We start from the raw sequence: 288,358 nt of genomic DNA, 5'->3' as shown, positions 1-288,358 counted from the left end.
CTAAATATTACTTGACACTAATGCCAAACACTAACCTTAACCAACTAATCCTAAAACACTAATGCCTTAATTTCCTTAACAAAACTAACCCTAATCCTGAAAACCCAAAATGCCCTAATACCCCTAAGAGCTCAAACCTGAATAACAGCTGGCTCTATCAAAATCTGTGGGGCTCCTAGCTGATGGTGTAGAAGCCCAGATTGCTATCTGTGCTTCAGTGACTGTGCCGACAGGCATGTACACTCCTAGGCAGACCCAGTGACGTGGGGGGTGTCTGGAACCGGAAGGTGCTGGCTGCTTTCGCCTTGAACAGGAGCTCCTGGAAACTCCAGGTAAGTGGGGCATGTCTCAGGACGCCATTGGCTGATGGTTGCATCAGGAAGGTCTCTATTTGCTGCTGCTGGTATGAGTTGGCAACCATTACATGATCTGTATATAGGCAACCATGTTTTTTAATAAAGTTAGATCTGCACCTTGAGTCTGGTCTTCAGAGTCTATGTTCCTGGGATTACTCGTGGGCTCTGTCGCCACTTCACCCCCCCTCAAACGTCGGAGAAGGACCCCAACGATAACAAAACCCCAACCCCTAACAATCATAACAGGCCTAACTGCCTTAAGAAGACTAATCCTAAAAATACCTGAACGTAGTAGAGAAAATACTGTCCATAACAACCTTGAAATCCCTAAAAACTCTTACCATAAGCTTCACAATCTTAACAGTCCTTATAATCCTAACTTCCTCATTCCAATAACACCTGATGCTATTTACTAATATTCTAAACCTAACAACCAAAAAAATGCCTAACAAACCTAATCCTAACAACCCTAACAGGCCTAACTGCCATAACAAGCCTAAAGCTAAGAACACAAGAAACTAATAAAGCAAAACTTAACTCTAACAACCCTAAGAGTCCTAACAACCCTAACCCTATCAACTTTTAAGACCTGAACTACACTAACATTAACACTCAAAGCACTAACAGTCCTAATATTCCTAACTTCTCTAACCCTAATAACTACTGGTGCTAATTGCAAAATACTAAGAAAAACAACAAAGCAAAATGAATCCTAACAACCCTAATAGCCCTAACTGCCCCAATAAGCCCAACTCTAATAACACCTGGAACTAATTAAGCACAATTTAACCCTAACAACCCTAAGACTGCTGACAATCCTAACCCTAATATTCACAATCCTAACAGTATTAAGAGCCCTCGTTTCCATTACTCTAACAGCACCTGATATCACCAAACAAAACTTAAAGTCTAATGACCCTAACAGGCTTTACATTCATAATCCTAGTCACCTAACAGGCAAAACTAGCCTAGCAATCCTAACCTTAATAATATCTGAAACTAATAAAACAAACAACCAAAACAAAACTAACAGCCCTAATATCCTTAATATTCACACCCCTAAAAACACCTGATGCTATTTTCCAAAACCATACTCTGCACCTTAAAACTGCCCAACCCCCCCAAAGCTAACAGCACCTGATTCTAACAAGGTAAACTCTGACACTACAAACTATAATAGCCCTAACAAACCTAACACTAACCCTCACTACCCTAACAGTCCCAACAGATCGAACTGCTATAACCATAATAACATCCAACACTCATAAACCAAACACTAACCCTAACAACCTTAACATTATACATAAACATAAACCTAAGCCTAAAAACACTAATAGCCTTAACTGCCTTAACAAATCTCACCATAATCCTAAAAACCCAAAAAGATGCAACAGCACAAACAGCTCAAACCTGAATAAGACCTGACTCTAAATACCAAAAACCAGATCTTAACAACCATAACAGGCCTAAGTGCCCTAACAGGACTTACCCTTATATTACCTGAACCAAATAGAGAAAACCATGACCATAACAACCCTAAAAGCCCTAAAAATCATAATCCTAACCTTCACAACCCTAACAGTCCTAACAGCCCTAACTGACCTAATCCTAAAAACATGATGCTTTTTATCATTATTCTAACCCTGACAAAAATAACAGGCCTCATATACCTAATCATAACAATCCTAAGAGATCTTAATGCCTTAGTAAGCATAACCTTAATAACTGTTTAAACTAACGAAGCAAACCTTGACAGTAATAACATTGTCAGTGCTAACAACCTTACCTGGAATATTAGCCTAACACTAAAAACTGTAAAATCACTAACAGCATTAATAGCCCAAACCAAATAACACCTGACTCTAATTGTCAAAACCTTAACAAGCATGACATTTATAACTGTCCTAACAACTGACTGAATGTAATAGAGAAAACCCTGACCATAATAAATCTAAAAGCCTATCAAATCTAAACTTGACCCTCAAAGCCCTAAAAGTCTTAACAGACCTAACTTCACTCATCCTAATAAAAAGTCACCTATTTACAAAACCCCATGCACCAATAGGCCTAACAAAACTTACACTAACAGCCCTAACAAGCATAACATTAATAACATCTGAAACTAATAAATCAAACCTAACAGCCCTAAGAGCCATAACAATCCTAACCTTAATATGCACAATCCTAACCCTATTAACAATCCTCATTGACATAACCCTAATAACACCTGAGCTTAATAAACCAAATACAAACCCTATGGACCATACCAGGCCTAACAAGCCTAATCCTACCCAAATAACAAACATAACTAGCCTAACAAGCTTAATGTTGATAACACATGAGGCTAGTAAGCAAAACTCAACCCTATCAAAAACAGCATCCCTAACATCCCTAATATCCACACCCCTAAAACCAGTTGATGCTAATTTCTAAAACCATAATACTAACAACCTGAATAAACCTATGTGCCCTAAAACCCTAAACCTACTAGCTCCTGAAGATAATAAAGCAAACTCTGAAAATACAAACCATAAAAGCCCTAACAATCCTAAAACTAATCTTCATTACCCTAACAGTCCAACACACCTAACTGCCCTAATTCTAATAACAACTAGCATTAATGCCACAAACTCTAATTTAAACCACTTTAACAGGCCTAACAACACTAACAAACCTAATTCTAACAACACCAGATGCCAACTAAAAAACAATGACCATAACAACTCTAAAAGACCCAATAATCATAATTCTAAAACGCTATAAGCCCTAACTATCCTAAACCTACTAACAGCTGACAGTAATTGCCAAAACCCTAACCCTAATAATCATAAAAGACCTCACATCACTAATTCTAACAAATCTAACCCTATTAAATCCTGAAGCTAATAAACCAAGCCATAAATCTAACAAACTTAATAATCCTAACCATAATGGCACTCTATGGTCATTAACAAAAGGTTTCCATGGACAAGAATTTCCCACGTGTCCTCATCAGTTTGAGGTGCCAATGCTTGTCTTGTCCTTTCATGGGGAATTCCATGCATGTCCTGTCCAATAGTGTGGTTCCCACACTTGTTCTCACAAGTGTCTTGTCCCATGGTAATGAGTTTCCCCATGAGCCCTGGGACACCATGAGAAGTGTTTCCCACATGCATTTTTCCATTACAGAGCAGAATCTATGCATGTCATGGACTTTATGGGGCAGTTCCTACATATGTCCTATCCCATGCTGAGCGTTTCCCACTGAATATTGTAGCACTACTAATGGCTCTGACTGACTCTTTTCTCCAATCATTTGAGTGTCATGTCACCTGGTGGGCTGCTCTGAGTATTTTGCCTAGGCCTACATGAGTCCTGCCCTATGACAAGTGGTTTTGGATCTTTATTCGAAACGCACATGTATCCTGTCCATAGGTATAGAGTTCCCTCACTTATTTTGCTCCTGGTGAGAAGTATCCAGGTGTGCTTACTCCTCTGATGAGTGTTTTTTAATCTTCTCCAAGCCCCCATGTTTCCTTTACCCAGGTGTTTGGGTCTGAGTGTCTTCTCCCCGGTCCCCATGAGTCCTAACCCCGTGCACAGTTTTGAGTGTTTCCTCCCAGGCACACATATGGCTTTTGCCTTTTGAACAGTTCTCACATGTATCCTATCCTTGCCTTGGTATACAGTTCCCATGTGTACCCTGTCCCCTACTGAGTATTCTTCCTATGTGTCCTGTCTTTAGTGGGCATTTAGCACACATGTCCTCTACATTGGTGAACAGGCAACATTTGTACCTTATCTCTTGGCAATCATTTACTCAGGTGTCCTGTCCCTTGATAGGCAGTTCTATATGTATCCTGTCCATGGCCTAGCACTTCAGAGGTTTCTCTGGTCCACAGTCAGGAAGTTACAAGACATGCACATCAGTGCCATGCCCATTGTTGGGAGGTTCTGAGTCTTTCTGCCCAAGCCCACATGTGTTTTGTATCTGGTGTGCAGTTCCATGTATTTTCTCCAGGGTCCACAAATGTTATTTGCCCATGTGAATAATTCTCATATGTGTCTGATCCCCTGGTTTGCAGTTCCCACACATTTCCTGTGCCCTATTAACAGTTCCATGCCTGTCTTGTACCCTGATTTCCAGTTCTGAAGCATGTCTGTCTTATGGTGAGCAGTTCACACACATGTTCTCTCATTAGTGGGCTGTTGATACGTGTAACCTGTCCTCCAGTACTTATTTTTTACTGGTGTCTTTTCCCTTGGTGAGCAGTTCCCACATGTGCTCCTGGTAGAACATTTCCCAGACTTGTTCTATTGTAAACCATATCTGGCTAAATGGTTGATTCTTTCCTCCAAGCATGTAAGTGTTGTGTCCCCTGGTGGGAATTTCTGAGCATTTTGCCCAGATCCACATAAGTCCTGCCCCATGGTAAGTGGTTGTGAGTCTTTACTCCAGGTGCACTGTATCCTGTTCCTGTGTGTCCAGTTCCCATACAGTGTCCTGTACCCCTGTGGGCATTTTTCATGTGCCTCTTCTAAATTATCAAGCAGTTCATAGCTGCCTCCTATTCCCTTGGTGAGCAGTTTCTACGCATGTCCTTTCCCATCCGGAGCAGTTACCACCCATGTCCTTTCCCCTTGTGCGCATTTCCCTATGTGTGTCTTGTCCTAGAGTCAGCAGTTCCCACACATATCCTAGTCATGGTGGGCAGTTCATACATGTGACCTGTTTTTTGTTGGGCAGTTTCCACAAATGTAAAGTCCCATGAGTTTCCCTGTGTCTCTTATTTCCTGAGAGTAGTACCCACACTTATCCTATCCACTATAGAAGAGTTTTCTGACATATTGTGTCCACTGGTGGACTGTAGCCACGCTAGTCCTGCCCAGGCACCCAGGTGGGAGTCTTTTCTCCCAGGCCTAAGCATGTCCTGCCCTTGATGCACAGTTGTTTTTTCCTCAGGATCCTGTGTGCCCTGTGTCCTTGTGAAGTACTTTCACAAATATTCTGTCCTCTAATTTGCATGCCCCATCAAATCCTGTCCCCTAGTGGGCAGTTCCCATGGATACCCTATCTTCTGCTGGGCAGGTACCACTCTTGTCCTCTCAAATGCTGGTAAGTTTACACCCCTGCCCTGTCTACTGTTGAGCAATTTCCTTTCATGTCCTGTACCCTGGTGAACAGTTGCCATGCATGTCCTATCCTCTGGTGGGAATATCCCATAGCTTCACTAATTGTTCTCATTCAATTTTCTAAGCACATTAGTGTCTTGTCCACTGGTGGGTGGTTCTGAGTATTTTTCCCAGGCCCATGTGAGTCCTACCCCTTGGAATGTGGTTTTGAAACTTTTCTCCAGGTCTGCATGTGTCCTATCCTCTGGATTGCATTTTCCACATGTTTCCTGTCCCCTGGTGAGCAATTCCTAGGAATGCCCTGTTTCCTGCTAAGCCAATCACCTCTTTGCCCTGTCCCATGGAGGGCCTTTCTACTTGTGTCCTCCACAAAGATAGGCAGTTTATATGCATTCCCTGTCCCCCAGTGGTCATTTACCATGTGTGTCCTGTCTCCTGGCCAGAATATCCAGAGCTTAATTTGTCCATGGCAGAGCAATTTTCATGTGTCTCTGGTCCATTTCAGGAAGTTATAGATCATTCCTCTTGTGGACAGTATCCATATGTGTTCTGTCCCTGTGTAGGTAGTTCTCACATGCACTTTGTCCACTGCTGAGCACTTTCCACACTGGCCCTGTGCACTTCTGAACATTTCCAAATGTGTCCTGTCCCCTGATAGGCAGTTCCCGTGTGTGACATGTCCTCTCTTGTGCAGTTCCCATGAGTATACAGTCCCATGGTAATGAGATTTCCCCATATGTCCTGTCTCCTGCTGGGATAGTTCTCATGTGTGTCCTGCTCACTACAAAGCAGTTTCCACATAGATTGTGTCCACTAGTGAGTAGCCATTGAGGACCTATCCCCTGGTATACAGTGATGAGTCTTTTCTTCCATGTACACATATATGCCATGCCCTTGTAAACAGTCCTCACAAGTGTCTTTTCCTCTTGTATGCATGTCTTGGCCCCTGCTTTGCAGTTCCTATATGTTTCCTGTTCCCCCACACATGTCCTGTCCCCTGCTTTGTAGCTACTGTTTCTGGTTCCTTTGTTGGCATTTCTCACATGTGTCCTGTAAATTGCAAATATTTCCCACTTGCCTTGTGTCCTCTGGTGAGCAGTTTCTACATATTCTGTCTATAGCTGAAAAATTTCTATGAGTGTCAGATCCAATGGTAATGAGTTCCCTGAGATGAACTTTCCCCTGGAGAGTAGTTCATTAGAGAACAGTTCTCATGCATGCAATGTCCCCTCATGGGCAGTTCCCATATATGTTCTTTCAAAGTCAGAAAATCCCACTCAGGTCCTTTCCCACAGTGAGGAGTTCCCAAGTGTGTCCTGTCCCTTGGTGAGTGGTTCACACACGAGTTCCTTCCACTGCTGAGCAGTTCCTATACATGTCCTCTCCCCTGATGTGCAATTCCCTCATGTGTACTGTCACCTAGTAACAAATTTTCCTGTGCTCTCTCCCCTAATGAGTTGTTTGGCAAATTTTATCTAAGCCCACATGTGCCCTGTCCAGTGGTTTTTCTGTCCTCATATATGTCCTGTGCCCTAGTAAGTAGTTCCCATGGGTGCCCTATCCTCTCTTGAGAAGTTTGCCTGTGTGTCCTGTCCCCTACTGGGCATTTTCCACACATTTCCTCTATACTGGTTGGCAGTTGACCTGCATATCCTCTCCCCCAGTGGTCATATACCATGCATATCCTTTACCTTGGTGAGAAGTTTCCATATATGTACTGTCAAGGTTGTGCAGTTTATACTTGTCTTCAGTTCCCTGCTGTGCAATGACTGGTCTTTTCCCTAGTGGTCATTCCCCAACGTGTCTTGTCCCTTGGTGGGTAGTTTCCATGTGTACTCTGTCCACTGCTGAGCAGTTTTCAAATGTTTTCTGTCCATGCACAAGCAATTCGCACATGTGTACTGTCCCCTGCTGAGTAGTTCCCACTCATGTCTTGTGCCTTTATGGGCAGTTACCACAAATGTGCTGTCTCCAGGAGAGCAGTTGCCATGGGTGAGCATTCCCAACTTGTGTCCAGTCCCCTGGTGGGGAGTTCCCACACATATCATGTCCCTTGGTGGGTGGTTCCCACCTATGCTCTGTCCCCTGGTGAGCAGTTTCCATGTGTGCACTGTACATTTTGTGGGAAGTTTCCAAACATGTCCTATATAATGCTGAACAATTACCACTTGTTCCCTGTCCCCTGGTGCACAGTTCCTACATGTGCCCTTCCATAGCTGACAATTTCCCATATGAGTCTTGTCTCCTGGTTTGCAGTTCTAACACGGGTCCTGTTCCAACATATGTCCTTTCTCTGGATGGAGAGAGCCCCTGTTTTGTCCCATCCCTTGGTGAGCAGTTCCCATGCAAGTCCTTTCCACAGCTGAGCAGTTTCCATGTGTGTTCTGCTCCCTGGCAGGCAGTTTCCAAGCATGTCCTGTCCCCTGATAAGCAGTGTGTGTCCAGTGGTAATGAGTGGATTGGAGCCTTCCCTCCACACCCACATGTGTTCTGTCCCCTAGTGAATGATTATGAGTCTCTTTTGCCAAACCCATGTGTTTTCTTTCCCTGTGGTGTGGTTATGAGTCTTTTCTCATGGTCCATGCATGTCATGTGTTCTGCTGAGTCTCCAGATTCAGGTATGTCCTTTCCCTTGATGAGAATTTCCCACATATTTCCTGTCCTCTGTCAAGTGAGCAGATCCCACACAAGTCCCTTTCCATGTTGTGCAATTCTAAATGTTTTGCCCAGGCTCAAGAAAGTCTTTTTCCAATGTCATGGGTCTTTTATAAAGGCCCATGCAAGTCATTTCCTCTGGAGAGCATTTCCACTCATGTCTTATCCCATGCTGAGTAGTTCCCATCCATGTTCTGTCCCTTGCTGAACACTTCGCATTGTATCCAGTACCCATGGTTTACAGTTTCCCCTGGTTTGTATTTCCCATGCATGTCCTTTCCCTTAGGGAGCAGTTTTCAAGTTTGTTTAGTAACCTGGTGTGTGGTTCTGAGCTATTTATTTCTCCAAGACGTTACATGTCCTATACCCTGGTGAGCAGTTCTGAGTCTTTTCTCATAGGCTCACACTTGTCCCCCAAAGTAGAGTTTCCATGATTTTCCTGACTTCTGGTGAACCGTTCCCATGTGTATCCTGCCCATAATGGGCAATTCCCATGTGTGTCCAGTCCTTCAAGAGTGCTTCAAGTGTGTCCTGTCATCGGGTAGGCATTTCTGAGTATTGTACCCAGCCCATGTGAATCCTGTCCCCCGGTCAGCATCTCTGGGCTTGTCCAATACTCTGGTGAGTGGGTCTGAACCTATAAGCCAAGGACACATGGGTCCTGTCCCTTGGCAAGAAGTTTCCATGCATTCCATTCACCCTGGTTAATGGTTCTGAGATATAAATCAAATTCAAGGAATATACTTTCCTCTGTCCATCCTCTTCACTGGTGAGTGGCTCTGAGTATATTCTCCTAAGCCAGCATGTGTCCTGTCCCCTGGTGAACTGTTCTGAGCTTTTTCTCCAGCCCCACATGTATCCTGCCCCCTGTTGAGCAGATCCCACATGTGTCCTTTCTCCTGGATGATGGTTTGCAGCAATGCCAGAGTAGGCCATAATAATAGCAGGCTAAGATTTGCAAGATAACTTATATTTTGCAAAGCAACTTACATTATGTCACCTCTCTTTTCAAACACCCTTTAAGGAGAAAACATTTCTTTTCACAAAAGAATACATGCATTTTTATGACCAGGCAGTCTCAGAGCATCAGAAGTAACAGAGAAACTGAAATCTTTGATACTGAAATGTGGTGCTTGACCAAGCTGTCATTTAAGTTTCCTGCAGGAAAGAAAATATAATTAATGTCTTATTTTCATGTGTACAGATCTTGCCTTGTAACTTGTAATAGTTTACACAAACATGAGTATTTTTAATAATTAATTACAAGATTGGGTCAACTAACACATTGTCTTGGATTCTCAAATTTCCATTATATGCATATATATACATATAAATGTACAAATATATATTTATATAATTGGTCACGGGGCTTGAACTCAGAGTCAGGGCACTGTCCCTGAGCTCTTTTGCTTAAGACTTTTAGCCACAGCTCTACTTTTAGATATTGAGTGATTAATTGGAAATAAAAGTCTCACAGGGACTTTTCTGCCAAGACTGGTTTTGAACTATGATCCTCAGATACCAGCTCCCAGCATAGCCTCAATAATAGACACGAGCCACCAGCACCAGGCTCATTTAATATTTTAGATGTTACATATTAGTGTGGGTATCAATGCAGACATTACCTAAATGATATATTGAAGGAACATTAAATAATTCTTTCATCTGAAAGTTCTCCCATACTGTGTGCTCCCCCTTTGTTTGACCTCCAAATGATTTAATGTTGGTTACTGAATTAATTAGGATAAATTATGAATGTAGACTCTGGCAGGGTCAAGCCTGAAACATGTACCTGTTAAGTCATATCTCAAGGAGAAAATGAAAGGGGTTCATTTTCGTATTTAGATTAGACCTTGGAAGTGTGCTGATTTAGAAGAAAATTCAATATGAAAAAGAGCTATGTAGGCATGATGTTTATGTGTGCATAAGGGAGATAATAAGTAGACTTTTAAAACATTACATTTTTATTGAAATGCCACATGTTCTATATAAAATAAATGATGTTCATTTTTACCTTCCATCGCTTATTATTATTATATATTTTATTATAATTAATAGAAGGGTTACATTATGTTCACCAGATAGAAGGTGCATTACTTCACAAACATTGATATCCCTTCTCATGTTTTTGTCCCCATTTCCCTCCCCCCGACCCTCACTCTTTATCTTTTTCCCCCTTCCCTATTCTATTTCAAAAAAATAAACGTACATTCAGTATACCAGGTAACAAGGTAAGTCACTGCAAAATATAAGAATAGCAAGGGACAACAAAAGAGATGAGAAATAATATAGTATGTTAAGAACAACAATCACACATATTATGGCTCTTGCTTCCATATCCTGGAGGTCCTTTCATTTAGCCTCATCCTATACGGCCTTATGTATCTAGTTCTTACCCTATGGTAAACCTCTGCTAGGAGGTTTATGACAAATGAGGGAAACCATTGAGCCAATGTTCCTTTGAGTCTGGCTTGCTTCATTTAATATGATTTTTTCCAAGTCTTTCCATTTCCTTACAAATGAGGTGATGTTGTTCTTTCTGATGGCAGCATAAAATTCCCTAAATGATGTTCTTATCATGTAATTTGTTCTTTAAAAATATTTGTCAGAGGCGAAGAGTGTAGCCTAGTGGTAAAGGGTGTGCTTAGCATGCACAAAGCCCTGGATTCAATACCTTGGTACCACATACACAGAAAAAGCCAGAAGTGGTGCTGTGGCTCAATTGGTAGAGCCCTAGCCTTGAAAAAGCTCAAGGACAGTGCCCAGGCCTTGAGTTCAAGCCCCTGGACTGGCAAAAATAAAAAATACGTATTTGTCAAATTATTCATTGTTTGCCTATTTTGATTTGAATTATCATACACATCTTATTAATGCACTCAATGTTCCTATCACTTGTAATAAACATCTTCGTAAGGTCACATACACCTATAAAATATCTAAGATCTTGGCACATGGTCAGACAATTTAAGCCATTTGAAAAAGAAAAGATTGTGTAGAAAATAGCTTTGCATGGAATTGCATTAGAAGCTTCACATATTGAGTATTAACTTAAAAAAATCTGTACTTAGAAAACATTACATCTTTTAAATATAGCTATGTATCCTTACAATGAAAACAGTGCTATGGGTGATTCAAATATACACCTAGATACCATTTTAAATATACACCTATATTTGAGGCTAAAGGCATACATACTTAAAAGCATTGAGGCCTATAAAAATGTCAATATTCCAGCAAATATTCTACCATGAGAACTGTCAAATCATGCAACTCCTTGTTAGTCTGCTTTGCATAGAAGCTGGCTTATGCTCTATAGCTCTTCCTACATTAAGAGAGGCCAAAAGGAAGTAGGCTGAAGCAAGCTTTGATAAAAAGTTATGTTCTAAACCATACAAGAAAAGCAAACTTTCATCCAGGCTCTAGTGGCTCACAACTGCAATCCTAGCTACTCAGGAGACTGAGAGCTGAGGATCATGGTTTAAAGCCAGAACCAGATTGACAGTCCATGAGACACTCATTTCCAATAAACCACCAGAAAACCAGAGGTGACACAGTGGGTCAAGTGATAGAGCACTAGCCTGGAGTTGAATAGCTCAGGGACAGCATCCAAGCCTAGAATTCAATATCCATGACTGGTCAGTCACAACATCAACAGCACAAATATCAACAGCAATAACAACAACAATGACAACAACAATGATAAAGAGAGAAAATCAAAGTTTCAAGGAAGGGAAAATGTTAAGAAAATTGTTTTCTAGTAATTTCTCCATTTTTAGTTCATCCCTATAACTTGTGGTGAATTTCAAGAAAAGTTGTAATAACGATGAATAAGTACACTTTCTCCCACTCATCTTTCACGAGTTTATTTTTTGGGCTCATTTAAATGCTATACTGTGGAATTTATTTCCTAAATAAAAGAAGTGTGAAAGTCAATCTAGCATGTGGAGAGAGATTTGGGTTGTCAGAGACAACTTCCCTAAACAATCTATCACAAGTAGAATCTTATATAATATATAATATTTGCATGAAACAGGTAGCAGATCCTGAGTCTACAATGAGAAATTTTGTCCTTAAATTTTATTTATTTATGAGACCTCTTTCAAAGTAGGATTAATTTTTATAGAATTTATGATTTTTACATCATATTTCAAATGATGTATTTACATTCAGGAAGGGAATCTCTATAAACAGTCACTGGCACTTAGATTTTATAGCATAATTTAAAGTAGGCTGAGGGCTTGTATGTCATAGATACATATTAATCTATGTAATAAAACATGTCTACAGACTCATAAAATTTTATGCCTATGTAGTTGTGTGTATATTTCCAATACTAGGATCAACTTTTAATTAAAGTCAAAGTAGAATAGGCAAAGTCATTGCCTTGCTTTAAAATACTTGAAATTACAGCATTTTCCTTGCAACTTGTAATAAAAAATGTTCATTCTTTTACTAAGATAGATATAAGTTAAATAGTTAATTTCAGAAATAGCCAGGTTTAAAGAAACTAAAAAAAATTATATTAAGATCTTTCCTATGCCTTTGAGAGAATTTTTAGTTATGAATGTTCAATAATGTGGCTTTCTACTAATGATAAGAAGTCTAATGTGAGAGATAATACAGAATTAAAGTGATTTTTAAATACCAAATTTAAGTATTTTTTGTGATTCTAACTGACTTTTAATACATTAACTTGCTTCTAAATTTCTTTTTCCTCATGTCTACTGAAGTTGATTTTGTGGGGAGGGAGGTTCATAGGGCTTGAACTCAGACTAGGCGCTGTCCCTGAGCTCTTCAACTCAAGGCTACTGCCCTAACCCTGGGCCTGGGCACTGTCCCTGAGCTCTTCAGTTTAATGCTACTGCCCTACCCTTGAGCCATGCCACACTTCCAGTTTTCTAGGGGTTAATTGGAGATAAATGTCTTAGGTCCTTTTGTGCTGGAGCTGGCTTTGAACCTTGATCCTCAGCTCTCAGCCTCCTGAGTAGCTAGGATTACAGGCGGAAGCCATTGGGTCTGGCTGAATTTGATATTTTTATGTGTTAATTCATAGTACAAATTTCAGATGTTCATATTGCCTTGGTCAAGAATACATACATGGTTAAGGAAAACATCGCTGCTATTGAAATGAGCTGATTTTTAATAAGAAAAAAAGGTAAGGAAAGACAATTCTTAGGGCAAAATGTATCTATTGTGGGCAATCTGGTTAGTAAATGACAAGTTTGCAATTATTTATACTGTCACTAACTGGCATGTTATAGATTTGAATAAAAAAGTATGGAAGAGATATGAAACTTATATGTTTAAAAACAACTACATCTGGCTGTGAGTTTGGACTAGTGGTAGAGTGCTTGCCTAGCATGCACAAAAACCCCGGTTTTATTCCTCGGTACCAAATACATTAAAAAAAAAGCCAGAAGTGGTAGTGAGGCTCAAATGTTAGAGCTCTATCCTTGAGAAAGTCCAACGACAGTGCTCAGACCTTGAGCACAAAGCCATGACTGGCAAAAAAAAAAAAACATAAAACAAAACAAAACGAAAAAACAAGTACCTCTAAGAGTTGTATTCATTCATCTACCTGCTTATCTCTTTAGGGAGTATAAAGCTCTGATATGCAAGGATAAAATGGTATAATACTTATAAGAATGCTATTAATATCTCAGGCATTCAATGTATGTTAATTTATTTGGGTACAACTTTCTATTAGTCATGACAGAAAGCATTCCTTGCTGTTTATGCAGGTATTGAAGTATCCAATCGTCTTAGTAATTTTAGAGCTTTGTAACATTTTCATACAAGTTATAGAGTTATTTAAAATTAGAAACTGCAGAAAGTTTGTGGAAGCATTTTTGCAGAAATGTTTACTATTTATTTATAGATTTAAATATTAACATTTGTTAAGCAATAGTTAGCATTGAAGTTTACAAAGAACTTGCAAATATATAGAACATGAATCCTTATAGACATTGACTTCAATTTTCTAAATCTGCAAATATAAATATATACATTATCCTCATAGTCATACAACTTTTGTGACATCTACATATTTCACCTATGTTTTATAAAAATTTGCTTGATTACCACAATTAACCCTTAAGTAAACAAGAGCTTGTTACTTGCTAGAATCAAATTTCACTCCTCATTTTTGCTGCTTTAAAGAATATGGTTTATTAGGCAACTTGAAAATAAAAATGAATTTTTTTTGTCAGTCATGAGGCTTAAACCCTGGGCCAGGGTGCTGTCCCTGAGTGCTTCACCTCAAGGTCACCTCTCTACCACACAGAGTCTCTGTTCCACTTCTGGCTTTCTGGTGGTTAATTGGAGATAAAAGTTTCATGGTCGGAAGATGGTGTCGAGACAATAGGGACCCAGCCTAGCTCTCGCCCACAAAAAGAGAGAATCAGGGAATCCCACGAGCCTACTACCTTAAGAAATCCACAACAACAAATTCAAGAAGCAACAGAGAAGTACTCAAACTGGAAAATAAATCCAGATAAAGCTTATATCCAATGTTCTCAAAGAATCCGAAATGTGAGGACTCCTCCCCCACCCCTTGCAACCAGTTCTAAGCCTTGAAAGCCGCAGTGAAGGGCACCAGGCCCAGGATGCCCTGACCTCCAGCAACACCAGCAAGTGGCAGAACCCAGACGCAGAAACCAGCACAGACCAGGTGAGGGCAGCACAGGAGGCGGTGGAGACCAGAGGGGAGCTGAACAACCCTCCAACACCATGGAGCAGCTCACAGCCAAACACCAAGGCATAAGTAGTCCAGCGGGTTCCCCCAAACACATCGGGAAAGCAGAACTGGTGGTGAGCCACAGAATTTAATCCAGGTCTCTCCACATCACCCAAGAAAGACTGGCAAGTGCAGGGGGGCAAGAATTCAGAATCCTGTTCCTTCCTCCAACAGCCCCATCCCCCAGGCCATTAACTGGAGACTGACAGGCAGGCAGGTGCTAAGACCCAGCACCCCACCAAAGGGGGCCGAGGTGTTCCTGCTCCCACTCGCCCAATAGCCTCCTCTCCCAGGCCTCTGAAACTGGAGGATGAGGGGCGCTGAAACCCTGCCTTCCAACAGTTTGTGGGGGTGTGCAGGAGTCTGGGAGCCAGCATCTGTCTCACCCAAACCTGAGCCTTGAGCGGGGTGCCCTCCTGCTGGGAGTCTCCAGCAAGACAGCACCAAGGGGCCCCACACAGAGGCACAGACAGACTCTCTGCCAAAGCAGCTGAAACACAGCAGAGAACTGAAGGGCAGACCAGCAGGGGCCAAGCTCGCCCTCTGAGAGTCATAAAGGTGAGGCTCCACACTTGGAGCCCATGTTCTCAGCTGGGCCCCGCCCCTGGGAACAGGGCAGAAACCAGTCAGGGCAGTCTAGCTGAGAACACTCAAATACCCCCAAATCCCAGATCCTCAGCTGGGTCCCGCCCCCGGAAAGAGGGCAGGAAAACTAGCCATCTGCCGATCTAGTTGAGACCGAAGTGCGCAACTCCATCCTACGGCCCACTGTGGGCCCACTGGTTGGACTGAGAGCTAGCCAGGCAGTGGCACACAGCCTCTGGGAACAGGCTGAACCCCTGCAAGAGCTGCAAACTTTGACCTAGTCAGCAGCGGAACCAATGTGGCTGAGAACCACAGGTATACACAGATTCCCAAAACCACCAGTCCCAAGCCAAGTAAAGACCACCACCTACCGATGCCAGAGTGAGACTGCAACAATAGTCCTCGATGCCTCTGAAAGCGCAAAGATGAATAATGACATATATAAATAATCAAAGTCCCACACAAAGCCCTAAAGGAAACAAGAGTGGAGGGACGAGAGAGATGTCACCATCCCAAGAAATGACATCTGAAGAGACATGAAATATGACTCTTTTCAAGGAGATGATTTTGGATATGACTATGAAATTAAAGCAGAATTCCAAAAACAAAAGCAGGAAATTACCAAGGAGCTCTTCAAATTCAAAAGAGAAGTGGAAGAAAAGTTTAATACCCTCTCAACGGACATGGTCAGCTCAGTGTCCACAATTCAAGCAAAAATGAAGGCATTAAGCAGCAGATTGACTGAGATGGAGAACAGGACATCAGGAACGGAAGATAAAACACAAGAGCTGGAACAGCGAAACACCAGCCTGGAAAGATCAGTCAGAATTCACCAGAGAGAACTCCAGAAACTGGCAGATGCAGCCAAGAAATCTAATCTTCATACAATAGGGACCAATGAGGGGGTTGAGTTCCAGGACAAAGGAATGCAACCCTTATTCACCAAAATCATAGCAGAGAACTTCCCCAACCTCAAAAGGGTAAATACTGATATTATTGAAGGTTTCAGGTCTCCCAATAGGCAAGATCCTAGAAGGAACACATCTAGACACATCATAGTAAAGATGCTAGACCCGAATACCAAGGAATTGATCTTAAATACTGCAAGAACAAAGAAAGAGCTATTCTACAATGGGAAAAATAGAATAACAGCAGACCGCTCCATGCAAACCCTAAATGCAAGTAAAGCTTGGAAAAACATCATTCTTACCCTGAAGACCAACAACTGCCAACCCAGATTGATATACCCAGCAAAACCAGCATTTACATTTGAGAGAGAAACAAGAATATTTCACTCCAAAGAGAAGCTATGTGAATACATGCACACTAAACCAGCATTACAAAAAATATTAATTAATCAAGAACAAATTGCAGAACATCAAGAACCCCTATCAAAAAGCAAATATCTATAATTCACTAAACACAAAAGGGGAAAAAGAGAGAGAGAGAAAGAAAGAAACTTAGGATTAAAATTAAATAATGACAATGGACACTGATCACTTCTCCACAATTTCCCTAAATGTGAATGGGCTGAACAATCCAATCAAAAGACAAAGAGCAGCAGACTGAATTAAGAAACACCACCCATGCATATGTTGCCCTCCAAGAGAACCACCTCACTGGCAAAGACAGAAACAAATTCCAAGTGAAAGGATGGAAATAAATTTTCCATTCCAATGAACCGTGTAAAAAAGCAGGAGTAGCAATCCTAATCTCCAATAAAATTGACTTCTCAGTAAAATCAGTACATAAAGATATAGACAGCCACTACATATTAGTAAAGGGTACAATCTATACCCACAATATTACAGTTATAAACATTTAATCCCCCAACACAGGCGTACACAAATTCGTTAAACAAATACTCTTAGAATTACAGAACAAGATAGACTCAAACACAATCATAGTGGGAGACCTCAATACACCACTCTCAACAAATTACCGGTCAACTCAACAAAAGTTAAGCAAAGACACCATTGACTTAAACGACACCATACCCCAGCTGGACTTAACAGATAATACACACAATCTTCCACCCAATGGCGAAACATTTTACATTTATCTCAGCAGCACATGGAATACACTCCAAAATACATCATATAATAGTTCATACAGAAAACTTAAGCAGATACAAGAGGACTGATATCATCCTATGCATTATATCTAACCACAGTGGAGTCAGACTAACTCTGAACAATGCAATAAAAGTCAAAAAACATTCAATCACTTGGAAGTGATTGAATAACACACTTCTGAATAAATCCTAGGTTACAGATCAGATCAGAAACAAAATTCAAAACTTCCTGAATGTAATGACAATCAAGAGACATCACAAAGGAACTTATGGGACACAGCAAAGGCACTTCTGAGGGGCAAATTATCACACTAGGAGCACATATTAAAAAGACAGAAGAGCATGTAAATAACCTAAAAAAGAAACTGAAACACCTAGAGGAGCAAGAAAAAGTTAATTCTAAAACAACTAGAAGGACAGAAATATCAAAAATAAAATCAGAAATATCAGAGACTGAAATGAGTCTAGTATATACAAAATTAATAAATAAAAAAATTGGTTCTTTGAAAGAGGCTACAAAATAGACAGACCCCTGGCAAGATTAATCAAAAAAAGGAGAGGGGAGACTCAAGATTAGAGATCCCACGGGAACAATCACAATTGATATCCAAGAAAATCAGTCCATAATGAATAAGTACAACCAGAGCCTATATTCAAAGAAACAAAAAAATCTAGTAGAAATGGATGATTTCTCAAGTAAATATAGGCTACACATATTGAACAATGAAGATGTAAACAAATTGTACAAACCAATATCTTACAATGAAATTGTGGAAGCAATCAGGGAAATGCCAACCAAAAAGAGCCCAGGTCCAGATGATTTCATTGCGGAATTCTACAAGACGTTTAAAGATGAAGTAACACCTATACTCTTGAAACTCTTCTGAGAAATAGAAGCAGAAGGAGCAATACCAAAGTCATTTTATGAAGCTAATGTTACTCTCAACCCCAAACCAGGAAAAGACCCAACAAAAAAAGAAAACTACAGACCTATCTCTCTATTGAACACAGACACAAAACTCCTCAATATAATATTAGCCAAAAGAATCTAGAAACAAATTTAAATAGTTATACACAACGATCAAGTAGGCTTCATCCCACAGATGCAAGGCTGGTTTAACATTCGCAAATCAATCAATGTAATACATCACATCAATAGAACTAAGGGTAAGAATCATATGATGATTTCTCTGGACGTGGAAAAGGCATTTGACAAAATACAACATCCATTCATGTTGAAAGCACTAGAAAAAATAGGAATAAGAGGTACATTCCTCAAAATAGTTAAAGCTATATATGAAAAACCTACAGCCAGTATTATACTAAATGGTGAAAGATTGGAACCATATACCTTAAAATCAGGAACTAGACAGGGTTGCCCACTCTCTCCACTTCTCTTCACTATGGTGCTGGAAGCCTCAGCCAGAGCAATAAGGCAAGAAAAGGACATCAAAGGGATCCACGTAGGGAAAGAAGAAATTAAACTATCCCTATTCACAGATGACATGATCCTCCACTTGAGTGACCCAATAAACTCCACTTCCAAAGTCCTACAATTAATAAACCACTTTAGCAAAGTGTCAGGATACAAAAATTTAACTTCAGAAGTCAGTAGCCTTCTTGTACACCAACAATACACAAACAGAAGGCCATATCAAGAAAACGATCCCATTCTCAATAGCTCCCAAAAGAATAAAAATACTTAGGAATCAACTAAAGGTGTAAATGAATTATTTAATGAAAACTATAAAAGCCTAACGAAAGAAATTAAAGAGGACACTAGGAAATGGAAAGACATCCCATGCTCATGTGTAGGGAGAACCAACATAGTGAAAATGGCTATACTGCCAAAATTGATATACAAATTCAATGCAATCCTCATCAAAATCCCAAAGACTTTCTTTACTGAAATAGAAGATACAATCCAAAGGTTCATATGGAACAAGAAAAGACCTAGAATAGCCAAAATAATTCTAGGCAAAAAGAGCAATGCTGGTGGTATTGCAATACCAGACTTCAAACTCTACTATAGAGCCATAATAAGAAAACCCACTTGGTATCGGCACAAAAACCAACCAGAAGATAAGTGGAGCAAAATAGAAGACCCAGAAATAGAACCACATACTTATAGTAAACTTGTATTTGACAAAGGAGTCAAAGATATACAGTGGAACAAACACAGCCTATTCAATTATTGGTGCTCGCAAAACTGGGCATCCATATGAAGAAAACTAAACATTGACCCTGGCCTTTCGCCATGCACAAGCATTAACTCAAAATGGATCAAAGACCTCAATGTCAGACCAGAAACCTTGAAATTGCTACGTGATAGAGTAGGAGAGATGCACGAACTCATAGGCACAGGCAAAATTCCTGAACAGAATCACAGGGTCATAACAGATTGGAGAGAGACTTGATAAAAGCATAGTCGCAAAAGTAAAGAGACAGCCAACCAACTGGCAAAAGATATTTACCAACAATACATCTGACAAATGCTTAATATCCAGTAACTACGGGGAACTCAAGAAACAAATAACACCCCCCCCAAACCCAACAAACCATTCACTAAATGGGCAAAGGAACTGAAGAGAGACTTATCAAAAGAAAAGTTTAAAATGGCAGAAAAGCATATGAGAAAATGTTCATCATCCATGGTCATAAAGGAAATGCAAATAAAAATACTAAGATTCCCACCTTACAAGAATGGTCAAGGTTTTGAACTCAGACAATGACAGTTGCTGGCGGGGTTGTGGAGAAAAAGGAACCCTACTATACTGCTGGTAGTATTGTAAATGAGCTCAGCCACTCTGGAAAGCAGTGTGGAGGTTTCTTAAAGAACTGAAAATTGAGCTTCCTTACCATCCCACCATACGACTTCTGGGCTTCTACCCTGAACCTCACAACCCAAGATATGATAAGGACACCTGCTCAGCTATGTTTATCTCTGCACTATTCACAATAGCCAGGTGATGGAAACAATCCAGATGCCCTACTACAGATGAATGGAGAGAGAAGGAAGATGGCGCTGAGACAATAGGGACGCTGCCTAGCTTTCTCTGACAAAAAGAGAGAACTACAGTTATAATGGCCAGGATCAGGAAGACGAATAATAACAGATGCTGGAGGGGATGTGGCCAGGAGGGATCACTACTACACTGTTGGTGGGAGTGCAAACTCGTTCAACCACTATGGAAAGCAGTGTGGCAGTTCCTCAAAAGGCTAAACATAGAAATCCCCTATGACCCAGCAATTCCACTACTTGGCATTTACCCAACCATCCAGAAACAAGGACATACTAAACCCACTAGCACAACAATGTTCATTGCAGCACTATTCACCATAGCAAAGATATGGAACCAACCTAGATGTCCCTCAGTTGATGAGTGGATCAACAAGTTGTGGTATTTGTACACAATGGAATTCTATGCTGCTGTCAGAAAGAATGACATCGCCCCATTTGTTAGGAAATGGAAAGACAGAAAAAATCATATTAAGTGAAGTAAGCCAGACACAAAGCAACTTAGGCTCAATGATTTCCCTCATTCGTCATAATCAGTAGAAACCTTGGGCTCTACTAGCAGAGATCTGCAATAGAGCAAAATCTTGATACATAAGGCCATATAATGTGAAGCTAATTGAAAGGACCTCCAGGATATTGAAACAAAAGCCATATAATGAATGAATGATCCTTAATGTACTATGTTGTCTCCCATCTCCTTTGCTGTCCCTTGGTTATCTCATATTGCTATAGTATCTCACTTTGTTATCTGATATATTGAGTCAAATAACTACCAACCAAGAATATTGTGCCCAGCTAAGCTCTCATTCATAACTGAGGGAACAATAAAAACATTCCATTCCAGGGAAAAGCTGCAACAATATGTCGCAACAAAACCAACACTACAGAGAATTCTCAAAGATGTTCTATACATAGAAAACCAAAATAAATGCAATATAGGGAAAGAAATGGCACCTAAACAGCATACCATCTAAGGACCACAAGAACTGTCAAGACACGGGCCCAAATAAAAGCTTTTAAAAATGGTAGGACCTAATAAATATCTCTCAATCCTAACTCTCAATATCAATGGGCTTAACTCTCCAATTAAACGGCATAGGCTGTCTAGTTAGATCAAAAAGCAAGAGCCATTGTTCTGCTGTCTTAAGAGACACATCTTACCCAAAAAAAACAAACATCTTTTGAAAGTGAGAGGTTGGAATAAACTCTATCAAGCTAACGGCCCCCATAAACAGGCTGGAGTTGCCATCCTCATATCAGATAAAATAGACTTCAAACCAAAATTAGTAAGAAAAGACAGACGGTTACTACATACTACTAAAGGGATCTTTCCTCCAGGAAGTCATAACGATCCTAAATATTTACACACCCAATCCCGGAGCTCCAAACTTCATCAAGCAAACTTTACTTACACTGAAACCATACATAGATCGAAATACAGTGATTGTTCGTGACTTTAACACACCACTCTCACCTATGCACAGATCAACAAGGCAAAAACTCAACAGAGAAACCTTAGAACTGAACAACTATATAGACCAACTAGATCTAACAGACATCTGCAGAATATTGCACCCAGCAACAACACAATATATGTTTTTCTCAGCAGCACATGGAACATTTTCCAAAATAGATCACATCTTTGGCCATAAAACAAACCTGGACAGATTCAGAAACACTGAAATTATTCCATGCACACTCTCAGACCGCAAAGGCATCAAACTGGAACTGAACACACATCTTCACCAACGAAAACCCCGTAACTCATGGAGACTGAACAACACATTGTTGAATCACCAATGGGTCATCGAAAAGATCAGAACAGAAATCCATCAGTTTATGAAATTTAACAGTAAGGAGCACACAAACTACCAACTCCTTTGGGACACAGCAAAGGCAGTACTCATAGGAAAATTTATAGCGCTGAGTGCCTACAACAACAAGTTGGAAAAATTGCAAACCAACAAGTTAATGTCTCACCTTAAGCTCCTGGAAAAAGAGCAACAAACCAACCCTAATCCCAGTAGAAGAAAGCAAATAATTAAAATCAAAGCAGAATTAAATGATTTGGAATCCAAAAAAACTATAGAAAGAATCAACAAAACAAGGAGTTGGTTCTTTGAAAGAATTAACAAAATTGACAAGCCCTTAGCAAATCTTACCAAGAAAAGAAGAGAGCACATCGAAATAAACAAAATCACAGATGAAAATGGTAATATCAAGACCGAAATTACCAAGATTCAGAATATCATGAGGGAATACTTCTCAAACCTTTATGCCAACAAATTTGAGAATCTAGATGAAATGGATGAATTCCTAGCCAATATTAACATACCCACACTGAACCAAGAAGAACTAAGCCAACTCAACAGGCCTATTTCAAGCTCTGAAATAGAAATGGCAATTAGAGAACTTCCACCTAAGAAAAGCCCAGGGCCAGATGGATTCACAGCTGAATTCTATAAGGTCTTCAAAGCAGAGCTCACACCAATCAAGCTCTTCAACGAAATTGAAAATGAAGGTTCCTTACCAAACTCATTCTATGAAGCCAGTATAACCCTCATCCCCAAACCAGACAGAGATTCATCAAAGAAAGAGAACTATAGACCTATATCTTTGATGAACATCGATGCAAAACTTCTCAACAAAATACTGGCCAACCGCCTACAACAACTCATGGAAAAAATTATACACTATGATCAAACTGGATTCATCACAGGGAGGCAAAGCTGGTTCAACATACACAAATCAATTAATATAATTCAACACATCAACAGGAGCAGGGACAAAAATCACATGATTGTCACAATAGGCGCGGAAAAGGCATTTGACAAGATCCAACACCCCTTTATGTTAAAAGCTCTGGAGAAACTAGGAATCCAAGGAACATTCATCAATGTAATAAAGGCTGTGTATGAGAAACCCACTGCTAGTATTACACGTAATGGTGAAAATCTAAAGCCATTCCCTCTAAAATCAGGAACGAGACAAGGATGCCCACTCTCTCCACTCCTTTTTAACATAGTACTAGAATTCCTAGCCAGTGCAATAAGGCAAGAAGCAAGCATAAAGGGGATCCAAGTAGGCAAAGAGGAAATAAAACTATCCCTCTTTGCAGATGACATGATTCTGTATTTAAAGAATCCTATAGACTCTACTCCCAAGCTCCTTGAGCTGATTCAAAGCTTTGGAAGAGTAGCAGGCTATAAAATCAACCCTCAAAAATCAACTGCCTTCCTTTATGCCAACAGTGAGAGGAACGAGGCAATAATCAGGAAAGAAACTCCTTTCACAATAGCCTCAAAGAAAATAAAGTACCTAGCAATTAGCTTAACTAAGAATGTAAAGGACCTTTTTGACGAAAACTTTAAAACCCTAAAAAAGGAAATTAAAGCAGAACTAAGGAAATGGAAAAACCTCCCATGCTCCTGGATTGGAAGAATCAACATTGTAAAAATGACAATCTTGCCAAGAGCTATCTACAAATTCAATGCAATACCCATCAACATCCCAATGTCATTCTTTAAAGAATTAGAAGAGGCAATCCAAAAATTCATATGGAATAATAAAAGACCCCGTATAGCAAAAACACTTCTTAGCAGAAAGAACAGCGCTGGAGGAATTTCAATTCCAAACTTTAGACTCTATTACAGAGCTATAATTCTCAAAACAGCTTGGTACTGGCACAGGAACAGGCCTGAAGACCAATGGAATAGAACTGAGGACCCAGATATTAAACCACAGACCTATGGCCACCTAATCTTTGACAAGGGAGCCAAAAAAATAGAATGGAAGAAATACAGACTCTTCAAGAAGTTGTTCTGGCGGAACTGGTTAAGCACCTGCAGAAAACTAAAGCTGGATCCTTCTTTGTCACCTTGCACTAGAATTAACTCCAAATGGATCAAAACCTGGAGGTAAAAGCTGACACACTGAAAACTTTACAGGAAGGAATAGGAGATACACTAGGCCTCCTTGGCACAGGTCGAAACTTTCTTAATAAGGACCAAGAATCACAACAAATCAGAGAAAGGCTGGGTAAGTGGGACTGCATTAAACTGCAGAGCTTTTGTATGGCAAAGGACATAGCTAGTAAACTAATCAGGAAGCCTACAGAGTGGGAGAAGATCTTCACCAACCAAACAACGGACAAAGGCCTCATATCTAAAATATATCAACAACTCAAAAATTGAATAACTCCAAAACTAACCTCCAAAGTAACAACCATCCCATTAAAAAATGGGCCAAAGACTTAAAGAGAGTCTTCTCTGAAGAAGAAACCAAAATGGCCTATAGACACATGAAGAAATGCTCAACATCTCTGGTCATAAAAGAAATGCAAATCAAAACAACTCTAAGATTCCACCTCACTCCAGTTAGAATGGCCAGGATCAGGAAAACGAATGACAACAGATGCTGGAGGGGATGTCGCCAGGAGGGATCACTACGACACTGTTGGTGGGAGTGCAACTCGTTCAACCACTATGGAAAGCAGTGTGGCAGTGCCTCAAAAGGCTAAACATAGAACTCCCCTATGACCCAGCAATTCCACTACTTGGCATTTACCCAACCATCCAGAAACAAGGACATACTAAACCCACTAGCACAACAATGTTCATTGCAGCACTATTCACCATAGCAAAGATATGGAACCAACCTAGATGTCCCTCAGTTGATGAGTGGATCAACAAGTTGTGGTATTTGTACACAATGGAATTCTATGCTGCTGTCAGAAAGAATGACATCGCCCCATTTGTTAGGAAATGGAAAGACTTAGAAAAAATCATATTAAGTGAAGTAAGCCAGACTCAAAGGAACTTAGGCTCAATGGTTTCCCTCATTCGTCATAATCAGTAGAAACCTTGGGCTCTACTAGCAGAGATTTGCAATAGAGCAAAATCTTGATACATAAGGACATATAATGTGAAACTAATTGAAAGGACCTCCAGGATAGTGAAACAAAAGCCATATAATGAATGAGTGTTGTCCTTAATGTACTATGTTGTCTCTCATCTCCTTTGCTGTCCCTTGGTTATCTCATATTGGTATAGTATCTCACTTTGTTATCTGATATATTGAATTTATTTGTATTTGGATATTTGAAATTTGATAGGGAAGGGGGGAAAACCAAGACGGGTGGGGGGTGTGGGGGGGAGGGTAATGGGTACCAAGACATGTGAAAGGGTATCAATGTATGTGAATTAATGCACCTTCTATCTGGCAAATATCATGTAACCCTTTTACTAATTACAATAAAAAAAATAAAGATGAATGGATGCAGAAAATGTATAAATATATATATATATATATATATATATATATATATATATATATAACCAATTGGCATTCGCACAGAAGAGGATGAAACTAAAGCGAATCATGTTGAGTGAAACAAGTCTAGAGTAAAGGAACAAAAGGCTCATGGTATCCTTAATATATGACTATTAGATCCAAAAAGTACAAGAGCATACCCAATGCTATGGATATGGTATTATAAATATAAACATAGCTACATAGACATAGAAACCTAGGTGTCTATAGACATAATGTTTTATTTTATAAATTAACATGTATCTATGATATACAAACCCTTAGCCTAATTTTGATTATATTCTAAAAACTAAGTGCCGATGATTGTATATAGAGTTTCCCTTTGTGAACACCTGCATGTTAAACATGTCATTTGAAGTATGATTTAAAATCAACATTAATAAATCCTTTAATAAAAAAAAGTTTCATGGACTTTCTTGTCGTGACTGGGTTTGAATCGTAATCCTCAGATTTCAGCTTCCTGAGTATTTAGGATTACAGGTGTTAGCCACAGGCACTCGGCTAATATTATGTCTTTTATAAGGCAGATGACAGACAGAAATGTATACATATATATGTAGATATACATAAGTAAACATGTATGTGTACATATATGAACTCGGTAAAGAAATAGAAAGTGTCCAGAACACTTTAGTATATAGATGGTATATTAATAACATGACCAGGTAAAATTACAGCTGGAGAATAAATGAACATATGATTCTCTAAAATCTGAAAATTATGTCAAAGAAAACAGCTCCTCAATATTAATGTATTAATATTAATGTTTATTATGTTTTAATCTAATGAATATTAATATATATCATGCTTTAGTCTAATGAATTATTTAGCAATCTACACAAGTTAACCGTGTTTTAATTGTCTCCACAAAAAGAACACTCTTTTGAATGTTGGCACTGCATACACAACTTCTCAGGCTCCAGTTGATATGGCAGAGTCTTTGCCAATAGCCAAGATGTTGCTGCTGTCAGCTGGTGGGGGAGGGGCTACCTTCCCACTGGTGTTCTGCAGGCAGAATTGAAAATGTCTTTAGTGAAGTACTCACAACTTCCTTGGTTGTCTGGGTCCCTGAAGCTGGCAGGGTTGCACTGCAGATAGATGATGGGCTTCCAGCTAGGTCAGGCTCTGTCTGTAGTCAACAGGTCTGCACTGCCCAGCAGCATTGCTGCTCAGGTTCCAGAGGGAGGCTTTGTCTCCCCAGCTGCTCATGAGTGGCTGATGTAACGGTTGTCAATGATGTGGGCTCCAAACTTTCTTCTTGAGCCCTCTGCCTGGCTTTTTCCTCTCTGTCTGAGATCTCTGTGGTACAAAAGCTTACTTAGACTCCATCATTAGTTATAAACTTTCCACTACGATGCTAAAACTGGTATCTTAGCGAGAGTCCAGAAAATCTCACCCTGAACCGCCGCCATCTTCCCCCGATCTCCAAGACTATCTTCTTTTGGTCTCACTGCTTGTGAGTATCTGGAATTCTTTAATTTGTCATGTCCCATTGTGTTATAGATCTAACTTTTGCATATCAGGGAGAACATGAGCAATTTGCCTCCCTTACCTTGGTTTACCTCACTTGACATGATTCGTTATATCCATTTCCCTGCAAAAAACATTATTTTATTCCTTCTTATGGCTGTGTAAAATTCTATTGTATATAGGTGCCACATGTCATGTTTTGGATCCCCTTATTTATTGTGGAGCATCAGTGTTGTTTCCAGATATTGGCTATTGTGAATAATGTGGCAATGAACATCGATGTGCAGGTATTCTGACCATATCTTGGCTCCAGATGCCTAGGAGTGGTATGGCTTGGAGATAGGGAAGGCCTATGTTTAATTTTTGAGAAACCTACAGACTGTTTTCCAGAGTGGTTGTATTAGTTTACATTTCCACCACCAGTGCAGTAGGGTTCCTTTATCCCTACATGGCTGCCATCATTGTTGTTGTCAGAATTCAAAATGCCATTCTACCTAACTGTGGTAAGACAGTGTCTCAGGTTTGTTTATATTTGCATCTCCTTTATGGCCAGGGATGATGAACATTTCATCATGTGTTTCTTTGACATTCTTACCTCTTCTTCTAAGAAACTCAGTATCAATGTATGTGAAGTAATGCACCTTCTATCTGGTGAATATGATGTAACCCTTCCATGAAGACCTGGGAGTTTGGCCTAGTGGTAGAGTGCTTGCCTAGCATTCATGAAGACCCGGGTTCGATTCCTTGGTACAACATACTTAGAAAAAGCCAGAAGTAGTGCTGAGGCTCAAGTGGTAGAGTTCTAGCCTTGAGAAAAATCCAAGGACAGTACTCAGGCCCTGAGCTTAAGCCCAAGACTGGCAAAAAATATGACTATGTAGTTGTTTTTATATTTCCAATACCATGTCCATAACATTGAGTATGCAAATATTGAGTCCTCGCTCTTGCTCTTGTACTGTTTGGATCTAATAGGCACATATTAAGGATACCATGAGCCTTTGTTCATTTACTCCAGTATATATATCACATTTTCTGTATCCATTCATCTTCAGTAGGGCATCTGGATTGTTTCCATCGCCTGGCTATTGTGAACAGCGCAGAGATAAACATAGCTGAGCAGGTGTCCTTATCATATCTTGGGTTGTGATGTTCAGGGTAGATGCCCAGAAGTCGTATGGTGGGATGGTAAGGAAGGTCAATTTTCAGTTCTTTAAGGAACCTCCACACTGCTTTCCAGAGTGGCTGAACTAGTTTACAATCCCACAAGCAGTGCAGTAGGGTTCCTTTTTTTTCCAGTCCTGGGCTTGAGCTTAGGGCCTGAGCACTGTCCTTAGACTTTCTCAAAGCTAGCACCCTACTACTTGAACCTCAGCACCACTTCCGGCTTTTTTCTATGTATGTGGTACCGAGGAATCGAACCCGGGTCTTTGTGCATGCTAGGCAAGCACTCTACCACTAGGCCAAACTCCCAGCCCCGGGTTCCTTTTTCTCCACAACCCCGCCAGCATAAACACAACTACATAGACATAAAAACCTATGACTCTATGGACACAATGTTTTATTACATAGATTAATATGTATCTATGACATACAAACCCTTAGCCTAATTTTGATTTTTTTCTAATAACTAAGTGCCAATGATTGTACATAGAGATTCCCTTCTTGAATTCTTGTTTGTTAAACATGTCATGTGAAATATGATATAAAAATCAATGTTAATAAAATTTTTTAAAACTATGAAAAAAAAGAAATTGATATAGGGCTGGGAGTTTGGCCTAGTGACAGAGTGCTTGCCTAGTAAGCATGAAAAACCGGTACCACATACATAGAAAAAAGCTGGAAGTGATGTTGAGATTCAAGTGGTAGAGCTCTTGCATTGAGAAAGTCCAAGGACAGTGCTCAGGCCCTGAGCTCAATTCCAGGATTGTCAAAAAAAAAAAAAAGAAAGAAAGAAATTGGTATATTAGGTGGGCATAGTTTCTTGAGCTCCATCTATATATTGTATATTAGGCCTTTGATGTATTGCTGGTAAATATCTTTTCCCAATTGGTTGGTTATCCTTCTAGCATAATAACTATGTCTTTAGCTATGCAAAACCTATTTGTTGTAATGTAGTTCCACTTACTGAATCTCTCTCCTATCCACTTTGTCCCTGGAATTCTAATCAGGATGTTTCTGCCTTTACCAGTAGGTTTTAATGTCTCTTCTACTGCCTAATACAGTATTTTGGATCTGAGACTGAGGTCTTTGGTCCATGTTCGTGCATGGTGAAAAGCAGGGATTCACTTTTAGTTTTTTGTATATAGCTGCCCAGTTTTTCCAACACCAGTTGTTGAAGTGGCTATGTTTTATCCATTGTATATTTTTGGCTTTGAATTTGTATGTGCTTTTATTTCTCTGTCTTCTATTCTGATCCATTGACCTTCAGGACTATTTTTGTGGTAATACCAACCTGTTTTTCTCATTTTTGCTTTGTTGTAGAGTTTGAAATCTCATATTGTTTTACTGGCTGCATTACTTATTTTACCTAGAATTGCTTTGGCTATTCTAGGTCTTTTGTTATTCTATATGAATTTTGGGATTATTTCCTCTATCTCAGTAAAGAACATCATTGGGACTTCGATAGGAATTATACATTTGTATATAATTATTGACTAGAGAGTCATTTTCATACTATTGATTCTATCCATCCTGGTGTCCTCTTCGATGTCTTTCTTAATATTTTTATAGTTTTCACTAAATAGATGTTTATATCTTTGGTTAGGATGAAGCCTACTTTTAATTTGTTTCTGGATTTACTGAGCTTTGTAACTGTGTTTGTCAGAGAAATTGATCTGTAGTTCTTTTGTTGTTGTTGTTGGATCCTTGCTGGTTGGGGATATGTCTGATATGGGCTTTGAATTGCTCCCTCTGAGCATGGAAATGCTTGAGGAGTATTGGTATTAGTTCATTTTCATAAGTCTTATAGATTCTTTAGTTGAAAAAATAAATTGTTGAATAAAAGCCCTAGGCTTTTCTTGTTGGAAGACTTCTGATTACTTCCTCTATCATGTTGTGTGTTATTGGTTTGTTTAGCTGGTTTATATCTTCTTGGTTAAGTTAAGATAATCTCGTTGTTCATAGAAATTTGTCCATTTCTGCTACATTTTCCTTCTTTGGTAAGCATAGTTTTTGCAAGTAGTGATAACCCAGTATATGTCCTGGTTGCCTCCTTCTAGAAGTCAATAGGTAGGGTGAGGACAAATGAGGAAGAGGTCTGGCCTCTTTGTCCTCTTCAATTAGTGCTCCTACTTGAATGGGAGGGAGGAATCCAGCTCAAGTTCTTTGGATCACCATCTGCTCTAGTTTCCCCTGTCAGAAGGTGGGGTCTGGCTGGTACTGATTCTTTCTGTAGCTTGTTGTAGGCCTACTGTCAGCACTGCTTTGGTCTCAGTGTCTCAAGAAGCTGTAGAGCTAGAAGGCCTTTAGATCTGGGTGTTACAGTGCCTGCCTCACTGCTCTTCTCTATTTCTTTTGTGATGTTCTGGTCTGGTGCTGTGGAATTTTCTGCATCTGAATGCGGCTGCAGCCAAGCTTCCAGCATGGGATTGGAAGACTGGGAAGGGCTCTTGGTGATTTTCTGTCTTTGTGTGCACAAGTTACGACTTTTTTTTTCATTTCCTGTGATTCTTTGCTCGTTTGTATATTTGTTGTCAATCTCTTAGAGAAAAGTGCATGCTAGGCCCCAAATCTCTACTTGTTTAGAGAGAGCTAAGGTGATTCCCTTTTGTTTTGCCACCATCTTTTCCTCCCTCTCTTGTTTTCATTTTCTTTGCAATTTTCTAAATTTTCATATAATGAAAGCTTATTAAGAATAATGCTTTTGAGAGTTGTCCATGATTTTATAAAGGTCAATGGTTTATTTTTTTCTATTGCTAAATGATATACCACAAGTAAATACACTAAAATGTGTTTATTTATTCACCAGTTTAACATACATTACTTTTGCCAGTTTTACCAGTTATAAATACAGCTGTCATAGAAATTTAAGTTCAAGAGGTATTTTTTGCATGTCCTGGAGCTTGGACAATATCCTCGGACACTTTTTGCTGAAGGCTCTGCCACTTGAGCCACAGCACCATTTCTGGCTTTTTGTCTATGTATGTGGTACTGAAGAGTTGAACGTGGGTCTTCATGAATGCTAGGCAAGCACTCTACCACTAGACCAAACTCCTGACCCTCCTTATCCTATTTTTAAGGATAAAACTAAATGCTTCTTTGATCTAAGTGCAGAAGTTAAAAACTATTATAAACTTTGTAGAGGAGAATGTAGAGGAAAGTAAGGGATTTAATCTTGTTTCAGGAGAAATTACTCAAATAGAAAATCAGAAATGAAAAGTATAAAAAGAAAATCAGACAGTCACTAGTGGCTCAATGCTTATAAACCCAATTAGAAGGCTGATATCTAAGTATCTAATTTCAAAGTCAGCTCCCAGTTCAGAGCCAACCTTAGCAGGACAGTCTATTAATTCTTATCTCTAATTAATAACCAAACCAAGTCAAACCAAACAACAAACAACTCCCAACACAATGAAACAAAAGCAAACCCAAGCAGGTTAAGTAGAAAGCCCAGGGAGTGGGAGAAGATGATCACAAGCCATACAACGGACAAGGGCCTCATATCTATAATATACCTACAGCTGAAAATATTGAATCTCTAAAAAGCAGATCCTCAAAGAAACAACAATCCCATTAAAAGATGGGCTAAAGACTTAAAGAGAGACTTCTCTGAAGAGGGATAAGAATTGCCAATTCATGAAGATACATGAAGAAATGCCCCATAACTCTGATCATAAAACAAATGCAAATCAAAACACCCACCTCCATTTCACTCAGTTAGAATGGCTATTATTAAAAAAAACTAACAACAGATGTTGGGGGATGCAGCTAGAAGGGAATGCTTCTGCACTGTTGTTGGGAATGTAGACTCCTTCAATCTTCTCTGAAGAGGGATAAGAATTGCCAATACATGAAAATACGTGAAGAAATGCCCCACAACTCTGATCATAAACAAATGCAAATCAAAACACCCACCTCCATTTCACTCAGTTAGAATGGCTATTATTTTAAAAAAAAACTAACAACAGATGTTGGGGGATGCAGCTAGAAGGGAATGCTTCTGCACTGTTGTTGGGAATGTAGACTCATTCAACCACTCTGGAAAGCAGTTTGGTGATTCCTCAAAAGACTAAACCTAGAGGTCCCTATGACCTGGCAATCCTACTCCTGGATATTTATCCACATGTTCTGAAATGAGGCCATACTAAAGCCACTAGCACTGCAATGTTCATAGCTGCATTTTATTTACCATAGCTAAGATGCCCCTCAGTAGATAAATGGATCAAGATATGGTATTTAGACACAATGGAATTCTATGCTGCCATCAGAAAGAATGCATTGCTCATTTGTTAGGAAATGCAACCACTTGGAAAAAAATTGTATTAAGTGAAGGAAGAAGTAAGCTAGACCCAAAGGAACGTAGGCTCCATGGTTTCTCTCATTTGTAATAATTAGTACACATCTAGGATTGTCCTAGCAGAGGAGCACAATAGCTCAAAAGCTATGGCCATATGGGATGAGATTAAGTGACCTGAACTCTAGGATAAGTAAACGAAAGGTTTATTTTTGTGATTGTTGTTCTTATGTACTATGTGAAGTTATGGTTTATCTCATGTTGTTACTGTATCTGACTTTGTTATCTGGTATATTATATATATATATTTATTTGTTTATTTGAAATAGGAAATCAAATGGGAAAAACAAGATATTGGGAGGGGGTGGGGAAAGGGAAAATGGGAAAAAATATGAAACGTATCAATGTTCAAGAAATAATGTACCCACTACTTGACAAATGTAACTGTAAACCCTCTCTATATATGGTGACAGTAAAATGCAATGTAACCCTTCTATTAATTACAATAAAAATATATTAAGGAACAAAAGAAACCATTTACATTTAAAGTATAAAAATAACCCTCATTCTGCCCTTTTTAATTACATGTTTTATTGTAAAATTTACCATTTACTAATCCCTCCATTTATTATTCTTATGGTTAGTAAAATAAATGGTAGATATTGATATACAAAACATAGAAAATAAAAAATGAAATCCATTTAGTCTAAAAAAAAACCCAAACTCAAAACCCTCCAGTAGAGAAATAGTCTTGAATGAAAAGGTACAGCTAAAGGGCAGAACCTGAGTTCAAGCCACACACACACACACACACACACACACACACACACACACACACAGAAGCACATGTGAAAAACATTAAATTGGATTTTAATTTTAAAAATTCTTCCAAATACATGGTTTCATATATAAAAAGCAAGACATTAATGTGGAAGAATTTTTTACAAAATATATTTCTTTTTAAATTGTTATTCATTTAAATTTTTATTATTTTTTATTGTCGAGACAAGGTGTAGAGGGTTTACAGTTACATTCTTCAGATAATGGGTACATTACTTCTCTAACCTTGATACCCCTTCTCATGTTTTTGTCTCCATTTCCCTTTCCTTCTCCCCACAAAACATCTTTCTTATAGAGGATTTTATCCAGGCTTTGTCTAATCTTCCTATTCATCTGCATGTCTTCTTTGTTTGAGTTTGAATAAGAAGTTCTCTTCCATTCTTAAACTTTGATTCTCCTTAATATCTATTCCCTATTTTGCATTGTTTTAAGATTGCTTTTGCTCTTTTGGTTTTAATTAAGTTATGCTCTGGCATAAATTTTTTTAGGAAAGAGTATACTACTACACATATTTTAGTGTTAATCATATTTGGAAACTATTTTTTTCTTCTTCTAGAAGTATTATATATTATAATTTGATAGTATCATATATGACATATATACTATATAATTCAATAATAAAAATACAAATTAAAAAATCTATTATAGATATACTGTGAATATTTAGGAACACAGAAAAACCTATTAGCCTAATCACATTATGTGGGGTAGCTATAGGAAACCTGCTGCTTGCCACCTGTGCTTCAGCACATACACACTCAGTGATGAAAGCAGTCAGGAGCCAGAGGGCGCCTGGCCCCTCTCACCTGGAGCAAGTGGGGCATGTCTCAGGACACCATTGGCTTTATGGTCACATTCAGGGATGTCCCTATTTGATGTCGTGGCGGCCACCACTCGATCTGTATTTAGCAAGCACGTTTTGTAAAATAAAGTTAGATCTGCACCAAGAGTCTGGCCTCCAGAGTCTGTGTTCCCGGGATTATTCGTGGGCTCTGCTGCCATCTTACCCCACCTCCTAGATGTCTGAGAAGACTCCAACAGCTGGCGCTCAGATGCGGAACGCCTAGCGGGTAAGTGGACTTCTTCAAGCAACTATGGGGAACACAAACTCTCAGTGAGAGGAGGTTCGTGTTCTTAAGGGGATCTTGGAGAGTAGGCAACTTTACTTTTCTGATAATATGAGGAATTTTATGATACTGTTCTACTTCTCTACCCACAGGGGATTGCTGACAGGATGAGTCCACGTGGGGAGGGATAGCTTGGCAGGGTCAAAAGGAGGAGCACATTGGTGATTTGCCCCCTTATTTTCTCCCCATCGTGGCCGCCATTCTCAGCTGCCTTTGGGGTTCAGCCATCTTGGCTCCAGCGCTGGTCGATGAGAGTGAGGCCCCCTTGGAAGAATGCTCCACTGCCCCTGTAGATAAAGGCACGGCCTCACCCATGATGGCTGTGGTGTCTGTAGATAAGGGACCAACCACTGACCCTTGCCAACCTGCCCCTGTAGATAAAGGTGCAGGCCAGCAAATTTGTCCTGGTGGGTTCTCCATGGAGATTCCCTCATGCCCATCAGCCCCCCCCAAGCCTGGGATGGGGAGCCTATCCCTCCATTATTTTCTCCCATGCTTCCTTTACTTGAACCCTCAACCTGGCCTTCCTAAAGCATTCCCAGGAATTGTTACTCCTCTAATGGCAATCCACCCCTGCAGGTCTGGGAGCTGCACAGCATAGAAACGCTTCAAAGATACTGGACGGCAGTTTCTGAAAATGGTCTACACTCTCCCTTTGTAGAACAAATGTTTGAAACAATGTCTACCACTTTAAATACCCCTCAGGATTGGAAAACGATCATGTGGGCAATACTTTCAGGGGGAGAGTTCTTACCATGGAAAGTGGTTTTTTATGATGAAGCTGAGGTCAGGGGCAATGCCAACACCACACATGGAGTTCAGATTTCCTCCCAGGCCTTACAAGGTGAGGGAAGCTTTGCCTCTCCCACTGAGCAGATGCGGCACCTCCCTAACTATTTTGATCAAGTGCGCCTCTGCGCCATGAGGGCTGTTAGAAAAGTGACCGAGGGAGCCACCGTTCCCCACAGCAGCCTTTGCCAAAAGTCCACGGAACCTTGTGAGGACTTTGTCCATTGCATCCAGCAGGCAGTTAGTCGCAGGGTCAGTCATAGCGCGGCTGCAGAGGCCTTGACCAAAGAACTTATATGGGAAGGTGCTACCAGCAAGGCTCATCAAGCCATTTCATCTGTTCATAGTAGGGAGATAGATGATTGGATACAGGCCACCCAGGATATAGTGACAGCCGCCAGCACTGTTCAGGGTCTTGTGGTGGCCCTGGCAGTTCACCTTCAGACCAGAAATGAGCTGCAAGGGAAAGAATGCTGGGAGTGTGTGGCCACAGTCACTTAGCCAGGCAATGACCTAACAGGAAGAAAGAAACAGACAAAAGACCCCCATTGGTTTGCCCCAAATATCAAAAGGGCCTTCATTGGGCCAGGGATAAAAGAAGGACATAGAGGAACAACTTTTAAACTCCAGAAGTGGGCACTCCTCAGTCCCTCAAGTGGGAGGGAGATTGAAAGATCCATTTGAGACCACCCCCATAATGTGGACAGTACCAATAGGACAAAATCAGGCCAGGATGAAAATAGAGATAGAAGGTACTGTGTTTGGAGGAATAATAGATACTGGAGCTGAGAGAACTTGCCTTAGAAGGCAGGAATTTCCTGCCTCCTGGAAGCCCCGGGTCCAGGGAGCAGCTGGCCTCATTGCTTCTTGGAAAATGGTACACCCTCTGCCCTGGCAAGATAATGATGGTAATCAAGGAGCTGTTCAGCTGCAGGTCTTAGAGAACCTGCCCAATAGCCTCTGGGGAAGAGACATTTTACAAGGCATGGATGTTGTGGTTACTGCAGATGGCAAGGCATCCGATGATGGCAGCAACTTTCGTGAGAAAGTCGGCATGAAGTAGACCCCCCAATTCTAGAGGCTGCTGTCTCCCATGTTTTCCACTTCCCCCTACAATTAACTTGGAAATCGGATGATCCCATATGGGTGGAACAGTGGCCTATTGGCGGGGAAAAGGGATTGGAGCTACTGAAGTTAATACAGGAACAACTTGTGCAAGGGCACATAGAGCCCTCAACAAGCCCTTGGTTTCTTCATGATCTTGTGCAATAAATAATATTATGTAGCCAATGGGAGCCACCCATCCAGGGCTTCCAAATCTTTCATCAATCCCTAATAATTTATATATTTATACTATTGATATAAAAGATTGCTTTTTTTCTATTTCCCTTCATCCACTGGATAAACAGCGGTTTGCCTTTACCGTCCCTTCTATAAACTACCAAAAACGTAGTCAGAGGTATTAATGGATGGTTCTCCCCCAGGGAATGAAAAACAGTCCTATCATTTGCCGAATATTTGTATGGGAGGCTATTAAGCAAGTCTCCACCAGAATGTATGTCATTCACTATATGGATGACATTCTAACTGGCCATCATACTCCCCTTGTTTTGTCTGCCAAGCTAAAAGATATCTCCGAGGCCTTCAGGGCAGCTGGTCTTCGGATTGCAGCTGAGAAGATCCAGAGATGAGAGCCATACTTGTTTCTGGGTCATGCTATTAATGACAAGACAGTTTGTCCTCAAAAGTTGCAATTTACCTTCCCTGATCCTCCAACCCTCACATCCATGCAAACCTTCTTAGGTAGCATCGCATGGATTAGGCCTAGTCTTCCTGTAAGATCAGGACAACTTATTCCTTTATTCAACTTGCTGAAGGGGTTTAGGAGACCTGAGGAGACATTAAAAATTACTAAGGAAGCACTGAAGGCACTGCAGCTTGTCAATTCTAGCCTCCATTGGGCCTTTCTCCACCGGTATGATCCCACATTAGAACTATGGGGACTTTTTTTCCCCACTAAGGGACTGCTGACAGCTGCTCTTTTTCAGCCCCCCTCTCATACTCTTTACTGGATACAGCTTGCTTACTCTAATGCCCTGAAGATTTTGCCATTTTTGGATGGAGTGTTTTGTCTTGCCCTTAAGGTGGTCAGGACTAGCCTTACCCTCTTTGATCGAGACTTGGACAAAGTAATTTCACCCTTGTCCCAAGATCTACTAGCCTGGTGCTTTAGTGCACATTCTATTGCTCAGACTTTTGGATTGGTTTATTAGGGGCCCATTGATAATCATTTTCCCAAAAATAAATTGTTTTCCATCTTACCGCCAATGCCTATTTTACCCTTTAGGCCTTTAAAAACACAATCACTAATTAAAGCTGCAGTTGGCTTTACTGACTCTTCTCGAAATGCCTTTGGGTATGTTTTACACCTGGCTGATTCACAAAAGGCTCGCCTATTTAGACAGACTTTTTGCAGCTCCGTCCAACTTGGAGAATTATTAGCTACTCTGTGAATACTCTGGGCCATTAAATCTTTTTAGTGATAGCCAATGCGCAACTAATGTTGCTCGAAATCTCCCCTTTTCCTCCTTTAACCCAGCAGAAGGCTCACTACACCTGGCCATGCAACAATTAAAGGTATTGCTGGAGCTTAGAGGGGAACCCTTATATTTGCAGCATATCAGGTGCCACTCCAACTTTCCTGGGGCTTTAGCTGAGGGCAATGAGGAAGTGGATTGACTTGTGTCCTCCTTCCTCGCAGCCCCCTTGGAACAGGCATGATCTTTATATTCCCATTTCCATAACTGCCTCTTCCCTTCATACTCTGTTTCCTGCCGCCCGATCAGAGTGCATGGCTATGGTTTGTGACGTAAAATAAGGCCACCTCTGGGATAGCTGCCCTCTCAGACAGCACATGATTCCCCTTCTTTACTGTTAACTCTCAAGTTTCAGGAGAAAGCAATCTACAAGTTCCTGCTACCACAAAATGGCCTCTCAGCAACACCGCCGGCAACCACAGCCAGCTGACCTGAGTCCTGCCTCCACCTTGGTGACCTCACCAGTACGGCCCAGGACACTGACCTATCCAGAAAAACCACCCTGGATGACTGCTTTGCTGGATATGGATGCCACAGATGCTGCCTCCACACTCTCCTCAAAGCTACCTCATCCTATGTCTACCCCGCCACAGGAACCAGAAGAGACAGGAACTGTGGAGGCCCGGAGTAATAACCTTGAATCCCAAGCAGGGGACCATTATATGATTATGAATAATTATCTTCCCTCAAAGCATGCTGGGGAGGACGTGGGGGCTGTGATTCCTGTTTACCCCAATCCCATCTGAAACCCACCTAGCCCTAGTCCTCTTTGGCCCATCAAGCTCATTTCCACAGCAGCATGACCCATTTTTGCTTTAGCTAAGTTGGTTGAGTTTGTTCAGGCTTGCCTGGATGACATCTAGCTAATATCTTTGAGCACCGTTTAGGCCCCATCCTACATTCCGTGATGAATGTCCATAAATAAAGAAAAAGGGGGGAGCTGTGGGGTAGCTATAGAAACTCCGCTGCTTGGCACCTGTGCTTCAGCACGTACATACTCAGTGACACAAGCAGTCAGGAGCCAGAGGGCGCCTGGTCCCTCCTACCTAGAGCAAGTGGATGTGTCTCAGAACACCATTGGCTGACAGTCGCATTCAGGGATGTCCCTATTTGATGACGTGTTAGCCACCACTCGATCTGTATTTAGGGAGCACGTTTTGTAAAATAAAGTTAGATCTGCATAGAGAGTCTGGTCTCCGGAGTCTGTGTTCCTGGGATTATTCGTGGCTCTGCCACCATCTTACCCCCCTCCTAGACGTCCGAGAAGGGCTACAAACAACATTACATTTATATTAAATAAATAGAAACACTTTAAGAAGAGTTCACATTCAGAAGGAATGACAATAGATGCTACTTCCTTAGCTCTCACTTTATGCCAAAGACTCTTCATAAATTCTTTTTTTTTTTTGCCAGTCCTGGGCTTGAGGTCAGGGCCTGAGCACTGTCCTTGGACTTTCTCAAGGCTAGAGCTCTACCACTTGAGCCTCAGCACCACTTCCGGCATTTTTCTATGTATGTGGTACCAAGGAATCGAAACCGGATCTTCGTGCATGCTAGGCACTTTAACCACTAGGCCAAACTCCCGGCCCCTCTTCATAAATTCTTAAATGTGCTATTTCATTGCTTCTGGGAAATCACTATGATGTATATTCTCAAAGAGTAGAGATCATTTCACCTTTGCTAATCATTGTGTTGTCCATACCATTTGCAATCATCTCAAATATGTACTGTGTATTTGCCAAATGCTATTAAGGGAAAAATATCCCCAAAGATAGGCAATCTTTATTATCATCTTTGGAAATAGATAGAACATTTTGAGATTTACCTTAAAGTATGATTTGCATGATCCATTGTTATCCATAGTTCTAAGCTAATTCAGTCCTTGTACTAAGCATATACTTTTATATGGACATTATATAACCCCCTGTATTATGGTGCTTTCCCATTTCAGGAAGTGGGTCAAACACTACACCTAAAATGCTGTTTCTTTAAGTCTTCCTCCCACTGACTCAGGCTATGATATTTTGTCACATGCACATACAAAACAGACCACAGTTAAATTAATAATTTTTCTTTCTACAAGTAACTTCAAGAATATATTTGTAGATTCTTTTATTTGTGCCCTTCCATGTTAGAACTTTGCTATTTCCCCTAGTTTTAGTTGGATTTAAGTTTTAGTTGCAATTAGTGAAGTTTCTGATAGATGTAAGAAGCTCTGTGATGAGATTATTAAAAAAACTATAACTTCCATCTTCAGCACACTACCCTTCTACCTTTTAAATATTTACTCTGAGGATAATGAAGATCTTTGGCTGAGTCTCCTTCAGTGAATATAGCTTGTAGTTCTCTCTTACCCTTATAGACTTACTTCTTTGAAGACATTAAAGAGAGAATATCTTGGAATAATTTGTTGTATCAACAACTGAAAACAAAAACATATGTTAATATCTTAAATTTCTGTTGCAGGAATTTAAACAGTAAGAATGGCTTTAGGCCTGGGCAATAAATATTAAGGAGAGTATTAGTGAATATCTAAAGTAACTTGAAAGTGCTTTATATTAGGCTTTATTATTAAATAATTTTTGATTGAAACATTTGTGAATACATCATGGTCTATTGGAAGAGATCTATTTCAAAGGCATTTAGCTAAGAATCAGTAATGAATATATTCATGGAACTGTGGAAATGTCTAAGATGATAAAATTCTGGACTTTGATTCGTGTTTTAATTGGATAATTATAGCCCTTTGATATTGTTGTATAGCCATAAATATTTTTTTCCTTGTAGAGGGAATATAAATTTGTCCAGGGGAAAATCAACGACAATTTTAAAAACATATCCACAATTTTTGGTTCCTTTATGTATGAGCTGGATCTAATAATTTCCTTTGTACCAACAGACTGTGGTATACATGTTGGAATGCTACTTGTGCTATTAAAAAGACTGTAGCTTCTTAGGGGGCCTTTCTCTCAGATCATTGGCCAGTAAGGAACACATGTGATGATTGTATTCAACAGTACCTTGGAGAGGTTTATGTAGTAGGTTGATAGGTAGGCTAACAGCCACATGAGTTTGAAAATTGTAGTCCTTTTCTGAAATGATAGTCCTAACCAGAGCTTTACAAACACTTTGTAAGAGATCTTGAACTAGAAGTACTCAGCAAATTCTTTCTTGGTTTCCTCATAATCTATGTGAGACTACAACCAGTTGTTGTTGCTTTGAGCTTCCAAAATTAGTATGCAGGACTAGATTACCAGAACATTATCTATAGTTCACTTCTCTTTGGTAATCTGCACTGGAAATACTAACCACCTTGCTTTATATTCTCAACTCATCCAGACTGAAGTACTTCTTTTGATTTTGTCAACCTTCACCAGGGATTGCTCCGGGTAGTAGGCTGGGAAATGGTAGTTATAACTTCATGTGCTTCTATTAGCTCATAGGTCACAATCCAATGCTGTCTGTTGGCCAAAAGGGGAAAACCATTGTTTTAAACACATGATCTCTTCCAATTTCTTAAAGGATGAGTTTAAATATGTTTTTTTGTTATTTTGTTAAGGCCACAACTAGCTTAAGCCTTGATCTCAATTTAGTTGCCAATTGTACTGGGACTTGATATACTTATGTCATTCAATGAAAGGATTCTTTGCGATTTCTTAAGATTTTCTGTCTTTGGTGTGGGATAGGCAGGATATATAAGATTAGCTTTAAATTGTGAAAAGAATAAGAAAGATGTGGCAGTATCAAAACCAACTGTTTACAGTGCAGACCTAGTTTACAATGTATAAATGTGCTAATAACTTGCTCATGTACATGGATTTGTTTATATTAGTTTGATACTTTGTCATTTACCTATTTCTTTTCTGTGTTTGGCCTGCAAACACCAAGGCAGTGCTTGGTTGATGTTGGCTACGATCTGATGATATACATAGTGACCAACCTCTACAAGATATTTCGCCTGCTGCCCTTTACTTCAGGGTTGGTTGTGTATACACATGGTATAGTCCTGCTGGGTTATCTGTGGTTCAGAACACATATACTTTACTTAGCATTTCTTCCCATCCATGCACACCCACATCCAATTGAACTGACAAACATCTATAGCTTTTTAAATTAGAGCACTGAAGTTTTCTATTACTTTTCTCTTATGTTTGTTCTGTCTTATGCCACATCAGTTATGCTGATGATGGCAGACAGCAATGGGGCTGCTAACTATTAACTCTGGATCAGTGAATTGTAGTTGTAATAAAAAAACACTAAGAAATCAATTTCTATAATATTGAAAGCATTTTGGAGAATTTCAATACTTCACATTCCTATTCATTGTCAGTCCTTAAATGAGAATGATGTAGGAAAGAATATGTAAAATAAATTGATAAGATAATGGGAAAATAAGTACACAAGTAATTTAAATCCAAATAATTTATAAAAGCCTGTGCTATTCAAATTATAGTAATATTTCAAAGACAGAATATGCTGAATTACTTGGAAATTGGGCAAACATTTTAATAACTATACTACTTTTTCATACAGGATTGATAAGGATTTTGTATCATTAAGAAAACAAAGAAGCAGGCAGTGGAATTCACAATAGCATCTGTGTATTGGTATATTTTACTTAAGACTACAGCTCATTTAGGTTTAGGAGATCACAAATATATTACAATAAATATGTACATATTTATTCTATAATTTTCTTTATTGTGAAAATAAAAGTAAGAAATACATTATTTAAGATATATCCTTAATAGTCATATTTTTACTGAAATTAACTTTTTTTTGGTGGATTGTGGGACTTTAGGCCAGGGCATCGTCCCTGAGCTTTTCAGCTCAAGGCTACCACACTACCCCTGGAGCCACAGCAGCACTTCAGATTTTCTAGTGGTTAACTGGAGATAAGAATCTCAAGGTTTTTAGTGCCCTGGCTGGCTTTGAACTGTGGCTCTCAGATCTCAGCCTTATGAGTACAGGAATACAGGCATGAGTCACCAGAACCCACTTAAAATTAACTTCTAACCTTAAGAGCTTGTTATATTTTCAAACAAACTACCTCTGATTCTTTGCTTAATGTCCCATGAAAAGTAGCATGGAAGATTTCTAAGTAAACAAGGCTGTTTTTTTTTTAAGTGGTGACTCAGGCCCACTTCAGTTTTAGAGATATAACAATGCAAGACTTGGAGACAGATCTGTCCTGAGAAAGTTGCCTAGTGTCTTCCTTCTTGTTTTTGAACTCTGGAAAGTCTATTTTAAGATCCGAATTATTCAAAGAAGGGTTTTTCATTGAAATAAAGTAATGTGCCATGATCCTTAAACACATAGTAATCAACTTTGATACCAGGAGCAGAAAGTAAAACAACAAAGGATGTGGGAAATGAATCTCGGTGCAGGAAATTTTTAAATAATTAATTTAGCTTATTTCTTGATATCTGGACTTCCATAAATCTGGTGTGAAAGAGTTGATATACCAAAATGACAGTGGTGAAACTTTAACAAAGGAAGAGAAATATTTGAGACTCGTTGCCCAGAAGCAGGACAGAAACTGCAAAATAAACTTTTATTGACAAAATAAATTATGAAAGGTAAACCACTCACTCTTACCTGGACTGAAATCTTTAAACTTTTACAGTAGAATGTTTAACATTAATCTCCTTAATTTTACTCCCAATATGAAGGCATGTGTGTATAGACAAGTAGGTGAGAAAGAGAGTAAGAGAGAGAGAGAGACAGACAGACAGACAGACAGACAGACAGACAGAGACAAAGATAGAAAGGGAGAGAGGAAGACAACATTTAGCATTGATGAATCTATTCAATAATATAGAATCTTTGCCACAAACTTGATAAGTTTTTCTTTATTATTATTATTATTTTAAATCTTCACACTTTGATTACTAAAAACAAAGATCGGAAATCCAAAGGTCTTTGGCAAATAAAGAGGCTGCTTTATGCTCAAGTTTCCGCTACATTTTATTTTGTGGTTTGGATGCAGACAGAACTGAACCAAAGGAGTAGCCTGAAGAGGAGAGTAGGATGAGAAAGAGAAAGGAACCCAACCAAGCATGCACCTCAATGGGAGAGGGGATGCAAAGGTAGAAGGTTGCTGATGATGAAAATTGGCCTTTACTCACTGGCCAATCAGGAGTCAGGCGGGAAACTAAGTCCTTAAACTACTCCTCTCAACCTGCAAGCACATGTGTGGTGTTCTGGGACCTTTGTCCCACAATGCCAGACTTGATGGACACCCTGTGGTCCTTTATATGGGATGGATTTGATTTTATCCGCTGCTTGGTGAATTGTGTTTTCCTCCCCACCATCTTCCAGTCGTTCTCTACTCTGCAACTACAGGTTTGTAAGCTGCAGCCCCGAAGCTATGAGCTCATGGACTTGAACACACCGGGTTTGCAAACACCGGGACACCGGCCTTCTCTTGTTCCCTGCTTGTGCAAGCTGCTAGCCTCTGCAGAGACGCCACAGAGGTCCTGGCCACTCCACAAGCTTCAAGGCAGGGCTGGCCTAGTGAACCCCTGGCTCTGAGCTGACACGGTCTGTCCTAGGAGCCTCTGGCTGCAGCCCGCTGAGCTTTGCACACTGTAATATTCAAGACACAGAAAATAAGATTCATCACCTAATTCACTTGGGAGTTGGAGCTCTGCGGGGGCCCCGCCACCGCCTCCCTCCCCCCCCTCCTGCTCCTCCCACTTCCCATCCCCGCCCGGGCTCCGAAGGCCTCCTGGAGCCACACAGCCTGCCCCCCACCCCACCCCCTCAGGCAGACAAAGGGCCTGGGTAAATTCTCCGCCCAGGCCTCCTAGAGCTCGCTCTGGAAGGCGGTTTCGCCAGTGGTGGATCTCGCAGGAGGCGTGGGCTGGGCAAGAAACCTCAGCTCAGGGAGCGTGCTATGGAGAAGATCTGCGAGATGCGCCTGACTCACTTCTGCTGCTGCTGCTGCCTCCTTTATCAGCTGGGGCTCCTGTGGAATGGGATTGCTTCAGGTAAGTGAGTGAGGCGACCTTGCAGGCTGCTTCCCAACTCCGGAGGGAGAGGACACCCGCGTAGGTAGAACTCCTATAACCCTTGAACCGTGAGCAGAGTCCAGGGGTGACAATAAAAATTCGTTTGCCGGTACCGAGGCAGGAAGCCAGCTCTGCAGGGACGCGCAGATCTGCTAGCCTCGTTTTAATCATCTGAGGTAGAAACATCTTTTCACAGCGGAAGTAATGTTTAAAAGGATGCATTCATAGCATGCAGGGACAAATTGGGAGGTGTGCTTCGGTGTCAATTTTAGAAATTAATGACTCTGAAGTCTGAACCGGTTGCAACCTCTTAAATGAGTTCGTTCACTCAACGCCTCCTGCCTGGTTCCTTCATAGCCCTACATCAAAGTACTTTTATTCTGAAAAAATGCTGGGGTCTGTAACCTGATCTCAAGGCATCAGAGAGTGCAAATGTTTCTAAGGCTAGAAGCCCTACGTTCTGTGCAGTCGGGCAAGCGCCTTGTACCCTCACAGACTGGGAGGGAGCCTGGCAATGTATTGGCTGCTGAAAGCGCGGCACTTTACTTCTCTGTTTGCCTCGCCTGCAGGGCTGCAGTTTGTCCCCAACCCCAAGGAGTGGGAAGTCGTGTTTCCTGCACTCTGGCGCCGGGAGCCGGTGAATGCAGCCAGAGGCAGCGGGGCCAGCGAAGGAGATCCCAGCTCGGTGCGTGGCTTTGGGGGTGGTGGAGGCGCCCGGACCCCAGCTGCGGGGACCTCCCGCGAGGTGCGTTCAGTGGCCCCCGAGCCGCTGCAATTACCCACAGAGGGTCAGTCCAAGTCTCCAATGCGACCTTCCTCACCGCTGCCTTTCGAGGAGGACGAGGAGCTTGAATCGCAGGAGCTTCCAAGTGGCCCTTCTTCCCAGTTCCTGGGCGTCTCGGCCTCATGGCAGTCGCCAGCACCCCCTCAACCATCTCCTTCCCCGCCCCTGGCCCATCAAGCTGAACTGGATAGTGATGAGGTGCTGCTAAGGATTCCTGCCTTCTCCCGAGACCTGTACCTGCTGCTTCGGAGAGATGGACGATTTCTGGCGCAGCGATTCGCCATGGAACAGCGGCCAAGTCCAGGCTCTGGCCCTCTTGGGGCAGCGGACACCGTGCGCCCACTCGTGCCACCCAATGCCTCCTGCTTTTACACTGGGGTAGTGCTGCGGTACCCGGGTTCACTAGCCTCTTTCAGCACCTGTGGAGGTGGCCTGGTAAGCATCTTCTTTCCTTAACCTCACCTTCCCAGCTGCTTTTCCTCTTCAGCCTGCTTACTCCAGCCAGGCTGCATTTGCATGCGCTGCCTCCTGCTTTCCAGTGCCTTCTACTGAACTTCCCCTGTTACTGAACTGCCTTCAGGGCAATCAAGTGACTCAGAATTCTACCAAGGCATATACATAACCATATAAGTGATCCTACATTTCTCTCAAAGATGTTATGAAAATCTTAGTTCTTGATACTGCTTACCACTGGTCCCGTTTTTCTTTTCTCCACTCTGTGTCAGAAGCAGTAAGGTGGCTATCCGCCTGTTGAGAAAGGAAAAGTCACTTGCTGTGTCAATGTGACAGATTTGATTCTTTTCTTCCTCACTCTCAATCCAGGGTTTGGAATTAGTGTTACCTACCATACATGGTGTGTGCGTGTGTTGGTGGAGAAAGAGGATAAATATGCATACAATAAGTATTTAGTCATTTTCATATGTGCAGTTCAGTAGCATTCAATATATGTACCTTGTTCCAACCAATACCCCCTGGGCTTTTATAAGTAGTTTAAAGTAAAAGTTCACAAACTATCAAACATTTCTATGTAACTTTAACTTCATGTTGATGTTTATAAGGGCCACTGAAACTCACACACACACACACACACACACACACACACACACACACACACACATATATATATGCAACTGGCACACTAAGTGAAATGTCCAACAATAAATAACAAAAAATAGCAGCATAGCATCATTTAAAGCCACAAAAAATGGAGAATGATAGTTAAAAAGACAAATAACATGGAACTGGAAAGTTTTATCTCTGCCTGTCTCTCCTTAGGTCTCACAACTGCATGATCTAAATTGTGGGACAAGGTGAGAACACATTCTCATAGATGCAAATTCAAACATGAATATTTTGGGGCATAAGTGAAAAAATTGGCTTGGAAAAACTACACAGAAAGCTTTTAAAATGATTTTTGTGCAACTGACATTTGAACACCTCACCAGGACAAGCGTTTTGTGGGGCTTTCATTGTCTACTAGTTTTTGGTGGAGGATTGAAAAGTTAAATATAGAAAGACTGGAGTGGTAAGAGCAATAGGGGAAAAAGCCTTTTACTGTGCTAAAAAATGGCCTTTTGGTCAGATTTTCCAAATGAGCTATGCCTTCTCGCCATACTTAAGAGAGCAAAGTTAGAATTGTGAGTAGGTTTTTCATGCTCTCAACAGGAGTTTGACAGAGCTCCTTGTTTATAATGGTGGATTTTTTTTTTTATCACTTTTCCTGTTAGCCACTCTGAACTAGGAAGCCTTTGTTATTATAGAACACTGATGTCAGCAATACTTTCAGCAGTCAGAGTTTGAGTAAAAATTTAGGCAAATAGCCAAGAAATCTGGGTTTGTTACTTGTTTTGCTATGTTGCTCCTTTCCACTTATGAGCTGGGGGATTAAGAGCAAGTATTACTTGTTATCCAGAATCTGGCATTAGTCTCCTAGTAATGCTGAGCTTCTTACCTCTGTCATGTGGGAAAAATTAATTTACATAGCAAATAGAAGAGTAGAATGGATAAATATAAACACTGGAGGATAAAATTTGAAGTATATTAGGCGTTTATTGTATTCTAAGTCTCATATTAGGGGCTAGAATTTCCTGCCATGAGAGACTCACAGAACAGAGTCTTCTCTCCAAGTCGAAATGGTTAAACAATGAGTCATTAGAAGATGACCTGACTTCATTATGAATAAATGTTATGCCAGACATAAAGGTGTTGGAATAAGAAAATGAAAAATTGAAAAACAACATGCAGTCTGGTTTTGTGACTAAATTAGAGAGATATGATGTTAAAATATCTTAGAAAATCAAATACCGAAAGCCTCCTCTTCTAGAATATAGGACTTCTGTCTACAGGTTCAGAAGACTTCATTACCGTTCTATATCTCTAAAATTCCATGGTACTGTAGTCCTAATGGAAGACAACACGTGTTTATAGTCTTTAAATTAGGATGAATTAATGACTAACTGTCTTTGATTTGTAATAGTGTTTTTCATCCCAATAGAATCATTCTGTTATCAATTTCTCAAAAAGTGTTAATCACTACATGTCCCATGCTTTCCTTGCTCTGTGCAGCTAGTTTTGCTACTAACTGCTGAGCACATTTGGATTACTATGAATTTGAAAGAATCTAAAAGTGTCAGTGAAAGGAAGTGCCAGCTGGCTAGTATGGTAAGTTGGCAAGCAGTTATATGATTGGATATGATTGGGCAATTTATTCTTCACATATTAACCTAATGTGTTGTAAGGGAAAAAATGACAGAATACAGAGTTAGAAACAGAGTTGCCCTATCAAAGTACTTAATCTTTTTGCATCCAAGTTTCCTTATTTTTAAAATACACAAATTGTACTCAGATGTCTTATCTACCATCCCATGGAGTGTTATCCTTACATCTCTTCCCTCCAATAGGATTGACCAATAGTCTTTTACTAGAACCATATGTGAGATTGGACATGAACACAAATGTTATACTATCAGTTGTTCATGGAACAACACTATGGATGAAGGCAGTTTGCAGATATAGAAAATGCAAAAAAGAAGATGAAGAAGCACTGATATATTTCAAGGAGCTGTCATCCTAACTTGCCAGTCACAAATGTAAGCAAGGAAATACAAAGGGCTGAAGTAGTGGAAATGTAGCCATGTTTCAGTGCTCAATGGTCCTGTCTTGTTCCTGCCTTTTAATTCACAAGACATTGTAAGATCTCTGGTTTTATTGTGGACACTAACTAAGAATCACTGAATAAAATATAAAGTAATAAGTTACTTTATATCTTTTTGTTTGTTTGTTGTTGCCAGTTCTAGGGTTTGAATTCAGGGTCTGGCACTTTTGATCATTCATTGTTGTTCATAGCTAGTGGCAACTACCACTTAAGCCATGCCTGTGCTGGGGCTTGAACTCAGGGTCTAGCCACTGTCCTTGGACATACTCAAGGACAGCATTCTTCCACTTGAGCCATAGCACCACTTCCAGCCTTTTCTCTGTATATGGTACGGAAGAATCCAACCCAGGGCTTTGTGCATGCTCGACCAGCACTCTACCACTAGGCTATGCTCCTGGTCCCAGTACATCACTTTTGCTGATTAATTGGAGATGGAGTCATAACTTTTCTGCCCAGCTAGCTTCAAACTTCAGTCCTGCAGGTTTCTGCCCCCTGAGTAGCTAGAATTATAGGCATGAACTAAATTGTGTTCCCTGACCATTCTGTTTGCCCCAAAGCAATAAAATAGCTAAAATACATTTAAACACTGGAGTCAAGTAAAATTGGTGCTTTCTTTGCCTGTGGATAAATGGGTTTGTTTTTCCGAGTACATAGTGGCTACTAAATTGATTACCACTTTACTTACTAAAATTAAGATTTTTTATCAGGGTATGATGGTCACATGCCTAGGATTCTAGCACTTGGGATAATGAAGCAGTAGGATAGAAACCTCAAAGCTAGCTTAAGCAACATAGAGAGAATCTGCCTCAATAAATAATGTCAAAATAATAATATGCATTGGTTTGATTTAGTGTTTGATACCAAATATAACAATCTGTATCCCTGTGTTGCTTTACAACTATTTAAAAATTATCTTTAAGTATTTGAACAAAGGATTTTCAGTTCAATATATCAATTATTTGTCCAGTGACTCTTGACTAAAATCACCTCTTCCAAAATTTTTCTCCATCTGGCCTAGTATCACCATCTGCTCTAATTACCTAGTTCCATTTTCATATATATATATATATATATATATATATATATATTCAGTGAATATTATGACTGTATTCATCCACCCTTCCTCATTCTGTGTGGATAAAAGTATTTTAAAGTTTTGCATGGTGTAGTAACTTTTTAGCAAGTTGTATATATATATATATGTATATATGTTATATATATGTATATATATGTGTATACATGTATATATACACACACAGAAAGTATTGCCTGAAATAGCAACTTTTGCTCAAGTGTTATGTATCTATATCTATATCTATCTATTTATACATAATTTTGGGGGGGGGAATCTGTCATGGAGCTTGAAATCTGAGCCTGGGCACTGTCCCTGCATTCTTCAGCTTAAGCAAGGCTAGCACTCTTATCACTTGATCCACTGCATTAATTCTGACTTTTTCTGTATATGTGGTACTAAGAAATCGAACCCAGGGCTTCATGTATGCTAGGCAAGCACTCTACTACTAAGCCACATTCCCAGCCTCCTGAGCTTTCTTTTATTCAAAGTTAGTGCTCTACCACTTGAGTCACAGTTCTGGTTCCAGAGCGTTTAGCAGTTATTGGAAATAACATTCTCCCAGGCTTTTCTGCTTGTGTTAGCTTCAAACTGTGATATTCAGATTTCACCCTTCTAAGCAACTAGGATAACATGCATGAGCCATTTGTTCTGGGCACAGGTAGATATTTTTAGGCCTCCAGTTTGTACTAGTCATAATATCAAGAATCACATGAGAGCAGGTGTCAGGGGAGGGCTAAGGGAAGGGAACACCAAACAAGGAGAGCAAATGGAACTAACATCCAAATGAAAAGATGATGACAAACATTTGCCTTTGTTTTAAACCAACCCTATGTTTAGAAGTGATAGAGTAGATATTCTAAATGAATCTAAAGTACTATTTCAAAGGACGCCAGTAGTACATCAGACAAATTGTCTATCTCTTGAAGGACTAACAACCCTTTGCCTGAGATGAAGGAAGAACATGTAGATATCAGAAAACATCTGTAAAAGGCTGAACTACACCAGATTATTGTTGAGCTTTAACAAAAGTAGCACAATAAACAGATGAGTACCTTAGTGTAAAAGCAGAATTGGATATTTTCTGGCATTGATTATGCCAAGCAATGGATGCCACACGGATATTCTTAGGAATAAAAAGAGACAATAGAGACAGAGTTTCCTGAGCATGTTGATAAGACCGAGGGTATAGTGAGCTCTTATCTCCTAGTACCCAGCAGAGTCCTACCTGTTTCAAGCAGTGGGAAGAAAGCCAAGTAAATTGCAATAATTGCAGCAGATAAGTGAGCAGGAAGAAGAAAAACAAAATAAAATAACAGCAACAAAATGAATAGACAATTACAATATGTGAAAGAGTGACTGTAGATTCATTTACATATACATGAAAAACTCCTACCTCTAAAACGTGATTAAACATAATGAGCTGAAAATGAATGAACATTATCAAAAACAAAACAAAACAAATACCTTTGGCAGATAAAATAATAGGTAAAGTTGAGACATGAAAGAGTCAAACCAACAAATTTTTTCAGAATGCAGTATAAAGGACAAGTGTGTGTGTGTGTGTGTGTGTGTGTGTGTGTGTGTGTGTGTGTATGTGTATACTTGGATTTGAAATCAGTGCCTGAGCATTGTCACTTTGCCTTTTTGTCCTCTGCCACTTGAGTCACAGTTCTACTTCTGTTTTTTTTTTTTTTTGTGGTTAATTGGTTATGAATCTCACAGCTTTTCATGCCCATGCTGGCTTTGGACCACGATCCTTAGATCTCAGCCACTTTTATAGCAAGGATTATAGGCATGTGCTACTGTTACTGGCCTAATTCTTTTCTAAAATCAAAGATAAAAATTTTAAAAATATATGTACCTTATTCTACTTTGGTGTGAGATCAGATACACCAGCCTTGGGTTTAAGTCAGACAAATAGTGTTTCAGGTGAACAATACTCAGCATCCAATACAAATTTTATATTTGGCATTAATGACAATCACAAAGCTATTTGTATGCAAGATTCCAGAATTTTGAGATTTTTATTTCTTTTATAGTTGTATCAAATAACACTAAAGCATTTTAAAACATCTCATTTTCTCAAAATTTTCAAAAGGCTAGGGTATATATTATGCTTATGTTTTACTGGCTTTAAATTTTATTTTATTTTATTTTGGGGGTCATGAAGCTTGAACTTGGTCTGGGTGCTGTCCCTGAGCTCTTCAGCCCTGCCCTTGAGCCATAGCCCCATTTCCCATTTTCTGGAAGTAAACTGGAGATAAGAGTCTTAGGTCCGGGCCGAGAGTTTGGCCTAATGGTTGAAGTGCTTGCCTAGCATGCATGAAGACCCGGGTTCAATTCCTCGGTACCACATACATAGAAAAAAGCCGGAAGTGGTGCTGAGGCTCAAGTGGTAGAGCTCTAGCCTTGAGAAAGTCCAAGGACAGTGCTCAGGCCCTGAGCTCAAGCCCAGAACCGGCAAAAAAAAAAAAAAAGAGTCTTAGGTCCTTTTCTGCCTGGGCTGGCTTTGAACCTTGATCCTTAGATCTCAGCTTTCTGAGTAGCTAGGATTACAGGCATAAGCCACTGTGCCCGGTCTGGCTTTAAATTTTAGTGCTTGATTATTTAATTATAAAATGTACCTACATGTGTTTCCTTTAAGAATTTTATTCAATAGACAATACTCTGTTAGGTATGCCTTTCCCTGTAATGTTTATCTGTGCTAATAGACAGGTACATTGTAAATCTTTAGAGAAACTACAAATTTGTCTCAACTGCTCTCATTGTGTTTGTCCTATTTCTTTGATGTTGTATCTGTTCAATGTCTCTTTACTAATGAAATAACTGGTTTTTAAGCACACATGTCTTCAGTGCATTCTATGACATTTCCCATTCAATATTTAGAACAGCAGGAATAATATGATTCATAAGATAAATTTTTTTTCTTTGTACACATGAAATTTATTGCTCAAACAATGTCAAGAGAAACAACTAAATATATTGACGTTTATATGATAACAACATTAAATCTTTCCTATATGTTTCACTGTTTAACACTCTCTTGTATTATATGCAGAAGGATTTTTCATTCTGTCTCCAGATTCTTGCTATGAATTAGAAATAACCCTAAAATTGCACTTCCTAAGTGGTTCCTGAGCTTCCTCAGTCTTTAAACCCTGCCTCCCCGCTCCTTGCATTCCAGTATAGATTTCTCCTCAGTCTACAATTTATATTTCAGCGTCTGTTAGGAATATGTTTCACACAATTTTTCATAAGATAAATTTCTTGTGCAGAAATTCCACTCTTGGGCTGGGAGTTTGGTCTAGTGGTAAAGTGCTTGACTAGCATGCATGAAGACCTGGGTTGGATTCCTTGGTGCCACATACATAAGGAAAAAGCCGGAAGTGGTGCTGTGGCTCAAGTGGTAGATCTCTAGCCTTGAGAAAGTCCAAGAACAGCATTCTGGCCCGCAGCTCAAGCCCAGGACTTGCAACAAAGAAAAGTCCACTCTATTTAAGGATAGAGTGGATTGTAATGAACAGAATAATATTGATGATAGTGAAAGCTATTTTTTATATTAAAAGTTAATATACTATCTAATCACGTATGGATCCATGTCTCAGTTGCTTGAGAGAACTCAGACATGGGGTAACTTTGCAAGAAGAAATTTTGCCTATTTAATAATGACATAATTGCACTAATATGATATTTATTAACTGAATGATAAGAAAAACTTAGCAGGTATATAAAAATTGTTTTAATTTAACACTAAACATTGAATCAATGCACATGGAATTTTTCCATATCACTGTAATTATATTTCTCCTTCTTCCACAGTCTTTGTATTTTCTAAATCAATAATAATCAACAAGAGGTTCCCTGATGACAGCATATTAAAATAGGGAAGTAATCTTCATGTATTTAAGAGCATTGAGAACCAGTGGACCTCTTGCATTATGATCTTTGCAGTTTCTTGAAAAGATGTTTTGAGTTTCTCTTAGACAAATGAGGGGTATAATTGGACACAGAGTGCATTTAAGGCACAACTGTCTCAAAAACATCATTGCATATTCATCTTTATTCTAAAGCCAAGCCCTGGACTGGGAGAAGTGAGAAAAATGTGAGTTTGGCTATTTCAATATAGCCCAGATAGTTTTTTACACGATGATTATTTGATAGTGTTGGGAAAGACGTTAGGGGTTAGATCATTTTCTTTTGCCATGTTTCATAAGCAAAACTTGTTTTTTTAATGAATAATGTGCATATATTTGCAATCAAATAACTCAAAACCTTAGGGAATTAAGCTGATGAACTCAGGCCAGTTTTGTCATTCTATTCTGCTTGCTTGTAATTTTCTATTCATTAAAACATGGAGGGGAAAGGGTGGCCTAACATATTTCCTCCTGATAACACATTCAGAGGAGATGTGTAAAGATTTTTTGCCCTGACTTCTTTGAATCCCTTGCCTCAACCCAATTTAACCTATGTGTGCAATGATCCTAACTTCACAAGCCCTTAAACCTGGATCCCTTGTTGCTCTGTTTGTTAAAGTGTATTTGCAGACATCACTATCAAAATCATGGTCAAAAATCAATAACAGAGATGATGTATGTTGAAGTATAGTTGGGTCTCCTGCATTAAAATCCGAGTTCCAGATTGAGTTCAAACCAAATGAATGTAAATTAAAAGAATTTCAAGTAATTCTTATGCAAGCTAAAATTCAAGGGCAGGCATACATATTGTTCTTAAAATCATAGAGTGCAAGATCTTTAATGAACATTTTTGCATGCTCTGAATATTGTACCCTGACACATTCATTTAATTTCATACTTTCTCTCTCTCAATCTCTCTCTCTTTCCCTCTCTCTCTCTAGCTTAAATCAAAATAATATTGAATACCTCCTATTCTTGCTTTCTAACACCCTGCCATGAACCCATTCATGTGTCATTGAGCCAAAAGGGATTTCATGGATTTTACAAAAAATATTTATAATAGCAGGGATAATATAGTGATGCATTACTAATCAACTGGTTATAAATATGAAGAATTAGACTCAATTGAGGTCCACTTTTCATCTTAGAGCCTGGAAGTAAATAGAGCTAAATTATTTAAAGTAAATGATATTTAATTTTCATATATTACTTCTGCAAGGGAGGTTCATTATGGTACTTAAACACAAGTATACAATATACTTTGATTAAATGACAACTTTCTCCACTCTTTCAGGAAACAGTCCTAAATTTCAATAATGTTTTCTTTTGTATACATACACATGCACACAAAATACATTTACACTCATACATAATACATATATACATATATATGTACATAATATATATGCCTTTTAGGTCTAGCTTCTGCAAATAGGCATGGTCATATTATCAGTATTTTTCAGCGTGATATTACAGAAGGCTTATGCTAAGTTGATTCAGAATTCATTATGAATAATATGTAATGCCTAGCAGTGGTATAAATGGATTTTAAGGGTAGTACTATTTACCTTTATTTTGAGAAATTTTATAATGATACCCATAAAGAATGATTGCAGTAGTTTATATTTCTTGGAACAGTGTATAAGGATTTCATGTTTGATCTTTCACATCCTCCCTAGCATTTGTGTTAGTTTTGGTTCTCAGTGATGGTCCTGTCTGGAGTGAGATGGAATTTCCTGAATTTTATAAAGAGAGTCTTTTCTGAAGAAGAAATAAGAATGGCCTATAGACACAAGAAGAAATGCTCCACATCTCTGGCCATAAAAGAAATGCAAATCAAAACAACTCTAAGATTCCACCTCACTCCAGTTAGAATGGCCAGGATCAGGAAAACGAATAACAACAGATGCTGGAGGGGATGTGGCCAGGAGGGATCACTACTACATTGTTGGTGATAGTGCAAACTCGTTCAACCACTATGGAAAGAGTTTGGCAGTTCCTCAAAAGACTTAACATAGAACTCCCCTATGACCCAGCAATTCCACTACTTGGCATTTACCCAATTGTCCAGAAAAAAGGGACATACTAAATCCACTAGCACAATGATGTTCATTGCAGCACTATTTACCATAGCAAAGATATGAAACCAACCCAGATGCCCCTCAGTTGATGATTGGATCAACAAGATGTGGTATTTATACACAATGGAATTCTATGCTGCTGTCAGAAAGAATGACATCGTCTCATTTGTAAGGAAATGGAAAGACTTAGGAAAAATAGAATAATAGCATTATAGAATAATGCTAAATGAAAGGAACTCCAGGATATAGAAACAGAAGCCATATAATGAGTGATTGTTGTCCTTAATGTACTATGTTATCTCTCATTTCTTTTGCTGTCCTTTGGTTATCTCATATTGTTACAGTATTTCACCTGGTTATCTGATATATTGTATATATGTGTGTTTGGTTATTTGAAGTTGGATAAGGAAGGGAGGAATATTTTGATTTGCATTTCTTTTATGGCCAGAGATGTTGAACATTTCTTTATGTATCTATTGACATTCTTTTTTATTGTAATTAATAAAAGGGTTACATGATATTTGCCAGATAGAAGATGCATTAATTCACATACATTGACACCCTTTCACTTGTCTTGGTCCCCATTCCCCTTCCCCCCACCCCCATCTTGGTTTTCCCCCCTTCCCTATCCAATTTCAAATAACCAAATACAGCTATATCCAATATATCAGATAACAAAGTGAGATACTGTAACAATATGATATAACCAAGGGACAGCAAAAAAGATGAGAGATAACATAGTACATTAAGGACAACAATCATGACACTCTTATTTCCTCTAAAGAGAAGTCCTCTCTAATTGCTTCACCGTCTTATTAATGGAGTGATTCTTTCTTTGAGGATTTGTTTTTAGGAGATCCTTTTTTTTTTCGTTCTGAATCAGTTTTGGATATGAGACCCCTGTCTGTTATATGGCTAGTGATGATCTTCTCCCAATCTGTGGGCTTTCTGTTTATCTTGCTAGCTGTGTCCTTTGTCATGTAGAATCCCTTCAGTTTAATGCAGTCCCATTCATCCAAACTTTCCTTGATTTGTTGTGTTTCCGGGTCTTTATTAAGAGAGTTTTGACCTGTGCAAAGGAGCTCTAGCGTATCCCCTATTATTTCCTGTAATATTTTCAGGCTGTATATTTCTACCTTGAAGTTTTGATCCATTTATAATTGATCCTTATGCAGAGTGATATATAAGGATCTAACTTTAGTTTTCTACAGATATTTATTCAATTCTGCGAGCACCATTTGTTGAAGTGTCTATCTTTATTCCATCATTTTTTGACTCCTTGTCAATGATTAGGTTGCCATAGGTCTACGGGTTCATTTCTGGGTCTTCAGTTCTATTCCATTGGTCCTCACTTCTGCTCATGTACTAGTACCAAGTTGTTTTTATTATTATAGCTTTGTAATAGAGTTTAAGTTCAGCAATAATATTCCTCCAGTGATGTTCTTCCTTTTAATTAAGACTTTCCATGATCTTATTTATTTCTAAGCATTTTAATTGATTATTTTAATGGCTTCTATCTCTTTATTAAACCTGTATTTTACTTCTGTGAATTTCTTTGCTTCTTTGATCTTATCTTTATCTGTATCTGTGTCTTCTCTCTTATCATTTTCATTGGACTTTCTTTACTTTTCTTGAAATTCATTTAGGTTTCTTACTGTGGGTTCCATAATTTCTTTGGGTAGTCTCATCATGCTCATTTATAGATTTGTGTAGATTTTTTAAAATCTTTTTTAATTAAGTGGAGACTCGGTGTAGTAAAACAGGGAGGGGCTAGCTGTTACCTGCCACCGAGAATCTGCAAAACACTTGGGTATAGGCCATTTGTGGCATTTCTGGAATCTGTAGTGTTTCCTGATATGAAGAAGTGCCTAATTACCTGTGTTCCTCCTCTTAGTCCAGCCTGGATATGCCTGGCTTTTGAGGCTTGTCTGTTTTTAGTTCGTTTCTTCTCATGGAAATTTTAGAGACTTCCAGTTTTGTTTCTATAATGTGCTCAGCTGGCCAAGAGCCCTGCTGGAATGTCGAGCTTGTCCTTGGTCATTGCTATGCCATTAGGCTGCCTCTACTGGGCAAGTCTTTTTTTGTTGTTGTTTATCGGGTGGCTTGAACTATGGGCCTGGCATTGTCCCTAAGCTCTTCAGCTCAAGGCTACCGCCTTAGCTCTTTTTTTTCATATATTTTTTATTGTAATTAATAGAAGGGTTACATGATATTTGTCAGATAGATGGTGCATTAATTCCCATACATTGATACCCTTTTACATGTATTGGTCCCCATTTCCCTCCCCCCCCACCCCTACCCCTCATCTTGTTTTCCCCTGTTCCCTATCCAATTTCAAATAACCAAATACAAATATATCCGATATATAAGGTAACAAAGTGAGATACTGTAACAATATGAGATAACAGCTGCCTTACCTCTTGAGCCACAGTGCAACTTCTGGTTTTCTAGTGTTTAATTGGAGACAGGAGTCTCACAGACTTTAGGGCCTGGGCTGGCTTTGAACCATGACCCTCAGATCTCAGCCTCTTGACTAGCTAGGATTACTGGTGTGAGCCACCGAGCAGGCTGGGCAAGTCTTTGGTTGGTCACCGGAGAGGGGTAGTGTAAGGTTATCAGATTCCTTTGGTCTTTTCAAAAAATGCCTCTGCTTTTTTGGTGTTTCCAGACAGGTTCTCTGGAAGTCTCCGCACTTTCAAAAATGGCATTCTTGTTGAGGAGGAGGAGTGGTTCCTGTCCAGGTGCTGTTCTCTGGGCGGGAGAGAGGGGATAAGCCTTTCGTGGAGTACTCAAAGTTTCCCGCGATGCTTCGGACCGTCCGCATTGTGGTGCATTGCCTCTGTGTCCGAACTGGCTGACTTGACTGTGTGCTCCCATTCTTGCTTTTCCCCGGTGCAGGCTATTTCATTTCTCCGCTGAAGATGCATGCAAAGCCCTGGGTTCCACTGGAGGGACAAGCGAAGCCCCTGCTGCTGGCACTTCTGCCACTACCATGTAATGCTGTGATTTCTGTCTTCTTAAGCAATCAGTTTTCAATCTTCTTCCTTAGTGTATAGCTCTGTATCTTAGTTGGTGTGACTTTCTAGATTGGGAAAGCCTGATGGTACCCTAAAACTCCGCTTTGGATAGAATCTAAAATGTTCTCTGTACTTTTTCCACCACCACCTCCTTCGATCTCCACAGATACACTTTCTCTGGAAATAACCTCAAGAGGAGAGCTTTGAGACCTTACTAATTTAAACTATAATTTAGGAAAACATATCTTCAATTCTAAATTAATTTATTCAGATACATTATGAATTAGGGAGAACTGCTACCATATGGATATTTTTCTTTGCCAGTTCCGTAGCTTGAATTCAGGGCCAGGGTGCTGTCTTTGAGCTTTTTTGTGCTAAAGGCTAGCAATCTACCACTTGAGCTCCAGTGCTACTGCCTTTTTTTTCTGAGTTATTTATTGGAGATAATAGTCTCACTGATTCTCAGATCTCAGCCTCCTTAGCAGATAAGATTACAGGTACAAACCACCAGTGCCAGACATATGTATTTTTGTTGGTGGTGGTGTTACTTGTTGATTTAAACTTGAATAAATTCATTCCCCCATATGTAGCTGAAGCCTACATATGATATGCATGAAATGGGTAAAAGGCAGAAGATACAGAAAATTTACAAGTCTAAATAAATAAATAAAAAGTCAAGGGAGATTCATACTCTATTTTCCCTATTTGGATCCCCTTTATCTGGCTTCATGTTTCTTCTCCTTAGTGTCCAGATTATAAGCTTTCTCATCCAGCCCCTTGAAAGAGGAGCAAGCTGTATTTTTATTTTAATTAATTAATTCTATTAGCTTAAGTTGTGCAGAGATTTCAATTCAGCATGTCCGTTTGTGGTATAGCTCATCTTGATCAATGTCACTCCTTTTATCTTTAAACTTTCTGCTTTTATATGTTCTGGGAATCATATATTTTAATTCTACAAATACTTTGAAAATTAATATCTTTTTAAACCAAGACTTTGAAATTGTTTGCTAGGATGTTAGATATTGTTGAATACATCAATGATCAATTTTTTACATATGAAACTGTACATTTCCAAGACTTAATAATAGATTTTGCCATCTTCATACCTGTAGACCACAATGAGAAAAATAAGACCAGTGAGGTTTTATTCCCCTGAGTATCATAACAGAAGTCTCAGGTGATGGGACATTTTGTGTGTGAGTGTGTGGAGGACACTGTCCCTGAGCTCCTCAGCTCAAGGCTACCACCATACCCTTAAGCCAAGCCCTACTTTCTGTTTTCTAGGGGTTAATTGGACATAAGAGTCTCAGGTCCTTTTGTGCCCAAGCTGGCTTTGAACCTTGATCCTGGGATCTCAGCCTCCTGAATAGCTAGGATTACAGGCATGAGCCACTGTACCCAGCTAAGGGACAAATTTTTGACTACAGTCTTCTAATGTAATTTTTAAAAATCTTTCAGTATTCTTCTGGCAGAACAGAATTGAAAGAAATTTAAAATATGTGACCTAATCACAAAACTGAAAATAATCTCGTATGTTATAATGTGAAGTTCAAAATAAAATGTAATTGAAAACAAAACAAAAAATCATGTCTTATATGGAGCAAAAACAAAAACGTTGTCAGCATTTGAAAATGAAATGTTAGAGCCAGCCTGATTACAATTGGGCTGCCCTTGTCTCCCTTAATTAAGACAGAAACTCAGAATGCTCCGTTGAACAAAAGCTCCCCAAATTCTAACTGAGTTACTTTAGAACATTTATATCATTTTCTATTGCTTTAGTTTCAGTATATTATGATTGAATAATGAAGACGAAAACAGAAATAGAAAAGTTTTTGTTCAAGCATTAAACACTATATCATCCTTTAAAAAATGTCACCTATGGAGTATTTTTTAAATTAACTGAGTGAATTGAGAATAGTAAGTTAAGATAAAAAGGACCGTTTACCTATATATAATTTGCACATAACTTTTGTTTGAACAGATCTGAGAGAAAACCCTCTGCATCCAAGGGAGATGTTTGTGGATTGAGCAGTTAAATGAAGTTTTCTTACTACCATTTTGTTACCAAAATTCCTATCCACATTTTAGTGCTAAAAATATTAGAAAATACCAGAAATATTAGAAAATATCAGAAAGGCTTTGACACTTCGCACGGAAGTATGGATAGTGACATAGTGACATCCCCTGGTCAAATGATCAAAGTAAATATACATGATCACCCATCAGAGATGATGAGTTTACTTATATTTTGATTTCCAGTATGGCCTTCAAAGCAATATGCAGGGCACTGAATAGGCATCTGATAGAGATTCTTGTGCTAAGTGCATAGGAATACTTTATTTGTAGTAGTGTGATGACTGGCAGATGAAGTTAATCTCTATGTGGTTCTAGGAATCAAAGAGCTATCAAGGAAAATCAATTAAAATAATGAATTCCTGGCTTGTGAAATATTGAAGAAATTCTGTGTGTAGGTGGTTAAGGGAGATTCTGGGTTCAATTTCCACTAGTACTAAACATGTTGAATAAGTAAATGTTTTGTTCCATTCCAGGACACTGGAAGAATTTTTAGGATGAAACATCATCTTATTCAGTTACTTTTTAAAAACCTCTTTAAGATGCTACTCTACATAGGTCATATAGGTTATTTAAAATTATCATGTAAGTATGCAAAATAGTTTGCACAGACATTTTTAGTTGTGCTTTCTTTTGTGCATGGTACATTGAAGCTGATCAGCTTTTGAATATCTACATCTTAAGGCCCCAGGAAAAAAATTGCCCTCCACCTTCTTTACATTAATAATTATGCCATCAACATTGTTCAGAATCCATTACTTCAATAACCCTTACTTATTAATTTCTTAATTTACATGTTTTCCAATTCATTGATTGACATAACATTTGTTTCTTGTTTTCATCCTAATTTCCTGGACTCCAGTGATCTTGGGCCTCTTCACCCACATGTCAGTTTCTTGTCATGTAGTTAGGTGTTCTTCTACTATCTTACCTTTATATCTCAGAATTGCTTATTTTTTAATATTTTCATAATATATGCTACAAATATTTACAACAGCCTAGTAAGTCTATTTTTTGAACCCATTTCAATGCATATAATTTTCATAGCATAATCCAATAGATTTGTCAAGAAGAAACTCCATACTAAATTGATCTCCTCGTACTCACCACTCATATTTGTTTTTCACAGATTGTTATACATAGATATATTTATATAGTCTGTCCTGGGGCTTGAACTCTGGGCCATGCCACTGTCCCTGAGCTCTTCAGCTCAAAGATAGTGCTCTACCACTTTGAGCCTCAGTGCCACTTCCAGTTAATTGCAGATAAGAGTCTCACAGACTTTTGTGCCCAGGTTGTCTTTGAAACACCAATCTCAGATCTCAGTTTCCTGAGTAGCTAAGATTACAGGCATTTATAACATTCAAAATGATAATGTACATAGTGAAAATAAAAACAAAGGTTGAGAAAGATTTGTACTATCATAGGGACAGCAATTACTGTTTGAGCAAAAAAGAAGCAAATTAATTAAAAAAAAGTTGATTGTCCACTACTCTGAATTAATAAATTGTTCTGTTTTTAAAAAAATGTTTAATAAATACATAGTGTTTCTTAAATAGCTGTTAAATTCCTGATTATCCTGTACATTTCTGAAGGATTAAAATATTTCCTAAAAGTGACAAAAATAGCAAATGAAACCACTTTCCAGCTTGTTATGCTAGTCCGGTTTCAGAAGGTTTTGTTATTTTGTTTCTGTTTTTGTGCTAGAGCTTGAAATTGCAGCCTGGGTGCTCTCTCTGAAAATTTTTATTCAAAGATACTGCTCTACCACATGAGCATCCAGATGATTCTCATCATTTCTATAACTACCCATTTTCCTCCTTCCAGTTTGTATGCCAATTTCACCAGATTTTATTGCTCTACTTTCCTAAGTGCAATAAACTACAATCATCCTCTATGTTCAGCCTCCTCATGCCTGCTGATACCTATTGCCTAACAGAGGTGATTTCAATTACCTGTCATTCACTTTAGGCTTTGTTAAATGTTTCCAAGGATTTCATCTTTGTTTATGAAACATAATATGACTAGTAATATTTTTCATATAGTTTGATTTTAATTGATCTGTGTATTGAAGATTGTTTTATTCAATATTACCAAGATTTAAAATCCAAACAACTAATACTTGAGGAAGATATTTATAAGGTAGTGAAACTTCAATTAAAAAGACAGAGAGGAAAGACAGTGAACCAATTTCAAAGTAGAAACAGATATAGTAAGTGAGCCATAAGGGTAGATGTGATATATTTGAGACATGAAAAAACAAAGGCACTACTAGAATCCAATGCATAAAATATTTGCTAGTACATTCTAAGCCTCTTCTGAGAATTAATACTGTCAAGTAGAGGCCTAGATTACATTGATTTCACCTGTGACTGACATGCATAAACAGAATTTTAAACATTCATCAATGGTTTTGATGAACAATACCTTTTCCAGATAGGACTTGGCACACTTCATTTCTTATTTTGCTAGCTCTTATTTATAAATGGCTCTCTTAAAAATATGATACATGGGGGTCGGAAGTTTAGCCTAGTGGTAGAGTGCTCACCTAGCATTCACGAAGACCTAGGTTCGATTCCTTGGTACCATATACATAGAAAAAAGCTGGAACTTGTGCTAAGGCTCAAGTGGTAGAGCTGTAGCCTAGGACTGGCAAAAAAAATACAATACATGGACAAAATCTTTCATATGTGGTTGTGTATGTGCTGAGAGCTTTTGGTTTCAGGATTCATACTGTGCTATTTTGGCAATTCAGGTATAGGATCACCTAAGATATTCTGTAATAAATCAGGTTAAGGTTCGATTGTGTATGCTCTTCATTGTAGATTTTGCAGATAACAAGGAATGGTTTGGAGGAGAAAAGATCCAGAATGTTCTTCAAATTCTCCATTGTCTTATATTTATTTTGGGAGATTTTGTGGTTATCAAACCAGTCATGCATGAAAGTATTTTGTTGGTATGTAGTTTACTGCTAATTTTATAGAAAAAATCATTATAAATTCTTAGACATTTGTTATTGTCATTCAGAATGGGGCTGTAGGGAGGGCCTTATCCAAGGATCCTAAATGCCAAAAGGAAAACCACCACCATCACATGTAAATGGTCTGTTGCTAATGGGAAAGAAGACTGGATATATGCAATAAATGAACTCCTTAATCATTGTGAGGTTACCTAAAGAGTCTTCATTTTGCACACTAGCCAGTTAACTTACATGGTATACACTCAGTAAATATACTTGAATAAATTATATATTTATTTGACCTTTAATTGAATCCCAAAGTAAGTTGTATCAGATTTTCCATGTCTCTTGAGTATCAATGGTATGGTCTTTGTAATAGTTTACTCCATTAATCTTGTTTCCATGGTAAAAATGAGTTGCATCTACTCTCCAGGGATATGTAGGAGGTTGGCAACCTCTCTGCCAATTGTGAGGTCACTTGTGAGACCTGGCTGTGAGGACCGCTTTCCCTCACTGCAGCTGTGCAGCTTTCTCAGTAGTCTCATTCAGTTCCACTGAACTAGGATGAAATTGCATGAGATCAATGCCACAAGCGCTCATCACCATGGTGAATGGCTCTGACAGATCACTCCAGTAACCCTTTAGCCACTAGCTGACTGAAAATGCACAAACCCATTAAATGAGAGGGTGTGTGGCAAGTTGGAACGCATCTTTCTCTTAAGAAATACAGCCTGTCAAGTAAGGCTAATAAATTGAAGAAGCTCTCTTCCCAAATCAACAATATGAAGCATGTAAAATACTCTTCTTTGCAACAAAGGAACGTCACATTGTTATGACTTTTTAGAATCCTGCTTGATGAAGGCATGAAAATATTTCCTTACTGTTGAATTTAACATCAGCCTGAGCATATATTTCATTATTTCACAACAACACCAAAATTTAGAACTTAAGTGACTTTAGTTAGACCAGAGCAATAGCTTCCTGAGAGTTAACTGAAAGATAGCTTATTCTTGTACTTTTTTTCAGTGCTAGATGACTTCTGAAAATTCCTATTTATATCTTAACTATCCCCTTTATTCTCAGCCTTTATTGCTTGTTGTAACAGTGAGTTGGTTCTGAATATCAGGGTCCTCAGCATTTGCTTTAAGCCCTGTCTTTCCTCTACAATCTCATTTTAGATTTCCACAATTCATTTTCATGAATTGGAGGCTCATCTTTCTAGAGAAAATCTCAAATATATATATTTTTCATATATTTTTATTGTAATTAATAGAAGGGTTACATTATATTCGCCAGATAAAAGATGCATTACTTCACATACATTGATACCCTTTCTCATGTCTTGGTCCCCATTTCCCTCCCCCCCCACCCTTCATCTTGTTTTCCCCCCTTCCCTATCCAATTTCAAATAACCAAATACAAATATATCCAATATATCAGATAACAAAATGAGATACTGTAACAATATGAGATAACCAAGGGACAGCAAAAGAGATGAGAGATAACATAGTACATTAAGGACAACAATCACTCATTATATGGCTTTTGTTTCTATATCCTAGAGGTCCTTCAAATATATATTTTTATCTTAAAACATTTCACTAAGTTCCAGACTCCAGCTATCTATTTGTTTTATCTACTTAAATGTTTTTCAGATATATAAAATCTAAGAAAAACAGTCATTAGAATTTAGATTCTTTACATTTAAAGTTTACCATCACAATTTCCAACAATTGTTTTTTTCATTTTGGGGATAGACAAACCAGAAATTCTAGAGTCATCCTTAACCAATCTGTGACCTTTTCCCTCATGTCTGAATATCACAGCATTATCAACTCAAGTGATTGCCATCTTAGTTGAGTAAGCATCAAAACAAAAACCATACACATCTTGACTTTCCTTAAATTCTTAGTCTAACCACCACAGTCTTGCAGCTGTAACATTGGAAATTTCTTCAAACTGGCATCCCTTAGTTAACTTATCACACGATATTTTGTTTTCCAAAAAGAAAAAAGAAGAATGAATGTCTTTAGAATTTCCTTTTACATTATATTGTCCACTGTCAATTGCTGCCAATTTTACTTAAATATAATCTAAATATCTTGTAATGATCATCTTGAGAGGATGCGTGCATAATTGAGTGCTGGCAACTGCACTCTTCTGTTCATGCTCTTTCTTCTCAAGCTTGCCTCAGTATTGGTAAGTGCCATCATTGTAGAGCTTGTTATTTATGTCTTCTCTTTAATTATATCTTTTACTGTGATATACTGTATGCATTTGGGTACAATCATGTAAAAGTAATAATTAAGAAGTTTAATCTTCTGTGAACATTAAGTAGATATGCTGATGGCTTCCCTTTATCTTCCAGCTATAACTGGCCTTTTTATGTGACATTCTACCATGGAGACATCACTTTTTCTCCATTCCACTTTTTGTATTTTAATATGACTTGCTGCATATTTTACTATCAGTCTTATCCAAATGTTACTGCTGGCTTGATTCATGCTCTATAGCACCTCAGGTTGCTCTATTTTCTTCAGAACCTATTTGTTTAATTGTACTTTGTACAATTTACAATGCCTTTAGTATGATTTTCTTTTATAAAGTATGTTTTTAGGTATATTTGCATGATTTTTCCTGTGTGTTCCATTGGTGTGTAAGATCCAGGAAGACAGGAGTGATGTTGTCATCTTTGAATCCTCAGTGTCTTATATCCTTGCTGCTACATGCTAAGGGTTCAGTAGGCACATTTGTAATGAATATTAAATCATCATCATTAAGACATAATGGTACATGACAGGTTCTAACTAGGCTGGTTTATTAACTAAGAAACAGATTTAAAAATGCATTTGCTTCCTATACTTGCATATTTTTATATATTATAAAATCAATAGAAATTCTAAATAATACCAAAACTACTATATGCAATGGATGCCAATAAAGTGAATGAATATAAAATCCAATAGTGCTTTGTGTAATAAACAAAAATTAATTAGATTAAAAAACTACTATGATAAACAACAAAAGTTACCAGTCATTTTGGGCAACATAGTGTTACGATGAAGCACTCACGTGTTATTTTGCAAGCCTCTATTATACCATTTTACTTCTTCAGCTTAGAAGCTTCCAAAACAGCTATTTATCTTATTCATAATGGAATTTATGAGGAATGAAGTTATGAAGAAGCTTTTTGGTGATTGTTAAATTCATATGCATTTCAACATCAGAAGAAAATACAGAAAAGATTATGGTTTTTAAAAATTATGTAAGAGAAATCACAGTTTTTCATTTATAAGAGATAAATATGCTTTCGATGTATTATGCAGACAAAATATGACTATTTTGAAAAAAGATAACAGAAGAATCCCCGATGAGAAACTCTGAAGTAAAATCTGTTAAGTGTGTCCAAGAAAGATAGATGGTATAAAATCCATAAGAAGATTTTATCAAGTTTTGATTGTAAATATGAATTGGTTAATGGGATTGCTGTAAATATCCTGGGTTATCCAAAGACATTCCCCAGGGTATCTATCACTGACAGCTGTACTGAGCTTGTTTCTCAAACATGCCACTTTGGTTCCCATCTCAGGGGCTTTGCTCCTCTCCCTACCTAGAATGCTTTCCACCTAATGCTCATGTGGCCAATCTCTACTGTTTCTTCTCTTATGTCCCCTCATCAAGCAGATTATTCCCATATCACTCTAGTTCCTTCATAATTCTTGTCACTTCTGTATTCATGTTACACATCTATAGCTCTTCACTGTGTAAGCAGTTCTTCAGAGGTATAAGAAAGCAATTACCTCTCCCTCTCAGTTTTACATCAGATGACTATTTTTATATTCAAGAATGCCTTTGTCAAGGTTATTTACAAAAGTCTCTGCATCTCATAATCATCACACCTTTAACTTAACATCAAGTTAAAAATGTTGTATCAAATACCTTCCACATTCATCCTGTCTTACAGGAATTGCATGCAGTGACAAAAGATGATGTCAGAGTTCTTAATGTCTTCCCACCTAATTTCTCTTTTCTCTTAGCACACTGGACTTCCTCCAGCTCTTCCAGAACTGAACTATTAAGGAATGCTAAGAGAAAGAGAAGGAAGCATTATGGTATATCATTTTCCTCTTGCTTGAGCTGAATGATCCCTCTTAGGTTGCATTTGTGGATTTGGGATATAGTCTTCTTTTCAGAGATGCTCCTCAGAATCTTATATCTATATGACAGGAGGTTTATCCTTTGGGGCAGTCACTTTCAAATCCAGCTTTGGTTTTTAGCTGTCTATCAGGATACTTCAAATCTATCTTTGATCTCTTTTATTTTTATTTTTGGTGGTTCCTTGTGGGGTTTGAACTCTGGGCCTAGGCACTGTCCTTGAACACTTCAGCTCAAGGCTAGTGCTCTACCACTTGAACCACAGCACCACTTCTGGTTTTCTGATAGTTAATTGCAGATAAGGATTTCAGGGAATTTACCAAGACATGTGAAAGGGTATCAATGTATGTGAATTAATGCACTTTCTATCTGGCAAATATCATGTAATCCTTTTATTAATTACAATAAATATATATATATATATATATATATATAAAGAATTTCAGGGAATTTAGTGCTCCAGCTTACTTTGAACCTCAGTCCTCATATCTTAGACTCTTGAGTAGTTAGGATTACAAACATGAGCCACTGTGTCCAGGTTTGACCTTATTTTTATAATTACAAAATAGAATACAGGAGACTATGTGATAAATAATCATATAAAACCTAATAGTTATCAAACAGATTTAGGCATTTGATATGAGTAAATAAATGGTATCTTGTTTTCTCATCCTGGATTGTTAGCAGATGTTTCACTTTAAAGTCTTGTTCATAGCTATATCCTGAATTAGCTTGTGTAAAGGTGATACTTGTAGGCAGATATTGAATGAATTGTGAAATTGTTCAGAACAGAACACTAAATACAAGTAAAAACAAGGACAGTTTAATTCTAATTTTAATGTAACACAAGTTTTCCTTTTTAAAAATAGCTATATATTTATTTATTACTGGTGTGAATACCTGGCCTCAAACACAGGGTTGCACACGTGTTCATGACTGGTGCTCTACCATTTGAGCCACAACTCCTGAAATTTTTCTTGTCAAATAGAGGTGAAATCCTGTGCTCTTTTCTGTTAAAGTTAACTTTGAGCTGTAATCCTTCAAGATTAGCTCTAGTCTTGTGACTAGCTTACGCTTAGAGATATGAGCCATCAGTACCTGTTCAAAAGTATATTGTTTTATAATTAGTTGTGCAAGAGTCTACAATTCCATAAGTCAGATCATAAGTGCAGGCATCATGATTAATATCACCCTTTCTATCATTATTTCCAATTTTCTCAATTTACATCTTTCTTGAGAAAATCAAAATAGAATATATCATATTCTAATGTGTTTGTATGTGTGTACACATATGACTCCCCATAGATATATACATAGCTACATATAAGAGTATATATGTACATGTACATTTTAGCTAGAAAGCTAGAAAGAAATATGTAATGCACTCTTGTAAGATTGTTCTTATTGACTTTAGAAATAACTTTTTAATATAGTTTTTAAATGTTCCACAATTTAAAAATTCTTGTTTCTGCTCAGAGAACTTTATACCAAAAAAAAAAAACAGAAAAAAGAACTAAAAGAAGGAAAGAAACAAAAACAAACCAATCCCTAGTGGGAAGCCAGAATAGAGACAGAATCTTTGAGATAGTTTGAGATACTTTGAAGAGATGAATGATACAAGGTACAATATTATAAACAGAGGACTAAAGGAGTGGATCTTGTAAGTACCCAATATACTATTTAGAGAATTGGGGGCCACAAAGGGATTCTCTTTGAATGGCAGGTGCCACTCATAGTTGCTGACCAAAGGCAAGCATTGTAATAAGGAACATTTGCTGTTAAAGGAAGCAGAAATCGTTTCTAGGAAAGACAAGGACAAAGGTCATGAAAATTTGAGGAGGAAAAAGAAATTGACATTCAAAGGTCTAAGAAATGATAATAATGAAATGAAAATTGTGAATGATCTTGTAACAATTTACAGAGTTGACTTTGGAGTCAAGGGCTAGAGGTAGAATATAGAGGATAGACCAACATAGAATGACAGGGGAAAAGGAACATTTAACTTAAAAATTGAGAGGCTTAGCAGCTAGTACTAACATTCAAATTACTTTTAGGTATTTGAGTAAGTCATGCACTATTTCTTTTTTTAATAAAGAATTTATTAACATTGATTTAAACATCATATTTCAAATGACATGTTTAAAAACAAGTATTCAAGAAGGGAATCTCTGTATAAAATCACTGGAACTTAGATTTTGGAACATAATAAAATTAAGCAGAGGGTTTTTATGTAATAGATACATATTAATCTATGTAATAAAACATTATTTCTATAGAGTCCTAAATTTTATTTCTATGTAGTTATGGTTTTATTTCCAATACCATGTCCATAACATTGGGTATGCAAATATTGAGTCATTGCTCTTGTACTGTTTGGATCTAATAGCCACTATTAAGGACATCGTGGCACCTTTTGTCCCTTTGGTCTTAACTTATCTCACTCAACATGATTTGCTCTGTTTCATCCACTTCCCAGCAAATGCCATTGTTTTATCTTGTCTGATGGCTATGTGGAATTCCATTATATCTATCTATCTATCTATCTATCTATCTATCTATCTATCTATCTCACAATTTCTGTATCTATTCATCTGCAGTAGGGCATCTGGATTGCTTCCATCGCCTGGCTATTGGGAATAGTGCAGAGATGAACACAGCTGAGCAGGCGTCCTAATCATATCTTGGGTTATGATGTTCAGGATAGATGCCCAGGAGTGGTATGGGGGGATTATAGGGAAGGTCAATATTCAGTTCTTTAAGAAACCTCCACACAGCTTTCCAAGTGGCTGAACTATCTTACAATCTCACCAGCAGTGCAGTAGCATACCGTTTGCTCCACAAACCTGCCAGCATCTGTCATTGTGTTCAAAATCTTTGCCATTCTTGTTGGGGTAATGTGGGATCTTAGTGTTGTTTTTATTTGCATTTCCTTTATGACCATGGATGATGAACATTTTCTCATATGCTTTTCTGCCATTTTAACCTCTTCTTTTTAGTTCCTTTGCCCATTTAGTGAATGGTTTATTGGGTTTGGGAGGGATTAGTTTCTTGAGTTTCCTGCAGTTACTGGATATTAAGCATTTGTCTGATGTATTATTGGTAAATATCTTTTCCCAGTTGGTTGGCTTTTGTGGTTATGCTTTTATCTGTGCAGAAACTTTTTATTTTTAGGTAGTCCTATTTATCAAGTCTCTCTCCAATCTGTTGTGACCCTGGGATTCTGATCAGGAATTTTTGCCTGTGCCTATGACTTCCAGTGTCTCTGCAACTTTGTCGTGTAGCAGTTTCAAGGTTTCCGGTCTGATATTGAGGTCTTTGATCCATTTTGAGTTAATGCTTGTGAATGGCGAAGGGCCAGGGTCAATGTTTAGTTTTCTGCATATGGCTGCCCAGTTTTGCCAGCACAAATAATTGAATACAAGTTGACTATAGGTATGTGGTTCTATTTCTGGATCTTCTATTCTGTTCCGTTGATCTTCTGGTCTATTTTTGTGCCAATAACATGCTGTTTTTGTTATTATGGTTCTATAGTAGAGTTTGAAGTCTGGTATTGTAATATCACCTGCTTTGCTCTTTTAGCCTAGAATTGTTTTGGCTATTCTAGGTCTTTACTTGTTCCATATGAACCTTTGGATTGTATCTTCTATTTCAGTAAAGAATGTCTTTGGGATTTTGATGGGGATTGCATTGAATTTGTATATCAATTTTGGCAGTATGGCTATTTTTACTATATTGGTTCTCCCTACCCATGAGTATGGGATGTCTTTCCATTTCCTATTGTCCTCTTTAATTTCTTTCGTTAAGATTTTATAGTTTTCATTAAATAATTCCTTTACATCTTTGGTTAAGTTAATTCCTAATTATTTTATTCTTTTGGGGTCTATTGCAAGTGGGATCATTTTCTTGATTTGACCTTCTGTTTGTGTATTGTTGGTGTACAACAAGGCTACTGACTTCTGAAGGTTAATTTTGTATCCTTTCACTTTGCTAAATTGGTTTATTAATTGTAGGAGTTTGGGATTCGAGCTTATTGGGTCACTCAGGTAGAGGATCGTATCATCTGTGAATGGGGATAGTTTAATTTCTTCTTTCCCTATGTGGATCCCTTTGATGTCCTTCTCTTGCATTATTGCTCTGGCTAAGGGTTCTAGTACTATATTGAAGAGGAAGTGGAGAGAGTGGACATCCCTGCCCAATTCCTGATTTTAATGTAAATGCTTCCAGTCTTTCTCCATTTAGTGTAATATTGACTGTAGGTTTGTCAGATTTGGCTTCAATTGTTTTAAGGAATATACCTCTTATTCCTATTTTTCTAGTGCTTTCAACATGAATGGATGTTGTATTTTGTCAAATGCCTTCTCCACATCCAGAGAAATTATATGATTGTTATCCTTAGCTCTATTGATATAATGTATTACATTGATTTGCGAATGTTGAACCAGTTTTCCATCTGTGGGATGAAGCCTACTTGATCGTAGTGTATAATTTTCTGGATTCTGTTGGCTAGTATTCATTAGAGAGATAGGTTTGTAGTTCTCTTTTTTGGTTGGTTCTTTCCTTGGTTTGGGGATGTGTGTAATATTAGCTTCATAAAATCAGTTTGGTATTGCTCCTTATGCTTCTGTTTCTCAGAAGAGTTTCAAGAATATAAGTATAACTTCATCTTTAAAAGTCTTGCAGAATTATGCAGTGAAACCGTCTGGAGCTGGGCTCTTTTTGGTTGGCATTTCCCTGTTTGCTTCTGCTATTTCATTATATTAAATTGGTTTGCGCAATTTGTTTAACCCTTCATCGTTCAATGTGGGTAGCCCAGATTTTCTTGTTTCTTTAAATATAGGCCCTGGTAGTACTTATTCATAATGGACTGAATTTCTTGGATATCAGTCGTGATTATTCCCGTAAGGTCTCTAATCCTGTGTATTTGAGTCTCCCTTCTCCTTTTTTTTATTAATCTTGACAGGGGTCTGTCAATTTTGTTGACTCTTTCAAAGAACCAACTTTTTGATTTGTTAATTTTATGTATAGCAGGTCGTATTTCAATCTCTGATATTTCCAATTTTATTTTTGTTATTTCTGTACTTATAGTTGTTTTAGAATTAACTTTTTCTTGCTTCAATTTCTTCTGTAGGTTATTTACATGCTCTTCTTCTGTCTGTTTAATGTGGGCTCCTACTGTGATAAATTTGCCCCTTAGTACTGCCTTTGTTGTGTCCCATAATTTCCTTTGTGATGTATCTTGTGACTTCAAGGAAGTTTTGAATTTATTCTTTGATTTGTTCTGTAATCCAAGAATTATTCAGAAGTGTGTTGCTTAGCTTCCACATGTTTGAATGTTTTTTTACCTTTTACTCTGTTGTTCAGAACTAGTCTGACTCCACTGTGATCAGATAGAATGCATGGGATTCTATCAGTCCTCTTGTATCTGCTTTAAGTTTTCTGTATGAACTGTTATATGTTCTATTTTGGAGTATGTTCCATGTACTGCTGAAAAAAATGTGTAAGGTTCTCCATTGTATAGAAGACTCTGTGTATATCTGTTAAGCCCAGCTGGGCTTTGGTGTCATTTACATCGATGCTGTCTTTTATCTTTTGTTGAGTTAACCTGTCTTTTGGTGAGAGTGGCGTATTGAAGTCTTCCACTACAACTGTGTTTGAGTCTATCTTGTTCTATAATTCTAAGAGGGGTTTCCTGACAAATTTGGGTGCTCCCATGTTGGGGGAGTAAATGTTTATAACCGTAATATTCTGGGTATGGATTGTACCCTTTACTAATACGTAGTGGCCACCTTTATCTTTGTGTACTGATTTTTCTGAGAAGTTAATTTTGCCGGAAATTAAGATTGCAACTCCTGCTTTTTTTCAGGGTGCATTGAGTGGAAAATTCTTTTCCATCCTTTCACTTGGAGTTTGTTTCTGTCTTTGGTAATGAGGTGGGTCTCTTGGAGGGCACCATATGGATGGGTGGTGTTTCTTAATCCAGTTTGCTGCTCTGTGTCTTTTGATTGGATTGTTCAGCCCATTCACATTTAGGGAAATTATGGAGAAGTGGTAGTGTCCATTGTTATTATTTATTTTTATTTCTGAGTTTCTTTCTCTTTCTTTTTTCCCCCTTTGTGTTTAGTGATTTATAGGTGATAGCTTTTTGATAGGAGTTCTTGCTGTTCTGGACTTTGTTCTTGATTATTTAATATTTTTGTAATGCTGGTTTAATGTGCATGTATTCATATAGCTTCTCTTTGGAATGCAATATTCTTGTTTCTCCCTCAAATGTAAATGCTAGTTTTGCTGGATATATCAGTCTGGGTTGACAGTTGTTGGTCTTCAGGGCATGAATGATACTTTTCCAAGCTTTTCTTGCATTTAGGATTTGTGTGGAGAGTTCTGCAGTTATTCTAATTTTTGTCCCATTGTAGTATAGCTCTTTCTCTATTTTTGCGGCATTTAAGATTAGCTCCTTAGTATTCGGGTCTAATGTTTTTACTATGATGTGTCTAGATGAGTTCCTTCTAGGATCTTGCCTAGGAGTTTCTTGGAGTTCTGAAACCTTCAATAATGTGTGTATTTTCCCTTTTGAGTTTGGGGAAGTTCTCTGCTATGATTTTGGTGAATAAGGGTTGTATTCCTTTATTAAGAAACTCTTCCCTTTCTTTGATTTCTATTGTACAAAGATTAGATTTCTGGCTGCGTCTGGCAGGTCCTGGAGTTCTCTTTGGTGAATTCTGACAGATTTCTCCAGACTGATGATTCTCTCTTCCAGCTCTGTGTTTTGTCTTCTGGTCCTGATGTCCGATTCTCCATCTCAGCCAATCTGTTGCTTAATGCTTCTATTTTCTTTTGCATTGTGGACACTGAGCTGATCATATCTGCTCTAAGGATATTAATCTTTTCTTCTAGGGAAATATGTTTTTCCTATTTTTCTTTTAGAATGAGGAGCTCTTTGTTGATATACTGATTATGTTCCTGGAATTGTTTTTGGAATTCTGCTTTGATCTATTTTTTGCAAGGAAAATCAAAACTAAATCATGAAGATTCTAAGGCAAACAAAATATGTATAATCATAAAAAGTCTTTTGTACATCTAAGGAAAACATGTATTTCTTTCAAAGTCAATTAAATGTTAAACTTCATTTGAATAGTAGTAACTCAAAGAAATTACTATACCTGGAGAAATACCATTCTGCTATTTATATGTGCATCTGATTAGAATGAGCATTAGTTTCCAAGAGTTAGTGCAAAACAATTAAGAATTTTGATAGTAGCAAGTCAGTAGTGTGTGTGTGGGTATGTGTGTGCGTATGTGTGTGTGTGTGTGTGTTTTTGTGTGGTGGGTATTTGAAATATTTTTCAAAATGTTGGCTCAAGAGCTAATATGAAATATATTCTATTTACATAATATTAAACAATTACACAATAAAAATTAAAAGATTAATGTTCTTCCAAATGGAATGCTTTCCCAGTCCTACTACAACTTATAGTCCAAAAGAAGAAAGAAGAAAAGAAAGAAGAAGAAGAAGAAGAAGAAGAAGAAGAAGAAGAAGAAGAAGAGGAGGAGGAGGAGGAGGAGGAAGAAAAACAAGAGACTAGGTTTAGCTTCAGTGTATTACAAGAACATCTACTGACTGTGACTATTTTTATTTAACATACTATATTTTTACCATTTAACCCTTTGTCCACAATTAGATGACTCTAAAACCATTAGGTAGTTAAAAGTGTTCCTGTAAGAAATGCTCCATTTCTTTCTCTGATTTATTTTGTGGTTTAAAAAATGTGAGTACAGGGCCGGAGGTTTGGCCTAGTGGTAGAGTGCTTGCCTAGCATGCACAAAGACCCGGGTTCAATTCCTCGGTACCACATATATAGAAAAAAAGCCAGAAGTGGTGCTGAGGCTCCAGTGGTAGAGCTCTAGCCTTGAGAAAGTCCAAGGACAGTGCTCACGCCCTGAGCTCAAGCCCAGGAATGGCAAAATAAATGTGATTAGAAAGCTTTAAGAATATTTCATATTTAATTTTGATTCAATGTAGCCTGCATTTGCCTTGATATGTTGTGCGAAATTTTACAGAGAGAGATAGTTGAGAAGTTTGACAGTGTGATTGCATGCAATTAAATACTACATTGCTCTTTCTGTATATGTTGTAAATATGAATGGCTCCAGGGCCCCCCAAAGTGAGATTTTAACATTCCAGTATTTTTACTGTGCATCTGTTGTTGGCATCTAGTCTCTCATCCACATTGGCTAAGACATAAGTATATTTTATGCTATGTAATGATGAAGTAATAAAACAGGAATATGTTTGATATTATCAGTTATAGTAGAAGATTGTATGTACATTTGTAAAAAAAATAGCATATGTATGTAGAGTTTGGGAAATCATTTTAAAATGCTATTTCTTACATATATTTTTGTTATATTCCAGATGGGAGTTATACAGCTCAATGAGGACTTGATATTTATTGAACCACTCAATGATACACTGGCCATAACAGGTCATCCACATCGTTTATACAGGCAGAAAAGATCAGTGGAGGAAAGAGTCACGAAGTCAGATCGTCACAACCATTACTGCGGTATCATTTCAGGTAATGGCTTAGGTGATTTTAGGTAATGGTCCTGATAGGAACTAACCTGAAAGAGACAAATCTTTCTAAACATTCTAGATATCTACCTTCACCTCATATCTCTTCACCTTCCTCCTCTCTCTCTCATCTTTCTACTACTTTTATTTATTATTTGTAATGCAAAGTCTCTTTTGGTTACTAATAAATGAGAGTTTTAGAATTTACTTTTAGTGTTTTTATATTCTTATATTAAATAGTAGAAATTTTAAAAGATTTTTATGGATGGACATAAAACATGCTTCTTAGTGTATCTGAATTATTAAATGATCCTTGAGTTAGAAATGATGCCGGGACAATTCCAGATATGCTGAGTATTGTGCTCTCAGAAACTTTTTTAGTCTAAATTCATGGGATTATCATATTGTAGGTATCTCTTTATTTAACTAGAAATGTCTTGTTGTTGTTTTTAAATATAGCAAAAATCATCTTGAAATTCTGTAGGAATGATTCAAATGATAACATGCCTGACTAGCAAGTGCAAAAACAAGCAAAAAGTAACAACAAAAAAGTGAGTTCAAATTCTATTACAGTCAACCATCAAAATATGTTGCCAAATTGTAAAGTTCATTTCCAACCTATTGTCTTGTGAGTATTGTTGTTACACTGTTTCACCCTTCATCCTTTTTCTCACCATTTTTTGTTCCCCTTTCCTTCCCTAATTTGAATTAGGTATATATATATTACATCAGGTACCAAAATTATATCCAATTATACCCTTGTTGTATATACATACAACAAGGGAAAAGCCATAGGGGGAAAAAGAAAAAAAAAGAAATAACTTCACCTACTGCATTAAAAACAACAACCACAAAGAAAAATCTCTTGTTATCATACCCTGGAGTTCATTTTGCTTACCATCATTATCTTCTATGGTAATATGTACATAGCTACTGAGCTATTGTTATCCTCTGCTAGGAAAATCTTAGACATATGCTAGATAAGTAATAGATTGCATTTTCTTCCTTTTTTTCTTTTTCCTTTCCTTTCCTTTTCTTTTTTTCCCTGTCTGTCCCAGGCCTTGAACTCAGGGCTGGTGCACTGTCTTTGGGCTTTCTCAAGGCTAGAGCTCTACCACTTGAGCCACAGCACCATTTCTGGCTTTTTCTGTGAATGTAGTACCAAGGGATCGAATCTGGATCTTTGTGTTAGGCAAGCACTCGACCACACAGCAATAAAATGTAATAACTTTTTGAGCATTGTAGGCAGAATTCTATGGGAACATGTTTTGTATAGAAATCCTTTATATAACTACTTAAAGATAATAAAAAAATCTTTGCAATCCTAAGAATACTAAAGGAAATGAATCACTTTGTTTGAGTACATAACCAAGACTTAAATATTGAACATACATGCAGAAAAAATTCCCAAGAAGATTCTTTGGATATTTTTTCTCTACATATCATTTTATTTATTTTTTATATTTTTTATTATAATTAATAAAAGGGTTACATGATATTTGCCAGATAGAAGGTGCATTAATTCACATGCATTGATACCCTTTCACATGTCCTGGTTGATATTATATGTATATATTTTTTAGTAAATTATTTACTAGGAGAAATACATTCAAGTAGAATATGAGGAGACATTAACTTATTAAAGAATCTTCAGAATAAAATTTTAAGGTGGATTGATAGAAAATTAAGATATCCGGCTGGGAGTTTGGCTTAGTGGTAGAGTGCTTGCCCAGTATGCACGAAGACCAGGGTTCAATTCCTAGGTATCACATACATAGAAAAAAGCCACAAGTGGTGCTAAGGCTCAACTGGTAGAACTCTAGCCTTGAGAAAGCCCAAGGACAATGGTCAGGTCCTGAGTTTTGGGCCCAGGACTGGCAAAATAAAAAGAAAATTATGATATTACCTTTAAAATGAATTATATTTTTGAGGCAACTCAGGTCATATGAATTGTGACGGATAATACTGGCAGGGACTGTGGGAGGTCCAAATAATTGTATTAAGAGTTCAGTGTCACAAACAAACATGAGATGCTTCTATTTGGAACATATTTATTCCTAGTTAATCTGTGATTCTTACTTTCTGTTGTGAAAACTCCTTACAACAATCCATAGAAGGTTCACATTGAATATGGTTCAAGTGAGTCTATCTCTATGTCACAATATACAATGCACACAATCAAATCTATTTAAATAAAACACATCCTCGTCCTTTCAGATTTAAAGAAGGTAAAGACAACTGAACAAAGGCTATAGTATTAAGAAACAAAAATTATAAAGTAGGACTTTTTAAAGCTATGGCTATATAAAAATAACACCAGCTTTGATTGTATCCATTTCAGAAGATGATTTTTTATGAATTCTATTGCAAATCTGAACGATGTAGTTTTGAACTATAGTTCCAGCTGTTTCAGTTATGCATGTACACTGGGTGGCATAAAGCAGGCTTTCTACATGCTATTGTCCATAGAGGAAGTTATTGAGCAAATTCCTAATTTGATAGGTTAATAAAACATAAATGAATGAGTCATTTTTTATTCATAATAGGGCTTAAGTAACATATATAATATGCTTGATTTATGCAGTAATGTTGATCCACATAAATCAATGACCTTAGGAAAGAATGCCAAGTTATCTCCAAGTGATTTATTGAGCTTACCTATTTTGAATGTTTCTAAGAATTCAGAATTTAAAACATTTTAAACTTAGCAATCCATGAGATATAATGTTCTTTTATGAAAAGGTGCATCTTCAACTGTTGATTTTGTCTTTGTACTTCATATGATACTTTCATGGATAATACATGAATAATAGGTTTTAAATTCATTATATATGTATATTTTTTCTATTGTTTCAGTGCTATAGGTAGATTTTGTTTATAAGTATTGATTATATCAATACCTTTCCCAGCAGAAAGCTTCTTACATTCAAATGATAAATGCTTTTATTGAAAATGAAGTCTTTTTGTTAAAATACTATGTGGAAGAAGGGGCTCTAAATGAGGTTGAGAGTGAGAGTCCTTGGGTTCAAGATCCAGTTTAGTTTTACTCCAAGCAAATTTATGCCAGTCCCTTGCATTTTAAAACCTTGGATTGTCTATTTGCATTGTGAAAAACAGTCCTTTCACAGGATAGAAATCGAATGACATATAGGGAGAGCAAATATAAAGGTTGAAAGAGCATAAATATAATAAAAAAAACTTTGCAGATATATGTGAAAATAGAACAATGACACTTGTTGAATTGGTTTCATAGGGGAGACTGGAGATGAGGAAAATGGCATAGTAAGTGAATGTCAATGGAGTACATTGAATGCATATATGGACCTGTCAAAGTAAAATCCCCTTGTTCAGTTAACAAATGCTACTGGAAATGTGAAGAAACCAACTCTCATTCATAACAGACCATCAATATATTGTTTTAGATGAACTGACAATTATATACTAGAGTCTAAGTCTGAGGAGAGATTTAGTATATAAGTCTATAAAGTGGGGAGCTAGACATTAAAGATGAAGTAAAATTAATGTGACTAGAGAGAGAAAGGAGAAATCCATGTGCAGGTGAAGATAATGAATTTTAGGGTCACACTCCCTCTGCTCACCTCCATTACCCTTTGTGAAACATCTTAGGAAACTTCTTTTATCTCTCCATGTCCATGTACAATAAGCAAACCTGGAATATTTATTCTTGAACATCAAGCCTTCTACAGAATGAAGTGTAGTTGTGTCTGGAAATGGAAAATGCATATGAATCTTTTTTTGCAGAATATAGATGTTAATGAGGCAGAGCATTTTAGGCAGAAGAAACAAAACATTAAAAAGTATAATACATGAGAAAGAAGGAGTCTGGGAAGCTGAAACCAAATGTCTGCACACGATAAGACACAGCCCTGAAAGAGTAGCCAAGGTTTGGATAACAGTGGGACTTGCATGTGCTTTGAAAGTAATATTAGCAATTTGTATTATTTTAACATTTTTGTATTAACTTGAGTAAGGCTAGGAGTCAACATGACAAAAGTAGATTTATGGAATTAAAAACAAGATTTGAACAGGACATAGAGCTCATTTCTATTTTTAGAGCTGACTTAATTAGGTCATTATTGAAATAGTTCCCATGTTCCAGCCAAGACTGCTATCCAAATCATAGGGTGTGCAGTGTATTCATTCACATGCTTTTAAATTTCTTCATTGACTTTAAGTGTATCATAACAACTGTTGTTTTATAAATGCATATAAGTAGAAAAAGTTCTGACAATTTTGGAAATGAAAAATGAGCTAATTGGAGCTTTAGACAATGAAAACATAAAAAGATGTATTCAAAATAAAGGTTCAGTCTGTGTTATTTTCACAAATAATAACTAACTTGTGTGATGGAATGTGCCAGGAAGTTGAGATTCTTAAGAAACCTACCTTCATTCAGATAGTCTACCTAAATGTAACTGGGATAGTAAAGAAAGCATACTTTTAATGTCTTTATTACATAATATGTCACTCTTTAAACTGTTTAAAAGCCTCTCCCCCCTCTCCTTTATTTTTTTGCCAGTCCTGGGGCTTGCACTCAGGGCCTGGGCACTGTCCTTGGACACTTTTGCTCAAGGCTAGTGCTATGCCACTTGAGCCACAGCACCACTTCCAGCTTTTTCTATGTATGTGGTTCCGAAGAATCGAACCCAGGGCTTCCTGCATGCTAGGTGAGACTTGACCACTAGGCCAAATTCCTGGCCCATGTCTCTCCTTTTGTGTAAGTTCTCCTCTCAGTTTTCATTTCAGGCCTCTTTAAAAAAAATGTTACATTCTCTGTGCTTCTGCAGCCATGCTTCTTTTCTTCTCCTCCTCCTTCTCCTATTCCTTCTCCATCTTCTAAAATAGAGTGTGGATGCTGAATTTCAGGGTCTTTCACTCCCATTCTACTTTTTGTGCTCACACCTGGTGCACCGCCATGTGAGCCAAACCTTCAATACAGCTATATTGTAGGCAATTTTGGAGTCAGATTCTTTCCAGACTTGTATGCCTGCAAAGACTTCAAGTCAGGTCCATCAGATTTCAGCCTCCTGAATATCTGGTTTGCAAAGTGAACCACCAGTGCCTGATCTGTGTCCTCTGTGGGCATGTACCCTTCTATATGTACAACCCTACATGTATGTCTTTGTCAGGAATTCTTTTTATTATTACTAATTCTTTAACTTACTTTCTCAGAGCTCACATTTACATTTGTTAATTTCACACTGTTTATATTTCAAACTTCTCTTTTAATTTGCAGATCTGTGGTAAACGGTACTGATTTCTGTCAAGCACCTCAGACATAATAAATCTGAAGTGGAAACTGTCAAACACTATTTTATTTTACTAATGTGTTAAGATAACCAACACTTTTAATTATAGCTATTTATGAGGCTGAGACATGGAGGACTGTGGTTTGAAGCCAGGCAGGGAAGAAAATCCTCTTTCTCCAGATGACCAGCAAGTAGCCAAGCTGGAGGTCTGGAACAAGTGGTAGAGAGTCAGCTCAGCAAGACAGCCTAAGAAATGTGGCACTACAGTTCAGGCCCCAATACTGGCATAAAAATAAAATGACAAATTAAAAAACAAATTTCCATAAGCCTATACAGAATGTGTCCCTGTTTTATGTAGTAGCAAAGAAGTCTTTGATAAAGAAAAAATATTAAAGCTACATTTGGGACACATGTGATATAGGCCAAGGGAATAACTATCCAATAAGAGCCTTAGCAGTAAATGGGCCAGTACTAACAAAAATAAAAATAAATAAATAAATGTAAGCAGGGCCGGGAGTTTGGCCTAGTGGTTAAAGTGCTTGCCTAGCATGCACGAAGACCCGGGTTCGATTCCATGGTACCACATACATAGAAAAAGAAGCCGGAAGTGGTGCTGAGGCTCAAGTGGTAGAGCTCTAGCCTCCTTGAGAAAGTCCAAGGACAGTGCTCAGGCCCTGAACTCAAGCCCAAGACTGGCAAAAAAATAAATAAATAAAAATAAATAAATAAATAAATGTAAGCAGAGCTTATGAGTGGAATAACAGATGCGATAGATCTAGGGAGATTGATAGTTGTTCTAGCTGTTGCTGAGTTGTCCCAAAATTGAACAACTAAAAAGTGTGATGTAAAACTCTATTGCTTTAGGACAAGTTGGAATTCTATTTTAACTTTTTTTTAATATTTAAGTAGTTTTCCAAAAGTGTTACAATTCAAAATGTAAGTTTGAGTATAATGCACCCTGATCAATGTCATAACTTTAATCTTTCTTACCCAGTTCCACTCATCCTCTTACTTTTCTTACTTTCATAGGCTATATTTTGAATATTTTCATTGCATTCTCCCCCCCTTTAGGTATAGTTTGTTAAAATATCACATTCAAACTCAATATTTAGAACCCATGAAAGTATTTTAGGGTTACCTATGCATGGTGAAAGCTATTATTTTGAATACATTGAATATTTTTAATACAATTTTTTACAATATGACTTTTGTATTCAGTGGAAAACTCTATTCTTACCTTTGTCAATCTTTTTTATTTTATTTTATATTTTTGACAGTACTAGGCTTGAACTCCGAGCCTGAGCACTGCCTTCGAACTTTCTCAAGGCTAGAGCTTTATCACTTGAGCCTCAGCACCACTTCCACCTTTTTTCTATGCATATGGTACTGAGGAATCAAACCTGGGTCTTCGTGCATGCTAGGCAAGCACTCTAACACTAGGCCAAACTCCTGGCCCCACCTCTGACAATCTTGTCTGGTGATAGAACTAATCAAGCATGACAAAGCCTTGTTAAGCAGTGATATCTGCAAAACTCCCTCTCCAAATAACCACTAATAATAGGTATGTACTATTTGCATGACATAGGAGATGTCAGTAATTAACAAAGTAACAGAAGGATCTGACTGACAGAAGCACAATGATAGATATCTGAATTAGTTATGCTGTAGGCATAACTACAAGAGTAGAGATTCAGATGAGCTAGACGTTTATTTCCTAGCATATGATAGTTTTGAAGTTTGTAGCCTCCCAAAAAAAATTGGTCCATATGATTTCTGACTTCATGCTCTGGCCCTAATTCTTCCTATCTCATCATTAGTCATCCTTCCAACATGTAATTAACTGCAAAGTCCACCTTACCTCACCACACTATCTGGATTCTGGCATAGGATGCAACAAAAAAAAAGAAAAGAAAGAATAAACTATTGTCTTTCAAAAAGTGTATGTTTTGGGCCGGGAGTTTGGCCTAATGGTAGAGTGCTTGCCTAGCATCTACGAAGACCAGGGTTCAATTCCTCAGTATCCCACAAACATAGCAAAAAGCCAGAAGTGGTATGAGGCTCAAGTGGTAGAGTGCTAGCCTTGAGAAAGTCCAAGGACAGTGCTCAAGCCCTGAGCTCAAGCCCAGGACTGGCAAAAAAAGTGTATGTTTCTAGGGACCAGTGGCTTATTCCTGTAATCTTAGCTATTTGTGTTTGAATTTAATTTGTCCTGGAAGGTCTGAAATTCTTATCTCCAATTATCTGCAAAAAGTAGCTGAAAGTGGAGCTGTAGTTCAAATGTTATTGCTTGCCAAAAGCCTCCGGGACAGTGCCCAGGCCCAGAGTTCAAACACCAGAACGAACAGGTACACACACACACACACACACACACACACACACACACACACACACACAGAGACCAAAAAATAATGAACATAGGTAGCAAGAACTATTTCATGCAGCCTAAAAGGTCAACTATGGGCATATCAGAAAATGTGGAAACATATCCAGATGGAAGGAGATTCCACTTTTAGTTACTGGATTCTTCTGTATTAATCTAACATCTTAGGTAGAAGTTGGTACTGGAGAGAAGCTATCATATCTCACAGTCACTGTGTGTAGTATAGCACTTGCTATTTCTCATTTCTTCTCAAGTCTAATGATGAATCAACCAAAGGAAAGTGTCAGCAGAATAATGAGAACATATTTACTTGGATGAGTCTCTTCTTATTCTTAGAATGATCTCTGTATTGGCTTTATACAAACTTATATTGCAAAATGCTAACATATAACTACATGAAGAATTGATATCACAATTAGAAAGTCCATACAATTCAGTCTTATGTGTCCCTACTAAACAACAAAAACTCCAATATCTACTCTTGTTCTTTTGTGTGTGTGTGTGTTTTTTTATTGTAATTAGTAAAAGGGTTACATGATATTTGCCAGATAGAAGGTGCATTAATTCACATACATTGATACCCTTTCACATGTCTTGGTACCCATTTCCCTCCCCCCCACACCTCCCACCCGTCTTGGTTTTCCCCCCTTTCCTATCAAATTTCAAATATCCAAATACAAATAAATTCAATATATCAGATAACAAAGTGAGATACTACACCAATAAGATAACCAAGGGACAGCAAAGGAGATGAGAGACAACATAGTACATTAAGGACAACAATCATTCATTATATGGCTTTTGTTTCACTATCCTGGAGGTCCTTTCAATTAGCTTCACATTATATGTCCTTATGTATCAAGATTTTGCTCTATTGCAAATCTCTGCCTGTAGAGCCCAAGGTTTCTACTGATTATGACGAATGAAGGAAACCACTGAGCCTAAGTTTCTTTGAGTCTGGCTTACTTCACTTAATATGATTTTTTCTAAGTCTTTCCATTTCCTAACAAATGGGGCGATGTCATTCTTTCTGACAGCAGCATAGAATTCCATTGTGTACAAATACCACAACTTGTTGATCCACTCATCAACTGAGGGACATCTAGGTTGGTTCCATATCTTTGCTATGGTGAATAGTGCTGCAATGAACATTGTTGTGGTACTAGATTTAGTATGTCCTTGTTTCTGGATGGTTGGGTAAATGCCAAGTAGTGGAATTGCTGGGTCATAGGGGAGTTCTATGTTTAGCCTTTTGAGGCACTGCCACACTGCTTTCCATAGTGGTTGAACGAGTTTGCACTCCCACCAACAGTGTAGTAGTGATCCCTCCTGGCCACATCCCCTCCAGCATCTGTTGTCATTCGTTTTCCTGATCCTGGCCATTCTAGCTGGAGTGAGGTGGAATCTTAGAGTTTTGATTTGCATTTCTTTTATGACCAGAGATGTTGAGCATTTCTTCATATGTGTATAGGCCATTTTGGTTTCTTCTTCAGAGAAGACTCTAAGTCTTTGGCCCATCTTTTAATGGGATGGTTGTTACTTTGGAGGTTAGTTTTGGAGTGATTCAATTTTTTGAGTTGTTGATATATTTTAGATATGAGGCCTTTGTCCGTTGTTTGGTTGGTGAAGATCTTCTCCCACTCTGTAGGCTTCCTGATTAGTTTACTAGCTATGTCTTTTGCCATACAAAAGCTCTGCAGTTTAATGCAGTCCCACTTATCCAGCCTTTCTCTGATTTGTTGTGATTCTTGGTCCTTTTAAGAAAGTTTCGACCTGTGCCAAGGAGGCCTAGTGTATCTCCTATTCCTTCCTGTAGAGTTTTCAGTGTGTCAGCTTTTACCTCCAGATCTTTGATCCGTTTGGAGTTAATTCTAGTGCAAGGTGACAAAGAAGGATCCGGCTTTAGTTTTCTGCAGGTGCTTAACCAGTTCTGCCAGCACAACTTGTTGAAGAGGCTGTCTTTCTTCCATTCTATTTTTTTGGCTCCCTTGTCAAAGACTAGGTGGCCATAGGTCTGTGGTTTAATATCTGGGTCCTCAGTTCTATTTCATTGGTCTTCAGGCCTGTTCCTGTGCCAGTACCAAGCTGTTTTGAGAATTATAGCTCTGTAATAGAGTCTAAAGTTTGGAATTGAAATTCCTCCAGCGCTGTTCTTTCTGCTAAGAAGTGTTTTTGCTATACGGGGTCTTTTATTATTCCATATGAAATTTTGGATTGCCTCTTCTATTTCTTTAAAGAATGACATTGGGATGTTGATGGGTATTGCATTGAATTTGTAGATAGCCCTTGGCAAGATTGTCATTTTCACAATGATGATTCTTCCAATCCAGGAGCATGGGAGGATTTTCCATTTCCTTAGTTCTGCTTTAATTTCCTTTTTTAGGGTTTTAAAGTTTTCGTCAAAAAGGTCCTTTACATTCTTAGTTAAGCTAATTGCTAGGTACTTTATTTTCTTTGAGGCTATTGTGAAAGGAGTTTCTTTCCTGATTATTGCCTCGTTCTTCTCACTGTTGGCATAAAGGAAGGCAGTTGATTTTTGAGGGTTGATTTTATAGCCTGCTACTCTTCCAAAGCTTTGAATCAGCTCAAGGAGCTTGGGAGTAGAGTCTATAGGATTCTTTAAATACAGAATCATGTCGTCTGCAAAGAGGGATAGTTTCATTTCCTCTTTCCCTACTTGGATCCCCTTTATGCTTGCTTCTTGCCTTATTGCACTGGCTAGGAATTCTAGTACTATGTTAAAGAGGAGTGGAGAGAGTGGGCATCCTTGTCTCGTTCCTGATTTTAGAGGGAATGGCTTTAGATTTTCACCATTAAGTGTAATACTAGCAGTAGGTTTCTCATACACAGCCTTTATTACATTGAGGAATGTTCCTTGGATTCCTAGTTTCTCCAGAGCTTTTAACATAAAGGGGTGTTGGATCTTGTCAAATGCCAATCACAATCATGTGATTTTTGTCCTTGCTCCTGTTGATGTGTTGAATTCTATTAATTGATTTGTGTATGTTGAACCAGCTTTGCCTCCCTGTGATGAATCCAGTTTGATCATAGTGTATAATTTTTTTGATGAGTTGTTGTAGACGGTTGGCCAGTATTTTGTTGAGAAGTTTTGCATCGATATTCATCAAAGATATAGGTCTATAGTTCTCTTTCTTTGATGAATCTCTGTCTGGTTTGGGGATGAGGGTTATACTGGCTTCATAGAATGAGTTTGGTAAGGAACCTTCATTTTCAATTTCGTTGAAGAGCTTGATTGGTGTGAGCTCTGCTTTGAAGACCTTATAGAATTCAGCTGTGAATCCATCTGGCCCTGGGCTTTTCTTAGGTGGAAGTTCTCTAATTGCCATTTCTATTTCAGAGCTTGAAATAGGCCTGTTGAGTTGGCTTAGTTCTTCTTGGTTCAGTGTGGGTATGTTAATATTGGCTAGGAATTCATCCATTTCATCTAGATTCTCAAATTTGTTGGCACAAAGGTTTGAGAAGTATTCCCTCATGATATTCTGAATCTTGGTAATTTCTGTCATGATATTACCATTTTCATCTGCGATTTTGTTTATTTCGATATGCTCTCTTCTTTTTTTGGTAAGATTTGCTAAGGGCTTGTCAATTTTGTTAATTCTTTCAAAGAACCAACTCCTTGTTTTGTTGATTCTTTCTATAGTTTTTTTGGATTCCAAATCATTTAATTCTGCTTTGATTTTAATTATTTGCTTTCTTCTACTGGGATTAGGGTTGGTTTGTTGCTCTTTTTCCAGGAGCTTAAGGTGAGACATTAACTTGTTGGTTTGCAATTTTTCCAACTTGTTGTTGTAGGCACTCAGCGCTATAAATTTTCCTCTGAGTACTGCCTTTGCTGTGTCCCAAAGGAGTTGGTAGTTTGTGTGCTCCTTACTGTTAAATTTCATGAACTGTTGGATTTCTGTTCTGATCTTTTGGATGACCCATTGGTGATTCAACAATGTGTTGTTCAGTCTCCATGACTTACAGTGTTTTCGTTGGTGGAGATGTGTGTTCAATTCCAGTTTGATGCCTTTGTGGTCTGAGAGTGTGCATGGAATTTCAGTGTTTCTGAATCTGTCCAGGTTTGTTTTATGGCCTAACATGTGATCTATTTTGGAAAATGTTCCGTGTGCTGCTGAGAAAAACGTATATTGTGTTATTGCTGCGCGGAATATTCTGCAGATGTCTGTTAGATCTAGTTGTTCTATATAGTTGTTCAGTTCTAAGGTTTCTCTGTTGAGTTTTTGCCTAGTTGATCTGTCCATAGGTGAAAGTGGTGTGTTAAAGTCACCGACAATCACTGTATTTGGATCTATGTATGGTTTCAGTGTAAGTAAAGTTTGCTTGATGAAGTTTGGAGCTCCGGGATTGGGTGTGTAAATATTTAGGATCGTTATGACTTCCTGGAGGAAAGATCCCTTTAGTAGTATGTAGTAACCTTCTTTGTCTTTTCTTACTAATTTTGGTTTGAAGTCTATTTTATCTGATATGAGGATGGCAACTCCAGCCTGTTTATGGGGGCCGTTAGCTTGATAGAGTTTATTCCAACCTCTCACTTTCAAAAGATGTTTGTTTTTTTTGGGTAAGATGTGTCTCTTGAAGACAGCAGAATGATGGCTCTTGCTTTTTGATCCAACTAGACAGCCTATGCCGTTTAATTGGAGAGTTAAGTCCATTGATATTGAGAGTTAGGATTGAGAGATATTTATTAGGTCCTACCAATTTTAAAAGCTTTTATTTCGGTCTGTGTCTTGACAGTTCTTGTGGTCCTTAGGTGGTATGCTGTTTAGGTGCCATTTCTTTCCCTATATTGCATTTATTTTGGTTTTCTATGTATAGAACATCTTTGAGAATTCTCTGTAGTGTTGGTTTTGTTGCGACATATTGTTGCAGCTTTTCCCTGGAATGGAATGTTTTTATTGTTCCCTCAGTTATGAATGAGAGCTTAGCTGGGTACAGTATTCTTGGTTGGTAGTTATTTGACTTAAGGGCATGACATATATGCTTCCAGTCACTTCTTGTTGCATGGTCTCTGCTGAGTAATCTGGCGTTATTCTGATTGGTTTTCCTTTGTAGGTTACTGAACCCTTTTCCCTGGCTGCCTTTAGGATCCTTTGTTGGTTTCTACTGATCCAGTTCAGATTACGATGTGGCGGTGAGATGTTCTTTTCTGGTCAGGTCTGTTTGGGGTTCTAAAAGCTTCTTGTATCTGGATGGGTCTGCCCATCTGGATATTTGGGAAATTCTCTGAGATGATTCCCTGAAGTATATTTCCAATACCATTGACCTCTTTCTCCAGACCCTCCTCAATACCAATTAGCCTTAAATTAGGCTTCCTAATTGTATCTTGGACCTCCTGAAGCGCTCTCTCATTTTTCGTAGATTTGGATTGACTCATTTTCTGTTCTTTCTCTATAATAACTAAATTATCTTCAGCCCCGGAAATTCTCTCCTCTGCATTGTCTAACCTGCTATCAAAGCTATCTACTTTATTTTTCATCTGCCTTGCTGCTAATTGCTCATTTTTGATGCCTTGCATCTCTTCTTTTAGATCATGTATGGATTTCTTTAGCTCCTTGATTTCTTCCAGGGCCAGCCGGCAGCAAACCAGGGTTCCTGGATTGGGATTCCTGAAATAGGGGCAAGGACTAGGAAAAAATAGAAGAGAGACAAACAGATGGAGTTCCGGAGGACTACAGCCCAAGTCAGCAGTCCAAGAAGACTTTGAGCTCTAGACTGCCGCCTAAGACTCTCGTTTATTTTAAGTTCCGACCTTAAATACTCTTCTTAAAACTAGGGAGTTGCCAGAGGCTACATTCATACAAAATAGTAAACAAATCACATATAGGATAAATGAGAAAGGATTAACATTGCTTAAAGTCATCATGATAAGAACTGATTGACATTGCTTAAAGTCATCCTGATAAGAACTGATTGACATTGCTTAAAGTCATCCTGATAAGAACTGATTAGCATTGCTTAAAGTTATCCAGATAAGAGTTACTTCCTTGTGTATACAGTTGTATAGGTCCAAGGTCAGGTCCAAGGTCATTGACCCCACAGTCCGTCCCCAACAGATATCCATTTGAGTGGTTAGCTCAGTAGCTTTATTTTCTTTGAACATTTGCTGGAGTTCGGGCACCTTTTTATTTGTGGAGTCTATGAATTCATCCATCTTTCTTTGAACAGCCTTTATTATGGTCTCCTTTATGGCTTCTTCTTTTTCACTTATCACCTTGTTTATGGTTTCCTCTTGTTCAGCTATGGCTTCCTCCCTTATGTCTTTCTTTATATTTTCACATTTTTCATTAATGATGTTTATCAATTGCATTTGTATAGCACTTGGAAGACTCTCCTCTAGGTTTGCCAGTGACTGTTCCACTGGCTGTTTACATTGGGTGGGGGAGGTGGGAGATGTTGTTTCTTGATTCGACATTTTTCTTGAGTTTCTTATTCTGCCCATTTGAAAATGGGAGCAAGATTAATACTAAACACGATTATAGTTTTTCAGATATATCCAACCGAGACCTCTGTAGCTGGCAGACTCTAGATGTTCACAAGTTTTGATTGGTGTTATCACTCTTTCTTTTTGTGCAGTTACCGACTAGTCTAATTATTCACTGATAAGCGATTTATATCCAAAACAATAAGCCTCTCAATCCAATCTCTATTGTCTTTAAGTCCCTCTGAGCCTAGAGAATGATTAAACACCTAGATATACAATGTTGCTCAACAGCCATCAAGTGTAGATCCATGCAGTATAAGGGTTGAAAGAGGAGCAGAGGTCCAGAGATAGAAAAATAGAATGAGAGAGGTCAGGGGGTAAGTAGGTAGAGTATTTGCGTATAAAGTTTAGAAAGTATTAGAATAAAACTTATGTGTTGCTGCGCGACTAGCTCTTAGCCCAACCAGTGGCCTCACAGTGGACCATGGGATGGATCTGCGAGCTTCCGTCTGAGCGTGGTTGGCGGACGTTTTCCTGTGCTGTTTCCAGGGGGGGCCCCAAGCCAAGGGTGTGGGGATTGAGAGTTTCAGGAGCTCTCAGCAGGACCAGCAGGATGCCCCTCTGTTCCCAGGGGCGGGGCCCAGCTGGGGACGTGGGCTCCAAGGGCGGAGCCGCACCTTTTTGTTTCTCAGAAGGGGAGCTTGGCTGCTGGTAGGCCCTTCAGATCCCTGCTGTGTTTCCAGTGCTTTGTCAGAGTCTGTGACTGTGGGGGAGGCCCTCGGTGGTGTCTTGCTCAGGATTCCCAGCTGGAGGATGCCCCGCTCGAGAATTGAGGGGGGGCAGATGCTGGCTCCTATTTACCCGCACCCCCTACCCACTTTTGTAAGGTTGGGTCCCAAAGCGCTCCACTCTCCAGATCCAGTGGCCTGGGTGAGGAGCCTGGTGGGCGGGTGGGAGCTGGGACAGCTCCGCCTCCCCTGGTGGGGTGCTGAGTCTTAGGGTCCGCCTGCTTGTCAGTCTCCAGTCAGAGGGCTGGGGGTTGAGCCCGTTGGGCGGGTGGGAGTTGGGGCAGCCCCGCCTCCCTTGGTGGGGTGCTGGGTCTTATGGGTAGCCCGCCTGTCAATCTCCAGTCAATGGCCTGAGGGAGGGGGCTGTTGAGGAGGGGACAAGATTCTAAATTCCTTGCCCCCCTGTTCCAGCCAGTCTTTCTCGGGCGGGGTGTTGGGGTCTGAATTAAGTTCTATTGCTTGGCACCGCTCCGGTTTCCCGACGTGTTTGGGGATGCGCTGTATTACTCACGCCTCTGCGTCCGACTGAGGGTGCTCCACGGTGGTGGGGAGTCTTTCACTCCCCTCGGGTCTCCGCTGCCGCCTGTGTTCCGCATCTGGGTTCCGCTGCTTCCGCCGTTTGCTGGCCCGGTTCTGTGCTGGTTTCTGCAGCCGTTAGGCTACCAGCCTGGTGCCCTCCACTGCCGCCGCTTTTCGTGGATTAGAGCCGGTGCCCGCCCCCGCTTTCCCCGCTTGGAGCCGGTGCCCGCTCAAGCCGCTTTTTGCGGCTTGTTCCGGCTCGGCTTTCCGCGGCTTTGGGCGAGAGGTGGGGGAGGGGTCCTCGCGTTCCGAATTCTTTGAGAAAGTTGGATGTGAGCTTTATCTGGATTTCTTTTCCAGTTTTAGTCCTTCTCCGTTGCTTTTTGAGTTTGTTGTTGTGGATTTCTTTAGATAGTTGGCTCGTGGGACTCCCTGGTTCTCTCTTTTTGTCAGAGAAAGCTAGGCAGCGTCCCTATTGTCTCGGCGCCATCTTCCTTCTTCCCTGGCTATGTGATTTTTTTCTACTGTTGTTCTTCTATGTTCTTAATTTGAACTTAATCTGTATGAAATGAGTTTGTTTTCATGACACTGTATTAAGAATTATTTAAACGTTATGTAAAACTTAGCTTACTAGATTTTCAATTTGTGTCATTGCTAGAAAAAAGCCATTATGCAGATAGTAAAGACTAGGGAAGCTTTCAGCAATTATGTTGTCATCCAATAGAGCTTAGGGTTGGCTTTGCTGAGCCCTGAAGTCAGTAAAAGAGGGCAATAATTAGGTAAAGAGCCAAGAGATAGATGAATCACATAACCATGAAAAAAGATAGCATTCAAGAAATACATAATAGGTTTTTAGTGAATAGAGCAGACCAGAGCAACATTAAACAGACTTTAGCCATGCTCAATGTTATAAGACTCACTAAAGGAATTTATCAGAAGCAAAAAGAATGAACCAAGAATCGTCTGGTCTGTTATCAGATGTGTTATACATTGTACCACTGGCCCATGACATTTGAGGCTTATTTTATTTTTTGTGTTTTGTTTTTTCCCATTTATTACTGGTTTTTAATTTTACACTTTTTTGTGTATATTCATCTGTTTAGGGGAGGATAAAGGGGAAGCACAGAACTGACAAAACAAAGAGTGAACTAATTCAACGGTGATACTCACTAGCCATTATGTTGAAAATGAACTATACAACTTATGGGAGGGAAAAATCTGAGAGAAAATGGAGGAGGTGACACTGTTCAAAAAGAAATGCTCACATTACCTGACTTATGTAACTGTAACTTCTCTGTATATCACCTTTACAATAACAATAAAGAAGAAAACAACTACCAAAAAATGAGAGAGAGAATCGAGAAAGACTGTGAGAATGACAATCTTTAAATTTAAAACAAAGAGACATCCAAGGAAACATTTTTCTTCACACTTCTAGGAATTTCTCTGTAACTGGAACACATTATTACAGTTACTATACAAACCACTATGGAGATTCCTTGAAAAAGTAATATATTTCACTTCTAACTCTACACTCAAAAGAATCTAAATCCAGATGGAGTAGAGATGTCTGAACACCCATATTTTTAGCAGCATTATTTCCCATGACCAAAATATGGAATCAGTTGAAGTGTCCATTGTCCAATAAAAGGAAAAATAAAATACACAATAGAGTATCATTCCGCCATAAAACAGAATGAAACTTTTCTTTCTTTTCATTTTTTTTTGGCCAGTCCTGGGGCTTGGACTCAGGCCCTGACCACTATCCTTGGGATAGTGCTCTACCACTTGAGCCACAGCACCGCTTCTGGCTTTTTCTATGTATGTGGTACCGAGGAATCAAAGCCGGTTCTTCGTGCATGCTAGGCAAGCACTCTATCACTAGGCCAAACTCCCGCCCCCCTAGAATGAGACTTCTATTTCCAGGAAAAATGATGGAATTGGAGATTCTCATTAGAAAAACAAATCTCATATGGTTTCTCACAATAAGAATGACATGAATATAAAAGGGAGCTTTGCTGGGAACCAGTATCCAAAGGCTAAAGGTGAGGCTACTGGGAATGAATTTGATAGAAATAGCTCATATGCATATACAAAAATAAATTAATAGATCTATTTAAAGTTGTTTCAGAAATAGAGGAGGGAGATAAGACAGTAATAGAAGGGTGAAGTTTGATATATGGAAATATTAGAAACTTATTTGTATACACTGAATTCCAAAATGTAAAACCTTCCTTAACTTGTAGAAAACTTTAGAAAGAAATGAAAATAGGTTAGACACAAAACAGGATCTTGAAAATGTCATGGAGAGGAGCAGATGATAATTGACTGCAGAGATGTTTGCACAGCTATGGAAATTTAACAAAACTGATTAAATTGTACACTTAAAATGATTCTAACTGCTATTATTAACACTAGAATAAGAGGACATTAGTATCTCACATATCTATCTCATGCTCACTACTAGGTACTGTTTATTTTTCTATAACACTCTCCTAAAACCCCATGTTTGCATTCAAAGTTTTTATGTATCTTAAAGTGGAGCCACTACCTCTGGTCTTGATATCCTTAGCTTAGCATGATTTGTGTGGCTCATCCATATTTTTGCACAGCACCGTGTTGCCACTGGTGTATTTTCATTCTCATATAGTATTTCATTATATAAGTAGGCCACACTGTATTTATTTGTACATATAATTTGCATGCATTTATTTTTCATTTATATGCTAATTTTTGATTGAGAAAGAATATTTGAACTTAATAGACATTACCAACTCACTTTTTTTGTTTACAATGTGTTTTTCCCAACTTAAATTCCCTGAATGAGACTAGTTGCTTTCCATGTTTATCAGCATTTTATATAACCAGCCTTTTCCTTTCATTTTAAGGGCTTTATTAAGTTTTAGTAGTTTGATTTTGTACTTCCTTAAAGACAGATGGCATTGAGTATTTCAACTAAGCCTGTATGTATGTATGTGTATGTACATATATATCATATATATAATTTATAACCTATCTACATATATATATATAATATTTGTTGAGGAAGATTGCTCAAGCTTATGTATTTTTCAATTGAGTTGTTTTAATAATTTAGAATAGTTTTTAATACTTTGAAAATTTATTGAAAATAACTTTTTCTACTTGGCAAGTTTTTCATTTTGACAGTGGCATAGTTTAATAAACAGAAAAGCTTAATTTTTATGTGTTCAAACTAATATTTGTTTGTGGTTTCTGTTTTATTGGGCTCCATTTGAGGAATCTAAATCATCCCAAGGTATAATATTTATCTAATAATAATCGAATGTAAAACAAAATCTTCTGTGGTCATACTGATTGAGTGTATACTAGGTCATCTGCCCAGGATATAGAGGGTAGTCTCAGTATTCCTTCCTTCCTTCCTTCCTTCCTTCCTTCCTTCCTTCCTTCCTTCCTTCCTTTCTTCCTTCCATTTCTTCCTTTTTTCTTTCTTTCTCTCTCTCTTTCTTTCTTTCTTTCTTTCTTTCTTTCTTTCTTTCTTTCTTTCTTTCTTTCTTTCTTTCTTTTCCGATCCTGGGCTTGATCTCATGGCCTAAGCACTATCCTTTGGCTTTCTCAAGTCTAGATCTCTACCACTTGAACTACCGCACCACTTCCAGTTTTCTGGTGGTTAATTGGAGATAAGAGTCTCACAGACTTTATTGCCTAGGCTGGCTTTGAACTTCAGTCCTCAGATCCCAGTCTCCTGAGTACCTAGGATTACCGGTGAGAGCCACTGGCACCTGGCTCAGTATTTCTTATGAAAACAAACTAAATCATAATAGCTTGACTGATTTACTTATTTATATGAATTTTTTTACTATAATTTTTACTAATATAATTTCACTAAATTGTAAATAATGTACTTTATTTACAAAGTAGATAGTATTGTTTTTCTTTTTTTGTGTGCCTGTCTCAGGGCTTGAATTCAGAACCTTGGTTCTGTCCTTGAGCCATGGCCCTACTTCCACATTTTTTTATTTCTGAGTACTTTATTGGAGATAAGAGTCTCACAGACATTCCTGCCTAGCCTTGCTTTGACCTGCAATCCCTCAGATCTCAATCTCCTTAGTGAGTAGCTAATGTTATAGTAATGAGTCGCCAGCACCTGACTTGTTTTTCATTTTACAGAAAAGATAAAATGAGCAAATTATGAAGTATAAATTTTCTAAAGTAGCAAATGTAATTTATGGCAACTTCATTGCATTTGTTTTTGAACTCATACTCAAATATCATGTGCCCCTGAGATTTCCTCTATACAAGAAACTCACTATCTTGGCTTATAGTTCTGAAAGATTAATTTTATTAATTTCACCAAGCTGTAAGAATATTGGCAGGGTGTGTGTATGGAGGAATTGTTTAAAGGGGTGACATTGACCAAGACATACTGTATTCATAAACCATTTTGTTGACAACTCCTTTATACAACTAATTAAACACAATTTAAAAATATTTTCTGTGGCAGATAAAGGAAGACCTAGGTCTAAAAAAATAGCAGAAAGTGGAAGATGGAAACGGAATTCATATAAAACATCTCAAGAATACAACATAGAAACTGTAGTGGTTGCAGACCCAGCAATGGTTTCTTATCACGGCACAGATGCAGCCAGGAGATTCATTCTAACCATCTTAAATATGGTAGGCAAACTTTAAAGCGCTCGGAATTTTTTCAAGAAAACTCTGAGGAAGAATGTGTGAGTATTTACAATGAAGTTCTTTAATAATTAAATCATTACTAATACTTTCCTTTTTTAGTATCATAAAAATACTGATTTGCTAATGAGTTGTACCAAATTGGTCCATCTCCAGGGTTAGCAAAAAGAGTTCACATCTAGTTCAAAGCAACAGCAACTACAATAATAACAATAACAAAAGCCTTTGCCTTTGTGATTACTTTTAATGCAGTAAAACTTTTTCTTTTAAAATTTTTTTGCTTGTTATTGTTTTATCTTTGTTTTCAGTTAGAAACTTTTGGTTGATATTATCGGAAATATAATATTTGTTCATATGCAAGGTATTAGTGGTATATAAAAGATGCTGGTTGTTCACTCAACTTATAAATGGATGCCATACTGATTATCAGATATAATTCCAGTTATTAGATAGTATTTTAACTAGCAAAGCCATAGATAGCTCAATGAATTTAACAATTGCTACTGTGGAGAAATTTGTCTGATTTGTATTCTATATTTTATAACCTTTCTTCAGGGAAGAACTTGAGGGTTTATAATAAAGAGTGACTCAAAACAGGGCACTGGTGGCTCACATCTGCAATCCTAGCTATTCAGGAAACTGAGATCTGAGGATAGCAGTTTGAAGTCAACCAGGACAGGAAAGTCTGTAACACTCTTATTTCCAACAAACTACTCAAAAAGAAAGAAAGAGTGAAAGAAAGTGAGAAAGAATGAAAGAAAGAGAGAAAGAACAAAAGAAGGAAGGAAGGAAGGAAAGAAAGAAAGAAAGAAAGAAAGAAAGAAAGAAAGAAAGAAAGAAAGAAAGAAAGAAAGAGAAAGATCTGGTTTAAGTGGTAGAGGGAAAAAGCTCAAGAACAGTGCCCAGATCCTGAGGTCAAGACCCACTAACCCCACCTCCCCTCAAACTGGCTCTTAGTAGAGAAGAAAAGGAATAAGACATGATATTATCCTAGAAGAGCAGGTAAGATTGAGAGAAATGAGGAGGTTCTTATTTTACCAGTTTTTCTATTGCTGGTCCATTTTACCAGTAGATAGTTTTACACACTTCAGAAACCATGCCAATATTAGCTGAATTCTGAACTTTCCACTAACCCACATCAAATGTGTAGACAAACATACCCTACCTTCATTTCTTTTACATAATATCATCTTTGAACACATGGTTTTGTACATTGTTTTAAAAGCTAGCATTTTTAATGTGTTTTATATATCTTAGTGCACATTGAAAAATGCTTTCTTTTAAAACAATGTATTACTTTAAAAAATCATTCTAATTCCCAAATATTATGTTTCTAGCATTTAACAAAACTTAAAACATTTTTCAGCTTATTATAAAAACTTTATTTTTATTTTCAGGTTTTTAACCTTTTCCAACAGAAGAGTCTTGGTGTGCAGGTCAATCTTCGTGTGATAAAGCTTATTCTGCTCCATGAAACTCCAGTAAGAAAACTGTATTTTTATTCAATTAAGTGAGTGAAAAATTATGTTTAGGGAGTTTTAAGTAAAGAAAATTTTAGGAATATATATCTTACTCACTTAAAATCCAAAAAAAATTGGCCTTTACTTGTGGTTAAAACCTCAATTTTGCAACAATGAAATATTCTTTGTTTTCAAGGGTCTTGCCAACAAATCTTAGCTTTCCAAAATGTTACATTTAAGTGTGATTTTAAAGAACAGATTTATTTTATTCATTAAAAATATGATTTATAGAGACCGGGAGTTTGGCCTAGTGTTAGAGTGCTTGCCTAGCATGCACGAATACCTGAGTTCAATTCCACGGTACCACATACATAGAAAAAAGCCGGAAGTGGTGCTGAGGCTCAAGTGGTAGAATGCTAGCCTTGAGAAAGTCCAAGGATAGTGCTCAGGCCCTGAGCCCAAGCCCAAGACTGGCCAAAAAAAAGATATGATTTATAAGAGATTTTATATTTTTATCTTTAAATACTTGTACAATGCAACAAATCAGTTTATCTTCATCAGTGTAACTCCTTTTATTATTCACCCTCCTCCCTCCCAAGCAAACCCCCTCATTAATTTTTAAAAATTTTATAGGGTATTTATTGAATTTTATAATAAATTCTTCCCGCTTCCTCTCTTCATTTGTCTATACCCTATTTTAACCCCTACCCACCTTTGTCAGTATTATGATAATCTTTTGTTGAACTGTGAATAAATTATTCTAAGGATATATACCATTTGAATATTTTGGTGAATATATTTGTATACATTTACATAAAACCCTGTATCTGTTACTTGCACATTTATAAACTCATATACATGTAGTTTATTTCAAGTAGACAATGTCCTTTATTATCACTTTCACATGTCATTAAACAAGCACTTCAAAAATCCTTATTTTTTAAAATATAAAAATTAATGACTTCTGAGCCAAGAGGGTGGCCTAGTGGTAGAGTGCTTTCCTGGTATACACTAAGTCCTGGGTTTGATTCCTAAGTACCACATATACAGAAAAAGCCAGAAATGGTGATATGGCTCAAGTGGTAGAGCTCTAACCTTGAGAAAACCCAAAGGCCATGCCCAGGCCCTGAGTTCAAGTCCCATAACTGGCAAAAATAAAAAAATAAATAAAAATAATGACTTCTGTAGGTCTAAAAGTTTGCTATTTTCTATGGTACTTTTTTCTTTTTAATAATAGCTTCAAACTGATTTTGTAATTATTACATCTTGACATTTTATGTTTTTTAAGAATTTACTAACGTTGATTTTTACATTATATTTTAAATGTCAAGTTTAACATACAAGTGTTCAAGGACGGAATCTCTATTTACAATCACTGGGACTTAGTATTTAGAACTTAATCACAATTAGGTTAAGGGTTTGTATGTCATAGAAACATTAATTTATGAAATAAAACATTATGTCTATAGAGTCATAGTTTTTAAGTTTATATAGTTATGTTTATATTTCCATTACCATGTCCATAGCTTTAGGTATGCAGTTATTGAGTCCTCTCTCTTGTACTCTTTGGATATAATAGCCACATATTAAGGATACCATGCGCCTTTTGATCCTTAGGTCTTGACTTGTCTCACTCAACATGATTCGCTCTAAATTCATCCACTTCCCTGCGAATGCCATGAAGTTAATCCTAATATTAAATGGTCAGTTAATTCTAATAATATATGGTTTATCCTAATAATGTATGAACTAGGTTAATCCTATATTCTTATGGTTAGTAGTCTGCTTCACTAATTCACAACGTGCCTTCAGGTTTTCTTTCTTAGTATGTCTAAGAATAACCAGCAGGTAGTAAGGTACATTTTGTTTCAGGCTGATCTGTATATTGGGCATCATGGAGAAAAAATGCTAGAGAGCTTTTGTAAGTGGCAGCATGAAGAGTTTGGCAAGAAGAATGAGATCCATTCGGAGATGTCAACACGATGGGGAGACGACTTGAATTCTGTTGATGCAGCTATACTTATAACAAGGTAAATTTTCCAAAGGTTATTGAATTGCATTCCCTATACAATATGTGATGTTAATTCCATTAATCTTTTGATGCAATGCTTTCATTATAGATATTTGATTCAGAAATTATTTTAGCATAATGTTTTTTTATCTTTAAAAATTTAATAGTTTTAACTATTAGAAACTTTCAAAATTTCCCTCATAGTATAAACACTTAATAGTCAGTAGATTGTACTGCATTACATCAAAGATGATTTCCAAAGAGGAGGCCCAACAATGAGACAAACAGAAGCAGGATTCTTGAAATAAAGGTATGGCCTTTTAAGGAGATAGTTTAGCATAATGTTTTAATAATATCCTTCAATTTGTAATAACTGATTATTTTTATTGTCGGGGTAATGTATAGAGGGGTTATAGTTACATTTACCACGTAGTAGGTGCATTACTTCTTACTCATTGATACCCCCTCTCATGCTTTTGTCCCTTTTCCTTCCTCTCACTCCTTTCCAATCACCTTGTTTTCCCCCTTCCCTTTCCTATTTCAAATAAACAAATGAATGTATATACAATATACCAGATAACAAAATCAGACACAGTAACAATATGAGATGAACCAAAGAGCAAAAAAAGAGAAAAAACAACAACACAGTACATTAAGAACAACAATCACACAAGATAAATTCAAAATATGTTTTTTGGGGCAAGATGCATCTCTTGAAGACAGCAGAAAGATGGATCTTGGTTTTTGATCCAATTAGACAGTCTATGCCATTTAATTGGTGAGTTAAGTCCATTGATATTGAGGATTGAAAAATATTTACTAGTTTCTGCCATTTTTTTATTTCATTAGGGACTATGACTTGTCAATTCTTGCTGTAATTAGCTGGTATGCTTTTTAGGTACCATTTCTCTGTCAGTAATATGTTTGTGTTGATTTTCAATGTGTAGAACATCTTTGAGAATTTTCTGTGATGCTGGTTTGGTCGCTGCATACTTTTTAACTTTTCCTTGCTATGGAAGGATTTTATTGTTCCCTCAGTTATGAATATGAGCTTAGCTGAGTACAGTATTCTTGGTTGGTAGTTATTTGTCTTTAGAGCAGGACATACATCCTTCCAAGTTCATCTTGCTTTCATAGTCTCTGCTGAGAATTTTGTGGTTATTCTGATTGTCTTTCCTTTGTAGGTGATTATTCCCTTCTCCCTGGCCGCTTTTAGGATCCCTCTGTATGGATTATAATGTGGCAGTGGGATGTCCTTTTCTTGCCAGATCTGTTTGGAGTTCTTAAAGCATCTTATATCTGGATGGGCCTGCCCTTCTGGATATTTGGGAAGTTCTCTGAGATGATTTACTGATGTATATTTCCAATACCATTAACCTCTTTCTCCAGGCCCTCCTCAATACCTATTAGCCTTAAATTAGGCTTCCTAATTGTATCTTGGAGCCCCTGAAGAGTTCTTTCATATTTCTTAGACTTGGTTTAAATCATTTTCTGGTCTTTCTCTATAAATTCTAGGCTACCTTCAACTCTGGAGATTCTCTCTTCTTCATTGTCTAACCTGCTATCAATACTTTCTACTTTGTTCATCTCTGAAGTTCTATTTGGTCATTTTTTATGCCTTGCGTCTGTTGTTTTGGATCTTGTACAGTCTTCTTTTCCTCCTTGATTTGGATTTGAGTGTTCTTTGAAGTCTTTTTTCTCAGAAGCTTTATTCTCATTGGACTTTACTAGGCATTCATTCATCTTTCTGTTTGTGGATTCTATGAATTCCTCCATTATACTTTGATTGGCTTCCTCGCGTTCACATATATCCTTCTTTATGTTTTCAAACTTTTCATTGATCATGTCTACCAAGAGCATTTGTAGAGCATTTAGAGGACTCTCCCCTAGGTTTCATATTGACGGCTCTGTTGCCTATTTAATTTGCAATTCCCTGATTTGTCATTGTTCTTGAATGTCTTGTTATGCCAGTTTGAAAATGGGAGCAAGACTAATATTGCATAAGACTACAATTTTATGATAATAACCAACCTAGTGCTCTATAGCTGCCCAGACTATAGAGGTTCACAATCTTAGACTGGTATTTTCACTCTCTCTCTCTCCTTTTGTGCACTTACAAACAAATCAACACCACCACCTAAAACAGTTATATCACATCCCCCCAAAAAAGAAAAAAACCAAACAGCCTACAATCCAATCTCTATAAGATTTAAATCACTTTGGACATATAGAATAATGAACATATATATTTATATATATATTTATTTTGGGTCAATAACAATCAACTTTAGATCTATGCACTATGAAAACTGAAGAAGGAACATAGGACCAGAGATACAAAGATAGTATGAAAGACAAGAGGGAGAAATAAGAGATGAGTAATGTAGGAATGTGAGAGTAATATAGGAATGAGTGAAAGGAATAGAGTAAAGATAACTGACCTAAGTGATAGGAAAGGTAAATAAATGAATAAAAATATTTTAAAAAATAAAGAGACTATATAAAAGAAAGAGAAAAATGTATGTAAAAGAGATCAATGATTCAAAAAAGGCACCTCATAATTATGAGTTCTTAAATGAGAAGTATTAAGATTAAAATCTGAAAGATTAAAAAGTAGGGAACTGTGTTAGTGAAAATAAAATTTGGAACAAGTCTGTACACAATGAAGGAGGACTACTGATATTTGCTGTTGCTACATTTCTAGGAATCACCACAGTGACAGTAGGGGAAAAAAGGAGGGAGAAAAAAATGGCCAAAAAAAGGAACAGGTAAAAATGAAAATGAAAAACATCATAAATTTTTTTAAAATTTTGATTAGAAAAAAATATTCTTCTGTTTCTTTGCAGAGAAACCTGTGTCTCCACTGAATTCAGGATACAGTCTCTTTAAAAAGTCTCTTATCTCCTATGTTTTGGCTTAGTTGGTTTTTCCAATCAGTTTGCTTGAGCGGGCTGAAAAAGTTGTACCTTACAGACTTGGGGGTTTTTGTGATTGCCCTCCCAGGTTAATTTACTGGCAGGGAGATAAGCTTTCTGTGACCTGCAGGAGAAAATTGGCTGGTTTTGTAGCTTGAATGTCAGTGGAATTGAATTCTATGTGGACTCCATAGTGAGCTTCAGAACTCACTCTAATCCACCTCGGGCCACTATTGTTTTAGGGAATTTAGCTGGCAGTAGCCTTGGAGTGAGCCACCTCTGGCTTTGTTTACCTTGAGAGAAAAGCCAACCCACCCAGAGAAGAATTGTTCCCTCCAGGGTAGGAAACCAATTACCTGGCTAAGCTGACACTGGTCAGATCCTTTGCCCTTTTGAGACATGACACTGCTGAATTCTCAGGCTCTAGTTATCTGCTATTTGGTCTAGCAGGATCTTTGCCAGTAGCCAAGATGGTGCTGCCCTCAGCTAGTGGAGGAGGGGCTACATTCCCAATGCCATTGTGTGAGAATATCTTTAGTGAGGTTCTCACACTTCCCCTTGGTTGTCCCCGTCTATCTGTAGCTGGCAGGATGAAGGTTTCTGCTACTAGTCACCTGGTCTGTGCTCCAGGTAAGTGAGTGCTCAGGTTCAGGTACATTGTCTTGGAGCAGATGCTCTGGGGAGCAGCAGCTGCCACTGCTGCCCCTGGCGCTGCTGCCCTCGGCACTGCTGCCCTCGGCACTGCTACCTCCACCAGTGTGGCCTCAAAACTGTCTTCTTAAGCAGGCTTTTTCCTCTCTGAGATCTCTGTCTTATGTAGAATCAATTCTATAGCTATAAACTTTCCACTACAATGCTAAAACTGGTATCTTGGCTACAGCTCAGAAAGGCTCACCCTGAACGACTGCCATCTTCTCAATCATCTAATTGATTTTTAACAGCCAGATATTAAACCACATCTTGATAAAATACTTGATTATTTAATTCAATGAATGAATACCACTTAATATCTTTTATGTCAGAAGACAACATTTTGATGAAATTAAAAATAGGGAGTTAACCTGATGAATGTAACTATAACTCCTGTACATCACTCCGACAATAAAATACAATAAAAATATAGAGTTAGTTAAAATTATGGAGAGTTTTTGATGGAGCATCACAATATGTGGCTACAGTATAATTCATTCACTGTCACATAAAGTACTCTTTTATAATAATAAGATGAAACAAATCTTTATTTTATATTATTACTAATGTGTAATGTAAACATATATATTACATGTACATAGCACATACAATACTAATTAATATAAAATATGTCACATTTCAGTACTATATAGCTATAAATATAACATATGTATTCATATTAAAAATAATTGTAGACAAATTCCCATAATCTCAATAGGCTTTTATTAAGTTTATTAAGTTTAATTTCTGTTTTTAGAATGTCTAATTCAAGTAACAGAAAATTTATTTGTTGCCTATTTGAATATAAAATTTCTATGCCTTTCTATACAAAAATCTTGTTACTTATATGGTTGTTTGGCTTTAAGCTACTTAACAATGTGACAAATTTCTACTCATTATATTGTACATAAAATACTCTTTTACAGTTCACATAGTTTCTGCTTCCATCACAGAAAAGAGCTTCAATTAATTCTCAAGCTTATTAAATACTAGCTGCATTGTTAATACATTAATCACATTTGTTCAGAATATAATATAACATGTAATTGTTAGAATTTGAAATGCAGATCAGTATATAATTTATACAATCTATGTTGCTAATTTTCTGTAGGTGAGTCTTCTAAGCCAATGCTCGCAAAACATCAATGCACATTCATTCACTAATTTCAATATAATGATTTAATTTAGTTACAAAAATATTAACATTTCACGTTTTTCTGCAATGAATCTACTTTGAATGATAATTATGTAAAAATATTTCTCAGTAATTCTTGGAGAAAGCTAAATTTATGCAAGGACACGATAGCACTTCTATTTTGAGCTATACAGATGTACCAGATACTGGAATTCTGCAATAAACAATTCCACAAAATGAATAGACATTTATTTATATATTTATTTATCAACTGTTTTAGTCATCGTAAAATTAGTGAAAAGCTTAAATCTCAAGGAGATTATATCAGGGAGGCTCACAGATATTTGATGCTTAGGAAGGTTTCTCCATTAATATAGCATGTGCTCCTCATGAGGGCACCAGAGCTAAACGTTCTACCCAGGGATATCTCAAAATGGATCAAACACCTCAATATCAGACCTGAAACCCTGACACTGCTACATGATAGAGTAGGAAAGACACTGGAACTCATAGGCACAGACAAAATCTACTGAACAGAGTCCCAGGGTCACAATAGATTGAAGAGAGACTCAACAACTGATACTACCTAAAAATAAAAAAGTTTCTGCACAGACAAAGGCATAGAAAAACAATCAACTGGGAAAAGATATTTACCAATAATACATCAGACAAATACTTTATATCCAATATCTACAGGGAACTTCAGACACTAATATCTCTCAAACCTAACAAAACAATCACTAAATTGGCAAGGGAACTAAAGAGAGACTTATCAAAAGAAGAGGTTAAAATGGCCCCCCAAAATAAGAAAATGCTCATCATCCATGGTCATAAAAGAAATGCAAATAAATATAACCTTAAGATATCACTTTACCCCAATTAGAATGGCCAATATTCTGAACTCAGACAAGAACAAATGCTGGCGGGATCATGGAGAAAGAGGACCTCTACTGCACTGCTGATGGGAATGTAAACTAATACAGCCACTCTGGAAGGCAGTTTGGAGGTTTCTTTAAAAACTGAAAATAGACCTTCCCTACAATCCCACCATACCACTCCTGGGCATCTATCCTGAGCATTATGACCAAGAATATGTTAAGGACACCTACACAGCCATATTCATCTCTGCACTATTCATAATAGCCAAGTGATGGAAACAACCTAGATGCCCTACTACAAAAATGTGGTACAATATATACAATGACATTCTATATAGCCAACAGACAAAATAAAACAATGGCATTTGCTGGGAAGTGGATGAAACAGAGCAAATCATGTTGAGAGAGATAAGTCAAGACCAAAGGAAAAAAAGGCCCATGGTATCCTTAATATGTGGATATTAGATCCAAACAGTATAAAAGTGATGACTCAATATTCAGGTACCCCAGGTTATGGACATGGTCTTGGAGATATAAGCATAACTACACAGACATAATCTGTGATGGGATATATATTCTATAGATGTAATGTTATATTATATAAAATGATATGTATCTATGACATCCAAACTCTCAGCTTAATCTTAATTATATTCTAAAATCTATGTGCCAGTGATTGCATATAGAGATTCTATTCTTGAATAGTTATTTGTTAAACACGACATTTGAAATATTATGTAAAAATCAATGTTAATGAAATCTTTCAAAAGACAAGTTCTACTCAAGGAAAGTGCCAGAGAAATGCATGTGCAGGTCATCTGTGAAAGAAGGTCAATTCTAAATACAATTGGATGGGAAGTGTCTCAATCCACCAGAATATTTGTTCTATGGGTTTCAGCTTTTGAAAGGAAAAAAGTAATTGAGCTGTTTCTGGTTACAAGTGGGAAGCAATTTTGTGAGACTTTCCAATCAATACTGGCATTAAGCTGAGAGAACATAAAGTTTATGCTTCTTCATGAGGACTATAACCCAGAGTAAAGTCTACTCTTACCTGCCTTATGAAACGCTGAATCAAAGGAAGACTAATTAAAATCTTTAGGGGAGACTATTTGTACATTGTTGTCTAACAATTTGTAGGGGTTTGGAAGTTATGTTTGACTTTTGATTAGTGATTGATAGCTGCCTTCACATCAGAAAGAAAAAAGAACAATGGTATTAAAAAATACTGAAAGAAAAACCAGGAAATATGCCAACCAAACTGTTACTGAATTAGTGATTGTACTGTCTCGTGATGAATGTCTACGACAAAAGTCTCCAGCTAACATCTTACATAAAAGGAAACACTGGATGCTTAAAATTGAAACCAATGCAATAATGTCAACTTTTTCCATGTTCACTCAATATTGATTGTTCAGAGCATTAAAAAATGAAGAGGTCTAAATACTGTGTATAAGAAGAAAAGATGTCATACACTGTTCAAAAAGAACATGTATAATGTACATGAGTTACCTAACTGTAACCCCTCTACATATCATCTTTACAATGAAAAATTGTCAAAAGAAGAAAAAAGTCATAGATTATTTTTTGTGATGAACACCTATTTTCTTTATTTAAGAGGTAAAGACTGGGAAGATTGAAGTTCTATGCCAGTCCAAACAAAAAGTTAATAAGACTTCATCTCAATCAACAAGCCAGGAAGAGTAGGTAGTAGGATCACATTCTTAGTCCAAAACTCAAGATCTTGATCAAAAATGTTAATTACCCCTTAAGAAATGTACCCATTACCTGATAAATGTTAACTGTAACCCCTCTATACATTATCCCAACAATAAAATGCAATTTAAAAATAGTAATAAAGATTCTGTGGCTCACATAGTAGAACACCTGCCTAACAATCACAGACCCTGAAATCAAACACCAGAAGTATATGAAGACATAGCTTGTGACACTTCCTAAAAGTTTCCTTTGGAAAGCTTTGTAGGGCATCTTCATTAGAACTCTCATTCTGCTTATGGAGATGACAATAATCTTAGAGGGGAATGTGGCTCTGCAGAATCCTTTTATAAATGCACATGTGAGTTCTAGAATGTGGCTGGACTTACCAGGTACTAAATTCTGTGTTTGTCTGAACTGTCAGATGTATCAAAAAGGTAAAAGTCATAGATTATATTAATTAATACAAAGAAAATTCTGAAAAAATGCAAAAATGCTATCATTTACTAGTGTCATATTCAAAGCCACAGTCCTAAATTCAATTTAAAGACTCATTATAATTTTCATACTGGAAGTGAACAATTGGAAGGAAATTGCTAACCTCCTAAAGTCATTACATATTTAAAAATAACCTTTACAAGGTATGTACATAACTTTGAAATGAAAATTGTATGATAATGATGAAATTAAAATCCTAAGTAAAGTTCACTCCTTGAGAAGGCAAAGTATTATTAAGATGACCCTTTTCTTCAATTTATTTTATGGAGGTGGTATTGTTTAATGAAAAAATTTCTGCAGGACTTTCTAAGTACACATTTTCAGTTTGTTTTGAATAACTATTTGGAAATCCAAATCACCTAGAAAAATTGAGACACTATAAAGGATCTGGTTTGGCTAAATAAATGAATAGAGGCAAGATATGATCACCAATTCCACTACTGTGTTTAGAGCTAAAGGAAATATGTCAGAAAGTTATATGCTTTCATGTTTATTACATCACTGCTCAGTCATCAAGATAAAAATCTAAGGACCCACAATTAATGTATGTATAAATAAAATCTATTATTTTATAGCAGCTATAAGAAGCTAATATTGGCCTATGCCATTTGAAGGAAGGAACAGAGATATTCTATACTGCATAAAATTGTCCTGACTTAATTAATTTTCATTCACAAAATTTTCTTCTTTTCTGTGAAAAATATCCTACAAATATCTTCAGCTATGATTGTAAACATAGTGGCTAAAACTACTTGCTCTGTTAGGGGGAACACATACATATGCCATTAATAGGCACTTGTATGACAAGGGTCATGTGGATTATGACCTTTCACTGCACCCTAACTTTCAATGTTACACCAGAGAAATCAGTCCACTAAAGACAATAATCTGTTCTGAGGGGGCTTGATACGAATTGATCATGAACATCTAGATGAATATTTTGTGTAATTATTTTTTAAATATTTTTATTGTATTTAATAAAAGGGTTACATGATATTTGCCAGATAGAAGGTGCATTAATTGACATACATTGATACCCTTCCACATGTCTTTGTCCCCATTACCCTTCCCCCCACCCTCTCTCTTGGTTTCCCCCCTTCCCTGTCCAATTTTAAGTAACCAAATACAAATGTATCCAATATATCACATAACAAAGTGAGATATTGTGACAATATGAGATGACAAAGAAACAGCAAAAGAGATGAGAGATAACATAGCACCTTAAGGACAGCAATCATTCATTATATGGCTTTTGTTTCAATACCCTAGAGGTCCATTCCATTACCTACATACTATATGGCCTTACGTATCAAGATTTTGCTCTATTGCAAATCTTTGCTATTAGAGCCCAAGGTTTCTACTGGTTATGACAAATGAGGGAAACCATTGAGCCTAAGTTCCTTTGAGTCTGGCTTACTTCACTTAATATTTTTTTCTAAGTCTTTCCATTTCCTAACAAATGGGGCGATGTCATTCTTTCTGATAGCAACATAGAATTCCATTGTGTACAAATACCACATCTTGTGGATCCATTCATCAACAGAGGGACATCTAGGTTGGTTCCATATCTTTGCTATGGTGAATAATGCTGCAATGAACATATTGATGTGCTAGTGGATTTAGTATGCCCTAGTTTCTGGATGGTTGGGTAAATGCCAACTAGTGGAATTGCTGGGTCATAGGGAAGCTCTATGTTTAGCCTTTTGAGGCACTGCCATACTGCTTTCCATAGTGGTTGAACGACTTTGCACTCCCACCAACAGTGTAGTAGTGATCCCTCCTGGCCATATCCGCTCCAGCATTTGTTATTATTCGTTTGCCTGATCCTGCCCATTCTAACTGGAGTGAAGTGGAATCTTAGAGTTGTTTTGATTTGCATTTCTTTTATGACCAGAGATGTTGAGCATTTCTTCATGTGTCTATAGGCCATTTTGGTTTCTTCTTCAGAGAAGACTCTCTTTAAGTCTTTGGCCCATTTTTTAATGGGATGGTTGTTACTTTGGAGATTAGTTTTGGAGTGATTCAATTTTTTGAGCTGTTGTTATATTTTAGATATGAGGCCTTTGTCCGTTGTATGGTTGGTGAAGATCTTCTCCCACTCTGTAAGCTTCCTAACTAATTTACTAGCTATGTCCTTTGCCATACAAAAGCTCTGCAGTTTAATGCAGTCCCTTTCTCTGATTTTTGTGATTCTTCTTAAGAAAGTTTCGACCTGTGCCAAGGAGGCCTAGTGTATCTCCTACTCCTTCTTGTAAAGTTTTTAGTGTGTCAGCTTTTACCTCCAGGTCTTTGATCCATTTGGAGTTAATTCTAGTGCAGAGTGACAAAGAAGGATCCAACTTTAGTTTTCTGCAGGTGCTTAACCAGTTCTGCCAGCACAACTTGTTGAAGAGGCTATCTTTCTTCCATTCTATTTTTTTTTTGGCTCCCTTGTCAAAGATTAGGTGTCCATAGGTCTGTGGTTTAATATCTGGGTCCTCAGTTCTATTCCATTGGTCTTCAGGCCTGTTCTTGTGCCAGTACCAAGCTGTTTTGATAATTATTGCTGTGTAATAGAATCTAAAGTTTGGTATTGAAATTCCTCCAGCGCTGTTCTTTCTGCTAAGAAGTGTTTTTGCTATACGGGGTCTTTTATTATTCCATATGAAATTTTGGATTGCCTCTTCTATTTCTTTAAAGAATGCCATTGGGATATTGATGGGTATTGCGTTGAATTTGTAGATAGCCCTTGGCAAGATTGTCATTTTCACGATGTTGATTCTTCCAATCCAGGAGCATGCCAGGTTTTTCCATTTCCTTAGTTCTGCTTTAATTTCCTTTTTCAGGGTTTTACAGTTTTCATCAAAAAGGTCCTTTACATTCTTTGTTAAGCTAATTCCTAGGTACTTTATTTTCTTTCAGGCTATTGCAAAAGGAGTTGCTTTCCTGATTGTTGCCTCATTCCACTCACTTTTGGCGTAAAGAAAGGCAGTTGATTTTTGAGGGTTAATTTTATACCCTGCTACCCTTCCAAAGTTTTGAATCAGCTCAAGGAGCTTAGGAGTAGACTCTAAAGGATTCTTTAAATACAGAATCATGTCATCTGCAAAGAGGGGTAGTTTTACTTCCTCTTTCCCTATTTGGATCCCTTTTATGCTTGCTTCTTGCCTTATTGCATTGGCTAGGAATTCAAATACTATGTTAAAGAGGAGTGGAGAGAATGGGCATCCTTATCTCATTCCTGATTTTAGAGGGAATGGCTTCAGCTTTTCGCCATTAAGTATAATACTAGCTGTGGGTTTGTCATGCACAGCCTTTATTATATTGAGGAATGTTCCATGTATTCCTAGTTTCTCCAGAGCTTTTAACATAAAGGGATGTTGGATCTTGTCAATTGCCTTTTCCGCATCTATTGAGACAATCATGTGATTTTTGTCCCTGCTCCTGTTGATGTGTTGAATTATATTAATTGATTTGCATATGTTGAACCAGCTTTGCCACCCTGTGATGAATCCTGTTTGATCATAGTGTATAATTTTTTTGATGAGTTGTTGTAGATGGTTGGCCAGTATTTTCTTGAGAAGTTTCACATCGATGTTCATCAAAGAAATAGGTCTATAGTTCTCTTTCTTTGATGAATCTCTGTCTGGTTTGGAGATGAGGGTTATACTGGCTTCACAGAATGAGTTTGGTAAAGAACCTTCATTTTCAATTTCGTTGAAGAGCTTGAGGAGTATTGGTGTGAGCTCTGCTTTGAAGACCTTATAGAATTCAGCTGTGAATCCATCTGGCCCTGGGCTTTTCTTAGGTGGAAGGTCTCTTATTGCCATTTGTATTTCAGAGATTGAAATGGCCTGTTTATTTGGGTTAGTTCTTCTTGGTTCAGTGTGGGTATGTTAACATGGCTAGGAATTCATCCATTTCTTCTAGATTCTCAAATTTGTTGGCGTAAAGATTTGAGAAGTATTCCCTCATGATACTCTGGATCTTCTTATTTCCTGTCGTGATATTACGATTTTCGTCTGTGATTTTGTTTATTTCGTTATGCTCTCTTCTTTTTTTGGTAAGGTTTGCTAAGGGTTTGTCAATTTTGTTGATTTTATTCAAAAAACCAACTCCTTGTTTTGTTGATTCTTTCTTAGTTTTTTTGGATTCCAAATCATTTAATTCTGCTTTGATTTACATAATTTCCTTCCTTCTACTGGGTTTAGGGTTGTATTGTTGCTCTTTTTCCAGGAGCTTAATGTGACACGTTAACTTCTTGGTTTGTGAGGTGTTTTTTTCTTTTTCTTTTTTTTTTTGTATGTGCAATAGGCATTTTATTAAAGAAAATATACAGATGGTAAACAAATATATGAATTTTAAGATGCTGAACATCAGTACTCATGAGGGAAATGAAAGCCAAAAGGACTCTGGTATACAAGTACACGTCTATTGGAATCCTTAAAATGAAAAGTCTAATTCTTACAGCTAAAGAACCTTCATTTTCAATTTCGTTGAATAGCTTGAGGAGTATTGGTGTGAGCTCTGCTTTGATGACCTTATAGAATTCAGCTGTGAATCCATCTGGCCCTGGGCTTTTCTTAAGTGGAAGTTCTCTAATTGCCATTTCTATTTCAGAGCTTGAAATAGGCCTGTTTAGTTGGTTTAGTTCTTCTTGGTTCAGTGTGGGTATGTTAATATTGGTTAGGAATTCATCCATTTCATCTAGATTCTCAAATTTGTTGGCATAAGGTTTGAGAAGTATTCCCTCATGATATTCTGGATCTTGGTAATTTCTCTCGTGATATTATATTTTCATCTGCGATTTTGTTTATTTCGATATGCTGTCTTCTTTTTTTGGTAAGACTTGGTAAGGGTTTGTCAATTTTGTTAACTCTTTCAAAGAACCAATCCCTTGTTTTGTTGATTCTTTCTATAGTTTTTTTTTGGATTCCAAATCATTTAATTCTGCTTTGATTTTAATTATTTGCTTTCTTCTACTGGGATTAGGGTTGGTTTGTTGCTCTTTTTCCAGGAGCTTGAGGTGAGACATTACGTTGTTGGTTTGCAATTTTTCCAACTTGTTGTTGTAGGCACTCAGCGCTATAAATTTTCCTCTGAGTACTGCCTTTGCCATGTCCCAAAGGAGCTGGTGTTTTGTGTGCTCCTTATTGTTAAATTTCATAAATTGTTGGATTTCTGTTCTGATCTCTTCGATGACCCATTGGTGATTCAACAATGTGTTGTTTAATCTCCATGAGTTACAGCGTTTTCATTGGTGGAGATGTGTCTTCAGTTCCAATTTGATGCCTTTGTGGTCTGAGAGCGTGCAGGGAATAATTTCAGTGTTTCTGAATCTGTCCAGGTTTGTTTTATGGCCTAAGATGTGGTCTATTTTGGAAAATGTTCCATTTGCTGCTGAAAAAATCGTATATTGTGTTGTTGCTGGGTGCAATATTCTGCAGATGTCTGTTAGATCTACTTGGTCTATATAGTTGTTCAATTCTAAGCTTTCTCTATTGAGTTTTTGCCTTGTTGATCTGTCCGTATGTGAGAGTGGTGTGTTAAAGTCAGCAACAATCACTGTGTTACAATCTATGTATGGTTTCAGTGAAAGTAGAGTTTGCTTGATGAAGTTTGGAGCTCCGGGATTGGGAGTGTAGATATTTAGGATCGTTATGTCTTCCTGGAGGAAAGATCCCTTTCGTAGTATGTAGTAACCTTCTTTGTCTTTTCTCACTAATTTTAGTTTGAAGTCTATTTTATCTGATATGAGGATGGCAACTCCAGCCTGTTTATGGGGGCCGTTATCTTGATACAGTTTATTCCAACCTCTCACTTTCAAAAAATGTTTGTACCTAGGTTTTGAGCTATTGTAATCGTCTGCTAGGAAAGTCCTAGATGAGTTAGCTTGATACATTTTTTTTCCAGCCTCTCACTTTCAAAATATGTTTCTTGGGGCAAGATGCATGTCTTGAAGACAGCAGAATGATGGATCTTGCTTTTTGATCCAAGTGGACAGTCTATGCCGTTTAATTGGAGAGTTAAGTTCATTGATATTGAGAGTTAGGATTGAGAGATATTTATTAGTTCCTACCATTTTTAAAAGCGTTTATTATTGCCTGTGTCTTGACAGTTCTTGTGGTCCTTAGGTGGTATGCTGTTTAGGTGCCATTTCTTTCCCTATATTGCATTTATTTTGGTTTTCTATGTGTAGAACATCTTTGAGTATTCTCTGTAGTGTTGGTTTTGTTGCTACATATTGTTGCAGCTTTTCCCTGGAATGGAATGTTTTTATTGTTCCCTCAGTTATGAATGAGAGCTTAGCTGGGTACAGTATTCTTGGTTGGTAGTTATTTGACTTAAGGGCATGACATATATGCTTCCAGTCACTTCCTGCTTGCATGGTCTCTGCTGAGAAATCTGGGGTTATTCTGATTGCTTTTATAGGTTATTGATCCCTTCTCCCTGGCTGCCTTTAGGATCCTTTCTTTGGTTTCTATTGATCCAGTTCAGATTACAATGTGGCAGTGGGATGTTCTTTTCTGATCAGGTCTGTTTGGGGTTCTAAAAGCTTCTTGTATGTGGATGGGCCTGCCCTTCTGGATATTTGGGAAATTCCCTGAGGTGATTCCCTGAAGTATATTTCCAATGCAATTGACCTCTTTCTCCAGACCCTCCTCAATACCAATTAGCCTTAAATTAGGCTTCCTAATTGTATCTTGGACCTCCTGAAGCTCTCTCTCATATTTCCTAAATTTGGATTGACTCATATTCTGTTCTTTCTCTCTAACAACTAAATTATCTTAATCCCCGGAAATTCTCTCTTCTGCATTGTCTAACCTGTTATCATAGCTATCTACTTCATTTTTCATCTCCCTTGCTTCTAATTGCTCATTTTTGATGCCTTGCATCTCTTCTTTTAGATCATGTAAGGATTTCTTTAGCTCCTTTATTTCCTTTTGAGTGGTTAGCTCAGTATCTTTATTCTCTTTGGACATTTGCTGGAGTTCGGTTACCTTTTTGTTTGTGGTTTCTATGAATTCATCCATTTTTCTTTGAGAAACCTTTATTATGGCCTCCTTTATTGCTTCTCCTTTTTCACTTATCACCTTGTTTATGGTTTCCTCTTGTTTAGCTATGGCTTCCTCCCTTATCTCTTTCTTTATATTTTCACATTTTTCATTAATGATGTTTATCAATTGCATTTGTAAAGCACTTGGAAGACTCTCCTGTAGGTTTGCCAGTGATTGTTCCTTTGTCTGTTTATATTGGGTGGGGGATGTTGTTTCTGGATTTGACATTTTTCTTGAGTTTCTTGTTCTGCCCATTTGAAAGTGGGAGCACAATTAATACTAAACACGATTCTAGTTTTTCAGATATAACAAACCTCACTCTTTCTTTTTGTGCACTTACAGACCAGTCTAATACAACCATTGGTCACCGATTTATGACCAAACCAGTAAGCCTCTCAATCCAATCTCTATTGTATTTAAGTCCCTCTGGACCTAGAGTATCATTGAACACCTAGATATACAGTATTGCTCAACAGCCATCCAGTGTAGATCCATGCATTATAAAGGTTGAAAGATGAACGGAGGACCAGAGATAGAAAAATAGTATGAGAGAGATCAGGGGAGGTACAAGAGGAATATCGTAGGAGCTTAAGATTATTATAGTAATGAAGAAAAGGTATATCGTAAGGATATCTGACCTAAGTTGATTAGCAGGTAGAGTATTTGAGTACAAAGTTTGGAAAGTATTAGATAAAGTTTATTAAAGTAAGAAGGGTAATAAGAAGAATATATCAAGAAAATAGGGAGGTAGATATTGGAGATTTCAATGATGGAAAATTTTAAAAGTAAAGAAAGAAAAAAAAGGAAAGTAAGACAACAAGCACAAAAAACAATAAAAATATACAGAACAAAAAACAGAGAAACAAAAAAAGAAAAACAAAAAGCAAAAAGAACAACAACAAGAAAAATATCAAAAAAAAAGCAAAGAGAAAGAAAATGGTGGGGGGAGGTTCCTCACTATTGTGAGCTCTTACTTAAGAAGTACTAGGGTTGAGACCAGGAGATTAAAAACCAGATGACTGTATCAATATAGATATCATTTGTATTCAGACTGTACCCAGAGCTGTCACTATGTTTCTAGAAATGACCACAGAGACAGAGGGATGCAGGAGAGAAAAGAGAAAAAAAAAGTGTAGGTAGGATGGTAAAGATAAAATAAGAACACCTATAGATGCAAATGAAAGAAGGGGTGGAAGAAAAAAAGGAAAAAAACCCCAAACAAAGAAAAAGAACAAAAACAAAGAATTTTAAAAAAAGGGGTCTTCTTTAGGATATTTTTCTGGGGGGAGGGCGGTCAGGGCAGGATAGGAAACTTGGGTCTCCACTGAATTCGGGATCCAAAGATTTCATAAAGTCTTTTTCTGCTGTGATCTGGCTATGAGGGTTTTTGGATCCGATTGTTTGTTTGGGAAAAGGAAGCTGAAAGACTGGTGGGCGGGTTTTCTTTACCAGGCTTGTGGCTGGCTCAGGGGACAGACTTCAGCAGCTTTGGGGCCGGATTTCTGGCTAAGGGATCTCTGGGAAATCCTTTGCCAATAAGAAAGATGGCGTCGCCAGCACCACTTCTCAGGCTCCAATTGCTTTGGCCTGGGTCATTGCCAGTAGTCAAGATGGAGCTGCTCTCAGCTTGTGGGGGAGGGGCTCCCTCCTAATGCCGATTCGCCAGTAGAAGTGGAAACTTCTCCTCAGTGGTACTCACAAATTGCTGGATTCTCCAGTTCCGTGAAGCTGGCAGGTCTGTGCACAGCCGGGTGTCGGCTCTGGGCTCCCGCAGGCTCTGTGTGGCTCTGTCTGCAGCTGGCGGGTGAAGGCGCCAAGAAGCACTGCTGCTCAGATTCAGAAGAGCCGCTTTGTCTCCGGGGCCACTCTGAGCGGCTGGAACTGGTCCCCGCTGTCTTCTTTGTGCCAGATTTCTGCCTTTTTCCTCTGTGACTGAGATCTGTGTGTCACTAAAGCTTACTTAGGCTTGATTTGAGGTATGTACTGTCCCCTACGCTGCCAAAACTGGTATCTTGGCGAGAGCTCAGAAAGACTCCAACTGAATCGCCGCCATCTTCTGCCCAACCCCCTTTGTGTAATTATTGTTTAGCCTAAACATAATAATGACCAGATGAGATTTGTAAGGAAGCTGTTAACATAAGGTTAGCAAAAATTCAATCTATACAAATGGCATTCTCTTTTCCAAATTTCTCATATTATTCTTAAAATCTGTTTCAGTTTCAGTTTCTACTGAATGTCCCACTTAGATGAAGTTCATATTATGGGTACACATGATAGGGAAGAAACTTCAGCTCAGGGATTAATATTGGTTTCCACAAAATGTCAGAAAAACAACGTGGTTATAAATTTCAACCTATCTGAGGCCATTCTCTTGTCCTGTTGTCTGTGTGATACAATTAAATTAATTGTTTAAAGATGACACAGTGCTTTTGTCCTGTGGTAAAAAAACAAACAAACAAACATAAAACCCCACAAACAGCTTCTCCCAGCTGTCACCTCTGTGATGTCTTAGTGTAATTTTCACATTTCTGTATGAAATCAGAGAGAAGGTATGTCTTTGTTTCTTGAAAGCACTAGTTAATTTAAAATTCAGTTTTATGAATGATAATACCTTGAATTCAATATTTATCCAAATTTTTGATTTAATTAAAATACCTTTGAAAACTCATTTCAAATGGTACCATTAGCAAGTAAGAGGAAATTTAATAAAACATAGAAATATCTTTACATGATACAAATCATAGTATAAGTTTTGAATGAATAATTTATAGTTATAACACAGGGCATTATAAAATCTACAATGGGACTTATTCTCAGCTTCATCTTTATTCTTGGAAATTAAAGACTATGTATTTATTGCTCAGTATAAGTCCTAACTTCAGCAGGATTTATTGGTCTTACAGTGCCAAGGCCTAATAGTGTCATTTCCATAAACTCACATAAATGAAACTGTTATGCAGACTTCATCTGTAGTGAGTTAATCTGAGCCACAAGTGAGGATCTGAATCCAAATGATCACAAATCTAGGGAGAAAATTAATCTCTGTTTCCCACTTTATTAAAAAAAATGGAGTATTGTCACCTTCAGAATGCATTGTTTTGGCCTTCTAAAAAGAAAGTGATAACTGAAGACTAAGAATTGTAGTCTCATCTGGAGTCTAATGGTGCTGGCATTTTATACTTCAATTTTTGTGAAAAGTATTTCCAGTACTTTTGGATAAAAGATCTTGTAAATTTTAAAATAATATGGTTTACCCATTTTTTGTTTATCCTTAAGCGAACAGCAGTTGGCTGTATGAAGGATTTAAGAACCCTTGACGATATGCAGAGCATATGTCATAGTTTTATCATGTTGTTTTTTTACATATGAATTCCCTTAGTTCACATTATGTAAATCCCATAGTCTAGTTGCAGCCTGATGTATCATGATACAATATATTCCATATTTAGAAAAAGCACATAAAATCCCTTCCCCCATACATCTGAATATACTTTACACTCAGTGATTTTTGGCTCTGAGAGATTTGATTTTATGTGGTTCTTTGGTTTGCTGCGTTACTGTATTCTTCACTGTCATCTGTGTTGTGTGTGTCTTTCTACATATGTTTACTGGCAAACACAGTTGAAAAGTAGACGTGTCAACTATTTAACACTATTCTCTAAACTTCCTTCTCACCCATCATAAGGATCTTATGACATTACAGAGGTGATTGTGCCTTCAGAGAAGCCTATTTTAACTATGTGGCAAAGATGACACACTAAGATTATCTGATCATAGTGGACTGTATTGGTTATTGGTTGGACACTGTGTTGCTCCTCTCCGGGGCAGCAACACGGGAATGGGGAGGGACACACAGGGCCAGCCTGTAGTCCCCCGGGAGCCGAGCGAGATGGTAAGTGTCGAAGACCCAGCCCTCCCCCCAATCACCGGGGAAGAAAAAACCACGCTGAGTCAGAAGCAGTGTTAACCATGAAAGCGCATCAGATCTCTCTGCTGATCTCTTGTTCTCTCTGATGCTCTCAGATGCTCTCTCCTCTTTATTGCGTCAGACAATTAGTTATATACTGTTAGGGTAGGAGAAGGTGGGCACTGGGAAGCTAGCCAATAGGAAGAGGGCCTCTGTGCTACCACTAAGGGTCTGGGTGGGGCTTTCAGGTACTGAGCAGGACAGGTGCAGGAAAGCGCGCGAGACCTGAGCTGCTGCGAGACCCGCGAAACTGCGGGGAGTTCAATCGAGTCACTTACACAGAGATGCCTTAAGAGAGGTATGCAAAAGACCGAATGCCTGGACAAAGCCCTTTAATTGCAGCTGAGCCAGAATCAGGCCTCAGAGATGGAGGCTAGGCCCCAACACACTGCACAGAAACCAAAGGAAACATTTGGTTGTGTACATATGTAGTTGTAGATTATGTGATACATTAGCCTGTATATCTAGACAGTGTCTCTTTGAAAAGCAATTGTTATATCTCTGAATGCAGAAAAATGATAAATATGTTATTTGCTTAACACAAGTATACCAGAAAAGTTTTACCATACTGTATCATCTATTTGAAATTCTGTATAAACTATATCACAAGAAAAATATACGGTTCTGTAACATTTGTTACTACAAATGATAGTTTTGAACTATAGAGATGAATTTCACCTAAGTGGAGCACAGAATAGATAAATTATGGCCTTATTTTGATAACTGAGAAAGGTTTTGCTTCAAAATTCAAGAAAGAACTAAAAAAAGAGACATGAAAAATGTCAGTGAAAACGGAAACATTAGGAACTTCATTAACTGGCTAATTCATTTTCTTTTATTATGTAATTCAGTTTATGTCCTCTAAAAAAGTGAGCTTCGTAAGTGTGGAGTCAACTTCTTAAACCAGAAGCCTATGAGTAGAACAGCCTTGTCAGAAAAGATAAGAGGTTCAAAGGTGTTTTCCTATGGATGGATACTGAGAATGAGCATAGTTAGGGACTGGCAAAGAATCACTCAAGTTGGAAAAAATAAAACCTTATTTATAGCCTGGGAAATAAGTATTCTAATTGAGAGAAATCTTATTTCCCCCAAATCATCAGATTTCTAGCTTTGTATTTTATCCATTGAAGTGGATGTTAACTATTTGTTTTCCTACGGGAGAGAACAGAGAAAGGAAGTAAGAATTGCTATTTGGATTATTGTATCTTCTCTCATTCATCTGGAATCTTCTAATTTTGTAATGTTTTCATAAAAATTATCTTTGATTACAGCTTAATGCACACACACACACACACACACACACATATATATATATATATATATAAATCTCTGTGCTGATGGACAAACCTGGGTATTTTCTCTATTTTCTATATATTTATTTGTAACTAGTAACAAAAGAAAATGAATTTATGATACGTATTTAAATAGAACAATAGACTTGTAGCCAGGTGGGTGCCTTATGCCTGTAATCCTAGCTACTGAGGTGACTGAGCGCTGAGGACCAAGGTTCAAAGCCAGCCCAGGCACCAAAGGACCTGAAACTCTTATCCACAATTAACCTCTAGAAAACAGGAAGTGGAGCTTGGCTCAAGGGTAGAGTGGTAGCCTTGAGCTGAAGAGCTCAGGGACAACAACCAGGCCCAAGGGCAGAGAAGTAGCCTTGAGCTGAAGAGCTCAGGGACAGTGCCCAGGCCAAATTCAAGCCCCATGACCCACCAAAAAAATAATAATAATAAATAAGGAACAACAGACTTGAAAGACATAAACAGGCATAATTTTTTAAATAAAAGAAATGACAATCAATGTATTATGTAATAAGATATGACTTTCCATTACCAAGGATGGGTAATTATTATCAAATGGTTGATTAAATGGGTAATCATTATTAATTAAAATAATAAAATATAAGAATTATTAATTTTATATCTTTAAGTAACGAATACTGGAGTGCTTTGTTTTTCCTAAGCACAAAGTGACTAGTAGCAACACTTGGTACCACTGCACTGTATTTCTTGCAATATGCATAATGCACTTATAAATGGCACACTTTTCTAGTAATATAGGGGAGCTTTTACAGTTAATAGGAACTCTCTGCAGTAAAAGTTTCTTGCATGTAGGTTACAAAAGAAGCGGAGGTAGGAAAAATGGTAACAATTAGATAAAATTACATAAAAGGGAAAGAACAATTTGTAAGAGTGTCTGAATATCTGCATTATTTAGATTCTAAACTCACCTGAGAGAGGTTCTAAGGTTAATAAATACTCTAGTGATTGTTTATGGAACAATTTGTGCAATAAGGTGCTACCCTTGAATTTAGTATGAATGCTAGAATTATTAATGCATCCCTAAACTATACCTGTAATTTAAAATAATTAAATTAATGTTTTCAGTATGGGGTCATGCATTGGAAGGATATTATTTATTTATTTAATTGTAATTAATAGAAGGGTTACAATATATTCTCCAGATAGAAGGTGCATTACTTCGCAAACATTGATACCCCTTCTCATGTTTTTGTCCTCATTTCCCTCCCCTATCTCCTTCCCTCATCTTGTTTTCTCCCCTTCCCAATCCTATTTCAAATAAACAAATAAACATATATACAATATACCAGTAAGTAGGGTAAGATACTGTAACAATATGAGAATAACCAAGAGATAATAAAAGAGATGAGAAATAACAGTACATTAAGAACAAAAGTCACACATTATATGGCTCTTGTTTCCATATCTTGGAGGTCTGGAAGAATTTTTTTCATACATTTTTATTGTAATTAATAGAAGGGTTACATTATATTCACCAGATAGAAGGTGTATTATTTCACCTTTCTCATGTCTTGGTTCCCATTTCCCTCCCCCCACACCAGCCCTTCATCTTGTTTTCCCCCCTTCCCTATACAATTTCAAATAACCAAATACGCATATACACACTATATCAGATAACCAGGTGAAATATTGTAACAATATGAGATAGCCAAGGGACAGCAAAAGAGATGAGAGATAACAATCACTCATTATATGGCTTTTGTTTCTATATCCTGGAGGTCCTTTATTTAGCATCATACTATATGGCCTCATGTAGCTAAGTTTTTCTCTATTGTAAATCTCTGCTAGGAGAGCCCAAGGTTTGTACTGATTATGACAAATGAGGGCCAGTGCTGGACTCAGGGCCTGGGCACTGTCCTTGGGCTTTCTCAAGCTAGAGCTCTAACACTTGAGCTACAGCTCCATTTCTGGCATTTTTTTCTATGTATGTGGTACTAAGGAATCGAACTCGGTCCTTGTGCATGCTAAGAAAGCACTCTACCACTAGGCTGAACTCCTGGCCCAGGATATTATTTTAAATAACATTTTAGCTTCTCCATGAAATTGGGTCTTTCTATTCATTATTCTTATTCAAAATTGATTCTGTTCAATAGTTTCATCTGTCAGGTGAAATATTTTAGTGATAAATTATTGACATTGAATATTTAATTTCCTAGCCTATTGATATCCATTGCTTTCTACACACTTCACCCCTCTGTCTCATTAGTCTTTTAAAAATAAAGATATTGTAGTAGTCACTAACTTTTTTTTTGCCAGTCCTGGGCTTAGGCTCAGGGCCTGAGCATTATCCTTGGACTTTCTCAAGGCCAGAGCTCTACCACTTGAGCCTCAGCACCAGTTCCAGCTTTTTTTTCTATGTATGTGGTACCAAGGAATCGAACCCAGGTCTTCGTGCATGCTAGGCAGGCACTGTACACTAGGCCAAAATCCTGGCCCCTTCACTAACTTTTATAATCAGATTTAGCTAATATAATCCCTTTGTGTAGAAAAGTTTCTTTGAAAATAATTGAAAGTTGAGATAAATGTGAACATCTTATTGAGACAATTATGACCTTTGGCAAAAAACAGTTGATATAAAATATAAAAACACATATTTAGTTTATATGCATATTAATATCTAATGTTAGCAGTAAAAGTTATCATGTCATATAATTTCTAAATATCAATTTAAAAATTTAGTATGTTAATTTTAATTCCATGGTAATCTTATGGGATAATCATAAAATGTAATTATAACCAACTGTAAATTTTAGAAAAACATATGAACATAAGTTTATGTGCCCATTTGAGCCTAAAGCAAAAAAAAGTTCTAGAAGCAAATGAAATAAGCTGCTTATATTCCTTGCTAACTACTGTGTGCAATTTGAACTGAAGAGTTTAGTTTTGTGTGTTTTAACTGCTGTGAACGAAAGACATGGAGGCTATTCTAAGTAAGATGCATAATTGATATGATTATAAATAAGTACACCTCTTAGAAATTCTGACTCTTCGTACACAAACGTGGTCAGATCTCTGATAGCCAGCACAGGATGCCAACAGTCATTTTGTTTCATCCATAACTCATGGTTAGGATAAAGATGACTCCAGAATTGATTTTCATAAGTCTATTTCCAAACTTGAAGTTAGAAATTGAAAGTATTTTCAAAACTGTTGTGGAGGGACTCTCTTTTATTTTATACCACACAAGACATCTATAAATGCTGTAGCATTAAGTGAACCCATAACAGAATTTTAACATTCACAATGAAGGCATCATTCATTGTGAAAAACAAATTAGGAATACTGATGGGATTATAAAATAAGTATCATTCCTCAAAGAAAGCATTCAAAATATGAGAATACAATATTCTAAGAATAACAACACTTGATTTGAAAACAGAAAATTTTCTATGAAAGAAATATGACATCTATATTTAACAAAATTCATTTTCTGAGCTGAAAAGCAGATTTGATACAGCTGAAGAGAGTGAGTGGTGGGTCTGAGTGATTCTTGTAGAAGGCTAAGTGGAGTAGTTAAAAGATGGAAATACAAAAAGAAATTGAATGTGTGCAGACATCTGAAAGAGCTTCTAAAGTGGTTCTGTGGGAAAACAACAGAGAGTTTTAGAAATAATTGTAAGGATTTTAACATGTTCAAAATTCTGCGAAGACAGTATCATCACTTAGACACCTCTAATTGGAACTGAATAACTAAAAAGACAAAACATGACAATGAAATTAACTAGGAATGTATGAGATGCATCAAATAAGAAAATCATGCACTTGTAGATTTCTAATCAATATTAGTATTAAATGAAATAGTGTCTATGGGTTAGGACTCAGTAAAGGCATCTAAATTTTTTGTTCAAGTACCATTATGAATAAATGTCAAATAATAAAAAAGAAAGAAACACTGTGGCAATTTAGTTTACAGACCTTTAGTGTATAATGTATTAAAGAAAGAAAAAGAATAATATGGTGTCTACAAATTGAAAATGGAACATAGAACTAAGGAAAGGAATTACTAAATATAAAGGCAAATTCCTATAACAGCATTGCTAATTGTAAGATGGGACCAGATATCTAAATTCTAAGCCTGAAAGAATGAGAAAGAGTATTTAAAATGTTTTGTGTTTTGGCCTGGCAGTAAAGACTAATCACAATTTTTAATTTCATATATAAAATTTCTGTGGTAGGCAAAGTGATGCACTCACTGACATTCAAGATGTAATTCTTAGAGCCTGTGAATATATTATCTTCTATGGCTGACAATGTGACTCTGTTGAGATATTGAGATTATGCAGAATCCCAAGTCAATTGAGGCAGTGTAGAGAAAAACTGGCAGAGAGTTCAGAAGAGATGGGGTTGTAAATGTAGTAGTTAAATGACACAAGGGGTAGCCTTGATATGGACGGGGACTTTGTATCAAAAAAATCTGGAGGCCAGGAGTGTGGCCTCGTGGTAGAGTGCTTGCCTAGGATGCATGAAACTCTGGATTTGCTTTCTTTGTACCAGAAGTGATGGTGTAGCTCATGTGGTAGAGCACTAGCCTTGAGAAATCCCAAGGACAGTGGCTAGGCCCTGAGTTCAAGCCTCAGGGCTGGCAAAAAAAGAGAATGGAAAAAGAAAGAAAGAGAGAGAGAGAGAGGGAGAGAGAGAGAGAGAGAGAGAGAGAGAGAGAGAGAGAGAGAGAGAGAGAGAGAGAGAGAGAGACAGAGAGAGAGAGAGAGAGACAGAGAGAGAGAGAGAGACAGAGACAGAGAGAGAGAGAGAGACAGAGACAGAGAGAGAGAGAGAGAAAGAAAGATCTGTAAAATCACTAAAGACTAGAACAGAGAAGAAAAGAAAGAAAAAGAAAAGACAATTTCCCCTGGAGCTTCTACACAGAACCCAGTAATGCCAAAATGATTTTCTAATCAAATGTCAACTTCTGATCTCTAAACTCTTAAGTTAATAAATTTTGCATTAAGTCAATAAGCTATGTTTTACCTTATCAATAAGAAAGTATAGACTCTCCTTGAAATGTAAAATTGCATTTACATTAAACACATTTTATTATAGTTTTTAGAAGCACAAACAAAATAGGAAAATATAGCTAGGTAGGAATAAAGAGAAAAGCTGATGGCCCACACCTATAATTCTAGCTACTCATTGGGCTGAGAGCCACAGAATCAGTGTTTGAAGCTGGATTGGAAATAATAGTTTTCAAGTTTCCATTTCTAATTAAACAGCAATAAATGAAACTAGAGGAGTGGTTCAAGACAGAGACCAGTATTTAAATGACTTATATGTAATACAATGTGAACAAGAAAGCTGAGTGAGAGAGAAGTTCTGAGTTCAAAACTGAAGTAAAATGAAAAGATACATTAAGCAAAAACTTATTTATTATGAACATACTGACATTTAACCATAATCTCTAACAAAAATAGTTAAATATTTTTATGTAACAAAAAGTAGTTGCAAATGAAATACAAATTTAGGTATTTAGCTTTGAAATATATCAGATTCTATGTAGTTAAGAAATGACAAGTGTTGATGAGTCAAGACATATGTAAACTGAAAAGTAACTAGTAATGGTCAATATCAATATAGTTCATTAGTTAATTGGGTAAAGACTGCATTCAAATTGTTGTCATTTTTGCATTTAAGAAAGGAATTTTGGCCCAAGAATTGCGAGACGAATTTTACAAAAATATAAGGTTTCCTTTCTTATTCATACATATATACAACCAATTACACTATTATTTATAACTGTGAAAACTGTGTAGAACCATTTCACTAACACCTCTGTACCTGTGTAGAACCACTATCACTATGGTCATGCCAATAAAAGTGTTTTAAGAACCAGACGCGGTGGTTCACATCTGTAATCCTAGCTACTCAAAAGGCTGAAGATCTGAGGATCACGGTTGTAAACCAGCCTGGAACAAGAGGACCTGAGACTCTTATCTCCAAGTAACCTCAGAAAGCAGGAAGTGAGTCTTGGCTCAATGGTAGGATGGTAGCCTTGAGCTGAAGAATTTAGGGACAGTGCCCATTCTGAGTTCAAGCCCCATGAACCACCCCCCCAAAAAAAATTAAAAGGAAAATTTTCCAGAACCTAAATGCTTACCAATAGGAACTTGTTTATATTATACTCTAAGAATAATAGCTGTAGCAATGAAAACACTGTCAAGTAGTAAAAAAGGTTAATGAATTTGAAAAAGTTTATCATCTAAAGAAACATTAACATGTTTAAGATTGCTAGAGAGCTTTTGAAAACCGTTTACTGTTAGGGACCTTCTTGGATGTCTCGGAGGGAGGTAAGATGGCAATGGAGGCCACGAATAATCCCAGGAGCACAAATTCTGGAGGCCAGACTCTCAGTGAGATCTAACTTTATTTTAGAAAACACCCTCGCTAAATACAAATCCAGCGGTGGCCACCACGTCAGCAAATAGGGACCTCCCTGAATGCAACCATCAGCCAGTGGTGTCCTGAGACATGCCCCACTTGCCTGGAGTATCCCGGAACTCATACTCTGGGAGGGGCCAGGTGCCCTCTGGCTCTGGACTGCTTGCATCACTGAGTATGTATGTGCTGAAGCACAGGTGGCAAGCAGCCAGGCTCCTACACTAGCTAGGCATCCCCACAGTTCCCCCTTTTTCTTTATTTACGGACACTCATAACGGAATGTAGGATGGAGCCCAAATGGTGAGCAGAGACATTAGCTAGACGGCATTCAGGCAAGCCTGGATAAACTCAACCAACTTAGCTAAAGCAAACATGGGTCATGCTGCTGTGGAAATGAGCTTGGTGGGCCAAAGAGCACTAGGGCTAAGTGGTTTTCAGATGGGACTAGGGTAAATGGTAATCACAACCCCCACGTCCTCCCCAGCATGCTTTGAGGGAAGACAATAGGGTTGCAGTTCCTCTGCTTATATTGTTCATAATCATATCACGGTCCCATGCCAGGGTAGACATAGGATGAGGTAGCTTTGAGGAGAGTGTGGAGGCAGTGTCTGTGGCATCCATAGCCGGCAGAGCAGTCATCCAGGGTGGTTTTTCTGGATAGGTTGGTGTCCTAGGCTGTACTGATGAAGTCGCAAAGGTGGAGGCAGAACTAAGGTCAGCTGGATGCGGCTGGCAGCCGTGTCACTGAGAGGACTTTTCATGGTGGCAGGAACTTGTAGATTGCCTGCTCCTGAAACTTGAGAATTAACAGTTATGCAAAGAAGGGGGATCATGTACAGTCCGAGAGGGCAGAAGGGTTCGGGGACTATCCCAGAGTGGCCTTTACTTTATGTCACAAACCATAGTCATGCCTTCTGATCTCGCGGCAGGCGCCATCTCAGCCAGGTGCAGTGCCAAGACCAGGAGGTGAACACTGGGCCATGAGTTAGGGCTCCTTTTACAGCATAGGTTTCCATTTCCCTGATGTGATGTGCTCCACAGTATATCATGTGCTACTTATAAGAATATTTTAGGCCAATTCTATTTTATAGTTAAATGCAAAGAGAAACGTTGACATTATTTGTTTAATTGCTATCATCTCCAAAATGGAACTTATATCAAATCCAAACTCATTCATATTTCATAAATAGTGATGGTTTTCCTTAATACATATAATAGTATGAAGTATTTATGAGTATTTGGTAGTAAATATAAAATACCTATAGAACCTAATATGCAAGATGTAAACTATCACCTAATAAGCAAGAATTAAACTGTCACACTCAATAATTAAATTTTGAGAACTGGCTGTTTATTTTGTGACTGACATTCTTTGACTTACTTGTATGGAAAAATGCATTCAATCACACAGTGAACATGTTCAAAATGTTCAATGTCTGATAAATCAATCTATAAAATAAATCTTCATAGTAGGATCAAATCTCTTGTCTTATGCCAGTACTGGGATCCTAATGCTGACTGTCCATTAGCTTCTTCACTCAAGGCTGGTGCCCTTCTAGTTGAAGTATAGGCCCATTTCCAGATTTTCACTATTTAGTTAGAAAAAAGAGTCTGAGGGACTTTTTTGCCCAGGCTAGCTTCCAATCACTATCCTCACATCTCACCTTCTTAAATGGCTATAATTACAGACATAAGCCACTGATGCTGTCTTAAATCTGTTTTTTTCTTTTTATTTTGGTTTTGTGTTTTTGGCCAGACCTGGGACTTGAACTTAAGGCCTGAACACTGTCCTTGGGCCTTCTCAAGGCTAGTGCTCTACCACTTGAGTCACAGCACCATTTCCAGCTTTTTCTATGTATGTGGTGCTGAGGAATTGAACCCAGGTCTTTGTGATTTCTAGGCAAGCACTCTACCACCAGGCCACATTTTTGGCCCCAAATCTGTTATTTTAGATGAGATAGAGGAATATTCAAGAAGGGTGAGTTGCCTACTGTCACAGAAGTGGTAGAAGACAGTAAAAACTTTGATTTCAGAGTGGTTTTAAATCTGAAAACAGTAAATGATTAAATGCTAATAAATTTGGTATATGAAATCATTATATAAATTGATAACAACATGAACTGCTCTTCAAAGGTCTGCAAGAAATAGTGGCAAAATAAAGGACAAAATTATAAACATTTATTTATAGCTGTAACATTTATATAAAATTCTAATTCACCCATATCCATATTAAAATTCTCAGTCTTCCAAATATTTTTACCTGTCATTTTTAAATTTTATTTTATTATCAGGGTGATGCATACATGGGGTACAGTTGCATTTGTAAGGTAGTGAGTACTTACTTCTTGAACATTGTTACCCCTTACAAGTTATATTACTTTAAATTGTTTGTCTTACACTTAAAATTTCAATCTAGACACTAATTTTGTGTTTTAAGAAATAGAGGTCTAATATACTTTTTCAAATGGAAAGCCATATCTAATAACAGATAATACTTATTTTTGTAAATCACTTTGTGTTGTCACTCAAAAGGTGATGTTTTGTTTTAGAATATTGTATTGTATATAAAACAGAACAATAATGTCAAGATTAAAACAGATGTAAATTTGCTATAAAATTTTAACTTCTTTCCAATTGGCTGAGCATTGAAAAGTAGTTAATCTGATTCTTATTCTCATTAAATTTTTTAGATATAATATTTGATTAAATAAATAACATAACAAATTATTTGCATAATGTATACTGGTTGTGGAAATTTCATATTTATTTTCTACTTCTCTTCCTAGGAAAGATTTCTGTGTACACAAAGATGAACCATGTGATACTGTTGGTAAGTTTATGGTTAATGGTTTTTTCTTTGAGATTTATAGAGACTGAACATAGGATTTTTGTTCTCTAATATTGGCATGAGATAATCTGTCTCTCATGAGTTGATGAGCTAACTCCTCACCCAAGTTGCTAAACTAATCATCTTGACACTGAATATATTTCTTTTTTCAGGAATGGCCAATTTAAAATTATATATTTAGTGCCCTCTTACAGATTTGTTACATAGCCCTTCTTCGTTTCTTCATTGATTTCCAGGCTAAAGTCAGTAGTTGTAAGTTTTTCACATTCTGGTTATTTGTTTTTACGATATTCTTTCACATATCAAGTACACAACACATTCTATGTATCATCCTGGACTATACATTTCATACATGATAATCCTTATGGTTCTCACAACATTCTTGCAGATATTTCCTGAGGTCCTCCCTCCCTAGTAAAAGAGGAAGAGGCATCAACTGCTGTAAAACTATGAAGGGTGACATGGGGGGCAGGTGGCACATAATTGTAATTCAAGCTTCTCTGGAGGCTGAGATCTGAAGATTGTGAATTGAGGTCAGACTGGGCAGTAAAGCCCTTGAGATTCTTATCTCCAATAACCAGCAAAGATCCAAACATGGAGCTGTAGCATGAGTGGTAGAGTTTCAAGCCATATCCCCAAATTGTGCATGCATGTGTGTGCACGCTCATACACACACACACACATACACACACACACACACACACACACACACACACACACACACACACGCTGAAAACTACATTTGGATGGTGAGAATTTATATATGTTTCTGTTGACCATACAGAAGAATGCAACTTAGTTTACTAGAATTAGCCTAAAGAAAACTAGCCTTAAAATGAATCTGAATTCTTACTCTGTAAAATGCTGATATGGTTTTTAAATTATTGCAGTCTCTAATCTTAATCCAATATTTTGACTTTTTAATATTGGAATCATAATATTTCATTGCTACTTACATCAACTTGATTCTATTCTGTTGTATGTAAGCTACGGCATAGAAATAGTTCCTGATACTTATATAATCATTCAAAAAAGGAAAAAAATAGAATAATGTTAATAGTCTCTGTTAAAATTAACTTAAAAAGGATGACATTTAAAAATGTCATTTAAAATGCATGATTCATTAAAATTTAAAATTGATCAATATTACATATGTGCACAGGTTTACTACATTGTATCTCAATACATAAGTGCAGTTTTACTACATTGTATCTCTTAATATGTAACCTTATAATGCTTTCCTTAGAATATTTTAAACCAAGGAAGTTTTATATACATATATGAGGCAACATATTACTATAAGACTCTTGCATTGTGTTGATTACTCAATATGTGTATTTTCTTTTCTTGTTTTGAGTAGACTTTTCTGAATTTGACTAGCTGAATGAATCATAACATAAGCAACATTTATAGCTTATTAACCATCATAATGCCTACCAATCTGTATAACAAAAATAATGTGATCTAGGCTTTAACATCAATACAGTATTATATACTGTATTGATTATATAATACAAATGAGTGGGTTTTTGCCTGGTGCTTTCTAAAATCAATGAGTAGTTTCTTTCATGTTTTATTATTGAAATGTGTATATAATACACCAGGTACCAAAATGTGATACAGTGACAACAGGGAATAAATCATGGGAGGAAACAAAAACAAAAATAAATAAATATATGTATAAATAGAAATAAACAAAAAGAAAAAGGAAATAACAGCATAGTGCTTTAAAAAGCAACAACCACAAAGATAAATCTCTTAGTTTTATACCTGGAGTTCATTTCGCTTAGTATCATGTATGGTTATATGTACATAGCAATTGAGCTATTGTGATCCACTGTTACAAAAATCCTAGACACATCAATTATTACAAGTGAAGGAAACCATAGAGTCTATGTTTCTTTGAGCCTGGCTTACTTCAGTTAATGTGACTATTTCCAAATCTTTCTATTTCCTTACAAACATGGTGATGTCATTCTTTCTGATGGCAGCATAGAATTCCATTGTGAAAATATATCACATTTTCTTGACCTACTAAGGGACATCTGGGTTGTTTCTATATCATAGCTATGGCAAATAATGCTGCATTAAACATGGTTGTGCTGGTAGCTTTATATGGCCTTGTTTCTGAACATTTGGGTACATGTCCAAAAGTGGGATTGCTGAGTTATAGGGGAGCTCTATATTTAGTCTTTTGAGGAAACTACATACTGCTATCCAGTGTAGTTGAATAAGTTTACATTCCCACCAACAGTATAGTAATTATTCCTCCTTGCCACATCCCACCAGCCTCTGTTGTTATTAGATTTCTTGATAATGGCCACTCTAACTTGGGTGATGTGGAATCTCAGTGTCGTTTTGATTTGCATTTCTTTAATGGCCACACATGTTGAACATTTCTTCATGTGTCTCTTGGCTTTTCTTATTTCCTCTTCAGAGAAGTCTCTTTAGCTCACCTTTTAATGGAATGGTAGTTTCTTTGATGGTTTGTGGGGGGCATTTAATTTTTAGAGTTCTAAGTACATTTTAGATTTTAGACACTTGCCTGTTGCGTGGCTAGTCAAGATCTACTCCCATTCTGTGGGCTTTGTATTTATCTTGCTAACTATGTTTGTCCTTTGCCATGCAGAAGCTATGTAGTTTAATGCAGTCCCATTTGTCCAAATTTCATTGAGTTGTGTTTTGGGGCCTTTATTAAGAAAGTTTCAATCTGTGCCAAGTGTCTTTCCTATTCCTTCCTGTAATATTTGGAGGGTATCTGCTTTTACCTTGAGACTTTTGATCCATTATGAATTGATTCCAGTTAAAGGTGATAGATAAGGATATAACTTTATTTTCTACAGGTGTTTAAGCAATTCTGCCATCACCATTTGTCGAAGAAGCTGTCTTTCTTCCATCCTAATTTTTTGTCTGCCTTATTGAAAACTAGGTGGTATTGGTATGCAAGTACATTTCTGGGTCTTTGGTTTTATTCCATTGGTCCTCAGGCCTATACTTGTGCCAGAACCAAGCTGTTTTTTTATTACTATAGCTCTGTACTAAAGTCTGAAATTTGGTATGGATAATACTCCAGCACAGTTGCGCTAAGGATTATTTTTACTATTTGGAGTCTTTTATTATTCCATATGAATTTTTGGATTGCTTCTTCTATTTCATTAAAGAAAAATGTTGGGATAATGATGGGTATTTAATTGAATTTGTAGATAGCCTTTGGTAATCTTGCCATTTTCATGATGTTAATACTCCCAATTGAGGAAGATGGGAGATAATTCCATTTCCTTAGTTCTGCTTTAATTTCCTTGTTCAGGTTTTTAATGTTTTCCTTGTAGAGGTCCTTTACTTATTTAGGTAAGCCCTAGTATTTTTTTTAGGATCTTAAAAAACAAGTTGCTCTCCTAATTTAAGTCTCCCCCTTCTCATTGTTGACATATATGAAAATCATTGATTTTTTTGAAAGATTATATTAACACTAATTTTTACATCGTATTTCAAATGTCATGTTTAACAAGTATTCAACCAGGGAATCTCTATATACAATCACTAAATTTCAGAACATAATTAAAATTAAGCTGAGGATTTGTCTATCATAGATACATATTAATCTATATAGTAAAACATTATGTCTATAAAGTGTATATCCCATCATAGATTTTTTATGTCTACATAGAAATGTTTATATCTACAAAAACATGTACATAACTTTGGACACCCAAATATTGAGTCATCACTCTTGTACTATTTGGATCTAATATCCACATATTATAAATGTGTAAGTATTCTTTTTTTGCCAGTCTTGGGCCTTGCACACAGACCTAAGCACTGTCTTTGGGTTTTCTCAAGGCTAGAGCTCTACCACTTGAGCCACAGTAACATTTCTGGCTTTTTCTATGTGTATGTGGTGCCAAGGAATCGAACCCAGGTCTTCATGCATGCTAGGCAAGCACTCTACCAGTAGGCCAAACCCCTGGACCAACACATAAGTGTTCTTGATAAAGACCATTAGAAATGGGCCAAGATCACTTTTTTTTGTCATTTGTGGGCCTGGGTGCTGTCCCTGAGCTTTTCAGCTCAAAGCTAGAATTCTACCGTTTGAGCCACAATGCCACTTCCTGTTTTCTGTTGGTTAATTGGAGATAAGAGTCTCACAGACTTTACTGCCAAGGCTGGCTTTGAATCATGATCCTCAGATATCAGCCTCCTGAGTAACTAGGATTACAGACATGAGCCACCACATCTAGCCTAAGATGAAATGTTAGTGTTGTTTTGGTTTGCATTTATTTTATTGCCCCAGCCAGCAGGGTAGTCAGCTAGAGCTCAAGAAGGAGTAGACCTGAATGAGAGACAAACCAGACACGAGAAAGGAGACCAAGACAGTATTCTGATCAAGGTCTCAAAACCATTTAAGGAACAAGAGTTAGTCTTTAGTCTTAGACTAAAAAGGACAACTTAATAGCTATATCATATTCTGTCTTATATTTTTATTATTTTAAGTAGTTGTACGAAGATGTTGCCAATCAACAAAGCAGTTCATGAATACAATGCATCTTGACCAGTGTCTCCCTTTTGAACATTCTAAACTCCCAAAACACACTTTCCTCATTTCTCTAAATTTTGTAGGATATGAATTAAAATTATTTTACTATTTCCTTCTTTTTCTTATCACCAGCCTACTCCCCATTACAATACCTTTCCACTTTGCACTACCTATTTTCCTGGTGTTTATTCATTCACTCTGTAAAAAATTACATACCATGAGCCTTCCTCCAAGTCTACCATATGTCATTTAATACATTTGTTTAACACTGTGTACTTCCAAAGCATTTACTTATATTTATAAACTAACTCTAGCTTCCACATGTGAAAGATAACATGCAAACTTTTGTCTCTCTGGACCTTATTTACTTCACATACATAATTTTTTTCCAGGCCCTTCCATGCTTTTGCAAATGATGCAATACCATTTCTTTCTAAAGGACAATTAAGTGCTTTTCTTTTATGCCAGAGATGTTGAATATTTCTGCATATATCTGTTGCCCATTTTTACTTATTCTTCTGCATAGTTTCTATTTAGCTCCTTAACTCATTTATTAATTGGCTTGTCGATTATTTAAAAGTTAATTTTTAAGCTATGTATGTTGAATATTGGGCCATTTCTGATATACAGCTGGTAAAAACTGGCTCTCAATCTGTAGGCTATCTTTCTTGCTTCTTAGCTATACCCTTTGTCATAGAGAAACTTTTTTGATGCAATTTCTTATATCAATTCTTTCTCTACTTCATTGTGCTTTGGAATCTTTTAATGAAAAAATTCCTTACCCGAACAATAAAAAATAAATTTCTTTCTGTGCTGAGGAATCCTAATGTTTCTTCTGCTCCTTCCAATGGTTTCATGGTTTCGGGTCTTACATTGATATCTTTGTTGCATTTTAAACAATTCAAAGGTGATAGGTAGAGATTCAATTTCAGTCTTCTGTGTGTGAGTACACAGTTTTTCCAGCTTCATTTGTTCAAGAGGCAGTTTTTCAGAAAGCCAGTATTTGTGACTCTTTAATAGAAAGTTGTAGGTTTTAGATTTATTTCTGTCTTCTATTCTGTTCCATTGTTCCTCATGCCTATATTTGTGCCAGAATCAAATTGTTCTAATTACTACAACGTTGTAATAGAATTTGGAGTTTTATATTGTTATGTCTCCGGCATTACTTTTCATTCAAGATTTTTTGCTTTTGAAATTCAGGGCTATGATTCCATTTCAATTTTGGGGATTGCTTTTGTTATCTCAGTGTAGTGTAATATATTGCCATTTTCACAGTATTAATACTGTCAATTCAGGTGCATGGAACTTCTTTCTAATGCCATATGTATCCTTTTATTTTCTTTTTCGAGTTTTAATAGTTTTCATTTTAGAGATCCTTCACATCCTTGGTAAGTTAATTATTAGAAAGATTTTTTATTCTTTGGTTTTTGTTAATGAAGTTTCTTGATTTCAGCCTTACTATTGACATACACAAAAGCTACTGTTTTTATGTATTGATTTTATACCCTACCATTTTGTCAGGATGTTTTACTCAGGCATAGTTATTATGGGAGGATGTAGTCATCGAGGGCCTTCTTGGACCTCTGGGAGGAGGTGAAGTGGTGAAGGTGCCCATGAATAATCCTGGGAGCACAGACTCTGGAGACCAGACTCCAGGTGCAGATCTAACTTTATTTAAAAAAACATGCTCGCTTAAATACAGATCATGCAATGGCCACCACCTCATATCAGCAGCAGTAAATAGGACACCATCAGTCAATGATGTCCTGAGACACGCCCACTTACTGGGAGTTTCTGAAAGCTCCTGCTCCAGGTGGAAGCAGTCAGGACCCTCCGGAACCAGATCGCCCACATCACTGGGTGTGCCCAGATGTGTACATGCCTTTCAGCACAGAGTCAAGGAAGCACAGACAGCAACCTGGGCTTCTACACCACCAGCTAGGAGGCCCCACAGGAAGAGACTATAGGCTCCTTTAAATATAGGATTATGTCATCTGCAAATGAGGCGAGTTTAACTTCTTCCCTATTTGGATCCCCCTTGTGTCTTTCCTTGCCCTTGTGTATTTGCAAGCAATTTCAGTTCTACATTGGAGTGGAGAGAGTGAACATTCTTGTCTCTTTCCAGATTTTTGGTAAATGGCTTTAGATGTTCACCAGTTCATCATTAAGTATGATGGTGGCTGTGGGTTTGTCATAAACAGCCTTTATTGTGTTGAGGAATATATTCTGTGTATTCATAGCTCCTCCATTGCTTTTATCATAAAATGATGTGGGATCCTGGCCTTTGCTACATCTATTAAGAAATCATGTGATCCTTTTTATGTTTACTTCTATTAATGGGTTAGTGTATTGTTATATAGTGTGGTGTTATATTTATTGATTTATATGTCTTGAACCAGCTTTTCATCCTTGAGATAAGTCCTATTGGATTGTAGTATGATTATGCTGTTGTTTATTTGTTGCCTTCAGTTAGCCAGTATTTTATTAAGATATTTTGTGTGTTTTCTCCTTTTTTTAGATAGGGAAGCATATTAAGTTAGTTAGGCAGGGGCTCTACTAATTGAGTCACACAGTGTATAGCCTTTTTTGCTTCAGTCATTTTTCAGAAAGGATCTTGCATTATTTTCCGACACTGGCCTGGACTGCAATCATCCTGCTTTTATTTCTAGTTGGAATTACCCACATGCCATGCAATGCAGGCCACCAGAAGACTATTTTTTTTAAACTTACAGGTATACCTTTTATGTCAAGTTCATAACCATTGTACTAATAGTATTATACTCTTGGGTTAACATCTTGTCATTCTATTAAACAAGCAGGTTATAAGCCAACCAAAATGATGTACTATTTGTAAATTGTTCAAAGCCCAATGTGAGTTTAATCACATAATGAATTTCATTATATTATTAGAGTACTTTCATTATTTTTCAATTTTTTTCTAATTAGTAGATGAAATACACTTTTAGTCTTCAAATTTATTTTCATTTAAAGCTTGTGTTGTTACATTTTATTCGCTTTTTTTGTCCAAAGAATTTTGCCTGTGTATTTCCTTTAGGATACACCTATTGATGGTATTCTAAACAGTGTTAATACACAGACAGAATATATAGCTTGGAGTCTAAGGACCAAAGCCATTGCCCGTATGAGATTCTCCTTTTCCCTTCTTGATTCCCCTTTCCCTTCTTTGTTAAGGAACACTCCCTACCACCACCCCTCCCATTGCCTTTTACCATGTATTTTCCCCCCTCAATGAGGTTTTCTTTCAATAAACCTTTGTATTTTTTTCTTGTATCTCTTTTGTATTCTTCGGTGTGGTACCACATGCTCTAAAATGTGTGATCAGATTCTAAAATATACTTTTACGTGGCTCACAGTCCACTAGGGATGCTCAACATTATTGCAGTTTCACAGTACAGGACATACTACTATTTTTGCTCTATTGTTGCCAAGTAACTCCAAAATTCACAGGTAAATACACTTACTTACAGCTACAATAGGATTTCTATTAGGAGAACAGAATATAGAACTCAGTCAATCTAACTAATAAAAATAATCAACAATTCTTGATCCATATGTATTTCTGTTAGCATAATATACATCTGGTTAGATATGTACTTTGGTATTTCTTACAGTTTTTATTTTTTTTATTTTTTATTTATTTGTTTATTTATTTTGCCAGTCCTGGGCTTGAGCTCAGGGCCTGAGCACTGTCCCTGGATTTTCTCAAGGCTAGAGCTCTACCACTTGAGCCTCAGCACCACTTCCAGCTTTTTTCTATGTATGTGGTACTGAGGAATCGAACCGGGGTCTTCATGCATGCTAGGCAAGCACTTTAACCACTAGGCCAAACTCCTGACCCCTTCTTACAGTTTTTAATGCAACATATATCCTGTGCGGTTTCTGAAGTCATGGGTCACTTGAAGCATAAATATGATGTAGGATAGTGTATTCTGTTTGATATGAAGTCTGTTGGCTCTTAATGTATGACTTGCTTCAATTTAGATGAGAAATGATAAGATAGTTTGTTGTATGTTTCAATAATTCTTTAAGATAAGAGTGGTTTGCAATGTGTCTGTATTACATCTATCTTTAACAACAGCTGTGTTAAAACCCTTCCTCTCCTAATCCCTTCCTCTTATAATAAAAAAAAAAACATATCAGTTCTGTAAAGGAACTGAAAACTATGGTCAATTAAACAGAATAATGTAAGTCATTTAAATTAGTCATGGTTATAATTATTTTCTGTAACTTTTAAGTCAAAGAAACATTCCTTGATTTGCCATATATAACAACAAAGAAGTTCAATTTTATCAGTGTTAGTTGAAAATTCTGACTAGACTTTTAGGTTTAAAAAATATAAGAATACAAGGTATCTTTGGTTTTAATCCCTACTTCATAAGATGTTTTACTAATTACTGATTAACATGCTATGTCTTTAGTTGCCTCATTATAATACTATTGTAAACATATATTGGAAAATATTAAAAGAATAGTCACCGATAATCTTTTATATTATTTTATTTTGTTTTATTTTTTGCCAGTCCTAGGGCTTGAACTCAGGACCTGGGCACTGTCCTTAGGCTTCTTTTGCTCAAGGCTAGGACTCTGCAACTTGAAGCACAGAGCCACTTAGTCACTCATAAACTTACCACAAAATACAATTATCACATAACACAATTGCTATTTGAATATTATCATATATTGAGCTGTGTTGTTCTTCCATGGGTATGTAGTGGTCACATTTTTAATACATTACTAGAAATAGGTAGTTTCTGCTTCTGAACATTGTATACTATTTCATATTCATTTATGGTTTATATAATATATATACATTGCAAATTTTAATTTTTGACATATTTTTGAACTTACATTATAGTTATTGGTTTTCTGTGTATTTGTACTTTTCTATAGTCTTAGACCCCTGCAAAAGCCATTGTGCATTATTTCTCTCCTTTGTATTACAGGGCTGGTACAGAAATATTATCTGTGCCATATCGTATATCATTCCCTGCTTCTAAATCACAATCTTCTCTACTCTTACATGAAATCTTCATTTGAGGCTGTAGCTCTTGAGATTTCCCACCTCACTGCTGTGCTAGATCAATCTAACTTTCCCTCTACATTTTCTGTGGATGTTGGCCACCTTTCCCACTTTCCTAAATTCATTCTGATCACATGTAGTTTCTTCTTTATCAATACTATTTAATTCTTTAATTCAAAGTGGGTAGCCTGACTGTGGCTCAAGCCTGTAGTTGTATAGCGCTACTCAGCAGCAGAGATCTCAGCAAGCCCAGGCACAAAAGGACCTGAGATTCTTACCTCCAGTTAACCTCTAGAAAAACTTGAAGTGGGGCTTGGCTCAAGGATATGGCAGTAGCTTTGAGCTGAAGAGCTCAGGGACAGCACCCAGGACCTACAAAAAAAAAAAAAAAACAACCAAAAAAGTGGTGATCGCTGCCTGTGCCCTTCCTTAATGTCATGACAATACCTAATTGGGTTGTTGAACTTTAGTGAATTTCAAAAAATTTTACTCTGATAACAATCATCAGAACTATTTTTTAAGTAAAAGATAAACTTATTTTCATTCTTTGATTCCATTCTCCATTCTACTGTAGTCTGTTTTCCAAATTGTAAATTTCCCCCTAGATTTCTTCTTCTAGTGATTCCTGAACTCCATTCTACCCATTTTATCCTTAATCTTTGAAAACTCCTTCCCTTTGATTCTTTTTCCTTACCTGATTCAGAAGACATTGGCCCAAATTGAATTCAGTTACTACTCGTTTCATTCTGTAGGTTGGATATCAGTCAACTAAGATTAGCCCTATTCCAAACACATTCTTCGAAATTATTTTCTGACTTATTTATACTAAGTGTTTCCCTAGTCTTTAGTCAGCTATTCCCATATTTCTTCTTTTATTATTTTAGCCTCTTAATTATTTTGAAGTGAACATTGTCTACTCCCATCCACATTTGACTCATGCACCATATTATTTTGCCTCCCTGTTCACTTACACATAAAGAATACCAGAAACTAATTATTGTACAGGAATATCATATATACATCTGAATCTGTAACTGTTAATTTTAAAGTTAGAAGTAAATAGAAGCCTAGTATCACCACACAATTCAAAATTAGGTTAGAAATCCTAGCCAGTGTGTGAAGCTAGAAATAATGTAGAAAGTTAAGAACTCCAGGAAAACAACTTTTTTTTTGGTAGGGGTAATGTATAGAGGGGCTACAGTTACATTCGCCAGGTAGTAGGTGCATTGCTTCTCAGATATTGATATCCCTTCTCATGGTTTTTGTCCCTGTTTCCCTCCCCACACCTCCCAGAAAACAAAAAAAAGTTATTTGAGGAAAAGATGATATTTTAAGAAGTACAGTATAAGAAATATAAGTTTACTAAAGTATCTAGATCTGGTATTACTAATTTGTGTGATAAGCAAGTGTATCATTTATACTCCACAACTGAGGGTTAAGGCTGGATATTGTGATGTACAATTGTAATCTTGGTAAACTGTACAGAAATCCAGTTTGAAAATTTGAACGAAACATCCATCAAAGAATGGTAATCAAATCTTGTATTTTCAAATTCTAAAGGAAATTTGTTTCCCATTAACATAAGATTCATTTTTCTAATAAAATTTTATAAATCAGGCTGAACACAATGGTTCACACAGGAAATTCTTGCCACTCAGGAGGTTGAGATCTTAGGATTGCAGTTCCAAGCAAGCCCTGTCACAAAAGTCTGAGAGACTCTTATCTCCAGTTAACCACTAGAAAACCGGAAGTGGTACTGTGGCTCCAGGGGTAGGGCGGTAGGGTTGAAATAAAGAGCTCAGGGACAACATCCAGGCCCAGCGTTCAAACCCCATGACCAACAACGACAACAAAAAAGTATACATATATATGTAATAAATTAATTAGTACAACTAGTTATATAATTCAAAAGTTAATATCCTTTCCTAGTAATTTTTATCATAAAAAATATTTATTATCAGATGTATCTAGAGCTATATCTATAGATATACATATGTACTAGCAAAATAACTTATTGACCATGCCATTCTCAAAACAAATCTTTTCAAACATTTAAATATGGTTTAACTACCTTCATTATCATACCAGTCAAACTACTATATTTAAAATAAAAATTCATAATCTTATTATTAATTCAATATACAATTAATAAGGTTAAATTTATATGTTGTTTATTTTCATTTTTTGTTGCTCTCTGAAATTGTCACCAAAAATAGACAAATATTATAATTATTTAATTTTTAAAAATTTAACATCTAACTTTAAATATCAATATTTAGGAATATTTAATGTAACATTCAAATAATAGCTTATACTTTCTATGGTTTGGTGGTATGATGACTTATTTAACTTAAATGACAGTGAAAAGTTACATTATGCTATATTATTCTTGTACATACTATGTGGTTTGGATGATACCTAAAACAATTTTACCTAAACTGTGAAATTGAAAATTATATTACTGACATATTGATTTATTTATATATTTCATCTAAAATTATCTTTTTATATTCCAGATATTACTGTTTTATATTGATATATTTGAATAGAAACATCTAAAGTGTCATTTCCATTATTAATACCATATATAATTATCATTCATTTCTACCAGACCGGTGGTAATTAATATTGGTGTTCTTTTAGGTATAGCTTACTTGAATGGAATATGTAGTGAAAAGCGAAAGTGTATTATTGCTGAAGACAATGGCCTGAATCTTGCATTTACAATTGCTCACGAAATGGGTCACAAGTAAGTAATAGTCATCACCATGCTACATAGAGTGCAATCTCTTTATTTGAATTATGTAATTTCATATGTATCTTTGAAATTTAGGCAAACAAGTAAAACATTTCTTCATTTATTTTTGAAAAATGTCACTGCTTTTCTTAAAGTTTTCCCCTCTAGTTCCCACTCAAAAACTATGTGGTTCATTTTCAACATAGTGCCTAGTAAGTATCACTGCTGTGATTATTTACCCTTTCTCCCACCATTTCTGTGTTCCCATTTACCCATCCAAATACAAAGGAAGAAGCAAGGCAAAAGGGAAAAAAAAGTGACAACAATGGAAAAAAAATCTCTTGTTTCCATTTCCTGGGGTCCATTTCAATAAATGTTATTTTGTATGATCAATTGCACATTATCTATTGAGCCCTTGTGATCCTCTAGCAGGAAAATTTTTTTCTTTGGTATCACTGTGTTTAAATGCCTAATGTCCTGTACAATCTATCATGCCACAGTCTACTTTTTAGTGTGTTTACTTGTGGATTTATAGATACATTCTAGTTACCAGAAATGAGGTAAACAGGCAATCTATATTTCTTTAGGTCTGGCTTACTTGGTTTAATATGAATTTCTCCAAGGTGTTCTTTTTTTTTTTTTGTGGGTCATGGGGCTTGAACTTAGCCGTGGCCCTGGCCCTCAGCTCTTCATCTCAAGGGTACAGCCCTATCCTTGAGGCAAGTCCCATTTCCTGTTTTCTAGAGATTAATTGAAGATAATAATCTCAGGTCCTTTTGTGCCCAGGCTGGCTTTCAACCTTGATCCTCAGATCTCAGCCTCCTGAGTAGCTAGGATTAAAAGCATGAGCCACCACAAGTGGCCCTCTATGTCTTTTTGTAAATTTCCTTACAAGTACTACAATATTATTCTTTCTGATGGATGAGTACAATTTCATTATGCATAATACACCACATTTTCTTGATCCATCTATCCACTGAGGTGCATCTGGATAGACTCATTCCATATCTTGTCTAATTGTAAATAGTGCTGTAATGAATATTGCTGTGCTAGTGCATATAGTGTGGCCTTGTTTGTGCTCTATTGGATAAATGCCCACAAGTGGGATTGCTGGGTTGTAGGGAAGATCTATAGTCTTTTGAGGAACCTCAATACTACTTTCAAGAGTGGTTGGACAAATTCATGTTCTCATCAACACTGCAGTGGCTTTCTCTTTAGGCCACATCCCTACCAGCATCTATTATTGTTAGCTCTCTTGACCATGACCATTCTAACTAGAGTAAGGTGCAATTTCAATGTTGATTAGATTTGCATTCCTTTGGAGACAGGGATGTTGACTATCTCTTCGTGTATCTGCATTTTGCATGTGTCTGTTTGCCTTTTTTTTTTTTGGCTAGTTCTGGGGACTGAACTTAGGGTCTGAATACTGTCCTTAGGCTTTCTTAAGGCTAGAGCTCTGCCACTTGAGCCACACAGCACCAGTTCTGGCTTTTTCTATGTATGTGGTCCCGAGGAAGCATGCTACCACTAGACCAAACGCCTGGCTCCATTTTTGCCATCCTTATTTCTTCTTCTGAGAAGAAGAAGAACCCTTAACAGGGTTGTTGCTTTGAATATCTGTTCGTTTTCTTGCTTTTGTTTTGGTTTGGTTTAGGGTTTTTTTGTGGTTGTTGTTTGTTTTTTTCCAATCCTGATTTTATTTTATGGGACATGGGGCTTGAACTCTGGGACTGGGCTGTATCCCTGAGCACTTCATTTCAAGGCTACCCATGTGCCACTGTTGGAGGTTTTTAGTCTTTCTTGCTTCCTGACCCGCAAGAGGGAGGAGAGAACAGGCCCCGACTAAGATGAGACCGAGAAAGGAAAGGGGCAGCTGGCAGTCCACACCCAGCTCTCCCTCACCAGAGGGAAGACACTTAGACATGCAAGGGAGACTGGTCAAAGCAAGACTGGTTTATTGGGAAAATACAATGGCTAGGTATAGGATGCAGGAGCCTATCAGCATAGAGGTGGGCAAGGCAGGGGGAGGTAGGCGCTGTCTGAGAGGGGGCTCCGCGGGGCCAATCCTAGTGGTAGAGGTAGCCTTACTTTACATCACAAACCACAGCCAAGCCTTCCAACCAGGTGACAGGCAGGTTTGATCCCAAGACCAGGAAATGAGCCCCACACCACAGCCCCAGTTCGTGTTTTCTAGTGATTAATTGGACATAAAAGCCAGCCCAGACTGTCTTTGAATCTCGATCCTCATATCTCAACCCCCTGAGAACCTAGGATTACAAGTGTGAACCACTTCACCAGCTTTCTAAAGCATTTTGAGAACCATCTTCTAGATCCTTCATTTATTACTCTGTTTCCTATTTGTATATATGTGTGTGTGTGATAGTTAAAGTTTCTTGAGTTAACATTTTTCTTGTGTTTTTTAAAAATGGTTTGTGCTGCCCACTTCGAATCAAAATGCAATTTAAAAGCATAACAGAACCCAATTTAAAGTAAAAAACCAAGCACAACCCTATAATTGCACAAACATTAAAGCAAAGGTCTTAAATCATAGACAGGTATCTCCTCTGTCTAAATATTCCTTAACTTTTGTTTGGTGAGGGGTATTATGGTGTAGGAAAGGAGATTATATATAGTTGTGTCCAGTGAGCAAGTCCTTCGTTAGCGATAAATCAATACAAATCAAAATATAACATGATGAGTCAATTAGCAAGAGTCAAAATGGAAACAAATAGTCTAACTTACAGATAGACAATTAGGAATCAATGAACTAAAGACAGGGAAGACAGAGAGAAGGACCAGAAGTAAAGGAAAACAAGTTAAAATGAAATGAAATAGAAATAATAAAAAAAGGGAGGCACAAGTAAGAATAGAAAAATAAAGAAAGGAAATGAATCGAAGGAAGAAAAGACCAAAATTTTTAAAATTGTGAATACATATTTATGTAAGTTTTAAAAATAAGAAAATAGAGACATAGAAAATTAAGCAATCAAAAATATAGCCAGAATTAAGTATACATAAAACTAAGAAAGACTAAGAGCATCAAAGAAAAACAACTGAGAACAATAACCAAAAAAGTAAGTTTTGCGATTTGTTTGAGAGACCTTTTGCCTCCTGGTCATCTAGTAGACAGTTTCTTAGTGGGAATTCTGCTTTCCTTACTGTAGTCAGTTACACTCATAGAAAGGTCTGGGTGACACAGGGTGGGGAGTAGGTAGATTCCTTATTTTACAGGTAGGAAGCATCTGTGGAGTTTGTAAGTTGGGCTCTGTATACAGGGTTGTTGAGTAATTGGATTCAGGTGTCTTCTTGATATGGGAATATGGCTGTTACTTAGACTCCCCCCAGTCAGGTCTGTCTGAACTTTACTTGTAACTCATAGTCAGCACATGAATTATCTAATTAGTTTGTTTGAATGGCCAGAATATACTTGGAATCTTTTTCAGGCTTCTACCCAGCTTACATTAGGCTTATATTAGGCTAGAACAAACTTGGAGTGTTTGTAGGTCTCCACCCAGCCTATATTAGGCTGCAATGGGAGGGAGAGTGGATGTTATTTGCTGCCTACCCTCTCAGCAGTAAACAATGTGGGTGTAGGCAGGACTGTGGCATATCTGGAATCAAGGACATTCCTCTGCATGTGGAGCCTTGCTCTTTCTCTTAGACCAACCTTAGATCATCCTTAGCTTTTGCAACCTGTCCAGTTTCTTTCTTTCTTTTTTAGTTGTTGTTTTTGATTTTCAGTGAGATTTTAGAGACTTTTGATTTTGTAATTCCAAGTTGCCCCACAGGGTATGAGTTGGCTGCAATATGTCTGGAATGTGGAGTTTGTCCTTAATCACTGCTGAGGAGGCAAGGCCACCTTTCCCTGTATGAGCCAGCCTTACCCTGGAGAGGGCTGCCTCCAATGGGGCAGTCCTTATCACATTCCTTTGCCTTTCTGGCAGTTTTTTTTGCCACTTTTGAAAGTGGCATTCCTTTTGGGTAAGGGGAGAGGTTCCCTTCCAGATGCTGTTCTCTGGGGTGGAGGGAGGATGTCTGTTGTGGGATACTCATGCTTTCCGTTGATGCTTTGGATTCTTTGAGATATGATGAGTTGTCTCTTCATCCTATTTGGCAAGGTTGGGCTGGCTTTGAGCCCAATCCTCAGATCTTAGTCTCCTGAGTAGCTAGGGTTACAGGTATAATCCGCCCATGTCCGGCCTATTTTAATATTCTTCACTCAAAGATTTTTAGGCAGCCAAAATAATAACTAATCATTTTCACTAACATCAAAAAAACACAGAAGTTGTATATTTTCTTTTAACAAAATAGAATTTCCTTGAGCTCTTTGTGTAAAGTTCTACCCATAAGTTTTTGTTCTTATTAAGTGCCCAATATTACTACCAAGGGTGGTCTGTGATAAGATAAGAAGCTATGACCAGAATATGTCACTTTGCTTTCTTCATAGAATAATGCATCAATTGAGGATTTGCATTTACATTCTTAACCACTGTACATTCTTCCATTGACTAGTTCTTTAATAATAAACTATTAATAAAAGGATTCATCACTGTCAGAGAGTGCACAGAACACACTTTCAGCAGCCCTGCCATGAAAAAGTTGTGGCTGACCCTTGTTAAGAAGTTGGTATTGTAGTAGGAAGTTGCATATATGTTTCTAGAAGAAACTGAAATGTGCTCTGCATTTATATACCTCTGCCCATGTGTATGTGCACATGCGCATGCATGTGTGTGTGTGTGGTGTGTGTGTGTGTATATGAATGCATGTGTTAAGATGTATTTCTGTGATGTAATTCTTTATAAAGACAAAATCTTGCTCTTTTTGTGTAGTCTTTGTTCTTTAGATTATATTGGTATAGAAATATGCATGAGCTATATATATTGTATAAATAGATATGTACTAATATAGGAAAATATATCCACTATGTAGGTATTGATGCACACATACATACACATGAATATGCTCACCATGTAGTTGTACAAATAGTTCAGTCCTTTTTGAAGACTGAAACCAAAAGTAAAAAAAAAATCTCTTTTCTTGTGGGTATGACTATGCTAAAATTTAGCACCTAATTAAATTCTTTACCTAAGCATAACCCATTTCTTATATGGTTTAAAATACATAAATATGTGGGAAATCATAATTTTAAGTTTATGAATAGCATAATCCTGTGATCATTTTCTGACCTTATTGTATCTGAATTACAAAACTTTACACGGGCTTAGCACATTGAGGCCAAAGTCTTCTGCTCCCCCTAAAAAAGGAAGGCAATATATTAACTTTAATTGGAGATGAGGATTGCCAAAGCTCACATAGCCAATAAGAGCTAGAGTGTATGTTCAAAGCCAAATGTGTACAAATACAAATCCCATGCGATTAATTAAATTGCTATGTCAGACATTTGGAAGAGTTCTGCTGACTAACTTAGCTCTACTTATCTGACTTCTAGGCCTGCTGCTCTAGACTATCTTCTTCAGCCATACCCTATGTTCCATCTTGTGTTCAGCACTGCAGTCACCCTAGATTTCTTACGATGTTAGCCATGTATCATATGTTTCTACAGGGCTCTCTTTACCTAAAACAGTCTTGTTTTCCATCTTTGAATCGTTGTGTTCTGCTCACAGGTCATATCAGATCAGCATCTACTTCCTAAATGAAAAATGCGGTGTAGATCACTCCCTCCAGGACACCTTAAAGGTGCCACTTTCCTTGTACATGTTTATTTTTGCTTCTCAAAAGATTCTCGTGGGATAGTGCTTGATATATTGTTTATTCAATAAATAACACGTTAAATGAGAAATAATTTAACGCTTATAGAGGTTATTAAGTAAATTATTCATATGCATAGAATGTAGTGAAATTTGCCTAGAAAGTAGATGTGGTTGATGTATTCAAATAATTTAGGATGTTTTATAATTCCTGGGACATTAAATAGGTAACCAGGTAAAATTTTGCTAAGTAGGCATATTCTACATTTTGAAATATGTCAAAGTTCACACAGTGAAGGACTTTCTCCCAATCTGGTCTATCAGTTGTTAATTCTACCCTACTAATACATCCAGAATCTGATTGCTTCTCACTCATTCTCCTTCCATCCTTTACTAATTGATTCCACATTCTTACCTTCATTATTGCAACAGTCTCTTGAATAATTTAATTTTCCAGCCCTGGATGCTGTCTTTAGTGTCTGAGCTGGAGATTGCTTTAAAATACAGAAAATTGTTTGGCTCATTTATTTCTTATTTCCTTTTCCTGTTTCTACCTTACACCGGTCCTCCAGAGTCTGGATGTTCTATATCCAGTTCACTAACTTTGTTTCCTTCATAAAAGTGGTACAAACTCACTGGTCTTTGTTATAACTTAAATGTGTGAAGCAAGTGCTTACATCAAGACAAGCATATTACTTCTGCTCTAGGAAAATATAAATAAAATTTCTTCCTGAACATATTGTTATTATTGAGCAATGAGGTGGAATTATTTTTCCTTAAACAGTTTCACTGGGTTTTGAACTAAATAGAAATTAAAAAGATACCTTGAATTTAAAACATCTCATATTCAGTTTAAAACAGTACAAAGAAGAGCTAGAAGGTTTCCTTCAGGATATGATATAAAGATGAAAAGTTCTTTCAGACAGAACTTAACAATATATCTTCAAAGTATAAAGGACCTATATGTAAAAACTACAAACTAACAGAACTAAAATTGGTAGTTTTTGTACATCTCAAAAGTCAAGTAGAGTGACCTATAGAGAAGAGAGAAAATACTTGAACACCAGATTGTTTTCTTGGACATACATATAGCCAATAAGTAAATATTATCCACTCTAAATCATAATAATAGTACAAAGGATGACTTCAAGTTGTTTTAAAATTTTGTTTTACAAACCTAATCAAAGAAATAGAGATAAGCTTTATGATTCAAAATGCAATTAGGCCAAAAAACTAAAAATGTTAAATGAGATACCTAAATTTAGAGATTTAAAAACATACTTTTAAAAACTCCACAGGTCAAAGAAAAAAATCATTATAAATTTACAATACTTTTATAGCTAAACAATAACAAATATAAGCAAATATGAGACATACAGATAAAGAATAAAGAAAGTAAGTAGCTGTAAATATAGATAAAATGAAATGATGGGGCTATACAAATGAAAAGAAAAGTAGGAGGAGAGAGCCATCACCCGGCCGTGGCACGGACCTGCCAGCTTCAAGGAACCAGAAAATCCAGGATTTATGAGTACCTCCATGGAAAAGTTTCCACTTCAGCTCACAGAAGGGCATTTGGAAGGAATCCCCTCCCCCCCCCCAGCCAAGAGTAGCACCACCTTTACTGTTGGCAAAAATCCGGCCAAGCGATCTGGAGCTTGAGGAGTGGTGCCATTTCTGCGAGCACCATTTGTTGAAGAGGCTGTCTTTCTTCCATTGTATTTTTTGGCTCCCTTATCTGAGTCCTCAGTTCTATTCCATTGGTGTTTAGGCCTGTTCTTGTGCCAGTACCAAGCTGTTTTGATTATTATAGCTCTGTAATAGAGTCCAAAGTTTGGTATTGCAATTTCTCCTGCGCTGTTCTTTCTGCTAAGAAGTCTTTTTGCTATACGGGGTCTTTTATTATTCCATATGAAATTTTGGGTTGCCTCTTTATTTCTTTAAAGAATGACATTGGAATATTGATGGGCTTTGCGTTGAATTTGTAGATAGCCTTTGGCAAGATTGTCATTTTCATGATGTTGATTCTTCCAATCCAGGAGCATGGAAGGTTTTTCCATTTCCTCAGTTCTGCTTTAATTTCCTTTTTCAGGGTTTTAAAGTTTTTATAAAAAAGGTCCTTTACATTCTTAGGTAAGATAATTCCTAGGTACTTTATTTTCTTTGAGGCTATTGCAAAAGGAGTTGCTTTCCTGATTGTTGCCTCGTTCATTTCACTGTTGGCATATAGGCAGGCAGTTGATTTTTGATTGGTAATTTTATACCCTGATAACTTGCCAAAGTTTTGAATCAGCTCAGGGAGCTTAGAATTAGAGTCTATAGGGTTCTTTAAATACAGAATCGTGTCATCTGCAAAGACAGAAAGTTTCACTTCGTCTTTCCCTATTTGGTTCCCCTTTATGCTTTATTCTTGCCTTATTGCTCTGGCTAGGAATTCTAATACTATGTTAAAGAGGAGTGGAAAGATGGAGCATGCTTGTCTTGTTCCTGAATTTAGAGGGAATCGCTTTAGCTTTTTGCCATTAAGTATAGTACTAGCTGTGGATTTGTCATTCACACCCTTTATTATATTTAGGAATGTTCCATAGATTCCTAGTTTCTCCAGAGCATTTACCATAAAGGGGTGTTGGATCTTATCCAATGCAAAGGCCTCATTTCTAAAATATATCAACAGCTCAAGAAATTGAATCAATCCAAAACTAATTTCCAAAGAAACAACCATCCCATTAAAAGATGGGCCAAAGACTTAAAGAGAGTCTTCTCTGAAGAAGAAATAAGAATAGCCTATAGACACCTGAAGAAATGCTCAACATATCTGGCCATAAAAGAAAGGCAAATCAAAACAACTCTAAGATTCCACCTCACTCCAGTTAGAATGGCCAGGTTCAAGAAAACTAATAACAACACATGCTGGAGGGGATGTGGCCAGGAGGGATCACTACTACACTGTGGGTTGGAGTACAAATTCATTCAATCACTATGGAAAGCAGTATGGCAGTAACTCAAAAGACAAAACATAGAGCTCCCCTATGACCCAGCAATTGCACTACTTGGCATTTACCCAATGGTCCAGAAACAAGGACATACTAAATTCACTAGCAAAAGGACGTTCATTACAGCACTATTTACCAAAGCAAAGATATGGAACCAACCCAGATGCCCCTCAGTTGATGAGTGGATCAACAAGATGTGGTATTTATACACAATGGAATTCTATGCTGCTGTCAGAAAGAAAAACATCACCCCATTTGTAAGGAAATGGAAAGACTTAGAAAAAAATCATATTAAGTGAAGTGAGCCAGACTCAAAGGCACATAGGTTCAATGGTTTCCCTTATTTCTCATAATCAGTAGAAACCTTGGACTCTCCTAGCAAAGATTTACAATATAACAAAATTTGGTTTCATAAGGCCATATAGAATGATGCTAAATGAAAGGACCTCCAGAATACAAAAACAAAAGCCATATAATGAGTGATTATTTTCCAATGTACTATGTTATCTATCATTTCTTTTGCTGTCCCTTGGTTATCTTATATTGTTACAGTATTTCTCCTGGTTATCTGATATATTTTATATATGCTTAATTGGTTATTTGAAGTTGGATAGGGAAGGGAGGAAAACAAGATGAGGGGCTGGTATTGGGGGACAGAATGGGAACCAACACACAAAAAAGGGTATCAATGTATGTGATGTAATGCACCATCTATCTGGTAAACATAATATAACCCTTCTGTTAATTACAATAACATTTTATGAAAAATAATAGAAAATTGGGAGGAGAATATCATAGTAAAATTCAACACATATTGTATAAAATTTAAAAAACTAAGGGCAGTGCCTTTATTGGGGAGTATGGAAGACAGTGATAGAGGATGACATTGATCAAGATTCACTGTATTCAAATACTACTTAGTTGAATGGCAACTTCTCTGGGTACAATTAAATAAATATAAAACTAAACCACAAGTTACATATTTTCCTCTTGGTCTTAAGACAATGCATATTTCAGAAATTTCAAGTGTCATAAATTCACCTGTAAATAACTTGTAATACAGTATTCAAATAGAATGGAACATTCTCACAATGGACATTCCAAAAAAAATGGAAGTAACTAGTTTCAGTCAGTGGTAATGTTTTGTAGCTAGTGGAAAGAAAGATAGAAGTACATATTTCTCATATGAATGAATGGGTTTGGAGAAGAGTGTGTTATGAATAGGAAAGACATGGGTTAGTAGTAATATAAGCATTGCTTGTGAAGCAACATAAATGTAGACAGAAAGACCCAGGCAATGTAAAAATCAATCCAGAGCCAAATTCATCATCACCATTTAATTCCTTCTCTTATTTTCCTTCAGTAAAAATAATTTATAGCTGAAAGATAAATTTAAAATCTAAAGAATATATTATTTTTCATTCCTGATAGATTCTCTTATACTTTACTTAATTCTATATTGATTAATTGTACAAAGTGTGATTTTATAGCACCAAAGCTTTTTTTTGCCAGTCCTAGCCTTTAGTCAGGGCCTGACCACTGTTCTTGGACTTTCACAATGCTAGAACTCTACCACTTGAACCTCAGCACCACCCGGGTCTTTGTGCATGCTAGGCAAGCACTCTTCACTAGGCCAGACTCCTGGCCCAGCACCAGGGGTTTTTAAAATGCAAGATAAAACTATACTTAAATGTTATATGTAAATGCAAATAGGCAAATTACTCATGAAAGTGAAATAGATTATAATGGAAGAAAAGATGGAGGAACATGAGATGAAAGTAGTGGCACCAGACATCAGGGTCTATTATGATATTCTAATAACTAAGATTATTTACATATAATCAGATATCTAGATAGAAAAAACTATCACAAAAAGATCCATGGTATACTGATACCTGATATCTGGTCAAGGTAAGGTACTGCAGATAAATACTGAAAAATGGACTATTAGGAACAATGAAGTAGCACAAATTCTCATATGTACGGAACTGGAAATGAAACCTATTCAAGAGCTGACAATCATCCTCAGATGAGATAAAGACTGAAATGGGAAGGTAGGACATTGGAGAGAAAACTGTGGGCTACTATCTTAGAAAACAACCCAAAGAAGTTCTTTGACCTCATTGCATTGTGAACCATAAAGGATTTGATAAATGGCTAAAAAGAGCCATCAATAGAATTGATTTTTTATTTCAATAACATTTTTAAATATTTAATTTATATTGGACTAAATGATACATACATGATATATAGATGCAATACATGGTACATTTATATTGTATTTATTCAATATGACAGTATTAAATGATAACAAACACTATAAAGAGGGCAACAAATGGATATTAGTCATATGCTTAGAAAACAAACACTATTAAAGTATTTCTAAATAAAGAAATGTTATTAGTGTGTAACAAAAACACATGATTTAAAAATGTTTGTAACATTTATTCACTGCAGGCAATTTTGTTAGCTAGTACTCAAAATGGACCTACAGTTGTATGCTTTATTAAAATATATATTTAAGAGAAAGGTTTAAGTAAATACCTGTGGGTGTGCTTGTGTGTGTGTGTGTGTGTGTGTGTGTGTGTGTGTGTGTGTGTGTGTCTGTTGGTCTTGAGGTTTGGACTCAGGACCTGGACTCTGTCCCTGAGATTTTTTTTTTCAAGGCTAGGCCTCTGCCACTTGCACTACAGCTCCATTTCCAGAGTCTTGGTGCTTAACTGGAGATAGGAGTATCTTGCTTGGGCTTCAAACCTTGATCCTCATATTCTGCCTTCTGAGTAGATAGAATTACAAGCATGAGCCACTGGCAACTGGCTGGTTTTAGTCGCTTTTTAATCTTTTAAAAATCTCTACTTCTTTTCTGATATAATGTCTTTCTTTATATAGATTCAAGTTTCTGTTCTATTTTCCCTCTTTCATTATTATCTTCACTGTATTTATCTTCAAATGGTTATACAGAGGAGTTGGTATCTATTTACCATAGCAAAGATATGGAACCAACCCAGATGCCCCTCAGTTGATGAGTGGATCAACAAGATGTGGTATTTATACACAATGGAATTCTATGCTGCTGTCAGAAAGAACAACATTGCCCCTTTTGTAAGGAAATGGAAAGACTTAGAAAAAATCATATTCAGTGAAGTAAGCCAGACTCAAAAGAACATAGGCTCAATAGTTTCCCTTATTTGTCATAATCAGTAGAAACCTTGGGCTCTCCTAGCAGAGATTTACAATAGAACAAAATGTAGTTTCATAAGGCCATATAGAAGAGAATGTCGCTAAATGAAAGGACCTCCAGGATATAGAAACAAAAGCCATATAATGAGTGATTGTTGTCCTTAATGTACTATATTATCTCTCATCTCTTTTGCTGTCCCTTGATTATCTCATATTGCTGCAGTATTTCTCCTGGTTATCTGATATATTATATAAATGCGTATTTGTTTATTTGAAGTCAGATAGGGAAAGGGGGAAAACAAGATAAGGGGTGAGGTTGAGGGAGGGAATTGGGGACCAAGACATGAGAAAGGATATCAATGTATGTGAAGTAATGCACCTTCTATCTGGTGAATATAATGTAACCCTTCTATTATTTACAATAAAAATATATTGGGGTAAAAAACAAAGGAGCTACCATTTCAGAGCAGTTTATAAGTATCTTTTGCTTTTCAAGATGAAAGCAAAATACAAAGGAAATTTTTTTATACTGAAAATCGCAAAAATTCAATGAAATCAAAATTAGAAGGACAAAATACCTTGAAATAAACTTCCAGCTTTTTTTTTATTACTCCCAAATTTGTTACTTCCATAGAATGGATAAGCCTTTATAACCACATAGAGGATCATGAAAGTGGCCTAAATAAAGTAGAAGGCATTTTTGATATTTTGATAGAAACAATACCATAAAGTGATACTTGACTGCATGTAAGTTTAATGAGATTTGTTGAAGGAACTAATAGAATTTTCTTTTTATCACTTTTATTAGACATACCAAATGGAAAATTAATATGCAACTATCAATATAAGAAATTATTATTAAGGCTGAAAAATTTATATGGGAACATAAGGAGTTGCCAGATCTAACTGTATTCTCAGCCAGTTTCTTGCTAATGTCAACTGCTAGCAGAGTAAAACACATTCTACCTGCTAGCAAGGAGAACTACAGAAATACAGCACATACATAAATATATACACGATTTATTCTCTAGTTGATTTGTTCAGTTGTGTGTGTGTGTGTGTGTGTGTGTGTGTGTGTGTGTGTGTGTGTGTGTGTGTGTGTGTATGTACCAGTACTGGGGCTTGAACTTGGGGCCTGGGTACTGTATCTGAGCTTTTGTTTCTCAGAGCTGGCACTTAACTACTTGAACCACAGCTCTACTTCCACTTCTGGCATTTTGGTGATTAACTGGATAGTAGAGTCTCATAGACTTTCCTGGGTAGGCTGACTTTGAACCATGATCCTCAGATTTTAGAAAGTTTGAGTACTTAAGATTTCAGGCTGGAGCCATTGGAACCTGGATTCTTGGATTCTTACTAGATCTTTCAAAAGTTCAAACCAGATTGGCAGGAAGTGTGCTTTGCATCAAAACTAAATTTTATAGAAAAATGTTACTGCTTTTATACTTGATACTTTGTTTAGACAGTTATTTACTTTAAGTATAAACAATTTGTTGAAGTTAATGAGCATAATGTGATTCCAGTTGTGCAGGTGCAACAACAGGCTTTCTGTTTACATTTCTTTCTTTTTTTTCCTTTTATTTGCCTGAAAGAAGTCATTATATATTTAATTTAAAAAAATCAGGGCTGGCAAGCAATGGAAACAACCCAAATGCCCTACTACAGATGAATGGATACAAAAAATATGACACACACACATAAACATATATATATACATATATATACCTATATAGTGGAATTCTACATAGCCAACAGATGAGATAAAATAATGGCATTCGCTGGGAAGTGGATGAAACAGAGCAAATCATGCTGAGTGAGATAAATTAAAAACAAAGGATGATGTCCTTAATATGTGGATATTAGATCCAAACAGTACAAGAGCGATGATTCAATATTCAGGTACCCAAGGTTATGGACATGGTCTTAGATATATAAACATAATTACATGGGCATAAAAATCTATGACGGGCTATATAATCTATAGACATAATGTTTTATTATATAAGTTAATTTGTATCTATGACATCCAAACTCTCAGCTTTATCTTAATTAATTCTAAAATCTATGTGCCAGTGATTACATATTGAAATTCCCTTCTTGAATATTTGTTTGTTAAACATGACATTTGAAATAAGATATAAAAATCAATGTTAATAAAAATCTAAAAAATAAAACTAAAAGAAAAAATCAGGGCTGGGAAGATGGCTTAGTGGTAGAGTGCTTGACTAGCATGCATGAAGCCCTGGGTTTGATTCCTCAATACCACATAAAGAGAAAAAGCTGTAAGTGGCACTGTGGCTCAAGTGATAGAGTGCTAGCCTTGAGCAAAAGATGCTCGTGACAGTGCCTAGGAACTGAGTTTAAGCCCCATATCTGGCAAAAAAAATCGGTCGACATATAAGCACACAAAAATTAATAAGAAAAAATGGAAACTAGGAAGATAGAATGGACAGGAGGTTCAATAGAAGGCATAAGGGCTCATAAACATTAAAACAAAAGTATGGCTGGCTGTAGCTTTTTTAACATATATTTTATATTGTTTCTAGTGGCATTTCTGTGATGTATGTAGGCAAATGTACAGCTCAAATTGAAGCAAACAACTTTAACCATATTATCTTTGTATTTTTCAAATTTATAATTCTCTAAGTTAATGGAAAAATTGTTTAGTTGTCTATGTAATTCTATATACGTTTATAGATTAGTAGACATTCGTTTATTTTTGAAATGTAGACTGAAATCAAGGAGTTGGTGTCTTACTCCTGTAGTCCTAGCCACTTAAGAGACAGAGATTTAAGAATAAAGATTTAAAGCCAGCCTAGGCAGAAAAGTCTTGAGACCTCATCTCCAAATTTAGTTTAGAATTGTGGCTCAGGTGGTTAAACACCATCCAAGCAAGCAAGTTTGCATACACAGGTCCTAAATTCAATCCCTAATACTGGCACACACACACACACACACACACACACACACACACACACACACACACACACACACACACACAAACACACCCGCGTGCGGGCAGGGGAAAGACTTACCTAAATAATTTCGCTAATTCTTTTTTTTTTTTTTTTGTCCAGTCCTGGGGCTTAAACTCAGGGCCTGAACACTGTCCTTCAGCTTTCCACAAGGCTAGCAATCTACCACTTGAGCCACAGCACCACTTCCAGCTTTTTCTATGTATGTGGTACTGAGGAATTGAACCTGGGTCTTTGTGCATGCTAGGCAAGCACTCTACCACTAGGCCATGATAATTCTTTTAAGTGACAGTAATTTTTGTTCTATAAGCACTTACATTCTAGGTGGTGAAAGTTTGAAGACGCCACTTAAAATTTACTAGAAATACCAGATGTTCTCCTAGATATTTCATTTGTACCTAATTTTAAGGTCAATGCAGTTAAAGATTGTGAGAATCATCAGCTAGAAATTATTAAAGATTCATTTGTAGAAATAGGAAAAGCTTAACATTTGACCTAGAATCATGAATGCAGTTTATCAGAGGAAAATATCATGGTAGAGAGGAACTATGCAAAAGGTTAAGGGCAAATAAACTTTCAGAGGAAAATGGAGTGAAATTATGTTTATTTGGTCTCAGAATTTTTGAGTAAATAAATATCATGTGCTAAAATGCAGTTTCTAATCCAACATCAGCATGCCCTAAGGTTCTGGTGCAAGAGGCCCATTAGTCACATATTAAGCCCTCTAATTGTCAATAAAACTTAGAAGATTTTGCAGAAGAAGCTGGCTTTGTCAGATGAATACATTCAAAAGTTCCAGTATCTTTGCACATAGCTTAACAACATATTGAGTTAAGGGGCTGACATTATAATGGTCCAAGTGTAGAGAACATCAGCCTCTGTTTTCACTGATAGGAGCCGAGGAGAAAAATAATAGATATGCAGGGGGATTTTAAGGAATAGAGAACTAACAGGATCCAGCCATTGCTTGGCTACATACTGGCATGAGATTGAGAACAGTATTTCTCACAAGAAATAAAGTCTTTGAAGGTACTACCTGGAATTTTTTTTATCTCTGTGACTCCTTCTTATGCAGCACCAAACATGTGTTTTTCAATAAATATATGATATGTAACGCATGACATTATCTTTTGTGTCCTGTATTTCTGTTTTCTCTCTGTGTGGGGCTTGAACTCTGGGCCAAGGCACTATGCCTGAGTTCTTCATCTCAAGGCTACCACTCTATCTCATTGAGCCACTACTTCCCATTTTCTGGTGGTTAAGTAGAGATATGAGTCTCACAGACTTTGGGGCTGGGCTAGCTTTGAACCACAATTCTCAAATCTTAGTCTCCTGAGTAGCTAGGATTACAGATGTGAGCCACTGGTGCCCAGAGGTATTTTCTTACTAAAACAAATATATTTTATATCTGACTCTGAACTGCTTTATGTAACCTTTGGCAAGACTTGGTAAAACAGGTAATTCTTGCATTGTTTCATGCTTATTGATTCAGACTATGAAAGTAAACACAATCTTGAAAAATATTTGATAATCTTTCATGCCTGTGTTTCTCTTTGAATATCATATCAAGATACATATATTTACTAAATTAAATGATTTTGTGTTATTTTATATACATTTAATCTACTTTCAATTAGAAGTTGTGATTGCTTTTGTCTTCCGTGTATCCTTTTTTTCTTGTATTAATTCTTTCCGCATAATATGTGTCTTTCAATGGGATATGATAGATCATGAAAAATGTTAATATAGTCAGCAGATTAAAATATTACCATTTACAAATCAGATACTCTCCATATATGTGAGTGATTTGTAAGTGTTCTTTGATGTTTTAAAACATCAAAAGGGACTATCTTCAAACTCCAAATAATTCCCCAGCTTTCTGCAGGATATCACAAAACTTTCTGGCAGAGAATTTTAAACAAGTTGAAAAGTTTTATAAGATAAAAATATTTTTTCAGTTGACTTGACAACCATGTACAATGTTAGTAGAGATTTTATTTGCTCAAGACTCTGTCAAAATGAATTTAAACTGGGATTATTAAAATGTACTTCAATTGCATAGTTTATGAAGAGGTGTTACTTATGTCTTACTTAAAAAATGTTTTCCATATTGTGCATGCTACTTGGTTACAAAGGTTTATGTATAGAGGTACATTTCTGCAAAAACAGCACAGGCATAGAAATTGATTTGGGTCTCAATAAACTGGCAGTGAAATGGAGCTTGATACAGAAAAGAGAATTACTCCAGTGGGGGTGATTTTGAGGTCTGTCTGCTTGCTCTCAGATTATGAGTCACAACAGCCCTATTAACCTCAGTATCTTCCCATCTGCTTACTAGAAATCACTATAATAAAAGCATTATGAAGATACTGGGAGGATTAAATGATATCATTGTAAATGACTAATACAGTGACTGGCCCAGTAAAGTTTCACAATTAATTATTTTATTATGAACTTTAGAATCAGAACTGAGTAGTGTCTCCTGATACTTCCAGAAGTATATTCAAAAGCATTGCCCCATCCCAAATTAGTGATAATCTTGTCTGTAGTCATTTATAATAGCTTGATCACCAAATTTTTGGTGCTAGAAAGTAATTTGAAACATGACAATCAGGGCCCCTAAAAGAAAATACATTTTGGATGATAGCTTATAATATTTTTATTTCAAAATCTCTGGTAATTTCCAAATTCCTAAAGCATGGAAGGAGTCCAATAATATAAATATTTTTAGGAAGATTTGTTATTACTGGAAAAGACAAGTTACTTTGCAAAAACAACAGCAGTGGTTTGAAATAGTGCATCCTAGGAAGTTTAAGGTGTTCCACACCAAGTATCCATTGATTATTTGGTCAGCCTAGGGTACCTATGTACCTGATACCTGGCTACAGCTAGAATCTTTGTGGAAATGACATAGTAATCAAGTGGGTCAAATAAGGACTGAACAATTAGCGGTGGTTTTCCTTACCAATTCCCCAAACAGTTAGCAATTGGTGATCCTTGCCAGTTCTCAAATTTGTGCCATACTTGCCAATGCTTATTTTCATTTAATATTTCAAATAATTCATGTCATTGTAATATTCTTGTTTTTCTCTTAAGTATATGCTTTGAACAGATAAAGAAAAAAACAATAAATTACCTTTAATGATAATTTTCTATTTATGTGTCTTTTGGTAAATAATATGTGAACTAAAATTATCTAAGAAACTTGTTTTATAATTCTCTGTAACCATAGCAATAGGAATAAAAATGAGATAACAGCTAACAAAAGCATTTAGAATTGACAGAACTTGTTCTTAACCCTTAACCAATACTCTGGTTAGAAAGAAGAAGGAAAAATAATGTGACTTCATTAGTCTTCACTTGGAAAACTTTTTGACTAGAAAATGCATTTTTTTCAAAAAAGAAAGAAAATCCAGAATAGAACCATATGAAGAATGTGTTAGATTAAAGGTGCTTCTAGAATATCCAGTTAGAGGAAAGCTGTATTTCCAGAACTGAATTTCAATTAAGCAATAGATCTAGGGTTCATTTGTTGAGTAAAGATAGCCGAGAGAAGTGACTTTCACTGGAGAGAAAAGAAGATGGTGAAATGCAGCAGATGGAAAAGTATGAATAATTAATAGGGAATGTGATTTGAGATTTTGATACAAGACATTCATCCAGCTTGGGCAGGAAAGTCCCTGAGACTCTTATCTCAAATTAAACACCAAAAACGCAGAAAGTGGAGTTATGGCTCAACCATAACTGGTTGCCTAGAGCACGAAAGTTCACAGTGATCAGTTCCTGAGTTCAAGCCCCAGGACTTGCACCAAAAGAGAATAAAAAAGGCATTGATTCACCAAAAAAAAAAACAAGGATGTAAAATAAAGCTGGGTTCAGTGGTTCATGCCTGTAATCCTAGCTAATCAGGAGGCTGAGAACTGAGGATCAAGTTCAAAGCCTGCACAGGCACCAAAGGACCCTAGACTCTTATCTCCAATTAACCTCTAGAAAATGGGAAGTGGGGCTTGGCTCAAGGGTAAGATGGCAGCCTTGAGCTGAAGAGCTCAGGGACAGCAACCAGGCTGAATTCAATCCCCATGACCCACAAAAAAAGAAAGAAAGAAAGAAAGAAAGAAAGAAAGAAAGAAAGAAAGAAAGAAAGAAAGAAAGAAACCAAGGATATAAAATAGATAAAAGAATGACTACCTTCATGTTTCATAGATCATATAAAAATATCCATATAAACATAACTGTGGTCTACCTTTTGATATAGGTAACTTAAGCTTGTACTTGTTTGACTGGAGAATGTTCTATATTAAATAAAAATATTTTTAGTTAGGTTTAGGTAATACAATTATAAAAATAAATCAGAAGTAAGCACTGAAGTTCAAAGTGGTAGAACTTTAGACTTGAGCAAAAATGCTCAGGGACAGCCCGAAGCTCCCAAGTTCATAACAAATAATGGACAAAATAATAAATCAAGAAATAACTCAATCTAAAATCTTGATTTTTTATGTCTTTAGTTTAAGTATTATTTATTTTAGTTAAGTAAGTTTACAAAGGAATTGCCATTTAACAAAGTAGTTTGTGAATACAGTGCATCTTGATCGTCATCCCTTTCAACAATTGCACTCATCAGTTCCCCTAATAATCGCTTCCTCACTTTTAATTTTGTTTGACATTGAATTCTTGAATACATTTTTCCCCTCTTCTTCTCTTCATTTGAGTACTCCCTGTACCCCACCCAACCTCTTTCAAGTACCTGCTTCCTGGTTTATTTTGTTGAACTTTGACTTTATCTTTTTAAGAAATTTCACTGAGTTGTTCAGTTAATTCATCTCTATACACTTGCATGCCACTCAATGTACTTCTAAGCGTATAAGTTAAATCTAGATTCCACATGTGAGGGAAAACCTGGAGTTTTTGTCCCTCTGGGCCTGACTTACTTCACATAACATAACCTTTTTCCTTTTCTTTACAAGTCTTTCCATTTCTTTACAAGTGGTATAATGTTATTCTTCCTAATGGATGAGTAAAATTCCACCATGTATATATACCACATTTTCTTGATCCACTCATCCATTCAGGGCTGTGGCAAGAAGTGCTGCAATCAGCATGGCTGTGCTGATGGCTTAACTGTATCCTGATTTGTATAAATGTCCAGCAGTGGGACTGATAGTTTACAGGGTAATTCTGTTTATTTTCAGGAACTTCCATCGTGCTTTTCATAGTGATAGAACAAGTCTGCATCCCCATCAACAGCACATTAGAGTTTTGATGCCAATCTCTCCAGTGCCTGTTATCATTTCTTTTGTTGATAATGATCATTCTTACTGGAGTGAGGTGGAATCTCAATCTTGTTCATTTTGTATTTTCTTTATGGTCAGAAATATTGAGTATTTCTTCATGTGTCTATCAACTTATGTTATTTCTGAGAAAACTCTTCTTTAGCTTATTAGCACATTTATTAATCAAGTTGCTCGGTTTTCAGGGTTTAATTTTTTAAATGCTCTGTATTTTAAATGCTCAGATATTAATTTTATGATGTATAGCTGAAGAAAAAAAAACTTCTCCCATTCTGTAGATTGTCTTTATAGCTCATTAGTTATTTCCTTTAATGCTGCTTGATGCAGTCACATTAATCAGGACTTTCATTGAATTGCTTTCCTTCTGGATCTTTACTCAGAAAGTTCTTTTCTCTGCCAAGGAGTCCGAATGCGTCTCCGACTGGTTCTTAAAATAGTTTCAAGGTTTCAGGTATGACATCCAGGTCTTTGATCCACTTTGAAATGATGCTGGTGCAAGGTGATTAATAAGAGTCCAGTTTCCACTTTCTGTGTGTGGACATTGAAGTTTTCCCATCACCAATTGTTGGAAAGATGATTTTTCTTCCAACCTATGTATTTTCTTTCTTTATCAAGAATTAGCTAATTATAGGTCTATGAGTTTATTTCTGGGTCTTTTATTAGTTTATTTTTTTGTTCCAGAGGCCTGTTTTTTGTTTGCTTGTTTTTTTTTCCTTTTTTGTTTCTTAACAACCAAGCTGTTTTCAATATTGTAGTAGCTTGAATTTTATACCTCTACCACTAATTGGATAAACATATTTTTTCCAAATAAGTATTTTAACTATGATTTAATTGCAGTAATGAAAAGTTTTTCAATCATACTTATTTAATTATTCAATGTTATTCTAAACCAGCATGGGGATCAATCATGACAATGACCACCCATCCTGCGCTGAAGGTCTTCATATCATGTCTGGTGAATGGATTAAAGGGCAAAATCTTGGTGATGTTTCCTGGTCTGCATGCAGCAAGCAAGACTTGGAACGATTTCTCAGGTAGGAAGGATGCCTCTTGCTGTTTCATTGTGAATGTTTTCATGCACCTTTTCTACTGCTGATCACATCAGGAAGCATGACCAAGTAAACATGCCACCAGAGTAAAAAATCAAAGCATTTGATTCTATTCTTGGCCTGTCTATTGCCTCATGTTCTGGCAGGGGATGTATAATTTAACACATCTAATTTTTAATTTCTTCTTTTATTTTTTCAAATGAGAAGATGGTCAAAATGAGTTATAGGTTTGAAAAGTGTTCTAAAATGAAACATCTCACAGTATTTACTTGACTCTTAAGGTTTTCCAGTGGAAATATACATATTGCTCATCCCCAACTCATCTGTTATTTTGGCAAAAAAAAAAGATCTCCCTAACAGAATATCAGTTGCTCCTCATGATATATCTGAACTTTAAATCTTTATCACTGTACAATATTTCTCACAAGCGCAGAAGTTCTCAGTTCTCTTGAACAGTTATAATATTTAGCTTGTCTGCAAATAAAAGAAATTAAAATCACTGTTGTGGTTTTGGCTTTCTAGCCATTGTTTATCTTATTTCTAAATTTATTTATTTATTACTTATCTATAAGTAGTTGCACAAAAGATTTCAAACCAAAATGTAGGTTTTGAGTACAGTGCATCTTAATCAATCATCCCTTTGATTATAAAAGTAGCAATAGCAATAGCAACTAACATGTAAAACTTCAAGATATTAAATATTCATCTAATATCTAAGAAATACAAGCATCCTTAGCTAGTTAAATTCTTTTATTATTGCCCAACCTTTCACAAACTATGTATAAATTTTACACATTTTCTTTGTCAAGATAGTCTAGAATAAAGAATTCAGATGTTAATTATTTGAGCATGTCATGAGTAGCTGATCTATGCTCTTTAATAGACAGTCAAGATACTATATGGCTATTTTTAAGTGCTTCAGGACAGTGATCATATTAACTGTTATTTCACAAATGGAAGTTGTATGACAATGTCAAGTATAAAAATATCTAGGGGCCAGGATTTTGGCCTAGTGGTAGATTGCTTGCTTAGCAGGTAAGAAGACCCAGGTTTGATTCCTGGGTACCACATACATAGATAAGCTGGAAATGGTGCTGTGGCTCAAGTGGCAGAGCTCTAGTCTTGAGAGAAAGCCCAAGAACCATGCTCAGGCCCTGAGTTCAAGCCCCAGGGCAGAAAGAAAAAAATTAAGAAAGAAAGAAAGAAAGAAGGTATCTACATAATTGATACTAAATTGAGAAAACTTTCTTAAAATCCCAAATAAAGATATCATAGCTTTTTTTGCCAGTCCTGGGGACTGAACTAAGTCCTTGGGCTTTCTTCAAGGCCAGTACTCTATCACTTGAGCCATAGCACCACTTTTCAGCTTTTCTATGTATGTGGTACTGAGCAATCGAATCCAGGTCTTTTATACATGCTAGGCAAATACTTTACCACTAGGCCAAACTCCTGGCCCAATATCAGTAATTCATTATCTGAATCTGAGCTAAATCTATAACACTAATGTAATATGTAGGGTAGATGAATTATTTTATATGTACAGGCTTTGTAAGTCAAAGTGTTCCTTAATATGGACAATTTTCATTTCCAGAGATAATCTTAAAATTATAAGGATTTCTCTTATGCAATCATTCTTATAACAGTTTTTTCTAGTCAATCATGAGACTTGAAATTAAAGTCTCTGAGACTTTACAATCAAGGCTAGCTCTCTACCACTTTGAGCCAGCACCACTTCCAGTTCTCTGGGGTTAATTGGAGATAAGAATCTCATGGACTTTCCTGCCTAGGCTGGCTTTAAACGGTGATCCTCAAACTCAGCCTCCTGAGTAGCAAGGACTATAGGCATGAGCTACCAGTGCTTGGTGCATTATAACATTTATAGGGAAACATCTAAATGAAAATGTAGATGTTGCTCACCTAGTACCCAGCAAGAAATCTTTTTTATAAAATTAAAATTATTTTAAAATTTATAAGATTTTAAATGATTGTGTAATTTTAGATGGCTCATATTTGTAATGCTAGCCACTTCAGAAGTTGAGTTCTGAGGATCAGTTCAGGCAAGAATGTATGTTCTCTCCAATTAAGTAACAAAAATCTAGAAATGGAGCTGTGGCTCAAAGAATAGAGAGTCAGCATTAATCAAAAATGCTAAAGGAGAGTGCTCAGACCCTGAGGAGTTCAAACATGCATACACGCACACACACACACACACACACACACACACACACACACACACGATTTTGTTTTCAAGTTTTTTGCTAACCATCCATAAAAATATTTTACATTAACTTCAAAACTTTACAAATGCTACCAGGTCAAAGGCAAGTAGCTGCTTGCTGCAGACAAATCCTCAGAGTGTGAATTCCGTGATGATTTCCTCCAAACTTCTAGGGACCACCTACACTGCCAGTGAACAATGTCAGATTCTCTTTGGGCCCTCAGCTTCTTTTTGTGAAGAAAAACAGGTAAGCAGTCTTCAGTTAATAATTTTTCTAAGTATCCACATTCATTGTTCAGAAGTATTACCTTTTGTAGGATTTTGTGAATCAAAAACCTCCCAGATGGTTTCCCTCATTTGTAATAATTAGTATTTGTCTACAATTTTCCCAGCAGAGGATCACAATAACTCAATAGCTATGTACATATGACCATATAGGATGAGGCTAAGTGAAATGAACTCCAGGATATGGAAATAAGAGGTTTATATTTGTGGTTGTTTTTCTTAACATAGTATGTGAAATTAGTTATTTTCTCTTTCTGTTCCCTTTTGGTTTAACCCCTGTTGCTATTGTATCTGACTTTGGAACCTGGCATATTATATATATATATATATATATATATATATATATATATATATTTGTTTGTTTATTTGAATTAGGGAAGGGAAGGGGGAAAAACAAGAAGATGAGACAAAGGACAAAAGGTGAACCAATGTAAAAGTGATAGTCAAAAGACAGTACATTGGAAATGAATATTACAACTTGGGAGGGCAAGGAAAGTGGGAGAAAAAACATGGGAATGGGTAGCCAGGTTTGAGAAATAATGCACTCACTACCTTATGAATGTAACTATAACCCCTATTTATATCACCCTGACAATAAAATTAAAAATATATTTTAAAAAATCTCCCAGGCCTTTAAAGAGTCATATTCTAAAAAAAATTGTATGTTTTTCCTCTCTTTGTACCTTTGAAGAGAAGTATTTTTATATTTTTATTGTGATTAATAGAAGGGTTACATTATATTCACCAGATAGAAGGTGCATAATTTCACAAACATTGATACCCTTTCTCATGAAATGGTCCCCATTTCCCTCCCACCCTCCCCCTGCTCACCTTGATTTTCCCCCTTCCCTATCCAATTTCAAATAACCAATTAAGCACATACAAAATATAAGAAGAGTAGTTTTATAATAGAAAAGAACACAACTCTACTACAAATTACACTTAAGTCATAAAAGCTTTTGTGGAATTCTAAATCAATACTTCTATTTTTTTTGTCTCTCAAAAAATTTTATTTTACATTAGAAACTGGACCTAACACACTATAATCACTTTTGCTATTCTTCTGCCAGACTGTATTCCCCTAATACTTCTATTTTTAATTCTCATATTTTCTTACATGCTAATTGGGTGAAAACACAATGAAATAATTGTGTAATTGTGAAAGAACAGCTGTATACTTCAGTCTGAATATGCATTTCAGTCTATGATATGTGTGTGTGTGTGTGTGTGTGTGTGTGTGTGAATTTGGTAGTATAAGGAGTTCAACTCATACTTGCACTTGCTGGTCAATCTCTCTACTACTTGAGACTTTCCTCCAGTCTTTGTGGTTATTTGTAAGATATGGTTTGTTTTTATTTTTGCCTAAATAATCCTGGACTTTGTGACTCTCCTACTTATGTTTCCTTCTATAGTAGTAGGTAGCAATACTGTATACAGATAGTTGAGATGAAGATCCTATGAATTTTTTGGCCTGGGATGGCCTCAAACATTAATCTTCCTAAGTAGTTTGAATTATAGTTTTTGCACATGTATTTTAAATTTTAAAAATCAAAAGTATGATTTAAAAATGAGAGTACACTTCTAGATAAGCTAGATAAAATGATGCATGATAATAAATTAAGCAGTGTCTATCTATTGGTGTTCAGATGTTCAATAATGACTTAAACAGCACTTGCATTCAATATAGAAATTTACAAGATGAAGCAAAATGATTTTTCTTATAAGAATTTTACCTCAATTTACTTTCTCTTATTTATTTTCTCTTTCTGCTGACTCTGATCCTAGCTTTCCCCAATACAAACACACACACACACACACACACACACACACACACACACACACGCATACACATATGCACATACTATCTCTCTCTCTCTGTTTCTCTCAGGTATATACTATTATTCAAAGTGTGAGTAATTGTACAAGAATCCCCAAATTTCTGTTTTGCAGCCCTGCTAATTTTTTTGTCTCTTCCACAAAGGAAGATAGACATTTGATAGGTTTTGGAAACTTTTCTTTTTCTTCTTTTTTTTGTTGATGTTGTAGTTTGTTTTGAGAGAGGTTTGTCCTCAGGGCTTCAGCTTGCTAATAGCTGCTGTTCTCTCAATTGAGCCATGCCTCCAGCCCTGCTTTTTGCTGGCTCCTTTGGAGGAGTCTCACAGACACTTTTTGCCAGACTGTCTTCCAACCATAATCCTCTAGGTGTAAGCCTCCTGACTAGCTAGGATTACAAATGAGTCACTGGAGTCTGTTGTCTGCTGTGCACTTTCCTATCACTTATTTATTTGCATCCAATCAGCTCCAAGCATGTAGTACTTAATCCAAGCAGAAAGTTGTTTGTTCAATGTGCACCCAAGTGTTTCATTAAGGATTAGTATTGAAGGAATATTTTCATTATAGTTCAAATAAATGTGAGACATTGCAGTTGCCTCATATGGTCTTTCTTTTTCTTTTTCCATATATTTTTATTGTAATTAATAGAAGGGTTACATTATATTCACCAGATAAAAGATGCATTACTTCACATACATTGGATACCCTTTCTCATGTCTTGGTCCCCATTTCCCTCCCCCACCCCCATCCCTCACCTTGTTTTCCCCCTTTCCCTATCTGATTTTAAATATCCAAATACGCATATATATAATATATATAAGATATATCAGATAACAAGGTGAAATAATGTAACAATATGAGATAACCTTGTAACAATATGAGATAACCAAGGGACAGCAAAAGAGATGAGAGATAACATAGTACATTAAGGACAATAATCACTCATTTTATAGCTTTTGTTTCTATATCCTGGAGGTCCTTTCTTTTTGTATCATACTATATGGCCTTGTGTCTTAACTGTTTAAGTGTGCAAGTATAATTCGTAGTGGAACAGTCATGGCAGTAGGCCACAGCACCATGTGTAATAATTGTAGCTGGAGCAGATCTTATGGATCTTATGGATCAGCTAAGACCATCTGTTTCCTTTGCCATTCATTATGAATGTTCTCCAGGCATGCTTTTATGTGCTTAAATTATTCTTGTTTTAAACATGACTTGCTCAATTATTCTTGCTTTAGATAAGACTGACCTTTTAGTGGAGTCTTTGGTTAGGTACTATAGCAAACAGAGTTCTGAGTAATAAAGAAAGCTCAACTTTGATAAACAATGGCAAATATCAGAAAAATTCAATAAATGATCAACTATATAATGTTGACAAATCTGAGATCATTTTAAAGTGGTTTTGCTATTGTTTAATTGTTGATCCCTTGGAACGTTCATGTTGAAATTTAGTTGCATTTTTAATGATAAAATAAAGTAAAACCCATGAAAGCTAACTAAATCATTGTTCTTAGGAAGAGATGGACATCTTTATAAAGAGACATCTGGTCTCATATTGCTCTCTCTCCAGTCTCATATCTCACTGTGTGTTTATACCTTGATCCTGAACTCTCAGTTCCAGAACTATGGACAAGTGGGGTCTTTCTTTCTTATGCACAACTCATTCTCAAAGGCACTTGGTTTTGTAAAAGCATTTAGACATTGCTTTTTAATGATGTGCCGTCATTATCACCATTGTATTTTATTTGCATGTATGGAAGCATCACAATAAGTGTCTCCCTATGATTTTTATTAGCACTTTTATTTATACAAGAAAAGTTTTATTGTGACATTTCCACACATGCATACAGTATGTATAGTGTATAATAATAAACTTATTTCCTCCATTATCCTCATCCCAGTTTCCCTCTTAAAACAATTTCAACAAGTTTCATTGATCTATTTTCATTGACCGTATTCACTTTATTTATCTATCAGATTAAAAAAAATTAAAAAGTAAAATAAAATCTGTTTCTCCAAATCCTAGGATGTTGCCTTATTTTAACTAACCATCTAAAACTAGTAAGCTAGTAAACTTAATGATGCTAAATATTAAGATCTTAAATGTAGTTAATTATGTTAAGTATTCAAATAATCTTTTTCTCCTCTCTACTTTTTGTTCCTGGGGTAATAGGATTTGAACTCAACTTTGTACATGCTAGACAAGCCCTTTACCACTTGACTCATATACCTACCCATTTTTTTACTTTTATTATTTTTCAGATAATATCTGGCTGTTTTGTGGTTTGTTTCTTTTGTTAGTTTTTACCTAGGGCCAGACTGTCTTGTGAACTTACTATTTTTGCCTCAGAGATATCTGGGATACAGGTGAGTAACACTTTTCCTGGCATATCCAGGTAGGGTCTTGCTACCACTTTGCCAGATCTAGCCTCAATCTACAATCCCTCTGATCTTTAGAAATCTTGCATTACATACTTGAGCTATTATGTACTGCCCTCCCTCAAGTTTTACATACCAATATATTATGCATGGCATAGAAACCAGACAGATATTTATTGCCTCATGGAACTCACATTTTAGTCAAAGAAGTAAATAATTACATCTTTGCATATACATAATCTACCAGGTGGTGACAACAATTTGGGAAGAAAATAAAAATCTCAAGAAGGAAGAATAGGATGACTGGGATGGTGTTGGTTTGAGAGAGATCAGGAAGACATACTCATAAAAAAAATTTGTTATATATTTGAGAAGAGCCGGGGGGGGGGATGACTTATTTACCTTGGTAAGCATATAGTGAGAGGGAATAGGAAGCAAAACACTCTGGAGGTCAGTTTGGGTTATATTTTATGTTTGAGATGCTTTTGAACATCCAAGTAGAAATGCAAGCAGGTTTGCAGGAGATCATATTTGGATGTCATTAATTAATATTGAAAGTATTGCAGTAAATGATAACTCTACAAAGTATAAAGTGAGCTAGACAGACGAGAGAAAACATTTTAAGATGGAGACTAAGATCAATATAATGTTTTAAGTTTTGGAAGCTGAAGAGAAATAAAACCTAAGCACCAGAGATTTCAGCACTGTATACAGTTACCCTAATTACTGACATAAATTTGCTTTTAGGATAATAACTTCCATCTGCAAAATGTTTAAAGACACAGATGCTTATGAACCATTTTGACACCTGCAATAATAGCTTAGATTTCAGAATTAGGGGCTAAGTTTTTGGATGACCTCTATAGATTACATATAATTTATATATATATAATATGTATAGATTAGATATCATCCATAGCTTATGGATACACATAATGGATACATTATAGATATATAATAATTTATTATAGATAGTATATCTATAAAATCTGTCTTTCATCATTTGTTATTGATAGTCTTCTATAAAAATAAATGAGGCCAGCTACTCACTGGTGGATCACATCTCTAAACCCAGCTACTCAGAAAGCTAAGATCTGAGGACTGCAGTTTAACCCGGCTCAGTCTGTGAGACTCTTTTTTCCTTTTTTTTTTTTTTTGTGGGTCATGGAGCTTGAACTCGGCCTGAGAGCTGTCCCTGAGCTCTACAGCACAAGGCTACCACTGTACCCCTGGGCCTGGGCAGTGTCCCTTAGCTGTTCAGCTCAAAGCTACTGCGCTACCCTTGAGCCAAGATCCACTTCCTGTTTTTTTCTAGAGGAGCCAAGATCCACTTCCTGTTTTTTTCTAGAGGTTAACTGGAGATAAGAGTCTCAGGTCCTTTTGTGCTGGGCTGGCTTTGAACCTTGATCCTCAGATCTCAGCCTCCTGAGTAACTAGGATTACAGGTGTGAGCCACCTTGACTGGCTGTGAGACTCTTATCTCCAATAAACTGCTCAGAAAAAGCAGGAAATGGTGCTGTGGCTCAAGTAGTAGAATACTAGTCTTGAACACAAAGAGGCTAAAGGACAGTGACCAGGCCCTGAGTTCAAGCCCCAGGATTAGCAAAAATAAACAAACAAAAAGGTCCCCAAGGTGCTTATTAATAGGTTTATGATGGTCATTGGTCTAGAATATCTTTTATTTGCATAGATAGGGCAAATTGTTCCTCAAATTACCAACTTTTAGTTCATACTTAATAAAACTTATTAGACATACATATGATTGTTATAGCTTTAAAAAATAAATGAAATTTATATTATCTCATGGATGTACATCTTCCTCACTTTATGTATTCACTTGTCAAGCACCCAAAATGTCACAGAGACCAAAATAGAGTATTTTCTGTCAGAACTCATAGCAGTCATATAGTCGTAAGATGAGATACAAAGCTGGGGACTCTGTCTTCTCATACATTCTATGGTTAATTTGTCAACTATTCTGTATGTACAAAGAGCTACCCTATCTGGAAAAGAGAGAGGAGAGAGAGAAGGTGGGTGATGCATCCTAGCAATGAAGAGGATAGGTGTGTCTGGCACAGTTGCTATCCAGCCCCACATCACCAGGACCACAGATTCACTGCCACTGGTCTTACCCAGTCTGTCCACACATGTGGGAAAGCACCAGGATGAGAGAAGAGGGAGGGCCAGAAGTCAACAACATGTTTTGGCCTGGAAAAAGAAAGGAAAATGCGTTAGAGACACACACTAGAGAAAGCAAACATGGGAAGAAGCTGGAGCTATTCCTTGAACAGTCTGCATGTGTCAGTGCCTTCCTGGTAACTCTGGACCAGTTGTCCAGAATCACCCTCCCCCATGGGGCCCACAGCTGGCCTCTGGCTGGCCACATATAGGCCCCTGGGGAGAGCATGTCTTGTTTGGAATAAGGCCTCTGTGTATGAAATACCTCATTTTCAAGTGGCTTCTTTTATATTGATTTATCATATCTGCTATATTCAATGTTATTATATCTCCTTTTGTATTTTTACTTTACATATGGCATCATTTTCCTTCTCATTTTCCCCTCCACCAAGACATAACCTTATAAACATTTGTGTTTGCTGGCCTGGCAACATGATCCTCCCAATCTCAGCTTTCCCAGGAGCTTGGTATGACAGGAACACGATACTCCATCTTTTCTATTAGATGAAACAGGTGCAAATAGCCTATGCTACCTAGGCTTGCCTTCCACTATAACCTCCAATTCTCAGCCATTTAATTACATTCTTACTTAATTTCTGATATTCTTGCTTGATGGTCACTCTACCACTTACAGTAGTATTTTAATGTATTCTGATATCCATGGATTTTCAATTGGATATATTTAATTCAATAATATTTTTATTAGACATTTAAAATAACAGCTAATATTTAAAACACACTTTTTAAGTATAACTCATAGTTTCCCTTCTTTTTCTTTTCTTTTCCTTTTATAAACACTTTTGTATCTGTTGAGGTTATAGCTAAGATGGGAGAATGGTGAAAGGATTAGCATTAAGATGCATTGTACTCACAATTAAGATGTTCAGAAGAACCTCCTTTGTGCAACTACTTAATTATGAAATGAAATAAAGTTAATGTAAACTTAGGCTGCTAAAAACTGAGAAAGAATGGTAACTTCTACGTATTTTCTAATATTTTACTTTATGGAATTTTTCTCATGTAGCCCTTAAGGAACAAAAATGACAACAGAAAAGCTCAATAAATACCAAGAAACTGACACACAGGAAAGATGTAAACTATGTTTGGATGTCTGATATAGTTCCAGGCTACGTTTTAGATTATAGATTTGCATTTGATGTGCCAGAGAGTAAATTATGAGGCTTGTCAAAGTAGAGCCTCTGTTTCAAGTCAGATGTTGTGCCCTGCCTGAAACGTAACTATATGAATTAAATGACCCATGGATGTGTTCCAACAAAAACAGTGGTTTAAATCCCAGATTATAATATACCAAAGTTAGCTCTAGGGAATAGAGTGAAAACCTTTAGTTTTCCTCAATTTAGTTAGAGTTCATAGGATAGTATTTCCTTAGAATAATGAAACATACAAGCACATAGATACATTTAAATGATGCAGCCTGTATTTTGCTAGGTCAGGCTTATTTCATTTAATATAATTTTTTCAAGTTGTTCCACTTCCTTACAAACAGGACCATTTCATTCTTTCTGATGGAAGCATAGAATTCTATTGTGTATATGTACCACATTTTCTTTTTCTTTTTCCTTTTTGCCAGTCTTAGGGCTTGAACTCAGGGCCTGGGCACTGTCCTTGGGTTTTCTCAAGGCTAGTTCTCTATCACTTGAGACACAGTACCACTTCTGGCTTTTTCTGTGTATGTGGTACCAAAGAATCAAATCAAGGGCTTTGTGCATAGGCAAGTACTCTACCATTATGCCGCACTCCTGGCCTAACACATTTTCTTGATCCTTTCATCAATGGAGAAGCATCTGGGTTGATTCCATATCTTAACAATTGCCTTTAGTGTTCAGTTAGCCTCCTTCCCATTGGATAATTTCAAACTCTTACCTGTTTCAAATTTAATGATTATTTTTCCCTGTATTCTTCATTCTGCAATTATACCCATCTGTTTAGCTCCTTGAAAAATCTGAGGTTTTTTTTTTTTGTTGTTGTTGTTGTTGTTTTTTCTGCCAGTCCTGGGATTGAGCTCAGGGCCTGAGCACTGCCCTTGAACTTTCTCAAGGCTACAGCTCTACCACTTGAGCCTCAGCACCAATCCTGGCTTTGTTTTTTTTCTTATATGTGGTACCAAGGAATCAAACCCAGGTCTTCATGCATGCTAGGCAAGCACTCAACCACTAGGCCAAACTCTCTTCCCTGAGTTATTTTTTTAATCCGTTAAGATATCTTGCCTTTCATTCCATGTTAATTTTCCTTACCTTAGTGAGTAGATTAGGAAGGATAGTTTATGAAAATTGCTGCCCATTGGTCATCTCAGAGTTGAACTGTTTTTTCATTTTCTTTGTTCTTTATTTTTGTGAATGACTTATGATTTATACTTAAAATCATGATGAATCACAAACTGTGAAGGAAGGAATAATGACCAGGGCTTGTACTGGCATGCACTCAAAACCACTTGTTCATGTATTCTCTATAGGTATATTCAAGTGACATTGAAAGTATTGTATAGTTAAAACAAAGCCAATGCAACCCACCGACATAAAATATACCTTTTAGTGCCTTCTATGAAGAAAGGTTTGCTGATCTGTGTTAAAGAGATTCTGGATCATTTAAAATTCCTTCAAAAAATTTCTTAGCTTTTGTTTTCAAAGATAATTAAATTTATTAGATTTCAACTGTACAATTGTTCTTTTGTAAAATGAAACAGTTTTAGGTTCTGTGTATGAATGGGTTATAATTCAATGAGAATCTCTGATTCTTGTGGGATTCTTTCTTTGGATTTTTGCAGCTTTGTTTATCCCATTTTCTTTCATTATGACCAGCCACAAGTAACTTTCTGGTCAAAGGTCTAAAAATGATTAGTTACCTTTGTACTAATTTCTTTAGTTTGCCTCAAACATTTGGGTGCCTTTGGGTTAATCCTAAATACTACAGTGCATGTTTTTTTGTTATTGTTTTAAATTCCATCCATGGTTTATAGTTATTACAGGAATGTTGGTCTCGGGATATTTTCAGAACTTTTGGTGGGTAGAGGATCTAAAAAGATCCTCTTATTTCTGAATCTTTTATATTTCAAATATTGAAATATTTCCCTCTTTTCTTTGGTACTTTAGTCAACAGATGCTGCCTGTTCTTTCCACTAATTTCTTGTGACTCACACTTTAACACTCTCTGGTGTATTGTACTGATCTTTTTGCAGCTTCCTGCTGAACTATATTTTTCTTCTCATACCAGTTGAACAACTTCTGTCATTAGCAGTCTTAAAGTGTAGGACACCTGAAACTTGCTTAACTATCTGTGGCCAAAGTTCCTGGGACATAAATGGATAGATTTTTAAAATTTCTTTCCACTAAAAATAAGATTTAAAATTATGACTAAACTTCAGTCACGTTTACATCAGTTTTGTTAGTCTCTTTGTTCTCTATGGATAACAGTTTTTTTGCTGCGTGATCATATTCCATCCTTCTTAATGAATAACATTGAGAATTGTCTTTTATACAGATCTGTTGGCAACAAGCATTAGTTTTTATTTCCTTGAACAGGTCTTTATCTTTCAGTCTTGAATAAAATTTCAGCTGACATCAGGATTGGCAATTTTCTTTTACTTTTGTTGCTTCTTTGCATTTATTATGCATGCACATCCTTATATTAATGCCAAGATATCATCTTTGCCATGTCCTTATCTCCAAACAAAGCTTTCTAAATTTTTTTTGGTCTGTCATAGAGCTTGAACTGTGCATGTGAGCATTGTCCCTGAGCTCTTCAGCTCAAGGCTAGCACTATATCACTTGAGCCACACCTCCACTTCCAGGTTTTTTTCTATTATAACTGAAGATAGGAGTCTCACAGACTTTAGTGCCCAGGGTAGCTTTGAACCATGATCCTCAAATCTCAGCCTCCTGAGTAGCTAGGACTGCTGCTGTGAGCCACCAGAGCCTGATTCGAAAGAAAGCTTTTAATTTTTCCCTGTGATATAATTAGACTTGAGATTTTGCAAAAATAATATTAAGGGGCTGGGAGTTTGGCCTAGTGATAGACTACTTGCCTAGCATGCACAAAGTCCCAGGTTCAATTCCTCGGTACCACATACAGAGAAAAAAGCCGGAAGTGGTGCTGTGGATCAAGTGGTAGAGCTCTAGCCTTGAGAAAGTCCAAGGCCCTGAGCTCAAGCCCAGGACTAACAAAACAATAATAACAATAATATTAAGTAGTAAGTAAATTTCTTCTAATAGCGTATTTACTAAAAATTAAAAATATTAAATTATACCCCACATTCTTTATGAATAGATATAAAAGTCATAGAATTTTAAGTTGCTAATGACTTTGATTATACTCATTAAATCTCTAATATTTAAAGTATCCCTGTGTTCTGTGAAAAACAGCCACATGATTATGGTGCATTTTTATTTTTTCATATAATCATTTGTCAAAATTTGTGTAATATGTTCAAATTCAAGGGAATAAAATAGGACAGTCTTACTAATTTTTTAAATTGTATTTTCTTGCCAGTATAACGTATAGTATATTCATTGGGTAATGGGTATACTACTTCTCAAACCTTGAAACTCCTTTCATATTGTTGTCCCCCTGACCTTCCCCTCACCTCTTCCCAATCATCTAGAATTACTGTTTGCTGTTAGTGTTACAATAATTTTATTAATGTAAGCATTATTTTTTCCTTTTTTGGCCAGTTATGGGGCTTGAACTCAGGGCCTGGGCACTGTCCTTGTGCTTTCTCAAGGCTAGGACTAAGACTTGATTCTCACTGGGTACTTCAGATAGTCATGGACCCAGGCTATAATACAGACTGATAGCCAAATTGCAATCCTCATGTTTGAGCTCCCATGTGTTAGGATTCTAGACCTCTGCCACCACACCCAGTTCAAAATTTCTTAAGGAAATGACTTATCATACAGAAAAATGGTTGAAAGTTTTCTAGAGAAACCATATTATATTACTATATAAATTTCTATTCAGCTATATACAGTATTCAATCAGTGAGTACAATTCTAAAATATAAAATAGAAGACTTACTTTTTACTTCTATAAGCATTAGGTGACTAATAAACTATTAGTCATAGCTATTTTATAAAGCAACTTATTGAATAGACCCTTCTTTGGTGAAAATTTAGCATTTGACATTCTTGAGAAAAAAGGTCTTCAGTAGTATAAAATGTTTAGAAATTCATATTAACATGTTAGAGATTCGTGTGTAAATATATGCACAAAAGGACATGATTAACAATTGGTTTCTGTTGAATTTCAAGAACATAAAATATTGAAGGGGAGAAATATTATGTGGGCATTCTTTAAAATAATTCCCCACATGTATTTCTGAGAAAAATGCAAATACAAAGCACACAAATTAAGATAAATTATATCTTAAATATAATAAGGTATATACATTTGAAATATTTTGAAGCAGGGAACATATCTGTCACAAAGATTGTATGAGGTAATTAAAATATATTTCGCTCATCATTGATTATAAATTTAGGAGTTTATAGGTAAGAAATTTTAAAGTGTATATCAATAGGCAAATAATACTTTAGCAGTTATAGCAAATTCAGTATTCTTCTTAGTGTGTATAACAGATCATAAATTAGTTTGACTTTTGTTCTTATCTTTAGTATGTCTGAGCATATCTACCAGAGAAAGCCTGCTAAAATAGCCCATTTATTTATGAAACTATTGTCAGCTGCCTTGTTTTATCAGTAAATAGGAGTATAATCCTTCTTGTTTCTTTCCTTTCCTTTTTTCCTTTCTTTCTCTCTTTTCCTCTGTTCTACTTTACTTTTTTTTGAACATAAAAGCACAAACTTTGGGTGGTTTTGGGGGAGGGAATTGGGGACCAAGACATGAGAAAGGGTATTAATGTTTGTGAAGTAATGCACCTTCTATCTGGTGAATATAATATAACCCTTCTATTAATTACAATAAAAATATAAGAAAAAAGCACAAACTTATTGCCTATAAAGAATTGGTCATATAGTATGGTACCTCTATTTTCTGTGTTCTCAATCTTGTTTTTCATTGCTTTCTGCCATGGTACTAATCTTTCATTATCTATAGTAGTCCATTCCAAGGTGGGACCAAAACTATAGGCTACATGAACATAAGAGACAAGCTTCCTACTAAGAAGCTTCTTAAAAAGAAGGCTGAGATTTGTACAATCACAATGTCAAGCCTGCCTGAGCAGAAAATTCCTCAAGACTCCATCCCCAATTAACAAGTAAAAACTGAACTGGAGGCATAGCTAAGTAATAGAATGCTACCTGAGTAAGTGATAGAACCATTAGGGGGCTGCATTCAAATCCTGATTATGGCAAAAATAAAAGAAATCACTAACAATAATTAATGTGCTCTTTATCTCTCTGCATCATGTTGGAATGATTTTACAATTTACTGTTGTAAAAGTTATTTTAAACTTTATAAAATGTTAATTGCTGAAGTTTTTGATTTAGTGTTTTCATACTGACTAGACTCCAGTAACTGAATGGTGGACACTGAAACTGTGGATGAGAAGCAGACAACACTCTGTTTATCACTCCCCTTCACGATAATCTTGCCACATTTTATGACTGCCTTCCCAGTGGCCCTTAGTACTTTATTATCTTTTCTCCCCGTCCTCTTCTCTAGATATCTAAGTCATTATAGATTAATTTAATTGTCTTTTAATAGTTGTTTATTATTTATTTATTTTTTTGCCAGTCCCGTGGCTTGAACTCAGGGCCTGGGCACTGTCCTTGAGCTCTCTCAAGGCCAGCCCTTCTGGCATTTTCTCTTATTTGTGGTTCCAAGGAATCAAACCCAGAGCTTTGTGCATTGCTAGGCAATCAGTCTACCACTATGCCACACTCAGAGCCCATAGTTATTTTTAAAACTACATTTGTATAGTTGATATACAAAGAGGTTAGAGTTACTTGAATTAGATACAATAAGTACAGTTCTTTTTAAATCATATCTCCTGTTCCATCACTCACTCCCATTCTTTCATTCCCATCTTCACGCATAAGATAAACTATTCATTTTTCCATATAGTGCTAGTGAGTATCACTCTTGTATTTGTTCATCCTTGTTTCACGTTTTATGTGTTTTCCCTTACCCTATCAAATACAAGCAAAAAAAAAAAAAAACAAGACAAAGGGAAAAGAAAATAATGGCAGCTAAAGAATATCTCTTGTTTTTTTTCTTGGAATTCATTTCATAGAATAATATATGATCATCTGACCATAGCTTTTATCCACCACTCCTGTTCATTGCCTTCTTTGTCCTCTGTATGTTAATGACTAGGGGCCTATATAATTTATCATGTCACTGATTTGTTTATTTTAATCATTCAGTGTGCTTACTTGTAGATTTATAGGCATATTCTAGTTACCAAAAATTTGGGAAACCATGGAGCCTATATTTCTTTGGCTCTGGTTTACTTCACTTAATATAATATTTTCCAGGTCTTTCCATTTTCTTACAAATGGTACAATAGCATTCCTTCTGATGTGAGTAGAATCCCATTATATACATATACCACATTTTCTTGACCCATTTATCCACTGAGGCACAGCTGGGTTGATTCCATATCATAGTCATTATCAGGAAAACTACCAATAATAAATGCTGGTGGGGAATATGGCCAAAAGGGCCACATCTGGAAAGCAGCATGAATGTTCCTTGAAAGAGCTTCCCCTATGGGTGAGCAATTCCCCTCCTGGGCATTTATCCAATGGACCAGACTAGGCCAAAGTAAAGACACCAGTACAACTCTGTTTATTGCAGCATTGCTTACACTAGCCAACATATGGAGCAAAAGTTCTGGTGTATTTGGTATTGTGGTAATTTGGAAACAATATAGTTGTATCTAGAGGAATTTCAAATAGCCTTTTTAAGTGTCAGTTGTTCTGTTCATACATATGTTTCTGGACTGAACTAAATTCTAGCTATGCTACAGTCTCTGATCTTTCCTCAGAATTATGAACAACTTAATAGTTTTAACATTCCTTTCACCTTTACTAGAAAAATGTTTTATATCCCAAAGACTTAAAATCTATTCATATTGTAACTGACCGTGATTTATTATGTTAGGAGAGAATTTATGTACTAATCATGGCATGTATGCCTAAAGCTGAATTCAAATAAAAAGAGACTTTGGGGAGGAGGGCACTCTGTTTACAGTTTACATCACAAGTACATGTTCTTGCAGACTGAAATCAAAGCACAAATAATGCTTTTTTAGCTTATAACCTTCTGTTATAAATCTTTCATAGTCATGTGTGGTTTATTTAAAGAGGATTCAATATTTGGCCATGTGTGGAGGCTCCAGTGTGTAATCCCAACTACTTGAGACAATGAGATAAGGGGATCTCAGATCAAGGCCAGCCTGAACAGAAGTCTGAAAGACTCTAGCTCAAGCAGTGGTTGGTGTTCAGGAGGGAAGCACAAGTAAAAGACATTAGCCAAGGCTTTCCAGGCATAAAGTGAGATAAAGTATGTAAACAAAAATAGGACTGAAGTAATGGACCAAGTGGTAGACAACCTGCTAAGAAAGCACAGGGACCTGAGTTCAAACTCTAGTGTCTCCAAAACAACAAATTAATATCAAATTAATTTTGTATTTTTTTTTGCTGACTTGAGGTTCACACTCTGGGCATGGGCATGGTGCCTAATCCCAAGGCTTGTGCTCTACTTGAGACAAGAGGCCACTTCTGAATTTTTCTGATTAGTTATAGATAAGAGTCTCCTAAGCTTTCCTGTACAGGCTAGGAACCAAGATCCTCAAATATCAAACTCCTGAATAGCTGTGATTACAGGCATGAGCCACCAAGGCCTGGCTAAGATTTAATTTTACTAAGCAAAATTTCCATTGCTATTTATTACCCTTTGTCAATATAAATAAGCTATGTGTTGTGCTAGCTGTTTTTTTAATATTGAGAGTGCCTAAAGTACATTTTATACAAATGATTTCTATTGCTCTACTAAATATTTTTTAGTTCAACTGACACTTGAGGCCATGTGCTCTTCTTTACAGAACGTGATTTGCATGGGTCTATGGTGCAGAGTGGAAGGTGAGAAAGAATGCAGGAGCAAACTTGATCCACCCATGGATGGGACAGACTGTCTCCCCGGTAAGGTATGTCATTACTGTTACTTGAATTCACTTGTGTCGTGTCTTGTCAGTTACACATGTACCCATCTTAACTTCGATGGAAAATGCTTCCATTTTGCCATCAAAGCATTTTGCCAGTCTTTAGTTTTAAGTTTTATCTTTTTTTTTCAATTTTATGGATGTTTCATTAATAGTGATGTTGTATTTTAATTGCTGTTAATTTTAATACTGAATCAGATTTATGTAGTACTTGCACAAAGCTGTAAGCTACTTTTATTTTTTAAGTATTTAAACAGAAATAAAATAAGCACAATGAGCCAGGTGTGGTGGCTTATGCCTGTAATCATAGCTACTGAGGAGTCTGAAATCTAAGGATTACCATTCAAAGCCAACCCCCAGCACAAAAGTCCATGAGACTCTTATCTCCAATTAACCATTGGGAAGCTGTGAGTGGCACTGTGGCTCTATGTGCTAGAGCTGTAGTTTTGAGCTTAAGAGCTCAGGGACAGTGCCCAGGCCTAGATTTCAAGCCCCTCAAAGAACAAAACAATTTTAAAAAATTAAAATAAAATTAAGCACAATAATAACATAAATACCAAAACTTTTGAAAGCAGTGAATCCTTTCAACTATAAAATATTTTCTGAGGAAAGCCACTGAGTATCTTTTATTTTTTGGTCAATATAAATATTACAAGTAGAATATTCAAATTGACATTTGGAGATCATCAAATGTTTGTCTAAGTAGCTTAATTAAGCTTTATAATACCTTAGACTCATAGAAATTAGTTTGAAAATATAAATTAAAAACTAATCAACAGTTAACCTTTGGTAAGGGAGGTAGCATTCGATGGGAGTAAGACAATGAGAGATGAAAGTGAGTACAACTTTTATCCATATGTCCTGGAACGATTCATATAAAGTAATCAATTTTATAAATTAATAAAATTGCTTTTATAATTAACCATTTATTACTTCTATAATTTCCCTAAAAATGTGCAATGTTAACTCATTTTTTGCCAAGGATAGAAATGCTTTAGCATTAAAGGAAACATCTGTGAAATGTCAGTTGATTGCAAACTGTGTAATAATTTTAAATTATTTTTCAAAATTTATTTATTTATTTATTTATTTATTTATTTATTTATTTATTCTTGGGTTGCTGTACAGAGGGGTTACATTTATATTCATCAGGTACTGGGTACATTACTTCTTGAACATTGTTATCCCTTCCCATGTTTTACTCCCACTTTCCCTCCCCCAGTCCCTGCCACTCATCTTGTTTTTCCCTTACCCTCCCTTTTTCAAATAAATAAATAAACATTTATATGCAATATACCAAGTACCAAAGCCAGATACAGTAACAGCATGAAATAAACCTTAAGGGGAAAAGAAGAAAATAGCTTCACGTAGTACATTAAGTACAAAAATCACAAAAATAAACCTTTTGTTTCTATATCCTGGAGTTCATTTTGCTTAGCCTCACCCTATATGGACATATGTACATAGCTTTTGAACTATTATGATCCTCTATTAGGAGAATCCTAAATGTCTATTTACAAATGAGGGAATCCATGGAGCCTATGTTTCTTGGGTCTGGCTTACTTCTCTTAATATAATTTTTTCCAAGTCCTTCCATTTCCTTACAAATGATATGCCAACATTTTTTCTAACAGCTTAATAGTGTAAGAATTTTTGTCTGTTTCATTTTACTTAAATTACACATGCAGTACAGCAATGTGTGTATCAGGCAAGTCTCATAATATTACGAATGATTTATTACAGAGTAATAAAAATCCTGTACTGGCAAAAATTATCATCATACTTGTACTACAAAAGCAGTAATACAAAGAGAAAACTAAACATTCAACTTTGAGTCTTTAAGAATTACATAGCCTTTCATCTTATTTACTTTTTCTTTATAATGTCTCTTTATTTTAGAATCTGCAATCTTTCATGCTTTTATATTGTGATTTTTTTCATAATTTTGATAATGTTTTAGAATTTCTTGGCAGTACTCTGATTTGAACTCAGGGCTGTCACTTGCTGTGCAGGCACTTTGTCTCTTCAGTTATGTTTATTAGCCATTTTTGCCCTGGTTAGTTTTGAAAAAGCTTCTCATTTTTTCCCCTGGGCCTGCTTCTTGCCATAGTAGGGATGACAGGCATATAGTACTGTGCCCATCTATTCTTTGAGATGGGGTCTTGCAAACTCTTTGCCTTACCTAATCTTAAACCTCCATCTCCCCAATCTCACCTTCTGAGTAAATGAGATCTATGAAGGATCCACTGGCACCTGGCTAAAATATATTCTTGAGATTTCTAAATTAAACATTCTCTCAACAACTAAAAGTGTAATTGGTCATGAAAAGTATGTTTTATTTCTCCTAACCACATGCCTAATGAATTGAACTGACTTATTTAGTTCTTTAGGTAATGTGTATTTCTTCAAATAGCTATGTGTTCTGGTTGTTATGGAAACAATCATAAATAGCTTCCAATGCCATTCTTATGTTGTATAGGATGGTGCTAAAATATTGGAACACTAGCAATTTCACACTAAACACTTTGAGCTCTGGGTAATGCAAACTTATAACACTATAATGCACTTATAACACTAATGGTGTCAACTGTACTTCATAAATTTAGTTCTCTAAGTGAATTTAAAGAATTCCATCATTCAAAATAATATAAATAGCCAGGCCATGATTTTTTTTTGTAATCCTAACTATTCAGGAGGCTAGGACTGAAGATCTTAGTTTGAAGCCAACTCTGGCAGGTAAAGCCACATGAGACTTTTATCTCCAGATAACCAGCAAAAAGCTGAAACTGGAGGCATGGCTCAAGTGGAAGAGCACCAGCAAGAATCAAACAAAGTGCAAGGCCCTGAGTTCAAACCTTTATGCCAATACACACATACAAAGTGAAATGAAGATTTATATTATATTTAGACAGCATTTCCAAAGAAACATGTTTTTTTCTCTTTTTTCATATTTTTATTGTAATTAATAGAAGAGTAACATTATATTCACCAGATTGAAGGTACATTACTTCACAAATATTGATACCCTTTCTCATGTCATGGTTCCCATTTCCCCCCTCCCCCCACTCATCTTGATTTCCCCCTTCCCTCTCCTATTTCAAATAACCAATTAAGCATATATACAACATATCAGATAACAAGGTGAAATATTGTAAAAATATGAGAAAACCAAGGGACAGCAAAAGAGATGAGAGATAACATAGTACATTAAGGACAACAATCACTCATTATATGGCTTTTGTTTCTATATCCTGGAGGTCCTTACATTTAGCATCATACTATATGGCCTTATGCATCTAGATTTTGTTCTATTGTGAATCTCTGCTAGGAGAGCCCAAGGTTTCTACTGATTATGACAAATGAGGGAAACCATTGAGCCTATGTTCTTTTGAGTCTGGCTTACTTCACTTAATATGATTTATTCTAAGTCTTTCCATTTCCTTACAAATAAGGTGATGTTGTTCTTTCTGACAGCAGCATAGAATTCCATTGTGTATAAATAACACATTTTGTTGATCCACTCATCAACTGAGGGACATCTGGGTTGGTTCCATATCTTTGCTATGGTAAATACTGCTGCAATGAACATCATTGTGCTGTTTAGCTATTCTATTTGTCTAATTCCATCTTTATATATTTTATCAATTTATGTTTATCAGAGATTAGAGTTGATAAATGTCTGATTTAAAGCCAATAAATGTATGAATGTGTGCATATCTATATGTATATTTGCATATAAATATTTATTTTATATGTGTTTGTATTACCGTGCTTTTCAAATAGGGAGAATTGGAGTTAATTATAAATTTACTATGATTCTAGATTTTATGTAATATAATTTAATTGTTTACTTTTCAAAGTTGAGATTTCTAAATTTTCCATTATCATTTTTTGTTGAAAATAGATAAAACTGTAACATCCTCACAACTACTACGTGCCCCTTAACCTAATATACTGTGAGGTTTCTTTCTTTTCTATGCCTTCATGACATCTTCCAATTACACATTTGCATGAACTTCTTACACATAGATAATTCAAGCAGTAATACAAAAATACTTTTTTTTTATTGGTTGTGGGGCTTGAACTCTAGGCCTGGGTACTGTCCCTGAGTTCTTCAGCTCAAGGCTAATGCTGTAGCACTTGAGCTGCAGTGCCACTTGTGTTTTCTGGTTTTCTGGTTGTTACTTGGAGATAAGAGTCTCCCGGACTTTCGTGCCCAGGCTGTCTTTGAACTGTAATATTCAGATCTTAGCTGAGTAGCTAGGATTACCGGCGTGATCTACCAGCACCTGGCTATATTCAGACCATGTCTTTTCCCAGAAATAGTCAATATTGCATATTACTTTAGAGTTTTCATTAATCAAAATTAAATACCAGACAAATTTTGGGTTTTAAAATCTAGTGGGCCATCTTTATACAGGCTGAAAAGTGGAAATATATGTACAACATATGGCTCTGACAATGGGAATTATCATTAGGATTATTTTATATATGAATCCAACAAACTGTATTGTATAATGATTTGAATGAAAATATTTAGCAATTGTGTACTGGAGGCTTATTCCTGTAATGATAGGTATTCAAGGGCCTGAGCCCTGGGGGATTACCATTTCAGGCCATCCTAAGGAAAAGCCTCCAGAGAAAATGAGTTCAAGCCCTAAATAGAAACGATCATTTAGCACTTTCCTTGTTTAACAAGCATCATCTAAAAGACACAAAATCAACTTGAAATTAGTGTATTTTATATGGCTTTAATAATAAAGGCTTCACAGTGCAATAAAATAAAATTAAATAAAGAACACAAGAGATAATACCCCTAATTTCATGCAAAGATCTGACTGTGAGAAAAGTCAGGTTTTTTTTTTACAGTCCTTTCTCCAAGTCCCATTGATTTGTGTATCTACATTGGCTTGTACATCTGTTTCCACATTGCTTCATCTGCCAGGTGTGATGTAGTTCAAGTGATATGTGAGTGTACATCCAACTCTTTCTCTAAGTAATTTTAGTTTGTTATGAGCGCTGTCCCAGCATTTCACTGCCAGAGTGCTGCTAAATGGACAATCTACACCCTGAAAAAGAAAAAAAAACCTTCAAATAGGCTAAACATTGCAATGCAGTGAAGCTTACACATTTGTGTTCTTGCCAAAAACTGATATAACATTGTTAAGTTCTTAAAGCCAATAAGTGGTGCTGAAATTTTTTCTCAATTTTTACTCCACATCTTCCTACCAAATCCCTACTTGTTTAAGGACCATCCTAACATGATGATAACAACTGAAAGGTTAAAATTAAAATTAATTTTTTTGCTAGCCCTAGAGACTGAACTCAGGGCCTGAGCAATGTCCTTGGGCTTTACTCAAAGCTAGATCTCTACCACTTGAGCTACAGCACCACTCCCTGCTTTTCTATATATATGGTACTAAGGAATTGAACCCAGGTATTTGTGCATGCTAAGCAAGCACTCTACCAGTAGGCCAAAATCCTGGTCACCAAAATACTTTAAAAGTAAAAGACATTGAAATTAAATTCTGACATTATTAGAAAACTCTAAGAGGACTAATTTTTTATCATACATTTAAAGATTTACTGAGTTAAAATAAATGTCATAGCATCATCTTCTAAATATTCTCCTAACAAAACAATAAAACATTCACTTAAAAATGTAAGTCAAGGGGGAAGGAAGATGGCACCGAGACAACAGGGATGCTGCCTAGCTCTCTCTCACAAAAAGAGAGAACCATGGAGTCCCACGAGCCAATTATCTTAAGAAATCCACAACAACAAACTCAAAAAGCAATGGAGAAGGACTCAAACCAGAAAAGAAATCCAGATAAAGCTTACATCCAACTTGCTCAAAGAATTCGGAAAGTGAGGGCCCCTCCCCCACCACTCGTCTCTGGCTCCAAGCCCCGAAAACAGTGGCAGAGGCCACCGGGCTGGCCAGCCCAAATGCTGCAGAAATCAGCACAGGACCAGGACAGGGAGCCGTGGAAGCAGCGGAAATCCTCCCATGCTCCTGGATTGGAAGAATCAACATCATGAAAATGACAATCTTGCCAAGGGCTATCTACAAATTCAATGCAATACCCATCAATATCCCAATAGCATTCTTTAAAGAAATAGAAGAGGCAATCCAAAATTTCATATGGAATAATAAAAGACCCCGTATAGCAAAAACACTTCTTAGCAGAAAGCACAGCACTGGAGGAATATAAATTCCAAACTTTAGACTCTATTACAGGGCTATAATTCTCAAAACAGCTTGGTACTGGCACAAGAACAGGCCTAAAGACCAATGGAATAGAACTGAGGACCCAGATATTAAACCACAGACCTATGGCCACCTAATCTTTGACAAGGGAGCCAAAAAAAATAGAATGGAAGAAAGACAGCCTCTTCAACAAGTTGTGCTGGCAGAACTGCTTAAGCACATGCAGAAAACTAAAGTTAGATCCTTGTCACCATGCACTAGAATTAACTCCAAATGGATCAAAGACCTGGAGGTAAAAGCTGACACACTGAAAACTCTACAGGAAGGAATAGGAGATACACTAGGCCTCCTTGGCACAGGTCGAAACTTTCTTAATAAGAACCAAAAATCACAACAAATCAGAGAATGGCTGGATAAGTGGGACTTCATTAAACTGCAGCGCTTTTGTATGGCAAAAGGACATAGCTAGTAAACTAATTAGGAAGCCTACTGAGTGGGAGAAGAGCTTCACCAACCAAACAACAAACAAAGGCCTCATATTTAAAATATATCAACAACTCAAAAAATTGAATCACTCCAAATCTAACCTCCAAAGTAACAACCATCCCATTAAAAATAGGCCAAAGATTTAAAGAGAGTCTTCTCTGAAGAAGAAACAAAAATGTCCTATAGACACATGAAGAAATGCTCAACATCTCTGGTCATAAAAGAAATGCAAATCAAAACAACTCTTAAGATTCCACCTCACTCCAGTTAGAATGGCCAGGATCAGGAAAACGAATAATAACAGATGCTGGAGGGGCTGTGGCCAGGAGGGATCCCTACTACACTGTTGGTGGGAGTGCAAACTCATTCAACCACTATGGAAAGCAGTATGGCAGTGCCTCAAAAGGCTAAACATAGAGCTTCCCTATGACCCAGCAATTCCACTAGTTGGCATTTACCCAACCATCCAGAATCTAGGGCATACTAAATCCACTAGCACAACAATGTTCATTGCAGCATTATTCACCATAGCAAAGATATGGAACCAACCTAGATGTCCCTCAGTTGATGAGTGGATCAAAAAGTTGTGGTATTTGTACACAATGGAATTCTATGCTGCTGTCAGAAAAAAACGACATCGACCCATTTGTTAGGAAATGGAAAGACTTAGAAAAAATTAAGTGAAATAAGCCAGACTCAAAGGAACTTAGGCTCAATGGTTTCTCTCATTTGTCATAACCAGTAGAAACCTTGGGTTCTACTAGCAGAGATCTGCAATAGAGCAAAACCTTGATACATAAGGCCATATAGTATGAAGCTAATTGAAAGGACCTCCAGGATATTGAAACAAAAGCCATATAACGAATGTTTGTTGTCCTTAATGTACTATGTTATCTCTCATCTCCTTTGCTGTCTCTTGGGTATCTCATGTTGTTACAGTACCTCCCTTTGTTATCTGATATATTGAATTTATTTGTATTTGTTTATTTGAAATTTGATAGGAAAGGGGGAATACAAGACGGGGGTCGGGGGGGTGGGTAAACGGTACCAAGACATGTGGAAGGGTATCAATGTATGTGAATTAATGCACCTTCTATCTGGCAAATATCATGTAACCCTTTTATTAGTTACAATAAAAAACATAAAAAAATAAAAAAAAATTAAAAAGCACAAAAAAAAGAATAGCGCATTTGGCTAGGAATTGTTAGATTATCTTCTATTTACAAGAGATTATCATTGATAAATCTATCTTGGTGCTCATAGACTTTCGATACCATTGCTATAACTAGCATATTTGTACAAGTATGTGTTTATACCCACTCAGCTATGACAGACACATTGCAAAATTATGAGTTTTCATAAATTTCATATTTCTTAGACTTTTCATAGTTTACATTTAAGATTTAACTTTTATGTAGTCTCAATATGAGTGAAATAAACTTATATATCATGTGAAAAAATGAAAAAAAAATTTAAGTCAAGGAATATCAAGAAATATCAGGTAGCTCATAACTATACTCCCACCTACTCAGGTGGCTAAATTTGGGGGATTATGGTTCAAAGCCAGATTGAACAGGAAAGTCCATGAGTCTCTTTTCTCCAATTAACTACAAAGGAGAAGAACAACAACAAAAAAATAAGCCAAAAGTAGAATTGTAGTTCAATTGGTATCATACTACCCTTGAGTAAAACCAACTTAAAATAGCATTCAAATGAAAAAGAAAAAAATAGAAATATCAAAGTGAACAGAATTTGGCAAGATTTCTGAAAATCATTACTGATAACATTATTGTAATGATATTTATATAATAATGTATGGTTACTCTACTTCTCCATTATACCTTGATGTTTCATTCAGTCCCTCATTAAGGCCTAGGTAAGAAGGTAATGCGATAAATAAGGTTTTAGTCACACCTTGAAAATAAGTGAAGTGCTGAATATTCCTGTAATTTCTTTAAAACAACTTGCTCAACAACATTGTTTTACAATCAGTAATTAAAATGTCCCTGTTCATATTGTTCTCAGTATGATTTTGTTGATGTCTCTAACATGTTTTCTGGGACCATCATTAGCTTAACCTTCTGGAATATATAAGAAAATAAGGGGTGCTAGTGGTTTATGCCTGTAATCCTACTTAGGAAGCTGATATCTGAGGATGGTGGTTCAACACCAGCCAGGGCATAGAAGTCCATGAGACTCTTCTTTCCAATTAACCACCAGTAAATCAGAAGTGGTGCTGTGGCTCAAGTGGTAGACCATTAACCTTGAACTGAAAAGATGGGGAACAGCCCCCAGGCCCAGAGTTCAAGCCCCACAACCAACAAAAAAAGTAAGAAAAGATTTCAGAAAATAAGACTTGTTATAATATTCATGTTTAAAGTATAACAGGAAGTGTTCCAAGAGAAAAGAAAGCATAAAGTGCTAAAAATGAAAACATATGTCTCATTACAAGGAAGCAGAGTACATTACTGACATTGCTTAAAAAAATTACTTCATGGACTGCTTCAACCTAGTTTCAGAAGTATATTTATTCATGATGTTTTTTCCATCGGTACACATGACTATGCTTCTTATGTCTGTTTAAAATTGTTTTCTATTTCTCAGAATGTCCTAGATTTTTTTTTCTGATTTTGTAACTTTAGGTTCTCTGTCCATCACATGCACTCCATCATTCTCACTGGCACACGGTTCTCATTGTGACAGTACTACTGTACTGTGTAGGTTCACTGCTCTCAAGACCTGAGAACTTTGAGAATTACATCACTACAATATGACAAAAAAATCATATGCCAATTTATTCTTCTTAAAAAAATTACTTTTAGTCGGAAGCTATGGCTCACACCTGTAATCCTAGCTACACCAGGAGGCTGAGATCTGAGGATCAAGGCTCAAAGCCAGCCCTGGCACTACAGTTAACCACCTGTAAACCAGAAGTGGTGCTGTGGCTCAAAGTGTAGGGTGGTAGCCTTGAGTTGAAGAGTTCAGGGACAATGCTCAGACCCAGAGTTCAAGCCCTCCACATACAAAAAAGATATATATATATATATGAATATGTGTATATATACATAAATAGTTAAATATTCTTGAAGTGACTGAATTTATAACTTATATAAGATCAAGGTGCAGGGCCGGGAGTTTGGCCTAGTGGTAGAGTGCTTGCCTAGCATGCACAAAGGCCCAGATTCGATTCCTCGGTACCACATACATAGAAAAAAGCCGGAATTGGTGCTGAGGCTCAAGTGGTAGAGCTCTAGCCTTGAGAAAATCCAGGGACAGTGCTCAGGCCCTGAGCTCAAGCCCAAGACTGGCAAAAAAAAAAAAAAGATCAAGGTGCATTGTATTCATAAATTCCTTTGTTGAATTGCAATCCTTTAGTACAACTACCTAAAGATGATTTAAAATATTGCTATATGCTAGATAAGAAATAAAATAGACTCGGCCTTAAAAATTATTGTTATTATTATGGTGATGTACAGAAGGCTTACAATTTTATAAGTCAGGTAAAGAGTACATTTCTTTTGTTTATTTTTTTTATTACTAGTCCTGGGCTTGAGCTCAGGGCCTGAGCACTGTCCTTGGACTTTCTCAAGGATAGAGCTCTACCACTTGAGCCTCAGCACCACTTCCGGCTTTTTTTCTATGTATGTGGTACCGAGGAATTGAACCTGGGTCTTCATGCATGCTAGGCAAGCACTTTAACCGCTAGGCCAAACTCCCGGCCTGAAGAGTACATTTCTTTTTGGACACTATCACCCCTTCCCTCACATTCTCATAGTACTTACTCCTTATGTTTATTTTAAATTCCTAATATTTTGGGCTGTACTGGGCTTAGTTTACCTACCTTAATTCCAATGGCTACATAGGCCAGTGAATGACTTTCCATTGTGCCTTGATTTGTTCACCTAAGACATAACTTTTGGAATAGTGGTGTAAAGCTGGAGAGTGTACCAGTAGAATCTCAGCACCTGAGCACCTGGCTGGAGAATGGAGTACGTGGAGTTCCTGCAGCCGAACCTGCAGCTCTGGGACCAGCAGTCGAGAACGCAAATGCCCTGGGTAACTCGAAATTCCTGAATGGGGAGAGAGCACTTTTCTTCAGCTTGGAAATGCAAAGCTTTAACCCATAAGCTATATTGTAAAGACAGAGAAATTGTGTAATTTCTTCTCCCATTTGGTAAACTAAAAACTTCTTTAAATTATTTATTTTATATACAAAGTCCCTTTAATATTAAAATGCAGGCCAGCTTTTCTAAGAATAAAATGATGCAAACTGCAAAAGAGTTTTTTTTATAAATACAGTAAAATGTATTTAATTAAGCATAAAAACATATACTGGAAAAGTTGTCATTATTTAAAAGAACTGTGAGAAAAGTAGAAATGTGATAGAACCTTAGAAAAACAGAAATTGAAGAACAAAATTAATGATGATAAGAAGTTGAGGGCTCGGAATGTAGCCTAGTGATACAGTGCTTGACTAAGCATGCATGAAGCCCTCAGTTCAGTTCCTCAGTACCACATAAACAGAAAAAGCCGAAGTGGCACTGTGGCTCCATGGGTAGAGTGCTAGCCTTGAGTAAAAAGAAGATCAGGGTCAGTGCCCAGGCCCTGAGTCAAGCCCAGGACTGGCAAAAAGAAATGGAGGAGGAGGAGGAGGAGGAGGAGGAGGAGGAGGAGGAGGAGGAGGAGGAGGAGGAGGAAGAAGAAGAGAAGGAGAAGAGGGGGGAAGGGCTTGTTCAATGCCATTGATACTAGAGAGACAGTAAGTGTGAAAAGGCAATACCAGTTCATTTGCTCTGATTGCCAGTGTGGAGGTCTGTGGCACAGTTCAGTCACAAGAAGTATCAAAGAATTATGAGTTTATATGAAAACATGTCAACAATTCTAAGGACAAAACTTCCCCCATAGGTACCTTCTTTCTCTACCTCCCTTGGTTTAGATTCATTGGAAGTTGGCTCCTCTTCTTCATATATTTTAGAAGATGATTATAGTTGAAGAACTTATGTTGCTTGTAAGAAATGCACATATGGATATCCTAGCTATTTAATATACGTATCCTGGAAAGCAGATATTTTTTAATATAATGGTTTTCATTCTGTGAAAACTTTTTATCATAAAAATATAAAACTGACTACTTATGCTGTCTTTTTCTAGGTTAAGTTCTGAAGCAAGGGATTGTAATGGTCCCAGAAAACAATACAGAATATGTGAGAATCCACCTTGTCCTTCAGGTTTGCCTGAGTTCAGAGACTGGCAATGTCAGGCCTATCATTTTAAAACTTCACACCCAAAGCAGGTTCTTCAGTGGCAAGCTGTCACGGATGAAGGTAAGATTTCAAGGGCCACCCAACATCTTACCCTGAATAGAGTTCTAAGCTTCCAAAGTATTTTTTCTAAACAGCAGTAGGACTTACACTTTTTGAAAGAACATCTCCTAGACATCTGTGAATTTTAATTTTTTCTCTCTTTCCTGATATATAAATTCTACAAGAACAAAATGTATACCTGTTAGAAACAACAAATATGGTGAAGATGACACGAATAATGCATAGCTCAGATGTTGTTGGTGAAAATACAAAATGGTGCAAATGGTATTCACTCCTTATTTTTGAGATAGAGTTTCCATCATGCCTGGCCATGTGCCTGGACCACAATCTGTCTGTTTCCAGTCATGGCTGGGATTGCAAGTGTGTGCCATCCTGTCCAATTTATTTTCACTGAGGTGCTCTGTATGATTTCTGCCTTGACTATCCTGAGACAGTCTTCCCAATCTGAGCCTTCCACGTTGCTATAATTACAAATGTAAGCCACTAATGCCCATATTTTGTAATATTATGTTTATCTTGTTGGACATAGGGCCTTTGCTTGTACTGTACCACTTGCACATCCCAGAGGGATCTATTTTATTTTTTAGATTGGACATTTGAATGAAATCATGTGGCATTTGGTTTTCTGTGGCTGGCTTTTTTCACTAAATACAGTATTGTGAGTTCTATCCATGATCACAAATGAAAAGATTCCAATATTTCTATAGGGTTGATTAGTATTAAATTGTGGGTGCACACAAAAGTTCTTCTATCCATTTATTAGTTGATCTGTTAGGCTGTTTTTATTTCTTGTTAATTGTGAATAGTGTTACAATGGACATTAAAATATAGATACTAATTTCAAACTTTTTTGAAGATATCAGTAGTATGGTACTGGATTGTATGGTAGTTATATTTTAATTTATTGATGAGTTTTCATCATATTTTCTGTGATGATTGTTCCAATTGACAGACACCAGCAGTGTGAAAAGGTCTCTTTCCTCTTTTTTTGGCAACAAAATCAAGCAATGCTTGCTACATTGATAAGAATTATTAAACATTCAAGAAATATAGGAATTCATCATCAGTTCATATATTTTAAGTATAAGGATTGCACACATTAAAATAGGGTCAGTGTTTACAATTCCATTGTAGAAAAGCCTTTCCATTTAAGTAAGTGGTCGAATTTCTTAAAATTCACATAAAATTACAGCAAGATGTATGCAATGTTCTGTAGCCATATGCATGCTTTTGCAAATATTGCCAAGATCATACTTTCAATTTTTTAAAGAGAGATTTGCTAGTAATTTTAGGAGCAGAAATCAGAAAGAAAAAAAAGAGAAGAACCTGCTGCTCTTTATATGTATTACCATAAAATTAGGGTTTTGATGGTGTTTTAAAATAACTGATGTGAATTATTAAGGTCTTACATATGACTGGGAAAAACAACCAATTTAACTTTATTGTCAAAGCATTGTACAGATTATCTTTCCTCTTTAGAATTATTAACATTTACTTTTATTTTTCTCTGCTAGGGCTGGGGCTTGGACTCGAACACAGGGCCTTAGCACTGTCTCTTCGTGTTTTATTACTTGAGCTTTACTTATGTCTGTTTGGTGGTTAATTGGAGATAAATCTCAAGAACTTTTCTGCCAAGGTTGATATTGAACCACAATCCTCAGATCTTTGCCTCTTGAGTAACTAGAATTACAGATGTGAGGTACCAGTGCCAGCAGTATTTGTTTTCTTGAGTATTTTTTGCAAAAACCTTTCTCACTGGTACAAGGTTGATTTTAGTTTTGATTTGTATTCAACAGATAAGAAGTTTTGACAGTTTTGCCAAGAAAATCAGCTCACTATTTCATTCTGTGTAGTCTTGATATACTATAGTGCTATAGAAGAAAATGTTATCCACAATCCTAAAAAAGTAATCTTAATAATATATGGCATTTTAAAATACAAATGGCTGTATCTTTTATTCTTACATACCATATAAAACTATCACTAGTAGAATGTAAAAATGGGTATTATTTTACTATTAAACATTCATTTGTAAGAAAATAAATGTATGAGTTTAACATTCAGATATTTGACAATCTCAATATGTGGTAAGATTTGGCTGTATCCTTCTGTAACACATATTTTGGAAAGGGCTGCTCTCTTAAATCAACATAGAGCCTACCTGCCAAGTAATAGCATGTTGCATGAGTCACTACAATGTCACACTGCCCAAGGGAAGGGAGATTGGTATCAAATATTTATCAAGTGTTTATATCATCTGTAAAGCTAAATTAAGCAGAATATAATGACAATATGGTATAAAAAGATTAAAAGGTTTTATATGAATTCATGTTTGGAATATGAGGGGAATTTTCTAGAAGCCTCACTCCTTTCAACATTATGCATATATTTGGCTTGCTCCTGTTTTCAATGAAAATTGCAGAAAAAGTATAATATGTGCCACATTGAAAGTGTTGCAATTAGAGCTACTATTTTTAAGTCTAAAGATAGGACATAGTAGAAAGTCACTGAATAAATATAACCCACTTTGAGGTGTGAGAGCACACTGAAATGTTTTATTGCAGTTTATAATATCGTCATAAAGGAAAATTTTAAAATCACATACATTTAAGGCCTTCTTCTAGTGTTTCAAAAATTTTGAGAGCAGTATTCAGATGCCACATAGAAGACTTCAAAGTAGAACAACCCCTTAAACATACTTTACCTTGCTGGCCACCAGTGGCTCATGCCTAACATCCCAGCTACTCCAGAGGCTAAGATCTGAGCATTTCCATTCATAGCCAGCCCGGGAAGACAAATCTGAGAGGCTCCGATCACCAAGTCACAAGAACAAAGCTGGAAAAAATAGTGCGGCTCAAGTGATAGAACACCAACCTTGAACAGAGAAGCCAAGTGAAAGGACAAAGCCCAAAATTCTATACTCAGTACTTGAACAAAAATATTAATAAAATAGTAAAATAAAACATTTTGACCCTTCTCAAGATTCATTCATCCTGCCTTATTGTTCAATAGGGCACTAACTGAGTGCTACCTCCTCAAGAATTCTTCACCCTGAAATAATGGCTTGGCCTAGACAGCAGATTCACTGAAGTAAAACTTTCAAATCCATTTATCCACCAAAAAGTTGACAGTGGAGCTGTGCTTCAAGTGGTAGTGGACCACTTTCATTGAAAAAGCTAAAGGACAGTGCCCTGGCCCTGAGATCAATCCCAAGTTTTGGCACAACTATATACAAATTAAGTCTTATTTTTCTCATTTCTTTTTTTTATTTATTCTTGATATAGAAAAACCATGTGCCTTGTTTTGCTCTGTTGGGAAGGAACAACCTGTTCTCCTGGCCGAAAAAGTGATGGATGGAACTTCTTGTGGATATCTGGGATTAGATATATGTGCAAATGGCAGGTGCCAGGTGAGACACTTCAAAAGGAAGAATATAATGTAGAAGGAAGATACTGAGCCTATTGAAAAGCTTTTCAGTATGGTGGCAGTACTTAGATTGAGGTTCAGAAGATGTGTTTGTGGTCCCGACTTGACCTTGAGCAAGTCTGAGCTATTTTGAAACTCCATTTTGTATAACAAATGGTTTGGACTAAGTAACTCAGAAAATTCATAATCTATTGGGAGAATCTGAGCTATTGATTGTTTATTCCAAGTCTAAAGTTGTAACACTTTTAAGTCAAAACATTTCAAACACAAAACTTAGACATTAGATTCTCAAATAAGAAACAACTCTATAAAAACATCTTGTTAATCATATTGAAGTATTTATCAACACACATTATTCAACTGACTTTTAAATTCATGACCAGTTTCTTACAGTACTGAAATGTTTCATATGCCTTTCTTTTAATTTGAGTATGTTTTATTTCATTTGTTCTTTCTGAATTTCTGAGGTGTTCTTACACATATTTACAAAAAAAGATAATTTGGGCTTGCCACTGGTGGCTCACACCTCAGGGTGATCCCTCAGGGGATCTGAGGATAACAGTTCAAAGCCAGCCCAGGCATGAAAACCGATGAGACTCTTATGACCAGTTTACCACCAGAAAACCTGCAGTGGTGCTGTAGCTGAAGGGACAGAGTGTTAGCTTTGAACTGAAGAGGTCAGGGACAGTGTGTCCAGGCCCAGAGTTCAAGCCCTATGACCAACAAAAAATAAAGATAAAGTGAGGGGCTGGATGTTCTTGGAATTTGCTCGTCATATTTGAGACACTGTGTTGGGTTAGCTTCTTCTGTAATTTTGTACACAAGAAGTTTAATACCACATTTCCTGTGAATGTCCCATGGGAAGGAGAGGACAGGATATTAGGGAAAAAATGAACCTATAAAAACACTAACGATTAGATGGTTGTTCACAATTGTTACCTTTTGTAGTGAGAAAACTACTAGAAGAAAGAGGGAGAGGGTGTGAGTGGGGGGGGTAGAGGGAAACTTGCATATGTATGGACAGACACCCATACCAAGGTTTAAAAATTCAGGGCCTCTTATGTTTGCTTACAGCTGGTGTTCTACCACTTGAGCCATACCTGCAGTGCCATCCAATTATTTTTGTTGAGTAATCAGAGATAGAGCTTTGCATGGATTGGCTTTGAATTAAGATCCTCAGATAGCAACATCTTCTGTAACTATGATTAGAGGCATGAGCCTCAACACCCATCATAGCCCTCATATCTACTAGTGTTGGGAAACATATTTCCTCAGCAAGTGGTTATGGATAAGTTCTGATATACCTTCCAGACGATGGAGATAAATACTTCCATTAGCAGTGAAAGAAACAGCAATGTGGAGCCGCACTCAGTCCATGACAGCCATTGAGAAACTATCCTTAGGCAAATCAGACTATAATATATATGGGTGCATTAACTAATCTGTAAAATTTTAATTAACTTGTACTCCCTTCAGAATTGGACAGAAATTTTCCCCCATGAAAAATAATGCATGTGGGGCTGGGAGTTTGGCCTCTTGGTAGAGTGCTTGCCTAGCATGTGTAAAGACCCAGGTTCGATTCCTTGGTACAATATACAAAGAAAAAGCTGGAAGTAGTGCTGTGACTCAAGTGGTAGAGCTTTAGCCTTGAGAAAAGTCCAAGCACAATGCTCAGGCCCTGAGTTCAAGCCCAAAAACTGGCAAAAAATAATGTATGTGGAAACACATGCATGTCAAAATTTGAAATGAATTGCAAATTGTGGGTAGATGAGTGATCCAAGAGCCGTTATGGATTCTGGATTGTTTAGAATATCATGTAACTTAAATTCTTTTGTAGCTCCAATATTCTGTATTTTGCTACCTTGCCAATAAAGTATAATCATGCAGAATACTGCATAAGAGACAGTATTGTGATTATATATTAATTTCTTTATTTTTAACATATTAAGGCAGTCACTTGAAATGAAATTTTTCAGTTGCCTCGATCATAAAATAAAAAATCATCATAGGTATTTAATCTACATATAAGAGTATGCTTTTCATTTAAAACCTTTAACTTCATTTTATTATAGCAGTTTGTCATACACAAATCTGCCAGACTAGTGTATATCTAAAATGAATGGTTCCAAAAATGTTTTTTAACTATACATATAAAATATACCTTAAGCTGCTATGACTTTCACTTATGTGTGTTGTATAGGCTAGGTTGCTAACAGGATCTCTGATGAGGCATTAAAATTGTAACAACAAATCTGTGTACAAATGTTTAGAATTCTCTAAAATGGATTGTGACTTCTAAAGGCATTAGAATACTTTTTAATAGAATACTTTATAGTTAAAATGATACATTCAATATAATTAAAAGCATTTCTCTTTCTCTAATAGTCCCTCTGTAAACTGAAAGTTTTTGTTTCACAAAATGTAGACTACCAAACCTAAATATAAAACTATATGCATGTTGAGAATAGCATTCTGTGGAAGATTTTGTTCAGCTCTATAAATTTCCTGTTCCTAAAAGTGTAAGAAAGGCTTAATGTAGTATTGTATTATCATGACCTTGTTACCCATGTCCAGCATGACAGAATTGCTTCAAGACACCTGTGGAATGGCATTGACTTTTTCATCCTCACATTTTTATGATTTATGTGAGAAAATGTGGATGATTTGTGGAACTAAAACTACCAACAAAAATTATGAAACCCTTTATAATATATGATTATTGAATAATAACATATTGTTTACCTCTTTTGCTTTAGGATTACAGATTATATCTGGTTATGATATTGTAGTTACAGAGTTGGGGAAAGAACTGAAGAAACTAAAAATAATCCATTTAGCCACTATTGTTCTGTTACTATTTTCCAAAAAAATAAATTGGGTTTAGTTTAGTTAGCTTAGTTAGACTGAGTTTAATCCCTAGTAAAACTACCAATAAAGGAAAAGAAAAATACATGTTAAGGTCCAAAGTTGATCTTGTATTTATCCTTTTTACATATGGAGAAATGTTTTTATTTCAGTTTGGAGTTAAAACTCCTTAGTGTTCATTTCATTTGAACATATCCTCTGTTGGCTTCTTCTCTTTTTTAATCCAGAAATAAAGTGGGACTGGCTGATCTACTAATTGCGTCACTTCCCTTTTATCAGTATATCAGTATGAGCATTTTTGTATAAAGGATAGGAGCCATAATATGGAGGTGTCATGTGATTTTCACTTCTCAGGGTGGTCATCCTACAGATGTACTTCATTATCTGGCTATTGTTTCTTATTTCCTTAACACTTTATCGTTTTTCATAAAAGAATTGAACTTATCATAAATGAATTTTAAGCCCTCTAAATCTTTTTGTCTGTTTAGAAGAATTCATGTTTCTACTGGTTATTTCTGACAGATCAATATAAAACTTATATCTTATGTGTATATACAATTTGGAACAAAACAGAATTGTAGTATCTGAACATCAGTGGAAGGCAAAAAATACCCACCAAAGCAGAATAAATGCATTTAGCCTTAAAAGAGTCCTAGTGACTGAATTTTTATGGCAGCTTATAAAATTAACTCCCTTGCTGGGCACATTATCATATTATGCCTGTAATCCTAGCAACTCAGTATGCTGAGACTTGAGGATTGGACCTTGAAGTTTTGAAATCCGCCCTGCCAGAAAATTCCATGAGACCCATCTCCAATTAACAGGCCAAAAGGTGGAGTTGTCCTTCAAATAATATATCATCAACTTGGAGCCATGAATTCAAGACTCAGTGCCTGCACAGAGGGGGAGAAAGGCAGAGACAGGGAGAGAGAGAGAGAGAGAGAGAGAGAGAGAGAGAGAGAGAGAGAGAGAGAGAGAGAGAGAGAGAGAGAGAGAGAGAGAGAGGGAGGGAGGGAGGGAGGGAGGGAGGGAGGGAGGGAGGGAGGGAGGGAGGGAGGGAGGAGAAGAAAAATACAGAAAAAACAAGAGACAGAGACAAAAGAAAGAAAGAGGAAGGAAGGAAGGAAGGAAGGAAGGAAGGAAGGAAGGAAGGAAGGAGGGAGGGAGGGAGGGAGGGAGGGAGGGAGGGAGGGAGAGAAAGGAAAAGGAGGGAGGGAGGGTGAAACTCCTGACTATATTCTGTGTATTAATATTCCTTATTTTGTGAAAAACTCTTTTATTTGTGTTGGGTACAAAAGAAGGTAGAATAAAAATCTGTAATAGAGTTTAGTTAATATTTAATAGTTAACACTAGCTTTATAATCACTTCATACACACAGTCATTTACATGCTGTCCTCTAGAATACAATTAAGCTAATACTGTTATATTAGAGACAAAAAATATATCCTTTGGGTTTTAGTAAATTTCCTTTTTCTCCATAATATTTTTCTCCCAGTTACTTTAGGTTATCATTTAGTGCTTACTTTAAGTAGTACTTTTATCACTACCCAATAGTTTGCTCACTTTATGTATTCTAATGTTTGAAGGAATTTTATTTTCTAAGTTGTTCTACAGATCCCAGCATATTTGTTTGCCTATAAAAGATGTCAGGTTTGTAGATATTATGTCAATCTTAAAATTAGTAGTTACAAAAACAAAACAGTATTTTAATTTACAACTTCCATTTTTGTTTCTCCTACAGAAAGTTGGTTGTGATGGATTGTTAGGGTCTCTTGCAAGGGAGGACCATTGTGGAGTATGTAATGGTGATGGAAAATCTTGCAGAATTATTAAAGGGGATTTTAATCACACAAGAGGAGCAGGTAATTCGTCTTTGTTGTTCATAATTTAAACCCCCAATTATCTTTGGAAGACAGGAATACATTGAACTTGATTTAAAGATCACTTATGCTTTGAGGGCATTTTTAGTGGGTATTGAATGATTTGTAAACAATATACAAGACTCAAGTCAGAAACATGAACAAATCCATCTCTCAATAATGAAAAATATGAAGTCATCTTTTCTGAATTTACTAAGTTAGAGCACCATGGGAATAATCCAATCTGCATTGGCTCATGTTATAAGATTTTGAAAGACCATGTCCTCTATTGCAAAGCATGCCAATTTTTCCGTATAATTTTCATTGTAATTATTGGAAGAGTTACATTATATTCACCAGATAGAAGGTGCACTATTTCACATACATTGATATCCTTTCTCATGTCTTGGTCCCCATTTTGTGCTGATCCTGGGGCTTGAATTCGTGGCCTATACAATATACCTGAGCTTCTTTTTTGGCTTAAGCTGTACTCTCCCACTTGAGCTACAACTTCTGGCTTTGGGGTGATTAAATGCAATAAGAGTCTCACAAACTTTCTTGCCTGGGCTAGCTTTAAACAATGATCCTCAGATTTCAGCCTCCTGAGTTGCTAGGATCCAAGATGAGTCACAAGCACGTGGCTTTACTTTCTTATTTTTATTACAAATTTAAGTAAGCAAATATTTGGAAACAGAAAGTCTAAAAACAGAAAAATGAACAAACAGAAAGAAAGGAAAAGAAAACATAAAGAAAAAATACCTTATTTTCACTTCCTGGAATTCATTTAGCTAAATAATACTCATATGATCTGATGCACATAGCTATTCAGCCTTTGTGATCCTCCTTTAAGAATATCCTTGTTGGGCTGGGAGTTTGGCCTACAGGTAGAGTACTTGCTTAGCAGGCATGAAGACTGGGGTTCTATTCCTCAGTACCACATACATAGAAAAGCCAGAAGTGGTGCTGTGGCTCAGGTAGTAGGGCACTAGCCTTGAGGAAAAAGCCTAAGGACAGTGCTCAGGCCCTGAGCTCAAGCAACCTGGCAAAAAAGACAAGAAAAGAGAAAAAGAATATTCTCCTTCAGGAAGGGGGAAAACAAGATGATTTGGGAGGGGAGAGAAAGGGGGACAAAAACGTGAGAAGGGGTATCAATGTTCAAGAAGTAATGCACCCACTACCTGACAAATGTAACTGTCACCCCTCTTTACATTACCCCAACAATAAAATACAATAATAATAATAAAAAGAATATCCTCCTTCAGGGCCCTAGAGTTTAGCCAAATGTTAGAGTTCTTGCCTAGCGTGCACAAAGACTGGGGTTCAATTCCTCGGTATGACATGGTTGGAATGGTTTATATCCAGTTCTTGGTACCACATAGACAGAAAAAGCCAGATGTGATGCTGTGGCATAAGTAGTAGAGCACTAGCCTTGAAGAAAAAAAAAAAACAAAAAACCAACAACAAGGACAGTGCCCAAGCCCTGAGTTCAAGCCCCAGGACTGGCAAAGAAAAAACAAATATCTTCTTTTGATCTTACTCTGTGTGAAAGCTCAGAATACCTGTATAATTTATTTAAAAAACATTCACTGTCATTTTTATTTTAATTACACTAACACTTCAATTTCCCATGACAAGGCAAAGACAGGAAGAGAATCAAGATGAGAAACAAAAAGTTAATAGTGTTTAGTGTTTTTTTCTCTTTTTTTCATATATTTTTATTGTAATTAATAGAAGGGTTACATTATATTCGCCAGATAGAAGGTGTAGTGTTTAGTGTTTAAAAATATTTTTTTCACCCGCTCAGCCATGTTCATCACTGCACTATTCACAATAGCTAAGCAATGGAAACAACTCAGATGCCCCACTACACATGAATGGGTACAAAAATGTGGTACATATATACAATGGAATTCTACATAGCCAACAGACAAGATAAAATAATGACATTTGCTGGGAAGTGGATGAAACTAGAGCAAATCATGTTGAATGAAATTAGTCAAGACCAAAGGAACAAAAAGTGCATAGTCTCCTTGATATGTGGATGGTTGATCCAAACAGTACAAGGTTATGGACATGGTCTTGGAGATATAAACATAACTACATAGACTTAAAAATCAATATTCTCTATAGACATAATGTTATATAGATTGATATGTATCTATGACATACAAACCCTCAGCTTAATTTTAATTATGCTCTAAAATCTATGTGCCAGTGATTGCATATAGAGATTCCCTTCCTGAATACTTGTTTGTTAAACATGACATTTGAAATATGAAGTAAAAATCAGTGATAATAAAATCTTCCTAAATAAATAAATAAATAAAGATATTTTTTGAGGGCCAGGAGTTTGGCCTAGAGGTAATTTGCTTGCCTACCATGCATGAATACCCATTTGTTTTTGTTTAGTTTTTTTTCACATATTTTTATTGTAATTAATAGAAGGGTTACATTATATTCACCAGATAGGAGGTGCATTACTTCACAGACATTGATACCCTTTCTCATGTCTTGGTCCCCATTTCCCTCCCCCCACCCCCAACACTAATCATATTTTCCTCCCTTCCCTATCCGACTTCAAATAACCAAATACACATATATACAATATATCAGATAACCAGGTGAAATACTGAAACAATATCATTACAGTTAAACAGAGTAATTTATTTTACTAATTAGTGTATAGCACCTACTAAAATAGCATTTATTCATTATTAGTACCCTCAGCGATGTTACTGGTTTTGAAGGTGGCTGATTCAGAGTAAGATATCTGAGTGTAAAATAAATGCTTTATACAAGATAAACTGATTCATTGTGGAAAACATGGAGTTGTGACAGTGACATCATGTCCTTCTCATTCCAACTTGTACTCTAGTCTATAGCCACTCCTGTGTTCAATTGTGCTAAATAGTTTTGTCTAAAATAGTTATTTGCCAATACTTATCTCTCTTCAAATACCTGTGTACAATATTTTCTTCATCTTACACATTTTTTTTGCCAGTCCTGGGCTTGAACTCATGGCCTGAGCACTGTCCTTGGACTTTCTCAAGGCTAGAGCTCTACCACTTGAGCCTCAGCACCTCTTCCCAGCTTTTTATTCTATGTATGTGGTACCAAGGAATCAAACCCGAGTCTTCATGCATGCTAGACAAGCACTCTACCACTATGTCAAACTCCCGGTCCCCTTATCCATTCTTTTTTTAGGAACAGTCTAGTCTATTTGTCCTATAAATCATTCCAACCATATAATATATAATTGGTCAAGATATAACATAAAGATGCATAAGTGTATTACTGTAATTTACGCCTTCTCTGCATCTCAAATGAGAACATGTACATACTATTTCTGCTTAGCTGCTCTTTTTTTTTTTTTTTTGCCAGTCCTGAGGACTGAACTCAGGGCATTTTCTTTGGGCTTTCCTCAAGGATAGTGCTCTACCAACTTGAGCCACAGCACCACTTCTGGCTTTTCTATTTATTTATGTGGTACCAAGGAATCAAACCCGTGCTTCATACATGCTATGCAAACATTCTACCACTAATTCAAACCCCCCCCACCTACTCTTTATTTTTCATCCTGAAATTTGATATTGCCTCCAAACACATCACTCAAAGATTAGCAGCCACAATTCACGTTTTTTTTTAGTATTTTTTTCTCTTTATATAGTTGCACAAAGGAGTTGCCAGTTAGTATAGCAGTTCTTATATGATCAATGTCTTCTGTTTCAGCATTCTCACTTATCTCTCTAAACCCATCCCTTCCCTCACTTTTCTTAAATTTCATAGGATATATATTGGGTTTTTACCTGCATTCTTCCTCTCTTCTTCACTTCAGTTTATTTTTGGTTTTTTATTTATTTATTGTGGTTTTTTTCCTCTCTTCACATTCCAAAGAGCTTTTCTACGTAAAATTCAATTACCTATTCATCCTCAGAGGAGATCTAATTGTGAAGTCTTTCCAAGAAACATGTTTGCTTGAAAACTTTTCCAATTTTTATGTTTGTTTCTTGCATAGCCATTGAATTATAGCCATAACTAAAACCAAGAAGGAAAAAGGGAAGTCAATTGAGCAAAAAAGATTTATCATAAGAACTCCAAATTGACTTCATGCTTTATTGACTCTTACAGGTTATGTAGAAGTATTGGTGATACCTGCTGGAGCGAGAAGCATCAAAGTTGTAGAAGAAAAGCCGGCACATAGCTATTTAGGTAACCTTTGTTACAGACATAGACAACTCAATTTTGACTCCCACTCCATGCCCTGGGAGTTTTGTGATGGGAGGAATTCAGGACTTCCCAGGAAGCACTTCTGGTTATATTGACTATGACTGAAGTGTTTCTTGCCTTCTCTACTGAAGATATATCAGAGGAAAAATCAGTCTGGCCTTCAGTATGTTGAGTTTTTATGTAAGGGAATGGTTTAAGTTATTAGCTTACAACATAAAAACCCAATTGATTACTTTGGCCTATTTTATTTCAAACATATACATACACAGGTTATAACTCATTAATCCATTTAGTTCGTATACATGAATATGTGCATAAACATGTCAACTCTATGTGTCAATGCATGTGTATAAAAAAGATTATTTAAGAATTAGGAAACCTTGAGCCTGGAGCTTGGCGTAGTGGTAGAGTGCTTGCCTAGCCTACACCAAATTCTGGGTTTGATTCCTCAGTATCACATACACAGAAAAAGCCAGAAGTGGTGTTGTGGCTTCAGCAGTATTCTACTAGCCTTGAGAAAGCCTAGGGACAGTGGCCAGACACGGAGTTCAAGGCCCAGAACTGTGGGAAAAAAAGAATTAGTTTGGAAAAGAATTCACATACTTAACACACTTCACTTATAATGGAAAACGCTTTATTGCTTACCTCACTGATGAAGGAAATATCCTTTAAATATTTTTGTGAAATAGGAAAAAGAGGCTATTTTATTTATTTTAATTGTTGTCAAATTAGTTACTACTTATCATCTATTATTTTAATTATTAAATTATTTAAATGCATTAAATAAAAGAGTAACTTATCCAAATATACTTTTTTATGCATTGAAGTTTCAAATTGGCCATGGATGCCAGGGTAAACTATAATCAGATGAAGGAAAGGAGAAAACATTCTGTCATAATTTAAATATTGTATTTGAATTATCTATTTAAAATGTTCCTATGAAGTCAGACATCAGTGCCTTATGCCTGTAATTCTAGCTAATCAGGAGGCTGAGATCTGAGAGTTGCAATTTGAGACACGGTTAGTCAGGGGAAAGCTTGTGAGACTCTGAGCTCAAATTAACTACAAAAACAAAAACAAAAATAGGAGTGGAGCTGTGGCTCAAGTGGTAGTGTGCTAGACAGGCAAAAAGCTCAAAGACATTGTCCAATCCTGAAGTTTATGACCCCAGGTAAGGAAAGAAAAAAGGAAGGAAGAAACAAAGAAGGGAAGAAAAGGAAAGGAAAGGAAAGGAAAGGGAAGGAAAAGAAAGGAAGAAAAAATGCCCTCATGAATTTTTTCCATCAGAAAAAATTTGTTGTTATTACTCAAGTAAGTAATAAATGTACCAATAAGAAGTTTTTCCCATATATTTTTGTAATTAATAAAAGGATTACATTATATTCACCAGATAGAAGGTGCATTACTTCACAAATATTGATACTCTTTCTCATATCATGGTCCCCATTTCCCTCCTCCCTCCCATCCCCCATCAGTTTGCTCACATGAAAAACAATCCATCCTAAGTAAGTCTTTCTACTTTGAAATCTACAAATCAGATCATCTTGGACTGAATTAAAATTTCTTAAGAATCTATTTTCTAGGAGTTGAGAAATTTGAGAAAATGATTACAAAGAAATCTTTTATTATATGATATTCTCATTTGATTTGCAATTACCAATATCTGATCAACTTTACATATGAATTTTAAATCTGTTTTAAGTGGCATAGGTCATTCAAGACTTAAAAAAGTTTAAATAATCTAACATCCAGTTTTTTCATTATTTACTTATTTATTTTTAACATCCAAATTTTGAAGACGATGAACACCAGATGGGTTAATATATTGGTGTAATAACATTATTGACTACTATACCTGATCATGTTTTATTTCTTCCATGGTATAAAGGAATTCAGATGCTTCAAATGAAGTAACTATTATGTTGTAATAAAGTGATAAGTGTGGCTAATACTCTTTTACAAATAGGACATAGTTCCTTACCTTCTAGTTTTCTCAACCATTCAAACTTGGTTTTCTCCCTCACTGAACAGTCACTGGGTTTCTTTTGTTTTGTTGTTTTGTTATAGTTTTGAGGTTAGCCAATTCTTTCTTTGATGATGAATTAATAGTCACCAAAGTCCAGAAAGTTACTTGACCTATAAACAACATTTATATCGGTTGCATTCTTAGTTCATTAGACATCCTCCTTTTGTCTCCTTTTCCTCACAGGATACCCTCATGATTTCTGTTCATGGCTCTCAAATTCCTCATAGTCTCCAAATTTTCCCATTTGGTGAGGCTCAGGATCAGGCCCTTCTCACTCTTTTACCTTCTTACCTCTCCCTTCCTAGGAAATCTCACCTCATCTTTACATGATTATGAGTTGTTTATTGTATTATATATGGTTTCAAATGTCTTATAGAGATTGTAGAAAAATAAGTCCCAAATAAGAAATCCAGGATAAAAATTCATTCTTCCTTTCTACCCCTACCCACACTGTAAGGTAATGTTATAGGATTAGTGGCCTGTGGTTTCCTAACAACTGCCGAAGTTTTGGATATTAAAGGTAACAACAATAAATATATCTCTTCTGGACCAGAAATCCAAAATCTGTTTCTTTGGGCCAAAAACAGTGTGTTTAGAGCCACATTATCTCTGGTAACTAGGACAAAACACAAACCTTGCATCTTTAAGCTTCCAGTGGCTCCCAGCCACTGTGGTAACATCATCTCAATACCCACTCCTGCAACCACACTGACTCTTCTGTGTTCATATATGTCTCTTTCTCCTACAAAGATACAATGATCACTATATGGGACCCTGCTGTAAAACCCAGACAATCCACCATTGTCCCAGGTCCTTTTCCTTAACTAATATTTACAAATCCATTCCTTCCCTCCTCAACACCTTCTCTTTCTGTCCTTCCTCCCCATCTCCCTCCCTTCCTTTCCTCTGTCCCTTCCTTTCCTCCCTCCCTTCCTTTGCTCCCTCCTTTTTTCTCTCTCTTGCCCTCTCTCCCTCTCTCTCTTCCTTCTTTCCCTCCTTCTCTCCCTCCCTCCCCTTCCTTCCTTCCTTCCATCCTTCCTTCTTTCCTTCCTTTTTTTCTTCCTCTCCTGGGACTTTTACCAATACTAATCACATTTTGCTTCTATACCCTAATAGCTTCATGTAATCCTAATTCCTTCCCACTCTCCCCACTTTGGGGTAGAGTTTGAACATATAGCTTATAGAAGGACATATGCATTCAGCCCATAACAACCATGAATAGGAAGTAATTAAAGGAACCCCAGATGCTAAAAGCAAAGTGAAAACAGAAAGCCAGAATATTCGACTGCATCTAAAATCCTAGTAATGGCATCTTAATCCTAGTAACAGATTTAGAAATCCAAAGAAATTCTGTGCACAGATAACAAAGCTTATGGCCTTGGAAAATGCTGACTCTAATAGGTTAGCCTTCCACTGTAAGTGCAATGTGAGAGGAGACATGAATATGTTTATCTCAAAATGAGAAATAAAATAAATGTTTCTATTACTGCTCAATGATATAAACATTAGGCTGAAGAGACCAGCTTGGGGATGAAAGAAAGAATGATAGAGGATGAATTTCTATGTGGACATAGAAAAATGAAAACCCCTTTAAATTTTTGGCAACAAAGGTGTAATGAATATTTATGTCATAAATAAATGGAGAATTAAAAAACTATAATTTTTATTATAATTAATAGAAGGGTTACAATTATATTCTCCAGATAGTTGCATTACTTCACACATATTGATACCCCTTCTCATGTTTTTCTCCGCATATCCCACCCCTCACCTCCCTCCCCTCATCTTTTTTCCCTCCTTCCCTTTCATTTTTCAAATAAACAAATAATCATATACACAATATAACAGATAACAAGATAAGATACTGTAACAATATGACAATAACCAAGGTACAACAAAAGAGATGAGAAAAAACCTAGTACATTAAGAACAACAATCGCACATTATATGGCTCTTATTTCCATATCCTGGAGATCCTTTCATTTAGCCTCATCCTATATGGCCTTATGTATCTAGGTTTTGAGCTATTGTAATCCTCTGCTAGAAGAGTCCTAGGGTGTACTAATTATTACAAATAAGGAAACTGTGGAGCCTATGTTTCTTTGAGTCTGGCTTACTTCACTTAATATGATTTTTTCCAATTCTTTCTATTTCCTTACAAATGGGGTGATCTTGTTCTTTCTGATGGCAGCATAGAATTCCATTGTGTATTAATACCACATCTTGTTGATACTATCATCTACTGAGGGTCATCTGGGTTGGTTCCATATCTTTGCTATGGTAAACAGTGCTAGTGGATTTAGTATGTCCTTGTTTTTGGATGAATGGCTAAATCCCAATTAGTGGAATTTCTGGGTCATAGGGGAGCCCTATGTTTAGTCTTTTGAGGAACCACCATACTGTTTTTCATAGTGGCTGAACAAATTTACCCTCCCACCAACAGTGTAGTAGTGATCCCTCCTGGTCACATCCCCACTAGCATCTGTTGTTATTAGATTTCTTGATAACAGCCATTCGAACTGAAATGAGATGGAATCTCAGAGTTGTTTTGATTTGTATTTCCTTTATGGTCAAGATGTCGAACAGAATATTTCTTCATGGGTCATTCTTATTTCTTCTTCAGAGAATTTTCTCTTTAAGTCTTTGGCCCATCTTTTCATGGAATGTCTTTTTCTTTGAAGATTTGTTTTGGAGAGAGTCAATTTTTTTAGCTGTACCTATATTTTAAATATGAGGCCTTTGTCTGTTGTATGGCTAGTGAAGATATTCTATTTACCTTCCTAGCTATGTTCTTTTCCATACAAAACCTCTGTAGCTTAATGCAGTCCCATTTGTCCAAACTTTCTTTTATTTGTTGTGATTCTGGGTCTTTATTAAAAAAGTTTTGACCCATGCCAAGGAGACCCAGTGTATCTCCTATTCCTTCTTGTAAAGTTTTCAGTGTATCTGCTTTTACCTTGAGGTCTTTGATCCATTTGTAGTCACTCTTGGTGCAGGGTGACATAGAAGGATCCAACATTAGTTTTCTGCAGGTGTTTAACCAGTTCTGCCAGGACCACTTGTAGAGGCTGTATTTCTTTCATTATATTTTTGTGGCTTCCTTATCAAAGATTAGGTGGCCATAGGTCTGTCAGTTGATTTCTGGGTCTTCAGTTCTATCCACTGGTCTTCAGGCCTGTTCTTGTGTGAATACCACGCTGTTTTGGTTACTCTAACTCTGTAATAGAGTCTATAGTTTGGTATTGAAATTCCTCCTGCACTGTTCTTAAGTAACTATAATTTTTAAATCCACAAATTAATTTAAATAGCAAATCAATTCATCAGAAAGTTATTTGAGTCTGAAAATTATATAAACTCAAGAAATCAGCTTCAAAAAGCTTACTATGCATATGTGTGTGTGTGTGTGTGTGTGTGTGTGTGTGTGTGTGTGTGTGTGTGCTAATACTGAGAGTTGAACTCAAGTCTAGGCACTGTCCCTGAGTGTTTGTGCTCAAGGCTACCACTCTACCATATGAACCACCATTCCATTTTCAGCTTTTTGGTATTTAATTGGAAATGAATCTCACAGACTTGCCTGCCGAAGCTGGCTTCACACTGCAGTCCTCAGATCTCTGTCTCTTATGTAGTTAAGATTATGGGAGTGAGCCAACGTGGTGCCAGGCTACTCTTTGTTAAAATTTTAACAAAGAAAAACTGACAGAATTTTCATCATAATTGCTATGAGCGGAAGAAACTCATCAGTAAAAATACTCTTTAAACAAGTGTTATGCAGTGGACTGAACTATGACCCGTTGTTGGTAGCCCTCATAAAATTTACCTTAAAATAGATTAGTGAGGGACTGGGAGTTTGGCATAGAGGTAGAGTGCTTGCCTAGCATGCACGAAGACGCGGGTTCAATTCCTCAGAACCACATACGTAGAAAAAAGCTGGAAGTGGTGCTGAGGCTCAAGTGGTAGAGCTCTACCCTTGAGAAAGTACAAGGACAGTCCTCAGGCACTGAGTTCAAGCCCAGGACTGGCAAAAAAATAATAGATTAGTGATACAAATCAAAAAGTAAACTAAAATTCTAAAAATAAAGTGAGAGGAATTATTTTTGACTTTTTAGGAAATCATGACCTCTCCCTAAGGAGTCCAGAAATATTTTTTTTTGCTTTGTGAGGAACCCATTATGAAAATGTAGGTACAAACGTTTGTACCACAGGAAAATAAATTTCCAGAAGCTATTAAAATATAACTCATAATATTTCATAAATAAAATGGATATTCTGAAGTTTAGAAAACAGTACATACTTACATTTATTACCTACCACAAGATAAAAAAATGGTATATTTTGGTATACTATGTGTTCCTCTTCTGTGTAAATAAGATTTTGTTTTGTTTTGTTCTCTCTTTAACACTTTCTCCATAATGTCCAAATCTCAGGTCTTCTTTCAAACCTCCCAGAAAATACAATGGGAATTGAGGGGAGCTGGGTTCTGGGTCACAACATGAAGCCCCTAGATAGTTCTTAAAGACAAACTGGGATTGGTGTCTTTTTACTTCAAAGGCAAACAATAAAACAGCAGAATAAATCAGCCCTCAGAAACTTGTGTGGCCTTGGAAGGGGTAGCAGAGGATCTAGATGACACACTTATTTGTAGAAAAAAGGAAAAGTCACACCAATCACTACACACACATGAGTGTTTTTTTACCAACACCAAAACTCTTGTTCCTGGTAAGAAAGCATTTGTGCATGAAGAACATAAGTAGAGGAACAGAAGAATTAAGACTTTCAGGAGGGAAAATGGAGGCAAGAATTCATTGTATGTACCACAGAATTGAGACATGCAAGGAGTGGTTCTGAAGTGAGCAGTTGCTCTGATTCTACATCAATGAAGAGTTGGGTATTTCTTTTATTTTTCATATATTTTTATTGTAATTAATAGAAGGGTTACATGATATTTGCCAGACAGAAGGTGCATTAATTCACATACATTGATATCCTTCCACATGTCTTGGTCCCCATTACCCTCCCCCCAACCCCCCTCTTAGTTTTCCCCCCTTCCCTGTCTAATTTCAAGTAACCAAATACAAATGTATCCAATATATCAGATAACAAAGTGAGATATTGTGACAATATGAGATAACAAAGGAACAGCAAAAGACATGAGAGATAACATAGCACCTTAAGGACAGCAATCATTCGTTATATAGAGGTCCATTCAATTACCTTCATACTATATGGCCTTATGTATGAAGTTTTTGCTCTATTGCAAATCTTTGTTATTAGAGCCCAAGGTTTCTACTGGTTATGATGAATGAAGGAAACTATTGAGCCTAAGTTCCTTTGATTCTGGCTTACTTTGCTTAATATGATTTTTTCTAAGTCTTTCCATTTCCTAACAAATGGGGCAATGTCATTCTTTCTGACAGCAGCATAGAATTCCATTGTGTGCAAATACCACAACTTGTTGATCCACTCTTCAACCGAGGGACATCTAGGTTGGTTCCATATCTTTGCTATGGTGAATAATGCTGCAATGAACATTGATGTGCTAGTGGATTTAGTATGCCCTAGTTTCTGGATGGTTGGGTAAATGCCAACTAGTGGAATTGCTGGGTCATAGGGAAGCTCTATGTTTAGCCTTTTGAGGCACTGCCATACTGCTTTCCATAATGGTTGAATGAGTTTGCACTCCCACCAACAGTGTAGTAGTGATCCCTCCTGGCCACATCCCCTTCAGCATCTGTTGTTACTAGTTTTCCTGATCCTGGCCATTCTAACTGGAGTGAGGTGGAATCTTAGAGTTGTTTTGATTTGCATTTCTTTTATGACCAGAGATGTTGAGCATTTCTTCATGTGTCTAAAGGCCATTTTTGTTTCTTCTTCAGAGAAGACTCTCTTTAAGTCTTTGGCCCATTTTTTAATGGGATGGTTGTTACTTTGGAGGTTAGTTTTGGAGTGATTCAATTTTTTGAGTTGTTGATATATTTTAGATATGAGGCCTTTGTCCGTTGTGTGGTTGGTGAAGATCTTCTCCCACTCTGTAGGCTTCCTAATTAGTTTACAAGCTATGCCCTTTTGCCATACAAAAGCTCTGCAGTTTAATGCAGTCCCACTTATCCAGTCTTTCTCTGATTTGTTGAGATTCTTGGTCTTTATTAAGAAAGTTTTGACCTGTGCCAAGGAGGCCTAGTGTATCTCCTATTCCTTCTTGTAAAGTTTTAGTGTGTCAGCTTTTACCTCCAGGTCTTTGATCCATTTGGAGTTATTGCTAGTGCAGGGTGAAAAAGAAGGATCCAACTTTTAGTTTTCTGCATGTGCTTAACCAGTTCTGCCAGCACAACTTGTTGAGGCTATCTTCCTTCCATTGTATTTTTTTGGCTCCCTTGTCAAAGATTAGGTGGCCATAGGCCTGTGGTTTAATATCTGCGTCCTCAGTTCTATTCCATTGGTCTTCAGGCCTGTTCTTGTACCAGTAACAAGCTGTTTTGATAATTATTGCTCTGTAATAGAGTCTAAAGTTTGGTATTGAAATTCCTCCTACGCTGTTCTTTCTGCTAAGAAGTGTTTTTGCTATATGGGGTCTTTTATTATTCCATATGAAATTTTGGATTGCCTCTTCTATTTCTTTAAAGAATGCCATTGGGATATTGATGGGTATTGCGTTGAATTTGTAGATAGCCCTTGGCAAGATTGTCGTTTTCATGATGTTGATTCTTCCAATCCAGGAGCATGGGAGGTTTTTCCATTTCCTTATTTCTGTTTTAATTTCCTTTTTCAGGGTTTTAAAGTTTTCATCAAAAAGGTTCTTTACATTCTTAGTTAAGCTAATTGCTAGGTACTTTATTTTCTTTGAGGCTATTGCAAAAGGAGTTGCTTTCCTGATTGTTGCCTTGTTCCTCTCACTGTTGTTGTAAAGGAAGGCAGTTGATTTTTGAGGGTTAATTTTATACCCTGCTACCCTTCCAAAGTTTTGAATCAGCTCAAGGAGCTTAGAAGTAGAGTCTATAGGATTCTTTAAATACAGAATCATGTCATCTGCAAAGAGGGATAGTTTTATTTCCTCTTTCCCTACTTGGATCCCCTTTATGCTTGCTTCTTGCCTTATTGCACTGGCTAGGAATTCTAGTACTATGTTAAAGAGGAGTGGAGAGAGTGGGCATCCTTGTCTCATTCCTGATTTTAGAGGGAATGTCTTTAGCTTTTCGCCATTAAGTATAATACTAGCTGTGGGTTTGTCATACACAGCCTTTGTTATATTGAGGAATTTTCCCTGGATTCCTAGTTTCTCCAGAGCTTTTAACATAAAGGGGTGTTGGATCTTGTCAAATGACTTTTCCGCATCTATTGAGACAATCATGTGATTTTTGTCCCTGCTCCTGTTGATGTGTTGAATTATATTAATTGATTTGCGTATGTTGAACCAGCTTTGCCTCCCTGTGATGAATCCAGTTTGATCATAGTGTATAATTTTTTTGATGAGTTGTTGTAGACGGTTAGCCAGTATTTTGTTGGGAAGTTTTGCATCGATGTTCATCAAAGAAATAGGTTGATAGTTCTCTTTCTTTGATGGATTTCTGTCTGGTTTGGGGATGAGGGTTATACTGGCTTCATAGAATGAGTTTGGTAAAGAACTTTCATTTTCAATTTCGTTGAAGAGCTTGAAGGTATTGGTGTGAGTTCTGCTTTGAAGAACTCATAGAATTCAGTGGTGAATCTATCTGGCCCTGCGCTTTTCTTAGGTGGAAGGTCTCTTATTGCCATTTCTATTTCAGTGCTTGAAATAGGCCTGTTGAGTGGGTCAGTTCTTCTTGGTTCAGTGTGGGTATATTAATATGGCTAGGAATTCATCCATTTCTTCTAGATTCTCAAATTTGTTGGCATAAAGGTTTGAGAAATATTCCCTCATGATACTATGTATCTTGGTAATTTCTTTCATGATATTACCATTTTCTTCTGTGATTTTGTTTATTTCGGTATGCTCTCTTCTTTTTTTGGTAAGGTTTGCTAAGGGTTTGTCAATTTTGTTAATTCTTTCAAAGAACCAACTCCTTGTTTTGTTGATTCTTTCTATAGTTTTTTTGGATTCCAAATCATTTAATTCTGCTGTGATTTTAATAATTTCCTTCCTTCTACTGGGATTAGGGTTGGTTTGTTGCTCTTTTTCCAGGAGCTTAAGGTGACACATTAACTTGTTGGTTTGCGAGTTTCCAACTTGTTGTTGTAGGCACTCAGAGCTATAAATTTTCCTTTGAGTACTGCCTTTGTCGTGTCCCAAAGGAGCTGATATTTTGTGTGCTCCTTATTGTTAAATTTCATAAACTGTTGGATTTCTGTTCTGATCTCTTCGATGACCCATTGGTGATTCAACAATGTGTTGTTTAATCTCCATGAGTTACAAGGTTTTCGTTGGTGGAGATGTGTGTTCAGTTCCAATTTGATGCCTTTGTGGTCTGAGAGCATGCAGGGAATGATTTCAGTGTTTCTGAATCTGTCCAGGTTTGTTTTATGGCCTAAAATGTGCTCTATTTTGGAAAATGTTCCATGTGCTGCTGAAAAAATCGTATATTGTGTTGTTGCTGGGTGGAATATTCTGCAGATGTCTGTTAGATCTAGTTGGTCTATATAGTTGTTCAGTTCTAAGGTTTTTCTGTTGAGTTTTTGCCTTGTTGATCTGTCCATAGGTGAGAGTGGTGGGTTAAAGTCACCAACAATCACTGTGTTTCAATCTATGTATGGTTTCAGTGAAAGTAAAGTTTACTTGATGAATATCGGAGGTTCAGGATTAGGTGTGGAGATATTTAAGATGGTTATGTCGTCTTGGAGGAAAGCCCTTTAGTAGTATGTAGTAACCTTTTTTGTCTTTTCTTACTAATTTTAGTTTGAAGTCTATTTTATCTGATATGAGGATGGCAACTCCAGCCTCTTTATGGGGGCCGTTAGCTTGATAGAGCTTATTCTAACAGCTCACTTTCAAAAAATGTTTGTTTTTTGGGGTAAGATGTGTCTCTTGAAGACAGCAGAATGATGGATTTTGCTTTTTGATCCAACTAGACAGTCCATGCTGTTCAATGGAGAGATAAATCCATTGATATTGAGCTTTAGGATTGAGAGATATTTATTTGTTCCTACCATTTTTAAAAGCTTTTATTAGGGCCTGTGTCTTGACGTTCTTGTGGTCCTTATATGGTATGCTGTTTAGTTGCCATTTCTTTCCCTGTATTGCATTTATTTTGGTTTTGTATGTGTAGAACATCTTTGAGAATTCTCTGTAGTGTTGGTTTTGTTGCTACATATTGTTGCAGCTTTTCCCTGGAATTGAATGTTTTTATTGTTCCCTCAGTTATGAATGAGAGTTTAGCTGGGTACAGTATTCTTGGTTGGTAATTTTTTGATTTAAGGGCATGACATATATGCTTCCAGACACTTCTTGCTTGCATCATCTCTGCTGAGAAATCTGGGTTTATTCTGATTGGTTTGCCTTTATAGGTTACTGATCCCTTTTCCCTGGCTGCCTTTAGGATCCTTTCTTTGGTTTCTATTGATCCAGTTCAGATTACAATGTGGCAGTGGGATGTTCTTTTCTGGTCAGGTCTGTTTGGGGTGCTAAAAGCTTCTTGTATGTGGATGGGCCTGCCCTTCTGGATATTTGGGAAATTCTCTGAGATGATTCCTTGAAGTATATTTCCAATACCATTGACCTCTTTCTCCAGACCCTCCTCAATACCAATTAGCCTTAAATTAGGCTTCCTAATTGTATCTTAGACCTCCTGAAGCGCTCTCTCATATTTTCTAGATTTGGATTGACTCATTTTCTGTTCTTTCTCCATAACAACTAAATTATCTTCAGCCCCAGAAATTTTCTCTTCTGCATTGTTGAACCTGCTATCAAAGCTATCTACTTTATTTTTCATCTCCCTTGCTTCTAATTGCTCATTTTTGATGCCTTGTGTCTCTTCTTTTAGATCATGTAAGGATTTCTTTAGCTCCTTGATTTCCATTTGAGTGGTTTGCTCAGTAGCTTTATTCTCTTTGGACATTTGCTGGAGTTCAGTCACCTTTTTGTTTGTGGTTTCTATGAATTCATCCAGTTTTCTTTGAAAAACCTTTATTATGGCCTCCTTTATGGCTTCTCCTTTTTCACTTATCACCTTGTTTATGGTTTCCTCTTGTTTAACTATGGCTTCCTCCTTTATCTCTTTCTTTATGTTTTCACATTTTTCATTAAAGATGTTTATCAATTGCATTTGTAAAGCACTTGGAAGACTCTCCTGTAGGTTTGCCAGTGACTGTTCCATTGTCTGTTTATATTGGGTGGGGGATGTTGTTTCTTGATTTGACATTTTTCTTGAGTTTCTTAGTCTGCCCATTTGAAAATGGGAGCACGATTAATAGTAAACATGATTACAGTTTTTCAGATGTAACCAATCTCGACCTCTTTAGCTGGCAGAGACTAGATGTTCACAATTTTTGATTGGTATTATCACTCTTTCTTTTTGTATACTTACAGACCAATCTAATACAACCACTGGTCACCGATTTATGACCAAAACAATAAGCCTCTCAATCCAATATCTATTGTATTTAAGCCCCTCTGGTGCTAGAGTATCATTGAACATCTAGATATACAGTATTGCTCAACAGTCATCAAGTGTAGATCCATGCATTACAAGGGTTGAAAGATGAATGGAGGACCAGAGATAGAAAAATAGTATGAGAGAGATCAGGGGTGGTAAAGAGGAATAACGTAGGAGTGTAAGATTATTATAGTAATGAAGAAAAGTTATAGCGTAAGGATAAGTTGATTAGCAGGTAGCGTATTTGAGTACAAAGTTTGGAAAGTATTAGATAAAACTTATGAAAGTAAGAAGGGTAATAAGAAGAATATATCGAGAAAAGAAGCAAGTAAATATAGGAGATTTCAATGATGGAAAATTTTTAAATAAAGAAAGAAAAAAAAGGAAAGTAAGACAACAACAAGCACAAAAAAAAAAGCATACAGAACAAAAAAACAGAGAAACAAAAAAGAAAAACAAAAAAAGCAAAAAGAGCAACAACAAAAAAATCAATCAGAAAAAAAAAAAAGAAAAGAGAAAGAAAATGGTGGGGGGAGTTTCCTCACTATTGTGAGATCTTACTTAAGAAATACTAGGGTTGAGACCAGGAGATTAAAAAGCAGTTGACTGTATCAATGTAGATATCATTTGTATTCAGACTGTACCCAGAGCTGTCACTATGTTTCCAGGAACAACCACAGTGACAGAGGGATGCAGGAGAGAAAAGAGGAAAAAAAAGTGTAGGTAGGATGGTAAAGATAAAATATGAACACCTATAAATGCAAATGAAAGAAGGGGTAGAAGAAAAAAAAAGAAAAAAAACCCAAACAAAGAAAAAGAACAACAACAACAAAAGAAGAATTTTTAAAAAAAGGGTCTTCTTCAGGATATTTGGGGGGGCAGGATAGGAAACTTGTGTCTCCACTAAATTCGGGATCTAAACAGTTCAGAAAGTCTTTTTCTCTTGTGATTTGGCTATGAGGTTTTTCAGATCTGATTGTTTGGGAAAAAGAAGCTGAAAGATTGGCGGGCGGGTTTTGTTTACCAGGCTTGTGGCTGGCACAGGGGATGGACTTCAGCAGCTTTGGGGCCGGATTTCCGGCCAAGGGATCTCTGGGAAATCCTTTGCCAGTAAGAAAGATGGTGTCGCCAGCACCACCTCTCAGGTTCCTATTGCTTTAGCCTGGGTCATTGCCAGTAGTTAAGATGGAGCTGTGCTCAGCTTGTGGGGGAGGGGCTCCCTCCCAATGCCGATCCACGAGTAGAAGTGGAAACTTCTTGGTGGTACTCACAAATTGCTGGATTCTCTGGCTCCGTGAAGCTGGCAGGTCCGTGCACAGCCGGGTGTTGGCTCTGGGCTCCCGCAGGCTCTGTGTGGCTCTGTCTGCAGCCAGTGGGTGAAGGCACCAAGAAGCACTGCTGCTCAGATTCAGAAGAGCCGCTTTGTCTCCGGGGCCACTCTGAGCGCCTGGAACTGGTCCCCGCTGTCTTCTTTGTGCCGGATTTCTGCCTTTTTCCTCTGTGACTGAGATCTGTGTGTCACTAAAGCTTACTTAGGCTCGATTTGAGGTATGTACTGTCCCCTACGCTGCCAAAACTGGTATCTTGGCGAGAGCTCAGAAAGACTCCAACTGAACCGCCGCAATCTTTCTGCGCCATTTCCAGAGTTGGGTATTTCTGTATGATTTCTAAGGAATGACAAGGTCTTAGTGCCTGGTTTTTCTTCTTGATCTCTTCCACCTTTGGGAATCCAATTCTGTGGGAAAATGTGATTTGCTTGTTAGTTTTGAGCTCTCCATAAGTGTTCTCCAAGTTTCTGAAATACAGTAAGTCAGTTGCATTCATGTTTGGCTGATGGAGACTTACAGGGATCTTGGTGTTTTCTCTCCTTAGCGTTTTGCTTGCCTCCTCACCAGGCCTGAAGTGGACCTGGAGGTCTTCCCAAGGCCTTACAATCAACCCTTGGGTCTAATGAGTAACTAGCCACCAGGGCAGTCAGTAGCCTGCTTGCCAGCCCCAGTGAACAGCTTCACTGCTTTTTTTTCCTAATCTCAATTTATTTTATGTATATATAAAATAATCTTTAGAAATTATATATATTTATAAATATATTATATACTCTATATTATATATAATAAATTGAGATTAAGAGAAAAAAAGCACACAATATATATGCACCCAATAGTTGGCTTGGGTATTTTGAGTGGAAATTTCCAGATCTGCATTACACATAGGACTATATACTTAGAAAGGTGGGTTTTTTTTTTTGCTATATTTAGTAATTGATAACTTCCTTTTCACTAACTTTGCAGAACATTTCAGCTTAAAATCACCATATGAATATCAGTAATTTTTCTTCATAACAAAGAGGTTGGGAAGAATATCAGGCAAACAATCTGTCAAAGAAATTAAGAATAGGTTGAAAGTAAGGTTAAGAATAAACCTGAGGAGATGAAAGACCTTTATGAATGTAACCTATAAAATGAAAGCTATAAAAATCTTAGAGGAAAAAACACTAAAGAATACCTGTTACAAATAAAATTTTGAAAGGCACTAAACATACACATTGGGAAAAAAAGAGACAGCCTTTTTAACTGATAATATTTGAAAAACTGGGTACCCAATTGCAAAAACTGTAAATATACATACTTCTATTTCTCTGTACAAAAAACAATTAAAAATAGATAAAAGATTTTAAATTGAGACCTGAATCTTTAAAAACACGATAGGAAAACACAAGTCCTGGAACCAGTTGAAGTCCTAACACCACTTTTCTCAAGAGGACTCCAACGGTTCAGGAAATGAGAATAAGAGTTGACAACTAGCACTTCATCAAATCTGTCAACTGGTGCAGAGCAAAGAAAGCAATTACCAAATGCAGAAACCTATGGAATGAAAGAAATTCTTTGCCAACTATTCACCACATAAATGATTATTATCCAAAAGTGATTATTATATAGAGAAAAATATTTCTGAAAACATATATAATTTAATTGTATATTTTTATATATTATGTAATCAGGAAAGTGTTTCTGAATACATATTTTACATTTCTGAATATAGTTCAGAAATTAAACACCGAGGAACACATAAGCCAATCAATGTGTGAATAAACTGAGTAGACAGTTTTCAAAGTAAGTACAAATGACCAATGAATAGATGAAATGTTCAACATCTTTAGCAAAAGAAAATGAGAATCAAAACAACACTGAGATTTCATTTTGTCTCAGTCCAATGTCTGTCCTCAAGAAAGCAAAACCAAACGCTGGGACTGTTCCAGGAGAAGCAAATCTTTAGACAGTGTGTATTATGTATACTATGGAAATTAGTGTAGGTATGATGGAAAGTAATTTGGAGACTCATCAAAAACGAATAATACAAGTACTGTAAGTTCCCAAACATGTTGGATCCTTTCCTTTAACCAGAAAGCTTCTGTCTTTTCACCCATTTCCATAATCTTTTTAAAAATAGTATAATAGGCAGAGCACTGGTGGCTCAAGCCTGTGATCTTAGTCACTAGGGAGGCAGAGATCCAAGGATCTTGTTTTGAAGCCAGTATGGACAGAAAAGTCTGTGAAATGCTCTTCTCCAGTTAACCACCAATAAAAACAGAAATGAAGCTGTTGAAGCTTCATTGCTATAATATTAGGACTGAGTACAAAGAAGCTTAGGGACAGCATGCTGGCCTTTAGTTCAAGCCCTACACTCACACATACACACATATACACACACTCACACATATACATATGTAATTTTTATTTTTATAAACATAGAAATATGTATGTTTATATAGAATATTTATTTAAATATGTAAGTTTATTATATATATAAACAATTCATTATTTCTGGTTTGTGCCATTTCTCCATTTCCATTTCTCACTAGATTACCTATATACTCATGCTTAATTTTATCCTTTATTTAACAAATACAGTTTTTGTTTTATATTTCATTGAGCTGCTACAGCAGTTTCTAGGTGCATTTCATTTTTTAAATTTTTTTTCATATTTTTATTGTAATTAATAGAAGGGTTACATGATATTTTCCAGATAGGAGGTGCATTAATTCACATACATTGATACCCCTTCACATGTCTAGGTGAAAGACTTTAATTTGTTAAAGTCTCCCTTTAAATTATATTATCCCATTTGGTATATAATGCAAACCCCTTTTTATCTTCTGATATATTTCCACTGTTAATATAGTTACATTATTTCTATATGTGTATAGACAAAAAATACACTATAACCATTTAATTTTAAAGTTATACTATATATACATTTGCTAAAAGCTATCATTTTAATATTTTCCACTTTTTAATTAAAGAATTTATTAATATTGATTTTACATCTTATTTCAAATGATGTGTTTAACAAACAAGTATTCAAGAAGGGACTCTCTATATACAATCACTGGCACTTAGATTTTAGAACACAATCAAAATTAGGCTGAGGGTTTGTATGTCATAGATACATATTAATCTATGTAATAAAACATTATGTCTATAGAGTCATAAGTTTTTACGTCTATGTAGTTGTGTTTATATTTCCAGTACCATGTCCATAGCATTGGGTATGCAACCTTTGAGTCCTCGCTCTTGTACTGTTTGGATCTAATAGCCATATATTAAGGATACCATGAGCCTTTTGTTCCTTTGGTCTTGATTTCTCTCATTCAACATAATTCACTCTAGATTCATCCACTTCCCTGCAGATGCCATTATTTTATCTTGTCTGTTGGCTATGTAAAATTCCATTGTACGTAAATATTACATTATCCATTCATCTGCAGTAGGGCATCCGGATTGTATCCATTGACTAGCTATTGTAAATAGTGCAGAGATAAACAAAGCTGAGCATGTTTCTTGATCATATCTTGGGTTATGATGTTCAGGGTAGATGCCCAGAAGTGGTATGGCAGGATCGTAGGGAAGGTCTATTTTCAGTTCTTCAAGAAACCTCCACACTGCTTTCCAGAATGGCTGAACTAGCTTACAATCCCACCAGCAGTGCAGTAGGGTTCCTTTTTCTCTACAACCCTGTCAGTATCTGTCATTGTCTGAGTTCAAAATCTTGGCTATTCTTGTTGGGGTAAGGTGGTATCTTAGGGTTGCTTTTATTTGCATTTCCTTTATGACCATGGATGATGAACATTTTCTCATATGCTTTTCTGCCATTTTAATCTCTTCTTTTGATAAGTCTCTCTTTAGTTCCTTTGCCCATTTAGTGAATGGTTTGTTGGGTTCAGGGTGGGGGGTTAGTTTCTTGAGTTTCCTGTATATACTGGATATTAAGCATTTGGTGTATTATTGGTAAATTATCTTTTCCTAGTTGGTTGGCTGTCTCTCTACTTTTGTGGCTGTACTTTTATTGGTGCAGAAACTTTTTATTTTTAGGTAGTCCCATTTATCAAGTCTCTCTCCAATCTGTTGTGACCCTGGGATTCTGTCCAGGAATCTTTTGCCTGTGCCTATGAGTTCCAGTGTCTGTCCAAACCTGTCATATAGCAGTTTCATGGTTTCCTGTCTGATATTGAGGTCTTTGATCCATTTTGAGTTAATGCTTGTGCATGGTGAAAGACTAAGGTCAATTTTTAGTTTTTTGCATGTGGCTGCCTAGCTTTGCCAGCACCAATAATTGAATAGACTGTGTTTGTTCCACTGTATATCTTTGGCTCCTTTGTCAAATACAAGTTGACTATAGGAATATGGTTCTATTTCTGGACCTTCTAGTCTGTTGCCATGATCTTCTGGTCTATTTTTGTGCCAGTACCATGCTGTTTTTGCTATTATGGCTCTATAGCAGAGTTTGAAGTCTGGTATTGTAATACCACCAGCATTGCTCTTTTTGCCTAGAATTGTTTTGGCTATTCTAGGTCTTTTCTTATTCCATATGAACCTTTGGATTGTACCTTCTATTCCAGTAAAGAATGTCTTTGGGAATTTGTATATCAATTTTGGCAGTATAGCCATTTTCACTATATTGGTTCTCCCTATCAATAAGCATGGGTTGTCTGTCCATTTCCTAGTGTTCTTTTAATTTCTTTTGTTAGGCTTTTATAGTTTTCATTAAATAATTCCTTTTCATCTTTGGTTAAGTTAATTCCTAAGTATTTTATTCTTTTCGGGGCTATTGCAAATAGGATCATTTTCTGTTTGTGTGTTATTGGTGTACAAGAAGGCTACTGACTTCTGAAGGTTAATTTTGTATCCTGCCACTTTGCTAAAGTAGTTTATTAATTCTAGGACTTTGGGAGTGGAGCTTATTGGGTCACTCAAGTAGAGGTTCATGTCATCTGCAAATAGGGATGGTTTAATTTCTTCTTTCCCTAGATGGTTTCCTTTCATGTCCTTCTCTTGCCTTATTGCTCTGGCTAAGGGTTCCAGCACTATATCGAAGAGAATTGGAGTGAGTGGGCATCCCTGTCTAGTTCCTGATTTTAAGGTGAATGGTTCCAGTCTTTCACCATTTAGTATAATACTGGCTGTAGGTTTTTCATATATGGCTTTAATTATTTTAAAGAATGTACTTCTTATTCCTATTTTTTCTAGTGCTTCCAGCATGGATGGATGTTGTATTTTGTCAAATGCCTTCTCCGCATCCAGAGAAATTATCATATGATTCTTATCCTTAGCTCTATTGATATGATGTATTACATTGATTGATTTGCAAATGTTAAACCAGCCTTGCATCTGTGGGATAAAGCCTACTTGATCGTAGTGTATAATTTTTTAATTTGTTGCTGGATTCTGTTGGCTAGTATTTTATTGAGGAGTTTTGCGTCTGTGTTCAATAGACAGATAGGTCTGTAGTTTTCTTTTTTTGTTGTTGGGTCTTTCCCTGGTTTGGGGTTGAGAGTAATATTAGCTTCATAAAATGAGTTTGGTATTGCTCCTTTTGCTTCTATTTCTCAGAAGAGTTTCAAGAGTATAGGTATTACTTCATCTTTAAATGTCTTGTAGAACTCTGCAGTGAAACCATCTGGACCTGGGAACAGAGCAGATTCTTGAGAATGTTGGATATAAGCTTTATCTGGATTTCTTTTCCAGTTTGTGTCCTTCTCCGTTGCTTCTTGAGTTTGTTGTTGTGGGTTTCTTAAGGTAGTTGACTCGTGGGATTCCCTGATTCTCTCTTTTTGTGGGAGAGAGCTAGGCTGGTCCCTATTGTCTTGGTGTCATCTTCTGACCTATATTTTCCACTTTTATTGTCAACATCTTTCACATAGACACACTGTCATTTGAAATGTTTTCAATCTAAAGAATATCCTTCAATATAATTTTTTGTACAACTAGTTTTCTAACAATAAACTTTTTCTTGTTTTTTTTCTGAAAACATACTTATTTTGCTTTTTTATTTTATTGTATTTTTTGCCCATCTTGGAGTTTGAACTCAGGGTCTGAGCACTGTCCTTGGGTTTTTCTCAAGACTAGAGATTTATCATTTAAGCCACAGACCATTTCTGGCTTTTTTGTATATATGTGGTACTAATAGATCAAACCCACGTCTTCGTGCATGCTAGGCAAGCACTGTGCCACTAGGCCAACTCCTGGCCCTTGCCTTTGTTATTGAAGGACATTTTCATCAGATACAAAAAAATCTAGGTGTAAGATTTGTTTTCTTTGGATTTTTTGTTTATTTTATCAATCCATATTTTCTTCTGTCTTGCATTATTTCTGGTATCTTATTTTTTTTTCATTTTCAGCAGATATAAAAATCTAAGTTTGGAGCTGCGCAGTATATTCATTTTCATTCCTAAATAGTGCTTGCTTGCTTTTCTTTTTTTATTTGTGTACAAATTTTATTTTTATGGAGAATAAAAGATAAATCTGCAATATGCCACATTCTTGCTCACTCTTTCTGTTAAAGAACTAAAATTCACATTGTAACATATACATTTCAAAAAACAGCTTAAGTTAACATAATTTATGCTCTCAGAAAATTTTGAAATAAATGTTTTAGATTGAAAAGTGAAAATATTCCAAATGTCTTAAATAAGAATTTAAAGAAATGAAGATAAGTTCAGGTACAATGGAGAGTATGATGGAATATCCACAATTACTTGTAATGGTGAAGAGCAAAAGCTTTGGGGTCAACATTGTTTACAAATGGCTCATGATGAGAACAAGATTCATCTGCAATTGGTGAGGAGTGGAAACAGCCAGATCTAAGATTTGTAGAACACAATGGAAGATAAGCGTCAATATTTTTTTTCTGATTTCTAATGTCAAGATCACCATATTTCAAAGAAGAAATATGCTAGTTTGGGATATTTCAGGGCCTCAGATGATTTTCTGGATGAATTGACTACATTATTCCAAGCCACTATTACTCTTAGTTGGGCTACTATATGGATGTTCTCGCAACTTCCCCATCCATTTTCCACTTAATATTTTTCAAAATCTTTTAAGGTTTATACCCTTTTTAAAATAGCAGCCTCATCACACCTCCAACTTCAAAAGGTCTGGCAATGTCTTTCCTGTGCAACCTTGTCAGAGAGTGCTTCAGCAAGAAGACTTTAGGCACTTGGGTTTCCTGATTCTGATGAGACTTCTTGAAGCTTTAAGATCTTTTTGCTTAGGGTTCTTTCAGTCTTGTGCCTTCTTTCTATTCTTTCCTTAGACCTCTAGTTAATTTTTCCAACACTAGTAATCCCAGGAAATCCTTTATTGCCTCTCCTCACATGTCACAAATTATTTTTTAGTTGGCTGAATATCTGGCTCTCCGTTTACCTTATAAGTTCTAAGAACCCACAGTGGGTAGCTATATATTTTATTATGAGGACTCTAAAACATTGAATATCACCATCCAAGTTATAGCCAATGCTTGTTAGGTAGTAATTGATGAGTCATGCTTAAATGCTATACATGACAAAGTTACTTCCAAGGAGATATCTAGAACTGGGCAAACTTAGTCACTATTAAAGAAGTATAAGTTGATCTAGTCTTTATGCTGTCCATCTAAGACCTACTTATTAAAATCTTTAAATGTTCAATGTTTACCTGTATAATGACATGCTTGAAATATTATTCAAGAGAACTATTCATGTATCTGTAATTAGAGTACAGTATATTTATCTGCTCATATTTGTTCATATCTGCAACATAAAAATGGAAACCCGCAGGGCCCGGGGTGTGGCCTAGTGATAGAGTGTTTGCTTTGCTTGCACAAAGCCCTAAGATTGATTCCTTGGTACCACCTACACAGAAAAAGATGGAATTGGTGCTGTGGCTCAAATGGTATAACACTAGCCTTGAGAAAACTCAAGGACAGTGTCCAGGCCCTGAGTTCAAGCCCTAGGACTTGCAAAAAAAAAAAATGGACACCTTCAAAATCCAATAGACAGGGATTATGTAAATATCAACAATCACTTACCAGCTTAGGTCATAAAACCTTTTTATTATATTGGTTTAAAAAAGCTTTCAATAAAATCATTTTGAAACTTTTAATGAAATGTTCTATTTTAGAAAGATAATGCAATCATACAAGAGAGGGTCAGTAGTTAACTTTTTTCCCTTTGGAGGAAAGAGAGGAAGAATCTTCAATGTATTAGTCATGGGATATTACTGTCATATCATGAACTATACTCCAATACTATTAGTGATCAAGTCAAAATAGAAAGATATATATGAACAGTTATTCTGAAAAATCCTGTATATACATAAATATCCATAGGTGAGGAAAGCTTTTTTGTAACCACCTTTATAACAAGCTGCAAAGGAGAAAAGTTAAAAAGAATGTCTGGAGTCTATTTAAAAGCTAAATTACCTTTCAGTTATATTGTGATATGTACCGATTTGATCAGTGCTGATTTGGTCTTCTAGTTAACAAGATGTTCAGTGATCCTTCTTTAAGTGCACAGTTTTCTCAATGGACAAAAGACATAGAGCATGCATAAGGTATACCAGCAGTATAATACTTTACAGTGTCCATAGATTTATTGGCTAGAAATGCAGATACACAGACTGGAGATAACAAAGACTAAATTAATAAGGGCTAAAATAAGAAAGAGAGGTATCAAATGTCCAAGAAAGATGGAAGAAAACAGACATAAATGTGGTTGCTAAATTGTGAGCAGTATCAGAACTGGTGGCATTTTCCATAGTTACAAACTTTTCCTGAAAATGCATGTCTTTTTTGATATCAGGGTATGTTACCTCAGATTTTAGAAATGAGTATGATGTGATCCCTTTTAATGAAATGGTAGGAAGTTGATATTGATACAGTTGATAAATGTTGTCAATTTCTAAAATCTTTAAATGTCTGTGTAGTTCTCCGAGACACTGGCAAACGGTCTATTAATAGTGACTGGAAGATCGAACACTCTGGAGCATTCAATTTGGCAGGAACTACCATCCATTATATAAGAAGAGGACTATGGGAGAAGATCTCCGCCAGAGGTCCTACTACAACACCTTTACACCTTCTGGTACGAGGGAAAGAATTAATGATACTTTATACAGTATCATTATTAACTTCTTTTAGAAACAATGTTGTATATTTCAATTGTCAGATAGATATTAAGTTAAGGAGTTAGTTTTGGGCTAGGAGTTTGGCCTAGTGGTAGAGTGCTTACCTAGCATGCACAAAGACCTGCGTTTGATTCCTCAATACCACATACATAAACATGTAGGAAGTGGTGCTGTGGCTCAAGTGGTAGAGCGTTAGCCTTGAGAAAGCCCAAGGACCTTGCTCAGACCCGGAGTTCAAGCCACAGAACTGTCAAGGAAAAAATAAAAAAAGTGAGATTTGAGATGTATTAAACTGTGTTTTAAATTATGATGCCCATTAATAGTAATTACTACAAGTAGAACAGGAGGTTTTCGGAAATAAGCTCAAAGAAGAGATGTATTTCCAATGATTCTTTTTCTTTTCCAGAAAGCGTTTGTCAACTAACCTGAATGCTTGTCTAAAAGAATTATATAATATACAAATAATGGCACTGCATGTACCTTTAACACGGACTTCATCTGAGTTTGTAGATGTCACTGGTAGTGTTATTTTGCCTGAGAAAGGAATGTGTAAATGTGTCCAACAGTGGTCACAACTTCCCAATTCTATTCTCTCATCTTTGTTAATGGAATCCTGTGAAGAATTATGGAAATTTGAATGTTTGGCCTGATAACTTTTTTATTGTTTGAATAATGTATAGAGGGGTTATAGTTAAATTCACCAGGTAGTAGGTGAATTACTTCTCTCACACTGATACCCCTTCTCATGTTTTTGTCCCTATTTCCTTCTACCCACCTCCTCCCAATCATCTTGATTTCCCCCTTCCCTTTCCTATTTCAAATAAACAAATAAATGTACATACAATATACCAGGTAACAAAATCAGATACAGTAACAATTTGAGATTAACTAAATGACAAATAAAGGAGAAGAGAAATAACATAGTACATTAAGAACAACAATCACTGATAACTTTTTACCAAGTGGTAAAATATATTTTTCACTCTAATTTGAAGGAAAAGGATTAGAACAATGAGATTCTTCCCAGGGAGGAAGCAGGTCCAAGAGTCTGAAGTGAACTTGATAGGAAGTTAGCACAGATGCCACAGAAGACAAGAGATCAGCCATACAACTAGTGAAAGTCTAAAATCCAAACACTGCACTACTTCCAATCTGAAACACTGTGTGAATGTTTATTTGGATTTCGATATGTCACCATTTTTAATATCTCTGCACAATTTGAATTGAAATTTTCTCCACCTGCTGTTAAAGAGGGGCTATTATCTCACTTTGTTATCTGATATATCAGATATATTTATATTTGGTTATTTGAAATTGGATAGGGAAGGGGGGAAAACAAGAGGAGGGGTGCGGGTGGGGGGGGGAGGGAAATGGGGACCAACAGGTGGCAGGGTATCAATGTATGTGAATTCATGCACCTCCTATCTGGCAAATATCATGTAACCCTTCTATTAATTACAATAAAAATATATGAAAAAAAGAATGGGATGAGAAATTTCTAAATATCATCAATGTATAGCATGATGAATCACATTAAAATTATTAGATAAAGCAAAACAAAACAAGAAAGCCAGGGTAAACAACTGACATCTGGGTACAGATATTAGGAAGTTCATGGTTCAAGGCCCTTAAACTGTGAAAATTCCAGATTACAGGCATGCATATAATCCCAACTGTGTGGGGAGATATGGTACCAGCCTATCTCAAGAAAAATAGGAGCTCTTATTTTTAAAAAAAATGGCTTAAAACAAAGCAATAGCAATATGGTTCAATTAGTAAAATGTTTGCATAACTAGTTAAAACCTTGAGATTAAACTCTAATACATTTCAAAGTTTATAAAGGAAAATGGGTCAGGGGGAGTCATAAGAGGGTAGTAAAGGGGGTGAGTGTGAACAAAGAGAATGATTTGCTTAATGTGGAAATATCCCAGTATTATCCCTACATAAAATTAATATACACTAATAACACTTTAGAGTCATCCCATTAGCTTAGAAGATCTTTGTGTTTATGGAGTATAATCTCCAAAGTCTTCTATCTGTGTTACCTCAAAAATCATCTTTACTATCTTTTCTTTTTATATGAGTAGTAAGGCCACAGTTGTTATTATACTGTAGATACAGACTGAATCAAACAAACATGTCCACTATCATTTCTATACAGCCCAGATGGAAGTTATCTTACATATGTATTGGACTGTAGGATTCATATTGAAATAAAATGATCTGGAAAAGACAGACAGACAGGTAGGTAGATGAACAGAAAAGAAAGAAAGAAAGAAAGAAAGAAAGAAAGAAAGAAAGAAAGAAAGAAAGAAAGAAAGAAAGAAAGAGAAAGGAAGGAAGGAAGGAAGGAAGAGAGAGAGAAAGAAAGAGAGAAAGAAAGAGAGAAAGAAAGAAAGAAAGGAAAGATGGAGAGAGGAAAGAAGGAAGGAAGGAAAGCAAATGAATCAGAACCTGACCACATTCAAGCAAACACTTTCTTATGATGTATTAAGCTCACAGGTAAATAATCTCAGTCTTTTCAAAAGTAAGATCTCTTTAACATAGCAATATGATGCCATATTTCTGCTTTGAATTAGAGGTGTGCTCTATAAGTGGCAGTCATCTTAAGCATTATCTCCTTATTTTTTGGTTCCAAACTGAGGGTGTTCCACTTTAATTCAATCACTGGTCTCATTTCTCTCCTATAGGTGCTCCTGTTTCAAGATCAGAATTATGGTCTTCATTATGAATACACCATCCCATCAGACCCCATTCCAGACAATCAGAGCTCAAGAGCATCTGAACCTCTCTTCCTGTGGACACACTCAGGCTGGGAAGATTGTGATGCCACATGTGGAGGAGGTAAGATATTTAATACTTTACTTAATTTGTCTAAAGCAATAGTTCACCATGAATAACTAAGACAGAACCCAAATCTCTTAATTATAATTTCAAAATCTACAAAAGTTTGGAAATAGCTTTTTTGAGGACATATTCATAGGCTAGTCACAAAAACAACTTTGTAACAAAACCTGACTTGAACAACAGAAAGCTACTTCTAATCTTTCCATATGTCACTGACTATAATTACTCTTTCCAGATGCTCAAAAATCATACCTGTAATCCTAGCCACTCAAGAGGCTGAGATCTGAGCCTTTCAGTTCTAAACCAGCCACTAGACATTGTCTCCAATTAATCACCTAAAAGCAGAGGTGAAGCTCAAGTGAAAGAGCACCAGACTTGAGGCAAAAAGCTGAAGGTCAACACTCTGATCCTAAGTTCAAGCTCCAATACTTGCACACAGAAAAGGATTGCTCTTCCATTTTAGTGCATATATAGTATTTATCTGCAGTGTAGTAGTTTTAAATATATGTGGGCTCTATTATGTCTATAAAATCTTAAAGGTATACATGCTGAAATGCTTAGATCACAACAACTGTAGAGAAGGCTGGAAAGGCTGTGAGATTCTATTACCAATTAATCAGAAAAAAATATGGCTATAAGTATAGCTCAAGTAGTAGAATTCGATCCTACCAAGCACCAGGTTTAAACCCCAGTGCCACCAAAAGAGAAGAAGAGAGAAATACAAAATAATTAGCATATTATTGTATCAAAGTTGGTTAAATATTTGAGAGAATAAGCAAAGAGGGAAGAGTAGTGGGATGCTGCAAAGGCAAGAGGAGTTGGTAGTGATTGCTAAAAACGTTCATCAGAAAAGTTCTCAGTAAAAGTCACACTGAGTAAAAACTTTGAGGTGACTCTAGATGAATATTTGGGGCTCCATTTTTGAGTGTGAATGCACTGTTCAAATAGAGCTGACATGGTTCTAGGTGATGTGAGGTATGAAGGAAAAATATGATTAAAGATAGTTATTCTAGCAGATATTCCTCGTGTTTTTGCATTGAGAGTAGGGATAGGAACACATCAGTTCAAGATACACAAAGGTACAGGACAGACCAGAAGCAGCACCACTATGGAAGCAGCAGAGTAAATGTAGCCATAATCTATAAACTCAAAATAGTTTCCTGATATTTAAATAAGACAAGTCATGGAGATTGAAAACAGAGCTAATGGATAATATTGATGATCTAAATGTGGAGCTGTGAGAGCTGTGGGAAAACTGCCATCATTTTACTAAAGGGAACGGAAAGTCGATATTGTATTGGACAGGAAAACGTGTGACACAGCAGTCACAGTGAGTGACTAACTTTATGACTGGTGTTCAGAAAAGAAGGAATGCAGGGAAACATGGCCATGGCAGGAGGGCTATGAAAAGAGCTTATTGATGTGTTAAATGAGATAAGATATAGGTCACTATGTATTTTCTAGAATGGAACAGAAAATGAGAGTTCCAAAGGAGAAAGCAATGACTTGATAGAACAATATGCATTTGGGATGGGATGAAATGGGGAATTGCCCTTAGAAAGAAATGTAAAAACAGCCCATCACTAGTTGAAGGAGAAAGATGTGGATCCTACACTGGTACTCTGCTGCCTCTGAATCTTCTTTCCACAAAGTCTGTCTTGGTGACAGTGAGGAGACACTATAGTTTTGACCAGAGAGTATGTGAATTGGTTACTTGAACAATGAGAAAATGAATAGAGTTGTGTGTTTTATTATGACAGCTTAAACACAATGGTCATTAATTTAGTATGACTCCAGTTCTCATGGTGTTGTTATGAACTGGCTGATGCGCTTGAGACAAAGACTGGGAATTGCCAGAATGCAATAAATTAAGAGAGAAATAAGTAATTGACTCTGATTGCATGGAAGAAGTTGGGAATGGTGGACCACAGTATTGTAGTTATATCTGCAGTGATCTGTGAACAGTAGAAGTAGGCTACAGGAAAAGAAGTGATGGAGAAGCTGATAATTTATTTTACTGTAGAGAAAGCAATTAATAATGTCTACTTACATATAAAAATATGCCAAGTGCTTGCCAAGTAGGTTAGATTACTGCTTTAATTTTCTCTTTCTTGAATTGTAGTCTAATAAAAGCTGCATCAAAATTAAATGTGCAGACTTTGTTAGACTTCAAGGTAAGAAAGTAAATTATTTAAAGTTGAAATTTCCCCTCTGTTTATATTAATTACTTCCAGAATGTCTTAACAATTTCTAAATCTTTTTTCATATATTTTTATTGTAATTAATAGAAAGAAATGTTACATTATATTCACCAGATAAAAGGTGCATTACTTCACATACATTGATACCCTTTCTCATGTCTTGGTCCCCATTTCCCTCCCAATTTCTGAATCTTAAAGAATAAAAGTTCATTAAAATTAGCTAGGCAGGGTGACTCACACCTGTAATCCTAGCTACCAATGAGGCTAAGATCTGAAGATCGTGGTTCCAAGCCTGCTTAGGCAATCAAGCCTGTGAGACTATCTCCAATTAACCACTAGAAAACTGGAAGTGGCTTTGGTGCAAGGGGTAGGGCAGTAGCCTTGAGCTGAAGAGCTCAGGGACAGCGCCCAGGCCCAGAGTTCAAGTCCCACAATAAACAATAACAAAAATTAACTTAGCTTCTGAGCCAGAAGAAACATTAGACATTCTTAAATATGATCTATAAATCAACATGAGAAAATGGAAGTACATAGAATTTGAAGACTTCTGGTCACATGTTCATGAGCGGTGACACCAGGACTGAAATCCATGATTGGCAAACCCAAGGGTTCTGTCCTTTTTATACTGCCACCATGTGCAACTAGCAGGCTTTCTGTAGCTGGCTGCCATGAAAGAGCACAATGCCAAGAGATCACTTAGATTGTCTTTGGATTTGAGCAGATGTTTCATTACATTCCATTAAGTAAGAATTTAACTATCTCCTTAATTTTCAAATGGCTGATTGTAATTATATGCAGCTAGTATATAGTTTCTGTTTGTTTAGACTATCCCTCTGAACTATATTTCTGTGCATTGAATCAACAGTTTTCAATTATCTCTAACCATGTTAATAGGGCATATGTGCATTTCAGTTCCAAGATATTTCTGAGCTTTTTTAGTTAATAAATAAAGTAGATGAACAGGATTTCAAAGATCACATTTCTAACTTCTTATATATGATTCTAGAGCTAGAATAAACTTTGTATCTTTCAGTGTATTCATCAATGGAATGAGACTGTTCAAAGCACAGGACATTGAAAACAGATTTGTGCTAAAATGTATCTTGAACAGAAAAGAGGAATAATAGCAACATTATTTCTTTTCACAGAAACATATTAAGAGCAATTGTGGTAACACAGGGAAGTTTAAAACCAGTGTTTGGCATAGATTTTTTGTTGTTTTCTGTTTTTTTAGTGTTGATGTATGGAACCAGATTGACAGTAGTAAATGAGGAAAAGAAATTTAAAAAAATTATCTAGCATTGCTAGCTATATGTTTTTTTGTTACATCTTCAAGCCCTGGCTTTTTCTCTCTAGGCTGGTACTCTTCTACTTGAGCCACTGCTACATTGCCAGCTATTGGTGGTTAACTATAGATAAGAATCTCACAGACATGGGCTGGGATGTAGCTCAGTGGAAAAGTGCTTGCCTAGCAAGTTCAAGGTCCTGGGTTCGATCCCCAGTGCCAAAAAAAGAAAAGACAAAAAAAAAAGAATCTCACAGACTTCTGCATGTGCTAGTCTCAAACTGCTTCAAATCTCAGCTCTCACCTAGGATTACTAACAATCAGGCTCAAACTTAAAATGAAAATGTAACTCAAATTAAACTAGTTCACTCTGCATTTGCATTACCTTGTTGATGTCAGCTCCTATGGGATATGAAAATTTTCCATCCTTAGCTGGAAAATTCTCTCCTTTAAAAGGAATTATTGTCAACTGAAAGTAGTAGCTGAAGCCTGCTACCAGGCTACCTATCACCCAGATAAGACAACTAAGATAAATTTTGATTTCCTTTCATTAAAAGGTTCTTTAATGAGTGTTCCTTTATAGAATATTAGAATCTGTATACTAAAAACTCATAGCTCATGAGCTATCTAAGACTAAGCTAATGGAAATGTAAAATCAACTGGTTAGAGATTTCGACAATTTAGGTCCTGCTGGGCAAAATTTTATAATTGTTGACCTGCGTGCTTTTTCTTTCTTTTCTTTTCTTATTTTTACTTTTTTGCCAGTCCTGGACTTGAGCTTAGGGCCTGAGCACTGACCAGAGCTAGAGTTCTCCCACTTGAGCTACAGCACCACTTCCAGCTTTTTTCTATGTATGTGGTGCCAAGGAATCGAACCCTCATTTTCCTTAACTTGATAGGATATACATTAAATTCTTGACTTCATTCTCCCCATTTGTAAATTTTCACTAGTCTACCACTCTCCCTTTGACCTACCCCATCCCTTACATGTATGTTTTCTTAGGATCAGTCATTAAAATACTACCTTTACTTACAAACAGCTTCAAATATACTTATAAAATAATTGTCTATTTTTAGAATTCTAAAAACCATCTTAAAACTATTTCAGGGCTATTGTACAGTTACTTTGGCACTTCAGAAGTGTAAATCAGAACCTATCACTAAAGACTCAGTTTTGAACATGGCCTAGTGGTAGCTTGCTCACCTAGCATGCATGACGCCCTGGGTTTGATTCCCCAAAACCACATACACAGAAAAAGCCAGAAGTGTTACTGTGGTTCAAGTGGTAGAATGCTAACCTGAGCAAAAAGTGTCCAAGGTCAATGCCCAGGCGCTGAGTTCAAGTCTCAGAACTGGCAAACAACAACTCAGTTTTGTTATCCTAGCTACTCAGGCAGATGGGATTTAGAAGATGACAGGTCAAGCCAGCCCAAGAAGAAAAAGGTTGCCAAATTTCATCTCCAATTAGCCAGTCAAAAGCCAGACTGGAGGCCTGGCTCAAAGGGCAGAGTATCAGTGCCCAGGAATTTCAATCCACAAATCTGATACAGTGATACAAGTGTGTCATTCGAGCTATCTAAGAGGCATAATTAATAGGACTTTATCAGAGTCCAGCCTCTGTTAAAACTACAAAACCCTATCAGATAAAAGACTAAAACAAAAAAGACTAGGGATATGGCTCAAGTGGTAGAACACCTGCCTACCAAGTATGGAGCCCTGAGCTGACCTCCAGGTTACTGAAAACAAAGACAAAATTTGAAAGAAAATAATGATCCAACAACTATTCTCTTCCTGTGGGTCTAAGTCCATCTAGCCTATCATCTTCACAACCTTAGCAGTTCATTGTGGGACCCTCATCATTGCTTTCTTTGTCCACTCATGAACAATAAGGAAGTAACCAAGCCTTGAGGTCCACACTGGAAACAACCTCCTAGTAGCAGGTGATTGTGCGATCAAAGAACAACTTCAAATGTGTATAGTGGGTTCCTCTTTGCATTTAGAAGTGCTATTTCATATACATTTCAAAATAAATGTTAATCACCAAAGTAAATCAGGAAAATATAATTATTCTGCATCATTTTACTCAAAAAATACAAAATTTTGTATTCTATTTCCCTCAATAGAATAGAAACATTTTATACTGCTGTCAGTTCTTAACAAGCTTGATTTTTCAGTACATAAGTGATGATTGATGAAGTGGAGTTGGAATCAGTTACTCTTCTCTATAATTACTCATTTAGTTCATAATTAAGTTTTCATCATTTTAGTGAATCCAGCATTGAGTTGAATGTCATGGAACAGAATACATTCATATCTTAAATTAAATGTCTGTATTTAATTCACTCATTTCTGTACCAAAGATCAACTATGCTGCTACTGTTGCTGGAAGAGCCAAAGGCAAATGTTTCCTGATCCCACAGAAATACCTCACTATCCTACAGGGCTAGACCACTGGATACTCTCCATATAATTGTGATTATAGAAAGCATAGATTAGCATTTAGCTTATATATAGGTAAAAAGGCTATGATGCAAAGTATAATGAATAGAAATTAAGAAAAGATATGTTAATAAAAGTATAAAGAAAGTCAATTCATGATGCTTCATGTGTAATAATTCCAGTGCTCAAGGAAAATAGAAATTTAAAGTCAGGGACTCCCATTAAAATATTTATGTACACAAACATGAAAAAATTCAATACAGTTATATATCTACTGTGTGAACAATGAAATCCAGTTTTGCAAATAAAGAAAATAGTGATTTTTAAGTCTAAACCCAAACCGCGAAGAAATGTTTTAGAGATTTGTGAAAAATGGACACAATTTTTTGAAAGTTTCTCCTTTTAAAGAAATTACTAGCCATTCGCGGTGGCTCATGCTTATAATCCTATCTACTCAGGAGGCTGGATCTGAGGATCAAGGTTCAAAGCCAGCCCAGCACAAAAGGACCTGAGACTCTGCTCTCCAATTAACCTCTAGAAAACAGGAAGTGGGGCTTGGCTCAAGGCGAGGGCAGTAGCCTTGAGCTGAAGAGCTCAAAGACAATACCCAGGCTGAGTTATCACTAACATGTTCTGAAATTTTATATTTGGAATGTCTAATCATGTATAGAGAACTGTAGTTATTCTTATTTCCCAAGAATGTGTTTTTGCATTTGTGATGCAAGCACTAGAAATGAAATCTACCTAGAGGTATTTTATTATGAAATATTCATTATAGAGTTAGTTTAGGCCACAAGAAAAAAAAGGTAAGATTTTGTATGTGAATGGAAAAGAAAGTTCAGTAAAGATAAATCTAGATTTTTTTAACTATCTTAAGAAATAATTATCTTCAAAACATCCATACAGAGTACCCCATGACTCACTTAATGAGAATGACTTTGAGTGAAGTTTATTTCCATATATTCTCAACAGCTTCAGATCCTCAGGGTTCAAGGAAAAGGCCAGCCAGTAACTCCTTCACCTCTATCTATGCCTATAGCATTGTCAACAGCATTGATTGCACTTGTAGATATTGCTGTTAGATGCTAAAGTGGAAATTTCTTGAGTTGACTGGGTCATAAGAATAAATAAAAGAAAGCAAGCAACATTTCCATACAGCTCTAAGATCTCAACTATATATTCATAGGTGTAACACATGTGTAGCTGAGTAATACATCTTTCCTGCTTCTACTATTATTTCTTAATATTTATGTATTTAAACTTGGTACTAAGATTTGAACTCAGAGTCTTGCACTTCTTCAGCTTGCTCAATGGGCCAGTGGTCTACTCTTAAGCTCTGCTCCAGATTGGCTATTTTCTGGTTATTTTAGAACCATATTTTATGGACTTTTCTGCCTAGAACATATGAAATTAAATATTGGCTTTTGGATTCTCATTCTTATGAGAAGCTAGGATTACAACCATGAGTCATTGCTGCCTGGTTATATTACTTTTGATCAACTAAATTCTAAAAATTGGATTAAACTTGCCCTGCCAGAAACATCTAATGTGATCTTCATGAGTGTGATATAGAAGAAATTGTCCCAATTTATGCTGTCAGGCCTTGCCTTTAGGAGTTTTTTCTCTTTGTGTCAATTGTGGGCCTTGAATTCTGGACCTGGGCACTGTCCCTGAGCTCTTCAGCTGAAGCCTACCACTATACCCCTGGAGCCATAGCTCCACTTCCAGTTTTCTAGTAGTTAAGTGGAGATAAGAGTCTCACAGACTTTAGTTCACAGGCTTGCTTTGAACCTCTATCCTCAGATCTCAGCCTCCTGAGTAGCTAGAATTACAGGTGTGAGCCACGGTGCCTTGCTATGTTTTTATGATTTCTTAAAACACCATTAACATATTCCTAAACCCAAGCTGATACCTATATTTTCCTTACTATACTAATCAGAAAAGATTTTTCAAAAGCTTAATATATTAGCTCTTCTGAGGAAAAAATGTGCAATAGAATTAGTCATGAGTGACATGATTTACTTATTCTGTGAGTACAAATATTCAGCATAAGCTTTTTGAATTATTTCTCATTATCATCCCTTGTGTGCTATAGCTGACAAAATGTCACTATTGAAATTAGTTGAGACAATTTTGTTCTGCAAAAGGGTGTCTTCAAATTGTATTTTGAAGCTAATATTTGTATTTCATAAAAGTAATATTTACTTTAATTGAACTTTTTTCATATATTTTTATTGTAATTAATAGAAGGGTTACATTATATTCACCAGATAGAAGGTGCATTACGTCACAAACATTGAAACCCTTTCTCATGTCTTGGTCCTCATTTCCCTCCGCCTACCCCCAGCCCTCATCTTGTTTTCCCCCCTTCCCTATCCTATTTCAAATAACTAAATAATCATATATACAATATATCAGATAACCAGGTAAAATACTATAACAATATGAGAAAACCAAAGGACAGCAAAAGAGATGAGAGATAACGTAGTACATTAAGGACAACAAAAGATATGGCTTTTGTTTCTATATTCTGGAGGTCCTTTCATTTAGCATCATACTATATGGCCTTATGTATCTAGGTTTTGCTCTATTGTAAAGCTCTGCTACGAGAGTCCAAGGTTACTACTGATTAGGACAAATGAGGGAAACCATCGAGCTTATGTTCTTTTGAGTCTGGCTTACTTCACTTAATACAATTTTTTCCGAAGTCTTTCCATTTCCTTACAAATGGGCAATGTCGTTCTTTCTGATAGCAGCATAGAATTCTACTGTGTATAAATATCACATCTTATTGATCTACTCATCAACTGAGGGGCATCTTGGTTGGTTCTATATCTTTGCTAAGGTAAATAGTGCTGCAATGAACATCGTTGTGCTAGTGGATTTAGTATGTCCTTTTTAATTGCACTTTATAGTGTTTAACCATAATCTTGCAAAAGTAATACATAGGTTATCATTGTATGAAGTTTCCATGCTATCCTTGTAACACATGCACAAACTCATAAAGGAGCTGCTGAAGCAAAAGAAACTAGAAGGTAATTACCAAAAAAGTTATTCTCCTCAAATTTTCTATTATGTAGTTTCAAACATAGGAGGCCCATTTTTCTGTATGCTTTTTTTTTAAATAAGAACATAATTTTTTTATTTTTTTATTGTAATTAGTAAAAGGGTTACATGATATTTGCCAGATAGAAGGTACATTAATTCACATACATTGATACCCTTTCACATGTCTTGGTACCCATTACCCTCCCCCACACACCCCCCACCTGTCTTGATTTTCCCCCCTTCCCTATCAAGTTTCAAATAACCAAATACAAATAAATTCAATATATCAGATAACAAAATGAGATACTATAACAATATGAGATAACCAAGGGACAGCAAAGGAGATGAGAGACAACATAGTACATTAAGGACAAAAATCATTCATTATATGGCTTTTGAAGAACATAAATTGTTTTTGCTGTTAGTAGGCCATATGCAAAATATAAGTTGGTGGATATTGTGCTTTGAGATTATTTGTTTTAATGCTCACTCTGACCTGTTGCAGAATTGCCTGTACTGTCCTCTACATGTTTGCTTAGGCATGAAAGATTGCTTCTCCTCTCCAAGAGAGCATCAGGTCTCCTTGCTTTGTATGCTGCACAGACCACATGAGTGGACCTGTAATATGTAGCCATAAGCCATGTAGGTGCAAAGAACTAGCATTCTTCATTCTAGCCTAGCTACATTTGTAAGTCCTAATGAGAAGCCGCCTCCATGTACAGAGGAAGTGCTATTCTACTTCCATTGTCTAGATGTATGAGTTCCTGAGGGGAACTTTTAAACTTATGGTTGGAGGCACTGCTCAAGGCCTTTGCCATCACTGGCCTTCAGTGCATGTCTAGATACTACAAAAGATACAATGCCTCCCCTGAAGGGAAAGAACTGTGGCCTGTCAGGCACTTTGTTATATGTATTAAGCTTGCATACCCTCTACCATATTCTACCAGCAGGCTAAGATTGCTACAAAAGGGAATCATCTGACATCAAGAAAAGACCCTTAAATATGCTTATTCTTTGACTTGGTTACCGACTTTCTTTTCCTTTCCCTCACTGAAGGCAAAGAAAAACTACTTCAAAGTAAGCCAAAATAGTCCATACTCTGCATCCATTCTTTCCTGCTGACAGCCCCTTTCCCTGGTAATTGAGTAACAATGACCCTTATGGCACAGCCAAGTCTTTCATGTTTGACATGACCAGCATGAATGTTCTCAGCTTACTAATTACCACCTCTAATGAAAATCACAGGTCCCTAAGTAACAGACCTTATGGCCAATGGCCAATGGCCTCAAGACTTGTGATTTCCATTTAATCCTTCATGAACTTCTGATTTTAAAATTGTTGACAGATTAAGTCACCTTAAAATATCAAATGCTAAGTTAGATAAATTATTAAATCCTTACAAATACCAGTCTTTTTATTAACAGGAAATATATTGTAGAGAATTGAAAATTAGCACACATATTTTGCTAGAAGTTTTATGATAATAGTAGCATTATAAAAAAGTTTATGCAATCAAAGCCTTCATATGGAATAATAGAAGACCCAAAATAGCAGAAATCTGTAGCAGGAAAAACAGTGCTGGAGGAATATCAATACCATGCATCAAACTCTATTACAAAGCCCTAGTAATCAAAACTGCTTGGTACTGGCATAAAATAGGACTGAGGACCAATGGAAAAGAATAGAAGACCCAGAAATGAATGTGCATGCCTATGGTCACCTAATGTTTGATTAGGAAGCCAGAAAACAAATGGTGCAGGCAGAATTGGTATGCATGAAAATGAAAATAGGTCCTTATACATTACCCTGCACCAGATTCAATTCCATATGGATCTAAGACATCAATGTAAGACTAGATTCTCTCAAAATTCTACAGGAAGGAAGGGAGGTATCACTAGGGCTCCTAGATGAAACTTCCTAAGACTCAGAATCACAGCAAATCAAATAAATTCTGGATAAATGGGATTACATCAAACTGAAGAGTTTCTGTATGGCAAAGGACATAGCATAATAAGTTAATAAGTAGAAAATCTATACATAATATGAGAAGATCTTTACTAGTTATGCATCAAACAAGGGCCTCATATCTAAAATGTACTTAGAGGTCAAAAAAATTAAACCTCCCCATAACAAATACTCAAATAACCCAATTAATAAGTTGGCTAATGACAAAGACAGACTTTGCCAAAGAAAACATAAGAATGCCCAACAGACACATGAAGAGATATTCAAAAACTCTGGTGATAAAAGAAATGCAAAATAAAACAATATTAAGATTTTACCTTATCTCAGTTAGAATAGCCATTGTCAAGAAAACTAACAACAATAGATGTTGGTGGAAATGTGGGCAAAAGAGAACACTATTAAACAATGGTAGAAATATAAACTTGTTCAACCACTTGGAAAGCAATATAGAACTTCCTCAAAAGACTAAACATAGAGCTTCCCTATGACCCAGCAATCCCACTCTTGAGACCACAAACCAGGCCACACTAAAGCCACCAACACAACCATGATCTTTGCATCATTGTTTACCATAGCAAAGATATGGAATCAACTCAGATGTCCCTCAGTAGATGAATGGATCAAGAAAATGTGGTATAGATACACAATGGAGTTTTATGCTTCCATCAGAAAGAATGGCATCATTGCCTCATTCAAAAGGAAATGGAAAAACCTTGGGGAAAATTATACTAAATGAAATAAGCCAGTTCCAAAGAAACACAGGCTACATGATTTCTCTATTTATATGATTAAATTGTACCTTTAAGCTAGAAATCTACCCAATGTATAGTAAAAGACAAATACTTGCACTTGGATATGATTAATTAAACAGTACTCTAAATATTCACACATTGAGGACAAAGGAGAATAATCTTAGGAAATAATCACAAAGACTCAGTAGCTGTCTGCATATATAATCATATAAAACAATGCTTATCAAAATGAACTTTATTATTTGCAATTTTTTTGCTGTTTTTCCCCTTTCATTAATGATTTTGATTTCTGTATTCTTTGTCATGTATGTAAGTTTATCTGATTTGGAGAAAAGAAAGGAAAACACAGAAATGGTGGACCAAAGGGTGAACCTATTCTGCTAGACACTATGTTGTAGAACTATACAATTTGGGTGCGGGGAGAGGGGAAGAGTCAGGAAGGGAAAAACTGGGAGAAAAAAAGGGAGGGTGTGACACTGTTTAAAAGAAAATATAGTCATAACCTGGCTTACGTAACTGTAACCTCTCTGTACATCATCTTTACAATAAAATTTTAAAAAATAAAAAGTGTACTTATAGAACTAAGCAAAATGAATGTAGCATACAAATAGCCATTATCTCCTAAAGCAAGCCTCTATTGTTGCAGAGAAAAAAAAATGATTTTTCTACCCAAGTACTTGCTGGTGGCTCATGACTGTTAATCTCAAGAGGCTAGGATCTGAGGACCAAATTCAAGGCCCAACCAATGCAGAAAAGTCCAAAACTAGTCCAAAGCTAGTTAATCATAGAAAAGGTAATAGTAGAAGGGTGACTCAGTGGTAGAATATCATGAGTCCCCAAGTTCAAGCTACATTTTTAGTGTGTACACACACACACACACACACACACACACACACACACACACACACACACACTATAAGTTTTCTGATATCTGGTAGTAGATGCTAGAAGTTTCATGATTTATTTTAGAGTAAAATGTCAATTATCTCGGAAGGAAAGACTTCCAGAATTCTAGACATCTTTTGTGCTTTTAAGAAAACTCACCACATTGTGTGGCTGGAGTCGGCCGCCCGTGTGTGTTCAGGCTCTCAGTCCCAGCACTCGCACAGCGGCTTACTGCCTCGCAGTCTGCCGTCCACAGCTAGCCTACAGGACCGCGCTCACCACTGACACGCCGCGCGTCTACATAGGACGCCTGAGCTACAGCGTCCGGGAGAAGGACATCCAGCGCTTTTTCAGCGGCTACGGCCGCCTCCTCGAAGTAGACCTCAAAAATGGGTACGGCTTTGTGGAGTTCGAGAACTCCTGCAACGCCGACGATGCAAGGAGCTCTGCGGCGAGCGCGTGATCGTGGAGCATGCCCGGGTCCTAGCCGGGATCGGGACGGCTACAGCTACAGAAGCCGCAGTGGTGGAGGTGGATACAGCAGTCGGAGAACCTCAGGCAGAGACAAACATAGACCAACTGTTCGTACAGAATACAGACTTATTGTAGAAAATCTGTCTAGTCGTTGTAGTTGGCAAGATTTAGAGGATTTCATGCGGCGAGCAGGGGAAGTAACATATGCAGATGCTCACAAAGAACGCACTAATGAAGGTGTAATTGAATTTCGCCCCTACTCTCGTTCAAAATCGAGGTCCAGATCAAGTTCCAGAGATTAACTTAGAACTCTTAAGTTCTTTGCACACTATACAGAACTTTCCTACTTGCTTAGGCAGTTATTCTTCCATGTTTATACTTGGCCCCTTCTGCCAGAGGATCTCCTGAAAACAGGGGCATAGAATTTGATTTGTGGCCAAATTTGATGAAAAAGATGAGGTTCTAAAAAGATGGCATGAAGTCACAGACCCTTTCCTCTCCCTTTGTAGAATTAAGACAACTTTGATTTTATAGCTTTTGAGCTAAAATACCTTTTGTAAAGATTAAGCTCATTTAGATTTTTTTTAAAGTATTTCAGCGGGATCTGCTGCAGGAGTTTTTGTTTTATTTGTTTGCTTATTTTTTAAATTAACTTTCAAGCTTTGGATACGTCAGGCTTTAGAGGGAGAACTCAATTTTCAATTATGTTGGCTTTTTATAAAGCTTGAGTTATGTAAGATTTAAATAAAAGTTTGCTACCAAGATGATTGCCTTATTGAATAGGTTCACTGTTAAATTCCTTTACACACTGGCATCTGCTATTTGTGGAGACAGAATAAATTCTTCTGTGTAAAGCAAAGCAAGCTCCAGACCAGCAATCAATTATTCAGTTTGGATAACATTGTGCTATTAATCAGATTTGCCAAAGTCTTTAATCTGCCCCTTTTAGAAGTTGAGTTAAAAATAGGTATTTTGTAGTCTCTGTTACACAGTTTTTGCCTAAGTATAACTTAAAAACTAGTGCTTGGGTTTTGTTTAGCTAGTTATTCCATGTCCTGGAAGTGGTTAGAATTCTCAGTATAGTTTGGTCCTTACATATAATGGAAGTAACCTTTGATAAGAAACTTAATGTTCAGAGTAGAAAAGCACATCCTGAAAGGTCATTATGCTTAACAGGCACTTAAGAGACCATTTGGTATAGTCATTTGCTGGTAAAGTCGAAATCTTCCTAGTATTCTGTCCCCTTTGTGGTTAGTGGGGCTTTGTGATGGATGATTGGATCATCCTTGTAGATTTTATACTTTTGTGTGGTTTGAAAAACAATGATGAGTTCATCAGACTTTTTGTACTACATGAATGAAATTAATATTATGTAAACCAAATTACATGGCAAATTTATAGGAATGAGAGGTTAGCAATTAGTCGATACATACAGCAGTTCAAGAATTGAATTAAATGAAATCCCTTTGTTCAAATACTTAACAACTTCATCTAAAAAAGTAATAGTTGGAGGTGGAGGTGTGACTCATGTGGTAGAGCACCAGTGCTGAGCAAAAAGCCAAGTAATAAGAGTATGAGGCCCTGAGTTCAGGTCCCAGTACTTGCACACAAGAATTATTAATCCTAGTCTGAAATCAAGATGTAGATTGATTGGCTTGGGTTTAATACCTTCCTAGGATCTGCCAGTATGTAAGGTATCAAAAGTTAAGTTAGAAGATGTAGGATTGATTTGTAGGATTATAACCAAAGGTCATGCATAGAATGAGGCTGAGTAAAAAAAATAATAATAAGGTATCTAGGTAGGTAGATACCAATCACAGAGTAACTAAGAATACCTGGTAAAGAAGACAAACCATTATAAGAAATTTCTCAGCTACCTGCAAGAAAGAGAAAACCTTGAAGGCCTCACTTTAGGAATAGTACTGTTCCATAAGTTGCTGCTGGTCCCATTGTCTTTCCTTGAATAACATAAGTGAGTTTAAGAGAACAAAACTCTCTAATTGTATTTCACTATTTTGCCTGTCCAAAGAACAGAAATGATGGCGCTTAAGAATTGGCTTTGACAAACTTCTTTTATTTTCAGGGAAAGAACGGAAAAACTTAGCCACAGCCTTTTAAGGGGGAGAGGGCAATATTACAGTGAAATTTGGCTCTCTAAAAGTATGCAACGTCTTCAGCTGGGCTTTCTGTTTATGTGACATTACATGGCGAGAGACATTTGACTACATTGTTAGCCACCCCAGTTAGTGGGTGGTAGAAATTTTTTCTAGTAATGACAGGGGCAAATTTCCCCATGTGTAAACTTAAGTCATTGGATGTACAAACCACCATACTTAAATGTTGGCCTACTTGAGAACGTGGAGTTGACTGATTTGAAATACCTAGTTCCTTGCTTTAACTAGTGAGCTGATTTTGGAGACTCAGCAACATGCCACACAGATCAGTGGCTGATAGCACAAGAGAAGTAAGGAATGTCCCACATCCCCAACCTGTACTTGATAGTGTTCTGGATTATACCACAGTGTCTTTATGGCCAGTTTTGAGTCCTACCCACTCCTTCAGCATTTATGTTCCCACTCCTGTGTTACTGCCTTTCATCTTGGATACTTTTTCCACTTTGTGTTAACCTATTTTACACTTTATCTCAATAAAATGCTTACTAAGAAAAAAAAAAAAAGAAAACTCACCACATATGTTTAATGCGCATGGGCTAATACTAAAAGATGACCACTGCAACAACAGATCAATTAATATCTTGTCATCTTGTATCATCATTATCATCACTTTATAGAGTAATACTTCATACTCAACTTCTAAGGGAAAAAAATTCCCTTAACCCTAGCCATACATTTGTTATACAAATAGCAAATTGTATCATCTTCATTGGTGTAAAATTGGCAGAAACAAAAATTTATTTTAAATATCCTACTATTTTATGTATGAACAGTTCCTGAATATATTTCATAAAGACGTATGATAGCATTTTGTTGTATGTTTATTTGCTCTTTTCAGGAGAGAGGAAGACAATAGTGTCCTGCACAAAAGTCATGAGCAAAAATATCAGCATTGTGGACAACAAAAAATGCAAATACTTAACAAAGCCAGATCCACAGATTCGAAAGTGCAATGAGCAACCGTGTCAGACAAGGTAATCGCGTTCTGAAACATCACACTGTATCCTATTCCAAACACTATCACAATCACTTTTTCTTTTTTTTTATTTATTTGCCAGACCTGGGCCTTGAACTCAAGGCTTGAGCACTGTCATTGGGCTTTCTCAAGGCTAGAGCTCTACCACTTGAGCCACAGCACCACTTCTGGATTTTTTCTATGTACGTGGTACATACATAGAAATCGAATTACATTGAAATGAAATACACAGAAATACATAGAATCGAACTCAGGTCTTCATGTATGCTAGGCAAGCACTCTACCACTAGGCCAAACTCCCTGCCACAATCACATTTTCTTGAGAAACATATAGCTGACAATGTACCAAATTGTAAAGTAATTATAAAAAACAGTTAAGGATGCTTAAGAAGGTAAAGCTAAAATTTACAACTTTGACTTAATTCTCCATACTGCTATAATACCTAAGTGAGGAGGAGTGGTTTAAACTTTAAATAATTTTAAACATTTGTTGCCTTGTATTACTGCTTTAGAACTCTGGTTATTTGGTTGAATTTAGCTATTTGCCTTTGAATTCTCTGAAATGAGAAAAAGAGTTGTTAGAAATTACCAGACATAAATGAACCAAGGTAGGACTGAACAGGGCCCAGATCCTAACAATAACGGCCTTGAATCTGACTTTGTGACCTGGTATATTGTATATATGTTTGTTTGTTTATTTGAAATAGGGGAGGGGGAAACAAGATAATTAGGAGGTGGTGGGAGAAGGGAAACAAGGACAAAAACATGAGAAGCGATATCAGTGTTTGAGAAGTAATGCACTCACTACCTGATGAATGTAACTATAATCCATCTGTGCATTACCTCGTCAATAAAATAATAATAATAATAATAATAATAATAATAATAATAATAATAATGGGCTTGGGGACATAGTCTGTCTCGTTCTTCTGGCTGTATAACACTGAATTCTTTGTATAAACTTCCTAATTCTTAATATCCAATCATTTGTTTCCTTATCCCCTTCCTATCTAGGGATGCTGGGTTTGACCTTACTGCCACTTGAGACACACCTTCAACCACTCCCCTCTTTTTTTCTTTAGTTATTTTTAATTTATCTATTTTAGATAGGGTCTTGTACTTTTGTCCTGGGCTGGCCTACACTGAATCCTTTTATCAGTGGTTTTCTAGGTAGCTTGAATCGTAGGCATAAGTCACCATGAAAGTCATAGAATAAGATGGGATCTGACTTTGTACTCAGGTCACCCTTAATCTGTTGTCCTCCTGAGCTCTGCCTCCTGTATGGCTAAGAGTAATGTGTGCTATTCAGTAATCTTATTTCGGACCTATGTCCTCGTTTCCACAGTGAGTACTAGGCAACAGAACAGAAAAAAGGATTTCATAAGGAGATAACAAAATAACAGTTTTAACTATCTACAGGTGGAAATGAAGAAAGCATACCTTTAGTAACCAAAGTGGAGCAAAGATTAAAAGTAGGGTATCTTTTCGGAGTAGCCTGACATTAAAGGTACTTATTAATGCTGCTGTCTGAAGGCTCTAAAAACTCAACCTGTTTCTTCATAAAAATTAATGCTAAGCATAAACAGGGTTCCACTCTAGTGTTATATACCCAGTACTTGTTTTAGAAATGGCATGATAAGAAGAATGTTGAATAGACTGATTGCTGTAACAAAGTGACAAGGATATTTACTTTAACTGACACTCTGGAATTTGTTGAAACTCACTCAGGCATAATCTTCAAAGCCTGGACAGAGAATTGATCTCCCTATCCACAGTCACTTCATCTATGCAACTATTCTGAATTTATACCTGCTGCATCTCAGATACATAAAGAATTTGTAGCCTTGCAACCCTCGTAGTTTGTCTCTTCATAATTTGCTATGATAAAGAGTAAATATGAGAGAACTTGAAGGTAAAATAAATAGAATTTCCAATTAAATTATTTTGTATTATTCTTTAAATAATTTGCTTGGAAAGTAGTCACATATGTAAGCAAAATTCACTTTCTTTGCTTCTCCTTTTATATGTGAATTCTATTAGTATTGCCTCACTGCAAAATTCATGTTTGGTTCAGCATATATAATCAATGGAATCCTAAGAAAGTTTGTTTGGTAAATGTTTTCTTCATTTAAAATGTTAAAATTATAAGAATTGCTTTGATATATGTTTTTATGTATTAATATACTTAAAACTGATTGTTAACTTTAACCTTTTTTACAACCCAATGCAAACAATTTCTCTAGAAGCAAATATATGCTTATTTAGAGAGAGAGAGAGAGAGAGAGAGAGAGAGAGAGAGAGAGAGAGAGAGAGAGAATTATTTACAAAAGGATGGACAAAATAAAGGATGTATTTAAAATAGGTATATGGAATCTACTCAAAAGAATTAATATACTTTTGTGTTTGTACTGGCACTGGAACTTGAACTCATGGCCTGGATGCTGACCCTTAGCTTTTTCACTCAAGGCTAGTGTTTTGTCACTTGAGTCAAATCTCTGTTTCCTGCTTTTTACTAGTTAATTGGAGGTAAGAGTCTTATGAGCTTCCCTGCCAGAACTGGCTTCAAATTGAAGTTCACAGATCTCAACCTCCTGAGCAGCTAAGATCACAGATATGAGCCATTAATTTAAAATGTACACATTGTGCCTTCCTGAGAGTGTGCTTTGCAACCTATCGCTGTGAGGAGGTGATCTAGTGAAGAACCTCTATGATACAGTGTAGTTAACAAGCAGGCTGACATAGTCAGTTACTATGCCCACAAGTAGGTGGCTTACACGGTGGAATGGACTGCATTTTTTTCCATTTAATGCTGGACAGATATATAAGTGGAACTTTTGGACTTTATCCTAAAGACTTTGGATCTTTCTAGTTTTCTCAATTACTAAAAATTTTCGTTGAGATTTCCTATCCATTTTAATAATTTAAGGTATAAATTTTCTTGTAAAATATTTATTAAAATATTTCAAAGTACCATTTATTTTCTACATCATATAGTTTTCCTGTGTGGAAGAAACAGTAAGTAACAGCTTTTCTAATGTACTGAGGTTTGCCATTCCTCAACCTAAACACTGGAGGGAGGAATACACAGCAGAGGCCATGGATTTCTCCTTCACTATCTCAGCAAGCTGAAAGGAAAATGCCTTGGTAATGACTTGAAAGGTCTGTTTGTATCAGTATAGATGAACTCTAAAATACTCAATGGTTTTCCTTCCTAAGAATCTAGTTTATATTTTATTACCTCATCTTAAGCCTTTTTAAAGTAAAAGAATAAAAGTAAATTATCATTATAAGAATCTTAAAATTGATTTATTTCAACTGTGAGATTCTAAATGTACATGGAATCTTTGCAACTGTGTCTCCCATGTTCTACAACTGGAGGGAAAGATTCATAGATTTAAGGTATGAGAATGTTCTGAATATTCTTTTTTTTATTGTAATTAGTAAAAGGGTTACATGATATTTGCCAGATAGAAGGTGCATTAATTCACATACATTGATACCCTTTCACATGTCTTGGTTCCCGTTTCCCTCCCCCCCACACCCCCCACCCATCTTGGTTTTCCCCCCTTCCCTATCAAATTTCAAATATCCAAATACAAATAAATTCAATATATCAGATAACAAAGTGAGATACTATACCAATATGAGATAACCAAGGACAGCAAAGGAGATGAGAGACAACATAGTACATTAAGGACAACAATCATTCATTATATGGCTTTTGTTTCACTATCCTGGAGGTCCTTTCAATTAGCTTCACATTATATGTCCTTATGTATCAAGATTTTGCTCTATTGCAAATCTCTGCTAGTAGAGCCCAAGGTTTCTACTGATTATGACGAATGAGGGAAACCATTGAGCCTAAGTTCCTTTGAGTCTGGCTTACTTCACTTAATATGATTTTTTCTAAGTCTTTCCATTTCCTAACAAATGGGGCGATGTCATTCTTTCTGACAGCAGCATAGAATTCCATTGTGTACAAATACCACAACTTGTTGATCCACTCATCAACTGAGGGACATCTAGGTTGGTTCCATATCTTTGCTATGGTGAATAGTGCTGCAACGAACATTGTTGTGCTAGTGGGTTTAGTATGTCCTTGTTTCTGGATGGTTGGGTAAATACCAAGTAGTGGGATTGCTGGGTCATAGGGGAGTTCTATGTTTAGCCTTTTGAGGCACTGCCACACTGCTTTCCATAGTGGTTGAATGAGTTTGCACTCCCACCAACAGTGTAGTGGTGATCCCTCCTGGCCACATCCCCTCCAGCATCTGTTGTCATTCGTTTTCCTGATCCTGGCCATTCTAGCTGGAGTGAGGTGGAATCTTAGAGTTGTTTTGATTTGCATTTCTTTTATGACCAGAGATGTTGAGCATTTCTTCATGTGTCTATAGGCCATTTTTGTTTCTTTTTCAGAGAAGACTCTCTTTAAGTCTTTGGCCCATTTTTTAATGGGATGGTTGTTACTTTGGAGGTTAGTTTTGGAGTGATTCAATTTTTTGAGTTGTTGATATATTTTAGATATGAGGCCTTTGAATGTTCTGAATATTCTATATAGTAATATAATACAGTCATAATATTCAATACATATCCTATGAAACTAAGAAAATTGAGGGGAGGGGGTTCAGAAAAATGGAAGAGAATGATGATAGCATAGATGAAGATGCACTGTATTTATAAATTGACTTGTCCTTTGCACAACTATAGAAAGATGATAAAAAATATTACTGGACAATGAAAAATAAAGCTAAACTAAAGAAAATCGGGAAGATGAATATTTCCACTAGAGGAATCCAGAGTAAAACAGTAAGCCACAATCATACTTGAGAAGCTAGTAAGAACTTGTAAAAATTAGTAACATACCATGACTGTTGTGAGAATTTCCCTCTAATGAAACAGAAATGTAAAATCACACACAAATAAAAGTTATACTAGGCTGTACTGTGAATCAAAATGTGACTCATTAGTTTGTTAAACCTACAAAAGCTAAAGCTATTTTTGTGAAATAGAAAAATCTAAACTTCCTCTCAAAATAGTTAGTGCCAGGCCAGGTGTCAGTGACTCGCATTCATAATCTTAGCTGCTCAGGAAGCTAATATCTGAGGATCATAGTTCAAAGTTAACCTTAGCAGGAACATCTTTAAGACTTATATCTCCAAATAACCAGCAAAAAACTGAAAATGGAGCTATAGCTCAAGTGGTAGAGAACTAGCCTTGAGTTTACAGCTAATAGATTGCACCCGGGCTTGGAATCAAAGTTCCAGGAGTGGCACAGAAAGAAAAAGAAAGATTTTCTGAACAGCTATTAGGTGCATGGGGTATGCAAAAAAGAAGGAAGTTTGGACTATATCTTTTTTATTTTTTGCCAGTTGTGGGGACAGAACTCAGAGTCTGAACACTGTCCTTGGGCTTTCTCAAGGCTGGAACTCTACCACTTAAGCCACAGCATCACTTCCAGCTTTTTGCTATGTATGTGGTACCCAGATATGCAACCTGGGTCTTCATGCACACTAGGGAAGCACTCTTACCACTAGGCCAAATGCCCAGCCCAAGGGTCTATGCCCTTGAATAATTTATTTATACAGTAAAAAGGAAAGGAAGATCCATTCTTTTTTTACTTGTATTTTATTGTCAGGGTGATAGGTTACAGGTAATGGGGACATTACTTGTTGAATATTGATACCCTTCCCATGTTTTCCTCCTATTTTCCCTCCCCTCACTCCCTCTCAATCATCTTGTTTTTCCCCTTCCCTTCCATATTTCTAATAAACATATATACAATATACAAGGTAACAAAGTCAGATACAGTAACAACATGAGATAAACCATAAGGGGAAAAAAGAGAAAAGAAATACCTTCATATAGTATATTAAGAACAACAAGCACAAAGATAAACCTCTTGTTTCCATATCCTGGAGTTCATTTTGCTTAGCCTAATCCTATATGAACGTAGTTCATAGTACATAGTACATCATACAATCCTATATGTACTTAGCTTTTCTTGATCCATTCGTCTACTGAGGGACATGTGGGCTGGTTCCATGTCTTAGCTATGGTGAATAATGCTGCAATGAACATTGCTGTGCTAGTTGCTTTAGTTTGTTCTTTTTTTTATGGACATTTGGGCAAATGGAGTGGGAGTCATAGGGAAGCTCTATCACCATACTACTTTCCAGAGTAGTTGAATGAGTTTGCACTCCCACCAACAGTGTAGTAGCGATCCCTCCTGGCCAAATCCCTGCCAACATCTGTTGTTATTAGATTTCTTAATCATGGCCATTCTAACTGGAGTGAGGTGGAATCTTAGAATTGTTTTGATTTGCATTTCTTTTATGGCCACAGATGTTGAGCATTTCTTCATGTGTCAATTTTTCATTCATATTTCCTCTTCAGAGAAGTCTCTCTTTAAGTCTTTAGCCCATCTTTTTATGGGATGGTTGTTTCTTTGATGATTTATTTTGGAGGGATTCAGTTTTTTGAGTTGTAGGTTTATTTTAGATATGTGGCCCTTGTCTGTTGTATGGCTACTGAAGATCTTCTCCCACTTTGTGGGCTTTCTACTTAACTTGCTAGCTATGTCCTTTGCCATACAGAAGCTCTGCAGTTTAATGCAATCCCATTTTTCCAAACTTTCTTTAATTTGTGTTTCTGAGCCTTTATTAAGACAAGTTTGACCTGTGCCAAGAAGTCTTATGGTATCTCCTATTCCTTCCTGAAAAGTGTTCAGGGTATTTGTTTTTACCTCAAGGTCTTTGATCCATTTGAAATTAATTTTGGTGCAGGGTAATATATAAGGATCCAACTTTAGTTTTCTGCAGATACCAGTTCTGCCAGCAGCATTTGTTGAAGAGGCTGTCTTTCTTCCATCCTACTTTCTGGCTCCCTTATCAAAGCTTAGGTGGCCACAGGTATGTGGGTTGATTCCTGGGTCTTCAGGTCCTCGGGACTGTTCTTGTCCCAGTAGCAAGCTGTTTTGATTACTATAGCTCTGTAATAGAATCTGAAGTTTGGTATTGATATTCCTTCAGTACTGTTCATTTTACTGTCTTGTTTTTGCTATACAGGGTCTTTTATTATTCCATATGAATTTATGAAATTATTATGATATGTCTTTACTTACTTAAACTTTATGTTTATTATGTTTAGTTGAACAAAGGTTTTCTTTTTCTTTTCCTTTCTTTTCTGTGCCAGTTTTGGAGCTTGAACTCAGGGCCTGGATGTTGTCCCTAAGCTTATTTCCTCAAGATTAGCACTGTATCACTTGAGCCACAACTCTATTTCTGCCTTTTTGGTGATTAAAGGGAAAGATAATTCTTAAGAACTTTTCCTTCTCAGGCTAGTTTAGAACTGAAACCCTCACATCTCAGCTTCCTGAGTAGCTAGGATTACAGCTATGAGCCACCAGTGTCCAGCTAGGGTTCATTTTAGCATATCAATTTATGAACCCAATACATGTGCTCAAGGTCACCCATTCCATTATTCTCCCAATTTGGGTAGACCTTACTTAGCTACATAGTATTACCCTGATGACTACTTTGGGTACAAATATGTTCATGTGTTAATATATGTGTGTTTCTGAGGGAACAGATCCATGAATGAAAAGAATAATGGAATTCTGACAACATGAAGTGGGGCCATGTTATGATTTCAGCCTGTCACTCCATGTATATAATCATATGAGTGCTAGAAAGAAGTATGACTCTAAGGCCCATATCTCTCTGTCTGGAAGCGTATGTCTCCACTCTTTGGTAAATAATTATACCTCTGTATGCTCAGTTTCCCTTTCTAAAATTGGTAAAGATCATTGTGTCTAATAAATAGGGTTATTGTTAACATTCAAAACTCAAAAAATGGAAACAACTTCTAGACATTAGCAATTTTATCCTTAGTGATACCTCAGTATTGATAATATGAAGAGCAGTACAAGAAAGCATGCAAAAAGACAAGGGAAGAATAAAATGTATTCTTATTATTATATATATAAACAAGGGGCTGGGAGTTTGGCCTAGTGGTAGAGTGCTTGCCTAGAATGCACAAAGACCTGGCTTTGATTCCTTGGTACCACATACATAGAAAAAAGTGGAAGTGGTGCTATGGCTCAAGTGGCAGAGAGCTAGCATTGAGCAAAAAGTATCCAAGGACAGTGCCCATGCCACTGAGTTCAAGCCCTGGGACTAGCAAAAAAAAAAGCACATAAGAAATAATAAGACAAGGGCAGGAGTTTGGCCTAGTGGTAGAGTGCCTGCCTTGTATGCATGAAGACCCAGGTTCGATTCCTCGGTACCACATACACAGAAAAAGCCAGAAGTGGTGTGGTGGCTCAGGGTACAAACACTAGCCTTGAGGACAGTGCTCAGGCCCCGAACTCAAGCCCCGGGCTGGCAAAAAAAAAATAAAAGAAATAATAAGGCAATAAAAAGCATTGTCGTCTTGAAGAAAATTAAATGCCGGTAATAGATGATACAAAGTCATTGTGTGCCTCTTTTTTTCAGCTCTAGGCATGCCAGATACGTGGTAGGTAGATATCCCTTAAATTATTTTCAATGGCTCTAACTCATTCTTTTTTTTACTTTTAAAAATTTACTTTATTGTTATTATAATGGTGATATATAGAGGGATAGCATGAGTCAGTTAGTGAGTACATTTCCTTTCATACAGAGCCTTCTGTTCCCTCACTCTCTTCCAGTCCCTCCCTCCCATGAGATCTAGCTTTCTTGATGTATATATAACTGGGATTAGAAGACATATGGTAGGATAAAATTACCTGTAAAATAAGCTTTGATGCAATAACAAAGTTGATTACAGTCTGAATAATAACTCTGTACAACTACTTATAGTTAATAAACAATTGTAAGAAAATGAAGCAGGAAGAAACCTGCATTTGGTTTTACTTTCATAAAATTCCTTTAGCACATAAATGTTACACTCTGATTGTTGTCTTTAATGTACTATGTTATCTCTCATCATTTTTGCTGTCCCTTGATTATTGCATATTTCTAACTCATTCTTTACTTTTAGATGGATGATGACAGAATGGACCACGTGCTCACGAACTTGTGGCAAAGGGATGCAGAACAGACAAGTGGCCTGTACCCAACAACTGAGCAATGGAACTTTAATTAGAGCCCAGGAGAGGGACTGTGTAGGACCAAAACCTACCTCTGCCCAGCGCTGTGAGGGCCAGGACTGCATGACAGTGTGGGAGGCAGGAGTTTGGTCTGAGGTGCAGTACTCATCCACTTTCCTTTCCTTCTCTCCACTTAACTAGTTCACAGATATGTTTTATCCAATCTAGCATCTCTCTGTAGAGCAACTGGTATTTTCTTGTATTAATTGTGCTCAGATAATTTTGAAAATAGGGAAAGATATTTACTCTTTATTCTATAAATATGGTTTCAACATTTTGCCAAAAAGAACTACCATGTTGTCCAGACAGAAAAGAATTTATTATGGGGACTTCTGGCCCACATGGGGTGGAAGTTTGCTCAGAAATGGGAAGGAGACACATCTAGCAGGATTGGGGTTGTTAGAGTCAGGGAGGGAAGGAAGAATGGCCAAGTCATATGCTGACCTGTTATCCTAGAGTCTAGGAACCTTCCTGGTATGAAGGAGATATGATAGGGTGGTCCAGGATGTGACCTTGGAGAAAGGGGAGTTAACTACCCCCAGGTGTGCCAGTCACCTGGGCAAAGTAGGTGTCCTGTGAAGACTGCTGGAGGCAAACAAGGACTCCCTCCTTCGTCCTCCCCCACCCCCCATCCCTTACCCAACAATGATAACAATCAAAGGCAGTGTTATATTCAAATCAGAATTCTCCTTTTTTCATGGGCTTACTCTGATTACATTTTGGAGGAAGCACACATTAAGATGAAACAAAGGAAATCTTTTACTTTATATTTACTATTCTGTGTATGTATACTAAGAAATGTTTCACCATTGTATAAATACAGGAGAAGACATCCTAGCAAAATTAAATAGTCTACCCCAAATCCTACCTAAATATTAGAGCTGGGGTTTGAACTAAGGCTCTTTAACTCAGTGTACCACACTCAATTTGCAGTGTGCAATATTGGAGATGGTGTTCACACAGATCCATATTGAGACATTCTCTGCACTTACAACAGAATAGACCATTTGTTCATTTCTTTCAATAATAATATGCATGACTCACAGTATATATTCACTGCTTTTTGTGAAAGCATTTGATGTGAGGTAGTAGATGCATGCACGTATGCAAATATACTCACATTTATATCTTCATACGCACATATGGAAAGGCATGTAAATGCCCACAAAGAGCAATATTATTCACATATTTATTTTCAAACGTTAAATAGATGGGGGCTGGAGCATGGTCTAGTGGTAGAATGCTAGCCTAGCATACACAAAGCCCTAGGTCCAATTCCTTGGTACACAGAAAAGGCTGAAAGGCTAGAAGATTTCAAGTGGTAGAGCACTAGCATTTGAGAACAGAGAGCGTCAGGCACAGTACCTAGGCCTTGAGCTCAAGCCCCAGGACTGGCAAAAAAAATAATTAGATAGAAAATTATCTGTGAAATAAGTAGCTACAATCTTAAAAATAAGAGTAAGGGTAAAACAAATTAGGCAATTCAATTACCAAATATTCTGTGTGTGTGTGTGTGTGTGTGTGTGTGTGTGTGTGTGTGTGTGTGTGTGTGTGTGTTGGTACTGGGTTTAACTCAGGACCTGGGCACTGACATATTAGTAATGACATATAATTGATTTTTCCATAATGAATTAATCAGGCTATATTATTTTTCTCATATTATCCTATTACTCTGTATGCCTGAAACCACTTACTTCAAATATTGACTTAATCATCATATGACCTCTTATACAGCTGCTTAGCCTGATTCTGCCTTTAAAGTTGTCTTTTATTTTCTCTTAGCTGGTTTCTATGTTGGTGCTGGGATTATGAGAAATGACTCAGAACCAGTACATAATATAGTTTATAGTCTGTATCTCAGTCACCAACTGAATCCAGACCTTTTAATGTCATCTTTCAGTGCTCAGTCAAGTGTGGCAAAGGTGTTCGTCATCGGACAGTGAGATGTATGAACCCAAGAAAGAAATGTGTCCTCTCTACCAGACCGAGGGAGGCTGAAGACTGTGAGGATTATTCAAAATGCTATGTGTGGCAGATGGGTGACTGGTCTAAGGTGAGAATGATTCATCTGTTCCCATTCATAGGTTTTAATAATGCCATCATTACCCACATTCTGTACATATGGAGTTTGAAAGGAACGGTGAACAGACACCAAGATCATGGGGCAGGGATAAATTTAAATTTATCTCTCTGTGATTATGATCCCTTAGAATGGCATTAAAAAGATAAGTAAAATAAAGGGGTCAGTCGCATGGCCTAGTGGTAGAGTCCTTGCCTAGTATGCACAAATCCCTGGGTTCAATACCTTGGTACCACATACACAGAAAAAGCCAGAAGTGGTGTTGTGGCTCAATTGGTAGAGTTCTGGTCTTGAGAAAGCCCAAGGACTGTACCCAGGCCCAGAGTTCAAGACGCAAGTCTGGCAATATAAATAAATAAATAAATAAATAAATAAATAAAGTTTGTATTTACCACCATGCATGATAATATCTATTAAAGTTGTTTTTATTGCTAATTTTGTTATTATGTTATAAGGATTTCTGTTGTTGTTAGTAATATGACTGAACTCAGGACCTCTTGCTTGTTAGTTAGGTATTTGGTAACACTTGGTCATGCCTCCAGTCCTTTTTGTGCTGCTTATGTTTTATATAGGCTCATTTTTCCTGGGCCTTTCTGGACTCTGATCCTCCTATTTCTGCCTCTCAATCACCTGGGAAGACAAGTATATGTCACAACACCCAGCTTTTTTTCCTCTTGAGATGTGGACTTGTAAACATGTATCCCAAGTTGGTCTTGGAACTATAAAGTTCCTGATGTCAGCTCTCAAGCAGCTAAAATTGCAGAAACATATTACTGGGCCTGACCTCTCAGAATATTTCTGAACAGAAGTTGTATAATTAATAGAATATTATCAGTTAAGTAAATTTAAAGTTTAAGTGAGGAGAGTAGCAAGAGAATCAGGCAAAGGGACATCACATGTTGATAGGTAAGAGCCAATATTTTTCCTCTAATTTTTCCAAAAGGTTATCCTTTCATCAAATTTAGTGGATGCAGTTTACTGATAAATGAATTGTAAGTTGTGTTTCACAATACTTGTAATGTTTTCTAATGATTTACATAAGCCAAATCTCATTTGTAATTGGACTGCACATTTTTTTTTCTTTTGTCAATTGTGGGGCCTGTACTATGGGTCAGAGCACTGTCCCTGAGCTCTTCAGCTCAAGGCAACCGACCTACTGCTTGAACCCCAGCACCGCGTCTAGCTTTCTGGTAGTTAATTGGAGGTAAAAGACTCACAGACTCTTTGTACCCAGACTGGCTTTGAACCATGATCTCTCCCTCCTGAATAGCTAGGATTACAGGCGTGAGCTACCAGTGCCCGGCTTGTACAAATTTTTTTTAACATATCTACTCCATAAAACATTTAAAAAAATCCCTAATTTTAAGAAAAACTTCTGACCAAATCTGGGTAAAATAGAATAGCTCTAAAATTCTAGATTTCAAAAATGTAAGCATCAATTAATAATTCTACATATTTGGCTGTGATAGCTTATACTTATTTATCATAGAATCACAGATTTTTGTCTTATAAGACAAGACCCCTCTCTCTTTCCCTTTAACTTTATAAATGAGCAAAGAACATGCAGTGCTACTGTATATTGAGGAGCTGGTACTTTTTCAAAAGTAACCTAACATTCATAGAGTGATCTTTTAAACATATGAAGTGCTATGATTAGCCACTTTCTCACTGAGGCTCTGCGGGATGCCTTGGTAAACAGTCTAAGGCAACCCCTAACTACAGTGAGACATTAAACTCAAACCATGCAGCTTTTTATCTGGTGGACCACTTATGAAAGTTTATCCTTGAGAGTAAGCAACTTTCAGGCTGCAGAGAATTTCAAATGAACCACAATTAACTTGTGCTTGTTCATGATTTGTGGTTTCCTAATTTGAGGGAAAGCAGTGAATTAGGATGCCATATCAAAAAATAAGAGAAATAGACAGGAGTGTCTTCAAGTTATGTGTGTATTAATTCTCCATTCATCTCTGACATGTAAGGTAGGGTGAGGAAATTAATAAAACAAAACAACAACAACAAAAAAAAAACTCACTAAGCAGGGAGGCAAGATTGCCTCCCCATCCTTTTCCCTGTAGTAACTAATTTCTTTTTTTATATCTGCTAGTATCATTCTTTTTTTTTTCTTTTTTTTTTTTGCCAGTCCTGGAGACTGAACTCAGGGCCTGAGCACTGTCCTTGGTAGGCTAGAGCTCTACCACTTGAGCCTCAGCACCACTTTTCTATGTATGTGGTACTGAGGAATTGAACCCAGGTCTTTGTGCATGCTAAGCAAACACTCTACCACTAGACCAAACTCCTGGCCCTCTGCTAGTAACATTCTGAATACTATCTTTCTTTTTTCTCTATTTTCTTTTTGGTATTACCTTCAAGTAGTTGTATGAAGAAGTTTCCATTTCACAGAGCAGTTTATGAATACTTTGATCAATGCCACCACACATTCTCATACATCGCTTCCATACAAAGTCAACTTTGTAGGATATACTTTGAATCTTCGGTTGCATTCTTCTCCTTTTCTCCTCTTTGTCAATTCCTATCGCCTTGACCTCACCCAACCCCTTTCACATACCCACTTCCTGGTGTTTATTTTGTTGAATTTGTAAGGAATTATACTATTTGAGATGTCCCTTGAATCTGCTATATTTCGGTTAATTCATATTATTATGTACCACCCCCAACATAGTCACTTCCAAGTTTATAGCTAAATCTAACTTCCACATATGAGAGACAACATCCCTCCTTTTACTTTCTGGGCCTGATTTTTTGGATTGATTTGGTTTAAATTGATTTTATTTTATCACTATACTGTTCTCTAACTGGAATACAGCTTCTATGAGCCTCTCTGTACCTGCTTCTTTCTTTGCTTATTTACAAATATGCTGTGTTGTTAATTGGTTAGTGTCCCTCAACATTTTCAAGATAATTATGTCTTTTTTTACCAGAAAGAAATTTTCTTCTTTACATCTGAGCTCTTGGCATTACAAAATTAAACAGGGTTGTGCACAAATTAAAGTCAGTGGCTCCATGTGAATTTTAATGATTTCACTCCTCCTTGGATACTTCTAAAATAGTGCTTTTCTAATGAAAAGGAGATCATAACAAAATATTTACAGAGAAAAAGAATAATGCTGTGATTGGTAAGTTTCACTGATTAAAGTGTCTAAGGACACTATTTTATCCTTTTTGTCCCTGGAACAAAAATAGTAACAAGCTGTGAACAGCTGTGAATGGATTTTTGGGGCTCCTCTGAGTTTAATAGATGAGTTCATCTGTCAGCTTCACTCAAATTTTACGTACATAAGTTAATCTAATATTAAGCCATAGATTGGATTAGATTAGAAATATTTAAGATAGTTTCTATATAATCTAACACTGAATATTCAGACTTTCATTGATAATAGCAATGCTCCTCTCAGAGAATAAATTAGAGAACATTTTATCCTCAGGGCTCTCATTTTCCATTTTTGAGAGATGGTAATGCCAAGAGATTCATGCTAAGAATATAGTTTATACCTCAAGTAATATTCACTGCATTTCTATCAGACTACATATTTTCTAGTATTTATGTTTCAGAGGGCTTTGTGTAAACTGTAGAAGAAAGACTCTCAGATTGAGACCAGAAAAAAATGTTTTAGCGTACTGAAAAAAAAAGCTGCTATAAAGATTTTCTCCCTGATTTCTAAGTGGATGTAGTGCAGGCTTTGCTGAACCTTGCTAATGTTTATTTCATTGAGACTGGAAAGTTGGCAAAAAATAGGAAACAGAGTGCGGCTGCTTTGTTCTGGCTTGGGTTCACCACTGACACAATTGGACAACACATTCTCACTGCATCTCTGTAATTACGGTCTGAAGAACTTTCCGGGGAACAGGACATAACCCACATGTTTCTCAGCAACATAAATCTGAATTCACTCATTAAAGCTGTCCTAAATGTGGAACACTGAATTGAAAAATAACATAGTTCCTTGTGTTTAATAAAATGACATATTTTTTGCTTGAATTTGACCTTCTTGCCTTTATTTGAACTTCTAGGACTTCTGGTTTGCATTATTGGAGGACAAAAGAGCAAATGAAAGCATTATTTCATCTACCTGTTATGTAGAATATGGTTCTCTTTTGGAAGGTTTTCTAGATTTAACTCTTCCCAATATCAATTACTGATTTATTTTCATTCAACTGAACTTTAATGTTAAGACATCTGTGGGCTACACATGCTTTTTCCTGATCTACTTTTAGATTCAGTTCATACTCTACAATTCAGACTTACTCCATCCCTTAAAATATGGAAGAGAAATAGTTTTGGCCATGTATCAAGCTAGGACATTATTAATAGGTGTTTGGACTATGAATATGAGTCTTTGTGAGGTGAAGTAATCCAAAATAACTCTAGAAACAAAGTAAATCATTTTGGATGATTTAGTTTGTACAACAACTTGGTATGTGTTTGTGTAAATGTGGATAGATTAAAAAATGTTGAGTACAATGACTCACTTTTAACTTATCTGGCAAAACAAAACCAAAATCATATTGTTTGCTAAGTTGAACAAGACAAGAATTAGAGATATGAAGGACTTAAAAATAGGTAACGAGGGGCCGGGAGTTTGGCCTAGTGGTAGAGTGCTTGCCTAGCATGCATGAAGACCTGGGTTTGATTCCTCGGTACCACATATATAGAAAAAAGCCGGAAGTGGTGCTGAGGCTCAAGTGGTAGAGCTCTATCTAGCCTTGAGAAAATCCAAGGACAGTGCTCAGGCGCTGAACTCAAGCCCAGGACTGGCAAACAAAAACAAACAACAACAAAAGTAGGTAATTATTTCCACTGGATAGGAAAATACGTCAATTTGAATGCATAATTTTGGGCTGGAATTGTAGCTGAAATGGTACAGCATTTGCCTAACATGCCCAGGGCCCTAGGTTCAATCTTCAGAAATGAGAAAGGAAATACATAAATGAATAAGTTCATAAATGAATAAATAAAGTAAGCTTTCTAATAATAAAAATTGCATACATGCTGGGCTCAGTGGCTCACACCTGTAATCCTAGCTTCTAAGGAGACTGAGATCTGAGGATCAAGTTTCAAACCCAGCCTGGCACAAAAGGACCTGAGACTCTTATCTCCAATTAACCTCTACAAAATGGGAAGTGGGGCCTGAGCTGAAGAGCTCAGGGACAGTGCCCAGGCTGAGTTCAAGCCCCTTAACCTACCAAAAAAATGCATACAAAAAGCAGAGCATAGTAGCTCACGCCTGTAATCGTAGCTACTCAGGAGGCTGAGATCTTAGGATCGCAGTTCAAAGCCAGCCCGGGCACTAAAGACACTAAAGACCATGAGACTTTTATCTCCAATTAATCACTAGAAAAGGGGAAGTGAGGCTGTGACTCAAGGGGTAGGGTGGTAGTCTTGAGTGAAGAGCCCAGGGACAATACCCAGGCCCAGGAGTAGGGAGGTAGCCTTGAGCTGAAGAGCCCAGGGATAGTGCCTAGGCCCATGACCCACAAAAAAAAAAAAAATGGCATACAAAAAAGAAGCTTTCTCTTACTTAGCTGTTATCCTCAGTAAAAATATTCCATGCTTATAAATTTAGTTATAAACCTTAAAATGGTGTTTTATAATTTTTCTGTGTCTTGGAAACAATGTTGTAAGCTAAAAAGGAAATATTGATTGCCCAGTAGTTTATTTTTGAAACTTCATCCTACTGAATTATTTCTAGTCAAAATGCTTCATTTTATGTGCTGATTCAAACACTTGAACTCAGTGCCTTGTGCTCCTTTTTCCTCTCATGGCTGACATTTTTAACACTTCTCAGACATTTACCTGGCTTCGAGCCACAATCTTAAAATATCAGCCTCCTTATTAGCTAGAATTACAGGTATGGGTCACCAACACCAACAAAAATAATTTTCTTAACCACACCTATAACTGATGCTATTAAAATCCACTTCATTTAATATCCTATAGATTCTTAAATATTATAGAAAATTAGCATTTATATTATTTGCCTTGTTAACCTTCTATTTTTAAGGATGTTCAAAAGCAGGATGTACCAGCTTTCTATATTATGCTTTCTATAATCAAGCACTATAACCTTAAAGTGTCTCTGAGTTAATTTATTAAATTAAAATAACTCTGGTAAGTGTAAGGTCATGAAATATGATTTCACAAAATATAACCTACTGGTGTGGTTAAATCTAGGAAGACAAATGGAGGATTTATTGTCCATCACTTTTAAGCCCTGTCTTTATCTAGATAAGTCAGTAAGTCATTGACTTCCATAAGTTTACAAATCCTTGAAGAAAAATCATGTTTTATTTTAGTTATACTGGATTTTTAAAAAGATAAAACATGAGGGTATGAAGCACTAAATAAATTGAACCAACAGGCCTATAGATTCTATGTTCTGTTCTGATCAGTTGCCTTTTTTTTTTTTTTTTTGGTACACAAAGTTTGTCTTTCCTTACCATTAACATTGACAGTGTTGCATGGAACTTAACACATGAGTAAGAACTTATGAATTATCACAGGGCATTTCTTTTCACTGAAGGAAATTTTAGTGAATCTTTGAGGGGAATTAAAAGAAAGAAAATCAGAGGTTTGATTCTTGCACAATGAAAAAATAAACAGAATAGCCCTCTGAAATAACTTATGTATAGTTGGAGGGCAATGGTTGCTGGAATTGACCCAGGAACTCACATGCACTCCCACAAGCTGCACATTCAAGCCTAGAAAACATAAGCTTCTAAATCACACCCCTCTTCAATCCAGTGTTTTTTCACTCAGCTTCAGTAATTCTACGCAAGTATTTCTTTTTACCACTTTTTCAGGCTCAGACCTGAGCACCAGGGATTCCCACATTCCTGGACTGACTCAGTGCAATCATAAACTCCATTCCAATTACAGTCATCTTTCAGTGGATCTCAAAATTAATGTAAGTAAATATATAGGTGTACCATTTTAATATAACTAAATGAATTAGTTTGCTTCATCATAGCAAAGGCTACTCCTAACTTGTTAGGCTTTCTCACTGAAAATTAAATAAATAATTTAGCAGCAAATAGCCCATTTATTTTTCTTACATTAGAATTATCTTTATTGTAGGAGAATACAAAAATAGGAAATGCTAGCTAAGCGCCCGTGGCTCACACCTGTAATCCTAGCTATTAAGGAGGCTAAGATCTGAGGATCAAGGTTCAAAGCCAGCCTGGGCATGGAAGTCTATGAGAATCTTATGTCCAATTAACAACCAGAAAACCAGAAGTGGTGCTGTGACTCAAGTGGTAGAGAGGTAGGTTGCCTTGAGCTGAAGAGCTTAGGGATAGTACCCAAGCCCAGAGTTCAAGCCCTACAAACAGGAAAGAAAAGAAAGAAAGAAAGAAAGAAAGAAAGAAAGAAAGAAAGAAAGAAAGAAAGAAAGAAAGAAAGAAAGAAAGAAAAAAGGAAGGAAGGAAGGAAGGAAGGAAGAAAGAAAGAAGGAAGGAAAGAAAGAAGGAAGGAAAGAAAGAGGAAAGAAAGAAATATTAAGCATCAACTAACAGCAATGAATAAAATGAGAAAAAAGTGAAATTTAGACTCTCAAGCAATTATTAAGTTGCTTCAGAATGTATGAAAGATGCAAAATCATTACTTATATAAGACTGAATTTATATTAATTTAAGAGATCTTTAAAAGATTTTTATTTCCAAAGTTGTGTCATCAGGGATGAATAGTCTCAGGTCTGAGAAATGCTGGTGTAAATTTAGAATTTTCAGATGTTTTTAACCTTTTGGCAAATTCTAGAGCAGAAATAAAATATTTTTCTTTTCACTTTTGTTTTTACAAAAAGTAACATTTTCAGAGGATATATGTAGCTTGTTGTGTAATATTATGCATTTTGAGTGAACTTATATTACATTATTCTAACTTCAAATGCTAATGTATATAGTTTTTTTCTAGCTGTAGGACATTTGTAAACCATCTATAACCTACAGAGTTATTATGAACCCAGCCAGTTTTTGTTGGCATTTCTACTTAGAATGATTTTCTAATTATGTCTACCAATTAGTTAATAGTCAGAATATAAATAACTTCTTATTATTTTATTATGAACATTTACATAGAGCAATTAAGCATACAGCCTATAATCAATTATAAAAGTATTTTGCTGAAAATACCATCGTTGCCAGACACTGGAGGCTCATGCCTCTAATCCTAGCTAATCAAGAGACAGATCTGAGGATCACGGTTCAAAGCCAGCCTGAGCAGGAAAGTCTGTGAAACTCTTATCTCCAATTAACTACCAGAAAATGGCATTTGAAGCTATAACTCAATATGGTAGAGTAGTAGCCTTGAGCAAAGAGCTTAGGGACAATGCAAAAGCTCTGAATTCAAGTCTCATGACCATACACACACACACACACACACACACACACACACACACACACACACACACACACGCACATTGGTAGACCAATAAATGGAAGAAACAAAGGATTGTGGCCTGAGGTTTAAAGCATTTGGACATTTTCCATCCTTGTTGAATAAGTACAACAGAATTTCTTTTTTTCTTTTCTTTTTTTTTTATTGTCAGAGTGATGTATAGAGGGGTTACAATTACATTTGTCACGAAGTGGGTATGATACTTCTTGAACATTAATACTCCTTCCCATGTTTTTCTCCCTTTCCTTCCCCTATAACCCCATTTTTCTCCCTCCCCTTCCCTATCTCAAATAAACCAATAAATGTCTATACAATATACCAGGTACCAAAGTTAGATATAGTGTGAACAGGGGATAAACCATCAGGGACAAAAAAAAGAGAAAAGAACTAACTTCACATAGTACGTTAAAAACAACAACTACAAAGATAAACTTATTTTTTCCATATACCGGAGTTCATGTCAGTTAGCCTTATCCTATATGGCCATATACACATAGCTTTAGAGCTATTGTGATCCTCTGAAAATCCTGGACGTGTATTAGTTTTGACAAATGAGGGAAACCATGGAGTCTATTTTTCTTTGGGTCTGGCTTACTTCACTTAATATGATTATTTTTCAAATCTCTCCATTTCCTTATGAATGGGGCAATGACATTCTTTCTGGTGGCAGCATAAAATTCCATTGTGTATAAAAATCACATTTTCTTGATCCATTCATCTACCGAGGAGCATCTGCATCAGTTCCATATCTTAGCTATGGTAAATAATACTGCAATAAACATGGTTGTGCTGGTAGCTTTCGCATGTCCTTGTTTCTGAACATTTGGATAAATGCCCAAGAGTGGAATTGCTGGATCATAGGGGAGTTCTATGTTTAGCCTTTTGAGGAATACAACTGAAATTTTGAAGTAACCCGTATGTTTACTAACAAGTTCCATAAATCATAAAATACTCAATTCATAATTTGTACAGTGGATTGCAATAGCTTTCTAAACATATTTGCAGACAAATACATGATGAAGAATTTTTCTAAAACTCACAAGTAAATAGGTACCATGGAGAAGACATACAGTGTCAAAGAATAAGATGTGCTCATTTTTCTTTTTCTTCTTTTTTTCTGGTATGAAAGCTTGAATTGAGAAATCTATGCCTACTAAGCCTTTTCAAATTTTTATTGTTATTTTAAAGGTAATGTACAGAGAGGGAAGTTGCAATTACATAAATCAGATAATGAGTTTATTTGTTTGGACAATGTCACTCCTTCCATCACTATCTCCCAGCTTTTCCCTCCTGTCCCTGTCCACAAGATGTAAAGTTTATTTTCAACATAGTATCTAGTGTGTATCACTGGTGTATTTGTTTACATTTTGTCCCTTCATTTCTGTGCCCCCTTCTACCCTGCGACAAAGATAGATGAATGAACAAACAAGAAAAAAGAGGAAAGCAAAATCAGCTTCTTGCTCACAACTGGGCTCTACTATTTCACTTATGCCTCCATGCTGGCTTTTTGCTGGTCATTTTTATGATGGGCTTCTTTTCCAGGTCTGGCTTGAGAGAGAGCAATCCTCTGATTCTCAGCTTCGTGAGTATGATTAAAAGTGAGCCACTGCTGTCAGATTTTTATATAAGGAAATACTCAGAGCTAGTGAGTACATAGAAAATTTGTTTGAGTTTCATAAGATGAAAGGGCCTGCTGTGCTTCTATCAAATTCATGCCATATTACAAAGTCTATAAGCCCAATGGTTTCTATATGGAATTAAAAAATTTATCTTCAAAATATTTACCTTTAATGGGTTGTTACAATTAAACATTTCACTTATATGTATACTGCTTTGTTGTTGTTGTTGTTGTTGTTCTGGTGGTAGTGGGACTTGAACTCTGGGTCTGGGCACTATCCCTGAGCTCTTCAGCTCAAGGCTATCGCCCTACTCCTTGAGCCACAGCACCATTCCCAGTTTTCTGGTGGTTAATTGGAGATGAATCTCACGAACTTTAGTGCCCAGGCTATCTTTGAACTGTGATCTGAGCCTCCTGAGTAGCTAGGATTGCAGTCATGAGCCACCATGCTTGGCTTTACACTGTATTGTTATCAGATTCATCTCTTCCATAATTCCTACCTCCCATTTACCATTTATTCATGTTACATCATTTCCTTTTTTCACATATGAACATGCAGCATGTATGTATGGCTGCATTTGTGCACCATTTCTATTTTTCCCATTGGTCCACCTCTTCCCTTCCCTACATGCCATTTTCAAACTTGTTTCAGCTTCCTGACATTCATTTTTGTTAAACTGTTAATTGATCAAAGGAGTCTACGTGAAGTATTGTTTTTCATCTCCATTTTAATCTTCACAGGCTGCAATACTGAGAATGCCTAATGTCACAGAAGGAGATGTGAGGGAAGGGCATGGATATAGGACTGTGAGAGGTGAGGTAGTGGAGGCACACAGCCTTGTTTGACTTCTGATTCTTTTGCTCAAATAAGTTGAGGAATCCAAATGAAGTAATTCAAGTTCTTAGCATAGAGTCATATGCACATAGGCACTTAAATACTATTTATACTGCACTGTCAATGGAAAGAGCCAAAATGTATAGAATTGAGAGATTTTTGTGAAGTTAAAATGAGCAGAAAGTGTAGGAGGAAAAGAAAGCATAAAAGTGTTAAGTAGACGCCAGGTTTACTCTTCTAGCCAAAGAAAGCAGCTTATGTGAATCTGGGGCAAGGAAAAGATCCTAAGTTCTATTCTGAACTATTGTATGTCTTGTAAGGGTTACACATTGACTGATGTGTGATGGGCATATCAGAGGAGAGGAATGTGATGGAAATGTAAATTCTGGAGTCATTAACCTCTAGGTGATGTGAAATTTTCAGAAAGTAATTATTGTGTCTGGTGAGGGTGTGTAGCCTCAGAGGAAAAACTGCAGACGAGGAAACTCCCACCATTAAAGACATACTGGAGAAGAAGTAGCTGCCAGCACAGGGAACTGAGAAGGATTATTTGAGGAGCAAGACAGAAATAAGAAATAGAATAGATTTGCAAGGAAGCTCTATTAGCTGAGGACTGAGCAAATTTTTTTGCTAGTTTTTTTTTTTTGACAGTCTTGGGGCTTGAACTCAGGGCCTGGGCACTGTCCTTGGGCTTTCTGAAGGCTAGCGATCTACCACTTTAGCTACAGCACCATTTCTGGTTTTTTTTTTCTGTGTATGTGGTATCATGGAATGGAACCCAGAGCTTCGTGCATGCTAGGCCAGCACTCTACCACTAGGCCACGCTCCTGGCCAAGGTCTCAGTTAGAACTTTGGGAATCCTATGTCTGTATCCTCAACTCAGATTACAGCTTCTTTAGAAGAAATGAAAATCTAGTGGCTCTTTGAATTTTGTCTATTGAACCCACATTTCTTTATTTGGTTTCCTGAAATCCTAGCCCACTCTCAATTTTTTTTCTAAAAATAATTACAATGTCAGTATCATTTTCCCAGTTGCCCAAGCTAAAATCTCTCCTTGGCATTTATGCTTTTGTCTTAGTTATGATACACTATCAATATAATACTGAAGTTCATTCTCTTTTTTCATCACCAATATTGCTTACAGTAATATGTTCCTTCCCCTATGTGAGTCTTTCAGACCATGATTTACAAGAGGTGATCTTACTTTTCATTCTGCAGTGTAGATATTTCTAAACATTCCCCATTCTAGTATAATTGAGACTAATATCTATTACTTTAGAATTTCTCCCACTGTTGGACTTGTCAATATACTTTTCAGGCCAAGAGTGTGACCTAGAGTGTTACCCTAGCATACACAAAAACCTGGGATTGATTCCTCAGTACCACATATATAGAAACAGCTAGAAATAGTGCTGTGGCTGAAGTGGTAGAGATCTAGCCTTGAAAAAGCCCAAGGATAAGCCACACATTGTGGCTCATACCTATAATCCTAACTACTCAGGGGACTGAGATCTGAAAATTGTGGTTCAAAGCCAGCTCATGAGACTCATCTTCAATTAACCACCAAAAAACTGGAAGTGGAGCTGTGGCTCCAGGGGTAGGGTGGTAGCCTTGAGCTGAAGATCTCAGGGATAGCACCCAGGCCCAGAGTTCAAGTCCCACAACCAACAAGAAAGAAAGAAAGAAAGAAAAAAAGAAAGAAAGAAAGAAAGAAAGAAAGAAAGAAAGAAAGAAAGAAAGAAGGAAAGAGAGAAAGGAAGGAAGGAAGGAAGGAAGGAAGAGAGAGAGAGAGAGAGAGAGAGAGAGAGAGAGAGAGAGAAAGAAAGAAAGAAAGAAAGAAAGAAAGAAAGAAAGAAAGAAAGAAAGAAAGAAAGAAAGAAAGCCGCCCCCAAGGATAGTGATAGTGCTCAAGCCCTGAATTCAAGCTTCAGGACTAGCAAAAAAAATTCATTTCAGTATAAAATCATTTAAATTATTTCAACAATCTTCTCACAATATACTGAACTTTCTCTAAATTATTCAGGAGCAATTTAATTTTGTTACCCACCTTGTCTTGATTTATTTACATATAGTTAATAGAAGCCAACATTTTCACTAAAGACAACAGAGGAGTTGAACATAAGAAAATATTAAAGGTTAAAAAAATTGAACAAAGCAAACTTGCAGAAAAAAACTCACACCTTCAGATGTCTCATTTCTAGGAATGAATTTGTTTCCAAATAACCATAAGTTATATAACTGAGACAAACTTTCTTTAAAAAGACACTGAAATCCTGACCAGGATATATGATGAGTTGAAAAAATATATATACATATCTTCTTTGTTCTTGGTTCATAAGCTATTAAAAAGTTGAAAGGTAAAATGGCAAAACATGTACATAAATGAATAGGAATGCTGTGCTAATAATTTCCAATAGAAGTCATCATTTAATTTCCTTGTGAAGGCCACTCTCCAATGTGAGCACTACTTTACTCTTATTAAATCACTTTGAAATAATCCATTTATTCCCCATGACAAATTACCCACGTTAGGCCTGTTAACCTACTTATTGATTGGCACTTATTATTTTAGATTATATCAGATTCCGTAAGATTGTCTATTATACTGCCAGAGGAAAAATACTTTTGATCTCTGCCAGTGACAGTTTCCCTTTAATTTAGGAATTCCTATTTCTTATAGAGAACAGCTGGAAATGAGGAAAGTATTACAGAGCCTTCCTAAGCTGTTGGCCTACAGAACATACATTCTCTCCAAAATATATATCTTTGGCATAGAAAAGAGGTAGGAATTTTGGGTAATCTCTGTGCTGGCCAAGTGTGAGAAATATGATTTTTAGCTCCTAAATACACAGAAATTTTTTCATTTATAAGGCATTTATAAATAGACCAAAGATTGTTTAGTTACTTTTCATTAGTCTACCAACTATTTAAATAAATATGTTGAGGGATACTTTTCTATGAGTTTTCTACCTTTTTGGAAAAATATTTTAAGATGACATTTTATAGGATTCCAGCTTGAACAGTTTAACAGTTCCTGTAGGATCGTGCTTAACTTTTGCAAAATAAACTGGCTGATTATATAATCCAAATATATAAATGTATTTCTACTATAATCTCCCAAGTGACTCAGAAACCTAAATAATCTAAATATATAGAGTGACAAGTAACTACATAGCATTAAAATATGTGTGACTATTTTGAAGTCCGGAAATGAAAGTTAGAAACTAACATGTAAGCAATAATTTTAAAGCTTGGCATATTTACTTAATTACTAAGAATATTTTCCCATGTTCTAAAGCATATATTACTTCAAATTATAATTTAATGTGCAAATACAGAATATTTCTACAGTAACCATTAGTAAGTATATTTGGTCATTATTTCAATGCATATTTTCAAAACAATATGTTTAAAGTAAAAATACAAAATTTCCACTTGAAAAATATTTCATTCTAATTTCTAAATATTTATTTTTTTCTTATGAGTTAAATTTTCCAAGAGTCAATATTAGCTTAATTTTAAGACAGTACTTTTAAATGTGTGTATATATATATATGTATATATATATGTATATATGTATATATGTATATATATATGTATGTGTATATATATATATGTATATATATATATGCCCAAGGACACTGTCCTTGGGCATATTTTGCTCAAGGCTAGCACTCTGCCACTTGAGCCACAGTGCCACTTCCAGCTTTTTCTGTGTTTCTGGTACCAAGGAGTCGAATTCAGGGCTTCCTGCAGGCTAGGCCACGCTTCTAGCCCATATTTTTTATTTTCTTCAAGTAGTTGTACAAAGGAATTGTAATTCAACAGAGCAGTTTTTGAATATGGTGCTCTTGGTCAACATCACCCCTTTTTAACATTCTCACCAACCCCACTTCTTCTCTCCTTTTTTTGCCATTTAACAAGTAACTAACATATACAATGCATTTGATCTGTATCTTTCCTTCAATATTTTTGCCCCCCTTCAACTTACCCCTTTCCCTTTCTTCTCAGTTCAGTGGCATATGCAATGCCTTCTTGCTTGCATTCTACTCATTTCCACCATCCATTCTTCTATCCCACTGCTCCTCCTTATCCTTGCAAGCATCCATTTCCTGGATCCTGCGTACTTATTTTGTTGGACTTGGTCATCTTTCTAAGAATTATACTACCAGTGCCCAGGCCCAGACATCAAGCTCTACAACTGACAATAATCAATACATATAAATAGAAACAGGATACACTAAAGTCACCACCACAATGGTGTTTATTTTTTCTTTCTTCTTTTTGCTTTTTGCCAGTCCTGGGGCTTGAACCCAGGGCCTGGGCACTGTCCTTGGGCTTTCTTAAGGCTAGAGCTCTACCACTTGAGTCACAGCACCATTTCCAGCTTTTTCTATATATGTAGTACTGAGGAATCAAACGCAAGTCTTCATGCTTGCTAGGCAGGCACTCTGCCACTAAGCCAAACTCCCAGCCTCACAATCATGTTTTCTGTACCTATTAATATCTAGTAATTGGGCATATTTTATTCCAGTTTCTTTCTCCTGTCCTCTGACTGGCCACAGAAATGCATGTTCCATTGAGTTTTATGGTTTAGGTCTTGTTTATTTTGTGAACTCTTTCCTATGAATATACAAAAGAGTGTTCAGCATATTATCAGCTTTCATAAATATTTGTTGAATGAACTAGTAAACTAATTTCAATGTACCTCATTCTTTCCATTTATAAAGTGAAGATTAACCAGTACATCCTTACATAAATGCATGTTGGATGCCTGGGATTTATCAGTATTTCACATATTCATGTATTATGTTTATTTTCAGTATCATACATCTGTTAGTAAGCTGTTTGAAGATGAGGTAACTGAATAACTTAATTTCCCCAAGTTTTTAAGACAAAGAGTCTGTAAATAATTATTAATAATACCTCTTTCCACAAGTGTCATGATTTGGGAAACACATGATATGGTCACTATATCTAAACATGTGAATCACCCTTAAGGCAAAGAATTTATTCACTCACTCTGAATTTTAGCACAACCCAAAATTCACCTTCGGATTCACTGTTTAATTTACTAGAATAGGTTATTTCTAACATACAAGCACTTTCAATCACACAATATCAATTGTAATGAGCTTTAAAGCTGGATTCTTATGTTTAAGTTCATACTCCAATTCTAGTACTTCTTAGCTGCAAAACATTGGAAAATTCGTTTAAATTATTGCGTTTCCTATTTTCTCACCTGTTTAAGGATAATAATAGCACTCATAGGTATCATGTGAAATATTATAACTTGTAACACAAGTTTCCAACATATAATAAATATCAACTAATTTTAACATTATGTAGAGTAAAAACTCTCAGCAGTAATATTTCTAGTTTTCTTTCATTAGAAAGCAATAGTGAGCCAAGTATTGGTGGCTCATGCCTTTAATCCTAGATACTCAAGGGTCTGAGATCTGGGGATCATGGTTCAAAACCAGCCTGGGAATCCACTAGCACAACAATGTTCATTGCAGCATTATTCACCATAGCAAAGATATGGAACCAACCTAGATGTCCATCAGTTGATAAGTGGATCAACAAGTTGTGGTATTTGTACACAATGGAATTCTATGCTGCTGTCAGAAAAAAACGACATCGACCCATTTGTTAGGAAATGGAAAGACTTAGAAAAAATCATATTAAGTGAAGTAAGCCAGACTCAAAGGAACTTAGGCTCAACGGTTTCCCTCATTTGTCATAATCAGTAGAAACCTTGGGCTCTACTAGCAGAGATCTGCAATAGAGCAAAACCTTGATACATAAGGCCATATAGTATAAAGCTAATTGAAAGGACCTCCAGGATATTGAAACAAAAGCCATATAATGAATGATTGTTGTCCTTAATGTACTATGTTATCTCTCATCTCCTTTGCTGTCCCTTGGGTATCTCATATTGTTACAGTATCTCACTTTGTTATCTGATATATTGAATTTATTTGTATTTGGTTATTTGAAATTTGATAGGGAAGGGGGAAAACCAAGACGGGGGTGGGGGGTGGGGGGGAGGGTAAAGGGTACCAAGATATGTGAAAGGGTATCAATGTATGTGAAGTAATGCACCTTCTATATGGTAAATATCATGTAACCCTTTTATTACTTGCAATAAAAAAAATAAAAAAAAAAAAACAGCCTGGGCAGGTAAGTCTATGTTGTTGTTTTGGTTTTTTTTTTTATCATTAATTGCCGGGGCCTACCGGCAGCAAATTGGGGCTCCTGAAATAGGAGGCAGGGACTGGAAAAAATAGAAGAGAGATAAACACATCCAGTCTGGGCCCAGGCAAAAACTGCAGCCTCGTTTATTGTCAACTCCAGGTTTATATCCCTTCTTGAAACCAGGGAACTTCCAGCTGTTACATTCATATGGTAAATCTCAGGTCATTTAAACAGAATAAGGCCATAAAACAATAAGACAATAAAGCCATTGTCTGATGCAGATCAAGGTACAATTTGATTCCACTCTGGCTCCCAACAATTAATTAACCAGCAAAATGCCAGAAGTGAAGATGCGGCTTAAGTGATGGAGCAGAAATGCTATAGAACAGTATCCATGCTCTAAGCTTAAGCCCTAGTACAGGAAAGAAAGAAAAAACAAGAATAAACAAAAAAACAGCAGTGACTTCGTAATGTAACCTACTAACATGCAAAATAATTGGTTAAAAGTAGATTAAGCTTCTGTAGTGATTAGCACTCTACTTACCTATTATTTATCCCTGTTTTGTTAATAAGCATTATTGAATAAAACCTAGATTCACAGTATAAGTAATCTGATATTTTTAACATAATGGCTAATTAGCAAATATTTGAAAAACTTAAAATACAATAAAATATTCAAATACATTTAAGTAAACTATACTTTTCGGACATTTTCTGACAGAACCTATGTCACACTCCTGTTACTTGTATATAGTAAATAATGTGCTAGTAAGATTAATCTTAATTCTTAAACAGTTGAGCCAATTGAAAATTGATGACATTCAATAATAAGTTACTGGACTTTTTATTGCCTTCATAATTTAGACCTGAAAGTGTTGCTATGACCTACTTCAATGCCTTACACACAAAAAAGGAAAAATAAATTCCAGATATTCATTGCTGGAGGCAACATTAAAGTTAGGTCTTTAATTTCAAAGCCAGAATAATATTGGCTTGTTCTTTTAATGTTGGTCTGTTTTCAATCATAGCAATGTCATTTGATCAAATAGCCAATAATTTAATACTGTTTTCTATACTAAAATAAGAATTAGCTTAGAAGATATCTTAGGATTTCAGTTGTTCTATTTCAAGTATTGGCTATTCACATATTTGTAATAAACTTTTATCAACTTATATTTTATAAAGAAAAAATTATTAAGTGTCTTATTTTTTTCACATTGGTCAGGAATTTTTCTTTTATTTTTTCCATATATTTTTAATTGTAATTAATAGAAGGGTTACATAATATTTGCCAGATAGATGGTGTATTAATTCCCATACATTGATACCCTTTCACATGTCTTGGTCCCCATTTCCCTCCACCCCACCTCCACCCCTCATCTTGTTTTCCCCCGTTCCCTATCCAATTTCAAATAACTAAATACAAATATATCCGATATATCAGGTAACAAAGTGAGATACTGTAACAATATGAGTTAAGTGTCTTATTTTTATGAGGTGTTTTAATGAAAATTGCAATCTACATAAATTGGAAGATTTAATTTAATATTAAAATATATTCTACTGTTGTCAAGAGCAGAAATGATACTGCTTTAGATAAATGAATTACAGAACTTCTATTGTTTTCTGGTATATATCTATGTCTATCTATATATATATATATCCAAATAGTTCTAAATTTTAACCTGATAGGGACTGCAACTGACATTTTTTAAATTTAATATGGCTTACTGAATATAATGAGTGATTGTTGTCCTTAATGTTCTGTTATCTCTCATCTCTTTTGCTGTCCCTTGGTTATCTTATAAGTATTTCACCTTGTTATCTGATATATTGTATATAAGCGTATTTGGTTATTTGAAATCAGATAGGGAAGGGGGGAAAACAAGATGAGGGGTGGGGGTGGGGGGAGGGAAATGGGGACCAAGACATGAAAAAGGGTGTCAATGTTGGTGAATATAATATAACCCTTCTATTAATTACAATAAAAATATATGGAAAAAATATGGCTTCCTGAAAAATATGACTCAGTGATGTATCATCTAAGATAATGCATTTTATGTTATAATGCACATATAATTATTTTATTTCATTTCTGACAATCTTGAAAATGGTGTGTTAATTTGACGGGTTCATGAGAACCCATCAAATTGAGAACTGTCTTTTTCTCACATGAGTTAACTTATCCTCTTCTAAAATTTCTAGTATTCTTTCGGTTTCACAAATATTGTGATTGTTTTTAAGATATGAATAAATTTTAGGAGTACACATAAGAATGCTGTTTTGTAGAATCTTATCCTCTTGTGTTTCACTGTAGCTACTTCATATTTTTGTAGATATTTTCTAAGAAAGCATGATGTCTTTATCAACATAATTAGACTCGTTGTATATTGTATAAAGTGATTTTCAGATGGCAGTGTTTTGGATTTTTTGTTTGTTTGTTTGTTTTGGGTACCTCTCTTGGTTTTTAAACTCGGGGCTTGGCAGCAATCCCTGAGCTTTTTTTGCTCAAAACTAGTGCTTTACCTTACCACTTGAGTCAAGGCACAACTTCCAGTGGGTTCTTGATTTGTGTTTTGATTTTGTTTTGTTTTGTTTAGTGCTTAATTGGGGAGAAGAGTCTGACAGACTTTCCAGTCTAGCTTGCTTTGAACTGTAATATCCAGATCTCAGCCTCCTGAGTAGTTAGGATTACAGGCATGAATCACACCACCAATCAAAGATGAAAATTTTAATGAAAAGTGATATTAGTTACCCCTCTTATAGTAGTTTTAAATTTAATTTTTACTGACAGAATATGTCAATTCTATAGTAACATCATAATTGCAATTTTTGATCCCTTATTTGCAGATAACTGGTAGTCCATCTGATACAAAGTGAACATTATATATACATGTCTACAAAATAAAATGTTAAAAATCAGGTCACGTTGTATACATGTACTTTCAGTTACTCTGATACTGTGGTGATAGGACCACTTTGAGATCAACTGGGAGAATAGTGCAAATCCATCTTCAAAATACAAACAATAAGCTCAGCTATCTCCAGAATCATTTTAGTTATAGCATGTAAAATTCTATTATTTCATGGCAAGCTTCTGTAATACAGGAAATGTGGAATTTTCTGAGTTAAAAATGACATTACAGCAAGTCTGTTTTTGTTTATTTAATTTGATCTACTGAGATACAAACTATATGCATTAGCATTAAATAGTAATATTCAAAGATGAGAATGCATATAATCTAGCCCAAGTTGAATGGAGAATGTATATATTTTTGTCAGTAGTTTCCAAACTCTGACCATAGATTATAATCAAGTAGACTTTTTTTTAATAAATGAAGACTATCAGATCCCTAGAGAGCTTATTGTTTTAGAAATCTTATGCCATAAAATCTGTTTTTAAGAGTCTTGCCACATGGTTCTGAAGTATGCTCTCATATACAGGAACATGGATTAAGTTATACATATTGCATCAACATGCATACTTAGACGGTATGATATGTGAGCTTTCATGGAAAAAGTAGTATGTGAGACTATGTCTGGAAAAGAGATGGAGCCTAATGAAGAGAAGCATGATATGAGGACAAGTAGGAATAAAAATTATGTGAACATGATAAATGTATATTACAGAAAAAGCTTGAGGTGTTAAAGAAAGGCCAAAATAAAATTTCTCATCTTACAGATAATGGAGAATTCAATAATCCAATATACTTATCAATAGAAATTCTATATATAAATTTTTATAGTATATATTCAGATGAGTGGGATTCCCTTGGAAAGCAAGTATTAAGGACAAGTTTGATAACAGCAGACTAATCTTGAGGGTTATCGGGTCTTTTCAGAATATATGTTAGCCAAAGGAAAATATGTAAAGAGACACATGTCACACATAAACAAAGAACTTACAGCAAAGAGAAATCAGTCCTAATATTGGTTTGGTAAAATGCAGAGAAGAAAATATTTAAAAACATAAGTTTTGCATATTTAAAAGTTACAATGAGAAAGCATTTATCAGACAGGCATGGTATCTCATACCTATCTTCTAGCTACCGAGGAAGTAGAGAGCTAGAAAACTGAGGTTTGAGACAAACCTAGTCAAAAAAGAGAACCCAAGTTCAATTAATAGGCCAAGCATATGACACATACTTTCAGTTCTAGGTAGGCTGGAAACATAGGTAGGAAGACTGTGGTCGTGAGGCAGGTCCTGAGAAAAAACCTGAGACTACTTGAAAAAGAACTAAAGCTGAAAGGGTCTGGGAACATAATTCAAGTGCTAGAGTACTGCCTAGAAACTGTGAGGCTTTAGTTCAAATCTTGTATCATTAAAAAAAGCATTTTCCTGCTTTCTCTTAGAATGATATACAATGGTATTATTTGTTTAAATAGTTCCATTTTGCTAAACATGTTTAAAAAACTCTGTAAATTTTCCTTGCATAGAGAAGAATATACTCAGTAAAGTTATCTGCAGAGGCTTCTATAATAAGACTGGTGCACATTAAGTACATTCTTCTCAGAAAAAGGTTGTACAAACTGTATTTGGCTGCAAGATCCATTAAAAGTGCACTGGTCACAACTATAATCCTAGCTACTCAGGAGGCTGAGATTTGAGAATCATGGTTCAAGGCCAGTAGAGGCAAGGAAAACTTTGAGATCCTTATCTCCAATTAATTATAAAAAGCCAGAAGTGGAACTATGACTCAAATGACATAGCATCAGTTTTGAGCAAAAGAAAGGGACAACACCTGGGTCCTGAGTTCAAGCCACAGTGCCAGCATAAAGAAAAATAAAAGTACATTTATTAACAAAGCCAGATTGTCAGGTGTTTTCATTATTTTTTGGAATGGATGTCATCTAATCCGCTAAGAAGCAGTAATTATTTCAACAATCTACCAGTGTGATAAACCATGTATAAGGACAAAATATAAATCTGAGAGAGAGAGAGAGAGAGAGAGAGAGAGAGAGAGAGAGAGAGAGAGAGAGAGAGGTGGGGGGAGGGAGGGAGGTTGTTGGTTAATACATTCAGGTAAGAACAAAAATTAAATGAGTAAATAAGAAAGCTTTCATGAGGATTTTAGTACCATACTTGATCATATGCTAACATTTCAATCAACATCAATGATTAAATTTACAAATAATTAAATTATTCATTGTCAATCTGGTTGTAAAACTTTGAAAACTGCCTGTCTAAGCATTCCTTTCAAGTCATACTCTCTAACTTTACCCATCCTGCTCCAATGTCGTTCAATATCCAGAATTGGCTATGAGACAGTCAGAGATTCTCAGCAGAATTTATGAGCATGACTCATGTTTTGTATCAACTCTGGAGGTTGTTATTCCTGTGGCTTAGAGCCACAAACAAGCAAGCGGGTGGGGAGAGAAAGAAAGAAAGAAAGAAAGAAAGAAAGAAAGAAAGAAAGAAAGAAAGAAAGAAAGAAAGAAAGAACAAGAAAATGGCAAATGCCCTCTTAATAATACATCTTGTGTCTTTCCTAGTGCTCAGTTACCTGTGGCAAAGGAATGCAGTCTCGTGTTATCCAGTGCATGCATAAGATCACAGGAAGACATGGAAATGAATGCTTTTCTTCTGAAAAACCTGCAGCTTATAGGCCGTGCCACCTTCAGCCCTGCAATGAGAAGATTAATGTAAATACCATAACATCACCTAGACTTGGTAAGCAGACCAGAAACTGAATGGAGTTCTGAAGCATAGAAATCTTTATATCTTTTTCTCATTTGCATACCACCATAAAGCCTATGAGTTTAAAAATATTCTGAGTGAGTAGTTTGGTTGAACTCAGTTGCTTCTATTTACAGTATGATTTGCTCCAAATGGCCTTAAGCTTAAAAAAAAATCTTAACCCTTAACTGCTTTGATACTTAGAAGTGTCTACTTAAAGTAAGGACAAAAACAAAAACAAAATGATGTTTTGCATTATGAAATATTCTCAATTTCTATTGTTTAATCTATAAACAAAAAGCAGAAAGTGTATTTTGTGTGGATTTAGCCTATATTCACATGTAGGGAGTGTGTGTCTCTGTGTCTGTGTGTCTGTGTGTCTGTGTCTGTGTGTGTGCGTGTCTGTGTGTCTGCGCTGTGTTCAAAGCCCTAGTCCTGAGTGCTTTGTCTGAGCTTTTTTGCTCAAAGCTAGTATTCTACCACTTGAGCCATGGCTCCAGTTTTTGCTTTTTGTTGTTACTGTTGGTTAGAGATAAAAGCCTTACATACTTCTCTACACAGCTGCTTTGAACCAAGATCCTCAGATTTCAGCTTCCTGACTAGCTAGGATTATAAGTGTGAGCCACTGGCACCTGGCATATTAGAGATTTTTAATAATAATCCTACCTGTCAGTGGGTTCATTTATTTTAGTTTCAATAATAACCTCCATATGTAATCTCCAGAAGAATTAGTATCATGCAGTGTAATTTTGTATATAAACAGTGTAATTTTGTATATAAACTTATAATATGTAAGTTTACAATTAGCAAATTCAGTGAGTGTAATGCCAAATATGGTTCCTCAAATACAAAAATCTTCCTTTTGAGCGAAATAACATGTTAAGAAATAGACAGGGCAAGTATAATAAGATCAAACCTTCAAGAATCCACAAGCGTGTGTCTCAAATATACTTGTGGATTTGCAACTGTCAAATTAGAAAAGCCTTGTTGAATAAAAGTCCATATACTGAATAACAACATAATCTCTTGCTCAAATTATTACTGGGAGTACTTGAAAAATATTTGGTAGAAAATACTGTATTAGGAGCCAAGCACCAATGGCTCATACTTGTAGTCCTACCTACTCAAAAGGCTGAGATTTGAGGGTCTCAGTTCAAAGCCAGCCTGGGAACAAAAATCCATGAGACACTTATCTCCAATTAACCACCAGAAAACTGGAGGTAGCGCTGTGGCTCAAAGTAGTAGAGCACTAGACTTGAGTTGAAGAGCTCAGGGACAATGCCAAGATCCAGAGTTCAAGTCCCATGACAGATTAGGAAGGATTTTTTATATTGCATTTTGTTTATTTATTATATATTTATCCCAAACATAGGCACATCAGGGTGGAAATCCTGTTTTATAAAAGCGGAATTATTAGCTGAATTTGAATAATAATAGCAAGACTTGCATTCCTTATGTATGCTAGAATTTATTATATCTTCTAAGAACTGAGGTAAACATACTGGACCAAATTTCTATACTAGAATCTCATTCAAACACTAACTATGCTGGTAAATTACAGTTACTGCTAATGATCAGCTTTGAGTTTAGATGCTCTAAAAATCACTCTCTCCAGATATTCCAACAAGTATTTCTAGTTCACTATAATTTCATTCATAACATTTATTAATTTGCATTCCCATAATGGTGAATATATTGAGTATATATTTTTCTTAATCTCTTTAAGACAAAGTAAAAGGAAAGGCTTAAAACTGAAACTGAGAAATATCACACACTATGAAGTAAGCCAGACCCAAAGGAACATAGGCTCAATGCTTTCCCTCATTTGTAATAATTACAAACCTTGGACTCTCTTAGCAGAGGATTACAGTAGCTCAAAACCTAGGTACGTAAGGCCATATATAGGATGAGGCTAAATGAATGGACCTCCAGGATATGGAAACAAGAGCTATATAATGTGTGATTGTTGTTCTTAATGTCCTATGTTATTTCTCATCTCTTTTGTTGTCCCTTGGTTATTCTCATATTGTTACAGTATCTTATCTTGTTATCTGGTATATTGTATATATGTTTGTTAATTTGAAATATGAAAAGGAAGGGGGAAAACAAGATGAGGGAAGGGTTGGGGTAGGGGGAGGGAAATGGGGACAAAAACATGAGAATGGTTATCAATGTGGGGGAAGTAATGCACCATCCATCTGGCAAATAAAACTATAACTCTTCTATTAATTACAGTAAAAAATGAAAGTAAGGACATATATCTATAAAAAAAAGAAAAAGAAATATTACACACTAATGTGAGGAATCTATTTCCAGTAAGCTTAAAAAGTTCAGAATAATAACATCAAACATCATTTATTAACTGTACTCTCATATTACAGGACCAGTGTCCCTGTGTGTGTATTTCCCTTATTACAGAATAAGGTGTGTGTTTTAGGTTTCAGAAAGCAATGTAAATGAATCATAGTGACTCCACTTAACAGACTGAATTGTGTTTCTACTAATAACATGTATGATGTCTACATGTAGTGAGTTGATCATATTTTGTTTATAGCTGCTCTGACCTTCAAGTGCTTGGGAGATCAATGGCCTGTGTACTGCCGAGTGATCCGTGAAAAGAACCTGTGTCAGGACATGCGGTGGTATCAGCGATGCTGTGACATGTGCAGGGATTTCTATGCCCAAAAGCTTCAGCAGAAGAGTTGACCTTTAGGGGTCCATTGTTCAGCTCCCCTTCTTTGCAATTATATTATTTATGAACACCCCTACTAGCATGTTTTTCAGATGAAATAAAAATATTATCAGATTACATATAATTTAATCAAGTTAATTTATTATTTTCTTGCCAAACAACTAATGTGGCTTTTGTTTTGATAATACAAACATTTGATTTATTATATAAGGCTTCATAAGTAACTAAATGAATAAGCTAGCTCCAGTAAACAAATAAGAAAAGAGAAGTAATGAAATTATTATACTAAATTTTTTTGTTGTACTGTTTACATTAGGATTGTTTCTAAGGTGCTATTCTTTCTTCGATAATACTGAATTATCTGTAAATATACAGCTCAATAGTACATATGTTAGCACAATAGTTTAGTTACATATGGAGACAAATGATGTGGTCTTTTTTTTTGTGGAGGGATGTCCTGCTGCAATATTAATCAGTTTTCTCTCACATGCAGGAGATGTACAAACATAACAAACCTCATGTTGTTCAACAGGACTTTAGAGAATATATTATGAATTAGGCTCAGATTTAGTAAAATTCTGCTGGATCTATGATAGTATTTTAGTAGCGAAAAAGGTTGGTGTCCGCATGGTGGACTATTGTCTCAAAAACCAGCAGCCCAGAACAGATTTTACACCAAACTTAAAGACAAAGACCACATGCTTGGATGGTCACAAAGCCCCAAAGTAAACAAAAGACACCAAGTAAGGCACTGGAAGTAGGATTTCCCAGGAGCTAAACAACAGAATACATTTACATATCCTCTCTGATTCCAAACAAAATGATACATCTTAAATTCAAAGGTTGGTTTGTTTTACCTTTTGGTGTCTGAAGCTGAGTGGACATCCCCGAATGCTAGCTTAGATACCAGGATGGTTGTGAAAACAAGGTGACTTACTTAGACTTGGTCTTTCCCTTACTTCGCTTGAACTCAAGTACTGTAGCAATGAAACACTGTAAGGACTTACACTGAATCATGTGTACACTGTTCAGAGTGGAGAGAAACTGTTATAGAAATACTAACCATACAAAAAATATGTATTTTAAGATGTCATTAGATTTTAAAGTGTAAAATGCTTTGAATAAAGAAAACATTGATTCATCCACTTTTGTTTCTTTTTTTTTGGCAGATTTATATAAATACAGCTGTTAGATTCACAAGTCATGAGACAATACATTAAATGTGTTTAGCCTTTTTCCTAGGAACAAAAATGAAGAAAACACATATGACACTGTAGTAGTTTCACTGCTTTGCTGTCCTTTTAAAATAAACTTTTGCCAGGCACCAGTGACTCATGACTGTAATCCCAACTACCCAGGAGGCTGAGATCTGAGGGTCTTGGTCCAAAGCCAGCCCAGGAAGGACAAAAAAATCTAAGACTCTTATCTTCAATTAATCACAGAAAAGCCAGAAGTGGGACTGTGGTTTAAGTGTCAAAGTGTTAACTGTGAGCAAAAGAAGCTCAGCGACAACACACAGGCCCCATAGTTAAAGACCCAAGGATAGCAAAAAATAATAATAATAAAAACAAATACATAAAAATGTTTACAGTTCTATGAAACATTCACAAATCAAAACTTCAAATTTTTTCTTGGGAGAAAATATCATGTCTGGTACATGGGATTTATTAGATTGTTTTTTTCAATAAATTTTTTGAAACATCCCTTGGAGTGAAGAGCTAAAAAAGCACCCCCATTCTGAAGCAGCAACTGTCTTGTTGTTTATATAAGCTGTTCAGGATGTAGAGATGAAAATAACTACCCCCAGACCCAAAATTATTCCCCATCAGTAAGCAGAATAAAAAGAAAACTCTGATTCGAAAAATCACCAAGGATCCAGAGGCTGCACAAACAGGAACTTCTGAACCCTAGTCAGCCATTGTTCACACAGGCGTCCATAAGCTCCAGGAACTAGCCTATTTTGTGTCAAAATTAGACTGCACGTATAGCATTGTATAGCATTTGTTTCCCAAACTATAAAGCTACTCTCTGACAGTTGAATGGGACCCAGCTCCTGAGAACTTCCCGTCGGTTTTCACCAGCCTGGGAAGCTCCCTAATCCCTATCTTATCTCACCCGACCACCTGATGGGTGTAAACCTGTGATATTTGCCTTTAAAAAGACTGTGTAAACCCTGACTGTCAGCTTCTCCCCTCCTCCCCCGCACCTCACTGCATCACTGCTTTGAGGTGTGAGTGGACAAGTTCCTTGCTGGCTCGTAACCCACAATAAACCTTGCTTTTGCATTTCAGAACGTCTGACTCTCAGTGGTCTCTTGGTGGTCGTCCTGAGACTTGGGCATAACAGGAGGAACAATTCTTCACAAAGCTCTCATATGTCCATATGCTTTGCCAGAAGAGACAATGCCTGTTTTAGTTCTAAAGTTAACTTCTAAAATATTTTTGTATTGCAAACCACTATGGAAGATAATATCTGTCTTTGGATAAGGAGCACACATACTTATTTTGTATTATAAAATGTTCAGGTTTTCTAAAATTGAAGTTCCTTTCTTACCATATAACTTAACAGATATCATGCAGCTAGCTGTCTTAATGTTGCCCTGTGAGAATTGGCATCGGCATCGGGCAACCAGGACAGGAGATGGGGGTTTGGGGGATACTGCTGTTGTTGTGACTAATTAAGTCCTTTGTTTCTAATCCAAAAATTTTGCGTCTTCTGCCTTAAATATAGGGGAAATGGATTGTCTAGATAACCATTCTCAATGTTTGACACATATCTCATTTGTGTTTCACTTTCTTTTTAAATAAATTTGTTTAATATTAAACAATCATTTTTCTACACTGTTTCTTAGTCTCTGAATATTTTAAGTAATTACGGACATATAAGGATAACTAATATCCATTAATGAAAGATCTGTAGGTAAAAAAGTGAAATAAAGAGAAAAATTCCAGTTTACCATTTGATTTTTGAATCTTTGAATTTTAGTAGATAGAGTGCCATATATTTGTCAGATTATTAGTAGGTATGCAACATGATAGAACTACAATATTTATGTAAACTTCCATGATGCTTTTATCTAGCTGATGTCATACTAAATGTTTTGTTTCCTTTGTGAGTCATAGGACTTGAACTCAGAACCTAGGCTCTGTCTCTGAGCTCTTTGGCTCAAGGCTTTGAGCCACAGAGCCACTTCCAGTTTTCTGGTGGTTAATTGGAAATAATAATCTCACATACTTTCCTGTCTAGGCTGGCTTTGAAGCTCATTCCTCCAATCTCAGTCTCCTGAGTAACTAGCATTAAGGCATGAGCCACCAACACCTAGCTTCTAAATTTTCTGCGTGTGTGTGTGTGTGTGTGTGTGTGTGTGTGTGTGTGTGTGTGTGTGTTTTAAGGCACCATGCCATTCTGTTAGGTCATATGCTTCACAGCGATGAGGACTATGGTAAAGGTTTTATGTGAACATAAGCCCATATCTTACTTTATTTTCTATTCAGTAAGTTATCTGGCTACAGCAACAAAAAAGTATTGTGTGAAATACCAAAGCAGTGAGTGAGATTTTCAGGTTCACAGTTGGCATATTGACAGAGCATTACAGATTGAGAAAGAAATCTCACATGCAGGTTTCACTAGTGCTTCTTTGTGACACAAAGGTTCTAATGCAATCAAGGATGACAGTTCCTCTCATAGCATATATTGAGGACTTACTAGCTCCTCTGTTATAATCAGCCTGACCCCATTATACTTAGAATGGTCTTGGAGAATGGAAACCTTTGTTTTGAGCCCATGCATAATTTCAAAATCTGCACCATTTTCTCTTCTCTTGTGAACTCATTGGCCAAAACAA

The 288,358-nt window shown here is 36.6% G+C and overlaps 1 protein-coding gene and 1 pseudogene across 1 annotated transcript; both read left to right on the top strand.

Annotated features, from left to right (window-relative positions):
* Positions 1-45,041: 45,041 nt before the first annotated feature.
* Positions 45,042-284,589, top strand: Adamts19 (ADAM metallopeptidase with thrombospondin type 1 motif 19). Its single transcript, XM_090331069.1, has 23 exons — positions 45,042-45,135; positions 45,726-46,375; positions 76,782-76,944; positions 96,826-96,998; positions 98,411-98,494; positions 100,346-100,503; positions 129,801-129,844; positions 142,081-142,186; positions 163,212-163,352; positions 165,682-165,832; positions 181,283-181,384; positions 192,022-192,152; positions 193,248-193,420; positions 196,705-196,829; positions 201,454-201,574; positions 205,700-205,780; positions 228,631-228,788; positions 231,522-231,675; positions 247,740-247,875; positions 256,896-257,100; positions 258,905-259,057; positions 281,639-281,816; positions 284,377-284,589. Exons 1-23 carry the CDS (start codon positions 45,042-45,044, stop codon positions 284,526-284,528), a joined length of 3,633 nt encoding a protein of 1,210 aa, XP_090187195.1. The 3' UTR covers positions 284,529-284,589.
* On the top strand, positions 232,634-245,029 carry LOC150063866 (serine/arginine-rich splicing factor 6 pseudogene; annotated as a pseudogene).
* Positions 284,590-288,358: the final 3,769 nt, after the last annotated feature.

This window comes from Megascapheus bottae, chromosome 4 (genome assembly GCF_031878675.1).
Source record: "Megascapheus bottae isolate mThoBot1 chromosome 4, mThoBot2.hap1, whole genome shotgun sequence".
Lineage (NCBI taxonomy): Eukaryota > Metazoa > Chordata > Mammalia > Rodentia > Geomyidae > Megascapheus > Megascapheus bottae.
Note: the sequence above shows the minus strand (reverse complement) of the source record. Positions and strands in the feature narration are given on the sequence as shown.

What these genes read in the sequence shown, in the direction of transcription:
- Adamts19 (XM_090331069.1), top strand. Translation starts at nt 45,042, where the DNA reads ATGGAGAAGATCTGCGAGATGCGCCTGACTCACTTCTGCTGCTGCTGC. An exon ending in TTCTAACCATCTTAAATATG is followed by an intron (nt 96,999 to 98,410) that starts GTAGGCAAACTT and finishes TTTTATTTTCAG; the next exon opens with GTTTTTAACCTTTTCCAACA. An exon ending in GAGCAACCGTGTCAGACAAG is followed by an intron (nt 247,876 to 256,895) that starts GTAATCGCGTTC and finishes CTTTACTTTTAG; the next exon opens with ATGGATGATGACAGAATGGA.